Source organism: Corvus moneduloides, chromosome 8 (assembly GCF_009650955.1).
Source record: "Corvus moneduloides isolate bCorMon1 chromosome 8, bCorMon1.pri, whole genome shotgun sequence".
Classification (NCBI taxonomy): domain Eukaryota; kingdom Metazoa; phylum Chordata; class Aves; order Passeriformes; family Corvidae; genus Corvus; species Corvus moneduloides.
In genome coordinates this window covers 16376918-16633402 of record NC_045483.1, presented here as the reverse complement: position 1 = coordinate 16633402, position 256485 = coordinate 16376918, and the positions used below count along the sequence as shown (strand labels likewise).

General features: G+C 38.2%; 5 protein-coding genes across 9 annotated transcripts; 2 read left to right on the top strand and 3 right to left on the bottom strand.

The window, feature by feature from the left end:
• Nucleotides 1–6979: 6979 nt before the first annotated feature.
• On the bottom strand, nt 6980–10919 carry LOC116447586 (D(1) dopamine receptor-like). Its single transcript, XM_032116940.1, has one exon. It carries the CDS (start codon nt 10704–10706, stop codon nt 9420–9422), a length of 1287 nt encoding a protein of 428 aa, XP_031972831.1. The 5' UTR covers nt 10707–10919; the 3' UTR covers nt 6980–9419.
• A 13221-nt stretch (nt 10920–24140) lies between these two features.
• Nucleotides 24141–65931, top strand: TBC1D12 (TBC1 domain family member 12). 2 transcript variants are annotated; one of them, XM_032116169.1, is made up of 14 exons: nt 24141–25040; nt 41456–41579; nt 48252–48308; nt 53145–53260; nt 54939–55021; nt 56638–56755; nt 57097–57203; nt 57818–57898; nt 59375–59469; nt 60153–60224; nt 62066–62194; nt 62522–62631; nt 63755–64013; nt 64251–65931. In XM_032116169.1, the coding sequence occupies exons 1-14, from the start codon at nt 24211–24213 to the stop codon at nt 64317–64319; spliced, it is 2250 nt and encodes a 749-aa protein (XP_031972060.1). In that variant the 5' UTR covers nt 24141–24210; the 3' UTR covers nt 64320–65931. The 2 variants fall into 2 exon arrangements, with proteins under 2 accessions (XP_031972060.1, XP_031972061.1); XM_032116170.1 differs by lacking the exon at nt 48252–48308.
• Nucleotides 65932–66056: 125 nt separating this feature from the next.
• NOC3L (NOC3 like DNA replication regulator) lies at nt 66057–82224 on the top strand. The gene is made up of 21 exons (XM_032115743.1): nt 66057–66111; nt 67389–67596; nt 67957–68083; nt 69503–69660; nt 69777–69833; nt 70819–70949; nt 71389–71550; nt 72292–72385; nt 72587–72762; nt 72975–73103; nt 73565–73696; nt 74066–74146; nt 74687–74787; nt 75255–75327; nt 75400–75463; nt 75551–75622; nt 76596–76777; nt 77012–77140; nt 77745–77842; nt 79651–79735; nt 81447–82224. Exons 1-21 carry the CDS (start codon nt 66103–66105, stop codon nt 81576–81578), a joined length of 2400 nt encoding a protein of 799 aa, XP_031971634.1. The 5' UTR covers nt 66057–66102; the 3' UTR covers nt 81579–82224.
• A 685-nt stretch (nt 82225–82909) lies between these two features.
• PLCE1 (phospholipase C epsilon 1) lies at nt 82910–232709 on the bottom strand. Of its 4 annotated transcripts, none has more exons than XM_032115739.1 (33): nt 232619–232709; nt 198395–199992; nt 160744–161035; nt 134685–135001; nt 125476–125621; nt 123426–123684; nt 122535–122743; nt 117639–118305; nt 116927–117109; nt 115958–116075; nt 115423–115576; nt 112103–112225; nt 111881–112017; nt 110713–110951; nt 109649–109710; nt 109319–109484; nt 107428–107535; nt 106896–107012; nt 106655–106813; nt 105522–105645; nt 103270–103394; nt 102469–102586; nt 98080–98211; nt 96662–96952; nt 95780–95943; nt 94607–94868; nt 93586–93704; nt 92331–92459; nt 91374–91583; nt 89430–89591; nt 89053–89271; nt 88103–88314; nt 82910–86894 (listed from the first exon to the last, which is right to left on the bottom strand). In XM_032115739.1, exons 2-32 carry the CDS (start codon nt 199580–199582, stop codon nt 88135–88137), a joined length of 6879 nt encoding a protein of 2292 aa, XP_031971630.1. In that variant the 5' UTR covers nt 199583–199992; nt 232619–232709; the 3' UTR covers nt 82910–86894; nt 88103–88134. The 4 variants fall into 4 exon arrangements, with proteins under 4 accessions (XP_031971630.1, XP_031971629.1, XP_031971631.1 ...); XM_032115738.1 differs by lacking the exon at nt 232619–232709 and adding an exon at nt 224354–224515; XM_032115740.1 differs by lacking the exon at nt 232619–232709 and adding an exon at nt 224354–224515 and having other exon boundaries at nt 122541–122743.
• An 8138-nt stretch (nt 232710–240847) lies between these two features.
• Nucleotides 240848–248058, bottom strand: SLC35G1 (solute carrier family 35 member G1). The gene is made up of 3 exons (XM_032116846.1): nt 247740–248058; nt 243652–243832; nt 240848–243153 (listed from the first exon to the last, which is right to left on the bottom strand). The coding sequence occupies exons 1-3, from the start codon at nt 248026–248028 to the stop codon at nt 242394–242396; spliced, it is 1230 nt and encodes a 409-aa protein (XP_031972737.1). The 5' UTR covers nt 248029–248058; the 3' UTR covers nt 240848–242393.
• Between the last annotated feature and the right edge of the window lie 8427 nt (nt 248059–256485).

Genomic DNA, 256485 nt, shown 5'->3' with positions numbered 1-256485 from the left:
TTTGGTCGTGGTTCCTCTGCTCCACAGGAACCACTTTGTTCCTCGCACCATGTATGTATTCCTTTCTTTAATTGACTTCTATATTCCCAACTCACATTGCTGTGTTTCTGACTAGAGATGCATAACTACATGCTATTTTTTCTAAGCATGTAATTTTTCATATTTAAAATGCCACCTCTTAAATGTTTACTTCTGTAATCTGCTTTTCACTGTGAGGATGCTGCTTTATCAGCCATGTAAAGGTTGCCATGCTTATTCTTCATGTTCATAAACAAACTTAGGAAGCTTTTCCATTTCTGCTTCTCAAATGTTTGTCAAAGAGTCATTGTTGTCTCCATTAGCAGAGAACCCACATGACCACTATTTCCTACCTTCATTCTTCACTGTGTAATGAATGGACTGACCTCAGTGTTGATAATGCCCCTTGTTGAGCCGGGTATGGGAGCTGCAAGAACGCCCCTACAACTTCAGGCTTTTCTATCAGCTGATCAAAACACTAAGTCTTGTGAAAGGCTGAACTTCAGCTTTGCCTTTTCCATTCTTTAAGCTTTTTCAAAATAATAGTGAAGAAAATTGCAGAAGGAATTTATTTCAGCTAGCACTAAACAGAGGACTCCATTAGAATGTCAAAAAGACCCTTTCCTTTCATAGAACTTATTGCTGGTCATCCTATGGTCGGCTTAAAGAAGCAGGAAATACTTTCCTCATTGTAGCAACATGCACAGAGACCTACATGTAATTGAAACCCCATGCAAGTATTGGAGAAGGAAAATGAGTTCCCTTTTGAATTGCTCTTGTCCCCTTATTTTAGGCGCAGACAGAAGGATTGGAGGAACCCATTTAATCTGAACATTTCTAGAAATGTAAAGTGTTAAAATTAGCTCAACAAATGCATCTTGACACTATTTCTTGGCTGCAGTGTGGTGGAGGTGACCAGCATGTCAGGAAAGGCTTATTTCATAATTTCAGTGACAAGAGTAGCTAAAGAGCAGCAGGGTGTGGGGAGCTAAAGTGATGCAGGAGATTATCTATTAAAATGTTATCAGAGAATGCTTGTATCAGATGGTGTGAGAGCACGTTTTTATTGAAGAAGCAGCGGGCCTGAGGAGAGCAGATGGCTGGGGATGTAAAACCTAGTACTAGGCATGAACTGAACCCCCATCCACCACATAGGGTATGGATGTACAGATCACTGAGTTAACTCACAGGGGTAAGATTGCTTCTTTCTTTTCTTCTTTTCATGAAATGCAAAGAAACTTCACATTCTGAAAATGTAAATTTTGAGGGTTTCATTAAGACAATGTACTTGTAGAGATTTTAATGAGGAAACAAATCACAATTATTTGACAACCAAGCTGTAAACAGAAGACTGAGTTCTTTTAAATGTCTTGTGAATTGAGTAAAAAGGCTGTATGTTGGAATACAAGTTAAAAAAAAAAGATTTCTAGAACAAAAGGTCTGAACTACTAGATTCCAGTTAATTCCAGAAAACCTAAATGGCAAATTTATAAAACTTATAACAATAAACTCTCCTGGTATGTTTAAGTTTATTTCATAAAAAATAATTTAAATAGTCCATTTTTTTGTAATTGATAAAAATGTAATATGCATAGTGCTTTCTGTATGTCTCCACAGTAAAATACCTCCCCTGAAAGGGGAGGAAGATCAGATATTTAACTTGCCCGGACAGTCAGTTTATTCAGACTGAATTATTTTGCTGCCTGCTGAAGGCAGGAGATTGGTTTTCCATGGTGTGAACTGGTATGTAGGCTATTACAGCACAAAGTACATGTCAAAAGAGATAATTGTGAGAGATGTCATGTACCTAAAAGGTGGATATTTTTCTAAGGGAACCCCATTTTTTTATGGATTCTGTTTATTTTTACCTTGTGGTTTTATCTAAAGTTCCGAGATAGTGGGGAGAATGCTGGTATATTAGATACAAGCAAACAATGAAGTTGGCCCTGGCCTATAAATTCTAGTGATTTTTATGAGGCAGAAATACACAGGCTATACAAGCCCTTGTATACACTGACAATGTATGATTGGTGACTCTTGTATTACAAAATTCAAATGAGTGTGATACTGTGTTTCTTAAGTAGAACTATACTTTGCATAAATATCAAATAAATAAAAAACCACACGCCATAACAAAGAAACATCAAAGAAAAAAAACCTGAAAAAAGAAGAACTAAGAATGTAATATTACTTTAGACTGTTGACTATCATATTCTTGCTTGTTTGCATTTGCCTTGTCACTACCCAGGCCCACACTACTGAGTTTCCACATCCAACATGGTCAGGTTTGTGTCTTCTGTTAGCCAGTTAGTGCTGCTTGCTCCTTTCTGCATCCTGGTCTCTCTGGGCCTAAAAGGCTCAATTAGAAAAGGGAAACAGTTTTTCTATATCCTGACTGATTAGAAGAGCATAGTGATGAGACCTGTAGAATTACTGGATCAGGCAGTAACAGAATCATGGCAAATACCACAGTATCTGGCAGGGAGGGAACTGCTTGCAGTGCTGGGAAGATGCATGGTAGCAGGCACTATAGAGCAGTGGGCTTGTGTGCAGGCAGACTGAAATGTAGGGAAAATCTGTTTTGTGATACAAGATTGCATGGTGTTAGATGCTCAGCCCAAGGGCTATCAAAAGCACAGTGACGCCTTCTGCTCAACACATCCAGTTCTCCCCAGATAACCCCTTGGGGGTGCTGAAATTCTTGTATTTACCATGGTAACCTGTATCACTAGACTGGTGTTATAGAGTCTTTGTTCCCGGAGCAATATGCTATGCAGGGCTTTTCTCCTTTCTTACCACGTGTGATACCCTTGCCTAGAGTGATGGGTCTCCTGCCTCTTAAATCCAGTAGTGTAAGTCAGGATATAATGCTAAAAACTGCCTGTTTCATTGAAAACGCTCTTCTAGCTGAGGCTCAGAGACAGGAATGAGCATTTCTTGAAAGGAAATTATGATTTTTCTAAGTAATGCAGAAATATTAGCATCAATAATCAATGGCCTTTAATTATGTGAAAATTTTCCCCTGTAGTACTATTCTACCTCCAAGGTTATTTTTTTATTTTTTATTTGATATAGATTTCCTTCATCTCCTGTCAGTGTGTTTCCCAGGAATGACTCTCATGATTGGACTGCAGGGGAGCAGGAATATTGTAGCATCACTTAAAGAGAAAAGATATATTTGGAAGCATATGACTTCAGGCATTGTTTGAGCTCAGCTTGTGCCACCCCAAAATTACACATTTCAGCTTTATAAAGTAAGACATACTAAACAACAGTTGAAGCTCAACAAAGCATTTACAATTCAAATTTTGTGCCTGCCTAGCTTGCCTGTCACTGAAAGTTAGGCTTAAATTCACAAAGGGTGTTATTCAGAAGCAAAATAAAATGCTGTGTCTATTTTAAAAAAATTAAAATGTAGTGCATATTCAGATAAGCAACTGTTGTGCATTATCTGGACCCAAAAGTGATGGTAGTAGCTGGTGTTGTGACCTGTGCTGCAAATAAAATCAGTTAGAATTGTCGGAGATCAGCTCAGCACAAAAGGCATTATGTTTTATCTCTATTCCTCTGTCCCTGGACTAGCCCCAGCTGTGCTGAGGTGGTGCCTCTGAGGATCATCATAGCAACTTTTTACCACACTTCAAGGAAATGGCTTCCACAACAAACATCTTTCAAACCACGTTGCACTTCTTCAGTAGCATAAGCTGTCAGCAGCGCAGTGAAAATCCAGCCCCTTTTTGAAAGAAGCCTGCAGTGAACTGCCAAATTCCCAAAATCCTATTGTTCCCACTAATACCTGCTTTATATGCTACTTTTGATGGTAACAGGTGTTTGGGGTTTTTAAACTCTTGAAGAGCTTAAAAACTGTAGGCTGGCAGCACTCCAAGGAAGTATCAGTCTGGTGAAACTGTAATTCATGGCTTGGATGCACTGGTACTACAGGATAAATATTCTTAGAGTGGAAGTTATGGTTATTAATCACCACTATCCATTAATTTATTGTCACAATGTAGTTTGGCAGCAGTGATATTCTGCTATAATCCAAAACATGAGGCAATATCTAATTACCAGTTTGATCTCTTGAAACTCAGCTCTTTTATGTATTTATCTCCTTCTGCTAGCAAACGTGTACCAAGAACATTTGTCCCGATGTTATCTTTGATGGTTATATTATCGACTTAGGCATTAGCAAATATTCTATATTCTGCATTATTTTATGCACTCATTTATTTAAAATCTCTAACTCATTCAGCTTTGTTACCAACAGCAAAAAATTGCAACTAGTTTGTTTGTACGCTGCATCTTGTTATTCCCTTTATCTTACTATCCTGCATCACTGGCTTTTTTCCCTGTCAGCTAGTCAGTCTAGCCAGTTTTTCCTCTCACCCTGAAGAAGGTATCTTAATTCAGTAAATTGCTCTAGATATGCTTGAGTCTTTGGCCTAGATTTCCCCTGATTGTAATAGAAGCTCAGAAAACTTGCTCATGTGTTTCATGCAAAAGTCATCACAAGATGTGAGCCCATTAAATAGTGTACATAGGCTCCATTTGACCAGTTCAGATTTAAATATGAAAAGAGTAAAATGAAGTGATGTGTTCTCACTGAGGGTGGGAGCAAAGATGAATTTGATTAGTTAAAAACCTATTTAAATGTTGAACTGCAGAAAGCTCTATGAAAATTTTCTTTAAAGAAAAAACGGAACCTAGCAACAGTTTCTGCAAATTTCACAAATGTCTTCTCACTACCTAAACTAAACTAAAACTGTCTCAAGATGAAATTCTCCTCTGGTTGATGAAGATAAACCTACATTTTCCCTGGCATCTTCATTCATTTCATACTATGCACATGTGAAAAATCTTGGGTACAGGTCCAAACCATTTATTGCTCTCAGTAGTTCCACTGATAGGCAGTTTTCCTATCATGTAGCTACTTAACTTAGAAAAATGTGAAATGCATTCATAAACCCTGGGTTTCCTAAAATATCTTCAATGATCAGACACAAGTAGGGACTCGGAAGGAATAACAATGCTAGATAAGGACTACAGTAAGTTTTTTCAAGCCAAATATGCTAGAAGAAAAGTCAGCCCTTTAGCATCTTTGTGCCTTTCTTTGGTGCAAATGCAAATTGGTTCTCAAGAGAACTAGAAATCTGAGGAATAGCCTGTGCCCAGGGGGTGCATCCTACTGTGTGTCTCTTTACAGTAAAAAGGGCAAGAGGTGTCACAAAGTGAGTCAAACCATTTCAATGAGATGAAGTTATGTGGTGGAGTCTGTAACCACAGTGATGAAACCACTCAGGTCCATCAGAATCCAGGGGGACTGGACCAATAGTGGTTAATATCCAGAAAGCCACTTCAACCTCCCAAGTTCAGGGGAAAAAACAGTTTATGGAGAATAGAGAATTTTTCATAAAAGAATTGTTACTGATATTCAACTGATTGAAATATGCTTAATATGGAGTGTGTAGGTGCCTCATCTGAAATCCAACACAAGAGGCATGATTTTGGCAAAAGCAAAGCAGCAACAGACGCTTCTGACAACCAAGTTGTGTAACAGGTTTCTCTTTTTGCATCCTAGGTCAGCTGTTTCTCACAGAAAGTTTAACTGAAACGTTAAGGCATCTGATACTAATCAGAGGGATAAGAAAAAAAATGGAGGTGCGATACAAACAATTGGAGTATGATCTTGTTTTCCTCATGTTGATATTTCCACTGGATTCTGCATTTGTTAAAGTTGCACATAACCATAACCTCAGCTAGCTGAGCTTTTGCATGACCACAAGAATTTTGTGTTTATCTCAATTGTATGATAAAAAAACAGGACCTGCAGCTGGTTGAGAACTTTGTAGACTGGCAGAAGGGAAAGGGAGTGGGAATTATTTGAACAGAAGAGGCATTTGGTATACATTGTAAAGCCCAGTACATGTACTTTGCTGAACAGAACTGTTTGATTCAGATGTTTAGGCACTGGCTAATAAGAGTGTTTCGATAAGGTATCTGTGAGGTTGCACTGTTTTGACACCAAGGCTATTTAGAAGCTATTTTTTAGGTCACTGTGACATTAATGGTACTGTAAACGTGATACTACTAGGCATGGAAATGAACTGCTTTTAGTCAGTGAAATTCATTATGGATTCACCACAGTATATGTGAGGTGATATGTGGATTTGATGATCTGAGTTATAAAAAGTGTGTTTGAGGAATAGGCATAGATCTCCCTAAAAAAATAACTTTGTTGTTTGTGATTCATTTTGCTCTGCCAAGCCAAGAAAGTTGTGACCCAGAAATAGATAACAAAGTGCTGCCAAATTTTTGCTTTGAAAGATACTTCTTTTGGGTGGGTGCAATAGGGTAAATAGAAAATAATTTTGCCTCTTAACTTCTGCTGAAGTAAACCTTGGCTTATTGTAATAATTTTAATATCTCTTATCACACTTGAACCTAACAATATTAATTGAATCTTGTGTAATCTAACACAGCAGCTTGCCCTGTCATGAGAAAAATGTCAGTCAGAAATCACAGTTAATCATTACAAAAAATTATGGGGGAAATAAGTCTTGCTCATTTACTATTCACAGAAATGGGTGGTCTGTAGAATGCTTCCCAGTCTAGTAAAATAAAATTACATAAAATATCAAAATTTATATATTATTAAATCAGCAACAGCATATGTAGTCTGAACAGCTATGTGGTGTAGTTTCATATGAAGTACCTTCAGTAATATGCTACTGAAAATGAGAATAAAGAGTTTATAATATGCAATTTCTGTAATTTATTGCAGTCTTGAACATTACACTGCACTTACTGCAACAGACCTTACAGCTGTAATGTGTCATCTACACATCAGTAATAACCATTATCAATTAGCTGCTAGAAACAAACAATTGTTTCCAACATCACTTACAAAAAGCAATTTCAAGTTGTCACTTTAAAAAGCTTCAGTAAAGACCAGGAGTTTTTCTTCAGGAAAATCCACATTTATTTTCAGGTACAATCTGACCTATAAATGAAGCATATTTAAACTATAGCCACAAGCACTGACACGAATAGCTTTTTCCATTCTTAATGCAAATATTGTTTCATAGATTGAAGCTACCATGCGTTTTTGATTGTTCTTAAGAAAAAACATTATTCAAACATATCCGTTGCTTAATTTCTGCTACTCGCTCTGCCTGCACTGTTTTCACCATCACTCTAAATAAGAAGTCCAGCCTAATTCTTGGGTGAGACAGCCTACATAGCAGGGCAAAACTTGTGAGAAGGGAAATCTTTCTCTTCCATTAATTAACATCTTTTATCACTAATAATGAGACTGTACACATTCTAAAAAAAGAAAAAAGTTCACCTGTGAATAATAATTTCATGTGTGGCCTCGACTGCTGGAAGAGTGCCTGCCCATGAGCTGGAAGATGTGTGTGGGCAGGGACAGTTCACTCTCTGGGGGATGGAGCCAGCTGAAGCTCATGCAACAGAAACAGAAGAGTGGCAGGCAGTGGGGGAGTCACACTTCAGGGCAGTATCTCCCCAGGACGAGTTTTAGTGTGGAGAGGGTGAGATAAGATGTCTCTAGACCTTGAGGATAAAATTTTAAGGGTTCTTTTTTGAAGGATTTAGATTCTGACATTTTTATGTGTTTCTGGTTTGTGTAAGAAGAAAGAAACGTATTGAGGAAAATACTCTCACAAATTGATTGAATCTTTGACATCTGAATCCATGTACAGTTTATATATGATCACATAGAAAGTAATCTACAGGAATCAAAACAAAAAACCACATATCTTGTATCTCTTGTAAGGAAACACCAGGTTTATTTCAGGGTTGCTCTCCAGAGGAGGCACTAAGCATGCTGAATGATAGTTGTTAAATGCTAAGAAAAATGGATAATCACTAGGAGAATGGAAGTATACCAATGGCATCTTGAAGTTCTTATCTGTATCTTTCTTGCCTTCAAGAAAACATCTAAGGATAATTGCATGCAAAAAAACCCACAACCAAACAAGTTTAATGCTTCTTAAGGAGACATGTTGTCATAGTGAAGCAGAACTAGAAATTATCTCAAGAGACCATTACTCTGGGTCTTTGCCCCAAGACAGGATCAACATTGTCACTGTCATATCTGACAGAAGATTGCAGTCATTTTACTAAGAGAGATGTCATAATTTACCTAGATGACCTACTCCAGTGCTTAATTATCATTATTCTTAGAAAGTTTTTCCAAATTCTTGCCTTGGTCTTTCTTAGAGTTAAACCCATTACCACTTGTCCTGCCAGGGAAGCCCATGAAGAACAGATTGCAGTCACACCCAAGTGTTCTCCAAGGACACATTCCTGAAAAGAGCAGGATAGCAAGAGTATATTTTCCCATAAGAATTAATGATGGGGACTTAAGAACTACACATGGTTTAAAAATCACAGGGAGCAGGTTCACTGGGAGGAGAGTCTGTCTTTCCTGCTGCTGTCCTTTCGCTGTTATGAAAAATATCACTGTTATGAAGAATATCATCGTTATGAAAAATATCATCGTTATGAAAAATATCATCTGTGCAATCTGTGAGACTGAATGCCCAAGAAAACTCTTGCAGTGTACGCATTCTTCATGTCTCCTTCTGGACAGTTGCATCTTCATCATCTTCTGGAGATAAATCAACCATAGGCAAGGGACAGAAAAAAATGGGGCAAGGATGGTGGTTAGTGGAACACAGTGTATTAAATGGTCAGATGAAGAACTTTTAAATAGTGGACAGAGAAGCAGAGGACAGTGAGATGCCACTGTATTCCCTTAATGTCTGCTGAACCTTTTTACACACGTGAAATGATCATAAAGTTTTCCTAGTATTCTCTCTTCTGCAAGCCATCCAACACCTGTTTGCTCTGCCTTTTGTTGGTCTTCATATCTGTAAGTAGAGAAATGGGTTGACAGAGATGACCTCATCGCTTTTTTTGTGGATCACATTATATTTCTACTTTCTGGAGGGATTGGCTGCCTGAATTATGAGTTGTTTTTACTTTAATTATCTCACTATTCTTAATGCATACCTCAAGTTTGACTGCAGGGTGGGGGGTGAACAAATGCATGGGAGATGTCTAATGACTGTGAGATAACGGGTGAATGTGGCTGTGGGAAGAGGTTAATGTCTGGCTGCTACGTGCCTTTGGAATGGACTTCATATGCCTATCACCCCTCTGTGGTAAGAGCAGTGTTTTCCTATCCCTCTGGCATGGGACTTTCGTTGCTGTGGGACAGATGTAGCTTGCATGGAGACAGGGAGAACTCTCCCTTTGTGCTGGCTGAGCGTGTGAGAAGCATTTAATCACTTGTCCCTCTGAAACAAGGCAATGGGGTCTCTCACACTGACCAACTCCTGTACAGGGGCAACAGTTTCCAGGGATAGCTCTGCCTTTCAATCCAATTGCAAAATAGCTGGCACCTGACAACTGTTGGGGCTGCTGCCAGGCACAGTCTGTGTCTGAGAAGTCACAACCCTCTTCTCCATAGACTTCTCCTCAGTGCTGTCCTCCCCCTGGAGGCTTATGGCATGGGGCATGGGCTGCACCCAGGCAGTGATGGCAGCGGGAGGTACTGATACTGGGACAGCTCCTTCCTTCTGGCAGGTGGTGTCTTGGTGATAGGAAACCAGCTCATTGCTAAAGTTGACCCTCTCCACAGGGGACCTGGGTGTGCCACAACAGCAGCACCGGCAGCCCAAGAGGTTGCTGAAAGCCCTCCTGAAGTCTGCGTTGAAAGCATAGATCACTGGATTCACTGAAGAGTTGGCCCAGCCAAACCACATAAAGACATTGAAGGTGGTTTGGCCAACGCAGGGTGGCTGTCCTTCAGCGTCTTCGTCGAGGTTGGGCTGGCAGAAAGGCAGTAGACAATTGAGCAGGAAGAAGGGCAGCCAGCAGCAAACAAAGACTCCCATTATGATAGAGAGGGTCTGCAGCACCTTGGTCTCCTTGTGCAAGGAACTCCGCAAAGAGGAGGTGGGCTCCTTGCCATGAGCTGGCCACTGCCCCCCTGCTCTCTCAAGGGTGGAGATACGGCGGATCTGGGCCTGGGCAATTCTGTAGATCCTGGTATAGGTGATGATCATTACGGCCACGGGGATGTAGAAGCTGATAAGGGAGGAGGTGATGGCATAAGTGCGGTTCAATCTGACATCACAGCGGGGTGTCCCAGGTAGCCAGGAGCCTAGATCTCTTCTGTCCATGGCTTTATGCCAGTGTAGCTGCACCGGGATGAAGGAGATGAGGATGGAGAGAGTCCAGGCCGTGGCTATCATGGCACAAGCAAGGTGCCGCGTCATCCTGCGCTCATAGCAAAAGGGGCTGGCGATGGCCCAGTACCGGTCCAGGCTGATGATGCAGAGGTGGAGGATGGAGGTGGTGGAGCACATGATGTCGAAGGCCACCCAGGTGTCACAAAAGTGGCTGCCAAAGAGCCAGGAGCCTCCAGCCACCTCAGTGACTGCCTTCCAGGGCATCACCAGGAGGGCCACGCAGAGGTCCGAGATGGCCAGTGACAGCACGAACCAGTTAGTGACCTTGTTGCGCAGGTGGCGGAAGCGCAGGACGGCCAGGCACACCAGCGCATTGCCCAGCAGCGTGCTCAGCACCAGGGCGCCCAGCAGGCACCCGGTGAGTGCCCGCAGCACCCGCGGGCCGCCCCCCACCGCCGCGCTCCCCATCGGGGGCGCTGCCCCGGCGCAAGGGCTGGCTCCGCTGCCCCGGGCCCCGCTGGCTGCTCTTACCGGCGGGACAGCGCCCGAGGCGGCGGCGGGACCCCCCTCGGCCAGCGCCGTCCGCGGCCGTGGAAGCAGCCCCCAGCGGGGGCATCTCTGCCCGCCGCCCTCGGCGGCCCCCGCGGCGGCGACGGGCGGCGGCTCGGGCTGTCCCCGGTACTCACCCGCCGGCTGCCGGGGCCTCGCCTCCCGGCCCCCGCCTCTCCCCTCCCGCCTCGCCGCCGCTCGCGGGGGCCGCAGGGAGGGCCCGTCCCGGCTCGGCGGCGGAGCGGGGCCGGGCTGGGGCAGCGGGGGAGCCGCGTTCCGCCCGCAGCGCCGGGACAGAGCAGCGGCAGCGCCGGGACAGAGCAGCGGCAGCTCCGGGCGGTGCCGTGTGCCCGCCACGGCGGCCCCCGCGCAGCCGGACCGAGCGGGGGCCCACCGGGAAGGGATCGAGCGCCCTTCCCAAGCGCGAGGACGGAGCTTTCCCACAGCATCCCCCTGGGAAGAGCCCTTTCCCAGTCCTCAGCCTGTACGTGTCGAAGTGTCACGGGCGAGGCAGGACCTGGCGCTTTCCAAGTGTCTCCTCTTGGAGACGGCGATCACATCTCAGCTTTGTTAGCGAGCAGGATGTCGCTTCGTGTCGGTTTACGTACACCGAGAATGCGCTCAGAGCTGGGTGTCTGAACCTGTTCTCACCAAAACAGTACTGTGCCGTTTATTTTTTGGTTTGAAATTTTATGTAATGAAACGGAAAGCACAGAAACCTAAGATCTCTAGTTTGGATCTGCTGCATTTTGGCAGAAAGTTGTTCACAGAACCCAAACCCTGCCTCTTTATTTTTCAGCCAAAGGTGTCTTCTGATGTATTTCAACAGTCTTTATTTGCTATTATAATAGTATGCATATTGTCATACAAATGTATATATTTACAGCACATATTCACAGCCTATACTCAATAAAGCACCCTAATGCAAATAGGGTATAATCCTTCATATCCAAAGAATTTATATGGTATTCCTGTCATGAGAAAAAAAGAGCTTGGGATGTGAATAGAAAATACCAATTAATGTAATTAATTAACATGGGAAACAGGTATTTATATTTACATTAGTTATTTTTTTATTTCTTTGCCTCCCAATTAAAACTACCCCAGCCACTAGTTCCAATACAAATAATTTTCATGCCAGTAAGTATCTGATTTCCATTGTACTATTATGACATTTCTGGTAATTAATAGAGAGAGTGGAAATTTTTAAAATAAATTTCGAGCAGTATAGCTGGCAGCCTACCCTGTTAAAAAAATCAGGGTATTTAAGCTAAACTAGTTGGATTGTACCATTTCATAACAGATTGTTAACATTTGGTCCTGTTTTTTAAGATCCTATTTTCTTTGTGCCTTGGACATCACAGTCTTCATTAAGCAGCCCGCTGTGTTATTCCTGCTATGATACTGAAAATTGGAATACACTTCTTGTTAATGTGTTTATCTATAAGACTAACTCATAATTCAAACAACTGCTTTAGAATCTTCTCTAATTAAATATTTACTTTGTTAAAGCAGTAAGAGCTGTAAAAATAACATAGGCTGTGAGTTAAGAACTAACTCCACTCTTGTCTTATTTGGAACCATCTGTAGTTCCACTTACATGGATTTTGCCAACATCTGCAAACCACAGTAGATCTCTCGTGTTCATTCTAATAATGAAGGCTAAATCTTTGTAAGAATTATCTACACACTTGCTAATTTGACTTGATACATTTATTTAGCAATCAATAAAATGACCCCAAAGGACAGAATATATTTGTGAAGGATTGTAAGTGGGACAGTAGAGGGACCTAAGGCAATACAGCACTGAAAAGGAAAAGCAATGCCTTTGCATATTCAGCAGACAGTAGTGCTGCAGGGCTCTGTAGCCAGAATTCTCCATATTAAAACAGCTCTGTGTATCTTCTCTTCCCAGGATCACGTTATGCTCTGTGAATATCTCTAGAGCTCCTTTTTAGCATGCATTATAAAGGAGAGTGTATGTGGTGTATGTGATGATGCTATTTTGTGTGCATATCTGTGAATGCTCTACCTCAAAATTTTGTGGCTGTTGGCTGAAGTAAAATATGACCGATTAATCTAAAAAAAAGTTAATTTCATATTGTTGTAATAAAAGTAGGCATGTAGATTGAAGTCAGAACCCCTACTAATACCTTCACTAGTAGGAAGGTTGCAGTGTGGACTCAACTCTTACTAAACACAATAGAATCTGCACAGAGACAGACATGATGAGTGCTCTTACCGTAAAGAAACCATCAACAGACACATTCATCTTCTTAGATACCAGAGGATCCAAGTGGAAGATGTAAATGCTTAAGAAACTATACAATGAGTCAGTGGCAAAGACAGAAATAGAAGCATTGCCCTGCTTTTATTCCTATATTGGGCAGGAAGGAGTGAAGTGTAAGTGTATGGGAGAGGGAGGAAAGAAAAACACAGCGGAAAACACAAAACTGTGTGAAAATTAGTGTGTGAAGTGAGTTGCAAATGCTGTAAACTTTGATTTTAACTATTTATTGATTTTATCTTATTTGGGATAGGACAGGAAAGTTCTGGGCAAAATAATGGAAAAAAATACTGATGGAATGGATAAATCAACTTCTCCTTACTCAAGAAAATTTATAAGCTTGTTCCATCTGTGAAAAATATAAACTTATCCAGAGAATATACATAAGACATTGTGTATATAATGTCTTGATATTGTATGTTTTTTAAATGCAATCACTGCATTTAAAATCTGCCTCCCTCCGAGAAGAGATTTATATAAGAAACCAAAATCAATCTCCTCCTTCCCTTTTCTTTCTTCTTGTCTTACTTCCCCCTTGTAAAGTGATCTCATCCTAGACTTAGCGTTTACATGTTTCATAGCACAGATTATGATTAAGAGGAGAACTGATTCAGAAATTAAAATTGAGCCTTTAATGGATTACTATGAGTGCATTTGGAGCTCATGCCTCAGTCTAGGTCGCTGACATGCTGGCTGGACAACAGAGGCAGGTTAAAACCCAATGCTCAAACAGGACATGATAATCCAAGCCAAGCCTCAAGGTGCACCCTGGAAGGGCACTGCAGTTGTCATGTCCTGTGCCATGGTGCTGCAGCTGGCTCGGGAGAATGAGCCTCCAGCAGGTGAATGGCAGGGTCTGCTCTGTGCCTGGGGGCTCCATGCAGGGTAGTGCCAAGTGCCACCCACGTTATGTGCTCTCACTCAGCAGCTGTCGGTTGCAGCCACGTTGATCCAGTGCCATTATTACTGCTTTGTCAAATGAATATAATACCAACAGTGGTTAATTAAATAGTTAATTCAATTTTGAGATCTTGTCCAAGTGGGGAAGGATTATTATAATAAACTTCATGAAGTAGTGTCAGTTTTTAATATGCGGTCTCACTGTGTAAAATGTATTGAGGCACTGGTAAAATGATGCTGTGGCAAGGTTGTCTTCCTTGCAGTCTGAAAAGCCATTGATAGCATGTGAATCAGACTAAACTGGGGTTTGTGATTAGCTCTGTGGTGACTTTAAAGTCCCTTTGGGGACTGATTTTAAACATCGTGGAAAAAAATGTCATTGAAGGCAATAATGTTACATCTGAAACCAGTATGATTATCTGTCTATCCATCTATTCATCTCTGCATAGCTAAAGATCTTTTTGTACATCTATGCGTGTCTGTACTCTTACAATCTTGGCTCTTTATATTATATTCAGGCTTTCAATGCCATGTGAGTTTTGTGAACTTGATAATATACTGACACTGCTAATCTGTTTGTATAGTGGATGCAGCATTTACTGCTGAAAATAGTATTTTATTACAGAGATATGGATTAGCTGTATGAGTGAACTGGAAGCTGATGAATAATTCATTGTTTCAGAAACTGTCTAGAGAAGTTAAGGGAAGAATAACTAAATTGGCAGCTAAGTATCAAAAGCATGTTTAGTCTGCTCAGACTTAACAGAAATGATTTGAATTTGTCATCCAATACAGAGTCCACTCTGTAGCTCTTCATATATATTTTCATATACATATGGTTCTCTCAGTGATTTCACTATCAGATGTTTAACAAATCAGCTCATGAGTTTGGAATACCTTTAAAGTTAAGTAAGGATGAATAAAAAATATGTAATAGCCAACCAAATTACTTTTCTGGGAAAAGTGCCTGGCTTCTCTCCCAGATAGAAAGGCCAGAAATACCAAATTCACTTTTTGGAAAGCCTTGCCAAGCATTACTGTTTGAGAGCTTATGTGTTCCAGTCTGGAGGGGTGCTGTGATGCTTTCTATGACCTAATTTGGAGAGACACTATTTGCATTTGGGATTCTCATGTAAGGGCATCAGGACAACAAAAACTATAGGTAAATGGCTTTCCTGCAACACTTGTTGGTATCACAGCACAAGGGGTACTCAACAGTGAAGATGCCCCCTTTTTCTGGCTGGACCACTAAGCAGCTGAACTGATTTCCTAGAGAGATAAAGAGAAGTTGCACTATTTTGACCCTTCAGGTCTCACATGAAAGCTGCATATTTTTTCTAGCACCAAACCACTTAATGTGTAAGTGCTTTCAGAGTTCTTGGGTATGCCACCTAGACAAGATGACTCTTATACTTTTAAAATTATAGGATTGCTCTGATTTATCTTACAGATATTATTCAGTTTGAGAGAATGCTTTCTTTTCATTACTGAAAAAATTAGAGCAAGAGTAGCTCTCTTCCCATCATGTCTTCCAGTTTACAACTGACACAGAGAAGAAAACTCTCCCCTTCCCAGGACTGCCCAAATCCTCTTTGATTATCCCCTTTAACCTCTAGTGATACAGGAAATGCACAGAGCCATTTAGAGCCTTACCAACCCTCCTAATTGCTTTCTTATTCTCTCTCTGCTATATTCTACTGTTCCTGGGGCTGTTCTCAGTATTCAATTTTGGAGCTGAATCCCAGAATTCAAAAGGACTGCACTTTGGTTTAGCTTTGAGTAGACATCAATCATTTAGCCATCTTGGGGTTTTTGGCATATTGCTTTTCAGTGATAAGGTCATTCCATTGCTTTCTTTTATCTTGATTTTATTTATTTTATTTTTCCTCAGAACTAGCATAAGTGAACCTCTTGGTTTTTCCCTTCTGGTGTTCTTAGAGGCCCATCTTTTATCAGCTCTCTTGGCTCAGTTCTAGTTAGCTGCCTCCCTCAAGGCAGCTCAGATGAGAGATCAGGGCCGGCAGTTTATCCCCTCTGGCCCACCAGATTGGGCCCTCCTGGGAGCGTGCCAGTGCCTGAACAGTATTTTTCACCTTCAGAGCAGATACCCTTGCCAACTCAGGCAGGGATGAAATGCCCATTGTGACATTTAGGTACAGTCCCAAATCTAGAAGGTAAAACCAGAAGCTTTAGTTGCAAGACAGCCACGTGACAGTGCTCTTAACTCTCCTGATCTTGAGCACCATTCTCTGGCAGCTGTGGAGCATCTCTGCAAGGCAAAGCAGCACACATCTCTCTGCAGGAATGCTGGGATGGAGTTGGCTCCTGACACAGCCCAGTGGTTTAGGAGGCAGAGAGATGGTTTTAATTCAGTCCTTGCTTTCTTTGAGTTGCACTTTATTTAACAAAGAAATGTGTTCAGCTGCTTGGATATTTTATGACAGTGCCTGCCATTTTCCAGAGATACATCACAGACAAGACCTTTTTGATTTTGTTTTCTAAACAGAAATGCAAAACACATGGCATTGCTATAGTAATCTGTACCTATATTATTTTGACTAGTGTTTAATCTAGTTTAGAGTAACCAAGATAATGTGAAAATCAGTCTATAATAAAGTGTTGACCATTTCAAAATGCTACCTCTGTATACTTTAAGATACAAATGCCTCATTGACTGTTATTGCATTTATAAAACTAGCTTTAAAATTAAGATTAAAAGATGCAATCCACCCCTTGTTTCCAACAGAGGGCACACACAGATCTTGAAGAATGAAAGATTTTTGAAATTCACTCTTACCAACTGATGTGGCAGAACTATTTCCAAATCATACTCAGATCCCTGTAGGAAGTATTAATTTGTCTCCACTTATGATGACGCATTTCCAACGTAGCAGACAAATGATGTCTTTGGTTTGCTTCAGAATATATGAATTTTAATAAACTAGAAAATCAATGTGTGTTTTCCTTATTTTTTGCCCATGTCCCCACAATGTGTAAATAGTTTTATGAGAGATGATATGCATTATTTTTAAAGGACAGGCTGCAAATGGATTTTCTGTCTACATGGGGCAGTGCCCAGCACTCAGAATTAAGAAGTCAAATTTAATCTCTAATCAACATGATTTGACTTTAAAGAATTTCAGAAAGCCACAACATTGCTTTTTGTTTTGTGTTCATTTATTTCAGAGATTTAGTGAAACAGAGCCTGTGAGCAAGCTGGAAACCTTTCTAGCATCTGGGAGATGTGATACTTGATAGGCACTGAATTTCAGTGTTTCATAAGGACCATTTCAGTCTCACATCTTGTTACAAGCATGCATGCAGCTCCTATCAGACCTGGTTGGACTGCACAGTCACACTACATGAGCATGATGCACAATTGTTTCTGTCCTGAAGGGAAGATCCTGCCACTGTCACTAGTAAGGCTTGGTGCTTGGAAAACCTGTGTTTGAGGATTAGCAGCGGAATACGGTACACAGAATATAAGCACGGCAGAAGTGATGCCAGGAGGCAGATAAAAGCCTTTTGATAAAAAACCCATATTCACTCTTCTCTCTCTGAAGATTCCACATCCCTATAATCTGTCCAACACATATTTTAGAGCAATTTTTGAATTCCTCGCACTCATTTGACAACACAAATTTTCTATTACCTAAGTTAGGGTATGAGCCCATGCTGGCAAGCCTAACTTACCCACTTACTGCAAGCTCATGGCTAGACCACAGCATGTAAAGTAACTGGGCATTTATGCTCAAGGATACTTACAGACATGTAGGCACAACAGATAAGGTTCCACAGCCTACACTTACTACTTTGGAAATTGATTCCGATTCAAGTTCTTCTTAATCTGAAAATTAATCTGGATTTCCCCAAACTTAGTGCTGGTAAAGGACATCGAAAATGCTCACAGTAAAGATCATGGTAGGAATAACTGCTTGGAAATTATCTCTGGTCAGAAACAAATCCAACCTGCAGGAGTCCCTTGATTATAATCTTTGCCCCAGAAGTTCCAACAGCTCACACACCTTGCCACCTAGTGCTCCACGTTCCTTCTCTAGTAAGAGCTGAACAAATTTTTGTTTGAGATAAACAAGAGATAAACAAAAGCCCTTATCTGTAGGGCTTCCTTTCCCATGGTAGAACATGCCAAATATCAGTTGCACTGGCTATAGCTTGATTGCATGATAGGTACTTTCCATGAGACTGTTTAGACTGGGGACAGGTCTCTTTCAATTCTTCCTTGGTGCTCCATCTATGGAAAAGGTTACACAGAGAAGAGGAGCCAGGATGTATGATTGGTTCTTAAGACTGAGTCAGGATAAAATAAGTTATACCCCTGGAACTGAAAAATGAGAAGTGTTCTACTGTCACGTTATTCAGCCACAGCCATCATCTAATAGCTGCATTTACAGCCATTACGTGATGCAGTGTTGGATTGGGACACTTCAGTGATGAGCATAACATAAAGCTTTATAGAATAACTCAACAACACAAGCTCTCAGTGCTGTCTGGAAAATAGCTCAGGATATGTGTAGGATGCAACACTGCATAATTAGAAGGTGATATTTCTGCGTAGTAAATACATGCCTCTTCTTTTTCATTTTTTTTTCTCATTTCCCTCATTCCTGTCCATCCATGGTGCCAAAAGTTGCATGTTGGTTTGTACAAATAGACTAACATTTCTTAGCATATATACTTAACAAATGCCCTTAATAAATAATATACTTTAAAAGTTTCTCCCCTTTTGCACCGCCTGTGATTAGTCCTACTCCTACTGGCTGTGCCTGGCTGCAGCATTTCCTGAGGGACTGTCTGCCAGTTTAGTGCAGCTTAAACACACAGCAGTAAATTGAACCTTACCCTTTCCAACTTTCCAACCACTCCCTCTTATTCTGTTTGCCCAAGATAAGGGATACTTGTTCTTTTAAGAATAAAATTTTTTTACTATTATTTAGGACCTGGTTCAACATTCACAAGCAGTGCTTAGTAAACAGAGGTAGGCAGCTCTTGCTTCCACCTATTTAGTCCTGTATCTGCATCTCTCAGCTTCATGTGCTGTGAAACCAACAGAACTTCTAGGACAGTAATGCAAAAAAAAAATAGGTAATTTTGGATCTATGAGTAAGATCAATTCACACCAATATTGTCACTGAAAACTGTTCACTCCTTTGGTCTTGTACATTCTGTGACAAATTCTTCAAATTCCTATGAAAGGTTTGAAAGATTCTATGCTGGTCATACCTCAAGACAATAATTTATAATAAAATCCAATTAAAAGTTTTCATGTGCAAATAGTCCTAAGCCCCTTTCAGTTCTCACTGAGTTCAGGAGGAAAGACTCTTTCAAGTTTCATCTTAGTGGACTTTTTTCTTACAGGAATTCTCTTGCCACTGAATTTATCAGACAGAATTTGAGAGCACCCAGGATCTGATACTCAGTCTTGGCAGCATTTTAGAGTCATGCTGTATATTCATACGTGGCATCTGTAGGTTCAGGGCAGATTAAAATCAAATCAACTAGATTATTCCTAAATATTTAAAGTGAACTTACCTTATGAAGTGAAGAGGATGTGTTTGGAGAATGCAAAGACAGAATTCTGTTCTCATAGCCCCCAATGTGTGTTACAACATTATTTTAAAATTTTAATTTCACAATATAAATGCAATATAACTTGACTAAAAAAAATTAAAAGGAAAATTCCCAAGAATCATTTTTTTCCTGCTTTTGCTTTATTGGCCATAGAAGTGATTTTGTTAGTATTAATGACAAGTAAGCAAACAGCACAAGACTGAGACAGGAATTTGTTGTAATCACCATAGGGGAGGACTAACAAATCTTTATCAACAACATATTAACTTTAGAAAAGTAAACACTCTCATTGCACATGACAATATATGTTGGCAAGAAAAGTGCAAAGTAAAATCTCTGCAGCTGAATGAGCTCCCACAAAAAATGGGTACTGCTGTAGGCTAAGAATAATGCTGCTATCTTGCCTGAAAACCAGAAAGTTTTTAAAACCTTCAAAACGAGTTGAAACTGAATATATGTGATTCAAGATCAGTGGATGAAATATGTAGGAGAATAATTGTTCTTGGTCCTCTAAACCCCCTATACAAACCCAAAAGAGGTAGGTAGAGAACAGCTGGCCAAAATGTTCTCAGGGAAAGGAGAAGAGGGCTCAGGTCTTCTCCTCATTACAGTGACCTCTCTTTCACTTCCTTCCAAAAATATGTCTCCCCTAACAACACAGGGTTACTGCCTGAGCAAGTGAGGATCTCAGGCTGAGAAATACAAGGTCCTGTGTTACGTGTTGACACTTGTTCCTTTGCTTCATCTGTGTCTGTTCTCTGCCCATTTTGGTGCATCTCAAAGGGTGAATTTGTACAAAAAGAAAGAGAAAACTCAAAGTCTCTGTGAACACAGCGTTTCTGGCAGGCATGGACAGAGACTGTGGATCAGGTAAGTAAGTGTCTGATTGGTTAACTGGGTAGAAAGAGGAAAGCAAAAGACTTTCGGATCATAACAGAAGTGGATTTTAAATTGCTTTCATTTGTTTCTTCTACGCTGTTAAGAACCTGTGTGCTTACAAATCAGTTTTGGGTGTGGTAATAAATATTTCTGTTTGTTTCTGTTCTAAACTGGTTTCAGATAAGGGTGATTTCCAGATAACTCTCTGTCCATATGGGTATAGTGACATTTAAACCAGGAATATTTGGATACATTGCAGTCTTTGGCTTTTCTGTATTTTGATGGTGATATCCAGAAGGAAACAGAAGTCTATATATAGGTATGTCATCTAATTAGCCCAGTCTGGCAGTGGGAAACATGGAGGTTACATGAAAGGAGAGTCTTCCAGTGACTGTCAATAACCTGGAAAGGCTCCTGGTGCCTAACAGAGCAATGGCAAGTGCAGCTTAGCCCACAGCAGTGCTCAGGGTGGTTTTGGCACTGTTTGAACCACCACAAGTGTAAACATACACAAACAAAGTAATACAGACTGAATTGCCTTAATACAGGTGTACAAAATGTTTGATCCACAAGCAGTGTAATTTAATTCTAGGACTGCAGCAGGACTGGGAGTGTGCCAAGGAGAAACTTTCAGTGTGCAGGATTCTGTCAAATAACTTAATTAATTGTTAGTTACACTCTGCGATGAGATCTTGTCCAGAGGGCTTTGTATTAAAAGTGCAAACTGCTACTAGTGGGGTGCAAGATGTTCTTTCCAAAGCAGCATTTCCAAAGAAGTGAAAGCCTCGGGAGTGAACTGCCAGAAATCACAACTATATTGCAAATAGAAGAACGTCTGAGGGTTTGGGAGCCCTAGGGCACAGCTCTTCCTATACATTGATTTGAGGAAGCCATTCCATATTTTAATTACAGAAGTAATGAAACAGCTCTGAGAAACCATCAGCTACATATTGGTTATTGGGTGTACCTGTTAAGTGGGTATTCCTGTTAGCAGCATTGATTGGCATAAGAGTTAGACTAATATCTGAGTCTTTGTTATGTTGTTCTTTTGATAATGAGAAGTTAGTGATAGGCATTGGCTTATTAGTTGTACATTTTGTTGTTTGGGTTTTTTAACAGACTAGTGTTGTTTCTCAGTCTTTGGGAAAAAATTGTAAATTACAGTTTCCTCACTCATAATCTGCTATTTAGTCCCACTTCTTCCCTGTGGATTGCTGACGATGTTCTGCAGACTAGCTGCTCATTTTTGCTCATTCAAATCAGACTGAGCTGAACTAGATGAACACTTGCCTGTCAATGGGAAGTGCTGAATGAATTCCTTGCTTTGTTTTGCTTGTGTGCACAGCTTTTGCTTTATCTGTTAAACTGTCTTTACCTATGGATTTCCTCATTTTTACACTCCCCCAACCCACTGGGAGATTGAGCAAGTGACTGTGTGGGCCTTAGTTGCGGTCTGGGATTAAATCACTGCAGTCCTGGAGGTGGAAATAAATGCAAATTCAATGAACCAAATTGTCTTATTTTGTGCAATACAATGTGCTGTTCTTTGGAATCCCTGGCATAATTACCAACTATCCCTTCTGCACTGACTGAAATCAGTTCACCATAAATCAGCCCTGCGTTATACCCTCAGTGCCAGTCTCCATTTTGCTTAGCTTGTTTAACATCTAGTACTGCTTTGCTGCTGCTGCATTAATGAAATCACTGAATATTCAAAGGTGACACTGCCATAGAGCATCCCAGGTAAACAATGAACCCTTGGTTGAAAGTGAACGCGGACACTCTCTGGATCTGAGTGTTTCCTTAAACCTGAAATCCTCACTGGTAAAGGTAGAGAGCCTCCAGGATGTACATTCACTCTGCAGGCAGAGTGATCAGCCTCCACGTGTCTGAGAAGACCCGGATCACAGTGGAGAACAAAAAGCCTACCATCTTAGTTACAGCAAAAAACCTTAACTAGAAAGCTTTATCTAACCAAAAAGCTTAATTAGTTCCTCTCTGTTAATGGTTTCTTTTGACCAAAGTAGCCTACAAAGTGTTCCCAACAAGCAGGTCAACTGTCATATTCGAAGGAAAGGCAATTCTGGGAATATTTACTGGGCATTTTTGCAAGCAGCTGAGATCAGTGGTCCCTTGTCTGGCACAGCTGTAGGTGGATGAGGCTGCATGCCTGCTATCAAGATAGTCAAATCAGATTTGAGATCGCAAGTATTTGCCAGTTAGTCACATCAAAAGGGATGAGATCAGACTTCCTGGTTGCATGTAGAACACCAGTGTTGCACATCTGACCTCAAAAGTGCAGTTACAAGATGACAAGAAAAAATCACTTTTTTTTTAACTCAAGCAAAGCTCAGAAGATTTTTTATTGCAAAGTGCTAACAAGAAGTCATAACACAATAAAATGCATCAACTTTTTATTTAGATGAAGATTCCCAGTTTAAATCTTTCTTTCCAAAATGCTCACAATTTTTAGGAAAAAAAAACTAAAGAGAGGATGGCTGTTTCTTCCCCGTGGTGGGTGATGCCTCTCTCTGGGCATGCCCCACTTGCCTGCCTTTAAAAGGAGGGCCCTCCACCGCACTGGAACACATTAGAAGGTGGGTTTATTAGATGGAGAATTTCTTTGGCCAAGGATTCCCAGAAGAATGGCACTTCCCTTGCTACGAACTGTATTTACTGTTGGAATATGTAAGTTATCTGTTGGGTTGAGGTGTCTCTTTTTGTGTTTGCCTTGGATGAGGGGTAGCCTACTAGACCAAGCATGGGACCTATGCTGTTACTGCTCTTCCGGGGACTTGAAGCCCCTTTGCCTTTTCTTTTGCGTGTGACTTGTGCCCTGGCTCTCCTGCTGGGCAGAGGGGACTGTAATAACTTGGTTTATTTGAGAGATGTGGTGGGAAACAGAGCTGACAGGACCTGCCTCTGTAAATGTCCTCCATCCACCTCTCCAGCGTTAACCTGAGGAGTTGTGACACTCCATCGCTTGCTCAGGAGAGGATTCACCCCAAGATTTCGAAGCGTCGATCTCATTTCTCTTTTCTCCCTTCCCGTTTCCCCCAAAGCTCAGGTAGGTCCTATCTACTCCAAAAAGCGATGCTGTCCTGCCCTGCCCGTCCCCGCGGGGACACGGGTGCCGGGGCTGCCCGGACCCTCCGCCGCCCTCCTCGGAGCCCGCCCCGCTCCCAGGGCTGGGACAGCCCTCCCCGGGCTGTGCCGCGGCCGGCTCCCCGGTTCCGCAGGCGGGGCGGGCGTGTGCAGTAGGTACGCCGGCTCCCGGCCGGCGGCGTGCCGGGACAGCTCGTACAATCCCAGCAGGAGCGGCTCTGGGGCAGGGACAGAGGGACGGAGGGATGAGGCCGCCGGGCTGGGCTTTCAGCAGCCGCGGCATATCGGCGGAATGCGGTACATGCTGCGCGCCGCGAGTCGTTCGATGGAATACGGTAGCGGGGGGGCGGGGGCGCGGCCTCCATAGCGCCTCTGGCGGGGAAGAGCCTGTCTGGGTGCCATCTCTATGGTTCTGGGTGCGGCCCTGCCGCGAACGCGAGCGAGCGAGCGGGCGGGCGCTTCCTGCCCGGCCTCTCTATGGTGACTTTCCGGGGGGAAGAGCCGGCGCCGCGCGCCTGCGTGTGTCGGGCCCGCCCGCCCCCCCGCCGAGGCCGCTGCCCGACGCGCAGAGCGGCGCCGGCTGCCAGCGCTCGCGGCGCCGCCGGTGCGGAGGAAGGCGCGCGCCCCGGCCCCCGCCGCGCCCCCGGGGCTCCGCGGCGGCAAATGGTGGGGCCGGACGATGCCGGAGCTCCGGGCGGCGCAGCCGTGCTTCCCGCGGGCCGGCAGGACGCGGCGGCGGCGGAGGAGGAGGCGGCGGAGGAGGAGGAGGACGGGGAGCGGGATGGGAGCCGGGGCTCGAGCCGGCGGGGCGGCGGGCCGGGGCAGGAGCGGCTGCTGCAGCGGTACCTGGCGGCGCTCGGCCCCGCCGCGGCGGCGGGTGGGAAGCGCTGCCCGGAGAAGCCCGCGAACGGGGCCGCCTGTGCCGTGGGCCCGTGCGGGAGGATGACCAACGGGGACGTCGGCTTCCTGCTGCCGCCGCAGGAGCCGCCGCCGCCGCCCCCTCGGGCAGGACGGGATGAGCCGGGGCCGGAGGAGGAGGAAGCGAAACTGCAGAACGGGGGCTTCCTCCCCTGCCCGCCCTGCCCGGCGGGAGGCGTCCCCTTGGGAACAGCCTTGGAAGAGCCGCTGAGGAGCTGCCGGCTGCGGAGCGAGGCTGAGCGGCGCGGGGGCGCCGTGGTCGAGAGCCCCTCGCCGCCCCGCAGCCCGGGGGGCGACGCCGGCAGCCGGGCGCTGGCCGCCCTCGGCGCGCGGACCTGCGGGGACCGGGCGGAGCCCGCCGCCCTGCCCCCGGCGCCCCTCGGCTTCACGGACGTGAACCTGAACTCCCGCAACACGTACGAGGTGAGCCGCCGCCGCAGCGCCCCAGAGCACCTGCCCCACGGAGGGACCGCGCTCGCCGAGGCGGCACCGCCGCCGCAGGAGCCCGCGGAGAGGGCCCGGCACCGGGTGGGCATCGCCGGCGCCGGCAGCACCTTCGCTGAGTTCTTCACCAGGTAAAGAAGCCGGCGGCGGGGCCGGTGAGGGCCCCCCCGGCAGAGCCTGGGGCGAGGGGGGTGCAGGTCTGCCGGACCTGGTCACGGGCAGCCGCGAGTGGTCTGCAGGAGCGTGTCTCGGGTCAGCAGGGTCTTACTGTGGGTCACACGAAGAGCGATTCCAGCCCTGACAGGCTCTTTTGCCAGCAAGCAGATACTTTTAGGGCAGGACAGAGGCTTTGGACGTGGGAGTAATATGATAAAGAACCCTTTACTGCTGCAACTACATGGACTTCAAACTGGAATTTGCTTCCCGTACCAGGGCATTTCATTGTCTGAATGATCACAGTGGTACTGATTAAACCGCTTGGAGAATAAGGTGGAAGTTGTTGGTATTGGAAACTCCTTTCAAATCCCCGTGGAAATTGTGAAGTGTTATAAATCCTTTGCTACTTGTTGACGATGTAGATAGAGTTTACTTATTTAGTTCAAAGTGTGTTATGGAAAGCTTCAAGGACTATGCTTTGTGCTTGAATTGACTTCTCTTAAGTTTCTAGCACAAAACTAAAAGCTGTGGGCTATCCAGCTTTGTCGCCTAGGATCTTTGTCACATTACTCACTCTTCAGCATACTACACAGGAGGTGCAGCTGGACTATAATAGTTTATGGCACATTCTATATTACCTTTATCATGTATGAAGTGAGGAGTTTAATTTCCAACAGTTTTTATTCTCCCAAACTGAGGGGTTATAGTTATTGTTCAAGTCACTCTGATAGAACAGCAGGCCCCTAAATGTTTTAAAATGTCAGAATAAGATGAATCTATTAACTGAAGAATTGAGATGGGAGAGGTTTGATCTCAAAGTGGGATCCCAAACTGAAAAACGGGCTCCCTCTGCCAACTCTCAGGAAAGGAGGAGATGGACTCTTGATGATAAGGATAGTAGCAGTTGAAGAGAAAGTTTGGTGCATCCACTTCGTTTCAAGGATGGACTGAGAGATGTTCTGCTATTCCTACTATTCCCTATTAGTGTTCTTCCCTCCCATGCTTTTTTTCTTTTTCCCCGTGTTATGTGAACTGCAGTATATTGTATGAGATTAGCTCAGCTGGTCGGAGCAGGTGCTAATAACGCCAGGGGTGTCGATTTAATCCTTGTCTGGGCCATTCAGTTAAAGAGTTGGACTCAATGATCCTTGTGGGTCCCTTCTAAGTCAGAATATTCTGTGAAACTACCTTCCTTTTGCCTCACTACTTGAGCACAGTGACCAGTAACATTTATATTGTTGCTTTTTGCCTCAAAGCGATAACTGATTGAAATTCTGGAGCATTTTCCTCATAGATGGGTTAACTCCAGGTGGCAACTAAGCACCATGCAGCTTCTTGCCTACCACCCCCTTCGCCCCTGGCTCCTCCTCCCTGGAGGAGAAGCAAAAGTAAAATTTGTAGGTTGAGGTAAGAACAATTTACTAATTTAAACAAAGTAAAATATAATTATCATAGTAAAAAATAATAATGATAATATAAAGAAAAACCCAAGTGATGCACAGTATAATTGCTCATCAGCCACTGATTGATGCTAGACCCTGTCCCCACACACTGATCAGCCCCTTCTGGGTAACTCCCTCAGTTTATATTCTGGGCATTAGTTTTTATAGTGTGGAATCCTTTTGGCCGGTTTGTATCACCTGTCCCAGCTATGCTTCCTCCCAGCTTTTTGTGTACTTCCTCACTGGCAGAGCATGAGACACAAAGTCCTTGACTTAGGATAAGCACAACTTAGCAACAAACACAACATCAATGTTATCAACATTGTTCTGGTACTGAATCCAAAACAGAGCTCTGTACGAGCTACTGAGAAGAAATAAACCCTATCCCAGATAAAACAAGGACAATAGAAAAGTTAGAACTTGGTGTGCAGTAGTAGTTGTTGTCAATATATATGTATTGATACTGACTGTTTTCAGTAAAGGCTTAGGTAATACATGAAAAAAATTAATTGCTTCTATCCTGACAAAAGCTATGGTACAGACACCTCAGTGAAAGAGTGGCTCTCAGCAAATGCTATTTCACAGCCCGTGACTGGTCCAGCTGGCTGTGCCTCTGGTGCATTTGGCCTGGTGAGCAATACTGGCTTCAGAGACTTTACCTTCAGCTCTGCCTATACATCCATAGAAGAGCCAAAGTTACAGCTGACTTAATCTCATCAGGTGAAATGAGATTGATTAATGAAAACTTTCAGTGATTTTCTTTAAAAACAAATTCAAACTTGTGTTGCTTGATAGATTTGTCACTAGATACATAAATACTAGAGTGGGTAATATCCGTTGTTATGAAAAGTGGTAATAAAACTTTTTTAACTTTTTCAGTAGTTAGTGCTTGTCTTCTGAACCAGTATTTCAAAAGCTTAGACTTCTTACTTTTATTTTAAACTGCCCAGATTCATTCAAATTCATTCAGTTGCCAATGTAAGTGGGTTATCCTGCAGTTCTTAAAAAGAGGATCTCAGTAATGAGGGCTGAAATGGTATAAAAATTGTCCTGTGTTTGAATGTTTGTAGCAACTCTACTTCCTTGTGAAGCTTCTCAGGAGAAGGTTGCTTGTATTTTTGAGTGAGCACAGAGCCATAAAGGATGTTGCTCCCCCAAATTTAAGTTGTACCAAGTGGCTGTGTACCTGAGAGAGAACAACTCATTTGTGTTTTGTCAGAGTGTGTAGCTGCTCCCACAATGTCCAAAAAAAAAAAAAAAAGATTCTGGATGTGCTACACAGGTAGCCCAGCAGCCTGGACTGTCTTATGTAGGATGTTTTCTCTTGTCGAGTTTGCAAGCTGTCTAAAATTTGGTATCTCCCGTTGGTTTTTTTTCTAATAGCCATAATTATATGGAAATTCTTCCAAAAGCTGGACATTTCTTGCAGTTACTTAATAAAAAAAAGAGAGAAGGCAAGGGCGAAGTCCTACTGCCTTCAGCTTTGTTGTTGTAATTGCAATGACTGAACAGTCTGATCAGACAGATCTGGGTTAGGAGGCTGCTGTTTCCAGCTGTTCCAGCTTGTTACCAGCTCTTCAGCTACCAGGCTGACCTGCTTCATAGTTCTTTGAAATAATCCATGTTAATTGTCTGTTGTCATTTCACTAAACCGGAGATGAAACTGATGAGCTCAGGTCGGGGAAAAAGCAAGCAGCTGTCTTCAGATGCATCTTATCCAAACTCTGTGACAGGGAGAGTGGCTGTGCTCTTGAGATCATCATTAATAATTAAGATTCTAGGAAAGTTTGCATTAGTGACTAAAACTTTCTCTTTCAGGTAAGTCTTAGGTATGATATTTCGCCCTGGGATCTCAAGTTGTATTTGTGCCAAATCATTAAGCCTGTCAAATCAATGCTAGCAACTTTTAACTGCTCTACATCTTGTTTCTCTCCACATGTGAAGTGGGATGCCAGAAGTAGATCAGTATGTGGAGCAGAGTGCCATGGCAAGGAAAATTGCATGACTGTGGTCACTTGTCTCCACTGTGCTACTGTTTTGGTCAGAGTAATAAATGGATTGTTGAAAGTCACCTGTCACTGCTTTGTAGTCCTGTGTATGATTCATAATATAGTCATATACAGGCATTGTTCTTATGGTTTGTGGTCTTACCTAGCAGCTTACTAGGGCAATGCTCTGTTATTGGATCACTTTTGGGTAGGCCCAGTGGGTTGCTATTGGGTGCACAATGGTTCAGTGAGCAGGAACATTGCATGGATAGTTGAATTAAAGCCATGATGATTACCTTGACTGCAGTATGCTCTGCATGCGCTGCTCTGGGGGACAGAGCAGAACAGTAATACAAAAAGGTCAAGCAGTAGCAAGTAATCCAGGGCTGAGATAAAGACATGGTGATTCTGAACCTCTTTTAAAGATGAGTTTTACTTCATAGTCCTGCAGGTAGGTACCACGCATTTTTCCAGCTCATATAGATATTATACTTTTCTGAATTGTGTATTTGCTAGACAAATCTAGGTATCTGGTAGTTGGCAAAGTTTCTTATTCCTGGATTCGAAGTTGACAACTGTTATATTTGTATTATTTGTATATTTGTATTTTTGTAGTAGAGCACCATTTCCCCAAATACTTTTTTTCCAGTATTCACCTAACAAGATTCACAACAAGCTTAATTCATCATTTCCACTTCTTGTAGGTCTTTGGGATGTGATGTGAGAAATAGGTGTAAGGGGTTATAAGCATGTATGGCTAGGTAGCACACATATTCTTATGGGAACTGTCTTTAGTCTCATACTTCCTTCATTGCCCAGAGTGGTTGTGTTTATTGTCCAGAAGTTTTGAAAAATACTTGAGGAGACGATGGAAAGTTGGGAGAAGTCAGTATTTATAGGCACAAAGCACTAAGAAATCACTGAAGCTCACATCTTTGTCTCCCTCATTGTAAACACAGCCCTGTGGTTCCACGAGTAGGTAGCTCTTCAAAAGCTGCTAATCTTCTTGCCTTTACTAATGTCCTTGGCAGAGACTGTGGAGGGTTGCAGGGAGGTTCACTGAGTGTTGTTACTCAGTGCACGGTAGTGTCTCCAGCTCTGAAGTTTGTATTTCAATGTATTGCTAAGTAGCGCTTGCAGCTCTTTGCACTGCATAGACATCTACCTAGATGTGCCTTGTGAAGGTTTAGTACCAGAGTCAGTGTTTCTCTTCGAGAAAGGCTCTGCGTACTTAAATCAGCATGAAACTACAGGGGATGTACTGTGCATCTATGGAGAAGAAATATGTTTAGTGGACTTTTGATCAAAAATGAGTCAAGTGGGAATGAGCTGTCTTAGTTGTGACATATCTTCTAAACCTTCCGTTCATGTAAAGATAAGAGAACAGATTGATGGGGTCACTTCACAGAGCTTAACTTCTATTGTGGTATTGCTTGTGCCTATATCTTGGTCAGAACTTGCTGAAAAAACTTGTGTGTTTTATTTTTGATTTTGGTGTTGTTTTTGCATTGTCCAAATTAAAACAAACCAAATGGAAAAAAAGTACAAATATACTGTCAATATATTGGAAAGAGAGAGAGGAATTAAGGGAATACAACAAATCTTCCCCCTAGAAACCATGAGGGCACCCTTCACCGTTCTGTTTTTGGGTGCAGTATGTTTGCTTTCTCTGAGTGATCTTGTAATCTAAGAGAACAAATGGATACATATAATAGCTTTGAATTAAAGATGACTGGAGAAAGTAAGCAAGAGTACCTGGACCCAAATCTGTGGGTAACTTGAAACTATTTTTTTTTCCTGAGTTACACACATAACTTGATATAAATAGGAAATGGCATTCATATTATCGAGTTGAGAAGCTCCTCTGTAGATTCTTCGCTGTTTGCTAAGAATTATTTATTTTGTGAAGTTGTGTTGGCATGTTGGCCAGTTTCTGGCTTTCAGTGGGTGTTTCATCATAGGTAAGATGCTATGCACCCATAGAATCATTTTGGTTAGGATATCTAGTAGCAAATCGAAGTTGAATTTCAGGAGTGCAAGCAGAAGAATGTTATGCTGATTTAGTTCTGTATAGGTTTTGGAAGGCCATGTGGCTCCAACTTCTGTGTGCAGCAAGTCTTTCCTCAGCTACCCCTTCTAGAAAAAAAAGCTGACTGAATAGATGTCACTTCCAAAACCTTAGAGCCATATGTATAGTCTTCATCAATCTATAATGCCTAAAGTATTATCAGCAGTTTTTCTGTTCTCCGTGGTGGACAGCGTAATGGACAGTGTTATAGTCTACATTGATACATGTATTTACACTAGGAGTTTTTTAATCCTAATATGAGTTTTCATGAAGTAAGTTCTCATTAAACTAATGCTGTAGTTTTTTTGTGGGGAGCTGTGTGGGTTTTCTCAAGCCCAACAGCCTAAATTGCTGCTTAGTGTGCAGCAAACTGTTGGAATTGTAGTTTGTTTTGCTAAGGAGTGTTTTGCAGAGGCATTTAAACTTAATCTGAAAGCATCTTCTCTTCTCCCCTGCCCCTTCATTTTGCAGAAGGCCTTTTCATTCCGTGGTCTCTTCTGCTTATTTGGGGTCACAGGATTTCTTACAGACTCAATATATTGAGAGTAGTGTGACAAAGTGAATGGGACATCTCTTCTGAATAGGCTATGACTAAAAGGAGAATGTTTTACATGGGAAATAACAACCAAAGGAGGTCACTTAAATCACAGCTGGCCTCTAAGAAAATGATCGTTTTATGCTTTTGCTCTCTTGGCTGTTCAATTATTCATTAGGTTATTTTGTCTTGATTGCTTAAGAATAAAAAAGAAGTTTAAGAGTTTTTGGTCACATTTCATTCACATGGATGTAAAAATTGTTACTTCTCTCTTCAATTTCTTGGAACTACTGAGATGATCATGATATATAGTCTGTCCTTTTTTTCTCATAATTGGTCTTGTTTGTTGTTCACCTGGGAAGGGACTAGGTTTGTTGCACTGGGTGGTTGTCATTGCTTTAAACTTCTCAGCCTCTGTGTGTGCATCTGTCTCTTTATTATTGCTTTCTAAGGAAGTGAAGCGTGGTTTCTGCTTCATCTCTCTCGTACTGCATGCAGCCTGTTACGAGGTTCAGTCAAACCTCTCAGAGTTTGAGAGAGCTCCAGTATAAAAATCCTACAGATTTTTGAATGAAGTCTGAGCACAAGGAGAGCCTGCAAAAGAGACTGATAATTTGGCTCTGTATTTTCAGAAACCAGTCAGCTGTGCAAGCCACCTGCAGAGCATTTTGCTTCTGACTCGATATTGGAATAACAGTCTGAAGAAGAGTGTGGATGTTGTGTGTGTGAACTTATGACTTCAATTAGTAGAAGACTAATTTTCATGGTTGCAGATGAGTTTATTCTTTTAGAACTTCTGAGAGCTAAACACTCAGACTGGTGTTCTTCTAAATTCCTTTCCTACTTTGTTATGGCCTGACTGAAAAGAATAGCTGTAGCCTAGAGGAGTACTTTCCTACCAATTTTCTCCCTTCTCCAAGGTACGCCTTTATTAAGAAGAAGCTATGTTCAGTTTCCATTGTTATATTGGGAAGTTTTATTTAATGTGCTCTTGGGTAAGTGAAAGAGTATCTTTTGATCATGTAGCATAGTAAAAGCTTTCTTGTTGGCTCTCCTTGCCTGGGACATTCTGCTGGTCAAAACTTCCTGAAGGCCAGCTGTAGGAATAGGCAATCTAAGCTTGACTCTGGTCAGGCCTCAGACCTTGCAAAGCTCTGTCCTATCTGTATTGCTTCAGTTGCCTAATGCATTCATTAACGCAGGATCTTGTCTGTCTTGCTGCTGGGCAGTAATGTAGCAGTTTGTATGCTGGATGCCAGAATGCTTTAAAACTCAAACAGTCCACTAGCTATCACAGGTATTTGTGTGATTGGCATCTGTGAGATGGGAAGCAGTGGAGATTCCAAAGCACCAAGTATCTGCTTTAGGTAGCTGAGGGAAGTGGGGTGGTTTAGTCTGGAGAACAGGAGGCTGAAGGGAGACCTTGTCACTCTCTACAAATACCTGAGAGGAGGTCGTAGTGAGGTGGGTGTCGTCAGCATCTTTTTGCAGGTATCAAGTGATAGAATGAGAGGAAACAGCCTCAAGTTGTGGCAAGGGAGGTTTAGGTTGGATATTAGGAAAAACATCATCACTGAAAGGCTAGTCAAGCATTGGAACAGGCTGCCCAGGGAAGTAGTTGAGCCACCATCCCTGGAGATGTTTAAAGGTCATGTAGGTGTGACACTTGGGGACAGGGTTTAGTGGTGATCCTGGCAGTGCTGGGTTAGTGGTTGGACTCAATTATCTTAGAGGTCTTTTCCAACCTAAATGATTCTATTATTCTAGCTTTTTGTTGTTGTAAACTGTGTTTTGCAAATGGCTTGCTGTTCCTCAAATTCTGTAAGTAGCGGAGTGGTAGATTAGAAAATTTCTTCCTCATTTTTTAAGAAGCTATCAGGCAAAATTGAATGAAATCAGGCCCCTGCATTCTCATATCAGCTAACAGATCAAAAATGAATTCTTGTGTTTTCAGTATTTCTGCAACTGATCGCTGAAGCAATGACACGAAATATATTGTGAATTGCTGGCTGCAGCAGAAACCTGATGCACTGAGTGGCTGTAAAAGTACTACAGTAACACCTTGTAGTGCTACATTGTGCAATTGCGTAGTTGACAGGCACTCTGTCAGGCACCAGAAGGGAAAAATACTAACTGAGGCTTAACCAGGCTGGTCAGAGTAGCAATCACCCCTGGGACAGTCTTCAAAATAAAACTCTGCCCTGTGTTTGAACTTACAGTTCACAGACTTGTAGGCCATGTCAAAGTCTGGAAATCTTTACCACCTTTTTCTTGAAAGTATACATTGTATAGAAACATTTGAACTATAGGCATAGTGACTGCCCTGATAAAACCGGTGAGTTTTGCTTTAACTGAAAGTGAGTCACTGCTAGAACAATTTCAGGTAGTTTGTTTAATCAAGTTGTACTTGGTGAGTTATCTTGGTGAGCTGATTGAAGAATTTGCTATTGTCAGGAAACAAAGAAAATGTTTCGTCCCTGCTTCTGGTATTTATATGATCCTCAGTGAGCTGTTGTAGCTCATTAGGCTGGAGAGTGAAAAAAAAAGCTGATGGTTTTCTGTGGGATTAGTGAGTTGGATTGTGACTTCTAAGGTATGGTCTTGGAATTGATACAGCAGAAGGGATTGTAGGACATTACTTGTGCAAGGAGGAGAAATGGGCTTCCCCATTATGTGGGTTTGTGGGAGGAAGGGATCTTGTTCCTCTAGCACTGTTTTGCTTGGAGCATGTTGCTCATTAACTAGCTGTGACTTTGCTGGAGTAGATATTCCTGGCCATACAAAAAATACCAGAATATATAGATACACAGAATATCTGTAGTCAGCTGGTAAAAATTCTCCACTTCTTGCAGGATTTTGTTTTAGATGCTGTGGGCAAGTGACATTTGATCTTTATTAGAGAAGATTGACCCTAGTGTTTGGTGTAGTGTCAAAATAGCTTCTTAACTGCCTGATCAAATATGAAGATGATAGAGCAGTTTGGCATAAAGCTTTGTTTTGCTACTTCACTCTGAAAAGTAAAGGCTGATTCTCTTCCTTTATTTGTATTAAAGCATTCTGAAATTTAACCCTGTCAGTCACCTTGCTTATGTGTCTGCTTGTTTATGTATGTTTTTGAATGCTTGAGCTGTTTGTAAAGCTGACCTGTGCAACAGCTCTTTGTTAGGAGTATAATGTAGTCTGGTAAAATACTGTTTTTCAGTAAGTGTTCTGTACGAAGTATTCTGTAATACTGCTAAACATTGTCGACTCTTAAAAATTCCCAAATGTTTGTGTACCTGTAGTAAAACTGTTTTGCCAGCAGAGTTTGTAAAGCCACTTTGGGACTGGTATCCACTAGGAACTTGATAAGAGAGTTGATTTGTTGATTTAATTTAGTCTTGTCAGTGCAGTTCCATGATAGTTCTGTTAATCTTTCTGTCCTCTCCAAGGCGCCAGAAGCCATCTCCTTCCCAGCCTCTCAATCCTTAGCAGCTAGTCCTTGACAGTTCATTAAATTTCAGGTATACCTAATTATAGCTGAGGCTTTAGTTGATCACTAATATAAATGGAAACAACATATTTAATTAAAAAAAAATACTACTGTCTTGGTCTTGCTGAATGTGGTTGTTGTTCTGGGTAGGATTTTTTTGTTTCCTTATTTTAATTTTTTTTGGGGGGGGGGGGAGGGGGAAGGAAGGAGCCAAAAGCTTGCTTGTATAGCACTTCAGACTGCAAGTTTAGAGTATTACAAACATTGGAGTTCCATTGGAGAGGGTGGTTTGGGATCTTCTTTGGGTTGTTGTGGTGCAGAGAGAAAGAGGAGATCTTCTACTTCTAGAAGGTGCTAAAACTAGAAACCTCCTGTAACAAGTCTGTGGTTGGGGTAATAAAATTAAAAGAGAAGCTTGTATCTAGCTGCTGCTTGTAGCACGATGGTGGAAAATGTGAACTGTAAAATTGATTGGGTCACATCTCTTCCAATACAGGGCAGAACTTAGAAACTTGTGCTGAGAGCAATCATAAATGTGTTGGATCAAAATGGGCTGATACTTGAAGCTATTGAAATTAAAAATGTAGAATGCCTGTTGCTCTGCAGGTTTTGTAAGTGGCTAACCAAAAAGGTTTAATTTCCTTTCAATGATTCATTATTTATACTTAGAGTTGAGTTACAATTGTTTCTGCATGTAAATTATTGAAAAGTCTTGTTTAAAGCAGAGGGGCTAATTCTGCTTAATAAAGCAATGGTTTTTTATCTGCTGTTATTTCCAAATTATTTCACGTAAGACCTTAACAGAATGGCCAAGGCTGGAGTATGGAGAAAAATTCTGTTGTGTTCTTAAGCAGCTTTTGTGATTTGCGCATGGTAAAGAGATAGCCAATACTTGGCTATAGTTGTGACAGAATATGGAATTGCAAGCTTGTAGGGGTCTTCAGAATTTGTTCTAAAAGCATGGTTTTAAGTAAAAACTACTCATTTCAGTGTGTTCTATCTGTAGAAATCTATCTATAGCAATTCCTGGAACATGCCTCTTCTAACTCCTCGCTGATACAGCTCTCTGGATGAAGATTATTGGGTAAATAAGTAATTTCTTTATCAGCTCGTCTTTCAGCTAACTCAAATTTCAACAAGTTTCAAACATAGACCTATGTTTTTATGCCTATGAAGCTTATTAAAAAATTAGCATGGGGTGGAGCAAGAGCAGATTGCGTGCACAAGCAGAACTCTGTTCTTTATGGAGATGCAAAATCAGTTGTTTTGTAATACAAATGCAATCTTTAATGGATTTTGTTACTTCATTCCTTTACAAGTTCTGAGGTTTTATTGGAATCAGTAGATTTTTAATGTTATTGCAGAGAAATTTAACTTCAGGGCTTTTAATTGCATTTTTGTAACTACATTAAAAACACAGGGAAAGCTTACTGGTTTTTTTTGTCCAACTTGATGCTCATTTGTAGCATTACTTCTGTGCTGGATCTTCCTTCTAAGCCTTTGTGATTCTGTGAGGAAAAATTATATATGATAGAGTGAGCATGTTCTTAATAGGATGCTGATTCCTTCCTGTTTGTGTGTTGCTTCCCTGGATTTAAAACGATGCAGTTGTCTTATGCAGTGTTTACTAACAGGTACTAGGTGCTTAATCAAAAGGAAAATCTAATCAGCCCTCACTTCCTCTGTCAGTTCTCGTGGCTTTCAAATCTTGTTTCTCAGCATAACAACTTCCCTGTTATCAAAGCTCTTGAAAGGTGGATGCAATGAGAAGAAATGATTGATGATGGAAAGTGACAGTACACCAGATTGTTGTATGTAAAGTAAAAGTCAGAAAAATATTTTGACAGTTAGCTTTTTTATCTAAAAAAAGTAACTTTTACTATGCTAGTATAACTTGAGGTCTCTTTTTGGAGCTATTTTATTTGTAAATTAGTGAGTAAACATTTTGAACAAGCTCAAAGTTATGTTGTAAGGATAAGAAATCAGAGAATAGTAGTTTACCTTTCAGCATTGAGATATAAACACAGTAGTAACTTATTTGTAAGAGAACCCTAAATTCTGAATATTTTATTTAGAAAGAAATTGATTCTTTGGTGCTGCACTGTATGTTTGCTTTCCAGGGATGCCCATAGTTTAGTGGGGGGGTGGGTTGGTTGGTTGGTTGGGGTTTTTTTGTTTGTTTGGGTTTTTTTTTGGTGGGGTGTTTTTTTGTTCGTGTTTTGTTTCTTTTTTCTTTTTTTTTTTTTTTTTGTCTAGCATGATGCAGCATTTCAAATTAAAGTTGAAAATTTAATTTAAGGAATTTAATTAATTAAATTAATTAATTTAAGGAAGCATACTTTCCTCATATGTAACAGTAATGATGATCACATGGTTTATGCTCTCTTCTGAGACCACTTGAATTTTGCCATTTTTCTGTAGTGCAGGATAAATAAATTAGAGAAAGGTAGGCTCATTTTTAGTATGCTTTATACTGATATTCGCCTTAAAAGGCTCAGGTGTAAGATCCAACCTTCCTGTACACCTGAAATCTGCCTACAGATTGCTGAAAGCGTCAGAATAGGTGAAGCTTGAGCCTGAATGTGGAGTTCGAATGACAGGGAAGGAAAGCTACTTAAGTAGCTGGGATACACAAAGCAGTGGAATACTGATAGCCTGCTGTTTGTGGCACCCAGTGGAGTTGTACAAAGGGAAGATCCATATATGTGATCTTTGTTGAAAGAACTGTAGCAAAATGATATCTAGCTTGAAACTAGATTAGTTTGACATTTTTGGTCAAACAAAAGATTCTTGTAAGACTCCTGGTCTTGTGGAGAGGTGACTCAATTATGTCTAGAGGCAAAGTGCTCGAGATATATCCACCCTGGAGCCTTTCCTACCTGCTGATGTTCGTGGTTGCTGCTGTTCAAAGCACTTCAGCTTTCTTTGAGTGGCTGTTGTGCAAATATGGCACAGTCTGGTTTTGGATAAAATTTAAGGTCAAGCTTGAAGTAATTGTGTCATATTTTCCCCAAAATCTTGGAAATCTGTCATCCTCTTGGACTGACCTATAGCTAGCTTGGAAACTGGAAAAAAGTTTTTTGTGTTGAGATTTTTGAGGGGGGGAGAGGGGAAGCCAAAACCCCAAAGTAAATAAAAAAATTCATTAAAATATCAAGTTCCACCTATCCCTTTCTGACACTTAATTCTATTTGCATTTAGACTACAGTAATTTATCTTAAATAGCAACAAATGTGATTTTAAAAGCAAAAGTGGAGTGGAAATAAGCAATTTCATTAGTTGAGCATAGTGTTAATGCCACCTGTAGAAATGGTTAACGTTTTTTAATTACTGTACCACCAGTATGGTGAAACTTGCCCAGACTGCTGTGGGCACAGGCAAGAATAGTTGAAGCAACACTGTTAAAACAAGGAGAAAAACCACCACTCATAGCTGTCGTTACAGGCACTGTAGTTGTGTGATCAGAGCCCACAGGTTTTTGTTTAGTGTAACCCAAACCATGTTAGCAATAGAAGTCTTGGTCTGTGCCAATGACTTCTCATTCTGTGGTGCTTCATTTAATTTTTGAGCTCTTCAAGGCACCTACTGAAACATTTTGGTGTGTCATTTGAGAGTGTTAATATGTGTTATATAAAAGAAGCAGGGGAAAAAAACAACCTTGCAGCTTTGCCCCATGGCTTTTGCAAACTAGAGCTTAAATCAATGAACTAATTTAATACTTCTATCCCATGGGTCCTTGCAACAGAAAGCATTGTCTAAAGTGTAAGCTCTTTTTTAAGGAATTTTGAGGTTTTCACGTGGATTTTGAGATTCTTTACCAAAATGCTATTGACTTTTCAGCCATTTCAATGGTTGACTCTTCCCAGGACCAGTGAAACTCATGAATATTCTAAGCAGCAAAAAATACATCAAACGTAGTACACTTCCTGCAGTTCAGTGAATGCAACTTGTAAGCATTCACAGATGCTGTTCCTTAACAGGGCTTTTGTAAGGCTTTACTGCTGTCAAGAACACATCAAATGTGATACTGTTAGCTGCCAAAACAATGTATTAAAAAGTGTCCTTTCATCTTCAGCAAAGTTTATTTGTAATCTCTCATTAGTTTCTTTTGGATTAGAATTCCTATGTGAAGTTTATTCTGACATGATACAAAGTTTTACCAGCTTTCTGCCTTCACAAGAAACAGACTTCATTGAATATGTGCTCAATAAAACTTCTTTCCTTCCAGACTACATTCTGGAAGGTTTGTTTTAATGTTTTATTTGTTTAAAAAAAAAATAAAAACGAAAACTTATAAAAGCTATGAGCATGCCTAATTCTTTTGTATAGAAATATTAATTAAAACCTTCTGTATGTTTACACATTTTTTTGCTTTTAAAAATCTACCAGCTTCCTGGTTAATAATAAACTGGCTTTGATACAGTGACAGGTTGCCATCAATATTAAATGCAGCTTTCAGCTTCTACAAGTGCTAGAAGCAGTGGAGTTCAACTGCCAAGTAATCCTGGTGGTATTCCATAGTAGGTACAGAGACTGGATGGTTATTGCTACCCATGAAGTCAAGAATGGTACTCCAGAATGCACCTTCCTGCATACCTGCTTTTGGGGGTAAAGGTCTTCCCTAGTTAGGTTCAAATACAGCTGCTGCAGAAGTTGCAGATTTAAGGGCAAGGCTGTGGGGTAGTGCATAGTGGCATGTTGTCTTTAGAAAACTTCTGTCTTGTTTTGTTGATGATTCTTTGAATGCTCTTCTTTCCCTCATGAAGACAGTGTAAAACACTGTGAAAGGTGTCTTGTACTTGTGAAATGAGCCTTTGTTATTTATGTAAGCACACTCTTTTTTTGGTCTTACTGAGTGGATCTGTTCATTTCACTAATGGTGTGCAGTCCTGGGATTGACTGAGGATAGTATTTTTTAAAGGCATGTCTTTTTCACTGTTCCTCCTTTCCAGGCTTTATATCAGAAATCACTGTCTTGGAGTTTCTGAGTGCTTACTTCGCTTCCACAGGGATGGACTAAGATATTGCAAGTTTCTCTGATGGGGACAGAGTTGTGGCATGTGTGGTTAACAACCAATGCTTACTAGAACAACTCATGTTAATTAAGTTATTATTAATAGCAACAACTAGATTCCATTGATGACAAACAACTATTCAAACCATGCAACCAATTATTCCCAAGTGTGCTTTCTCAGTAACTGGGTTGGAACAACATCTGGGAGACTTCCACAGAAGTGGCACAGTGTACTGAGGCACCAACAGCTTCCATCTGGGCATTCCAAAAAAATCTCTCATGGTGTTCTCTTTCATCAGGTGTGCATGTGTAGTCCTGTACTCCCTGTCTGCTTATAGCAACTGCTGTTTTCTTGAATGCAGTTTTTTTGTTTGTTTGTTTGTTTTTTGACAAGCTGTTGATGATGATGATAGTAGTGTGCAGCAGTGGCCTCAGATGGAGTGAAGAGAGTCTTGGTGTTCTGGGTTTCTTGATTTTTCCTGGATTCCACAGGACCACCAATCTTGAGCTTACCAGTTTTTGGGAGGCTTCCATGCTCTATCAGTATCTACTTCTCCATCTCTCCAGTTTGCTGGTGGCTAGATCCTCAACTATGCCAAATATGCAGTCTGTAGAGTTCATTCACGCAAACTTGTACAGAAGGGATTTTTGACAGGCATTTGCTTGTTTCCCAAATAACAAAAAACATTCTGGGAACTAAAAAGATAGCTTGTATTTGAAGATCATACAATGCCTTAAAAACACTAACAGTTCCTAATTGTAAAACTATGCTGCCTGGCTAGAAACCCTGACAGCACTGGAATTTAAGAGCCCTGAGCACTTATCATCCAGACTGTGGTTGTTGAATCACTCTTCTTTTATCTGGGCAAAGCCAACAGATTGTTTGCTGTGCGTGTACGTGACTGCATCCAATTTGAAAAGGAATTATATTTTAAAATACAGCAAATACTTTAAGTGAAGAAATCTGGGATCTCTTTCCAGAAGAAGAGTGTGAAGTTAGCTAGTTAACACTGTACAAAAACATCTTCCACTAAAAGTGCTCCATATTCTGCTCTCTGAGGTAAGCTGGTAAGCTTCCTGAGAAATAACCTTACAGACTACTGAGCTTTTAATCCCTTTGTGTTATGAGTTTCTGGAAAGTAACTTTCCAATATTCAGAATAAATACACTTCTTTCATTTTTAAAGCACTCGTACATAACATGCTCTGTGGGAGCTTGTGATTGGAGTCAAATAGTACAGCTGAGTATCTGACAAGTGGTCACTAACACGGTCTTGTGATGGTTGGCTTTCTAAGAAGTAAGAGCAGTGCAGTCATCTGCTCTTTGAGTGTAATTGCTATAGGCACTGCTAAAGGTTATCTGCCAAACCGAAGCTGTGTGATTGTTCCCTGGTTTTCTAGTCCATGCTATGAAAGTTGAAGGTGAGAAGATTGATAGAAGTAATAATTCACCATTTTAAAAAAACCTCTTCAACTACAGCGTTTTTCAGCTGTTTTCGTTTCAGTCTCCCAATAAGTTAGGAAGATACACTTAAAGCAAACCCCAAACTAAAGTTTGAGAGTCTGCTGTGTGCTGTTTATATTTAAGGAAATGCCTGGTATTACTAAAAAAAGCTCTGATACTGCATAAAGTAGTTTAGGGGTAAGGTTGAATGTTAAGTACAAATATTAGCATCAAAGCACCTGTAATGAAAGATGCTCCACTTCAAATTAATTATTTGAAAGTAGAACGCACTATGCATTTTCTGAGCAGTAAATCTCTACAGTTCATCCAAGTGATAAACTGGTGGAGAAATTGAAGAAATTTTAGTGGGCACAATATACTTTTATATGCTTATAATAAACAAAAGGAAAACCTTCCTCTCTTTTCAGAAACTTTTTCACTAAAAGGACAAAGGAACTCAAACCTGCTGTCCAAAGTGCTCCTGGTTGGAAGTTGTTTGGAAAAGTCCCACCCAGGGAAAACCTTCCAAAAGATTCCAAAATTATCCAGCAGGTGAGTAAACATCTCACAACTCTAGGTACGGAAATTGTAAAAATGACACCCAGGCACTGCATTTCTCTGCTGTTATATCCACATTGGTGTTGTATGACCATGGGGTGCTCTGAGAGCACTCTTTTGGGGCTTTGCTTAAATAATAGTAATTACTAAGGAATCTTGTGTTTTATGATTAGCTTGTACATTCTTCAGTACATCTCAGTACTTACAAAAAGTACTTACAAAAAGGTGGTGGTACATGTTCAAAAAGAATTTAACCTGTTTTTGTCAAGACATTAGAACTTGTATTAATTTCCCATAAATTTTTGTCTTATTTAACATGGTATGCTGCAGTCTGGCTCACTTTTACATAGTCGTCCTTGCCTGGAAGACTTCCTATGTAGGTAACTTGTGACAAATTGCTTAGAATTCTGAAACAAGTCATCTTTTTAAATTTAAAGTGTTAATTTCACTCAAGATACTTTGTTGCAAAATAATATTGTATATTGAACTTGTTTTGGAGCTACTGGGATTCTTCACAAAGGTACCTCTGATTTCCATTCTCTGTCACAAAGTTGCACTTCCATATATTTGTTCCTGTGGAGTCTGTCTGTGGTAAAATAATACTAAAATGTCAGTCTTCACAGGTGAGCAGTTGGTAACGTATCTTTGGTGTAATGTTAGCATGCAAACCTGAAGCTGAAACATTAGTTGACATAAGAAATATGAATGTCCCCTGTGTTGGTTAAAACAGTAACTTGAATCTCTTGAGAGCTGCTTTCTCTGTCTCCTTTCTTGAATTCCAAATAAGCTGATGTGTTTGCCAGGTGCAAATGGCTGTGAATGACGCAGTGTTCAGTTATCTCCTTGAAAGAGCTTTATGGCAAAGAGGGTGTTTTGGGAGCAACTAAAGTGAAAAACGAGAGAATCTTTTTGAAGGAATTCAATGCAGTGGGACTTGTGACTCAATAAAATGTTGCAAAAAATGATGAAATTACAGAAAGTACAGTCTTGTCTGTTGAAACTACGTGACCTTTAAAGGTCCCTTCCAACCCACATCATTCTATGGTTTATACTGTGAAGTAAACTGAATGCTTCTTGTACATTTTCAAATACAATTTTCTTTTTGAATGTTTTTCCTCTTTGGGTGGGAGAGGGCAAGCATTCTTAGTTTGTGTGCAGGTGGATGCTGTTGGCCTTGTGCTGTGAAAATACTGTGGTAAAATCCAGATGTCTCTTCCATCCTGAGAAATGAAGAATCTGCACAATGCAACCTGTCATCTGCTTACTGTTTTCTAGTAATGAAGATATTTGTTCTGGAGACCATGTTATAATAGAATGGTTTGGGTTGGAAGGGAGATCTACTCTCCCTGCTACGGGCAGGCACCTTCTAATAGACCAGGTTGCTCAGAGCCCCATCCAACCTGACAGGGATGGGGCATTCACAGCTTTCCTGGGAAACCTGTTGAAGATGATGATCTGAAGAAATTGTCCTACTTTCCTATTCCATTGTCCCTCAGTGATTGTGTTTGTTTTAAACTGTAGTGTTCCCATTTTTTTTAACTTCTCCAAAGTGTCAGAAAAGCAAATGTATTACAACAATGTATCTTTAACCATGATTGAGTTGCTCCTAGTCATGTGGTTTGTGCTATAACGTTTGCCAGATTAGACTCACTGCTGGATTTACATGATCTTGAGTAAAGTATCAGTAATGGCTAATATTTTTAGCTTTCTATTTGGCTAAAGCATGCATGGTCTTTAGATAAAGCCTCATGAGCTAAGAGGCACAGTTACCAAAGGGGAACCAGCCTGACAGTATGCTCTGCACACAGTTAGAGCTACATACCTAAGGAAATTGGATATTAAACTGAGAAATGACCCTTATGTCTCCATAGTTAGCATACGTCAAATGTCTTGCACGTGTGTTTAGAATTTACTATATAGTTCCTTGTGCATATGCCTTTGAAGAACAGCCAGTGGTTTCTTTCGTTGAAAAATGTTCAAATTTGCTAAGTTGGTGATGGGTTAGAATGAATATAGGCACACTTGGTTATTGAAGATCAGTGGGGAATAGCATCTTCACTTTCAAATGGCTGACTGTAGTCTCTAGACTAATTCCTCATTAGGCAGAAAATCTGAGTGAAAAGAATATAAGGCCTTGAAGAAGCTAATAGAAATATGATTTAAGCTTAATATGTTTTGTTCACATGCAGTTCTGTGAACCTGTCAGGTTACTTCATAACCTGCATGGAGTGTGTCTCAAAAGCTGCACTTCGACTTTCTAAATTAGAGTGGAGGAATCAAATGTGTTCTGAAACAGAAACCCCACATTTTCCCCCAATTTTTCTAGCTCTCTGTGGTCAGAACCATGGTTACTTCTTGTTAGCCAGCTTTTGTACAATGAACTTTAGGTGTAAGACTACAAGGCAGTAGGAAAGCTGCCTGTGAGGGAGTTTATGGTAGTCTATTGTTAGCCACAAATCTTGCCATTCCCGAACATTATTTTTCATGGTTGGACATGGTCCTTTCACTCTGCTGATGTCAGTAGCCAGCTTTGGGAGGGTGCAAATAAACACTTGATTAAGGAAACTCAGTAATGAGTCAGCATCCTGCGTGTAGAAGATGAGATTTTAAGAAGCCCTGTTGCAAGAAAAATTAACTCACAACAGGAAAAACTTTGCAATTAATAGGATGAGGAAGTCTTTTGGATAAGGATAATACTTACATAGAAGTTTTATGGCAATATCATGAAGCATGAAGTACTTTCATATTAGTAAAACTGAGAAATTGCATCACTGTAGATTTACAGCCAAAAGACTAGTAGGGCTTCTGTGCCCCTATTCCATCCCGGCTGAAGGAAGCCTCCTTTGTTCTCTTTGTTATGGTAAGGATGATGTAGTAAATTGCTAATTACATTTAAATGAATGTTTGTGGCTCCCAGTCACTGTCTGTCAACTAGACACTGCTGCATGTGCCTCTCCAGAGAAGTCAGGTAGTGATTGTAATATCTTGAATAACCTCCAAGAAAATCTGGAAACCTAATTGCGGATACTGTTTCAGACATTTTTCAGATGACGATGCCAGCCAGCTGTGCCTTCAGACACTGCCTCATGAATATTATTGCAAATTATTTCTTTGCAAGCCTCTTAGCCCGTGTAGAAGATGATGAATGTTTTTGTGGCACAGCAGCCTGTGGGGTTTGCCTGCACGGTCCCCGCAGCTGCGCTGCCTCGGGCGAGATGCGCTTGCTCAAACTGGGTCAGAGGTTGAAAGTTCTTGGCAGCTGCATCTCCCCGCTCGCAGCTGCTGGCATGCTCATCTCTCATTGGATTTAGAGCTGCCCAAGCAGGATGTGATTGAGGCCAACTCTTTTGCTGGACATCTCCTTCCTCTGGGCTTCTTTCCTTCACTGTTTTTTTGAAAAGGGAAAACAACTCCCCAGGACTGCAAATGTCAAATACATTTGATGGTTTTAGGAAGTGTGCCTTTTTTCACGAACTGCAGCTAATAAAACTAGCTATTATAAGAAGCATGTTGTCATTAATGATGAGTTTGGTAAATTCTTTTCAGTCTGTACAGAAGTCTGCTTTAAATTAGACTGCTGAAATACTTTAATGCAGAAGCATTTAAAGCAGAAACAGACTTGTGGGCTGATATATAACATTTTGGAATGTATTGACTAAAGTCCAAGTTCTGTTTAAAAATGCAAGCTCAATTTCAGTTTTTGTGCTTACGGTTAAAGAAAAGAGCTTTTAATCTATGGTAAATTTTTTTCTGAATATCAAGTCATTAAGTTTAGCTTACTTTATTAAAGCAGGCATGCATACATTTTATTAATTTTATTAATTTGTTTAAATTACCCTAGTATGGTGGGGTTTTTTTCTAATATGCCTGAATTAAAGTAAACTCAAAATATGCAATTACACGTTGCAAAATTAAAAAAAAGTAAAATATACACCAAATTAGCTTTATCAGCAGTTTTAATAACGCTGCTCTCAGTGGCAGCCTTAAATGAAGTGGAAAAATAAAAGCTTCTTTTCTACTTAAATCTGCCACATCATTAAAAGCTTGCAGTGATTTTAGAAATGACTGCTTATTCAGAAGTGAAGCCATCTTTTCCAATAGCTGTCACCTTGTGTGCAAAATGGAAGGTTTTAATCTTAGTCCTGTAAATACTAGCTTTGACTGGGTCACTGTTTTACATCTAACCTCTGAAAATGTGCTGGGGTAGCTCTGAAATCTTTACAAAAAATAAATACTTGAGGGCTAAAAACTTTAGTGTCTTCACTTGCGTATTTTTCCAGTGTTGTTATCTCCAGTCTGAGATCTAATGGAGAAATTGCAGTCACTGGTTCGGCAGAATTCCCGTGGTCTCCCAGGGACAAGGGTTTTCAGAGGCTTCTCTTCAGAGGAGCAGATGTGTTTTGAATCGGTTTTTGTATGACTCAAACCTTCTAGCTTGCAATATTAACTCTTCCCTCCAAACTTGGTTGTTAGAGTTTAGAAGTGCACAAAGCTCTTAATGCTTATAAAAATGTGTATGTGTGTAAACAAACAATGTAAAAATTGTAAACAAACCCAAGGACCGACTCTCTCAGAGAAGTTGTAAAATGCTTTTTCACAGGAGTGGTTCTTAAGTAGATTGTTATTTAGAGGTCATGTTGGCTCACCTTGAACTACTACTGGAGAAAAGAGAAAGGCAAGACTTCTGCCTGTTTGCCAGATACAGGGTAGAAACACATTGGTAACAAGCTGCCTTGAAAAAGGACAGATAATAAATGGGGGTATTGGGTCTTGCAAGGAACCTGTAACACCTGAATAACAATTAGTCCTACCAGAAGCAGTGAGGAGGCTGGGATGGTTTTCTTTGTAAATGCTGTAGCAGTTCAGATTGTCAAGAAATTTCCCACGATTTGAGAATTGCATGTAGTTAATAAAATATCTATTCTAGAGGTAAACCAAAGACATTCCCCAGAGTTTTAGATTTCATCAGTGATTATCTTGTCAGTAAATGGTAATGAAACTGGTAGGACCTCAGAGTGACAAATGCTTTCTTTTGTTTTGCATAAAGGCTGTAAAGTACAGTTCAGCTCTTACTGCCAGGACATTCCCAGTTTGACACGGGACGGGGGGGGGGGGGGGGGGGGGGGGCGGGATGGGGAATCAGTGTTTTGAAAATAACATGGAGGTATTGAGTCTGCTGATGTGAATTCTTCTGATTGCTGTTTTTTTTAAAAAACAAAGTCTTTGAAGACAACTACAAAGAGTATTGAAGCAACCTTTCGTTTGCTAAGGCTTGAAAAAGAAAGCATAGGCATTGTATGTATTTTCATTTCTGTTCCTGACAGTTGCTGTATTTGGAGGAAACAAAGAATATAAATTGAGGTAATAAAATTATAGAACTTATTTTGCTTTGATTTGGTGGGACATGATATTTTATTTTTTGGTCTGCTGGATTCTCTTTATGGGATCCATCCCCGTCTATGGGGCCTTTGAATTTCTTTAGCAAAGCATGGTACATGGATTTTTTTCTTCTCTTAAAGAACTGAGCATTTGTGGGTTAAGCAGACATGCTGCTGAGTTTGAGGTGCTGAGATAGCAAAATTATCATCTAGGCAGTCTGTATCAAATTCCAAAAGGATAGGTTCAGGTGGTAAATCTGCTGTCTTTCATGGACATTTTTGTAAAGTGTGGAGTTGTGGGGTTTTTTTGTTGGTTTGTTTTAATATAAACCTTATCCTTCCAAGGCTGGCATGGTACTTCAGTATTGGAAAGGAAAAATAGTATGGCAAGGGAGAAGAAAGACATTAAAATTATTTCTGTTATTGGGGTATGCATGGTACAGAACACTGTAGATATATTTTGTTGAATTCATGATAAAAATCTGATTTTTCCTTCTTCCAGGCGGTATAATTCAATGCTTAAAAGCAGTGGGCTGTGTTTGTCACCTCCCCTGCACCCCATCTTTTAGCTTGGCTTATCCTTCTGTTATAAAACCAGCTTTGACTTTTGATTGGAAATCTGCAGAGCCGTGGTTGTACAGGGTCTTCTGTAGCTGGGCTTGCTTTTACCTGGTTGCCTTGCTGCTTGAGTGATGCTTAGAATCTTACTTTTAATGGAAGTGACTGTTTCTCAAAGCCTTACAGATACGTCTCAGTTCTCACCAGCTCACCACTAAGGCTGAGGTGTAGCCCACTTTTGAGCTTTCCGTTTAGAAATACTGATTATAACATGGCAGGGGGAAGCAGGGGACAATGTTTTGTTTTTCCTTTCCAACAGTGTGTACCTTCCAAGGCTAGTGGTTAAGTAAGACTAATATCTGTGAGTAGTGTGTACTAGGGAGACACAGGGTGTATCAGGGACTGCCTTTTGTCATGCACCTGGAGAAGCACCAAGGAAAAAACATCCCTTTGGGCAAAGGTGCTGAGTACTGAAAACATAAAACATCAATTAAACCAGAAAAACAGTCCAGTCGATGTCTGTACAGATCTTGTGCGAGTGGGAAGGCTTTGTATATGTGTCTATTTCGAGAGCTGGAAAAGGAGGAGGGACAGACACATCCGTGTTTTTTCAAACACACAAGATAAATACTCTACATGTGAATTTAAATTTTGGCTTGCATGTTGCTGTATTGTAATGATCTTTTCCTTCATTTGTTCACTAAGGCTCTGCTTCTGTTTTTCTTATTAGGATGACAGTTCTGGCAGTCTTGCGTCGATATCTGCTCTCAGTCTATTAAACGCAGGGGTATGAAATTTAATATATACTTTTTCTAGTTGTATTCGATGCCGTGCATGGGACTGTGTAGCACTCATTGAAATAGAACAAACATCACATTTTCACAGTAGCATGAATATTTTATGGCACTAACCATCAACTCATTAAAAACCATTAGTAAAATAAACAAGTTTCACATGTGAATCTCACTAACAACTTGAAGTGATAGAGTATTATTGTTTACTGTTTATATTGCATGTTCTTGAATAGCAAGAAATAGGTAATCACAGAGCTTGACAGTAATTTACTTCTATGTTTGCTGTGCCTCATTACTTAATGGTGAAAGTTGAAAGGCTGATGTGTAGTATTTTTGAACACCTTATTAAATTTGAAAATTGATATATTAGAATCTTTTTTCTGTCACTAAGCCACACAACCTATTAACAGTGGCACTTCAGAACTCCAGATGCTTTTAATCACTATTTCCAATGTGAAATTGGAAACCTAGAAAAGCATCGCTATTGAAATTTTTGTTACATTTTACATTATTTATTTGCTGTGTCTGGGATCCTTCTGAAATTGCACATGTCCATTACTTTGTAAACTTTTTATGTAATTCTGCACTCTATGCTAAACATGAATAGCACAGATTGGCTTTTTTGTTCTATGGAACTGTGAAACAGAGCAGTCACGTAACTGCTGGTTGATTCTGATGCCTGTGGTACACATTACATGGCCTGGCCACTCTCAGCATGTCTTTATTGAGCCCAGGGCTGGTGGCTTCTCATAAACAAAAGAAGATGAAACTTGATGCACCTTATTAAATATCCAATTGAGGAAAAAATACAGCAAACAAAGAATTGAAGGTGGATGGTGTTAACTTTGGAAGATTGTCCTAGAAACTCTTAAGTGTCTGTTTGGTTGTCCTTTTGTACTGTGTGAAGATTAGTATTTTCTTCTCCATCAATATATTTATTCTTTCTATTTCACCTGCAAATTAGGCAAGAATGTACTGTTCTGCCTGTCCTGAGAGCATCTGGAATTCTTATTTCTGGGAAAGTGTCTAGTTTATGACTCACAGAATTTTTCAGTGACATCTACTCTTGCTGTAAACACTTCTTTGTTTGTAATCACCTTCTAGTCAGTGCTAGCTCAGCAATTTTAACATTTAACCTGGAGGCAGCGTGCATGCTGGTGTAAGATTATGCATTAGCAGAAATTCTTCTTACATGGATGCACTCCTAGGTGATTCTATTAATGCTTCTATTCTTGGATGATCAACCTTAATTCAAATGACAGCATATAATCCTTCTGATGATATATCTAGTTAGCTGTATGTCTTGAAAATAATCATATAGATGTTTCATAGACCCATCTGCTGCAGTCACGTGTGTAGAGAGGAGAGAGGTTTAAAACCATTTGCACAATATATGGCAATCCCTGTTCTCTTTAGTCAGCAGAAGTCACAGTTGATTGAATAAAATCTGTTTTAGTATCAGGCTTAGCATTAGAGAGGAGAAAGCATGTTAGAAGAAACTGTCATACACAGGATGTTTAACTGGAGTATTAGTATGCCTTGACATCTACTTTAAATAGAGGCAATCCTTAAGATAGGGGAAGTTTATTCAGTGTTGTGTTCTTTAGTTGCATAAATTCTCTACATGTCAGATGCCTTTCTCCTCCAGCATACTTAAAACATAATTGGATGTTTGGTGTTTTGTCTGTATAATTGGTACTGTGAGAACTTCCACAGTCCTTGTAACCAAAGGCTTTTATCACTCCTTCCCAGGAGTTCAACTTTTGTTGCTGGATCATAAATAGATCAAACTTAATTCCAGATTCATGTTAAATTTTATGGTTGGTATTTATTCCTTTACAGCTGTATAGTTTGGCCTCTGTAGATTCAAGTTTGTCTTCTAACACTGAATCCCTGTGTTCACACTTAGCTGAATATTTTATCCCAACAAGCATACCCTACTTCAGGTCTCCTAATGCTTTTGGAATGCTGCAATGCAGCTGGAATTCCTTTCTGTAAGGACATTGGCTTACGTGTTGGAAGAAGAGGCTATGAGCAGTTACTTATAAATGTTACACAGAGCAATCCAGTGCTGTTTAGCGATGCCTAAAATTATTCTCAATGGTCTGTCCTTTATGGTACTTCAGCAGAAGGATGACTGAAACTTCAGATTTGCATGTTTTCCGTGTAGATATCTAAAAGGTGCAAGCAATAAAGACCTCTGTGGCTTTTGTTTTGGTTTGGTTTTTTTTTTTCACTTAGAACACCAGGGCATTTTTGTGGTGTTCTTTGCTGTGGTGGTGGATTTCTTTGGGGTTGGGTTTGTCGTTTTTGGGTGGGATTTTTGTTGTTTTGTTTTAAGAAGATACTGTTTGAGATATTTTTATCTTCTTAAACAAATGCAGTTTATAAGCAAAAGACATTTTCCCAGCTCTGGTTACCTGTCTGTAGGTTAATAGGCTTATCTATATCTCTGCAAGAATAAATACCAGAAATGCAAGTCCCTCCACATACCAAAGCACTCTTAAGTATATTGTCACAGTGTTTTCCAGAAAAAACATGGTTTCAGCTTGTTACTGGGTTAATTATTGGCAGTGGATAAGAGGCTGCAGTTCCGGACATAGTAAGAAGATAACTGGTGTTACTTTATATTAAAGCTGAAATTTGCTTTTCTTTATTTTGTAATTGTGAAGTGTTCTGGAATTTTCAATAAATGCCTGGTACGTTGCAATAAAGATTTTTAAAAATAACCTTCTCTTAAGTTTGTGAAACCATACATGTGACACTTCCAAAATAATTTTTTTACATATACAGGTTTTTACATAGTCTTGAATCTTAGCTGTCAACTGTTCTGTCTTCTGGCACATGCCCTGCATATTAAGCATGTGACAAAACATTTGACTTTAAACTGTATTTTACCTTGTTATGGGAGAGTATTAGCTCACATCTTTCAAAGTGAAATTTAATGTCAGCTCAAGCTTTTTAGATTCTGCATCAAATGCACCATTAAGGATATTGGATTCTTTACATCTAGTCATACAAAGTATTCCAGAAAAAAAATTGATACTTTATTTGCGTAAGTTCTCCAGACATCTGATGATTGTGGGATCTAATCTTCAAATAAGTTTTCTAGAGCACAGGCTTTTTGAGGAAAAAGCCTCTTCCTTTGGAAGGTTCTGATACTTTGGAACGTATTTCAGTTTGGGGAACGGGCAGCCATGATAGTTTAAGCCTGAGGCTATTTTTGTCTCTGTTTTGACTCTTTCTAGTAACACTTATAGTTTTCCTTCTCTGCCCATGTGATCTCTATTTACAAAACCCAACTGTTCATGATGTGTACTTACTTTCAGAAACACAGTTGGATGATGAGTTCTGCCTTTTGTGAAAATCTCTGTTGAAGAATTTTTAATTTTTGGGTTTTTTCTTTCTCTGTTGCTTTGGAAATAGTGTATCAGTTCTTAGCACAGGTGGTAGCTGGAAGCACTAGCATTGTTCACATGTATTGCTTGTATTAAAAAAGGTAAGTGGCTTTGTTTCTGATGTACGTCTTGCAGTGGTTTTTTTTCTTTTTTTTTTCTTAAAAATTTGCATACAAGTTAGATATGTAGCGATGTTGGAAAGGTTGCTGATGTTTGAGCTTTCTCACCTCTGACCACTAAATGAACTTGATTATGTGGCTCTTGTTACAAAGGAGAATATGGAAGTAAATCAGAACTTCTACCAAGAGTAGGAGGGATGGCATTGCTACTGTATGGCAGGCTGGATGCTGATCTCGAGGTGTTATCACAGGATACATTCCTAATTTACAAATGTACTGGAGTGTCCTGAGGTATACAGCATGACAGGAGTACAGATGTTGTTTCTGTTTTTAAGTGGAATGAAATAATTTAGGCTTAAGAATATGTGTATTCATTCATATGGTGAACATGGATTTTTTTTGATTTTTCTTGTGCTTGTGTGAATTACAACAGAACTCTACCAATCCTGTGTCCAATTGTTCAAGGTACTTGTTTGTATGTGCTGAATAGTGTTGATGCATATTATTCCATTAATTTGGTAGCACATTTTTATTTTCAGAGGCTAAAAAGAAGGGGATGTGAGATTTGAGGTTTTTATCTGGCTCCGTTGAGCTTTTTTCCTAAATATTGTGTCATATTTCTGTTTTGTTGAGTTGCTGTTGTGGTAAAAGGGTTAGAATTCTTTCTTCCTCAGAATCTTGTGTGTATTGAAAGCAGTTAAATATTTCTTTCTAAGTAGATTGCATGTGTTAACCTCGGAGAAAGGAAATTACATGAAACAGACTTGTAGTGATAAATACTGGTATATTGTCACTGAGTGTAGTGTAGGTGGTTCTGGTTAATGTGGGTGTGATTGTGTTGCTAAAGGCCTCAGGAACATGAGGTGTACTGGATCTTGAAGGGGGCTAGAATCAGGAGGAAGAAACTGGGAGAGACAGATGTTCTTGATTAGTGGTCTTTGTTGTTAGTGCTGGGGGTTTTTTTTGTCAACTTTACATATTCATATACTTGTGCACTAGCTAGGCTGGGAAGATTATGCAGATTTCTTTACTACCTGATCCTGGGATGCTCAGCTGTAATATTGAACTAGAATAGATCAAAGGTTAAGTTGATACAAGAAACTGCTTTCTCATTCATCTTTACTTAGCAGTCCTGGAAAGCTGCACTGTTGCTATCAGCAATTTCAAGTTGTAGTGTTTGCTGCTTGCTGTCTTATTAAGTAATGTTAAAATATTTCCTATGACATTATTTATGCATTAAGTAATACTGTGCTTACTAATTTGGAGTGAGGCTGAAAGTTGAAACTTAATTTTTATCAATAATGTTGTTTAGGAATATGAAGCACGGACAGGAAGAATGTATAAACCTCCACCCCCATCAGCAAGACGTAAAAATATTGAATTTGAACCACTTTCAACTACTGCTTTGATTCTGGAGGATCGACCAGCGTAAGTATGATTCTGCTGTGCAACTGAATGACTGAATTTTAGATACATTTCTGATGAGCTAAAATTCACACATCTTGTGTGAAAGAATCTTTGGATTATTCTGTCCCACATAATAGCCTAACAAATACTTCCAGAAGTATTTGTTAAGTGTATCACGGTCTATATGAGGAATTCTTTCTCACTGTAATGGAGGCACCATTCTGTTATCTACTGTATATCACAGCTGTCTGTGGCCATGCTCTGGGCATCCTCAAAGTCTTCAGTAATTTTCTTGATCAATTTAATAAAAAAACATTAGGTAGGTAATGCCTAAAAGTGCACCTGAAGGCAAGGAAACAGAAGGTGAAGATGTAACAAAACTCACATTAAGTACAAATAAGAATAGTAATGAAAAATGGGTAATAAATTGGTCAGTATTTTCAGCTATACAGTCTTCAGCAATTTGAAGAAAAGAGAAAGGACCTGCTGACTAGGAACGCAAGCTGAGGAAAACAAATGGAGCAACACTTTCAAATTGCACCATGAAAAAGCTTGTGATGGCACTGTTAAATGTTTGCTCTAATCACTTCCAGTTAGGAAATGGAAAATAGAACATATTCGTGTTTCTTTCAGTATTCTCTCTAGGGGTATATAAGCTCATTCTGTGCTAAGACAGAAATATCCTGAATGGAATTATGGGTTGCTATGAGTATTTGTTTTCATAAATGCATTATTTCTTTTACTGTATGGTAGAGAGTAAGATATGCAATAACTGGATTGCTGATGTTTTTCTTTACTTTCATAGTATTACAATTCACAAGCTAGGATAAATATACTTTTGCAAATGACACTTGTTTCAAATTGGAGTGCTATCCCAAGCGTCTAATGTCTTGCTGCAGTCTAGCCTTTGAAAATATATTCTGCACTCACTTTCATTGACAATATTAATAAGTGATTCTGTCTGCTTGTATGAGAGGAGAGAGAAAACTTTTTTAATATTAAAGTGATAAAACTGTTTTCTATTTATTTTGGACCAAAGTAGACTAGAGATTGGGTAAGAGGCTGAGACCAAACACTGTGTTCTAATTTGCTTTGAAGTGAGTTTCCTTGGTCAGGAGGAAGTGTGTTTGGCAATTAGGGGATCATTATGCAGCTGAAAAAAAACCACATTTTTATCTGGTGAACTTTTAGACTGCACCAAGCTTCCTTAGCTTTAGCTCTGACATCAGTAGTGATCTAGCCTTTCTTCCTTTGGGAAACCTATCATCTTTTGTGAGAGTTTTAAAGGGTTAACTACAGTGATTAAAAACCTTTACCTTTTATTGAAAATATGTCATCATAGATTTCATATGAACAACTGGAGTATCAACAGGCAGGTATATTTAATGATTAAAATACACATGGGCAAAAATGCATTGGAATAAATAACTATATGGTATATCAGCATTTCCCTTTTGTCACTTCATTTGAGCATCATTCCAGGTGTTCAACAAATTTAATAACCTTACTTTGGGGGAAGCTCTAGGAGAACCAAAAACAGGAGCAGCAAACATCTAGTAGTTCTCTACAGCTGTCACTGGAACACCGGCAGTGTGACAACCCCGGAATTCACCTTAGAGAGAAACCAAATTTAAACCTGTTCTGAAATGGTCCAGAATGTCATTTGTGTGTATTGAATTCAGGAACAACTTGTTTTCAGAAATCTTCCTGCCAAATCAGTGGAGGAGGCTTTACGTCATCGACAAGAATATGATGAGATGGTGGCAGAAGCAAAAAAACGAGGTATGTTAACTGCCAATAATCACTGTAATTCCTCTCAACTCTGCAGCAAAAATAAAGTAAATCCTGGCTTGTAGGCAAGTAGATACATTAAAGAGCCTCTTGTTTAGTATCTGGGTTATTCTGTGGTGCATAGGGGCATGCAGTTTAAAACAGAACTCAGTTACCAAATTGTTATTCTGCTACAATGAATGTAGCTGGGTTCAGAATGCAACTTAACCTTTCATTTACTTTTTTAAGGAAAAACTTCCTTTTTTTTTTTTTTTTTTTTTTAAGGTACTTACATAATGTGGTCACCTAGAAACTTTCTGGATATTTGGACTCTTTGTTCAAGCTGTGTTGCTACAGTTGCCACTAAGGGCCAAAGTATAATAAAGCTGACTGCTTAAAGATCTGGTTTCTTAAGAATTTCAGATCAATTTCAATGTGAAGAGAGATGAAAGCTTTGGGGTTATTTTTCAATCAGCTGTACCTGTGTGAACCTTTTTACTCCCACTAGACACAATTAATTTAAAAAACAGATTTGTAGTATCTGGTACTGTGTCAATCTATGAATAGTTGTTGAAAGGACTTTTGTAGTCTTGTGCCTAGTATTCAGGGAATAAGCTATTTTAAGAACCTGTGCTGCATGTTTTACTTGGGCTGTTGTCAGAGATACAATCTTCTGAACTGATTGATCCTCTATGGATTCATGGCAGCTTACTTTGAAAGATGTAATAAGAAATCCATGGCATTTGACAATGCATTTCACTCTGCTCTTGTGATGTGTATCTTTTAAGTTGTGATCTGTTGTCTGTGTTCTTTACTAACAGCATCTTTGGAGGTTCAGCCATGTGTAGTGTTTTCATGTGTGTGCCCTGGTTTATTAACTGTTGCTACATACCCAAAGCTTCAGTAAAAACTTGATTAAGCTGGTCGGCCATATCTGTTTACCAGGGAGGACATGTTTACTCTCTTGATGTGTCTAATGCATGCTTAAATAGAAAATGTCTTGCAGTTTCACAGTGGTTCTAAGTGATGTCAGGAGAGCACTGCTCTGTCCTTCTTTTAGCCTTTTTAATAGGAGGAATCTACAAATGATCCTTTTTTAACAGAAGGCAGGACATTGTTCTCTTGTTCAGCATTGTGACTTTGTCTTAGGTCTTTAGGTCCTGTTTCCAGAAAAGAAAATACAGAATCCTTTTAGGTGGAAGCTTCAGTAAAATTTGAATAATTTTAAAATGGGTGTAGAATTGCACTTTTAAATAATAAAATTATCTATAAATATTGCTGATTAGTCTAAGTAATAAATAAGGCTCAGATAGAATATGGTATGAAAATCATGAGAGGAAAAACAGCGCTGATGATGTCCTTGCTTTTTAGTCATCCTGTGTACTGCAGAAGAGAATTCTCTGAGTTTCCTAAACTGATTTTTGCTTGTCTAAATCACTGTATTTGAACAACTTAGATTAAAATAAAAAATGTCCAGAGAAATACACCTACAATCAACAGAAATAGTATGTGCAACTGTAATTTACCCTTGATCTTTTAGACACCCAAATACTTGGGTAATAGCTGAAAAACTTGCCTAATAATTTGTGTGCACTAATACAGAATTATTAACATGTTATGCCTAACAGAAATTAAAGAAGCACATAAAAGGAAAAAAATAATGAGAGAGCGTTTCAAGCAAGAAGAGAATATCGCTAGTGCTATGGTGATTTGGGTCAATGAAATACTACCTAACTGGGAAGGCATGTAAGTAAAGTTCTATTTTGTAAATGAGGCAAGCGTGGTTTGTTTCTCCTCTGGAAACTGAGGACCCACATACCTTATTTTCCTTTTCTGTGTTGTCAAGAAGTCAGTTTTTGTTGCCATGATATAGTGTGAGGTCATTACAGAGCAACATGAAACGTGCTTTCTGGGAGCTGAATGTTTGGGGGTTTTTAATGGGGCTTTAGCATACACAGAGATCCTTGAATACTGATTTGGTAAATAGTATGTTATTTTGCTTGTAAATTGCCCAGTGATTTTAGAAAACAAGATGTGCAATATGTGCCTTTTTTCTTTTCTTTCTTCTCCCTGCTTCCATATATTAGGCGTGCTACCCGAAGAGTTCGAGAGCTGTGGTGGCAGGGATTGCCCCCAAGTGTTCGTGGGAAGGTTTGGAGTCTAGCTGTGGGAAACGAATTAAACATCACTCCTGGTATGTTCCTAACAGATCACATGTTAATGCTAAATTAAGTTGGTTATTTTCAAAGAAAAAGGTACAGTTTTGTTTAAAAAAATATAAATCAGAGTATATTTTTCCTGAAGAAATGTATTTTGCAAGGTTAGGAACATTTGTGTTTTACAATTAGACATTGTAGCATCATAAATTATGGAAACAAGGTTCAAAACCTGCTTACATAAACATTTAGTATTAAAAGAATTAAGGTAGTGCTTTCCCCCCAGAAAATAATTATGTTTAAAATTGAGAATTTGTAGCTTTGCTTTCTTAAGGGGGTGAAAAGGGGAATTGCTTTATTTCATAACTAATGAATGATTAATTGTAAGCATTTTATTCACAAAAATAGAAATCTGAATCATGTAAGGCATGATCTCCCTGTCATAATTAGCATGTTCACCTCAGCAGAAAGCACAATACAGTCCACACTATAAAACTGTGTATAGTGGTAAACATCTAATAGATTCTTCTCCTGCCCTCAGTGATGAAACCAAGTAACCAGAGTCAAGAATACTTAGCATGCTTTTATCTTGGATGGGTGCTTTTCTTACTACTTCCTTTTTGGTTATTGGTTTTGTTTTGCTTTCTTGCAGAACTTTATGAAATCTTCTTGTCAAGAGCTAAGGAACGATGGAAAAGCTTCAGTGAGACAAGTTCTGAGAATGACACAGAAGGTGAGATCTCCTGAGTGCTCAACAACTCAATTCACTTTTACAAACCCAGGAAGTCTCACAAGTTCCTCTGCAATTGCAGCATTAGGAATATTTGTTAAATATTCTCGAAGTCATTCCCTACTTAAATGTTTGCTGTCTTTCAACAAGTCAATGAGTAAGGGGCTTGGCAGTACTTACTGTATCAATAAATGACACATTAAAGTAGTGCATGTGCTACTTTCAAATTAATGTTTTCCTCTGAAATATCAAGATTCAGCTCTCATGAAAATGTTAGATGAAATACAAAAAGAAGAAATAGGAAACTGCATTACAGTACATGCTCTTGCTTAGCTCTCCTTAGATGGCTTCTCCTTAGTTGTTATCCCTTCCACGATTATGGGAAAGAACAAAAATCTTCTATTTTTTAGTTCTGAAACTGAGAGGTGAAAAATAGGAAACATGACACATTTCAGATCCCACTTCTATTTCCTTGCCTGCCCAGGTGGCCTTTCCTCCCAAATCTATGAAGTGGAGATATTAGCACTCTTGTGTGTAGAATGCAGTTTTGCTGTCTCCTGTGGATGTTCTTTCTGTGAAAAATAGTATCAGTGATGTTTTTAACGTTGGATATACCCTTGTCATAAAGGTTAACTCCTTGTGCTGTTGATAAATATTTTTTTTAATGCTGCCCTGTGATAGTGTCTTTTCCATTACTTCAGTTGTTTGCACTTGCCATAGCCAGTTTGACTGTAAATTATTTGGTTCTTCCATAGGGATACCTCTGTGATTCATTTGAAGGTTGTCTTGAGACAAACAATTTATAAAAAATTCTGTGTATACATGACTGTAAATATGCTTATCCTTGGAAAACATGTTTGTAATGCCTCTTGGTCTGTGGGGTGGCCGTTTCCTTGTTCTGTTGTTGGGGGGTGTGGGCTGTCTGTGGGGGAAAGCTTAGGTAATCCGTTTCTCTTGGAAAGGTAGTAGTTCTGGATGGGAATGAAGGGAGAAAGGGCTATTTTAATTGTGCCGGATGTCCTGGGAAATGTAATAATAAGGGAAAACTTGAGAGTGATAGAATTTTCATCTCTGGCTGAAAAGCAAGCAAGCTGATAATGCTTACAACTAATCTTTGGTATCAAAGTCTGGAAGACCAACTACCATAGTTTTAGGAAGACTGGAATGAAATGCTGCTTTCCAGGCTTCAGCAGAGCAGGTTCTGTTTAGCCTGTTCATCAAATCGTCATCTTCTGCTTTCCAGTTGGCTCTTGTCTGATTTAAGCCCTCTGAAAGAGCTTTTTCCCCAGGTGCTACCTTTTTCCCCACATCATCACTAGTGTTTGTATCATGTCCCTATGGCCTATTCAAGGGTCAGCAGAATTTCTTCTGGTGGTTCTTGAATGAATGCTGCCTTCTTTATCTTTATGTGCCTGCAGGAGTTTTGTTCTGAAGTTTGTAGAATTTATCAGCTTTAATAGGTGTTGGTTTTGCTTGCAGATGCAGGTGCATCTGTTGCTGATCGTGAGGCCAGTCTGGAGCTAATTAAGTTGGATATATCACGCACATTTCCATCCCTGTATATTTTCCAGAAGGTGAGATTCCTTTAAATTTAGTTATGACAACTTTAGAATTCTGAATAGTTAAACAAGAAAAGAAATACAACTGGTCAAATACAGAATATTTTTAGGAGCTGTTTGGACTTCTTAAATGTTTTTAAGTGAGAATAAAGTAGAGACTTAATGATGGACTATAAGAGGTTTTTTTCTCCTTGAAAATCATTAATAGGAGATTCCTATTAATGATTATGAAACTACAGGCAGAAATGAGAATATTCTCACTGCTACAGAGGTCTTGATGCTTTCTAGTACACCATTTCAGGCTTTATGATTTTTATATAGCTATAATATGTGCACATGCATGTATATAAAATAACAGATAATATTGTAATATGGTAACTTGTGCTGCTAAGTATTAAAATATCCATTGTCTCTGAAAAGGAAAGACCAACCTTGGATCTGTACCAGATATCCTCATTTTCCATTATGTACTGATTTCCACTGAATTATTTCATAGGTTTGTTGTTACTTTTCTTTTAACATCTCGAAAGCATTTGTGGTAATGCTTGGAGTAAAAAATGGTATTATTCTAGATGTGAATAAAGCAACAATTCACTGGCTCACTTGCATCTTAAAATATCAGCTTGTTCCTTTCCTATATTTTTAATATGGTTTGAAAATAATTTTTTTTTTCTTCTTCCACTCTCTCCTCCTATTAGGGTGGTCCTTATCATGATCTCCTGCATAGTGTTTTAGGAGCATATACATGTTACAGACCAGACGTGGGATATGTAAGTATTTGATGGAAAATGTTTATAACATAGCAAATAAGCTTAAGATGTCATGTATTAAAGTATATTAAGTAAATAGGTTTTCTAAACTTTATGCTACTAGCACTTAAATAAACTTTGGCAGTTATTTCCTAGCAGTCACCATGGTGGTAGTTCTTAGAGATAATGAAATAGCTGAAAATGTACTGAATGTCAGTGATGGGTGTATTACCTGGCTCACATGGAAAATTTTAAATGGATGTGTTCACAAGGCATTATAGGTCTGACAGAGTATCCACAGGAAAAAAACTCCATAAGACGTTAGTGGACTTCCAGTTAGCACTTCACTGTTCTTACTGTTGCTTCCACTGTTGCCATTTCCATAGTGATACTCCCTGCTTCACTAGTGCACATCCTAAAATCCAGAAACTCCTCCTTGGTGTCTTGCTGACACAGAATAATCACTCCCTCTGAGTTCAGTGAAGATTAGACAGTTTTTAGTGAACATTACTCTGTTTAAAAACAAGCAAAAAAAACCCCAAAAAATAACTGTCAAAATCCCCTGAACAAACCAACTAAACCTAACATCTCTCAGAAGCTTTTCAATAATGCTTACAGAAGCATTTCAATAATGACCAATAATTAAGAGAAGGATTTTTTTTCTTCTTTGTTCCTGGGGGTATCTAGGAACATCTTTCACAAGCTCTAATGCTTTGGGGCTCAAAAACACTTGAGAAGTTTTAAGTCACATCCATGCAACAAAGCATTATTTAGCACAGGGTGTGTCTTCCTCTCTAAATCAGATATGCTTGGGACTCTGCATAAATAACTAGTCGGTTTTTCATGTTCAAATGTTTTTAGGCCTGAATTCTGTCATCTGTGACCTCATTTTTGGAGACTCTCCCATATTTTTTAAGTGAGATTACAAACTCTGCAGGTTCTGAGACTGCTTGTTCCCAGGGTAGAGTTTCAAAAGGCAAATAAGTAATTTTTCATGGATAAGTCTTCTCTTTTTCATTAGAAATACAGCTAGTCTCAATATTTCTCATCACTTTTTTTTAATGTTAATATGGCAGTAAATGTAATGTAATCTTATTTCCACACCTATTTATCCCCCAGAAATGAAAAGCTGATAGACTATTTCCGATGCATATCAATACTCTTTTCCCTAGTTGGTTAAAATGCCGAGTGCATTCTTTTTTTTAATGAGGAGGTGGCAGCATGAATGTTTAGAGACAGTGGAATAAAGATGATTGCAATTGAATTTGGTAAAATTATTGTTAGCATAATGGGTATTCAGATCATCACTTAGCTACAAGAATCATGCTCTTCACTTTTATTGCAGGCTAAAGTGTTTTGGGAGAGTAATGGTGGAAAAATGTAAACTTGCATTGCAGCTAACCACCAGCAGTAATTTTATATATTTGAAAAAATACGGTTTGGCAAGTGGAGAGACATGTATTGACTGTTCTGAAACAGAATTTTGTCTCAATTCCAACATATCTGTCTGGGTCTAAACTGTCCCATATGTGAAGTTTTTCTCCATGACTGCTTTTCCCATAATTTAACAATGAACTTGAGGCCAGGTTTTGTCTCTCATGAGCTCTGCATTCACCCTGTGTGGTTTTAACTTTCTTGTATTTCAAATCCTGAGGACTTGTGGTCATGAGACCTCCCAGAGCGTCTGAACTGCTGAAATCAAATTGATTGCATGCATAAAAATAATTTATCCATGTTGTTTCTATTCATCTGGAAATGTTATGCAATGGTATTTGATAAATTGCAAACAGTAAATATTTCCATTTCCAAAGATGTACTGAACCTACTCACCTATATTTGCCTGATGCTTTTCCCACTTGAAGGTACAAGGGATGTCCTTCATTGCTGCTGTGCTCATTCTCAACCTGGAAGAGGCAGACGCTTTCATTGCCTTTGCTAACCTTCTAAACAAGCCATGCCAGCTGGCCTTTTTCCGTGTGGATCACAGCATGGTATGCACAGAGTTTCCAGTTTTGAACCGTAACGTTCTTTTGACTTGAAGAATAGTTGTTTTATTGATGACTTCCTTTTGTCCTACTGAATAATGGAGAACTTTAACTTGTGATTACAAAACTGAGAATACCAGATACTAATCCATAAAACTCATTCTCATGTTTTGATTTCTCTTCTAGAAACATTTAATAATTTTACTTATCCTAAGGAGTCACATTGTGCTGACATTCTCAGTTCTTGGTAGGGTTTGTGTTGGTTTACAACTAAACATTCTTCTACAATGAAACATAACATTTTGCTTATGATGTGCTTTACTATCTCTACAGATGCTGAAATACTTTGCAGCCTTTGAAGTGTTTTTTGAAGAAAATCTACCTAAATTGTTTCTTCATTTCAAATCATACAGTCTTACTCCAGACATATATTTGATAGACTGGTGAGTTCACAGAACATAGAAAACCTAGCCTTAGAACTGTCAGAGCACTGTCTATTTTGCTATAGGTTTTTCAGCACTAGAAATAAAGCATTAAAAAAGGCATTCAGTAGGTCTTGTGAAATCATGATGAACTGTTTTGTGCAACTGCAGTTCCTCTGGCAGGCTTCAAGCTTTATTAGAAGGGATGTATTCAGTTAGAAAATGAGACAAACAGGAGTTCTCTGTGTTCATTTTCTTGTTGCTGCAGTTGTGTGACATAAGTAGGGGAGAGGAGGCTACTACACCATAGTAGTATGGTGTACTGTGATTGTAAGTGACTTGATGAAATGAGCATAGTCAGCTACTGAAGGAAGTATAACTATAGGAATAGAGACTTTAAAACAGAGGGAGGATGAAATTTAGGACCTGGTTTGGGGAGGAATAAACTTGAAAATACAGTGAACAGTTTGAAGTAACGAATGTTCTAAAGCGGAGAGTAGCAAGCTGTGTTGTTTGTAATGGAAGGTAGTAATGCAGGCACCCGTGAATCATGGGCATGCTGTCAAAGACAGACTATCTGTTTGTGTGTATAAGGATGAGCTTCATATAGAATTATTATTAGATTTTTGTGATTTTAATGTGGATAGAAATTCAAAAATGTATCACAGAAATGTAGCTATTGATTTATCATTGGTACGTTAGTGGGATGCAGCCCTCTATTGAGTTGATTTATGGCTTTAGATTTAGTTTAGGAAACAAATGATGAACAGAGCTGTTAAACAATATGGCTTAAATGGGAAAGGTTAGGTTACACAGTTGTGATCTTTGTTGTTTATGTGTGTTTTATACTCTGAGTACGAAGAGGTTTGTAATTTCTTTAGCCAGAGCTTTCTGAAGTAGATGACATTCAAACGGAGGATTTCCTGTTGCATAAAAACAAATGGGTTTCAGAGTACAAGTCCTGATTTAAAAAACTGGAGACTTGTGGATCATTGAAATAGGGGAAAAAAATAAGATTGTATGAAATAACTTGTCATCTGCTTACACTGAACTAATGTAACTGAGATTTAAAGGAAGTTGTCTTTCCATTTTTCTGAAATAAGTTGTAACTGTTCCTATTTGTTTGTTTTTTACTCATTTGTAGGATTTTTACACTCTACAGCAAGTCATTACCACTTGATCTGGCCTGTCGTGTCTGGGATGTTTTCTGTCGAGATGGAGAAGAATTTTTGTTCAGGACAGGATTAGGAATCCTGCGGTTATATGAAGATATTCTCCTACAGATGGACTTTATTCATATAGCACAGTTTCTAACAAAACTTCCAGAAGATATTACATCAGAAAAGCTTTTTAGTTGTATTGCAGCTATTCAGATGCAGAATAGTAACAAAAAATGGGCACAGGTGAGTTTCTTGGAGAGATCTATATATCAGTTAAATCAGACATGTCAGCACATGAATATGTAGGGCACTTCTCTTCATAACTATTTTATGCTGCTTGTCAGACTCCCGAGCCATGGGAACTTCCTTTCTAGTGTCTCATTCTAGAAATTAATCTCCATGCTAATATTGTGGTGGTTAATCTTGATAGTATTAAAACACTGGCAGTTTTTATATTCATCAAATAATTTACTTTTTCAGGTCTTTTCCTCACTGATGAAGGACAACAAAGAAGGGGACAAGAACCATAGCCCAGCACCGAAAAGCTAATGTGGAGGTCAATTGGAAATGTGGAAAACCACTTGATGACAAAGAAGTCTTCACATCACTTCTGTATGGAAAAAGCACTATAGAAAATGTGAAAATGAGATGGAAAAAAGACACAGTTCTCAGTGGAGTAATGAACTGATGAAATCTTCACCCTTTTGCCAGTATTAATTTTTGCCATGGGAAGATCTGATTTCACACAGAATACTAAAACCTATGAAACTGAGAAGCGGGGAGTTCATATTTAATACTTTAAAAGAATCAGCTCAATGCAATAAACATTTGTAATAACTTCTGTTGGTACTTTAAAAAAAGTTTTTGAGGCATAACTGTTTTTACAAATACCGCAAAGGCACTTTTTGGAGGGGATGAGGGAACTGCTAAATCTTAAGGCCCCTGAACTGCTATCCAAACGAAATGCTTTGGTACAAACATTACCTCCACAATTAACGATTTGCAAGTATTGAGGACCAAATAAGGTGGTTTGGTATGTTTATGTGCAAGGTGGTTAAAATTTGGGAAGGGGTATTGTCTTACTTACTTGTTTGGTTGTTTTTTTTTAAGTTGCAGCTTTGTTCTTCAGTCTGGGCAAATGTAATTAACTCAGGAACCATAGATGTATTGTGCCCAAACCTAGAGCAAAAATAATATGAATTTTAAACAGTGGTAAGAACAGGGCTGCTATTTTCACTGTACAGCTTTCAAAGCAAGTGGTGTTTAAGCATTTGTTTTGGTGTATTGGTTGTGAAGTAAATGGAGTAGGTATTCTGTGAAAGGGTTTTGTCACCAGAAGTTTTATTTTGTTGAGCCATTTCCAACTAAAAAATACTTGTATGTAATGGTGAACACTAGAAAATGACAAGGCTATTTACAGCTTTTGTGTTTTCAAAGAAGCAGCCACTTTTAACACTTGGAAATAATGCAGACACAGAATTGTTTTTGAAACTGTCTTTTTATTAGTGTGCAATACTGAAATCCAAAAAGCATCTGGTTTAGTGATAACTTAATTCTTTAACATCTTTTAACTGTGAGACATAAGGTCATACTGTATGTGTCACGGCAAATATTTTCAAACATTTCCTGTTCTTGAAGATGCTGTACAACAACCTGTGGTTGTAGGGGACAGAAATTTAAAATGGATAGCACTGCAGGTGAGGAACACTTGCACTCTCTTGATCCATTTTTTTGCTAATATTTAATGTAAATAAATTCCTTACATGTGGGTTTTTGTAACTGGTCCCTCTGGAAATCAAGTAAAAATTACCATTATGTATTTTTAAGTGCAGGAGGCTTCCAGTTGTCCGGTGTTTTAAAAGCAGAGTCTGCATAATCGGGGTAAAGATTTAGTGTGGTGTAACTTGCATTGCTATCTGGTTTAAAAACTACATATATGCTACTCATAACATTACAATTTGAAATGTAAATGTCAGATTTTCTTAACTTATGTATTCACTACTTTAATTGGATCCGATTTGTCTTATATTTTTGTGTTATCTTGTACAGTTTTCTTACTTTTCAACTATAAATCTGTATATAACTGTAAATAGAAGGATCAAGCCTTCCTTTAAGACCACTAGTAACAATTCCTGTGTAAATAAAACTTAAGCAGATGCGCGCTGCTGTTGCGTTCCGTTCCTGTGCCGTTCGCTGCGGGCCGGGCCGCGGCGGTGGCGGAGCGCTCGGTCAGCGAGGGCGCGCTCGGCCTCCGCCGCCAGGGGCCGCTGTGGCCGCGCGGCGCCGCGCGGGGAGCGCTTCCGCCGGCGGGCAGCACGCGCGGGCCGCCGCCATGAAGCCGGTAGGGGCCGTGAGGGGAGCGGGCCGGGCGGCGCGGGGCCCGGGGCTCACGGGGGGGACCGGCGGGAGGGGGAGCGGGGCCCGGGGCTCACGGGGGGGACGCGCGGGAGGGGGGGGGAGCCGTGGCTGGTAGCGGCCAGTGCTGCCGGGGCTCCGGGAACGGCAGAGCAGTGCGGGTGCTGTGGCTGAGCACCGGTGGTGAGCCGGCAAAGCGCAGGCTCGTCTCTCACCTCGAGGCGAACGCTGGCCTTTCAGCGCTCTCCCGATAGCCCAATGTAGAAAGGGAAGCTAAACTTGAACTGACTCAAATTCCGGACTCAAAGATTGACAGGATTTTGTTCTCAGTTGGGAGGGGCCCGCAAGGATCATGGAGCCCAACCCTTAAGTGACTGGCCCGTTCAGGGAGTGATCCCACAATCTTGGTGTTACTCGCACCATGCTCCAACCAACTGAGCTAAGGATTCGAGAAACCCCACACTGATCCAGCCACTTGTCCCCTTTGTGAAGGGACACATCACCCTTACCAGCGCTTCGATGCCCAGTTTCTCTGCACAGCCTTTGCCTTCCCATGGCCCTTGTTGGGTGATCCCTTCTGTGTCCATTCCCATCCCGAGCACTCTTGGGAGTGTTTTGCAGGTTTGGCACAGGCCGCCTATATTGACCCGCGCCTCTGGGCTTTCCCTGAGCCCGGTTTCTCATATCCACCGTGCCTCCCCCGGCTCTGGCCTCCGTAACCCTGTTCTGGTACTGCTGCTGTTGTGAGCCTTGCAGCAGGCAGCCTCGCCGGGTCCCTGCCGCTGCTGGGCAGGGGGAGTTTAAGGGAGGAGGAAGCCAAAGCTCAGCCTGAGCAGGTGTGCTGCAGGAGGACATTTGCCCGAGCCTGTGGCCTTGGACATTAAAGTCCCCCGAGGTACCTTATCATGTGCTGGGGAACAGCAGCACCCTGAAAAGAGAACAAAGTGCTTGGGAGCTCACAAAAGATTGTGCCCTAACAAACTGTGTACCATATCTTGAGTGTCCTTGCATCTAAAAGTGATGGACATAGGGTTTAATAACAAAGTTGTCAGAGAATGTTTCTGTAGTACATTTGTCATGGTGCTCTCCTCTCAAAGATGTAACACAGTTGTGTAAATTTGAGGCTAACTGATGATACTGTTAGCAAGAAACGTATTGTTCGGTCCTGATAGAAATAGAAACTCAGAGATCTTAAACAGTGAAATAAATTTTACAAAGGCTGTTAACATGTCAGTGACTTGTAGTTTTCTGTTTGTTTTCTAGAGAAAAAACACAAAGCGAGTTCCAAGTTTTCGCAAGTTACTGAGAACTAGTCAGATAAAACTTGACAATAAATTAAAGAATAAACAGTACAAGCAGAAGAGTGCTGCTAAGAAGTATCGTAAAGAACAAAAGAAGCTAAGGGAGGCTGTCAGAGATGCTATTTCTAGAAAGCCTTTTCCATTGGAGGAATGCAAGAAAAAACAAGTTGGTAAGTGTTTGTTTAGGTATGGGTGTTACTGAATATCCTGCTGCTTCCTGTTGTAAAATTCGAGAAAAATACACTTCATTTTCTGTATACAGATAGTTACTGTTTGTGTTGAAAGAGAGGGAGACTTGTGAAAAATACAAAATGTAGCCATTCTGGTACCTAGAACTGTCTGTTAAAGATGGTAGAAATGTGTTTGCACTGATCACTGTTGGATGTCACACTAAAGGGGCAGTTTTCTGGGATAACAAAAACCACATGCATAAAGGTCAGTGAGCTCCAGGTTGAAGTAAAGTGTAAAATGGTCTCAAAAGTGACTATGCATATAGGATCTTAATCTGTAAACATCTTCTTCTAAAATAGCTGGAAAATGGGAAGAAAAAGAGGAAGAAGATGCTCTTCCACTGGACATGATGGATGAAGATGACTTAAAATTAATGGAGGATTTGGCCCAAAAAGCATCCTTTTTAACCAGAGATCTTTCTTCTAAGTGAGTTGTGATGTCTCCTTTTCATGCTAATTCAGCCTTGCGTGGTCAATATGTAATTAATACGTAAAGTCATGCATTTATCAGGAGGTCTCTTTCAGTCTGGTGTTTCTTTGCAGCTCCGGTATAGTGTTTCCTCAGCCTGTCAGTACTTCAGTATTAATGTATTGATGTGTATCAGTACATTCAGGTGTTCTGCCTGACCTTCAGGATACTGTTTCTGCAGTGTTCCTTCCTGGGAGGTCCCTGGCTGTGAAGTGAGTAGCATCCCTCAAACTGAAAAGAAGTGCTTTAATCTGTAAACAGTCTTTTTTTCTATATAGAGTATTTGGGACATTCCCTGGACAATGGACCACTATACATATTGCACTGCAAATTGGTGGAAAAAAATAAAAAGGGTTGTGTAATCCATGTCTGTAAACACATGCAACACCAAAACATTCATACAAAAAGTTTGTTACCAGTTTTGTGGACCAAAGCATTGGGTAGAGTTCAAAGTGACAATGTAGAAAGACAGTGCTCCTAGTTGTAGAATAGTCTTTACAAATACACTTCTACAGAGTTGTCTGGTTACATGATTGTTTGAAAACCTTAGCTTGCTTTTTTTTATGGATGTGAAAAGACTCTATGCCTAGCTGCTGTAGGGTGGTTTTAATTTGTTAATGCTGATTCTGCTTAGTAATTAATAATTTTGTCTCGTTTCAAAGGAAAGTAGTAGATTTTTTATTTCCAAAATTGCAGTTTTGCTGTATTCTACTACACGGTTTCTTGTAGCCACGCTGCAAGTTCTTGAATTAGAATTTTATTTTAAACCTTCCTCTTTCCCCAAACTAACTATGCGTGACATAAGTTTAAAGTCTTATAAAACTCCAAATTTATTGTGTGGTTTTATTTAGAGACATATTGCAAAATGTAGTTCTGTGTGTCTTACATTCATTATACTAGAATGTTTTTAGAATGGTAGGAAAACAGTGGAAGTGGTTGCTCTTTTACCTGTTTTACTGTTACAGGCTTTTAGCTCCTTTCATGGTGTTCCCTTAAATTGGAGAGCTTGTCTTTTCAATCTGCTTTACTCTGGTCAGCTATAATCTGTCTTAAAAACCTGTCAGGTATTACACCACTTACAGACTGTGTATTCATAGTAGCACAGACTAATTACTTACCTTCTTGTACACTTACATGTTGTTTAGGAGCATACCTGTGGAAGGGTGACACGCCACACTGTTACTGCTGTTGTCCTTGCAGAGAGGGGTGTGACACAGGCTTTGCCAGTAGTCAGAGTGGGGGAGCCCAGAAGGGAAGGAAGGACAAGTAAAACAGCACCCTGGCCTGGGTGAGAGGCAGACACTTAATCCAGCTGGTCATACATGGTTCTTGTCTAATTACATGGCCAGTTCATTTAGTTTGCCTCGTATTTTTCAGTGAACCTGTTCACATCAAAAAACGAAAACATGAAAGTGTGATTGAGAAATATGAGAAGGTGCCAAGACGTTTGCAAACAGAGCCAGAAAAAGAGCTCATCCATCTGCTCCCCATCAAAGATAAGACTGGCATTATTCCTCAAGCTGTGGAAAAGCCAGGTAAGACACAGATTCTGGAAATGGTATAGTATAGTAGCCAAGAAGTATATAATTTATTCTTTTAAAATTTCACAGTGTTGATTATGTGCTTGACACTAGAAACTCTATTTTTGCAGTTCTCAATGTTGCACATGATGAAGAAGAGGACACAGAAGATATGGAGGAAGCAGAAGGTAATAAAACATTGTGTTTGCTTTTTGTTGGTTTTTTTTTTTTCCAAATCACTGACGTACCTGAGTAGTACTTTGCTGTTTCCCAAGGAAGTTTGTAATTGAAGTGTATTTGTTCAGGATGTTTTTGAATATGTTCACGACCATGTTGCCACCAAAGCATGACCATTAATCAAAGCTTGCATTCTTACTTGTTAGAATCTCAGGAATGGCTGGCTTCAGATTCTCTTTCTTCAAAATCATTCTGATTTTTCACTTGGAAGTGATGCTTGCATGAAGTTCCTTTTATCCTTGTATCATCTTTGCTAGTAAGAAGGAAGATATTGGTCTTACATAAAGAATGTCTGCATGGTTCTATTTTGATTACTCTGAGATCATTTTGAAATGCAGTTCAGGACAGACTTTTGTAGGCTTTAAGTGTCTGTCTTTGTCTTTGAAATTTTTACTTAAAACATCAATACCAGAAAACTGAGATTTTGATTTGCAATTGGCTATCGAGTTAATAGTAATTTTCAAGAGTCGTTGCTACTTCTGGGTCCTTACTGTCTAAATATAATCTGAGGTTGAGGAAGGAGATACTTGTAGCAAAATAATATTCAGAAAACACAAACAAAACAATTGGATTTTTAAAAGAAAAAGTGAATGGTGAATAATTTGGTACAAATTGCAGAGTGCTGCAGTTTTTTGGCATGGTTGGAGTAATATGCTGAGTTTATATGTTCCCACTGTACTCAGAGAGCACCATGGGCAGATTCAAAATCATTTAGTCCACTTCTTTTTGCAAGCAAAAGATTTTGAAGTGGAGCAAAAATTAATCTGTGGGTTAATATGAGCTCTAGCAAAGTCATTCTTAAAGCTTCTTTGACTGTGGAACTTCTTGTGTTACTCCTGTGTGGGCTTACCAGGGTACCCTTCTGAAATGCAGTATCTGCAACATGGTATTTGTTGAGTGACTTCCCCTCTTTTTTAACTCTCACATCTGTGCCAGACTTTAATGAGGAACCCCTGCCTATTCTCACTCCTGAGGAAATGGCTGCTGAAAGGAGAAAAAAGCTGCAGGAGAGGAAGATGCACATAGCTGCCTTAGCATCTGCCATTCTCTCAGAGCCAGACAGCAATGTAGGTACATTTACTTAACCATGTGCGTCTATGTTGTGCACTAAGTCAAGAAGTAAAGATATGAAGTGAGCAAACAGTAGCAAAAGCACAAGAACATGTGGGTAGAACAAGGAAAAGGTCAGTGTTGTATCACTTCTGTTATTTTCTGTACAAGCTACTTTGTTCCTTAAGCATGACCCCCATGTAACCTCTCATTTCGGGGTTGTATCTGATAGTTCTCAATGTTTCAAGATATACTAATAATTTTCTATAAATATGTGCAAGTTTGGAATAGCAGGATATTTTGAACATTCCTGAGATTAAAATTTCGTTGGGATATCTCCATTTCATGGCTCTTCATGCAGTAGATTCTGAGTAACTGCTGAGTTAACGTACATTGTGCTTGTCCCTTGGTTTGCAGTTGATCTTCATCTGATGTCTGCCTATTTTCTTCAATCAGATTAAGAAGTTGAAGGAGCTGCGGGCCATGCTGATGGAACAGGATCCTAATGTGGCTGTGATTGTTCGGAAGCTGGTCATGGTGTCTTTGATGGAGATATTCAAAGATGTTGCGCCTTCATACAAAATTCGGCCTCTGACCGAAGCAGAAAAGGCTACCAAGGTGAAATATCAAGTCTATTTATAGTGTATGTGAGTAGTTAAGAGTTTTTTCAGCTATGCCAAGTACTAATACTGATTTGTTTAATATGAATTTATGGTTTTGAGCAAAGGGGACAAATACACAAATACTTGTGGAAGCTCTGAAGCTATGATGCTTTCAGGAGCAGAGGTTTTTGTCTTGAACCTTTAATTATTCCTTCAATAAGTTGGTGACATGCAGGTGGTAATGGAGGGAAGAAGTAGCGTCTGAAAGTAGTATACCACACCTGGGTGACTTTCCTCATAGACCTTGGAATAAGGTCCTGTGCTGAAGAGCATTAGAAAGAAAGCAAATGATGCAATATTTTCACCTAACTGGCATGGATTTCTTTGAAATGTGTTCACCAATTTGCGAAAAAAATGCAGAGCAACTTGTTTTCTGGAGCTTGTTTTTAACCAATTATTTAGAAGGTTGAGTATAGGTTTAGTGCAGTTTAGAGTCACGGTTTTAAAATAACATCAAGTTGATAATGTTACTTCAAGCTCTATAAATGAAATAGGCCTAGTTGGAAAAGGCCCTCTGAAGACATCTGTAGAAAAATGCAGAAGTATATATTTTTTAATACATTTCTAGGAATGTCTGGCTAGAAAAAAAAGCTACCTAGATATCTGATACTTGGTTTAAAACTTCTTTTTTGTTCACCACTGGCTAATTTCAGTATTTAGCTCTCCAAATAAAATCTCATTTCTGTTATGTTTAAAGGTTAAAAAAGAAACTCAGAAACTGAGAGAATTTGAAGAAGGTCTTGTAAGCCAGTATAAATTTTATTTGGAAAATCTGGAACAAACAATTAAAGGTACAGTCAACACTTCCCATTTTTTTAGTAAAGGCAAGATTGTTTGCAGCGGTTTCCCTCCTCTGAATGTATGCTACCTTCTGTCTTCGAGATAGCACTTGCATGAAGTATGCAGGAGAATGCCTGCAATCACTGAAAATTTAAATATTTACAAGCTCATTATCTCTGAACAGTAATCACTAAAAATAACATTTTGTGCAGATTGGAAGCAAAGGAAGTTGAAGAAAAGCAATGTCATCTCATTAAAGGCATATAAAGGTCTAGCAGAGGTAGCAGTGAAGTGTCTGTGTGAGCTGCTTGTGGCCCTACCCCACTTCAACTTCCACAATAACATTATTGTTCTCATTGTTCCACTCATGAATGATCCATCAAAAATGGTAAGTGATTTTCTGATTAGAGTTCTTGTTTTGCATGAAAAATAATTCTTTCTGAGCCTTATTCCACAATATCCAGATCTTGTGGCTGGATCTTTTCACTATTTTAAAGGCTGTGTGCACTTTGTAATTAGTAAATACCATGAGTGTCATCTGTTAGTAGCTGTTGTTGTGGACTTGGCTTTACAGCACAATTTATGTGTTTTGCTTTTCAGATTTCTGAATTGTGTGTTGAGGCAGTTAAGAAGCTCTTTAAACAGGACAAGTTGGGCTATGCTTCTCTTGGTGTAGTTAAGGTCATTTCTGGCCTTGTGAGGGGTAGAAATTACGATGTCAGACCTGAGGTAAGAGTCTTTCTGTTGTGCATCACAATATTCTTCAGTCAAAAGTTTAAAAAAATCCAAACGTTAAAGTTACTGCAGCTGCTGGCTACAGACAAGCAGAATTTCCTCACTCTGTCAGACCACAGACAGTTCAGGATTATGCTGAGCCAGAGAGTTAAAGAGAGGTATGGGACAAGGGAAGGAGGAGGTAAAGATCAGATCCTGCCAGAGATATGGGTTAAGTCAGGCAGGAAGACTTGAAGTGAGAGGCAAATGGAGGAATGGATAGAAATGGACAGTGCTGGGGAAGGAACTGGGAACAGGGATTAAGAGATACAGGTATGAAGGAATGGGAGGGGAATAAACAGAAGAACCTTTGACCAGCAAAGCCCACTAGCTGGAATGGAATTCAAGATGTCTTACCTTTTGTTCCTATGAGGTTGTAGATCACCTTTCATTGTATTTATTTTATTTTACAATAGGTGTTAAAAGTATTTCTTCACTTAAGAATTAAGGAAGTAGAATTACAAAAAGATTCCGAAGACATTGCACCTAAGAAAAAGTTCATGACTTACAAAGAGAAAAGAAAAAATCTTTCCAGAATGCAAAGAAAGGTATGACATGTGGTTTCTCATGCTCTACTTCTGTTACTTTATGTAGCAATTTTTTCCAGCAATGATTGCACATCTGCTGTTGCCATTGTTAACTCTCAGCATCAGTCATCAGATTTTACATTATATTTGAAAATTTATGAGGTCCTACAGGGAATTTAATTATCTTCCTATTTTTTTCCTCTTTCCTGTGTTGATAATGCTTTTGACTGGTTGTTTGTGATAGGGGGGTTTATCCTGTAGAATCACAGGGTGACTTAAGCAACTCACCAAGTGTGGAAAATTTGTTCTCTGGGTATCTTTGCAACCTGGGTATCCAGACTGGTTGGAAACATTTGATCTGTTGTCTTAAAATCAACTGTATATTTTCAGTGGAAGAAAGCTGAAGAGAAACTGGAACGAGAACTCCTGGAAGCAGAAGCATCAGAAAGTAAAGAAAAGAAACTGAAGTTGGTAAGTAATTGAGAGATTATTTCCCTATTTTTGCAGAATGGCAGCTTCTAACCCTTTTATAACTAAGTGTCTTCCCTTCATCCCAACCTGTCAGCATTCCACATCTTTAAATCATGCTGTCAGCTAACAAATGCTTTGCCTGTTACAGAGATTTCAGTAAACCACTCTCAGTTTACCCAGGAAGGCCAACAGCCATTTCTATTCCCTTCTGCTCTCTGCTCAAAAAGGTATTGAATCCATTAGCAAATGTCCTCCAGGTGCCCTACTCCATAGGACACTATGTAGTGGGTGTTACAGCCTCTCGGAGTGGCCTTTAGGCAAAGGAGGAGTGTGGCTGTAGTCAGGTGAGAGTCATGGGCAGGAGGGCACGTGAGGACTTGAGCTTTTCAGCACAAGAAGAGCAGAGAGGGCAGTGCCAGGACTGGTTTGGAAGGCCTGAGTGCAGGTTTGGACAGAGAGAAGCATTTCAATTGAGTTTAAGTGAAGTGGAAATGTCTATTTTACATGATAAAGTATTTAATTTTGTTTTCTTTCCTTTAGCACACAGAGACCTTGAATATTGTATTTGTAACTTACTTCAGGATCTTGAAGAAAGCTCAGAAGTCTCCACTTTTGCCAGCTGTGCTAGAAGGTCTTGCAAAGTAAGAACTGACTGCCTTCTCTTGTGTGTATTGGAAAAGACATAAAGCACTAAAGAAATTTTTGTCTCTGAAAGGGATTTAAGCAGTGAGAAAAGATAGTCCCTGGCAAATAAGTTGAAATTCTTTTATTTCTCTGCTGAAGTTTTCAGCTGTTTCCAAAGGCATTTCAATGTGATTTGAAATTTTCCGTGATAGAATTGATGCGGTGCAAATGCCACAGAGGATGATGTGATTCCATTATTTTGTCTGATTAATTGCTGAAGGACACAAGCATGTTGTTAATGCTCTAGAAAAGCCATGATTAGCATTTCGGGGCTGAATTGTGCTTTCCTGTGAAGACAGTAAATAAATGTTCAGCATTTGATTTAGCCTGCTTTTAAGATGTGTGTCTTGGCAATTCAGAACACTTTGAAGTGAATTTTCAGATAGTGTCTATAGTTTAAAAATGAAAATCTCTTTGATTCAAGGTTTGCTCATCTCATAAATGTGGAATTTTTTGATGACCTATTGATTGTCCTTCATTCTCTTATTGCATCTGGGGTAAGTTGAGTTTTATAATAGTTTTCTTAAAATTAGTTTCTTTTGGTTACTTAATCAGTTTTGTATTCTTAGGATTTAAGCTACCGTGAGAGTCTTCACTGCATTCTCAGTGCTTTTCATATACTCTCTGGTCAAGGTAAGAGATTTTTAAAATCAAACTTTTGTTTAGTATTGCCATTTAAATAAATGGAGTAAATGTGTTTATTTGGGATTATGTTAATAGGTGATGTTCTTAACATTGATCCGATGAAATTTTACACACATCTTTACAAGACGCTGTTCAGCCTACATGCAGGTAATTCCAGAGTCTTATTTTCACTGTTCACCTAGATGTTTATTCTGTTTCTTTGCTATCAAAGCCTTTATGTAGCATTAATAAACTACACTTTTTTAAAAATACCTGATTTCTGAAAAGATTATTGTCTGGTTTAAGCTACTTTTTTTCTCGGGTTGCACACTGCATTACTGCAATACAAATACTTGAAGTATTATTGCAATACATGGTTCTAATTGTGTAATTTCAGTAGGAAATGCCAAGTATGTGATCTTGGATAAGCATTTATCCTGTCCTCAGTTTAAATTTTTTTAAATCCTTATAATTACTTCTTTCAGGGGTATTTTAAAAATTCTTGTCTTTTTTCTCTAATTCTTTCTCCAATAAAGAAAAAAATACCCAATTTTTCCAATATAATTTTAAAAAAATTAAATTTAGATTCTGTTTGCTAAGATTTTCTAGTATATATTTCTGATTTTTGTAATTATGACATTTTAATTTTCTAATCTAAATTTTCCAGTAATTATGAGAAGTTGAATAATTGATGAAAAAAGAGATTTATAAAATTTGAAATTAACATAATTTTAATTAACTTCAGAAATGTGAATTCACTAAGAATTAAAAGATTAAGAATAAACATTCTGCAGATCTGGATGGGTAAAAGACTAAATCTTTGCGCTGTTTAATAGTTTATAGAAAACGATACAATGAGTGCATTTAGGATTGAAATAGTAGCTGTGTTTCATGTTTAGACATTTTTGATGGAACAAGTCTTTTCTTAGAAAGGAGCACAGAAACAATGGTACATTTTTTTTGTTCAAAGCTGGACTATTTTGATCAAAAAAGGGTGGATGCTTAATGTCTGAATCACAGAAGTGTCTGAGCCTCACAGCTTTCATGCTGTTCTCAGTTTCCAGTGCCCAGCCTGTAGCAGATTATCCAGCTGTATGTCCATGATGTGGTTATTTACTCTCTATGAAATTCTGCTTTTGAGGTGGCACCAACGAGGACATTGAGATTGTGCTGCAGTGCCTGGATGTCATGTTTGCCAAGAGGAGAAAGCAAGTGTCTCAGCAGCGAGCTCTTGCTTTCCTAAAGCGACTTTCCATCCTTGCTCTTCATGTACTTCCAAATTCCAGTGTTGGGATCTTGGCAACAAACAGGATATTCATGCAAGTAAGTTTTACTTGTTGAAATGTTTAGCTTACTGGCTAAAGGTTATTGAATTTTTTGATAAATTGATTTTATGCAAAACTTTTTAAAGCATCTTTAACTAGAATATGAAAACAGAGTATCCTTAAATGCTGCTGAGACTGAATAATGTGGAATGAATCCTGAAACTGACTTAGCCATGTTATAATTGGGTGTGTAATATAAACAACTCAGTTTCTGGTTTTTTTTGTATTGTAGACATTCCCAAAGATGGACCTCTTGCTAGACAATGAATCTCAAGGCAGTGGAGTTTATCTCCCAGAATTAGAGGAACCAGAGCATTGCAACGCCCAGAACACAGCCCTGTGGGAGCTGCATCTACTGCAGGTTCATGAGTAACTCAGGGATTTGGGAAGTAACAGCAGTAAATAGCTGCTCAGTGTTTAGGTGCTTTACACAAATGGAGAACAGAGGTCTTCAGCCTTATCTGTCAAGTCTTGGCTGACATGAGCCTATTCCAACAGAGTGGAAGACCAACACAGTGGTATGGAAGGATGAGCTCAAAAGGAGATGTTACACATCCCCTATGATAATACCACACTGGGTCTACTGCAGGTTGCCTTATTAGATTCCTTTTTTAAATCTGTTAAGTTCAGTTACAGTCCAGCCCTTGTTCCAGGAGGAACTGACACCTTGATCTGTCATTCCAGTCAGGGTTTGGAGAGGGCTTCCTCTGCCCTTTCTCCCTGTTTTCTGGGAGTAGGAGTTAGATATGTAGCTATGGAGAATCATGCTCACAGCACGATATGAGTGAATAAATGCATGACTGGGTGTTCTTACTCAATCCCACAAACTGACTGATTTTGAGGTGCTCAGTTTCTAAACTAAAGGACCTTCCATCTTACAGAAATGGAAATAAATATGAGAATCTATAGATAAATACATTATCCCTTACTGTCTGTCTAGTGCCTTCTTTCTTTCTTTCTTTCAGAGACATTATCATCCAACAGTGCAGAAATTTGCATCTCACCTTATTGCTGGAGCTCCAACTGAAGGCTCAGGAGCTCTTCCACTTGATATGACCCAAAGGTGAGTTATCAAAGAGTTCTTATTTTTTTCAAAATAGGCCCTGAAAGGAAGCAGTTGCTTATACTATATTAAAGGAATTCCTAAAAATAATTATCTATGAAATTAAGGACTCTGATCTTCAAACTCTCTTTGTTCTTCTGCCAGTACAGAATGTTGGCTGCCTTTTTCTTTTTTTTTTTCCCTTTTGAGACTTGTTGCCAGGCTGTGACAAGGGTAAACATCTCAAAGTGCAGTGTGTTTTCTTCCCCCGGGAGCAAAATATCTTCAGCAGCAGCCCTGATCTGAATATGGATCAGGATCACTGAACTGGGGCTGTCCAGTGGAAACTAGAACCCAAGTTGCAGTGTAAGGTCTGTAGCAGGTTAAAACATGAGAACAGCCATCCAGGCTCAGACGAAGATCTAATTCAGCATCCTATCTTTGGCAGTGGCTGGCAGCAGGTGCCTTGTGAAAAGTAAAACCAGGGCATACACGTAAGACATGCTCTGAGCAGTGTCCTGGCCTCTGACAGGTTTCAGCTTGGTGGATTTCCTGAACCTGATAACATTTTCTGTTAGTGCCTCTCTCTTCATGGAGTTCTTTCCAAAACAGTTCCATGTTCCTTGAATCAGAGCACACATGTTGCAAATGCAGCGTTGTTTGGAAAGGGTTCTATGAGTTCACAGCTTCTTATGGTAAGATCTGCTTTCTTTTGTTTTGAACCTTGTGCCAGTTTGCTTAATTTAACATCCTCTGGTTCTTGCTCTGGGAGCTGAAGTGAACAGTCTGCTCCATCACACTCTTTCTGTGCCTCATAGGACTTGGCAGACCTCAATCATAACATACCTCCATCTACTGTCTCTCCTGGATGGAGGGATCCAGCTCAGACAGGAACTGTTCCGTATTTTCCATCAACTTTATTGCATGTTCCTGTACTTACACCAATTTAAGCATTTCAAGATTAAATTGGAGACTTGCTTGCAGTATTTGAGATGTGGGTGATCTGTGGATTTATACACTGATGTAACTAATTTCTATTGTGTTTGCTGTTTCTTTTCAACTCCAAACAGCACTAAAGTCACAATCCCATAAAAGTATCTGTCCTAACAAGAAGATTTTTTTGTTTAAGTGATAGTGGTCAGCTCAGAGCATACTGTTTTTATGCGGAATTGCTTTTTCCAACACTAAATTTCATTTGCCATTTTTCTGATCATCTCATAGAGTCTGTCTGCAGTTCTCCACCCAGTAGCTCATTCTTACTACTACAAATAACTTGGTCTTCTCCAGCTCTTTTTTGAGCATGTTGGAAAGCACAGGTCCTGGAAAAGACCTTGTGGAAATCCAGTTTCTTCCTGCTGTTGCAAAAACTGACCATAGACTCCTGTCCTCTGTTTCTTGTCTTTTAACCAGTTCTTTTCTGTGATGGTCTTCCCTGTTCTCCCATGGATGCTTTTTCATAAAACCCTTTGGTAAGGAACTGTTGGAAATTCTGGCAGATTGTGTCAGCTACATAATCTTTACCTGCCTTTTTCCTCCTCCCCTTTTTCAAATACGCACAGAGCAGAGCTCTGGGAAGACAACAGAACAGTTTTCTTGTCTCCCCCAGCTGAGTATTTAGACACATTTTACTTACTTTGACTCACATTGTTTCCCAGCCCTTGGCTTCTGATCTTTTCCAGGTGATGCTCATTACTCTGAGGAGTTCTCCTAAAGTGTGGTGGAGGGGGGAGAGTGGGGAGAGTGTGAGAAGTTGCTCTTGGAGTGGTGATAGATCAGCTGAAGTTGTATTTATCTAATGCCATTTTTCTTTCACTGTTTATTTACTGTAGGTCTGCTACAGAACTTTTTGAGACATACTGTATGAAGGGAATGACATTTAATCCTCCTGTTGCATCAGTAACACCTAGAAGAAAGGTACTGTCTCATCTCTCTGTATCCTTTTCTAACTATGTGACACACCAATGTAACCTGTATCTTCTAGCTCACTATGCAGTGCCCGGACGTTGGCACACTGAGTTTGGCTTCTGGTTTCTGTACTTTTTGCATCAAGTATATTTTTTTAACTGGCATAAGATAGGACTGAGTATAAGGAAGGAAAAAATAGCTGTATAAATAGTCCTACCTCCCACAGCATCAGTTAACATAGCAAGACTAATACGGTAGCTGTTATTTTGCACTGTGCAGTGGTTCAGTGCAGATTTCTTGGCTCTTTTCTGTAATGATGAACTAATGTTTGTTCAAAAAGCAATAATAAAAAGCCAGCTCTTTCCCCAGGGTGGGTAGTTGCCAAGACAGCTGGATTTCCAGAGCATTTGATTCAGTGTGTCGAAGGATACTGATCCCTGTTAGTGTCACTAAGTGGAAATTTGAGGGGAACGAAGAGTTAATGTAAAAAGAGGAGAAATGGGGAAAGTGTGTTTATATCCTCAGCACTGGATGTGTTCCAGATGCCAGCCTCCATTAAATGCCCAGTGAGTGGTGTGTCCTTTAAAAAGTGATAATTTTCCTTCTTTCTAATGTAAACAATATAACCTATTAACATTGTCAGTGCTCCACTTTGTAACTCAGTAATGTCAGTTGAAGCCTTGAAAGCACAATTTTTCTTTCCATTTTAGAGAAGCAGCTTCTGAAAATGTGTTTGTACTTAACCTATTCAGTTGTTTTATAATGACTTCTTGATGTGTGTGTCCTGCTAGGGAGTTACACGAGCGGCTCTGACAGAGCAAGGCTGAGAACAGCAGATGGGAGAGAAATTTAGGTTGAATAAGAAAATGCACAAGCTCTTTTAGGTAGCAGGAACAATGGAACAGGAAGATAACAAAGTGTCCATAGATGGCTATAATGGACCTAACTGGGAAAATTACCTTGGGGTCTTGCCTGTTCTATGGTTGTTTGGCTCATTTAACAAATTTTGGCAGTATCTAAGCTTTCCACACTCTGTCCTGCGTGTGCTCTGTGTGCCAGGCTGCCAGTCAGCATCTCCCTGCTCTTGACAGAAGCTCTGACTTGGAGCCCTGTGCACCACTAAAGAGAGGCTCTCATTTCTCTGTGAGTGCACAAAGTACTTGACTCTGGGAATTTTAAGACTTTCACAGGGAAGTTTAAATCATGTGCATGACAATCATTCCTCATCTGAGCACCAGGAAAATGCAAGGCTCCAGGTGTGGCTGGAGGCAGAAGGGCCAGGGGATTCCTCTCTGACTCACAACCTGTGCTGTGAGCATTGTTGCTTTCAGTGGCCTTTTGGTCAGAGACGCTTGATTGATAAAGGTGTGCTCTCACCAAACTGTGCTTGATTTGTATTTATAAGGTGCGTTGAACAGGAGGCAGTGTGTGAACCCCCCAGAGCTGGAAGCCATGGCTGTGTGTAGTAGGTAATCTTTTAAGGCCCAGCTTACCAGAAAGCAGAAAACCCTCACCAAACCCATGAGCTTAGGAAGGACTGCTTGACAGTGCTTGCGTGCAGCCAAGGGAAATTTACTGCAGGCCAGGGAGGAGTGAGCTGCCAGTTCCAGTCTGGTCCAGATGACCGGGACCACGGGAGAGAAACAAGACTGCTAATCTAAGGTAGGCATGGAAAACATGGCCTTGCTTAGTAATACAACTAATATTTTGTATTTTTCAGGATACCTTCTCACAAATGAATTCATTTGTAGATGAAGAACTAAACAAACAGCTTCAACAACATGTCAGTCAGACTGTTGCTCACAAACCCTTGGATTTTGCTAAGCACTTGAAGGAATCATCCTTGGCATAAATGTACCTATCAATCAAGTTCACTTGGCTTCTTAATTACGGAGAAAGATTGGCTGAAAGAAATCACCACTCATCATAAAAGGAATAAAAGTAGGCTTTTGTGTGAATACAGAAACACACAAAAATGTACCAGCAGTTTTTCACACAGCTACAAGCCTGTGCCCCTAACCACCAGGCCCATGTTCAGGGGGCTGGGGCATCACAATGAACTGTCGTGTCAGTATTTTAAAAACAAACCCACATAATTTAAGAATTGTTTCAACCATGCATAATTGTATTTTTGCTTATGTATTTTTCTAATTTTTATAACAGAATACAGACATATGTGTTTCTGGGAACTCACTGGGTTGTGTTGATAACTTAATAAATATTTTGAAAATGTTAACATAATATTGACTTTTTGATGTCTAAGTTACCTAGACATTTGGAAAATGTATTGCGTTTTTCCTGTTTTTCTTCTGATGACTTCTAACCATTTGTCTCATCTTGAAATGATTTTGCATTTGGTGTTTTTTTTCCCTCTGATGAATCTTGGTATTAGCAAATTAAGAATATTGAATTTCAGTTCTATACTGTCATTGTGATTGAATGCTCTACTGCAGTGACTTGAATAAAGCATTGCTGTCAAGAATACTGGACAAATACAAGGTAAGAATGTTTTGAGGTTTTTTTATGTAGGTAATTCTCTCCACATTCCCCAAATATTATTTATTGTCTGATTGTTTTCGAATCCATTTTCAGCTGCACGTTGGCTTTGCGAAGAGCAGGTGAAATATATGAAATAATTTAAAGGTGAGTACTGTCTCTATGTGAATTCCACTGTACAGTGGAATGTAGCTGGCTGACAGCTAATCCATGTCTGTAGTGCCTAATCTAAGATGTGATAATGGTACCTGTGTAAGTTTTGCAAAGCTTTCCTGTAAGTCAAAAAATATCTTTTTTTCTCTAGGGTATTTAGTCCTTTATCCTGATTTATGGTTCTTTGATAGTTTTGCAATTTATTTCTCTTTTAATACACGTTTTTAATATTAATCACACTGGTTCACCAACTTCCAAATAATTAAACATAAATTTACAAACATTTTTAGAACAGACAATGGTGTATTAAGGGATTAGAAAATACCTATTTCACTATGTAGACTGCAAAACTGCATACACAATCCTGGTGGTTATACATGTGTTTCTGTCTGCTTGGGCTGTCATTCCCATAGTTTTTGAGTAGTTCTTTAGTTGTTAAGTGTTTGCAAATACAGATGTGATTTAAATTCTGCAAAATTCCAAGGGGGCCTTTTGTCAACACCACTGTCAGTTCAGGAAGGCAAAAGCAAAGAGTCAACATCTTAAACCATTTATTTTTTTACAACATATACAAATACAAGTTTATTCTTCAAGTCAGCAAAGAGAAAACAGTCCAGGTGGAAAAGTCACTTTTAAAATCGTTCATTTTACATAGTTTCCAAACATATAAAGACTGGCACGTAGTGATGTTGCATTGTCAGAATATTTTGACATGCTTGAAGAGACAGAGGAAGACAACTGTACAAATTCTGAAAGAGCCTATACATCTACTGGAGCAAAATCTATTTACTGCTGTCTATTTTTGTGTTTAATTTGCTAACTCTGCCAAATGTCTATCACTATTTTAAGTTACAAAATATTTATCACAGATAGGAAAAATTGCCACCATTGGTACATTTAGTGGGCTACCCTAAAAGTAAACTGAGTTTTATAGTGGAATAGTAACAGACAGTGATTAAAAACCAGATGTTAATTGAAGCATTTGAAGAGCAGAACAGACAGTTGAGTTTCAGAAGCTGCAGATTTAGCCTGTAAAGCTACCAGCAAGGTCTTCTCCTTTTGAAAATAAACTATGAATGTAAGAGAAAGTGTTCTTGAAATATTTGGATATTGCTGTGTTTAGATGTTTAATTCTTGAAAGCCTGTGAATCCTAGAAGCAGACACCTTTCTAAAAGTGGCTATTCAGACACCTCACCTAGTAATATTTGTAGCGAGAAAAAAGTCACTAGGCTTAAAAAAATTAAAACTGAGATAGTATTTTGTAGTGTTCTGACTGCTCTAATCTGGGGTCAGTAAGATAGAAACAGGAAGCCCTTTGGGCGGTAGAGGAAGCAGCTCCTGGAGTGCTCCAGTTCCTACATGTGGAGCAGCTCTGCACGCACACAGGAACTGCGACTGCCCAGCTTCTGGCCCATAGAGGCACACCACTGCGAGCAGCACGTGCTGCACAGGGAAAGGGTAGGAAATTGGTAGAAAAGTAGCAGTTTTTAAATAGTACAGAATAAAATACTTCTGTGGTTTTGCCAATAGGCAATGGAGCATGAGAAGCAAGAGATTTCCACCTGTAAAGTGTGCAGTGCAAGGCCTGCTACTGCTCGGAGACTGCCTGTTTCTGGAAGATGTTGATTATTCACATTCCTTTCTTTCAAACTTTATCCTGGAAGCTGCTTCCTGTAAATAGTTTGTAATGTAAAAATGAATGTATTTTCCTAATTGATGTCCATACTCAGCCAAAAGCATGGAAAAGGACAAAGATTTTTTGTCAGTTTTGTCATAGGAATGTGTGGAGAGATTCCTGCAGCAATAAAATCCGTGGCTAAACAGAATAAACTTTCCTATTAGCATAATAACTTAGCACATGAAAGCCCTTTAACTGGGCTTTCACAAAAGTTAACAACCCCCCCTTGCTGTTTAATGCTTCAAGTGGTGGTGTATTTCCACTACTTGGAACCAGCAAAAGGAAGGGCACTGCAATTCTTTTCCAAATTCACCCCAAAGTGTATCATGTTTCACCGAGACAAGTTTACCTGGGTATTTACCAATACTTAAGTTAAAAATCCCGGCACAGGTTAATTAGCCTTACACAGTTCCAGCTGTCTATATATCTACAGTTAGGGTTTTTTAAATAAAAAGCCAAATATTTTGCTGTTTTCTTTCACTGTGATAAACAGCAGTAAAAGGAGGTTTTAATTGTGCTTGATGAAGATACTTGTAGTAATAAGCTATTCCCACAGCTAGAAAAATTGTGTTAGCAGAAATAGTACAAAACTGCTGACTTTAAATGGCCACCAGACTTCAGGCTGGTGTTAGGCCTGTGGTACACAATGTGACATGACTACTGATGTCCCCTTTGACTTCCCATGATTGGTTTTTTTGCTTTTATATCTGGGTGACAGAAAAGCACTAGTGGATGACAACATGGACATAAGACCAACATTGAATCCAATTAATTAGCAAGGGTATCCTCCAGCCTACTGTGACACTACAGGTGATGTTTAGAATTTTCAGAGCTGCTAGAGATTAACCCCCCCCCCCCCCCCCCCCCCCCCCCAAAACCCAAAAAACCACACCACCACCACCAAAAAAAAAAAAAGCTAAACAGATAAGGGCAAACTACAGGAAATTAAGAGTTGTTTCTAAAATGCCATAAAAACACCAAAAGGGAAAAATTGTCAATGATACCAAACTGCTATTGTGTTAAAATAACAGAGAAAATGAAGCTAACATTAAAAAAAAATGATTGCATTAGTTGAATTGTGCAGCAGGTTGATGTAAGTATTTCCCAGTAATTCCAAAGTATTCCAAAACAAACTATGCCTATAAAACTATGGGTAAGTTGTCACTTTTAACACTTTACTTGGGATCAGTCTTTCCTTGGGCAGGGCAGGGAGGGAGCACACATCTCTCACAGCAGCTGCTACTGTTGGAAATGCTGAGCTGGTTGGGGACTTAGCTGGGTCATGTTGCTGATTTGCAAAATGCTGTTTTGGTACATAAGTTCAAAACTTTACTTTTGTGAAAGATGAGCAGTGGGAAGTGCATGGACTCAGTGAGGAACTGCCACTCAGGAATCAGACTTTTTTGTATGTCTGTGGTTATTTTTTCTGAAAGCTGGAAGTGACCTCAAGAGGGCACTTTTTTGCTTTGGTAATGGCTACTTTATAGGCATTTTCTGTAGTGTATAGAGAAAGACTTCATCGCTTCTGGTGACAGAATGCAGATTCTATCTGTTTATATGCCAGTTAATAACTTTGCTTTCTTTTAGTTCATTTTCTTATTCATGGGGGGCCATTAGCTGTCATGAGACTACTGCCTGTAACTTCGTTCCTCTGTTTAGGGTTTGCTGTACTGAAACAGAACATGTACGGAGCAATTTGTTCCCCACAGACACATTTCTTGTGGGAGATCAAAGGGATGGCTGATTGCAGCAGCTGTTCAATTTGTGCCCCTGTAATGGATTGTTTTAAATAACTAAACACATCAGTAACTCCCATGGAGGGAAAAAAAAAGAGATTACCACAACTAACTTAGATAACAAAAGATGAATTCAGCACACATAAAACTTCACAACAGTGTTTCTATGTAAACAGAATTGTCAAGAGTTATAGTGTAAAGTTCTTTATACTCTCTGGGTTTAACAGACAAGTAAAAAGACAGTTCCTGGCTATATGCAAAAATGTGGTTTGAATTCAAAATATTGAAACATTAATCACACTTATCAATGCATTATTTTGGATTTGGTCAGTACTGGATATTAAACACCTTGTGCTGAAAAGAAACAACCAGAAACATTCAAACATTTTTTTCCTCTAAATCCAGAGAAAGATAAAAAGTTTGCATTTTCTAAAAAGTAGTATATGATAAATATACTATACAATGGCATGTACTTTGGAACATGATAATAAATATTCTTTCTTTAAACACAAGCCTGGAAAACTAAAATTTATAAGAAGGAAATGTTGTTCCTTGTCAAAGTCTCACTACCAGTAAGGTGTATTCAGCTATTGTACATTATTTTGTTAATGTAGATAAACCATAAATAATTTCGAGTGTTTTGTGTATATTCACCAAAGTTAAAGCAGACATATGAAGGAAGTTACAGTATATTTAAATCTCTTTACAATCACTTAACACAGTGTTTAACAATGATCTTCAGGTAAAAGTGCGTTATTTTAATATAATACACATAAAAGAACACTCTGGTTCTCTGCCTTCAGATTCTTTAGAGGCAATGAGCTAAAATTATCTTTTGTTTAAAAAGGGGAGGGTGATGACACGTGTTTGTTTACAACATACAGTCCAAGAAAACTTCTCCATCCGCCTATGGAGAGTCTGCAGATGCAAAGATACAGGAAGAGAAGAATCTTCCAAGAGCTGACAGGCATCTTTCCAATCCACAGTATCCCATTTAGGATTCCCAGATTCTGGATGTTAATCCAGCAGCATTGCCTGGATTAAGCATCTGTAGCACAGGGCACACAATTGCTGACCAGTCCACAGCAGGATTCTTCAAAGGCACTGCAGAAGGATTCAGTGATGTAAATTCCAGGTTTGAGTTTCACAATTAAAAAAGAAAAAAAAACAAAGCAAAACAAAAACAAACCAAAAAAACAAACAAAAAAACCCAAAATACCCCCAAAAACCCCAAACAAAAAGAAACCCCAGAAACCAGCCAACCAACCAACCAACTTACAAAAAAACCCCAAACCAAACCAAAACCCCAACAAAACAAAAAACCAACCAAATGCAGAAGAAGGAAAGTGACTGTGATCTTCCTGTAATTTGCTTTGCTTTCCTTGAATTCAGATTGTTTTAATGCATTAGGGGGTTTATAGCAGCCTAGAAATAAGGTATCAAATTCATCCCTTCCTATTTGAAATACCTTGCAAATGAAAACGGTGCTTGAATTCTGGTAATTTAATGGCTTAGCAGCAGCATTACAGTGCATGTCAAATAATGCTTTAATAATTAGATGTATACAGAAAAAAAAATATAATCTTAAATTGGCTGTATGTGAGGTGGGATTATCAACACTGAAAAAGATTTCTTCATTTATAATGAGCTGCAACTTCCCAGCTGCTGTCGCAGTGCCGTAGTAGCACTGTGCAAGTGTCTGGTTAGTGTACATGGCTGGGCAAGTGGCACTTAGTGTCTCCATATAAATGGGACAGTCTTTGTTGTGTATTTCAGTTGTTTGAAGTCAAGCAAGATGGAAAAAATTGAAGAGATACAGAAAGGATAAGTGTAAATGTGTAAACAGTTCTGGCAAGATGTCCACAGACAGAAATTAACACTATAAACTTGTTCTAGCTAAAAAAGAGATAACCAGTCCTGATGATTTTATTATCTGGATGTAACAAAAAATAGTAAAAGCTCTACTGCTCACTTCCATTTGCCATGGCTCAGAGCAAAAGAGTAACAGAACTTCACTAATTAAGCACAATTGTAGATAAAAATGCATACTGCAAAATCAACCAGGATGCAACATTTTGGATTAAATGGACAGAGAAAGTGGATGGAACTCCACCATTCTGATTCACTGGAGCAAATTCCATAATAAAGGATTGGAGACCTTCCTGATGTCATTGTGCCTGTGCACACCAGTCTATGAGGCTTTTATGGATCATTCTGCCAGTGCTTGTGTCTCACTTGGTTTAATCAGCTACAGCTTGGAGACAGGAATGCTCTGTGAATGCCTGCTCAGTGCTCGAGCTGGTGTCTCGTACCTGGGCAGGCCTTGCCGAGGCAGCAGCCAGCACTACTCCATGATGTCACTGAAGGCCAGGACGCACGCGGCTCTCTCGTCCCTGCCCTGGGGACTGTCCGACAGCACCTGCAGCGAGGGCGACACGAAGCCCCGGTACTGCTTACTCGACTTGGTCAACTTCTTCAGTTCACTGGTGAAGGAGATGCCTTTTCTCTTGTCATCTCGTGCTGCCTGGAAGAATTAAGATCATAGAGGTGGTTTAACAGCTACTTGTTCACTATGAAATACCAAAAGAATATGAAAACACCTAACATATTGCTAAGCAGGCCTCCCTTTAGGAATTCAGTATGGCTGTGCTTTCATCCAGGCACATCCTTCTGATTGTTCTGAATAAATTAATTTAAAATTACGCATTGTTAAAATATGTTTAGCAAATTTGGTAATCTGTGTTTATAATACAGTTACTTTAAAGCAACAGCGGCTGTGCATTGGTGGTGTCTGCTGGAAAGAAGAACACAGCTCCTTCTCCCAGTAGACACGTACTTCATTCCTGCCATTTTTTAAAGCCTGATACAAAGCAACAGAACAACTTTTTCACTGGGCAGGAATAAAGGGGACCTTATTCCAGTAACTTATAAGTTCTGCCCATTTGAATGGTCCTTTATTATGATGGAGAACATGCTCAGCCAGAAGGTTTTGAGAAACAGAAAGCTGGTAGCAGACAAAGGCTGTCCTGGATTGCAGGCTGTGAGGGAATTGTGTTGCTGAGTGTAACTGATACAGTTTTGCAAAGGAAAAAGTAAGAGGGGGTCAGAGAAAAGAGGAATCTGCTTTTTGCTGTAGTCTGTCAGTCTGTCCTGCCCACCTGCCCTCATGCCAGTCATGTCTCCCTCCCACCGAAAGCAGGTTCCCATTAAGCTGAATCACACACCACCTATAACACCTACAGCAAAGTATTGCATCTTTTACCTGAACCTGTTCTTTGAGCTTAAGGATAAATTTTCCTGCTCCCTTCCACTTGCTTTGGGCCTGAAACACACACTCTTGATCAGAGAGAATCCTCTGAGATGGTTTAGATGTTGAAGACTTTTTATTTGCTGGTTCTTTTGTCACCTCTTCCAAGAGCACATAATCACTTGGGTTTGGATTACTCAAAATGCTGTAGGAGTATTTGGCTTTGCAGAGAGTCTGTTTAAAAGCAGAAAAAAAAACCACCAAAAAAGAAGGCACTCCATCAGATTCAGGTTGGTAAACTGATTCCTCAGCTAGTGCTGAGAACAAACCCCACGTTGGCTTGTTTGAAACCAACTTCCACCCCACATGTTAAGGTGGGCACGTGCCCTTACCTGCTGTATGACATCCTGAGCCGTGCTGAGGCGTGGAGCTTTGATCACGGTGCGTGGTTGCTCTGGGGAGACATCATGTACCTGAACAAAGAAACTGTCATCCTCAGAGCTGATGGCTGCTTCTTCCTTTGCTTCTTGAAAGACGTTTCTCTCATTTAAATTCTACAGAGAAAATGAGAGACAAATTCATTTACTTCAGAGAGGTAACTAATAGCTGGTGGTCACAAAAGGTTTTTACCACGTGGAAATTGGAGACTGTGCAGTTGCCTCAGCTCCATTTCATTAAATACATTATCAGAGAGTTTTAACAAGCCACTATTGCTAATAAAAAATAATAATAATGCTAGTAAATACCCGTATTTTCTAAAATCAGTATCTGAAATACCTTTCATAGTAGGTGAGGAATGGAGATGTTTGCATAGCACCATATTTCACAAAAATGGTCCCTTAAATCCTTTCCTTATGTGTACAAAATGATATTTTGTCATGTAATGGTGCCAGTACAATGGGAGATGGTGGAAAGGGTTATTTTCTTTCCTGTCCCTGCACTAAAGCCAAAAGAATTTAGAGAGCCAGAATCTGAGTGAACATTTTCCTGTGATGTGGAACAAGAGGAAGGCTACTTGTTTCTCTCTCCCTCTTCAATGACTACTGCAGACTTTAGACAGAATTCCTCCCTGAGCCTTCTCTCAGGGAGTGCATTCCTGTCCAACGCCTTGGAACACGGCTGGGATTCATAAGGGGTAAATATGTGCTGTGTATTGCACCCTGCCACTGGACCTGCTCCTTGTTTTCCAGTCAGATTTGCAGCTTCATTGCCAGCTCCAGGATCTGAGGTGCTGCTGTCTGCAGAAAGGCTCAAAATTATGGATAATGCTTTGAGGTACATCACAGGACAGAACTACAGCATAATTGTCACGTGTGCTAAGACAGATTTTAACCCGTTTTCTGAAGGAATGGGGCTTGGCAGGACTGTGTGGCAGTGTACACTGACAGAGGCAGTGCTGCAGTCAGTGGAATTCAGCAGGCTACTGTTTCCATAAACAAATTTCCACCTTGTCATTTTTGCTCCAATTATTAGATGTAAAGGAAACCAAAATGTGGACTTGCGTAATATAAAAGCAATTTGTCAAAATTTGAAGCTGTATCAAAAGTTCTGTCAAAATAAGCAAAAATACATTTTTTTCAGTTTAAAGTATACTAGAGGACCTCTGTAATTTATGTATGTAAAATCTGTGTACTAAGCAAGCATTTTTATTTGCTGAACTGACCAAAGAAAGTGCCTCTGAAAATGGGATCATTAAGTGTCTTTCTCCTGCTTTTTTTGTCTCTGTCTCACAAGCCTGGGCACTAGCATATTTTAAGCTGTAGATGCTTTGCTCATAGTTTAAATTGAAGTCATGTTCCACCTTTAAATTAAAAGAAATCACCTATTTCATTATTTTAGGCTATCATTGGTAATTTAATCATCCTTTGAGGCTTTTAGACTTATCCTTTAATATTAAAATTATTTCTAATCTTTCTAGACAGATAAGAAGTTGCTGCCATCTAAATTGATGGTGGTTGTCTGGAGTTCTGTTATCTATGATCCTTTGGTATTAACTATTATCTTTATATTAATTTCCAATGATGGCATAATCTAGATTTGCATTAAATTAGAACTGTCACTCAAAACAGAGGCACTGAGCTGGTGACTGAGCCATAATGAATAAACACCACACAGCTGCTACTAGAGCTGAGGGAGGTCCAGTTGGTGTCACATAGGTGTATAAAGTCCAGCTGTGGTTGCTCACTCAAGAGTTAAGTTTGTTTTTAAATAATGTACACAACATTGACATTACTTACCAAGTAGTGAAATAAATACTGCACACGCTTTTGTTTCCTGGTCCTAAGAGCTATTTTTAGCTACCTTTATAAATAATAATTTATCTAAAACAGACTTACTTCCTCTCGGGTTTTAAAGATAATTCTTCCAACATATCCTTCTTCTGGGAACCAACTGTTCAAAAGCTGCACTAACCCTTCTTCAGGACCAATCACTCTCTGGAATGGTGGTTTCCTGCATTCACTCTTTTCTTTAGATATAAAACTCTTCTCTTCCATCAGAAAATAGTCTGCAGCGCATGACTTGGTGCCTTTTATGGTAGCCAAGAGCTAAGACAGACAACACACAACAATTAGAATGCTAAATATAAACACTGCATAATTAGTAGTTATAAATGAGAATGAATAAGGAAGCTTTAAGAATCAGTAACTATTCTGACAGTGCAGGCAGGATTTCTGATGTGCTATTTATTATTCAGATATTTCACTCCGGGGTAATGTCCTGTTCTCTTTAGCCCAGCCAAGCAGTTCAACTATTCCAGACAAGGCAGTACTATTTAAGCTTATTTCGGTCCTTTTTGGCTGGCCAGAAAATTTATTCATAATCCCAGGACAGTACAGTCTTTTCCCACTGCTAGAATAACAATCCCTGCTGAGTTAACTGGTTTTTCTACTCATGAACTTAGCCCTCTAACTTTTACTCTCTCTTCCTACAGTGCTTCAGTTCAAAGAATTGTGCAGGAATGTTTGCCCTTGTTGTAAGGAGAACCCACTGCCCCCATCAACTAGAGAGATTGTTCTTCTCATCTGCATACGCCCAAATATTAAAATACTAAGAGGGAATATATTCTAAGATTATAAACCCATTCTCTGAAGCCAAGATTGGGAAAATTCCACTGATTATACTCTGTGTTTGCAATGTAATTAATTCCACAGCAATGCATTTCTAACCACGCCTTGCTGTGATGAATGAACTACAAGGACCCTGTGTGTGAGAAGTGCAGGGAGACAGAAGTCCAGAACGATGTTAGTGTGGATTCTTGCAATGAAGAGTCTGCAATTCAGCAGGAAGCTCACCTGATGGAGCAGCTGTGCAGCCGTGGTCCCTGCACTTACATTGAAAACAGTGAAAGGCTCCGGGCCTGGAATTCCATGAACTGTCACTTTGTAAGTCACAGGAGCTTTCCGTTCTCCCAGGCTAAACAACTGTTCAGACAACATTCAACAGGTTACTGGATGTTTTCACACAGGCATGTTATTTCTAGGTTGCTTAACAGAAACTGTACAAACAAGTTGTAAGGGCCTTGACAAAGAAAAGCTGTTCAGTTAATACATGGCTCTTTCTTACACTATGGATTGAGGCATTTAAAAACCCCCAACAAACCCTCCAAAAACCTCCATCCTACCTTGAAGCTGAAGAGAAAAGGGAATTTTTCCAGTGGGAATATATAAACTGCCACTGGACCAAGGGCCAACCTCCATCACTCATTCCCCACGCTAGCTGAGCTCAGATATTTGGATTCAGCACACAGATTACTGGACGAAAAGGTATTGCCTTGTTTTAACCTCCAAACAACTTGTTCTTCCTTTCTGCCCCAGTAATTCACCAAGATACAAGTTTGGTATGTATTCACAGGAGGTAATATCTGCAACACATCTGCTGCACACATGGGAGCTCAGGAAGTTTTATGACACTTTAGGAGTCAGTAAGATGATAAAATACATGTTTAAAGTTGCCAAAACACAAGTAACTCAGGTAATCTAACAGTAAGGGCTTTTAAACAAAAATCACATCCATCTATGCATGCATACATACATATTTTTAGATATACAAATATCTGTATGTATGTATACATATGTGCACATACATACATAAATCTGTATGTATGTACAGAACCACAGAGTTCATCTTTTCTTGTAACAGAAATCAATTTTACTCTCATTATTTCAAAGTTGTTGGTAATTCGCATCTTTCTTTTTTTGGTCTCAAATGCTTTGCTTACAATTCATGGACAAAGGAATGCACGAAGCAGCACTGAACCTCACTGCTCATCCACACTCCCCCAGTCAGGAGTGTATTTCTTGTTCTATACCTAAATACAGCAGAGAAGCCAGACTTTGGAAAGATTTACCTTCCCACCGTTTAAGCCAGGTGGGATAACCTTAATTCCACCAAAGCCAAGAAAACGATAGTCATCAGGGTATGTCTGAAGAATGTGCAGGTTTGAGGGCTAACATCTTTGAACACTCTGGCTCTAGAGATCTTCACATCATAGTAGTTACTAAACTAAGAATACAGGTAATTCACACACACAAACAAAAGTTAAATTACCATAGATGCAGGCAGATTGTTTCCAGAGGGACTTTCTTCCATTCTCCGACTGTTTATGAACAAACTGGAAATTTCCAATGTTTCATTGTGTAGGTTATGGAGCTGGACATGTCTGTAGCCTAAAGAGGAAAAATCCTTCTGTAAATACTTTGCCACATCCTAGGACACAAGTCTCATAACTGGAAAACTCAAATTTGCTGTATTTATAGCTACACTTTGCGACACGGGTAGGATTTAAAGCACTGTAATAACACTGCGTTCACACTCTGTACAACAGTGTGACACCAATCCTGCTGCCAAGTGGCTCATAGAGCAACCTATGTTTTGCTGTAACATTCAGTATAGTTATACATTAAAATATCTAAATGAATGATTTCTAAATATCAGAACATGAATGAAGCAAGGTCAAATTCTTACTGGAAAATGCATGTCTATGGCCAGATCTCCTCATATACCAACCCAGATAATTGTGTGGTGTTACAGTGGCACAAAGCAAATGTAGAAGAGCTACTGGCAACATGGAAGCTCCCACCCCCAGGTGTCACACAATTAGTGATGTTTCCTCATCTCTCTCTCACTTTTTTCCACCCTTCCTTCAACTCCTCTCCAGCCATGGCTGCGAGAAGTGCAATTCCCCTCTGCCCAGTGATCAGCTGTTACAGCAGTTTCTTGGGCAAAGAACAAGGCAGGAGTGGAACCACTCCAAGCCTCCTAAGGGAGCAGCCAGTCTCCTGGTGAACATAATCTCAGGAGCACCCCCAGAATTGGAGCAGGTGTGTACAACACGCCCCTGCCTCCACAAAAGCACAGGATCAGACTTTTTACAAGTCACTGGGGCCAGCTCCCAGGGAGCCTTAGATCAGCCCTGTACTGCCAGGCCATGGTATGCTGTCTGGCATTTGTTCCCTGTCTCCTCTAGAAAAATGCAATCAGCTGATTAAAAATTTCCCTCTGGAAGGACCCAGCCCAGGAATCTGCTGGACCATTTTGGTGCAGGGTGCCACCAGGAACTACACTGTACCTCTCTTCAGCGCTTTTAGGGGAATGATTCTCTGAGCTGTAACAGCTGAGCTGTTGTTTTCAACAACCGCAAACCGCAGAAAGACCAAATCTTCAAAGTGAACCCGGAAAAGGAACTGCTCGTTCCACATGGGGTTCAGAGTGTTGCGGTGGATGGGCTTCGTGCGGAAGTGGCAGCTGTCCAGGGGCATCCCCAGCACGTCGATCTCGATACAGGGGCTGCCCGTGCTATTGCTGGGGCAAACGTTCTGGCCAGACACAATCTGAAGCCGAGGAGGACAGAGAACAATTAGTGCAGTAATCCCTATGCTGTCATGATCCTGAGCTAAATACTGCTCAGCACACCCCTAAGCACAGTTCGTTAACATGCTGATTTAATTACAACACTCACTTTTGTGATTGCCAGGGCAGTAACTTCAGAAGCAGAGCTTCCTCAACTCTCCACCCCCAACACTACTTCTATGGTATCTTTCCCCTGAAAAAATACACTACACATAGTGAGTGTAACTGTTCAAGGCATCTGAACATTAATCCAGAAAGAATGTACCAGTAATGTAGTCAAAAAGGATCACATTTTCTTCTCCATTACTCTGGGGTGATGGCACTGAGTTCTGGCTTGCTTTGGCATACACAACACAAGAATTAAGTGTGCAGTTACCACAGCTGGGAGAATTCTGATTCTTATGAATCTCACTTTTCTGGCACATTTCCTGGAAAGGACTAGCTTCTGAGAATATTTTGGTTTTGGCCACAAATCCATGAATTATATATATTATATAACTTACAAAAAATATTTTTTCAAGATTCAGTACAGCTTTCCATAATGGCTTTTTGTGCAGCTTTTCAAGTGTTCACAAATGTGTAAAACATCAAGGCACGTGTAATTTTACACAATTGTGTAGTCCCAAGGAAAATGCTTTCAGAACTAGTTTTCAACAAATACTGTGAAGGAAACATGAAAGTAACTACGGATACAAATCAGCCAACACAATAAAATAAAGACAAATCTTTGTTCCTTCCCTCTCCAATTTCTGTTAGTTAGGCTGACCTTTGGAAGCAACATTTAAAGATTCAATCTTTTCATTTAGAAGGATGACTGTAATGCTGGTTAAAGACTGTAGTAGCAAATTGTCTCTCTGTTTGCCTGTATGAAATTCCCTTTTCATGTACTTACTGTTAAAGAATATATAGCTGGCTCCTTATTATCAAGGTCTCTTTCCAATGGACAAAACTGCTGGTACATTGAACAGTTTTTATCCCACAGAACTGGAGGTTTCAAAACATATCCACAGCCACCGTTAGCCTCAAACATTGCTGCATTGAGTTGCAGAGGAAGGTCTGTGAAAGTAAGGCAGCCAAAATTGACAGAGAGCAATGATACAATGGAAAAACTGTAACAGTGAAAACAACGTCCTGTTTGAAGTACCTTTCTAAAAATTATTTTAGTTGTGTGCTATTCCTGGTTTTCAGAATTAGCTGTGATTTATGTATCCAATCTATCCAAGTAATTACACAAAACTCTAAGAACAGTTCATTCTTTCCCTTTCCATTGTCTTTAATGAACTGCAGAATGAAAGAGCACTGTAGATGACCTAATGGATCCCCCACTGAAAACGTGAAGGAACACAAGATAGGATAGCCAATAGTCCAAAAATGTTTTGGTCAACATTAAACCAGCATCCAGGCACTTCCAAGTTAAAAATAGTTCAGTACCTTTTTATTCTTGAAATTATCAGAAAGGGATAATAGTTACTCAAATTGGGGGAAAAAAAACAACCTTCAGCAACAGAATAAAAATAAAAATGGAAGGTGTTGCTGTCCAGGCACTTCTGGTTTATCAGGGGACCTGGTGCATTGGCATAAAGCTCCTGGACTCTGGGGTCAAGGCTCTCAAGGACCAGATTGTTGTGGTCTGAACCTGCTTGTGCTGGGTTGCACAGATACAGGTAGATCCCCTCAGGAGAGCAAGGAAAAGTAAACAGGGAAAATACAAATTCATTACTTAAGGCCTCCTAGCACATTTAGAACATTAAAACCTGAGTTTGTGTAGCCTTACCATCTGTTTGGTAGTTAAGAGCCACGAGCTGTACCCCGTGGAGCCAGAAGATCAGTGGGTGGGGATTGGAGGAGTCGATGCGTGTGGCAGCGGGGTAGGTCCTCAGGAGCTGGCAGGTGGTGTGCTGGATCAGCTTCTGGGAATAGCGCCTGCAGAGCCGCTTGGCAGCGTTCTCGTTCAGGGACGAGATGTGATAGCACTTGGGCGTCCTGATAATGGCACTGAGGGAAGCTGGAGAGTTGTAAGGAGAACAAGGATCTTCCCAGGTCTGCCGCATCGCATCAAAGGGACCTGGAAAATAAACAGTGCCCTCAAGGTACAGCTGCAGGTCCAGAGACTCCAAAAATTCAATGTTTTCTAGTGGGTGTGTGTGTGTGTGCTTTGGTTCCAGTAGAAAAAGGTGATCCTGGAAAATGACACTACTCAGGGCAAGTGTCACAGTCCTTACACAGTAAGAACAATCCATGGGAGGAAACACAACGTTCAAATATTGAAGTAATACCATGATTAGATGTGCTAACAACCACTTTCATAAATAAATACCTAATTAGCATTTGCCTGAATAAAATAAGAGAATAAAATTCCCTTCTTCTCATTTATATATTTTACATGAGGAAGAGAGGCAAGACTGAAAGCCATCTGCTAATTGTCCAAACAAGCAATCTACAGAGACTGCAAAAGTTAGGGGACAGAGGCAGCAAAATATTTACATGCCTTACAATTAGGCACCAGACTTCTTCACTTTTAGGACACTGGCCACAAGAAGGAAATCTTTTCTGTCTGATGCAGTTGTGCCCTTGGGCTGTAAGAAATGCAACCCTCCTTGAGTCAGAAAATGAGTTCAAAATATCTGTTTATGGCAACCACTTCAAAGGCAGGGGATCTGGGTCTTATTTCTGCTCCAGAACCTTTTCTGTACTTTCTTTGTATTTCTTTACATCTGTTCATAGGCAGAAGCACAGTTTCCAGGTTCACAAACTGAATTACCTGCAGAGTCTAATTTGCACAATTACACATTTGGACTTGGCTGAATTTTAGGCCGCTAAGTTCTACTTCAGACAATAAAAATTCTTTTCTGGACCAGCCCAACAGTCCTGGCTTCCATTTGTACTTTGAAAACACTCATTTAGATCTTTTAAAATACGAACTTCAAGATACATCACCTAAAATGCACATTAGTTTTGAACTGTTTATGAATTAGGGTCATCATATTTCTGACCAAGTAATGCTAGTATTCTGCACTCAACACTTCAGTTGTAATAGTGGTACTGTAATAGCTGCCGTGCTAATGAGAAACCATTCCAAAGTTTAACGTCTTACACATTGCAAAGCATTTGATCTTTAACAACTTGGTACGGTACATGTGTTGCATTACAGAGTCATTCCATGTGACTGGTGAAAGAAGATGCTAACTTTACCTTTTCCAGATGCTTTGGCAAGAGCAGCTGACTCCCCAGGGCTCAGCCTGCCAGGATTGTTGCCAAAAATGGACTTCCTGCTTTTTCTTTCTTTTCCTCTGTTAGAGCCAGATGGGTTTAGAGTTGACAAGCCTGTTCCCATAAATGTAAAATAAATGAGCCAAAAACATGACCAAGAGGGCATGACATTTTCCATCGTATTTTACATTATTTTTGAAGGCATGAATACTCTTGTTATATAGTACACAGGACAAGGATACTATAGTGTATTTTTCTCCATAATTTAATTTTGATATCTTTACATATATACACACTTTTATATATGTATATATTATGTATGGTTTTATATGTAATATATATATATATGTATGTATTTCTATCATGTATATAGAAACTCATATGAAGCAGTACAATATACAGCTCTCTCTCTGTGGTATAATTTTTTCTCCATTTTACTTTTTGGCTTGAGGAAGGTGGCTTTCTGTCAAATTACTGAATTGTCCAAATTGATACTAAAAAAATACAGTCCCAATGTATTCATCCTAGGAATAATTTAAAAAAATAAAAATCTTTTCTACAGAAGCAATAAATCTGTACAGTAGTGAATATCATGGAATTCATCAAGATTACTATATCTATATAATTAAATAAATGTAAGATTATTATTTTAAAACATAATATAATATCATATAACACAACATAACATAACATAACATAACATGACATGACATGATATAATATAATATAATATAGAATGCCCAAATGCTGTTGGTTAAACAGTTTAACTTCAAAATATTTTCAGAGTCATCTTCTGTGTAGGGAAATACAGTTAGGTGTGCAAAATCCATTACATATTTAATGGCCAATATGTACTAGGAGTGGAGCTGGAAAACTCATGCTATTATTCAAACTTGTTCATTCTAGAAACATAATCATTAAAATCATGACCTGAATCCTGGTGAAGTAAACAGACTTAATCCCACTTAAGGTTAATTTCTTTCTGTTGGCTTGGAGAGAGCACACAGCAGGTCAAAATTAAAGTGCACAGTAATTATTCTGACACCCACAGCAGTGAGGTATGGGATGCTCTCAAAGACCCAAGATGCATTTGTGATATAGAATATAACAAAGCAAATACACTGTATATGCCTAACTGTGACTCCTAAAACGTTCCTCATTAATTCACATCAATTCACACCTGCCTAAAGACAGTTCTGGACTTAATACTTATATTTCAAATACAAATGTAAATCACAAAGAGGATACATTGGCCTCTTTCTGACTGAGCTGCAAATTTTCAGCTCTCAATCTTTCTGGCATGTGTACATGTACTTACTAAAATTACGCACACAGTTTCAGTGGAACTGCTTGGGTTAGTAACATTTAGAATATACATAAATGTTTTCAGCATTGGAGATTATTGTCTCTTTGGGCCCAAGCATATACATAAACCACAGAAGATGGTAGAAACTGAGATCAAGGAATATGAATTGAACTAGAAGAATGAGGAGTTATGCATTATGTGCTTCCAGCACTATTTAAACCCAGTTTTCAATTGATCAAATGGATTTGGCAAGTAAGATCCAGGTTTCAAAATGCTATTGTGGAGACAGTCACTGAGGAAACAAACTAACCTCATAAATCACCAGAGAGTGCAGTGCAAAGCCCCAGGGCTGACTGAAGCCAGCATGATGGCCACAGGGTACACTGCATCTGGGAGTTTCCTTTCAGTCTTTCCCATGCTTTGCATGTTACACATCTCTTCCCAGAGACAAGCTCAATTTTTCACTCCAATTTAAACCTGACTTTAGAATATAGCTTTATCAATTCATAGAATCATAAATTCACAAAATAATGGACTTTGACAAGGATATAGGAGTCACCTGGTTCAACTCTCTGGTCAAAGTAGGACCAGCTTAGATCCCACCATAATGTACATAAATCCTAATGTACTACCACAGTGACAGAGTAAATGTTTTGTGTTTCCCTACAACCCCTGTGCCATGTTCTTTGAGTTACAGAGTTTAGTGCCCATCTCATGTGTTAGATATAAGCACACTGCTTTACTGCTTCTAGATTTTTAGTCCACAGGACTGAAAGCTTCCCTGCCCTTCTCATTCTCACCATACTAACTAACAGGTTAAACTGTAATTGCCACTTTCTCACCACATCTTTCAGACCAAGAGAAAGTCTGCAGGTTTGAAGACCTTGAAAGAGAATTTACAGCACTTTTATATGTAGGGTTCCCCTTTCTATGTTCACTGTAATTTCTTGAAAAGAAATTAATAAAGGGGCAGATAATCTGATATGATGGAGATGGTGACCAAATTTCATGCTGGTGAGCTCAGGTGACTCCTTGCTCCCTCCACTTGGTTGTGCAAATCCTGCTTTTATGTACTCAGTTTCTCTAGTCATTGTGTAAGAATCTCAGCTCCAAGGCGACGAGCCAAGTGCCAGTAGCAGTGCTCAGGGCTGCTCCACTGCCCTCAGCTTGGGTGAACCCAGAGAACAGACATTCAGCCTCTCAAATAAGGGTGCAGTGACATCTAACACACTGAAATTCAAGTTAAGCAAGGACTGTAAGGTCAAAAAGCACAGAAACAACATGAGCTATGCTGGGTTCCTTGTTACCAGAGGTTTTATAAACAAGAAATGCTATTTTCTCCACATGAAAAATTCTGTTTTGACCAGGGAACACTTAGGGAAGTCTGTGTTACCCAGTAGGTTAGGGAAAGTGAACATAATGGTCCTTGTCCTTTTTTATAGTCACAAATCAGTGATTAGCATTCAGGGATGTAGGCAAGGGTAAACACAGAACAAAAATACATGAAGACATATGGAGAAATAAAGTATTTACACCATTGATCAGACACTGACATGAATTCTGCCCTCTCTATTTCCAAAACTCTTGGATTTTTACTGCACAGGCAGTAGGGCTACATAGTCATGGATGTACCAGCTTTGTTCCCCGCATTTAATGGACAGTACTGGGGCAGGGCACTGCACCATGTCTGTGCCCTCCAGCTGAGCAGAGGAATCCAATCAGTGGCACGGTGGCCATGGAAGTCTACGTTACCTCAGAGGAGGCAGTATTTGTCTCAAAGGAGACAAAGTTTGTTGGAAAAGTAATTTCTACAGTTTCATGTGTTTATCTGCGAAAGTAGATCATTTTCTTAATTGTTCTATTCATGATCTCTTTAAAGCAAGAGGAAGAAATTTGAGAAGGAAGCAGGTATTTCTTTTATAACCAGTATTACATTAAAAATTAAATATTTCGAAGTTTTCTTAGAATATCAGAATTTTTCTGTGTCAAAATGCTTGGAACAACCCTAACTATCCCCATTTAATCTTGAATATCTTTCTTTAAAAGAAAATATTTTACTTGAAAGATATCTCATTGCAGATTTCATTAAAAAGAGTATCAGATTTGAATTTTTAGAAGTCATTATTTTTACAAGTGACACCTACAATTCTTAAAGTTACAAAAGATTAGAAAAGAATGTCTGTCCATTTTCCAGCATGTTTATCTTGCCTATTTGACACTATTTTATGTTTGGTTAGCTTCTCTAATCTGATTATAGTTCTATTTGTATAAGATCATGTTTTGGCAGAATTGCTCACTTTTCCACAGAAAACCATTCCACTAAAAAGCAGATTTTTCATTTAAACATTAAACACATCAATAAACAATAAATTCTCAATTTAAAAGTATTTATGTACACAGTATGAGCCAAAATATACCCAGCCTCACATTTCAGTACTGAACAAGTAACTATCAGTGATCTCTTCAGTCACTCCCTCTCCTTTTCTCTGCAAACATTATTCTTCCTACTGTACAGAAGGAGATTCTCCTATTTCCGTAACTGCTTCCATGAAGACTGTGTGAGAGTGTGCAAGCAGCTGCCCTCTCTCACCCCAGGAAAAGTTGCTTTACCCCTGCAAATGGCTCCTCTCCTGTCCACTTGGGAAAGAACAGAAGATGCAGCTGCAGGCAAAGGTGAAACACACTAAACCGAGGTCACTTAAAGGAATGTGACACACTCCTCCTTCAAGGTCTTAAGAGTATTTTCCTTCTTAATTCAGTAGGTCCTTACATGGAAACTCGGAGCTCTTAAGATAAAGCTTTCTGTCATCTGGCATTTGGCAGTGAAGCAGTTGTCTAAGTTGTGAAGACTGGCAAATTTCACTTTTGTAAACATTTTAATATGACAAACAGTATGTATTCACATAATTTATGAACACTACTTCTCAGCCAGGAGCTGTTACTAGGAAGACTACCAAATCATGAAGAACGAACCTCCTCGACTACTTCAAACTAATTCAAAACATAAACATAATGTCTCCAGGAATTAGAAAGCTTAAAGCAATAAAACAGGGCAGTGTACTTACCCGGGAACTTTACAGCTTGACAGTAAATGACAAGATCTGATAGCTCTGGAGCTATTTGTCTGCTTTCCTTCTTATTTTGAGGAAGATAGAATTCTTCACCCAGCTCCATGTCATAAACCTGAGTGACAACACCAAGAACATTTAATAATAGTATTACTGAATGTGGAAGAACTCTTGCATATCTTACTTATGTCTTTGAAATATTTTCTCTCTTTTTTCCTCAATGGTTTCTGTTCTCACCTAACAAATCTCCCTCCCATGCGCAGATTTCTGCATAAATACCTGTTACTGATTCTGCGGTAGTGTGTAAAGGCCTTATTCAGAGTGAGTTCTACAAACATTTAGACAAAACACATCCATGTTGAGAAGAATCTACAATATACTAAACAGCAATACACTGGTTCCTCTTTCAGATGATTTAATAAGAGGTGTTGTGGTTATCTGATATTTTAGCGTGGTATTTTAAACTTATTTTGAAACACAAAGATGCGGAATATTCAGATGAAATCTTCAGTTTCATCAATATCAATGGAATGAAATATCTAAATAAGCTTCTGGATCTAATTTTCAGCCAAGCAGCCTATATATACAATAAATTCTGAGGACTTTTCTTGAACAGTATGGTGAGCATCTATTCTATTTAAGCTATTTTCTCTGCTGTCCTTCCATGCTTTCTATTATTTCTCTTCTCTAAAGTGCATTTGCCATCTAAGTCTCAGTTATCTGAACTGTCCAAATCCTTTGGAACCTGGTTATCTATCAAAGCATAGCTGAGAAGAAAGGGGGAAAAAGCAGAACTACCTTTCCTTTATTATTGTAAGTAGCACAGTCAGCCTTCTTTAGTCGTTTGGCAGTCTCTTCATTATATTCAAACTGCAGTTTATCACTTGATAATTTATTCTCAGGTCGGTCTTCAAGAATATTATCTAAAAATTAATGGGATTTTAATAAATCCTAACAATTTCAAATGAAAACTGAATTTGAATTAACAGTATTTGTGGACAGTGCTGTGAATCTTATATGAATAACCAGATGGTAAAATAATACATTTACTGGTCAAAGCATCATCCTTGAGTAGTAACCTTCTGTTTAAAAATTTAATGCTTGTATTTAGTTGAGACATTGCACTTCCTTTAAAGCCCATCCTTTTGTGCTCAGATCTTTAAACCCAAACCATCTAATGATTTAAGTTTTCCATCTAAAAACAACTGATACACCTGAATGACAAAAAAATGCCGAAGTCCAATCACAATTAACCCCATCAAATATGTACACATTTTGTACAGCAAGTTTTGGCTTTCCTCTGCTTGCTTTCACCATGCACAAGTATTTTTTACATCTATAGAAATACCTCTTCAAAGCTACATATTTTTCAGAGAATAGTATGCCTAATAATGATGTGGTCTTTCTGGACCAAAATACTGCAGTTGTCACAAAAGGAATGGTTTAATTCATTCCTGATATTCCTGATGCTTTGACCATATTCTTTTTATGCATAACAAGTGTCACACATGCAGGTTTCTAACAGTTCCTGAACAGTTAACAGTGCCATATAAGAATATCTACTTGCATTTATAATATGAAGTAAAAACTATATATTCACACTGTCACATTGAACAGGCTGAAGATGCAGTGCTGATTTCATGCAGTTAAAATGCTCAACCAAAAGGCTTTTACCTTCCTGGCTGTTAGGAGCAGGAGAAGCATTAAGGACATCAGCTACAGGGAAACGAGTCAGAGAGGGAATAAGAGTACAGGGGATTAAGATTTAGAGCCAGAGAAATGAAAAATAAGTGTCAGCTGTAAAACTATTAGCCTTACGCAAAAAAAAGTATCGGTAAAAAAAAAAAACCTGAATCTGTTTTAGAAAGTTTACAGACCATTATTTAGATTAGTTTTAACAAAATATTAACACAATTAAAGACTCCAAAGAATAATCATTGTAATAAAGTAGTAAACCATTCTGCAGATTCCTTTGTATACTGGAGGTGTGAATGTTTCTTGCTAGTTTCAGATTTCTCAAACCTTCTCTTAACTAGAACAGTGCTCAAAAGTCACTTACTGCAATTAAGTTTGCAATATTTTCTTGGCAAGTCTGTTAGCAAAGATCTAAGTTTTCACAGCAATTTACTATCTACACTATCTCTACTCTCTTCATCATGAAGAGTATGCTCAAGTAGCCAGTTACGCCAACTTTCAGGCAAAATGCAACTGAAGGCAGCATTGACATCAAACTCATAAATAACACTGCTATTCCACAAGCAGTGTCAAGTCCTGAAATGCATTCATTAATTTTATGACTATTTTTTAAATCCCTAAACACAGAAGAAAGTAATGTAAGTAAGAGACCATCTGGAAAGAAGTCCTGTGCTGCAGGACATGCTCAAGCCTTACATCTTCTCTGAACACGGTACCTAGAACAGGTCCCCACTAGACTTAAGGTGCAGTGAGTGAAGTACTTCACTGACCACTCAGGAGACCATCCCCAGCTGTGCCAGTTGTCCATCTAGCCTAGTATTCTCTTTCTGGCAGTGGCAACAGAGCAACCAGCCACTAATCATGGTCCACTTCCCTAGTACCATCCCAACAATCACAGCTGCTGAATAACAGGGATGTTGAACCAAATACTGCTACTGGTAACATTTGCTTATAAATCTGCCCATGAATTTGTCCAATCCTTTTTTTTTATATGCTAATGCCATTTGGCTCTGCGATTTCCCACGGCAGCAAATTCCAAAAGTTTACTATGAGCTGCACAAACATTTTACTTGTTTTAGACTGATCTTCCACTTGTTTTACTGAGCACCTCCTAGATCTAACGAGTAGCATTCTCTGCTTCCCTTAATCCACCACTCAATGACTCAGTAAACCTGCTTCCAATTCACCCCTCAGTCCTCTTCTCTACCAGCTGAAGAATTCCAGCCTTTTCAGACTCATGCAAGGACACTGTGTACCTAGCTCATTCCTGAACTAGAATATTCACATATCTTATTACTACAGTTCTAAAAAAAGCACTGTAATGAAAAAAACCCCAAAAAAATAACTATAGTTACCATCAGAGAGAGATTCATAGTCATAGTCATATTCATCCTCTTCATCTTCTTCCTCTTCATTGGTAGGTGTGGGGTTGCTAGCACCATTGCTAGCCTGTGCTTGCATATGTGCCAGCTGGTGAGCCTACAACAACAGAAGCACTTACTACATTATTGCTAAGTACTTTTAAAAAGAAAAAGAATTTTCATCACTCTTTGCATCTTATTTTGTTTATATGAAAGCAATGAATAGATTAAGTGAGAAATAAATAAGATTGTTAAGATGGAGATAAAATACCCCTTTAAGGGTTTGAATAGAAAGAGAACTTGTATTGCAAGAAAAAGACTTAATAAGATATGAAACCTAATTAATTATGGGAAAATGGCCACGTTGCACATCATTCAAGACTGCCTTTTTCTAGTCTGAGGTATGCTGTTTCAGAAACAGTTAAATACTTTTTCAGAAGATGGAGAATATCCATATACTGGTATGATCAGTGTGATTTACTCCTCTGATAACAAGAATTTAAGTCTAATGCAATTGTGCTTACATTTTGGGTAATGGCTGTTAGTTTTCAAGGATTCCATCTAACTGCTGACTAACCATAGACATTATTAGATTGAGGCTACTAGAGATGAAGCCCTAATTTTTAGAAATCAAAAAAATTCTCACATGGGAATAAGCACTATTTGAGTAGCAGAGTCCCTCACAAAAAGTCAGTAAGAAATTGAGTATTTGCCTGGTTTGAATATGAAAAAAGAAACAAAGCAGAACTCTACCAAAAATTACTACAATTATACACACATACTCGATGCATATCACTACTTCTCAAATAAACATGAACAGCGAATGTTATAGCCTCACAGAAAAAGATTCATTTCTATTTGTCACGTAGGGCATGTGGTGTTAATCATAACATTATGAAGTTTTATAAAATTAATATACACTAAAATTTAGTTAAGCTGTAGCTATAATTTACTGTATGTGTTGTCTACTTATTTGAAAGCACTGCAATCCACTGTGAGTCTTCCAAGCATGAATGTGTATTAGATTATTCTGCTGTACATATGGGATTAGCAAAAACTTCAAACACAAAGGAACTATTTCTAACAAGAGTTGGGTCTCACTGCTTGCTGTTAAGGAAGGGCTTTACCTTTTGTTTCAATATATCCACTGGTGTTTGATGGGCTTTCAGCTTCTTGTTTTTAAGCAGGATTTTTCTTCGCAGTTGGCCAGGGGAAGGAAGCATGGGATCATCGGAAAAGTCGCTCTCAAATAAAAACTTTGTCACCAACTTATCTCCAAATACATTCTGAAATATCAAGAACACGTGAGGTATTATGGAAAATCCCAAGGCATGAGCATGGAATAACTTCCCGCAGTTTACGGCCTACCTTGAAAATCTCGGCCATCTTGCGCTGCTGAGGCAGCGAGCAGTGGTTTTCTATGGAGATGATGACTGGCAGGTCAGAAGTGATGAACGCGTTGCGATCAATGGCTTCAACCACCTCCTGCGAGAGAGAAAGGCCATTGAAAGAATGTGGGATCATTCTGCAGCACTCAGTTCAGCTACTGTTAGCTGAGAGGGGGGTTGGACATCTGCTTTCCTCTGGAAGAAGGGAGAGGCCACAGTGTACTTTCAAAGCAAGCTGACATCTTGTTACAACACAAGTGGCAATACCCACTTTTGTTACTTATGTAACAACAAAAAGACAGAAAATTACCCTATATATGCTACAAAAACTAATTTGAAAAGAGTAATATTTACTGCTGAGAATTTAATGTCTGACATAATCTATAGTTTATATTCTATTAGAATTCAGCCCATCAGAATTTGTATTTTTCTAGTAGGCAATTACTTTTTCCCTTTGTTACAGAAAAAATAACTTCTCACTTTTTTGTTTCTATGTGCAATTACCAGCATACCTTAAAAGAGATCTTTGTAGTAAGAGTGTGCCCATGATAAATGATAGGCATCCCGTCATCACCATCCCAGCAGTCTAATTCTACACTTCTGCAACCTTGTAAAAGGACCTACAACGCAATTGAGCAGTGTAAGCACATATAAGACACAGCATCATACCATCAAAGTAGAAGACAGACATTGCATAGATGAATGAAAGCCCAGTGATTCAACAAAATTGCTGGAAAGAGCAATTTCTGTGAAGTATACAGCCCACAGAAGGTATAGTGCCCAGATAAGTGCATTCCCTAACTGAATTCCTTATTTCCCAGTGAAAAACGATGGGAAAATTAAGAAAGCACGTATGTTCGTGGAAAAATTACCATAAAGCTTTCAAATTCTTGGTATCTTAGAGGACACATGGAATCTGTTTGCAGAAGGTGGTTCTTATTGTACAGCTTAATTTCCTGAGAGAGAGAAACATTTCCATATTTCTACCTGCAAAAGCAGCTATAAAGCAACATAGCAATTTATTCCAGGTTGCTCCCATGACAGCTTAGGGGGAAAGCACGTGCAGTTAGTTTGTTGGGGGCTTTTTTGTTATTGTTAGTTTTATAAATAAAAGTCTGAAAATGATGTCTTAAAAATTTCTGTGAGGATAGTTAAAATGGAAATGTGCCAGGCCATCTTAATTATATTAAGCTAATTTACAGCCATCAATTCATTCATCAATTTTTAAATTATTCATTTATTTATTTAGAAAGCCATTGCTAAAAAAACCAATGAAGGAAGCAAAGAGGAAGGATGAAGGGAGAGATAACCCATCTTGTGGTAGCCCAGTTTATTATTGCTATCAGTATTTAGCATGCCTGTCATCTGTACTACAATTTAATATTTTACTGAATAGAAAGATCTCAACAATCAAACCCATTTGCAGCAAAACCATTCATGAACAAATAAAAAATTATTTCTACTCAAAACCTGAATAATTTGATTTCAGGCAGTTGTGTCCATAGCTGGCACTCCACCACTTCTGTGAGAGCCAGACTAAAGGAGCCAGAACAAAGAGCCCCTTCAGTAGGCAACAGCCACTTGAGGGACAGGAAGAAGCTCTTCTTAATCATGCAAACCTTGAAGGCAGTTGATCTCTATCTCACTTCCCATCTGTTACCAACACAATACTAAGATCACTATGCAGTGCTACTGCAGGAACCTCTGCAACTGCATTACTCAGTACATTCATGTTATTCAGGATTTCCTAACACAGCCTCACCTCTCTGTCTATAGCCACAGGTGAGACAGCACATGGGACACCAGATGAGTCTTTTCTCAATGGTGAGTCATTAACTCAGCATAATGAAAACACTACTGATAGGAAGTTTGATGCTTTCTCCAGCATTTTGCAAACTCACAGACATACAAATATATATATACAAACAAACACAGAACTGAAAGCCCAAGGGAGAACTTGTTCCTCGCCTGTTGACCACCAATCAGGCATAAAGTCTAAAATCTGTATAATATTCCTAGAAGTAACCTTTGTAGAAGTTCTATTTGAAATTTGTCTTTGCAGTGCAATGTACAGTATTTCAGTAGTGTTTTTGACATCTGAATGAACTAAAATATTAGATCAGTCTTTCCTGTGGGAAAGTCTAATTTTAGTAGGTTGGGTCAGACCGACTGGTGTCTAAATGCTATGAATCTCAAACTAAACCCATTTTTTTTCCTTAGAAAAGGCATTTGAGCACAACTGTTCTTACAGGCAGCTTTCCCACACATCATGTTTTCCAAAGTTTTGCAAGCAGGGGCTTAGGACATTTAGATTTTCAAAGCAAAAGGGTCATGTTCCTGAAACTTACCAGTAAAACAAACAAGTTCATGTTGAAAGCTACAGAACAATCCAATCCTGCATACCTGGCTGTAGAGCTCCACTGAGGACTCCCCTTTAAGCTGATGGCCAGTAAGGTAAGTATTGTGTGAGGATTCTATGTAGTAATATGAGAGAGGAAAGTGCAAGTCCTCAGCATTCTCCTGTGATTCATCATTTTTGGAGGCAAAGTTGTCTTTATCCATCAAAAATCTAGAAGTGAGAAGATGTGAGGAAATTTTATGCTGTGCTGAGCATTTTCTGACTCTCCTAGAAACATCAATACACTTGTATCATCTTTTAACATACATATATTTACACACACATATATATATATATACACACGTGTATATATAAATTAGTGCATAAGTAATTACCTTGCAAATCCTTCAAAAGATAGCAGCCCCTGCTGGCACATGTTCACACTAGGCTCAAATTTCTATAAGGAGGAAGGAATTAAAGAGATATATAATAACAATTCTTAGAAATACGTCTATGTCATGTTTTTATATGTAGTCTGCTCATAGCACTGAACAGTTAGTATGTAAAACCATGTTTTGTGGATAAAATAATCAGGTGCCTGCAAATTGTGTTTTACAAATCACTAAACAAACATACTAAAGTCATAATCATAAATCAAAGAATCATTTAGGTTGAAAAGGATGTTGGGAGATTGTGTAATCCAACCTCCTGTTCAAAGCTGAGATGGCAATTAAGTTGAAATTAAGAAAGATTTGTGATCAGGTGTCCTACTCCCATCTATTATGCTTAAATACAACATACCACCATCTCAAGTTAACAAGATTTGTGGTATTCCAACTTGAAGTTTCTTTAGAATTTCTGTCTTTCAAACTTTGCAATTCTGTCTTACATGTTGATAGTTATATATAGTTTTTAGCCTTTGTTAACTGCTAAATGGGTGCTTAGTTTTGGAGTACGTTAATCATGCATGTTTCGAGGAATAAAAATTTTTCTACACACTTTCTAAAATCATCAGCCATTGTACACAAGGGAATAAAATGTCCATGTTTCCTCTGGAAATTTTTTTTACAATAAAATAAAAATACGTGTAAATGGTGCTTTTTAAAGTTCCAAAGCAGGGTTATGCTCAATCAAATGTGGTCACAGACAAGGAGAAATAAATGAACTGTCACAAACACTTTTCCTAGCTAGTGACATCCCTTCCCTGCTAAAGTACACATAGCTAATAGAACTATTTATTTGTGTTTTTTTAAAATGGATATATTTATGGACATCCATACAATTTTCTAGCCCAAAATAAAGATAGTATTAAATTTTAAATTCAAGTAAACTGCAGAGACAATATCATTGTGAAAGGAGATACCCACACAGATGCTATTCTGAACAGCATACAATGTTAATGGGCAAAATGGAAGTACCACAAATTCTAGTAGAAAGGAAAGATATTTGTATTGCAGACCTGGATAATACTGAGGATTTCATCATAGGTGCAGTGTTCTCCTTGACAATTCACTAGGAAGTCATTCAGCTGCTGGATTCCTACTCCAAATACTCCCAGCGATGTGCTTTCAACTCCAGTACCATTGGTTACGATGCTGGCAGCAGCAATAGCATCAGATATTTGCCTCTGGTTGTCTGATAGCTGCTGCCGGCTCTTAATGAACAAACCAAGGTCTGAAACATTTCTAGTCAACAAATCTTAAAAGAAAAATGAGGAAATAAAAATATAAGCTAAATAATTATGTGTATTATATATCCCATATAGAATATAATGTAGTGTACAATACACACAAGTATTTCACTGAGTGTTTTAGCACTGACACAGTCGATCAGAACAAAACCATCTTGTTTCTATCCACTAATAGAAGAGAGAATATTAAGCATGCATGTGAGTGGACTACAGGTGTCCAATGACTCTGAACAAAATCCTGGAACCTTTAACAGGGATCCATAGCCTCTCACACGCCCAGGACTCTCCTGCTCCCTCTCACCACCATGTACAGCCTCAAAGCCTTTCCTTCACTGTGTGCAACCCCATACCCTTCCTGTTCAATCACCTTTTATCTTCTTCCAGTCTCCTGTGCCAATTGCTCTACACTCTCCCCACAAGCTGCTTGGCAGAAAGACTGTTTTCTTTACATGTGGCCAAAGTCCCAGACTTAGATTATGGTGACTGAGAAATGTAAAAGGGGATAGAGGCTTCCTTCCCCCTTATCCCACATAAAGCAGATCCACTAGGAAACTAGATAAGAAAAAACAGCCAAATGGGACACAGGGTACAGCCTCCTCATTTCTCCTCCCTATATTTGCACAGTGTTTTAGCCCTTCCAGGGCTCCTGCAACCTGATCCCTGATCCTACAGATCCCTGGGCTCAGCCATTCAGCAACAAGCTTTATTCTTCTGCTATTACCAGTTACAAATATATCTGGCTAGTGGAAAGCTGGAATACTTTTCCTTCACTTCATTTTTGTCTTAAATCCTGCTAACTAGGTATTAGTGGAGGCACGGCAGCAGCCCCTGACTTAAACTTATAACTGATAATGAGACTGACTGAGATGCATTTTTTTAAGGCCAATAACTGAAGTTGCTCAGCAGTCTAACAGCTGCATTTTTCTCTTTAACAAACCTAAATCAGGCTGGAATCCACTGCTATTTTCATCAATCTTCAAATTAGTATAAAGTGGAGTAGGCTCTAAGCCAGACCGGTTGCAAGGCACAGCATAAACATCAAAAAGGTCTTTCAGATCCTTGCGGCTACGGACACTGCAAAAAGAGCAGAGAAGTTCAATTTTTGCTCTTTTATAAACTTGGATGAATGAAATTAGCATAGAAAAAAAATATCTTTTACCTGAAAGATTTGAAGAGCTCTACAAATTCCACAAAAGTCATGTTACTATCAGACACCATGAAGTTCTGAAATCCCTTCATTCCTCCTTTGACGCGGCCATGCCAGCTACTGCTGCTCCAGGTGCTAAATCCAAAAAAGACTGCTGTCGTTTGGTTATATTAAACCTCTACTTAATTGAAATATTATGCATTACTGTATTAACAGTTTATTTGTGTTCTCCTTAATGCATTTGTTAACAAAATCTGGAAGAAGCAAATTAAGCACTATCTCATAAGATGCATTATGATGGTTTTTACCTTCTTGCTTTATAGGAGCTATTTTTTTCCTTCAAGACAACTGAAAACTTTACCAGAATGAATAATGCATATCATGCAATTTAAAACTTTCATGTGGAAAAAGGCCTGATGCACATAGCACAAATGAAAGCACTTATTTTCCCTTTAAAGAAAACAATGCCAGTATTCTTGAAATGCAGGCTGCGTATAAGGTTCATTGAAGATGAAATAATAAAATAGATTGTTCAGTAACTGCAATCATTAATCTAAGTTGTGTAGCTGAAAAAGGCTTTTGAAGTAGAACCAGCACATTTCCAAAAGTCACAACCCAAAATCTTTAGGCTACTAGAGGATTTACACTGGTAAATACAGTTAGACCCTGACTTGAGCAGTATGAACAAGTCCTTAGTGAACAACATGTAGTAACTTGCAATGAGGGGCTGAGCTCTTGAGCCCCTTCCTGGGCCTAAACACCAATGAACACACATTACAGGAATGGGATCTGCCAGCACCAGCATCCTGAAAAGGGCAGGAACTAAGCAAACAACACAAATATCAAGAACTATCTAGTTTAAACCATAACTAACTGCAGAAGTGACAGTATTTCCTTCAAAATATCAGACCATGTGTCAGATTTTATTGCTCTGTAATGTTCAAATATACAGATCCATTAATCTATTAATTTTGCCATCAGGTTCAATACAAATAGTTCCAACAGCTGTGATGGCAAAACAGGACCAGCTTGTTGTCCAGTGTTCCTAAAGACTTGCCTGCAATCAGGTGACTTCTTACGTAAATATGCTGGACCAGATTCGACCAGATTCCTGAGTTTACTCCTGGCATGAGATGGATGCATGCAATTGGAAACACAATGTGATTTTAAAGTATTAAAAAATACCATCTATTTTAGTTGATAATGTTCGATTTGTTTGACATCACTATGGCAAGTACTGAGACATACTGCATATAACTTTTTTTAGCTAAAATAATTCCTAGCATTTTTATCAGAGAGGAAAAATAAACCATGATGAGGAAAGTCTCTAGACTCCAGAAAACAGACTGGAACTGCAGAGTACCAAATGGGAGACCAAGAGCAGAAGAAAATGCTCAGCATTTCATCCTATCTGATCAATAAGATTATCTTCCAGAGTAGTGGGAAATAATACAAACAAAAAGTTTTCAAAAAAGAAGCCCCAAACCCCCAAGAAAACCCCATCATCACCAACAACCAAAACTGCAACTAGTAGCAGTCTGGATTACACCTGTAAACAGTTAATGAGAGAGGAGGTTTATTCTCTCTTCACAAAAAGCCCCCATCTCTGGTTTTCCATGTCCTGTGCTCTGTGTTCCAGTGGCCTTATCAACCATTCTCCTGCTTCCTCCACCTTACAAGTGGCACTAGATTTCCAAGGAACGTGGAAATTTGTCGGATGCCCATCTGCTTTGAAGGAATGACAGAAGCAGGTGCAAGCTACCTGTGTTCAGAATAAAACTCTCCAGTGCTCCAAATTTATTAATGGCTCATGAAAACTGGGTCACGATAATGGGTAAAACATGTAAATCTGTTCTGAGGAAGACTTCTTCTGGACATATGAAACAGCCATAAGCTACATCCTGAACAAGTTCTAGCAAGAAGGGTCATAGCAAATTTGGGATTTCTCTGCAAAGCAATGCTGAGGAGGTGCCAGACAACTTTTCCAGGGAAAACCTGTGATAACTGGGGGACGTCCACAGTGCTTAGCTACAAAGAGATCCATGCAGTTCTGAGAGGATTTAAAGGAACATTAGCTGTCCTTTCCCAGGGAATGCGAGTTCTCCATTGAGCCTTTTAATCTCATTTAGAGACAACAACTATTTTGGCATAAAAGCAAAAAGAAGATTTGCAAAACACGGAAGCATTTTCCAGAGATAGAAAAGCAGTATTTCTTCAGTTCAACGTAAAAGAAAGCTGTTCTCATCCTTGCAAAAAAATAAAAGAATAATTGCTTACCAAGACAAATCCAAGTTTGTGAATGACAGTGAAAAACAAGAAGAACACAGAGCCTCACAAACCAGTGTTAAGCCAACCACTTATGTTCACAGGTGGCTCTACTACTCATACCTGTTGCCAAATCCAACTATTTTTAGTATACATATGATCCCCAAGAAATACACAACAGAAACCATTGCACAAGACACAACCCTTCAAAAATAATGTTCTACCAGCAGCAGTAATCTCTTCCACTGTTTACTGTTGCTGTCCTGGAACCCCGAAGATTCATATTCATAACGATATTTCAGCATTCCTTCTCTGAAAGGCACTGGAAAGCCTCTGTTGAGGCTGTCCTCTTGTATGTCATGAAGTACTGTCCACATCCCCGACATATTATCATTGTTACATTATATTGTTAATACTGTAATTACTACAACCATCACCATTAGTATTTACAGCATTAATAAAACAATGCACTGTTACTGCACACATTGCAACAGCATAACCTTTAACACTCCCTAAGTGACACAAAAAGGATGAATGTTCAAGAAAAAGAGGCCTGTAAGAGGAAGATTCCAAATCTGTTCCTCCAATTCCCAAGACAGTACTGCAGTCATCACCAGGAATGTCAGCAAAAGTTATTACTCCCCCAGGTAGAAATTATTTATGCTGAGAAATCTCAGAACTTCAGTTCACACATCTATAACATTTCTGTTGATTTTTACTATACAGAAGGTGCCTAGAACTATGTTTTGGAGAAGATCTGGAGAAAGAGTTAAGCTCCTTATTTGTGTAGTTTTGGAACAGCATTCCAATCTGCTTCTGTAACAGACATAAACTGAAGCGTGCTGCACAGGGACCTGCTACAAAGCCATCCTCAGATTCACGGCATTTCAACTTAAATGTTTTGTGCTGTTCTACAATGCGTTTTAGATGTCTACAAAAAGGCTAATGACATTTCTGGAGCTGTTTTTGTCAAATTGTGCCAGTTTGGCACAAACCCCACATTTGATGGTAAGTAAGTAATAGTAGCTTCTTTTCTTTTTAAATCAAAGCATTGATTCTGTCCTTACCTAGACTGACTTTTGCTTGATGATATTACAGGAGAGGAGACTGGTCTTGCTGGTGATGTAGCTCCTAAACTGGGAGATCCAGATGCTGTCAGAGAGTGAGCTCTTCTTGATGGCAGGTTGTTAGATGGAGAAGAGTTAATAATAATATTTTGATCTAAGGAGAAAACAAAAGTTTTCATCGCAATTACAACATCTGTCCCAATAAAAATGCTTTTGTCCAGAAGACCTATAGGATATTTCATTAAAACATATAGTAAGACACTAACAGGATTCTAGATTTGTCCCAAAACAGTCAAAAAAGTACATATTGAACAACACTTAAAAATGCATTTTATCTGAATAGAAATGGAAAGCTACTGAAACTAAGTTAAAGAACAATCATGAACAACTGCAGAAATGAATTTCAAAGTTCACAGCATTTGGAGTTTCAACAGCAAAAGTAGGTTTATAAGTTTAACACTACAAAAAATGTCTGCATAAAAAGACTTTCAGCAAAACCCTGATGGACTTTAAAGTACTGAAGCAATATATTTACCTGGTTCTTCTTGTTCATCAATATCTTGAGGATCTGAACCACTTCTATTACGATATTCCTTACAGCTTTTTGCCTTTCGAGTTGCCATTTCATCATCAGTGGCCTCTCCACTTTCACCCTAGAAATAATGAGCACCATAATAAACATCCCAAACCCCCTATTTCCATTTCTTATCTGTACAATCTGTAATGAAGCCATGATACAAATCACCTATTCCTTACAAAACAGGTATTGTAAGGCCAATACCAGTAGAAAAGAGACAACTTAAACAGATACATAGTCAAGCGTGGGACCATTAGGTGTTACCTCAGTTTGACATCACACAGAAGATGACAATGATTGTGCTTCTCTAAAATGTTGCAGCTGGTTTTACACTATTTTACTGGTGCACTGGAGCCCTAAAGAGGATGGACCTTTTCATCTGAGAATCTTTCTACCTGCCCGCTAGAAAATGTGGGTAGCATAGAGGTGCTAGTCCTGCATTTTCTTCTCTCCTGTCTAAGTTTAAAGCAGTTTTCTCTAGGAAAAGAGAGGAGACTCCAGACTAGGTCATGTTTCTGTCACCCACCTGAGATAAAAGTGGGTGCTAATCCGAGGTGGAATAACTGTGGTAGTGTTTTTCGAAACATGAAAACAAAAAGGATTAAAAAAAATTACACCAACCTCCAGACATCCCTTTGCATGTTAAGATTTTTATTACCACCAATATTTTTACCTTTATGCTGAGGTAGCACCTAAAGGTTGCAAGAAGATTCTGTCCCCTTCTGCTAGCCCCAGCACCTACATGTCCTAACAATGCTGCAAGCATGAGAAAAGAAACACAAACTATTGGAAAACCATAATCCCCAAACTTGAAACTACAATAAACAGTTTTAAAACTATCATCTAACTTCTTTTCTCTGGTTCAGAACACAGCTACACAGTAACTGAAAGAAGGAAACAAAACACATGAATAACAAAATATTCTACCCTGATGAGTACTTTCTTCTTTTTCTTAGCTGTGCTGATTCCCAGAGTGTTGTTTCTCTGTACATTGGGCTTCTCGGTGCTTTTGGTGAGAGATCCCGTGCCTGTGTTTCTTGCACTCCATCGTCTGCCTCCAAACAGCTCAACAGCCTGAGCCAAGGTTGGGCCTTCAAATCTTCCATCCTCCTACAAAGATTCTCAGCGTTAACAAAACAAGGAGAATAAGGACACGTTTTTTAAGCAATAATATAGACTACTCTGAGGAACCAATGAAAGAAACATCAAGAGGAGGCAATTTTTCATTATTGAGTGAATTCCCCAGGGCTATTTTGTTTGCTGCTTTGGAGATGTTTTTGGCCCTAACTATTATCACTCAGTATTTTGGTGCCCTTTTCAAGTACTGTCATTGCTTTTTTCTTTAATAAAATACTTACGTTGTTTACTGTAATTGGAAAAGCTTAAAAGTGAAGATGAGATCAGGCTAAAACTCCAAACATATGAAGAGCTTCATAAGAAAAAAAAATTTAACCTCAGTGTATTGAAAACTTACAATGTTTGACATAACCTTGTGTGGAGAATCAGATCTTACTGCTTAAGCCATGTTACAAAGTTGGAGATTTATTAATCTAATCTTACTTATGATAGAAACTAGTTGCATTACATTAAGTTGTTGATATCTTTGAACTTTTTTATAGAGAATCACAGCATGTTTTACCTGGTAAAGGCTGACATACTGTTTCCGTAGCCACTGTAGTCTTTGATCAGGGAATCTCCTCATTTTTCTTACAGCTTTAGTCAATTCCAGCAATCCATCATACAGCATTCTGGCAGTGTATTTTGGAGCAACAAAGTGCAGCAACTTATTATCAGTAGTCTGAAGTCCATAAAGTAGTGTTATACCATTTTCTTCAAGGGCCATATTGCAAAGTTTATTTTGAACACACACAGTGTGCATATCAATGCCCGAGTGTCCCATATATACAGCCTTGGCTGAAAACAAGTCCAAAAAACCTTCCACCAGTCCAGTATTACCAAGAAACTGGTATTTACCAAGCTCAGCGGTATTACCCAGCACACTCAGTTTTACCTTGGCATTTGCAGGGCAAACTGTTGTGGGTTTTGTCCAAGTCAAAGTACTATTGTCAGGCTGGAGCTGAAGAAAGCAACGAGCTGAGAGATGTGTCTCCTGGTCATAATGAATGACGGTCGCCCCTTGTTGCATGAACTGATGGACGTCAGCCCTGATGGACAGCACGTACCAAGGAATGAGTTCTATCCCATGGCAGAAAGCCTTTTGCTGCTCTTCCACTGAATTTGTGTCCCATTCTTTCAACTGCTCAAATATGTCACTTTCAGAATCTGAAAGATCTCCAATGAGAAATCTGCATATGAGCAAAGATGAGAGAGTTATATTTAGTAATACATGTGCTGATTTATGCTATGCTTTATTAATATTTTTTCTGCTGTAGTTTAAATAAATGAACTACTATCATCACTATATAATTGGGACTTACAGGAACTTGTGTCGTTTTTGAAGTATTACAATTTATGTTATTGCAATTTTGCATTAATTAATAGATGCTGCTAGAATTAATTATAACTCCTGAAACAATATGATTATATTTTCCTAGAAGTTTCCAAACTTTGCATTAATAATAAGAGGTGTCTGATTGGTTCTTAAAGCCAAGTGATTCCAGTTTTTAAATACACTGTGTAAGATTGCTTCAGTTGAAATATCAAGTACCATATGTGGAAGATGTTAGCAGGATGTAGTGGATTTCAGACAGGACTTCTAATCTCTATTCTATTACTGATTTAATGTGCAGACCTTTCACATTATATAATACTCTGACCAACACTAGCAAAACTGTGGTTAAAATACATACCTTCCTCATAAGAATGCAGCGAGAATTTTATCAGATACTTTCCATCAGAAATTTTATTTTACTTAAGGAAAATATTAACATAAAACTTGTATGCAGCAACCAGAACTTCTGAAATATTTTGCCAAAGTTAGAAACAGTAGATACAGAGCAACAATACTGAGCAAGTAGATGAGGTAGTTTAAATAAAATGCCTTCCCTGCAGAAGCTTCTAACATGTATGAATGTACAAATGTTCAATATTTGGATACTTCAGTGAACATAAAAAAGGACAAACTGTTCTGTGTACAACAGAAATAATGAAGCATATTTTCTTAAGGATATCCGGCCAATAAAATCCAAACCATCTTCCTCTACATATTCTTCAAGACATCTTATCCTAATACCTCCGTGCTTCCCCTTCCTATCACCACAGCACTCCCAGTTCCTGCCCCTCTCCTACCAACCAAGCCAAAGATGACTTGTGTTTCCAAGTCACATACACCATCTCCCCCAGTGACCACCAGCTTTCCCTAAAACTCTTCCCTACCTGGATGACAAATTAACCTGAATTTTTCCCTTATTCCATACAGCAATTCTAATGATTCCTCTACAAATTCATTTATTGGTGAGATCTCTATCTCTTCACCAAATTTATAAAAAAGGGACAAATAAGCTGAGGATTTATTGCTTGTGGTGAGGGGCCCTGGCAGAATAACTGCAGTCTTAACTGTAGCTCTATTTATTTAAGAAATATTCCTAAAAATAATGGTCAAGCATGATAACTGAGTTGGTATAAATTGCCTTACTAGAGTCTTACCAGACACATGTAAATAGAAATATTTACCTGTATTATACACAACAAACATTTTAAAATTAAAGAAACAACTGAAGCAGCTCCTTCTCCCCTATGCCCTCAAAACAATCAAACAAGTCTCTGTAAAAATGATATAAAATGTATTCTGAGAGTACATGTGCATGGCTGGAGGAGTCTATTATAGCAGAGATGGCAGAGCTTTGTTTATGCCTTGTTTCACATGTGTTGCATGCTGCAGATTAAAACATACAGGAAGCAGGTAAGCCAAGCACACACACACGTAACCATACACAGAAATGGAGCCTCTGACACGAGCTGCCAAAAGCCACACCACTGTCAATTACTGAGAGCACTTACAGAGCCTGGGGTGGACCAGGGGCTTTCTTTACACGTGCTGCACTGAGAGGCAACGAAATGAAAAGATAAAGGAAACAGTGACACAGATTGCAGTTTTAGAGGAGAAAATTGCAAGGTACACAAAAAGAAAAAAAAATGGGAGGTTTTCCTCTATTATTTTATATGCTATTTAGTGTCACTGGAAAAGCTTAAAAGTGACGACAAGATCAGGCTAATAAAGCAATGATTCAAAGTCAGCAGTATCTTCATAGGTCACTCAGTAATTAACAATTCCATAAAAACTGTATTTCAAACTTGGTTTGTTTTTTTTTTTTCATTTTCCTGCCTACCTTTTTTTAAAAAAAATTATTAATTGTCGAAATTGAATTCTAAGAAAGATTAATGTTTGATATTTATCTGGCATGTACAGAAATCCAGGGCAATTAGATGGGTCACTGACTACAGAGTGATAGAGCTTATTTGCTAACGCAACTAGGAAAGTAATTATACCCACTGCCCATTGATTCTATTAGATGCCTTTCATTTTCTTCAAATCAAATTAACCTACCAGCTTTGGTGCATTCATGTTCCACAATACTGATCCAAATCATCAAAAGAAAAACTAATTGAAAATCTTTCTTGTAATTATAAAGTAATGAGAAACATGTTATGCAGTGTATTTTTCTGCCTTTATGACCACAACATTACAATTATCAGATAATGCATAATTATGATATAATTTGGATTTTATAACACTGTATGCAAATATGACACATCTCACAAGAAAGAGGACTAAATTTCTTCCTTAGAACTTTTTAGCTGTTCATAGCAATAAAAATAAACCAAACACAGCCTCCTTACGAGCACAACAGAACATGCCTCTGTTGCCATTTGCTCCTGTACCTCACCCATCTTTCTGCATGCCCAGGAAAGTCACGGCAAGTGAATAAGGAATTTCCAAAGCCTATGAGATACTTGAGTTAAATCAGTACTTTCAGAAGTATTCTCCTACAAGTATTATACTGTTAAAATCAGTATTTACTGCATCAGAAGTACAGATACTCATAACTGAGTAGTTAGTAGCCTGAACCAGGAAACACAGCTTTAACTACCGATCCGCAGTTTTGTCCATTCAAATCCTAAATTTTCATTTCAGATTCACACTGGGTTTTTTAAAAAACTGAATTCCTACTTTATTTTAGAGCAGAACTTCCCAGATTCTATTTACATATAAAGCATAAATAAGTAAATTAACAAAAATTATTTCATAAACACATAAAAAAAGGAACTCCATTTAATTTCTATTTTGTTCATCCAAGTGAAATGTTTATATGCCTAGCTTATTCACCATTTGAACTGTGATTTGCAAGTTGATTTTAAAGCATATTTATTAACAAAAAGTAATTCCTGGAAGAAAGTATTTGGACTGAAGTAAGAGATAACATAAATGGGCAGAGAAGTGGGTCTGTCTTTCTTGGCTTAATCTACTGCTCCACTTCCCAGAAGCAACTAAAGCCAGATGTGAATAATTCTATTAGAAACCATTCTTTCAGGAAATAATGATTATTTATTTGAAATGAAATTTAGAATTATATGTTAATGAAATAAATGCATTTTCAACAGGAAGATAGTAGTTGCCTCTCAGGCACTTATTAGATTTAATGTTTAAGTAGCTGAAATAAGTTGGATAGTTCTGAACATATTGATATTTCTGACACACCTTATCAATAAAATAAATCAAGCAGTGACTTAAGCATGTTTTTTTTATGCAAGCCCTCACATAATTTTACAGTGCTTCACCTCAGAGCAGTACAGTTCTGTTACTTAATTTGAAGTTAGTCTAACACAGTTACTCAGCTGAAAGCTGACCTGACCCACCTATCTCTACATGAGCTTTGCAATGTGACTTAATTGCAAAGCAACACTCTAGAATATCATGCAATGTCTTAAACTTTGCATTTACTGTCTTTCCTGTTGGTGACTAGTACAGTCTTCAAAAGTGGTCTTCAAAGTGAAATCAGATTACTGAACACTGGGCTATTTTTACACAGGGCACAATGAAGTAAACTTCTTTGCAAAATAGCAGGACTATAGCAACCTAAAAATTCAAAATGTGTACTCACACATGAATGTTTTCTGGACAAAATTTAAACCCCTCAAACTAACATGTCCTTAAAAGAAGAAGTCTTTTGAAGGATAATAAATAATCTTTATTTTGGAGGGGCCAGAACACTCCCTGAGCATGCAGAATATAATGTTCTGAGCTCTGATAACAAATATGTCCTGGTGCTATTCCTGTCACTAGAGATCAAAATTGTAATTGTAACTGTGGATTTTTAAAGCTCACTGTGTAAGACAAAAAGGATTTACCCTTATCGTGAGAGGAAGTAATTACATCATGAGGGGAAATATAGCTATACAGAGACTTTCCAAGAAGTTGAGTATCAGGGGAGAAAAGTTCTGAATTGGAAGTGGATAAATACAAGGGAAGATGTTAAAGTTGCTCTTATTTCTAAAAGCAAGCCTTGGTAAAAGAAAATCAAATATTAAAACCATGAAATATACATTTGATGATAGAAAATAAAACGAGACCTACTGGTACCGGTTTTTTTCCTTCAAGGAGTTTTTCCTTGAATTGCTCCCTTCACTAACATTGTCTTCACCCTCTTCAGACTCCAAACTGCGATTGCAGCTCCGAATAGTTTGAAAGATATTGTTTGTTGTTGATTCTTTCTCTGGATTATTTAAACCATCTTGGCCTACTCGTTGTAAGAAATTGTCTTGTCCACTGTAATCTGAAACAAACTATATAGATATCTAAAAGATTAGTATAGGTATAAATAGAACATTGTGTCATCTACTTCTCACTGTAGAAATTTTTACTATTAAGATTATTTAGTGCATATTTCCTACTTGCTTCCCAAGAGATTTTGTGCCTACTTGCAACCCAAAACAGACCAAATCATTTCATAAATCAAGTAACACAAGTTAAAGTAACTCCTGAAAACTTTTAAAAAACCTCAGTCTTTAACTTTTCATCTAACAGGGGCATTTTTCTTTTCAAACCAAAATAATAAAACTCAAAAGAATTGTTTCTTTCCATAGAGAAGCTTGACCTGATGAGCTTCTAAATTCTGTTTTTAAGGAACTGAAAACTTCCAATTCCCAGTGAATTAAGTGGAAGGTCAGAGTACTTAGCAGAAAATAATTACACATTTCAGGGTTTATATACTTACTTAATCCAAAGTATAAATATGGTCCTTTGCTCCTAATGCTAATTTCTCAGTACTCTGATATTGAACTAGGTAGAAACAACCAAATCTAAATTTCTAAGTATCTCTGGAAATTAAATTGAGGTCCATGTAACTGACAAGTCTAGTAACAGTCTGGTTTAGAAAACTTTAATTAGATGATGCTTTTGTGTAAGATTATATAAAATAAAGCACTGGCTAAGAACATAACAACTTAGAATATTCATCTCATTTACCTCTAATGTTTCATCCTGGGAGTTATACCGCGGACAGAGACTGATGAGGCTTGATGCTCCATCCAAAACTTCACAGAGCTCTTTTAAAAATACACCACAGAAAGGAACAACTTTACAGCCTGGAATATTGAGTGCCCGGTTGACCACTTTCCTGTATTCAGATGATGACTCATGTTGTGCCATAGCATCCTTCAGACTTCGCATGGTTTCAATATCAGACTGGTCCATAAATTGCCACATTTTTAACACTTTTCTTGACCTATTGCAAGAGGAGATCACCACATTTATTTTAAAAAATGGAACAATTTACCTTCAAGTTCAACACCTGCAGCATATCTGTAATAGAGGAAGTTATCATTGCTCAGAAATGAATGCATGAAATCAAGGCCATTATTTTTATGAAAATTCCCTCCCTTGAATTATCAAAGAACAGAACTAAAAATTAAAAACTAGCAGTCTGATCTACTGGAGTAGTATTTCACATTTTAATAAAAGCCCAGCTGCATAAAACATACCAACAGGCTTTCTAACATTTTTATTGTGCCATTGCCTAAAATTTCTAAGGGCCCAGAAAGAAATAAGAAAAGATTAAGGAAACAGCATAAAGATAAACCAGAGTGTTTCTTACAAATTCCTTCAGCTTTATTATGAACAATCCATAAAACTAGCTAAAGTTGGGGGGTTTTAATAAAATTAAATTTATTTTTTAAAATTTACATTGATTTCCTCCCCAGTTTGCTCACAAAATAAATTATTTATTTTCACAGAAATAAGGACGTCAGGACCATGTTCCAGCTCCAGTGCGGAGCTGTAGCCGGAAAGAAATTCTCATTTCAGACAGAAACAGCTCCAAGGACTGTGAGTACCTCTGGGAGTTCTCTTACCTTCTGAACTGTTTGTCTATGTAATTATATGGCCTTTCTTCCCACCCCTGGCCTCAGACATACCAAAAGATCCAAAGATACACTCACAGTAGACTGCCCTTAACCCCACTTTCCATCCCTGGCCCGGAAATGCTGCTCATCAGGACTAGCCTTCCTCTCCTCTTCCTCCCTTGTGCTGTGCAGATACATTGGAGATAAAATCAAGCCCTTAACTGGCTTTGCATTTTCCCTCACAACTTACATGGCTTGGAGATTGTGGATGTATTCTGCTGAAATACACTCCCCATGCCTATGAGTGTTCCAAATGTGCTTTATATACCAAAAACATAAACAAATAGCTCAGTGAGAGCCTTACTAAACCACAGAGAACAGCAATGCAAACACTTTTGAGCTTTGTTACACAAACATTTTATACAACATGGGTCAAAGCCAAGAGATGGGAAATTTGATCTTAACTCTTCCCTGTTCAGTCCCATTTCCTGCCATCTGAATTGCCAGTGCTAAGGCACTGCTTTCCTGCTCCTCTGGCCCTACATAAACCTATAATTCCAGAGGAAAGCACACAATGAGCTGTCTTTGACCCCCTACTCTCTCCTCTTTGAGATAATGCAGGTCCTTCTACATAAGACCATGACAGCATGAGTCTGTCTAAGTACATCAGTCTGCATAAGTAAAGGAGAGGGGTTAAAAAACATATTTGGCTGTGTGGTTTTGTTGGGGTTCTTTTGTCATTTTGGGGTTGGTTTCTTTTTTACACTTAAGACTGATCCTTTTAGAGCATCACCATGATTATGTTCCACTTATATTCTGGAGACTCCAACCCCAATTTACATTAGTTGTAGCTCATTAGATAAACCACAACTGCTTTCCCATCTTCTTTGTTCATTTTTAAAAATTTCTGTTAAAAAAAAAAAAAAAAGTTTTCTAATGCAACACATTCATGCACCAGGAAAACTGATGGAGTCTTCAGAGCATTTTGAGAAAAAAAAAGGCTTTAGCATGCTTCATTTCTCCAAAAGGGATTACTAGAAAGTCACAGCATGAGATGATGTGGCTTAGCCATGGATTTTTGTTTAGTTTCATTGTTCTCCAGAGACATCTGCTTAACAGAAGCTGCAATGTAATCTATCACTGAAAAGCCATCTGAAAAAAAGAGTTGCCAGTACCTCAGCCCTGCCAGGAATTCCATTACAGCATTGTAGTTGCCCATATTCCAGCAGCATTTTGCCACATGTACTAGGTATGAGAAGACTTCTCGTTTCTCCTCCATAGAACCTGCAGTCAGGATCAGCCAGGTAACCCACGAGCTCACCTTGTAAAATCAAACAAACAGTATGGTCAGCCAAAGCAATGTCACTTGGAGCATTCATGTGTACTTGACAGATAACGTGGGGTTTTTGGTTTTGTCCATCAGGAGGGTATCAGTCAAAATTCCACTTACACGTTCATGTCCAAATCACATATGCCTTGCACACACAACTTACACAGTGACATATTCACATCACAACAGTAAAATCATTAACTAGTCTAGAAAAACTTTTATTAAACAAAAAACGACTGGATCTTAATATAAGATATTCTGAATGTGCATTGATGCCACAGAAGAAAATGGACAGCTTCAGCTAGCACTGATTTCTAAAGCTGCTGGAGCAATCTGCAGTATAAATTCTCATTAACATGACTTACAAAGCTCAGCCTGACAGTGAATAACCCTTGTTAACAATATGAACAGTGAAAGTTGATAAATTGGACTTTTTTTGTTTTCGTTAGTTTCATAAAACTAGATGCATTTAATGCACAATTTTGCTAATTCCTATATGCATTGAACATTCCAGATAATTTGCATTATCTGTTTGCAAGATCACAAATGAAGTAAATAAAAAGAAATCCCACCTTCCAAAGTGTGCCCATACTACCAACTTCTCTTTGGTAATTCATTAATGCCAGAATCAGAAAGCAACTTAGTACATGATTCTGTTTGTATTTAAACAAATAAAAATCAAACCTTCATTTTATCAGTGTGCAGATTTTCTTTCCAGTTTATGTTCCCACAACATCCATAAAAAGTAGATATATTTCACATGGAAACCTAATTTAAACCAACTGTTTCTTTTTACAATATGACTCCCTGGTGGCTTGACTTTTGTCATTGTGTAAACACTTAGGAGGCATAAACGTGATTTGTTTACTGACACTGTGTTCCATTCTTTGGTCCTGAAGGACTCAAGTGTTTAGAGATAATACCAGTGTGAGGAGAGGCTTATAAAAATTAGAAAATGCTAGTTCACCCCTCAGGGGCCATAGACTTTTATTTTAAAAACCAAGCATGTGAAATAAAATGCGTTAAGTACTAACAAGAAAATAACCCCAGTGAAAATATATAGGGCTTCTATTTATGCAAGTCTATACAGACTCAGAGTTCCAAGCCACCCATTCCTGAGGGAGGACAGTCAAAGAATATGAAGAATCTAAGTTACTATTTAACCTTTCTGATGGCCAAATCAATCAAAAACAACAAATGAGAAAGGTCCAGATGAGAAGAAAAGTCTTAGCCCCTATATGCAATGTATATGTCTGTACAAAAAAAAAAAAAAAAAAAAAAAAATCACATTTTTAGGGCTGAATTCTTGAAGAAATTAATTTACTGGGGAGGACAGTAATTCACAAGTGAGGACAATGCTGCAGCAGCTCATAATGAGATTCTGAATTCAGCTAAAATTTCATTTGATGTGTTCAATTAGTTACTCCTAAAACATAAAACTCAATCAACAAAGAAGAGCATACCTGAAGAGCAGGAAGGTATGGAAAATACAAACCACCACAGCACTGTGCGGCGCAGGGGTCAAATGAGGGCAAAACCAGAATAAAAGGTAATAATATAAATCCACTAAAAATTCAGAAATTGTGAAACAAAACAGTCAGATCTGTGATTCAAAGCTGGCACAGATTTGTTTTTGTATACTGGAATAAAGTGACATATTATTTTTGGATATTATTCTCATTTTCCAGAAATGGCTGTTAGGGAATGCAACTTCTAAATGTGCAACCTCACAAAAAAATTAGTATTTGTTTTCTATGAAATACCAAATGTGGTAATGATTTGATTAATATGGCTGTAGACGTTTTAAAGAATCATATCACTTTAAACAGATATGTTTTAACCTAAGGTAGTAAAGATGTAATGATCAGGAGAAAACAGTATCAAAATTGAGAAAGAATGTCTCAAAAGGCAACTGACTTCATTCTCTCCCTTAAGAGGAAACCTTGAAACTAGGGCAGCCACTTACTGAAATTACATTTAATAGGGAGTTTAGGACTGCTATGAACAGTATGATGAACTTTTATAATCTGTAAACACAAACAAAAAATTATAAAAGGCAGCATGGGTGAGCATTTGCAGCCTCAAGATAATGTATAACATGTAAGAGCAAAAGAAGGGTACAAAAAGCACCATGAAGTTTATGCTCACTCCTCTTGCAGGACAACGATTGGGAGTAGAAAATATTTTAAAAATCTTTCACTAAACAAGAAGAAAAATAAAGCGTCTGAATCTTTTAATTTTAAAATAGAATGGGCAAAGGGAGATATAACACATTGGGCTGAATCAGGGGACAGATGATACAATCCACTCCTGAAAAATAATGAACGTGCCTGCTTTAAAAACTCTGGTATTTTATTTTTTTCCTGGAGATCAGGAACAGAGGATATTCAAGAAATAACAAACTTATCAAATTTTCATTGAACTGGAAGTTCAGAAGTGGGATTCCTCAGATGCTGTCTGCGTGCAGCTGAGCTAGATGCACCTCACACAGAAGAAAAGCAGAAAACAACTCTGTATATTTACTTATTTCTTGGTGGCTATGGAATTCACCTGGAAGCTGAATTTAGAATCTTGTTTTTTCCACTTTGGCAAGCAAGTAGCACAGATGGTATTTTAATGCGGCACAATTTCTCTGCCACTAAAACCAGGGGTTTTCTAGCAGGGGGAAGAGAGCAAAGGGAAGCCCCACCCCGGCAAGCTCTGACCTCTGGACACTCCAGCCAAGTGGATACAGAACAGCACCTCCTCTTGCAGCACTTCCCTCCTGGTTGGCTTGCAGAGCCACCTCCCCAGCTTCACCACAGCTGAGGAACACCTGACCTGAGATGAAGCACCATCAGCTGCCTTGGTACCAGGCTGCCACTACAGCAGCACGAGGGCTTCACGACTCAGGCAGTGCGTGAGCACAGACAGCACATCCCAGCCAAAGACTGCGCAGGAGTAGCCTTGCCAAGGAGATCAAAATACATTGGAAGTATTTCTCAGAATGAGCACTAAAGCTTTTCGGACCAAGTTTTTGTGTTGGACAGCACTTTAACATCAGATCACAATCTACATATCAACATAGTAATCATTATTTCCTTAGTTTACTTCTTTTTCACACTTGACTTACATAGTTCTGTTAATGTAACTCATTTTAAGCTCCCTTCAGAACAGAAATCATCACAGCAAACCTATAATTAGATTTCCGCTGCACTGCTGATGAGTCTGAAAAGCATGAGAAAATGTATCCTGGCTTCGTTACGATAACCCACATGATTGCAAGACACAAGAAAAGTAATAAATTAAAACACAATCCACTTAAACAAGTTGATAATAACATCAGTCTTTTCATTCAGATGGATAAAAATGAGTGTCTTTCAGGATTACTGGATACTAGTACTAAGTACTAAACAAGCAAAATCGAATAGGTGTTTGCTTAAGACTTAAATATTTTCCGGTGCCCTAATAGAGAGAAGCACTGACAACATTGAGCCAAATTAAGTTCAGATACATAGAAAGTAGCCTCATTTGCAAATTTTCAGAGATATAGGAATCTCCTTTGAATCTGAGTCTGAGCACACAGGACCTGCACCAGATGTCTTAGCAATGCAAGCTGTACTGAGCAATATGTATCACAATTTGTAGTACAAAAAGGTCTGTACAGTTTCAGGTTTTCTGGAATTATCTTTTTATATCACCTCTACTATTTTAACTGCATCAAAATCTATACTATTCAATAACTCTTTTTTTTTAAGTTTTTTGGCTTATCTTACTTTGATCAAAGACTTCAAGTAAATTCAAGTTAGATATTGCTAATACATTTGGGAAAGGCATATTTTTACTCAGCATTAATTTTTCTTTACTTTTAAACATGGTAAATATATATCAGTCATTTAAAACGTAAAATGATCCTATGTTTTTGATTACCTAAATACTGAACTACCACTGATTTCAAGTCAAATCTATATGCAGGCAAAAATCTCCCAACTTGTCAGGGGTAGGATATAGCTTATTACTGAGGCTCAGCTGCTTTTACTAATAAAATATGAAGGACGTGAAAGAGACACCCCTGATGGAACTTGATCCTCAAGTTACGGTACATGACCTTAAATCTCTTTACAAGTGCAATCTGTGGGACTGTTTATCATTTACTCTATGGGAACCCTGCTACATGTAGTACACATGAAGGAACAGCATTTAATGCATGTTGAATTATTAACTGTATCCCTAAACTTGCCATGGATTGTCTTTACTCATTCTCTTATTTCAGTCTTCTAATACTCAAGATTGTGATAATTCATACATATATATTTGGCTATATTTTTATATATATAGTTTCTTTACTGTCTTCTATATAGCTCCTAGAGAATGTATTATGTGATTTTTTTAAAATGGGCATTAATTTATTGTTTATATTTTATCAGAATGTAAATGTAGTGGTGCTATCGAGGGAGGAAATTAATAGCAATCTCCACTTGCAATGTGCAGTGTTTTATCATTTGTAATGTTTTACACTCATTTCCCCAGCACTTAAGTTTGTAAAATTTTTACAGCAATTCCCAAGCTACATACTTCAGTGGGTGATGCTACATGGAAGAAATGATGTCTTCTATTTTTATATCACATTTTTAGGAACTTCATAATACTTGAGAGATGCAGCTTTCAGAGGTGAAATTACCAAACACAGCTGCCTGCCTGAAGTTTAACAAATACCGTGGCTAGCAAAGTAACATAAAGTCTTCTGGTTTACCACAAAGTAACATTACAGTACATACCTTCTTTAACACCTAACATAAAAATTAGCCATGGATATGTTTCTATAACAAATTGCAGCTGATTTAAATACTGCCTACACTGGAGCGAGAAAGCAAGAAACTTTAATACTGACAAAATAAAGTATGTGTATGAAAAGTCTCTGAATACAAAACAAGAAGATGATTTTTCAGGTATCTAAAGGATAAGCACAGCAATCTATAACCCATTTAACCAAGTCATTCTGGTTTTAGTAATTTTGTTTGACAAAAATCAAGAAATCTGAGTAAAATCTGAAGAACATGGAAAACCCATGTAAGAAACAACCTTCATCAGATATCATGCAGTAATTATGGCAAGAGGGAAAAACATGATTTTGTTTAAAAGCAGAATTCTGAGTGTATCAGTATAGTCCAATTTCTCCCTTTAAAAACAATAATTAAAAAACACTAGCAGTGTGCAGCACTAGCACTAATAGCTGGCTGCAATGAGTTCCTCTGCACTGCTAACTGCACAAACCTGTCAGCGCATATTGATGAATATCTGTGTATATATTTATACACAGTTCTATGTATAAAACAGAACTGGAATTTTTTACATGGGTTATACTGAGGTTTAAGTATTACATTTTTTTTGGCTCTTGGTATAATATGCAAAATAATTTTCAGATGCATTTTTAAAATCTGAATATGTTAAACTGCATATCTTATGAACAGACGGTTTACTTTACATGCTTTTGTGAAATTATATAATCTTACAGAGAACATTTACCATTTAAAATCTGATTAAACACTATTCCAAACAAGGACTGGAAACAGTTTGATATTTTTACAAACACAATCTTTTTAAAAGCATTATGCAAACCCATTTAGGCATTGCAAAAAAATGCTGAACTAAGAGACACAGTGCAATATTTATTTACATTCCATTATTTCAGTAAAATGATATGTCTCTGTTTTGCTAGTGAGGTTTAAATTTGTATTTTGAATGAACAATGAAAAAACCTTACAAAATTTAACCATTAAAAATAAAGCTAACATCATCACTAAGTGTCCTAAGTACCCATATTTTAATTAACTTTACTGATACTAAGAATGACTTAGCAAGTGGTGAACCCACTCCAGTAGCAGGGCTATACTAACACTATTCAAACTTTTCTACCTTCTTAGCTTATTTTTTGGCAGTCATATCTTTCCAAAAAATCATCTTATCCATTCGACTTCTTATTTTGCATTTTCAGCTCAGTAGTGGAACTACCTTCAGTCAGCTGTCTGAATGATCTTCCAATCTGGTGCAACCTTCAATCTAAGACATCGCAATTGCTTTGTATGCGTATCTCAGCATGGAAAATTAAATGTTTCAGTTTAAGTTTTATTGGTTTTCTTTTACTTGAAGCTTAAGCCAGAAAGATTGAGTTACAAGAGACTCTTTTCATGTTTATAGACAGTAATTATTGAAATTATTTTAAATGTTTACATAAACATAAATGTTTATAACATGTACATTGTGCTTGTGTCTCTGTGGTTGCTTTGCTGGTGAGAGGTGGAAGAGTGGTTGGGAGTCAGTCATAAAGGTGCAAGAGCCTGCAGGGGTAAAGAGACAGAAAAAGAAACAGAATCCCAGGAAGACTGTGACATATGACACTGAGTAAGGAGCACATGTCACTCCAGGTAAAGAAGTACGGCGAACTCATGCCATACAGGAATCAGAGAAAATAAAATGAAGACGAGAAAGGCACAGTAGGCAACAAGGAGAGATGGAGAAAAAGTATGTCACAGTTGTCAGGGTCCTACAGCATGCTTAGGTACCATTTTCCTAACTTCTTCCCAGCTGCCAGGGCTCCACTAACTGCAGAATCTCAACAGTTTCTTCCTACAGTTTTACATCCTTGAAAACTAAACTTCTGATAGAGCTCCATTAGAGCAGAAAAATATATTACTGCTACTGTTAAGTGCACAGTCTAAGAGACTTAGAGCCAATAGTTTTGTAAAGGTAGATGTTACTGTATGTCACTCTTACCCTCCCACACTAGCCACTAATTCAGAATCAGCTTTCAATTACATTTAGTAACAGGAAAGAATATCTGTCTTTAGCTTGGTCTACAGTCTTGCTCTGACAAGATTCTATGATCAATTGGATATTATTAGCAGCAAATGAAGTATCTGCTGTGTCTCATTGATAAGTATGTGTTGTGCCCAAGGTCCCACTATCATGCAACGGTATTTTTAATCAAAACTTAAAGACTACAGGCTTTATTTATAGCTGATGGTACTGAATGCATGTAGCCCAAAATCTTTGGGATTGAGTGTCATTTTACACAAGTATTATAAAGTGCTTCTCATTAATATGTACTGTCAGAAAAAATACTAAAAAGTGTATTTCTTTATGAAAAATACTCTAAATAATATAATTGTTATTTAACAGAACAATGACATGGAATTGTTTTTACCCATCATGTATCAGAAGCCTGTCATCCTAAAAGTAATTTTGGCTCCCACATTATAAATACACTTCAGTATTTCTATAGGCAATGCCAAAAAAATCAGCAAGTGCTCACTGAGTTTTGCCAACAAAATCATGACTCTTTGTACAAGAATTTTCTTCTCATTTATAAACATAGACATTTTGAGAGTTCACGCTTGTGATTGGCTATGGCAACTGATATACTTCATCATAAGATACAGCATATAGCAAAACAGTGATTTATTACAAGCAGTGAATATTGTACAATAACTCCATTTAAACACATAGCATCTATGTTTTTAAAAAGTTACTCCAGATTACACTTCGAATAATCTATTGCACTAAACACCAGAGAATCTGTGCACTGAATATTTAGGAATTAATTCAAATTACATAAAAAACTATCCTGTAGCATTACCAAACAAGTAATGCTAGACTACAAAACCTGCAAAGTCACAAACCTCTAAGACTAAAAGATAATGCCGACTGTTTTAACAAAAGGCAACTTTAACACTAAAATTGTAATTGGTATGGAACAGACTCAGTCATTTCTGACAAGACTTCTCCAGCACCTACTTTCTTTTCAAGTGACCCTTCAGTTCAGAACACAGTCATGGTCAGTCTAATTTGTACAGCTGATGGGAACATGTCCTCAAGAAACTGCCCTGGCATTGTGCCTCACCAGCTTGTAGCCCAGCTTGGCCAGTGCACCTTGTCTCCCCTGGCCTCAGCACAGTGATCCCCGTAAGAGAAGCCCCACAGGAAGCGGGGCCCCAGCTGGGTCAGCACCTACAGTCCTCTCCAGCAACACACCAGCCACAGTGTCTTCTTAAGTATTGCTACTACAGCTAATTTAAACTATTATGCCGTTTAAAGACTGAATATTGTAGTTGCAACTTTTATGTATGTTCCCATAATGGAATGAGGTGAGAGAAGCCAATATATTTACCCTATTTTAGCTGCTAAATCTCAGCAACTTGCAAGAATCAGGAACACTTTGAAACATTCTAAATATTCAGTCACTGATTCTTCTTTGCCCAGCAAAAGGAAGTGCACTGGGGTTTAATACACAACTGCTAATGTTGCACCTAATTCACACCCCCACCCCCCCCCCCCCCCAAAAAAAAAAAAAAAAAGAAGAAACAACTGTTCAATGTTTCAGAGATGAAACATGAGTTTTTACTAGGGTGGTTTGATTTTGAGTTGGGGTTTGGGGTGGATTTTTTTACACTTTTCTCAATCCTTAATCAATTTTCTATTAAACTTGTCAGAAGATCACCTTACTAAAAACAAAATAAAATCTTATTAAAAACCTCAAGATTTGGCTTGTAAAAATGTCATGCCAAGTGACACTTTTTTGTATAACAATGCTCAAGACACACACAGTGATTAAATAAACAAATAGTGCAGATTAGCATAGTTATATTACCGAAAATATAGAAAATTCTAGTTTATAATATTTCTGTGCTGACTCCTAAGATCATGCTTAGTCTACAAAAATCCAAAACAAATAAATATAACTCCAGCACCTAACAAAATAATAAACTGACTGAAACTGTACTCCGTACTGTCAGTATAAATACAAAGAATTAGAAGTCTGTAATTTTTTCTTCATGTTTACTTTACAACGTGCAAGAAAAAGTTAGGCCACTGTTTCCCAAACTCACTGAGCAAATTGGTCACATAGCTCCTATTAAATTCAGTGCCAAGTTATTTAGCTAAATCCCTGGTCATCTTGATTTATATTTTAAAAATTTGTCATTCCAGCTAAATTCATCTCTGAGAGATAAAGGAAATAACTAACCCACACATCAGGTAATAACCCTTATGAAAAGCAATTTAAAAGTTTTGTTTTACCTCATTAAACCTTGTCACAAGATCTTCTACAGCATTATGTTCACCATTGGGAGAAGAAAGAATAGTAGCAGATATGGAAGCCTTAAGAGATGGCAGCTTGCTTTGACATTCAGCATTACCCAAATCCCTGGTTAGAAAGCAGAGGTAGTCGATGGGTAAGACTTTCCGGTAGAGCTCCTGCTCCTGCTCGGTCAGAATGCTGGCAACCTCCTCTGGGAACTGGATGAGGTGCTGCAGTTCGACCAGCTCCTTGCTGATACCGGCCACGCTGGAGGGAAGGATGCTGGAGCCAGCCATAGATGTACACGCTTGGCGTTCTAAAACAAAACAAATAAAAAATTTATTAGGCTCTGCCTTTAACTCTTGGACCATGCTGTGCAAAAGCAAGACAACTTGTTATTTTGGTTTCATTAAACTGTTCATTCATTTACTCAGCAATACATTATATTCTAACTACTTTCTTTCTATTTATCTAATACATTCTTTTACGTGGGGTTTTTCTGCGCTCTTTATATCTGGTGTTGGCTAGATAGAGGGCAACTAGAGTTGGGAGATTGTTAAACCACCCACCAAAACAGACTTGCTTCCTGAAACATCCAAACACCTGCTTCTGGCACCTGCGGCCTTGTCACAGCCTCAAATAAAAGCGTCATCTGGCAGAGTGTGCCTCTGCTTTGCCTCCATGTAATAGCTATAGTGCAAAGCAGTTTGAGTCCTTGGCTGGGGCACTGAGACCCTACTGCCACAAGAAATAATGTATAATGATAACTTAAAACCCATGTGGGTCAGCATTTTTTTCATAATCCTCTTGCTGTAAGATAAATTGCATCTGAGCTCACTGCATTGTGAAACCAAATGTCTAAGGCTACAAAACATTTTTCATTCCTCTCAGAAAATGCATATATTTGGGAGTATGCATGTTTTATCCATTAATACAAAACATTCATGGTAGTTTTATAATATCCCAGCAGTGATATCTCTTGAAAAATAAAACTTTTCCTAAGAAGGAAGAAGGCAAGCTTTCTAAGATCGTGTGGGAAGCATGAAACATCATCACAATGATTCCAAAATAGTGAGTGAGTCTTCTTACTAGATAAGTTTAGAATGAGTTCTCTGAACAATTTTTCAAGAATTACTTAAATGTATAAACACTCATAGTCATATATTATGTACTCTTTCTCATTCTCAGAAAAAGAAGTTTATTTTTTTGCATTGCTTCACAAAATATCTTCAGAGATTTTTTCCACACATAATGGAGGTACACCCTAGATCTACCCTTTACCTAATTTTTTTAATATATATATAAACTCTCATTTCATAGACGTAGCAAATATCCTTTCTTTTCTCTAAAAATGAAAAAAACAAGTTCATAATGACTGATTAAAATTCAGTCCCCTACAATAAACATAAAATATGCTACATGAGTTTTTCACTCTCAGTCACTTTGTGCAAACTATTATTAATCAGAAGGAAGTTTAAAAGACAGAAAATTGGCTTTTGTTAATATATTCTACTGAAATTCAAAAGATAAATTGCAGCAGCCCAAAATAAAGTCTTTGGGCTAACAGAACCTATTGAGAAATATTCAAACACAGAAGAGGCTTCTGAAAGAACAAATTGTTTCTGTCTAGACTAGGAAGCAAAAAAACTAATGGGCTTAATTTGCAACAAGCAGTATCTCGGTTATATAGTGGGGAACATATGTAACTTCGGTGATAATGAAGAAGTGCTGTACAGTATCTGTAGATACTGAGAAATCTCTGTCATTGAAACACCTGCAGGAAAGATTAAGGGGGAAAAGCCAGGTAAGAACACCACTGACATGACTCTGATGGTTTAGGCAACAGGTGGAGCGCAGTGAGCTTCTGGGCTCCCTTTCAGTTGTTTGCTTCAATTCTACGTGAGACTTCAGTTCTGTTTCCTGCTTCAATCTGCCCAGAACTATTCTGAGAGGTTTCGTAATAAAAAGCACTAAAAGCTCATGTGCACTATCCTTTACTTTGCACAGAACATAGGCTTATGCCAAAATAAAAACAATGCAAAATACCATGTTCATTTTATATGACAAGGATTATTTACACATGCTTTGCTTATATGGACTGAACTGTCACTGTCCCAACCAGCATTATCTCAGCAAGAGAATGATATCTAAGGCATGACACAAACACCCACCAACACCCATTTGCTACCTAGAAGTCACAACGCCTCTCTGACTCCACATGCATGACAGCTCTTCCCACTCAAGGCAGAGAAAGTGCAGCCTGCACCAGCTTCCCCTGTGTCTCACCACTGAAATTGAAGGTGTACTGGTTGTGTCTATGTTGTACATTTATTTTAGATCACAAATGGACTTCTGAAGTGACGTCTCAAGCATCCTACTTACTGTGCTTTAGTTTAGTCTTAGTGCAAAAAAGTGGATCCTTTTCAGAAAAAACTGCACCAGAAGATGCACTAGCAGAAGGCAACTAGCACATCCCAATTTGTAAAAAGCTGTAGCTGACAGAAACATTCAGTCTCTGGAACAGGCACTGAGGTCAGGAAAGGACGGTTGGCCCAGGCAGCTCAGATTATGGCCTGGCTGCAGGTGGTCACATACCACAGGAGACAGACAGCAAGTACTGTGGACAGTGCAATGCCACAGCAATACTGGTGCTTTGGAAATCCAACATTATTTGGTAACTACAGTTTTAAACACCTTATAGCTACCAATATGGCAGGAAAGGAAGATATAACTCCATAAGGAGTGCCTATTGACTGATAAAAGAGAGATAACAAATGAGTGAAGATGAGCTGTTCCCCAACGCACTGCTTGCTGTGCATTCTTAATAATTCACCTTCTCCATCACAGTAACAACTACACCATGCACAAAGACCTCAAAATCTGGCAAAGGTTGACACTGAATTTGCAATACGCTAGAGCACTGATCATGCTCCTTTGAGCATTACCTCGCCTAACTATAATCACCCTTCAGGCTCCACTTAGTACAACCTCTCATATCTAAGAACAAGGCTCAACACCACAAGCTGATCACAGCTAAGGCTGGCTCTAAAGCATATCTCCATACTGCCAGAAGACATCAGGAATAAATGTCTCATTAGAACTTGATTTCACTAAACTGACTGCCCATTGATCAAATTCAGCAGAAAGCTAGTGCAGGGAATTTGAATGCCTTTAACGAAACTACTTTTAATGAAACTATCATCTTTCATAATGAAATCTCCACAACTCAGCTTCACTCTAACAGAAAAAGTAAGCTGTCAAAAAGAAAATCTTTTCATGGAAGCTAAGCCAAGGTGATTCAAGAGCAGCCACTGATATTGCTGGATTTGGAAGAAGATCGAAGACAAAAATATATAAAACACTTCCTGATTCAAAACACTGAATTTCAAACTAGCATTTCTCAATTCTTCATTAAACTGGAAGAACTGTATGTAAATTCTCTGTGTAATGTGAGAGTCCATGGAACAGGCTGCTGCAACAAAAATGCAGCTGATATCCAAGGAGAGGAACACAGGCTAAACAGAAATCTGAAGGCGCACAGCTCATGGCTAAAGTATGGCTATAAATACTGAAGAAGTATAGATAACTTATTTAAGTAAGTAGAGTAACTTATTCCTGTTGACATTTTCTACACCTATAAATATTTAATTCTTCCATAATTCACATTTTTGCAGGTCTTGGTTGCTGGCATATTCAGATATTTTATCTTTCCTCATTCCAGTCTTCTGTGTTTTATCACAGAAAATCCAGGATCCTTATTCTCAACTTCACCATCTTCCATGATTTACACTCTGCATGAAAACCTATTCCTTTTTCTGTCTCTTTTTCTGTATTAAACTAGGTTTTTTTCCTGGACTATCTTTTTGTGTGTGCATGCTTCAGACTTCTACCATTTTTCACTCCAGGAACTGATCTGTTTCTGCTATAAAACTCCTTATCCAGTCTCATACACAAGTCCTCCAGCTTTGCGCTGTCAGTTTATGTTCTTCAGGAAATAGTATCATTCTGCTCTTCAAAGAATGGCCAGGTCCTTCGAGTAACTTGCAGAATGGAACTGCTTTCAGACCAAAATCACAGCAGTTTTTTTAGTTAAGGCAAGATACAGTCCTCACTAAAATTAGCTGCTGCTGCAGTAAATGTTACTGGTTTTTGTGTTCTACCACACCAAGTTAATGCTAAAAGTACTACAAGAAAATGAGGACCCAGACTATTCATTTGCGAGTTGCTTAAAGCCGAAATTGACAGCTTTGCTTATCCCTCTGATAAACAGCTGAAGCAGATAATCTTTAACATATCAAGTATTGAGTTCATTAATCAAAACAAGATAACCTCTGCTTAGCTCTAACCAAGGACTCGTGGACTGACTTAATCATTGCTGATGCCCATGGGAACAAAAAGGTCTCTTCTTCTGTAACAAAATAATAATCTTTTTAAGAATGGGAGAAAAATACAGAGTGCCTGCTTCAGGATATTACTCAGCCTAGGCACATCATAAGTAATAAAATACCCTGTCTGAAGAACAACGTGGTTTTGTTATTTTTTAAAACTTTCTACAAGGCTTAAAGGAGCTCTTCTGTCAACAGAGTAACTTAGAATTAATTCAGCCTTTATTACTATAAAACTTTGAATTTCCATACATCTTGTGTAAGTACAGGCTCTAAAAAGCTTTACTGAAAAAATGAATTTCAAGCAGATAAATATGTAAAAACTGTGTGTGCATTTTCGTGTATGTATGCAGAGAAGTTTCAAGACAGTCTTAAGAAACTGGGTTTTGTTCTGGTGTTTTTCTCTATTGAACCATGTTATGTTTGTTTGTTACGTTACCAAGAGTGTTGATTGATTCAGTACTGTATTAATTTGAAAACCCGAGAAGTTCACTTTAAAGAAAAAAGCCAAGAAACTTTTATGAATAAAACAATGTAAAATACTGCTGGAAAGGCTGTGTTAATTATCTATAATTGTAGAATTTTTCTATATTTGTATGTTCTACTAAACATAGTAGCTATATGGCAAGTGATATGTCCTAACAAAAAAAAAGTAAAATTGTCTGTATGTTTATTGTATTTAAGCTAAAATTAAAAGAAGTTGCTTTATAAAATTTTATTTCATCATGCATACAGATATTTTATTAATACACAATATGATGTAAATGTTGGACTGCTGCCATTAATTTCCCGTAGGGCAGAAATTCAGGACTGGGTTTGAACATGGTAAGTGGAATCTATACAAAAACAGAAGGGAAATAAATACAGCCCTGACAGAAATCACACCAATGTCAAAGTGCTAATCCTACTTAAAATTACTGTGGTCAACCATGTAATTTGTACTTTGATAAAATCGCATCTCTTTCCACATGAGCTGTGACCAAGTAAGGATAGTGGTACAGAATTACTTCATCCCAACTCAGTTACAACAACTCTTACATGTGATACTTGTAGGAATGCACTGTGCATATGGGAGCTCATCCAGGGAAAGCTCACTGCATTTTTTAAATGAATGCAATTGCAAAAGAGTAAGCCTGCCTAGAATATGAAAATTTACTTTCAACAAAGTTTGATGAATTGAAAAATTAAATAAGTGGATTTCTTTCTTAGTTTTATTTCTAGATTCTTTTCTTTCTACATTACTTTGATTAAAAAAAAAAGTATTCTCTCCATTCAAAAAACAGTTTTAAAGCAGTAAAGTGAAAATTATAATCAATAACAACATGCTCACTCTCTAGAAGGCTACTGGAGATGATCTTGTGATTATGACAAACTGTGTTCTAAAGCAAAAGATGGATTTCAATAGATGTAAGAATAAAAGTAATTATTCAACTTACTATAACATCTTTTAACTTAGCTGGATTTTTGATAATAGACTTTGCTTCCATGACATTATACTAATGTAACCGAAAGTACAGAAAAATCTTAGAGGATTATTTTTCTCTGCTGGTATTAAAATGTGTGCAATAAATGGATTATAATAGAAGCCTTTTTAACAAGATATGCTACAGATATCCTGCAAACTGTTCATTTGCTTTAAGAGAACATATGGATTATGTGTACAGTGAGAAAATAGAAACAGACCAGAGAAAAAAAATTTTAAAATAGCCACAGATAAACAGCTGTCAATATATAAAAAGTGGAAGCGTTCTGTTCAAAAAAGAGGAAAAACACAATAAAAGCTCCCCCAAACAGAAGACACCTATGCAATATATGGCCGTTTAATTGAACACCAGCTTCCAATACAGATCAGCATTAACTGGGATAGCATTGTTTTGCTGTCCCTTGGATGTAACGTATCTCAGTACCATAATAACCAACCCAACAAGCTTTTGTTAATTTCCTGTTTCTCTTCTATTTAATTAAAAATATCTCTCTCTCCCTTAATGAACATGAATTCACTGTTATCAATTTTGACTGCAAACAACTCACTCCAGTATTAAAGAGCCTGATATTTAACTTAGTGGGAAGCTTGGCACAGAATAGGATCAAGTTCAAGTTCAATTTCACTGTAGAAACCACTGAAATCAATAGACCTGTTTCTTCTTCAAATTTGCTTATGAGTCAAGTAATCAAAGAATGAGAAGACGCACAGGCTCTCTCTCCACATACCTATATCTAGCAATATGGGCTGCTTCTTAAAACTGCCTATCAACATGCATTGGAAATTATTATCACCAGGGGAGCTCTGATCTACAGGGTACTTGCACTAAATAAAACTGGAGTTCATTACGACCTGAGCATCAGTAAGCAGAAGACATAGAGATAACTTGAAGAAAAGATGAGCTAGGGTCTGTAGGAAAATGATTTTTTTTTTATTAAACCAAGTAAGATTACTGATAGACTCTGAGGGCACGGGATCTTTTTCAGGCTTGGAATAGAAACAGGAAACTTCACAGCTAGTTCAAGAATGCCTGCTTTGAGTTTAATACAGTCACAGTAACAGCAAGACATTGAAGAAGGTGACGACCTCCTGGGGAGCAGCAGCAAGTTACCACATAGGGCCAGCTGAAAAAACCAATCATTTCTACAGTACAAAGAGAAACAGAAAAAGGTAGACATCACCTGTAGAAAAGAAATTGGCTGGAAATAGAACACCCGAAAACTGCAACACACAGATATTTCTACTTAGGCTGAGATTTTATTGTTGAACAGATATATGAAACCTCTGGAGAGGATTTTTAAAAAAGGCAACTAGCATGTTGAAGTATAACTGAATGAAATTACATTATATACCACAAAATCCTGACTCATGAACTGACTGCACAGTGGAATTCAACAAAAAGAAAGATATGTATGGACTGATCATAACAACAGCCACTTACTCCTAAAATCACTTCTTGCTTTAGGAACTGGCAAGGAGTTCAGTTTTGAAAACCAGACTCTGAATACACTTTTTTATTTTTGCAATTATAACATCAATCACGTGAAAACCTGGGAAAAAAAATTGAAAGTACTGTATAGTTAGAGATACAGCCTGCCTATATAATTTCTGACTTGAAACAAATTTAAGTTGTCTAAAAAGTGACAAAATTATTAGGATAGTTGAGATGCACGTGCATGGGAAAGAATTTTTTTTTCTTTAACCACGAAAGTTGGGTAAACATCTTCACAGGGTAAAACCTATGCACAACAAAACATTCATTCAGATTGTAAAGCTGATTGAAAGACAATCAGCATAAAGTATTTATTAATATATTAACTTTAAATTAACAATTACATAGCAGTCCTTACATTTTTCAGAAGTTCCTACCCATAAGTATGAGCTTGAAAACCTATTTAAACTCTGTTTATGGGTGGATTAGAGGATCCTGGTTGTAAGCTATATATAGTGAAATTAGCTCAGTTGGCTGGAGCATGGTGCTAGTAACATCAAGGTCGTGTGTTCCATCCCTGTATGGGCCATTCACTCAAAAGTTGGACTCAAAGATCCTTGTGGGTCCCTTCCAACTCAGAATATCCTGTGAAATCTCTGTGAAATATGAGCACTGACATAACACATGAAAGGCATTCAAAGCATCACCATGATTTCACCACACCTGAACTGCCATGCCTGCCTCCCATCATCCCAAGGGTACAGCTACACTGCCCTGTGTAATTACATCCATTACTGCTGCTCAGATTTCTGGAAGTGTATCCAAGGGCTTTTACCACTCCACTAGCCTGAGTCATTCATGGAAATATTTTGCAGCGTACAAGAGAACTTGGCTGCTTGTCTCTGAATTACCATATACTGTCAACACATTTAACCAACCATTTCCTCTCTGTAGGCAGGTTGGCTGGTACTGGCTACAGCTGATAAAACCAAAGACATGTCCATAATAAATAGATCCACTGGGTATTCTTCTGGCTGTAAACTCACAAGAAAAAAGGTGCAACTAGTAGCAGTGTAACAGTAATTTTAACTTTGCAAAATCAGCAGATCTCAGGACAAAATTTATCCAATTTGATGCTGATTTTCCAATTCCTTTCCATTTTCAGGGCAGTTAGCAAAGAGCTGAGACTTCATTCTCATGCAGAAAAGTGTAACTAGCAATGGCTCCAGAATATCTGCATAAGAATCAGTGTCGTTTTGTGTGTTAACCCCAGCCAGTAAACATTTCTTCTGCACCTGAAATAATAGGATTTGAAGACAGTGCTGCAACAAATGACCCTGAGGCTACCAGGGCAGCAAACCGACCCCTCAGCTACAAAGGGCACTCCATGTTACGCAGGGTTTGGCTGAACATAGACATAGGTATTATGGAGAGATGAATCAGCAGTGTGTACTGCCAGAAGTCTGAAGAGATCCACCATCTACATGCTTAGTCAGAAAGCAGCTTTAGTGCATCCAGACTACATGTATGGCAATGGGCCACCTGCAACCTGCTATTTTAGGGGACCTTCACCTACTGCTGTAACTCATGAAACTATATCATGATTTCAGAACACCTGCCAGAAGAAGGTTTAATTATAATTTGGTAGATAGACTGTGAATGTCTGGCTGGCTGGTTGAAAATTAGCTCTCAAAAGCTGTTTGATACCAACATGCCATCTGTCTTGCTGTGGCATGCTGCAGCATGCACTGTGCAAGACCAGACACAAGATTTCATTGCTTCAGAGGCAACTATCATCAGGGAGGCTGGGTGAAGGGATTCTGGGCAATAATGACTGATCTTCTAAATCTACACCTTTATATCACAGTGTAACACACATGTGAAAAGGCTGGAAAGTGGTTAATACAACACCACCGCACTTGCTGTTTAACTGTTTTCGGGTTTTTCATTATTTTCCCGCAATGAAATCCCATCTAACGAATCCCATCCTCTACAAAACTCCTGAATTATTTCAGAAATATTCCACTTTCACATACATTTCATAAATCTTTCTCCTAAAGGCTGTCACAGTGGTAGACTAACAGGATTTTGACTTGAGTGACACACCAGCAGGAGGGTTCTCTGTGCAGCATCTGTATTCAAGACCTTTTAAGATCCTGGATATAAACACAGCATAGCATATGGAATGTTAAGTTCAAATGCTAATAAATGTACAAGTAAATTACCAGATAAATTCCAGCCCATAAGAACGAAATGGTCAAAAGGGAGGATTTATGAGTTTACTTTGGAAGAAAAGAGTATTGTAGAAAAAGAACTGTAAAATTCTCACTGCAAAATGAACTGCTTACTGCTTGAGTTAAAGCAGAACTCAAGCTTTAACCCCACCCCCCAAAACTGATGCAAAGCATGTCCAAAATCAAAGCAGGAGCTGCTGTTCACTGACAGAACAGAATTAAATTAAAATGCATACAACTTTGACTTAAGGCTGCAATGGAGAAATATCCAGCAGTTACATAGAGTGCAAGAATCTCAGGTTGGGTTCCAATATTTGAGTATTTTGATCAAGACAATTAAAATTTATCTTATTCCTATTTTTTTTCCATTTATGTAAAGCAGAAGCTTTTCAGTTTTAAGAATGAAAGAACTCTGTTATAAATCAGTGAGAATGGGAGAAAATGCAAACAAAAATGTAATTTGGGAATGGAAAAAAAGGATGTTAAATACAACATGTATATGAAGTTAGGTACCCATTAAAGCAAGGTCTTATGATACTGATTTTCTGTATTTTCTTTTTTGTTGTTGTTTCAGGAACTTTTTAATTTTCAAAGACCATACAAACTGTAGCAAAATATAGCATTCATAATGTAAATAACTGTAAAACTGCAACAACAGGCATTTTCAGTGCTTCAGAGCCTCAGCCTTGAGGCATTCCTTTCTAGCCTGAGACTTTGACATCAGCAATCCCTGCATTTAATTAATGATCTGTTGAAGTTTGCACCTTGGCCGCACAACTTTTAAAAATTACCACAAGCACAAATTCAAAGTGCATTTTTGGCTTTAAGATCCTCAGAAACACAATTTGTAAAAAGCATCATCTTCCTTACTTTGGTCTTATCCTGAAGACTAGATTATACATGACAGTGAACCTTCAAGGATAGGTGGGAAAGAGGAATGGTATGTTCCCATCTGGTCCCGTTTACCAAATACTGCACAGGAATGCCTAAGTTCAAATAACTATTCAAATGAAAACAGTTTCTATTTGGAAAACAATCATTAAGTATAGTCCTTTAAGGTAAAAACAGTAAGAATGTTTCCTATGTCTTCAGTGATCATACCAAGTGAAACAAATACTAAAATTGCCATTGATGTTAGCAGTACAAGACGAAGACTAGATGCCAATCCGAGCACTTAATTTTAAGTATAATTATGTCAAAGAATAACATGAGAATTAAGTAAGATAAGTGTACAACACTTACAACTCATTATTCTTGCCATTTGAATCTTCATATGAAAGACAATCCAGTGCATGAGACACACCACCAGATTTTCCACATAGACCAAAGGGCACACAAATCGGCTGCATAAGGTGTTTTGGTTATTATTCTTACTGATGATTGGAACAAAATTAATCCAAGCCACATCCAGCAAAAACAACAACACTTGATTAGATGTTCCCGATTTAAGCCCTGAAGTGAAAGAATTTTAAAGGAACGGAACACACTTGAAAAATGTTTGATCAGTTCAGAGTTTTCATCATTCTGGCTTGCTTTCAGCAGTTACCTAAACAGAATCTGTTCCTAAAACTAGCTTGTTTGAGACCTGTCCTCTACGTAATTATTTCACAGAAAATGGATAGAGAATAGAACCACTAACAGCAGATAGTCTCGACTGCGCACTTGCGTACAAAATACCTTCGTATGATCTGCTAAGGAAACTTTTCCCTTATTCTATATTACACTTTGAATAATATCAATTCAACCTCTACATAACTGAAGCACCTACAGAATCTACAGCTTCACCAGTTAGTTTTGGTGAGGATTCGATTACTGACTCTACTGTGTGCCCTGAATATCCCTCATGATGAGAACATTTCGTGAATAGCAGATTTACTGTAGCAGCTATAATTTAGTTTGATATCCAAGATTTTTAGATTTCTAACGAAAACAAAGTCCAGGAAATATACCTGTATTTAAACGAAAACATACACATAGAAATGCTTAAGACAAATCAGAGAATACAGCAAGATTTACTAAGGCATCTGTCAAAAAGCTGTAACGGAACATCACAAAACTATTGTGATAATATTTTTGTATTTTCTGTGTCAGCAGAGTACAGCAGCAAGAACCTAATAACAATATGGTCTTTCAAAGTGCTCTTAAAGCATTTTATCATCATTTATAAAGATACTTAACAAAGTTAATAAGAACAGTAAATTCTATGCTGTTACAAAGAAATACTGCAGTAATTCTACCTTGTAGTTCAAAATTCACAATGTAGAGAAAAATATTAAAAGGTCCTCTCACAAAAGAATATATGAGTGAACCAAGGACATTCATTGAAAGGGATGCTAAAAATGGAGAAAAATTATGAACTGGAAATAAAATAATGGATTACATAACAGGGTGAAGGGCAAAGCTAATACTCATAATTCACAATCATTCAACACTTGCACTTCATTATTAAAGAAATGGCTTAAAAGTATTTTAAGACATACTAAAAAAGTATTCACCGAAATTGGTCAAAAAGAGAGGGAGATGTTTAAGATGTGAAAATGAGTACGTCATTAACTGATGATGACCCAGTCAGTAACCTGCAGCCACTGGGAATGCTGTTCAGCAAATCCATGGCTCTTTTCACATGTCCTGCAGAGCATGTGGTCAGCTCCCTCGACTCTACCCCAACACAGCCAGAGCTGTGCTACTCCTCCTTAGGTTTCTGCATACAAAACATCATTTGATCTGTGTCCTGTTTACACTGCACAGAAACAGAGATGCGAAATCATAGTCGATGCCCTTGCTGTTATCCTTATGTGTATTCCTAGATAAAAACATGCACAATCTCTTAAATTTAAATTAAAAGAATTATTATTCTATTGCAGTTGGACTAGATTATCTGTAGGTCCCTTCCAACTGAACTATTTTGAACTACTGTATTGTATTCTACATATTATTTACATTTTTTTTCTTGTGGTTGGAATTAAAAGTGGACTATCTTCAAAGCTAGTATTAATAGCCATTTCTGAGAAATCCAGTATTATGGGCTAAGTATCATGGGTTGAGTGCTCACAGGACAAAAAACATGTTACTTAACAGATACTTTAAAAGAACAACAAAAAAATCAGAGTAACATAAGATGTTTCTTCCACAAAGCTTCTGCAATATCAAAGAAACAAGCAGTTGGAGACACACATCAGATGAAAGCTGTGGGAACCTCTAGAAGTCTGCCAATGCAGTTAGCCAAATTCACTGGGGGAGCACTTCATGGATAAAAACTACAATGCACAACATGCAAAGGGATCCATGCAGGGAAGACACAGATGGCTTTCCTAATACATGTTTATTGTTTATTTTAGGGTGGATTCGTTTACGTTCTTTTCCTCTTCCCCCAGACACAGTCTTTTCTCAAGCTCTTTGGTGAATATGTACTGTAAATGTACAAAATGTTGAATTAGCATTTTTTCCTATAGGGTTAAAATACAACTCAGGAAGCCAGCCTGAAAAAAGGGAAGTCTGTAACCACAGAGGATAAAATAAAATTATTACCATACAGGTTTATTTTCAGAAGGGAAGTAATTCAGCTCTTTTCTTCTGTAAACTATTTCCTCTCATAATTCAGGAAAAGTAAAACCAATCTCTCTACCCAGAAGAGCAGCAATCCTCTTAGTTACCCCAGTCTCACATTTTCTCCTAAGCTGCAATTTGAATGCAAGTTTTCCAGTGTAGTACAATACCTGTTTGGCAAAGTCCAAATACCATTGCTAAATTTACTGAGTAAAGAAAAGGACTCTGTAGTTTACAGAATTAAATGAAAGAAGGTATTCCTTACTCTAGAATGCAATTTCCAAATTTTAAAAGGTAATTTTGAAAGGCATCTTTCAATGCAAACATCTAATTATGCCAATTACCAGAAAATTTTCAAAAGGATTATAACAGCAAGCATCCTGAACAAGCTGATTTTTCTCATGAGGAAGCTGATGGGAAGCTAAGGGAAATTCATATGCTGTTTTGATAAGGGTTTAACATTAATTTACAACTTCCCATGATAGTAAGTCGTGTTCATGATGTTATATAAGTATTATATCATGCCAGATTTCTTTTAATAAAGTATTGCTACTAGCCAGCTATTCTTAGCAAGGTTTCTGGAATCACAAATGCTGTGCCAGAAGCACAACTCAAAGGATGCTGAGAGGCATTTTAAAGGGGAAAAGAGAAATATGCACCAAACCTGGGTCGATATGATCAAAGTCCTACCACTGACATACAGAACACATCAAATGCACAGTCACAAAATTCAGTGGCTATACCAAGGACTAAAGGACCGGTTACATCATGGGCTACCTCACCACCAGAAAAGTACTGTACTGCTGTGCAGTACAGACATGGCCAGGTGAGCTACCAGTGGAAATGCAGATACGCTTAATAAAACTCAGAAGTCCAAGAAACAATCTGTAGTACTGAGACAGCAAAAATATTATGCAGCTTAATGAAAGGAACTCATCACAATAACAAGAACTGCCAAAAAGTCAAAGCTGAAAAGATTTTGATTCTTTCTTTCGTATGTTTTTAAATTACAGAGTGGAGGAGCCTGTGTGATTTAAGCCTTAGAACTGAGATCTGTTCTACGATGCAGGAGTTTAAGCCAGAGAGGGATTAGTGGAATACAGCAGACAGCAGAGAACAGGGCAGGCGCATGTCTGGAAGCCAAAAGAAGTAAAACAATAGACTACACAAAGTATTAAATCAACCTTAACTTCATAATAGAGATCTAAACAATCTCAACATCTATGACTTGCCTCAATATTACTTACTTCTTCCAACGTCAAATATAAATGTTCTAAGTACTTATTTATCCTTGCAAGCTTTTTTACAACTTCACTAGTAAATTGCTATAGTTCTGCTTAGACTAAACCCTGCTATAAGCAACTATTTTCTATAATTGTTTTTGTTTACATCATTCGGGCATCATAAGGTAAATTAGCAAAAATATGTTTTTACAAAATCGTGTTCAAGTGAACAGAGGATAGCTATATGTATTATACTGCTGGAACTAGCTATCTTGTAAAAAAATGGAAGTATGTATTACATTTGGCTTTCACAGGATTAATACACTTGCTACATAAAAGCTATTCTAAACAGTCACAAGACTCCTTAATGAATTGTGTCTTTGTCATTAAGCTTCAGCAGATTATACTAGAAGGGGTGTTTGCAGTCCTTTCCTAACATGAAAACCTTCAAAGCTAGTGATTTTACCGTCTGAAAACCAACTCAAAGCTAGTACCTTCCTCAGATTTTAAGAAATCTCCCTTAACCTGAAGATTTCAAAAGCAATTAATTCCTTCTCTAAAAGTGCATAGTAAAAATTAGCTGTTCTCTTCCTTCCTTGTGGTGCTACGGCTACCTGTACAGCAGCTAAGGTTTTAAATGGAGTTAGGGCCAACCTTGTCAGCAATATTGTTAATATAGTAAAAAAATAAAACAGCTGGGAAAATAAAGCACATTCGTCTTTAAGACCAGCACAGTCCCTTCCAACTCAAATTATTCCACGACCGTTACATGGCAGTTTAGCATTTTACCTTACAAACCTGACTTTAATAGAAAAGCAAGAAGCAGCCAAGTCAGCATACATATTATAGATCTATTGGAAATAGGAAGTATTCTACACAAAAAAATTGCAAATACTGTGTATGAAAAGTTTTGCTTTCCGAAAGTTCACGGCTCTGAAGAAGTAAGATGGGACCCTAAAACTAAATGTTTTCTATGAGCTTTTAGGAGGTGGTGGTGGCAAAAACAGGTCCTCCTGAATAGATCATGGATAACATCAATAATACACAGTTACCTTTTCTGTATTTTTAAAGCCACAGACAAACCACAGAATATGCAAAGAGCTATAAAATTATTCCAGGCTTGAATAGTGAGACCCAGAAAAAGAGATCAGAAACGCATAACTTTAGTTCAATAAAGTGAAATTGAGAAGAGACTTGACTATAGTAGATATGTAAGCACCTCCCAACAGGGGAAATATATCAGATTTTAAATAATGAAATCTAGCAGAAAAAATGCGTAACAAGAAAAATGGTTGGTCCTTGATGACAGACAAACTCAAACTAGAAGTGTCACCCTTCTTTGTCTTGGAGTTTCAGCGACTACTGGGAAAAGCTGTGCATGTTCTCAGGCTTCTTCTGAAGGCTGTACAGTAGCACAGTCACCATTCAACTACTGAGCTTAGAATTGAGACAACTTAGAAGGATGTCAGACCAGCTAAATGTCTCCATTGACATTAGGCTTTGCAATTCTATGAGCTTTCTTACTTTCCCAAACAACATGCTGTTACTGCCCTCCTGTTTTCAAATTTGATGTACCATCATCCATGCAATCACTAAACCTTTTTTTTCTTTCTCAAGCTTTCTGAAATATTTTCTAATATTTGATGTTCAAAAAAAGTTTTGGTTTTCGAAGGATCTGTCTGTTTCTTTCGAACAAAAAGAAGTATAATATTTGTCGGGTTTGGAAGTAAATAGAAATCCTAGTTACTGACACAGTTCTAGTTCTATCTTTGCAAACAAGAATTCTAAATATATTTTTGTTTTTCCTTGATGTCTTTTTCAGCGCAATTCATTCTATATATGGTTATGGAAAATACCTGAAGATTTTTCTCCCAAACACTGAACTTGTATGCAAATCCTACCACCATCTTCCAGAAAACCAGTACCTGAAGCAGCACCTCTTCTTTTTTTTTTTTTTTTTTGTGTTCAATGCATATTTAAAAGATTTGTTAGTAGCTGTTAAGAGGTTTTATATTCACAAATCCTGTACCTATGAGGTAGACATGAACTATATGATTCATTTGATTCCTTCTACTTCATGGCAGTTACAGAACTGCACACTATGAAGATCTAAAGCCTAGAAGAAAATTCTACTTTTAAGGTTCATTTTTTTTTTTCAAATTGAAAACACTTTAACTCAAATAACAAGAAAACTACTTCATGGTGCTTTAAAGTATGATACCACAAGTAAGTTCTAAAATGTTAATTACATTTTATCACCCAAGTGCTACACCAATACAAAACCAGAACTACCTCTTCTCAGCAAATATGACAAAAGCGTTCTTTTTAGGTATAGCTATTTTCAGAATCAAGTATCAAAGATTAACAATGTTTCAAATCGGAATTCTTCTGAATTCCAACTTGAAACTTCTAGAAACTCATAAGCAGAGCAATTTATTTGAAAAAAGCATATAAGAATTTTTAGAGTAAGTTATGCACATTTATGATACTTCAACAACTACTCTGTTTTTAAAAGGAAATATCTATATTAAAGAAATTTTTCACAGAATCACAGAATATGCTGAGTTGGAAACGACCACAAGGATCATCCAGTCCAACTCCTGGCCCTGCACAGGACCACTTTGCTCTATTTCTCTGCAGAGCTCTGCAATTTAATTTTGAACAAGCAAATACAGGTGAACAACTCCAGGTCAAACCTTGTCTAAAGCTAACAGTAACATAATTAAAGGCATTTAAAGCAATAGTTTTTCCAGACAGAGAATTCTTTCTCCCATCTCAAAGAAAAATGCTCTCAGAAGACACCACTCCTGCCTGGGGATAGGGGTGAAGAGAGGAGACCTAATGCAACAGCATCAGATCGAACCCTTTTCTAGAAGATCTCAACACTTTACAAAGAAAGCTGAAAATGTGCATGAAATCTGTTGCACTAAGTCTGTAGGAAATGTAGACAAAAATATGTAATTACTGTATAATTGTGCAAAGCCCTTAAAATTAGGCTCAAGAAAAAAATCAAAGTAATTTTAGCATCAAATTGTATCCTAGTTCTTCTACTGTTGCTTTGAAACATTTTCAATTTGCGCTTGATAAATCTTCCTGGCAAATTACTTATTTCAGAATTACTAAAATATGTAGCAATGCTTTTATATACATAACTAGTATTTCAAAAGCAAATACTTAAACATTTGAAAACTATGTCAATGTGAAGCCCCTGAAAGAAAAGCTAAACCAATTACACCCTAAGAAAATGCCCAAATCAGCTTAATTTTTAGAAAAATGGTTACACCATTCTGCCTCAAATCAAAGCTAAGAACATTACCAAACAGCCAAAAGGCAGTGTCTGGGTTGGAATTAACTAAAATAATTTTCATTGCCTTTCTAGTAATACTTCTAAGTATCTCAGATTTGCTATCAGTGACTGAGTAAAGACATCAAAAACACCACTGTTTTGCAATTAATACAGATACACTTGGTATCAGGGAGTTTTTTTTCTGTGCTATCTAAATCACTGAGGTGAAAATAACAGTGTTGACAACCAAGACAACCTTCCTATTGCAATGGGGTACTATCACCTTGAATGGTGAATGTTTGTCATAGCCTTTAGCTAACAGCCAGATTAGGGAAATGGGAGGGTTAGCACATAAAAGACATTCCTTTCACAGAGTAAAATATTATGAACCTTCATTAAAGTTACAGATGCCAGTTTAAAAAAACGTGCAAACAGAGGTGTTTCTTTATGACCAGTTAGTAGCAAAGCATTGCTTTTACATGCTGCTGTGCATTTGTGCCACTCAGAAAAGAAAAAAAAGGTAAACTCCCTTAAGCAACCATGAAACAAAAATTGATTCCAAGTTTTAAACTTGTATACTGAAGATACAGGGAGAAAAGCTCACTAAAGAAAAAAGCAGCAGTGCATTTACATTCAAAAACATATTACTAACTTACAACATTTGAGTAATTTATGTACTTTAGGAAAAAAATACTTTTACCTTGTTCTAGAACCTTAAAAAGTACTGAAATTCATATTTTGTCCAGCAAAAAAAGACACTTCTTTTTTGTAGAATAAGAAACAAAGGAATGTCCCACAACATAATTTAACATTGAAATAGTTGCAATGTGAACCGGATAAATGCAAAGCATTTTGCCTAAATTAATTGAAATGTTGTATTCCATTTCAAACAAGTTGAAATACAAAATACACAGTCACAACATTATTTCATATTCCTTACTTCCCTTTCCACCTAAAAACACTTTTGTGTCCTTAAAGCACTATTATTAAATGCAGCCATTATAGATCTAATATTAGATTAGAAAACTGTCACCCAATTTACTTCTCTGGAAATAAAACTACCACTTTGATTAAACTCCCCGCATATAATCAGGGCCACAGAAGGGCAAATCTTACCAGCAAATGTACCTTCCATTGAATCTTAGATTCCTCCTAAAATGCCAGGAGAGCAGGTACTTTCAGTACCATAAAAAGTCTCCGCACTGCACTTGTCCAAACTAACAGTCAGGCAACAGCTGCTCAGTTTAAAGCTACAAACTGTGGCAAAATGCGTAACTGACATGCCTTGTGTAAGCCATGAAGAAGACATGCATTTGGCTGGCTCACTGAAAGGTCAGATTTCCCACCTCCCCAGATAAAAGCTGAAACACTAGGATTCAAATGGAAGGAAGTTTAGAAATTAAGGATGAGCATACATCCCGCTAAGACTAAAAGCATTTGATTTTGACAGCAGAGTTATAAACAAGAGTGATTTTAATTCTGCTGGATTTTTGTCTTTTAATATATTAAGAAATAAGTTACCCTACACTCAGGCTTTTGTACAAGTTATATTTATAACAGTGTTGTTTAAACAGGCCAAAAGTAATAAACTGAATTACTTTTGTTTTAGGAAACTTCATCTGAAGCATTACAAAAAACACAACATGGGTTTCTTTATTAGCAAATGCCCTACCTTTACAGCTATTATGCTCTCTGCACTAACGACTCTAGTAAAAGGCAATAGCATTAGCTTTAATGGGACAAAGGGCTATGACTTAGGCAACCATCCAAAAAAGTTTCTTTGAGAGGCAAAGTAAAGGAAAACCTCCCTGAGGCTTCCAGAAATGTGATTAACCGTAAAGAAATTACAAATAGGGGGAATTAAAAAGAGAGCATAGTCCTCACATTGCATCTACGTTCAGAAAGTAAGTAGACACAAAACGCCTGCCTTCATCTCACAGTCATTATCTGGCTCTGGCATTTTTATCACTTCTTTTCTTCATTCTAACCTTACGCTTGTCTACACACAGTTTACATCACTTTCACAAGCAGCAGGACTACATCACTGAAAAGTTAGTTATGAAATTTGCTAGAGTACACAAGACTGAAAACCAATATGCTGCCACAAGAAAGCTTTCTCCATTTCCCCAGGAAGTCTGAGAGAGAGGTCTGTGCAGAACTGGAATGCGAGCAGTACACTCAGAGACACTCTGTTTATACGGTGAATATATGTCTTGTCTGAAAAATCTCTACTGAAGGAATGACCATGGGACCTGGCCAACACACCATTATTTTTTCATTGACAACACAAGCATATTATTTCTTAATTGGAAGAATGACAATTCAGTGTTGTATCCAACTTCCAGCTGGAAACTAGGACACTTAGATTTTTTAAAAATTCATGTTAAATATGATAATGTAAGGATGCCCATGGAGATGGAATAGAAAAATTTAAAATTAATTTTGTTTATAAATATCAATTTTATTAATGCTATCTCACTACAAATACACAAAATAAACCATCAAATTAAATATTTCTCATCATTATAGGGTCAATACTAAAGTATTTTTCACTAGTCATAAAAGCAAGTATCTGAAAACACAAAGAAAAATATCTGAATGTCTTTGATTCTGCTAAGTAAACTGTAGAGTATTTCTTAGAATTTAACAACAACAAAAAAATGTGTCCGGAGAGAAATAAAACAGCATTATCCTACAAAACTTGACTTTCTCTCCTAGTTTGTTTCCTAAAACCAAAACTTCAAGAGATGACTTTTGAGTCATCTTGATGCTTGAGTCCTTGGGGTTTTTTGCTCATGATTGACATGCTAACATAAACATACAAAAAATTTCCATTCTACACTTTAAAAGTTCCCATGGACACTACTTTTACAAGGTCCATTCAAACAAATGTTCAGACCTTTGAAATAATAAACAATAATAAGCATTTCAGGGATTAACTATCTGCACTCAGAATCCCATTTCTTTTTTTTTCAGAAGAGTAGTCGTCGTAAAAAAAATAACAAATTTGCTTTTAAAACTAACATCATTTTGCACAAACTTCTGCTCTCTCAGTCTTCATCCAGATATTAGCATGTCCTTTATTACCTTCCTCACAACAAACCTCTAACAACACAAACTCATTCTATGTATTTAAGCTGTTCTTTTTCTTTTGTTAGAAGTAACAGCTATAGACTCCCAACAAAAATATTGCTGTAAGCTGAGACTCAGATACACAGGTTAAAGGATCATCAATACCAAAACTATCACACAGTATGAGTGGAACCAAAATCTATATAAAATCATCTGAAACTCAGTTCTGTTTCTTAATGGCTTACCCCTGTACACAGGTTAGGATATCCAGATCCATACAGACATGTACCTTGAGTATGATAGCTATTACATACAAAGGCGGAATTTTACAGATGAAAATATATTACATTTTTTTATTTAGATTACTTACACTGGTTAACTTCGATTTACTGCCTGGTTCAATTATGTCTATCTTGCAGTAATACAGCTTACTGAACCTGGAAAGAAGACTGTAAGGACAAGACAAGCTATGCTGGTAGAATTTGTATCTTTGTCCCTATAATGTATTAAACATGTTGGATTAAAGGAAGTTTTTGTTAAATTAATGTTGTCAAGGATCCTCCTTAAGTCTTTCTCCCACTACCCTTGGTGTGACCAATATGGCTGTAACTGGGCCTGGCCGAAGGGTGACAGGTCCAGGAGACTGACCTCAGTGATCTTTCCCTTCTGTCAATTTGCAGGGACAATCATTGTAGCCAGCTCCAGACGGTCTCACGTGTCCCTAGACTTACAGCTGTCCTCCAAAATCCTTCTCCTCCTTCCTGACATCTCAGTCTTGATCTGTGCTTCCTGCCATGTCACTCTTCTTTCTCTTCCTAACCAGATGACCTGCACTTGTTCCTGCTCTTCCTGACCTACATCCTGGAGGCAACACAGCAGGCATGAAATCCTTCTTTCCTGACTCACACCCTTGCCTCAGGCCACATTATCTACATACAGTCTGACCTATCTCCAGTATTTGATTTCTTCTCCTACAGTGCATTGCCTGGCTCATCTTCTTACCACAGATTCTCAGCCTAAGACACATTTTGTCTTTTCAGGTCTTAATGTCAGCTCATTTGGCTTTATCCCTCATTCTAAATGGTCTTAACCTTTGGGCCCAAACACACACACCAACTAAATCATGCTGGCCTTTCTAAATCTATGTACATCAAGCTTGTTATGACCCATTACTCCGACATATAGCTATCAGACAACTGCCCCAATTTCAGGGATCCTGGAATTTTCCCAATATTGTAACAATACACTTTGTGCAAAGGGTGCAAGAAATAGCAGTGGGAAAAGCCACAGAGACTTGGGCACCTGTTTGCTGTGCAGTCTTGCAGATGGCAAAGTCTGATTACAGATAAAGGGTAATCACTAAATTCTGTGGTATGAATAAAGTAGGTTTGTTTAAGATCAATGCAGTCTGCCTCCACATTCATGACAAATTAGTTTCCTTATGTTCTTGGTCAAAACCTGCTACTGTCTATTTAACAAGTCCTGCCCAGCTTTCTCTGGAAGAGGTAGTCTGATTTATATCACAGAGAGTGGCATCAGACTCATCAATTCTAGAAGATGCTAAAGTCAAAGAATATTGATACAAAATGTTTGCAGTCTGCTCCATCTTCAGACACCTCCTTCTACTTTCCTTCCCTTTATCTTAGACTACGAATTGAATTAAATTGGGGTGGAGGGAGGAGTACAAGTTTCTTTCAAATGATAACTCTATCAAATGTAAAGTACAAACATTTTCACATACTCTATTTCCTTCTTTTTTTCACTTTCTGCATAAAAATGTCAATACCATATGAACTGTGACAATGACTGGCCCTTCAAATATGACTCCAGTGAAAGTTCTGGCCCATTCACAACTATGAGCAAACTTCTGTAACAATCAATTTGTAAGACACAGAACAGGCTGAAAAGCAGTATTTCTTTTCGACAGGAAAAAAAGCTGGCTTCAATCCAAATCCCACTGAAAGACACTCTCAAAACTTTTTACTAACCAAAAACTCTGAGTTACATACAGAGGTACTAAAACAGTGCAGGATAAATGTCTTCAGTGTTCATATGTGAAAATTATGTTCTCTGTAGCAACAAAGATGCTGACAAGGATGTGAATGTCACTGACCAGCTGTGGGAACTCCAGGCATCTGTGGTTCCCGGAGTCCACTCTCAGACTGTCCCTGCGCTACCGGGACCGGAGTCGCAGCCCCTCAGTCGGGAGCCTGACGGCTCTGTGAGCCATCTGAGAGGAGGGATTGCAGGCTCCCTGCTCCAGGCCCAAGACAGGACTCTCCTACACAACAAGCCTACATGAGTTTCTGAAAACTCTCAGTCTCAGATCCATGTGACTGGGGATTCTGGCTTAGGAGGTCTGGTATGTTTGGAAGCCTTCTGTGGAACTAACAACACTGGCTGATCTGCCCACAAAACCATCCTAGCCCTGGGGACTCAGAGCATTTAAGGTCCTTAGCTACCAAGCAAAACCTTAGAAAACTATTCCCTGGAGTTGGACTGCTTGTGACTGCAAGGTTCATTGCTCAGGTCACTAAGTAACCCCTGAAGGACTGAACACAAAGAACTCACTAAGTGCTTGGTGCTAGGGAGACAGAAATCCAGGAGGCTATCCCAGTATTAGGGACTTGCTGTTTGCAGGATCCCTATTTCCAGGGCAGATATTACGTAAAAGCCCTAACTAAAGAGAGTATAAAGTTTTTGAGAAGTCTTCCTTTTTGAGAAGTCTTCCTTTTGAATCATGAAGGCACTCCCCATTAAAGTAATGGGCTCCTCTTTAAATAGACTGGGCAAGAGAGTGCTGAACTTTGTCTCCAAAAATTGCAAACATTTTGAAAGAAAAGTAGTGGAATACTGTCTCATCCAGAAAAGGTTCTCCAAATACAAATTCAACAGCCCTTGAGATCTTTTCAAGACTTGATGATACAGACTGGTTCTAATTAACAAATTTACTTCTGCTTTGGAAGCTTTTTAACAACTGTCTTGAAAATCATTTGAACTGCAGTAATATTTACTCTTCAGTTGACAACTGATTTGGAGTTACAGTGCCTGTCTTCCCAAGAAGTCATTAAATGTGACAGAGCCCTACTTTCATGGAAAGGGCTAAACACCTGCCTGCTGATTGCAGGTAGTGAATTAATTATTTATTTTCACTTTGCTTGCGCACACAGCTTTTACTTTATGTATTAAACTCTCTTCAACTGAATTTTTCAATGAATTTTTGCACTCTTACTCTTCTGATTCTCTTGCCATCCCATTGTAGGGGAGTGAGTGGCAGCACAGTGCTACCTACTAGGGTTAAACAACAGCAACTATTAAAGCACAATAGGATCAATATAGTCCCTTTTCAATGCCTCCAAACTACTGAGTGAAGTGCTCCCATGGCATTCTGTATCCTGTGATAAATCCTCCATTGCATTTGATGACAGAGCTCTTACTGATGTGAATTAAAAATTCTCAGGTTTAGATGAGATTAGCTTATTGAGGTTAAATCCAGCCATGGAGAGGATGCTGGACAGATGAAAATAACCTTCTTATCAATCTGTATGGACAGGACAATTTCTCAAAAGGTACACACCCAGGAATAATGACCACAGCTCTGAATTCAGAATATGGTTGAGTTCCTTGCTAATGTGAATGACTCAGCCACATCCCCAGGTAACACTCCATAAACGTTTTTAGAGAGGACTCTGTCATTTCTCAGCTATAATAGACCACCACAACATAACTAAACAGGAAGCTTCCACACTCAGAAAACTTCAATATCCTAAAGCTGCAGCACATCTCTTCCTCACCAGAGACCAGTAGAGTAAATCATGCCTAGACCACCACAGTAAATCCAAGCTCTACCATGTACACAGGCTATCAGTGGAATCACAAACTGAGTTCAAAATCCTGTCTTTCGTCTTAATGTCTTACATCCTTTGGCTCAGAATCCAACAATATACACCATGTAATACTGTCAGCACAGATATCCCCAAACTAGTGCAAAGTGTGCTAGTACATAGAGTACACAGAGCACACATGTGCACTATTGCTGCTGCTTCCAGTTCCAGAACTCAGTTCCAAAGCACACGCCTTCCGAGCTGTTGCAGGAATGTCCCTGTCCGTTTGTCTAAAGCACTCATGTCCCCAGAACAAATACAAACCAAACAAAATAAAAAGGAAAACCCTAACAAAATAGGACACTATACTGTATATATCTGTCTCTTACAGACAATGAGGGTATATGAAGCTTAGTAGTGTTGCTCAATGTACTACTGAAATTCATTCAGATGCTACAAGTGCCATCTGTACCTGTTATTCTTAGATATTTTACTGCCTCTCTCTGCCCTTTGATTCACCCAGAGAGAAACTAATTGAAACAAGAAAGGGCCACTCTTTGGGATAAAAGACAGCCATATCTGAGGATAAACTATACCTTTATTTGTCTGTAAAAATGAAGTCAGTATCTGCATTAGCTAAGGAACCACGCTGATTTTGCACTTATTTTGTCAAATTCCTGTAAAATTTTGGGCAAGCCATAATATCCACATGCATCATTTCTACCATGGTATGACTGAGATACTATATCCTTTAGTTATGGTTTATCAGATGATGATAAATCTCCAACTGCTTGAGTAACTTATGAAATATTCTAGGCATTAATTAAAAATTAATCAATAATGTAGGTACTATTCTATACAAAACCATCTTTTAAAGCACAGAATTTGTACCAAGAAGGCTTTATTTAACTTCCAAAACTGACTAAACTAAATCACATTAAGGATACTCTTACTACATATGAAGATGATCAGCATGGAAGTTTAGCATGCAACATCCATTTTCCAAAAGGCATTTTCCACGTAGACAATACCCACATTATTTGAAATGATTCAGTACTAGAAAGATGATGGACCCGGGAGAAGACCACCAATACATCAGTAACGAAGTGTACATACTTCACAACACAGTGCTATGCTGACAGGTACTTGTATAATGACAACAGTAATAACCAAGTAGAGCATACACTTCTTTCTCCAGTTCTGAACCAAGCCAGCCCATGAGCAGGAGCACTTGGTAAATGAGAAAAACTACACATAGGAACACGCTAAAAACAATGGCTTGGGCATTAAATTTGGATGCAGGCAGAAAAGATTCCAAGAAAAAAACCTGAAAAGGTGTTTGTTTTGTAATAAGACTCTTTTCAGTTTAACTGCATTTTTACTTTAGTAAACTAAGATAGCTAGTCATTATGACACATCAAGGATTGCAAAGGAAAATATCTGAAAACATGAAAACCTTTTTCATCTGTTAACTTCATATGAGTATATAAACTACAGAATACTATATAGTATTAATAATTCTGCAACTCATTCTATAATTAAAGCAGAGATAAAAAAAATATATCTTCATTACCTTTAAGCATTGTTCTTCCAGTTGAGCCTCCAAAGATATTTAAAAGACCGCTTCTTGCTCCTAACGATGTAGTTGCTTCTAGCAAAGCACCAGTTATATAGTTAGAGAGTGCAGTCCTCTGTAAAGTGGCACGATACTGACAGTAAGCACCTCTTACACATGGTTTTACACAAAAACCATCTCCTTTGCATATACAGTCTGTAACAAATGTTGGGAGCTTTCTCAGAAGATGAGGAATATATTCAAAAATATCTTCTGCTCCTTCCTCTTCTTCTCTCACTGTACTGAAGATCTGTGGAGAATGCAAAAGCATGGACCGTTAGTTCATTTGCTTAGGATAACACATTGAATATAAAACAATTCCAAATGACCACAACTTCTTGCGAAGTTCAATGACCTGCAACATCCACTTATCCAAAACTGGTTTTTGAGGATTTTGTGTTAGGCTCCCAAACAGGATATTTAAGTAAGATGTCATTCTGGCTTTCAATCTATGGTTAAAAGCATTCTAAGGATAACTATTAGACTAAAAAAACCTCACATCAATATACCTCATCAGCATTTAAAATACAGAATATGCAGAAATTTGTTTATAATAGTATTAAATCTATTGTACTTCCAGAAAATCTTAGAGATATCAGTAGCAGAAAAAACAGATCAACTCAGAGCTGGCACTTTTTCTTACTGAGTGGGTGGGGTTTTGCAAACAGAAATGGCTTTAATCCCTCTGAACCCTCTTTCAAAATGTTCCGGTGTCACGTTTATTGCGTTAAGTCCAGCCTACCCACAGGTCCTCTATCTTATATTGGTTTAGTACTCTTTTTCCAATATTTGTGATAACACATTAATGAACTTCAGCCTGTGGCTTAGCAACTAAGTAGTGTTTGCTTATTTAAAAGAGTCTAACGATCAAAGCAAGAATCTGGAAGAAATCTCTTAATTTAGTATACAAGGGGAGACTTGATTCTTTGCATTCTTCTATGTTGACTTATTCATTAACATTAATAATTTGTTTCAGTGATCTGTGCTTCGTAATTACAAAGTGTAAACTACCAAACTAAAAATTAACACAGGGAAAGGTCAGTACAACTGCCACCAAGACAGGTGCTGAGAAAATTTTCATGAGGTTGTTCCCCACCAGTCTTGGATGAAGTCTCAGAAGTAAGCTGATGGCTTCATGACAGTTTTTTTCAATTAATGCCTTGTTTCTTGTTGCCACCCTTTCCCACATACAAACAAAATACAGCTATCCATCAACATGGCAGAAACTGCAGCGAGTCCTACAAAGCAAGTACATGTGTGCTCAGTCAAACGATAAGAAACTGTTTGCACAGTCTGTGCATGCCACATGTCAGAGGCACCCGCACCCTGCCCACAGGACGCACACGTGCCCAGCCACAGATCCAAGGAGGGAAGCGGCTCCCGGTACAGGGATCTCACACCCATCCACTTCTGCCCTGAGACTGGCATTTACCCTGCCACATAAAAGAGGAGGGATCAAAATCCCTGCTCCCATGAGGGATCTGACCCTCCACTAACAGAAGAGGTGAACAGTGCTGTACTTCTTTCATCCGCGTAAACAAATTGCAGAAAATCAAACACAATCCAATATATTAAGTACATATTTGTTGTCTTAGCCTTAATTTTTGTATTAACCATGTTTGGGAGAAACCAGTAAAATTTTATATTATAAGAATTCATTAACTAGTAATGTAATTCAACGATTTGAAAAAGAACCCTGACATATTTGTTAACATAAAAAAAGAAACTTTCACATGTTGACTATGGCTATATATAACGCTAATTCCATTAAAAGAGAGCTTCTGTGATGCACTACACCATGAAATGCTGTGGCATCTTTTTTCCCCTCTCTCTGCAACTTTTCCAAAATTTATTTGATCTGAGGTTTCTAGAAATATTACACCTGCATTTTTATCCTCTTTTCTTTGCTATCTGGCAGTTTTATGGACTTTTAGACTGTCAGTACAGACACATTTCCACCTTAGTTCAGAAAGAAAACGTGCTCTTACAGCATGCCTTACCTGAACAGGATGTGCATAGACCTTTTATTTTGCTAACTGTCTGCAAGTACCTTTTCAAAAGGTGTACTGTGAAATAGTGAACCATTGGACTATGAGCGTGTCATGCACAGCAGACATAATTAGTCTTTCAGCTTGTTTAAAAAAATATTTAGTTAATGAATATAATTTAACTTCTCAAAACTGCAGTTACCATCCAAAATATTTTTAAAATTGGGTTCTGCAACTTATAAAGGCATGTTCTGTTGCCTACACAACTAAAATTTCTTTCAGCTGCCAAAGCAAAGAAACCATTTGTTGACAGAAATAGGCGACAGTGTTTTGCTGGAGAGATTATACATAGAATAATGGTGTTAATCTCTTCTGTGTAAAGTAGACTTCAGGGCACTAGCTGTCTCCAAAGACTCTGCACGTCACATAACATTTTCAAATTTTGTTTTGATGTGTTAAAGTTCTGAGCGTGTTACCTCTGCTGCACACAGATGAGGTTACGAAAAAATGTGAATACTTATCAGCCCCTGTAAAAGAACTGAAACAATCAGAATAGCCACAAATCCCTCAGGTAACTGATAGGGGAAACCACCTTTCAGAGAGATTGCACCAGACAATTGGGGAAACTTAATCTTGCCTGGGAGACAAAGAAGTTTATTCCAAGCCAGGGTTTATAGTTCAGCCTAGCAGACTCCAGATCCTATTGATCCACATCACTACCAAAGAATGACTAATGTAATTAAAAATGAATGTAAACCAAAAAGAGGAAAATGCAGCACTGACAGCTACCCATCAAAAAACAAAGTCTCACTTTTGCCTTACATATCAAATTAAAGATTTCAAAACCATCTGCAGTCTGATGTTGCCAAGTCTCACCTACTGCATATAAAACAGTAATTCAAAAGAAACTCAGGACAGCATCCGAATCTAAAAGTGCTGTGATATTAAACATTCTAGAATGAGCATACAACACTTTTAAAATAAGAACTGAGATGAAACAGGAAACTACATATACTAATAAACCAGTATTTCAATCAAAGTATACTATGGCTTCAAGAGATTTTTACTTTCTTCTATTTTTTAAGGAGATTTTAACGGAAAGTAAAAGGAAAATAAAAATTACCTGCAACATACAATATTTCTGATTTCTACAGGAGAAAAATGTCCTCCAACTCAAAAATGGAAATTAGCATTAAAATAAAGATTAAATTCAGGCAAAATTCCATCCTTGTAGCTTTACAACCAAGTCCATATTTGGAAAATACATGGAAACAAAATAGATTTTTCAGCTCTTAAAAATGTATGCAATAAATCATCAAAACTTTTTGAGGGACTTCTAAAAAGTCCCTCAGTTTTGCTTCAAGTAACTTAAAATGGTATCTGCAAGTTAACTTATTGATAACCTTCAGGCAATAAAACAGTTTTGCTTCAAGTAACTTAAAATGGTATCTGCAAGTTAACTTATTGATAACCTTCAGGCAATAAAACTTTCTTACAGTGACAACAGACATATTTTGCCAGGATACTAAAATTATCTTTAAAAATAACTGTAAGAACAAGGAACTTATGCTAGCCTTGAAACTATTCCTTATTTTTCTCTTGCAATCTTTTTTTCTGTTTAATCATCAAGCAATTGCAAATTGCAATATGTCCTTTTCTCCACGACATTACTATAGGTTTACTGTGTAGAAATGGTGGAAATCTAAACACTGCAGCTATTTATTGCCCAGTTTATGACAGATATTCCGCCAAAATGAAGCTGGAGTTCATGGATGCTGCTGTACTGGAAATATCAGATATAGCAGTTCATAAGAAATAAAAGTGATTTCTTACTTAAACTTACATGTACCTCTTACTGTAGTCTTTTTTTGTTTCTCTTTTCATATTTTTTTCTGCCTCAGGTATTTGGCTTAAAACTTGGAGGCATGTTACCATATTGCCAAACATTTAGCAGCTGCTGTGCTTATGAAACCCAGAAACAGGAATTACGAACAGACAAAAAATGTCCCATTATTAGGAAGCAAGCTTAATTTCTCTCACTTTATTAAAATAACGAAGAATATGTGTACCCAAGAATTTCATTGCAAAGAATGGTCATGAAAAACTATGCTTATTGCTAGTACACTGTAAAAATATGAGAAAATAGGGTGTAATAGAGCTTTAATGCTTCACTGCATCTGTCCAAACTCTCTCTAAACATATCTATAAAGATATCCTGAATGATGAAGATGAAATACTGAAACGTAGCAGGTGTGTGCACGTGCTCAGTTGGTTTGGCATATTTCAGTCTGATTTCCTGGCTGTTCACCTACATAGCATTTCTATGATGGAGGGCTGCTGATAGCAGCCTGCCTTCATTTGCTGCAGACTTTAAAAGCAATTTTAAATGCCTGTAAGCCAGAATGGTATATCAAGTAATAACTCTCAGGACAGCATGTGTTGAAGATCAATTAAATATCTCCTTTGAAAACACAAAGGTTTTACAGAACATACAAGCCTAAACACAATTAACATCACAGGAAATGCTGCTCTTTTCAAATTTGTTCTGCTCCAAGAAAAATTACATTAAAATGCGGAAACTCTGATAGTGATTTTTCATTTTGGCCCTGCAGGTTTTTCAGAAGAAAACCCTTACCAATACTGATCAAATGAAGCTAACAGTGATCTCTTGGAAGTCATGACCAAGGACCATTCCAATTGCTTTTACAGGTATTTATTCTACCATTTAATTCAGATATCTGTAGCATGGAATACAAGGTATGAAAAAACCCCACTTCTGGCAGAAAGAAAGTAGTATGCAAGGTGAACTTGGGTGAATAAGGCATTAGTGCACAGTTGGTTAATACTTCAGTTTTATGTCTTCCAAAATGGTACTCCAGCATAACACTTTGGAGCATTTATTAGTACAAATGTAAAAAAGAGGTGATGCTGATTTTAATTTTCTGAAGTACACTGGATTTTCTCAGCTTTATCTCATTCAGGTTATGACCATACCCACATTGATCAGTTTACAATGTTTCAAGATCATTGCTAAAGTACAAATCTTTAATTCAAGGTCTTTCTAAAATATTAATATCTTGTAACAACTTCTGATTATGTATCAATTATAAGAACTGAAATACATTAAACACTGAATGCTTTTTTCTTTATCCCTAGAATAGTGTATATGTTGTCTTTCTTCTTACTGTATATGTGACATTCTCAAGAGTACATGCCGGAGCCCATATATCAAACAGTTGTGCAGGTTGTTCAAAGCCAAAGGATATTACTGTGTTTGACAAAGAGGATGCTCTGAACAGCTGAAAGGTCTGCTCTGTCAGGACTATTTCTTAGTTCTGTTCACTGGCAAGTCTTGTTCACTTTAGCAATCGAATAGGTAAGGTCTTCAGAAATCCTTTCAAGAAACTGGACATTCTGGTAAGTGTTTTTCAGTGTTTGGAGTACAAAAGCCAGACATTTAGACTGTTAGAACATTATCTTCTTGGTGGTACTCAGCAGCCTGTAACCAAATAAGCACACACCAAGAGAGCTGATGAAATTTTTGGCTATGTATCTTACGGAGTTCTGGTATTTTACAAATAGGGCAAGGTTTATGATAAAACCTGTGGTCAATTAAATTCCATTCCTAACTTATTATTCCAGGTGAAGTGGACGAATACAAATAGCCAACTGTAAGCTTTTCTAAATTCTAGCACCACTGAAATTTGTGAGAGACTCACGATGGTACAGCCCAGCAGGAGACGAAACACCATTCTCATTCCAAATCCAAAACAGAGCACTGTAACAGCTACTAAGAAGAAAACTCTACCCCACCTGGATGAGGAAGGATGAGGAATATGTTGATATTTACAACGTCAGGACAGAGCACAAGACAACAGTACTGTGCTACAGAGCAATAAAGTGCGCTTTTTCAACAGCAAGTTTTGTTGAGTATTCAGTTCTACACAGTAAGTTGTAACTGGGCAATGTGGCACAGAGCAGCAGAGGACACACAGAAAACAGATGAGTTGACCCTGGGAACATGGAAATCAGTGTTGATGGCAGCTGGAAGGCTGCCAAAAGAGCGATCAAGCACAGATGTGCCCAAACACTAATATTCATTAAGTGATGTTCTGTGAACTTTCTACAGCTTCAACTGCAATTACAGAATCTGCATTACCTCACCAGTCAATATTTCTTATGAATTGCATCCTGTTAAGGATGAGATAATTTCAAGGAACAGAAGCAGAATTTAATGAGGATCAAACTATCTTGCACAGGCGATCCTTAAATACAGTTCAACATTCTTCAGAAATATTAGCCACCACTATTCAGTTCTGATATCTGACAAGTGTCATTAGTCGAGAATTTTTTTCATCTGTTATCATCAGGAAATGATGATGCAGTTTTTTAAAAAATTAATTTGAGACTTGGGTTTAAGACCAGAAATTGTAACAGCAGGTCCAAACTTCCAACAAGTCATCATTTTCACTTTTGATAAAACTTGGTGGCTATTACTTACGTATTTTCCATTTCTGTAAGGTAACAGTACTAATTTTAATAGCCCTTACCAAATGAAAGATGGACTTCACAGAATCAGAAGATGGAAAAAGCAGTGTAATTGGGATACAGATTTAACACAGCATCTCCACCCCCAGAAAGTCCTGCTTTTCAAGGCAGGTAACACAATTTAGATTAAAATAATTACTAAGAAGAGTCAAGATATAAAACAGAGGCTGATGAAAGGCATTAATTAACTGTCATTCAAAAGTTTTTCCATAAATACTTGAAATTTCAAGTCGATTATGGAGAAAATGAAAGGATGACACCAAACACAACACAGGAGTTGTTCACATCACTTTTCAGAAATGTGAAACAATACCCTTGCCAGTGAGAGAAACCTCTGTAATCTCAGCCAGAAAAAGCCAAAACCAACACTTTCTGGTCAGCTGGGTCAGATATTTATACCTCTGTGGGTACTAAAGTGTACGTGAAAAAATACATAGTTATTAGTTATTTTATTACTAACTTGCTAACTTCTTCATTTTAAATATTTTATCTTTTTCTAGTACTTCGCAACTTTCAACTTTTAGCTGTTTACTGTTCTACCCCTGTCAACTCCACATGCAGACAGTACTCTTTTTATTTCCTGAGTGCTTATTTACTTCCTCCAAACTTTCACCAACAATATAATTTACACACAATATGCTGTCATAGTAACTAAATAAATTAAATTACTCCTTCAAATAAACATCTGTGTTATCTCCACCTAACTAATGCACAACTTGGGGTTTTTTTACTGAAAAGCTGCTAGTTTTACTAGTCTGAAGTGGGTCACGTCTTTGAACGCCCTGATCATGAGGACTAGAATTTCTTGGGTTATCCTACTGTGTTAAATTACCTACTGTGTTTTTAACATAAAAGTATATGCACCACACACATAGCTACTTTTCAAAAATATTTTTTAATAATGACTTTTGATGCACCTTACTGATGAAAAAAAAATCATTCATATAAAACTTCACAGGTGTGTTATAAAAATATTTAAAACAAGAAGATGACTAGCAAGTTGAATTTTTGTTTCAGTATAGAAGCTTTAATGTAACGAAGTACATTATCTAAAATAGGCTAATTAGGCTTAAAACTATGTCAGAAAGACGGAAATAATTCACTCAAACCATTTAGATGTTAGAAGATTAAATGTGTCATGATTCAATAATTTCAATTCAAGAGAGATGAACATTCTCCTTTCATCGTAGGAGAAAGGTCTTTGGTACATCAAACTGTAATGGGACTTTACTATTACAATGGATCACTGAACCTTTCAAATGCAAGTAAGAAACAGTAAGAAATTCTAACAGAAGCTACTGAAAACTCTATTTATACATCCTTGAAAACTTTCTTTCTTCAAAGGTAGAAAAGAAAAAATTAATTCAATTAGTTCAATGAAGGTTTCAAACAGGCATCATGTTCATATTTTTCATTTCGGAAATACTGACGTGATGGGTGCATTCAAAATAGGTGAATACTGAGCACTCAAAGCAGAGGAACCCAACAGCCCCCTTCCCTTGTCTTCTTTCTATTATTCTATATGTGGAGCAATACCAAGTCTAGATTTTCTCTAAAAAACAAACAAAAACCTCACACACTCATCAGATACAGGCAGAAATCTGTATGGGTTTTTACCTTAGTATCAACTGTATCCTTCCCATTTGAGGAAAGGCTTCCACAGAACTCACACATTTAAAAATAGCTGCATTCTCACTCATGTGAACTGACTATTTAAACAACTTTGAAAGATGAGCTTAGTTGCATATTCCTGAACTACCAACTGACAATAAGGTTGAGGGGTAACGCACAGTACAGAAAAAACCACTTAAGAGATCTCCTATCAACATGATCATCTCAGAACCAAACAGAAAAACCTAAAAATTATGGCTGTTGAAGCCCACGTCTCACCACCCTTTACATGTTTGATTTCTCATCCTCTTTCTACAATCTCATCTATTTGTCAAAGTTCACCATAGCTGCTTATGCCAAACTCTGGCCTTACGTGTTCTTTAAAAGTATTATGTTAATATGTATACTTACATAACTGATTCAGAAAGCACACAGTCTGTTCCATTCCCATGTCTCTCATATTAAAATTCATAAGATAGCCAATGGGAAGGGTTAAAGGTCACAGAACTGGCTAATTCAGTTTTACACAGGTGATGCTGCATCCCTGTGAGTAGAGAAACTGCTCAGAATTGATTATGAAGGTCTCAAGGTCAGAGTAAATGTGCCAAGGCTCAAACACAAAGTACATGTAATTAAACTGTCTTTGTAATTATATAATCACTATTATTTTTTGTATCAAAAAAGGCTCACAATGGGACTTTGTTGTGCTTTACATTCTGGACTTACATTTAAAGGTGGATCTTGCCAAATCTATCAATAACAGTCTATAGTTCAGATCTGTAATCAGAAACCTAAAGATTAAATAAATGTAAAGTGCAACAAAACCTTGCTGTATCCCTAAATATTTTCATTTATAACCAACTGCAATTGATATTACAGTAAAAGATTGGTAGGCAGATTACTACAGCTGTAAAATTTATGCATCCTACCCACGGCATACAGCTAATAAAAGAGCAAGTTTTCCTTAGCACAGGAAATCTAGTTCTCATTTTCTAATTTTATAGACACTGAATCCATGCCTATTTATTTGCTTGTACTTCAGCTGTTGGGTTCATACGGTCACATGAATAATTATAAGATTATTTTGGATAGTACTTAGGGGCCAGGAAATTCTCAGAGTTTTCATGACTGAATTGTTTGATAGACTTTTAGGTCAGAACATAATTTCATGAAACAAAATAACTTTGTTCTATAAAGAGGCATTTTCCACTTTAAGAGGTTTTTTTTTTTTAATTACCCAGAAATAGGAAACACAAAATTCCTTGCCCAAACTCACAACAGAATATTGACACTTCAAACTTAGTTTCTAAATTACTTGTATAATCTAAATTTACTGATAAAAAGTGAGTCTTCATTCATCACTCTTCACAATGAACATTTAATAACAACACTAAAAAAGATAAAAATAAAAAGGGCAATTTTGTAAATTTTTAGAATAAAAATTTTGGCTAAAATTAAGCAATCACAATAATCCATCATGGTACAATGAAGCGATTTTACTTATGTTGGTTTCTTGAATCAAGAACATAGTACCTTCAACACTATTCATCTTCCCTGTCATTAGCTGCTAAGGAAGACTGTGCTGGATCTATAGAAAGCATCTCAAGTGTAGAAAAGCTAAAAATGTGAAGACAGTGTGAACAACTAATAAACAATGCAGTAACCTAAAGAAATAACTTCCTGTTTTCCGTGTTTCCAGCTGGGGTGTTCAGCTGCTGCCTTTAAATAACTGTCCTGCAGAACACCATACATTCAATTTTCACATCATATTTTTATTTTATGACACAACTTTGATGACAGACACCTAATACACATCAATAGCCATAGTTACATTAAGACAACAGTATATTGGAATAAAACTGAATCTACCAAAGTAATTGTCACTGAAAGAATCTTTGATTGTCATCTGAATCCGCTAAAATGATGAAAGGATGGTAACATTAGGTTTAATTAAAATTGATGCTGTCTCCAAATGGAGCTTTGGAAGCCAATTCCAAGATCTAAACACAGGGCATTGGTTCATTAATTGTATTTCCAGTTCAGTTTAACTTGACTGAAAATCACAAAATAGGTAATCCACTGTTCTGCAATTTGCAAAAGTTCTAATTCCTTCATCACATTTAAAATATGCTTTCTAAAGTAAATATGCTTGTTTTAAGAGAATGAGTGAAAAAGTAGAGTGACTGAACAAGGTAGAGGGAATAAGAGCACATTAGCTCAGTATTTAAATTGCAGGTTTTTGTTGTTGATGAAGAAAGTTTCTGCAGGACCAGAGTGTATGTTCTCCTTTCTTTTCCCACTGGAGTGGAATGTCACTGGAGGCTTGATTTTCAGAATTTAAGGTATCTGGCTTAATACCAGATGAACAAAAATATTTTAAATTAACTTTCCTTATTCTCTGGGGATTGCTACAGACCCAGGGGCTAGAGTTTAGTCATCCATGAGATTTATTTTGCTTTAGCATTAGCTTCAACTAAACTCTGTATATACAACAGCTTCCTTACCAAAATTCATAGCCGCTCTGCTCAGTGTAATCATTTTTATAAATTGCAATTATATTATACTGAATTACATGCATAAGTGACCTGTGTGTATGCTTAGCCTCTCAAAATGAAGGATAAAACTTAGATTCCTATTACAAGCTTCTCTTTCATACTATCACACCAGTTCTGAAAAAGCTTTGACTCATTTATCTGTAAGTACGTGTGCCAAATTCAGGATTCTTTAAATTTCAAGAGCTTCACCTTAGTGAGAAATAGTGCTCTTCAACAGCTTTGGGAGAGCTGAGTACAGATTTGTTTTGAATTAACTGCAGCAAGTTTTCATGTACATAACAAACTACTCACGTACTTGAGGGAGGAAAATTTGTAATGGATGTTTCAGTTAACTATTCAGCAAAAATGGTTGTTTGCTCTTGTTTTAAATAATTATCATAGAAAGATGAAAAAATGTTGAAAGCATTGTATGTTTCCATGAAACTCTAGTAGTAGCTTAACATTTTACTAAGTCCCAAATACTTTCAACTTGACAAGTACATTCTCAAGATCTTTAGAGGGCAATTTTGCCACAGCGTCATCATTCTGAGAATAAGCAGGAAGACTTGTTCAGACAGTGCTGCGATAAGAACTTGAGGCGACATCAGGGACAAAAACTCCCAGAAAAGCAGTACTTTATAAAGATTATATAGATCTAACGGATCTTTACTGTAGTACAGAATAAACAATCAGAGATCATTTCCAGGCCCCTATTTTCTCAGAGTCACATCAAGGACAATCTATTCTGTTGAGGGTAAAGTGTACATATCCTTTTTATAACAGAAATCTCATCAAATGCCAAATCTACATTAAATCCATAAACCTATTGTAATACTGGTGCAGAAAAGGGCAATACTGTGGTGAAAAAAATTAATTTCCATCTGAGACAGGTACTTCTAAAGCCTATTTTAAAACTGAGTCTTTATATTCCAGAAGTTACTCTACAAACTACACTAACACATTCTTCTACAATGAAAACTGCTTATGAAGATGTATTTATCGAAGACCACATGAAAACAAAAGATGAAGCAATGATGGAGGTCTAGCTGCTTATGCAAATGTAAGATATAAAGCTTGGGCACTAGTTTAGTTTTATTAAAATGACTGATATAAAAAAGACACTAGCTGAGAGTCACGATCCCCCTCTAAATTAAGAGAGGGAAGAACCAATAAAGATGGCAACAAATACAATTCCATAAACTAAGAATGGTTTTGCTAAGTGCACCCTCAATATGTGCTTAACAAATGTGTGACTGTAATTCAACATTTTGTCTAGTCATTCTTTTTTTTTAATCTTCTGACTAGCTAAAGATGTATTTTATTCATTTACAGGGCATTAATGCCCTGGACTTAGTAATATATCAGCAAAAGCCCATATTCACATGCTACTTAGCAATATGGTCATTTAGTAAAATATCATATCTGTATATCCCACAGCTCTCCTTTTTTATCACTTTAAAACAGGAACTTTTACCTTCCTATCCATTCATTCTGCTTCTTGGAGAGTAAGTCCCACAACCTAATGCTGCCAGGCATTATCACAGTATATATGACTTAACATTATTTGTAATGTATCAACCTTTAATTCCCCTTTGTGTTACGATTTTTTAGCAGCACAAAGAAAAAATTGGTATTTTAGACCCTTTACTGAAAGCATCAAAGCTTTGTCATAATGTTCCCAGGTCATTTGCTTTGAACATAATAAAGCTAACCAAACTACAAAGGTATCAGAAAGGTAAAACTCCTCCAGCTATTTAAGTGAAAATAAGACAAGTTGTCACAGAGGTACACAGTTTGTGTTCATTTAGTGTAACCATCACAACTTATTCTTACTAATCATCAGAGCTTATGTACAAAAAAGAACATTATCGTGTTATTTTTATAAGTAGGTACTTGGATCCCTCATTAACCAACCTACACAATAAATTGCTTGCGCCAAGTCAAAAGCACTGTTCATAGTTTAAATTCCTGAAACATATTGCTTTACTGGAAGACTAGTCCAGTACATTTAAACATTAAAAAACTTGGAAATTATCTAGACTATTTAAAAGTACAACATATGTTTGAGAAAAGGAAACAATTGTCTATCATCACTAGCGGGTAGTGTAATTTTAGCTTCACATGCACATGATGGGAAAATAAGACAAAACAGTATTTTTAGCATTTATAAAAATATACATAATAATCAAATGTCATCCTGACAGCATTTTGACTGAACAGTTTTCTATTGATTACACTGGGTAAAGTGATAGGTACAGAATTTTTCTCATTTATATTCTACTGTATATTCAAAAAACCAAATCTTTTATATTTTGTTTATGATTGCAATATACTTTACTAAAAAATATCAAGTGTTTCCTATAAATCCTTGCTGTACATGGAATATTTCTTCATCAAGTCACAGTAAGAGTCAGATATTCATTGGGGGGAGTTAATGTTGACTTCATTAACTGTGTCTAAGTATATTATAAAAACAATAAAGTAAGACAAAGAAAAGCCTGAAATTAGTAATTACTTTATTTATAGAGTTAGAGCCAATACTAAACAAAACAGTAGACTTTTATAACTTCATGTGCTAAAATTCTATAAGTGGCTTTACAATCAAGTAAACACAATAAGCCAGTAAACATTCACATGCAGTATGCCTATTTTAAATAAAAAGGAAACAACACAGACTTTTCAAAATTACTAATTGTTTACATCTACAGGATAAGCACTGACTGAGAAGAAACTCATTCCAGAAAGAAATATCTTGCTTAATAAACCAAGAATATATTTTTCTCCAGCACTGCATTCTTCTTTCTGACGAAGGAAAGCTTTCCTATTATTCCTGCAGTAAGAAAAACTTTTTAGCATTTTATATAACATGAACCATACCTTTTTCCCTTGTGTTTCACCATATCCATATCATATCAACTGGCAGGAAACATGACAAAACTGTACAGAAATTGAAACAAGCCAACACAAGCAGAAACTGCAGGTTGGCTTTCAGAAACACAAGATGACAGTCTGTTCCCGTCTACAGAGACTGCCTAAGAGCCCGGAGAGAAAAGAAGTGTGTTGCCAAATCTTAATCCCGTCGCTGCATTTCACATGGTGCTGCCTCACCTCTGCAGCTCCTACAAGTCTACTTCCCAACAGTCAGTGGAAATTTGTTCCTTGTAAAAACTCCATAAGCATTTCAATGTGATCACAGACACAGATAATAAAATCTGATACATTTTATGTTTAATTTTGCAGACCTACTGGAGTTTGTGTTTACATTACTGCAAATGAAATGATGCAATGCTAAATTTATCTGAAAGCACCGCCTTAGACTCTTGGTATTGTATGAATTTATAGAAAAAAATTAATTTGCAATGCCAGCCATTAAGCAGTTTCTAAAATGTATTTGTAAATACAGAAAAAAAGGTCACTGGCATGATGTAAACTCACTCTCAGTAAAATAATTCTTCCCACATTAAATTTCTCATCTCTAAGCTACTAATACAATTATATTACTTCAGAAAATATGCAGATTATTAGGAAAAAAGCTTTGAGACAAATTATATAAACAGAAGAGGATTATTTCTAATTAGGGTCCTCTCGAACCAGTTCCCAAGCACACTGCTGAGGCCGCCACACACTGCTCTGCTCTCATGCTGCAGTATCCCTTCCTGCTAACTCACCATACTTCTTCACAAGGGGGCACAATTTAGAAAGGAAAGGCCTGGTTCACAAGTCATTTTTGCAAGCCAAAAAATTCCAAGGACAACTGTATACAACTTTAAGAGGGTCACAGAGAAACACAGAGTGGATGAAGGAGAATTTTTGCTAGTGCAGGAATTGAAATAAGCAGCTTTACAAATGTATTTTTTTTGGTGATTAAAGATACATGAAGGAGCCAACATAAAAGTACTGCAGCACACTGGGTATTTTGTGGCTTTCCTCAGATAGGGTCCTTAGAGTGGGTCACACTTTAAATCAACATGAATAATTCCATATCTGGTAACCTGGGTAACTATCTCAGAAGTGGGCCTTGTTACTATTTAGTTAACCCTCAAATACAGCTCTTCAGTAACTTGATCTGTGGACAAACACTGATTGAAAAAAGACTATAGGTGAGAATAACAAGTTATGGAAGGGGAAAAAAAAAGAAGTATGTGATAAAGGTAATGATGACAAAGGTGAAAGTTGCAAAGGCACTGACTAGCAGGAGTTTTGAAGAACCACTGAGTAGTAGAAGGTGTGAAGTAAATGTGAGAGTTGCATATCTTCTGAATTCTTTTTAAGTAACATGACACACCACTTACTGTATTTAAGATACCTTCCTTTACAATTATGGAAACACACAGAAGAAAAACTCTTAAAAGATATGCCACAGTTGCATACTAGGGTGCTGGGAAAATAAAAAGCATGCAAAACATCCAACTATCAGTAAAACATGATAGTTTCATTCAGTATTCTCTTACAATAACTGACAGACTGCAGCAAGTACATAAAAAAGGTCACATGGCAGAGAGCATTATGCTCAAAGAAAACAAATATAATGATTTCTGAAAAGAAATCTGTAACAAGTGTTTTAATATTATTCAATTTATCAGGACTATCAATTTTAAATGGAACATCATCTAGGCAAGTAAAGCAAAAATAGCAGGAAGTAGCTAAGGTCTATACAAAAAATTTTACAAAACTTCACGACACCTTGTCATTAAACACCCCATAGACCAGTACATTAGAAGCATTTTAAGCATTGTAGGCTCTGGCATTACAATACAGTTTTTTCACTCTTCCAAAACTGAAGCAAGAACAATTTCACATGCATGCTTTTTGAATAAGACCTCCTGGAATAAATATGATATATTTTCCTACAGAATCTTTCCTTTCACTAAAAATAATGAAATATCATACAACAACTACATGTGAAGAACTTTTCTTTGGAAAAAATAATTTGTTTAACTCTAATAACTGATCTTTCCCTAATACCAATTTGTGGTTTATTTTCTCAAGTGCTGGAAGCCAGAAGAAATATTTTAGTGGTTATATTCAGGGAAAATGTATTTTTGATTGACAAGGCATGGTGACTTTAGGATATTCTAAAATTTGGTTCATTTTTCCCCACACAAATTTGTGTCTAGAAGACAACCCCTTGGAATTCCTAAGCATGAAAAGAACAGGGTAAAAACCTCTTCCATGTATATCAATTTCATTACTTCTTTTGGAGACAGAGATGGATCAATTACTTTTGAGCAAAAGGGCAACAAGAAAACTATGCTGGAAGGAGAATCCATATGGCTAATGAGCAAGAGGAACAGCTATAGTCTATTCTTGCCTATTTTATGCCCAATAATGAGTGTTTTTCTACACAGAACAACAAAACAGTAGGTACACACTCAGCTATCTGCTTTCTTGCTACTGATTAACTCATGCTGAAATGCATCTGTCAATATCTAAACTCTTTGATAGAGACACATCATATAAATATTTAAAGATACCTCTCCTACAGAAAACATGTTGGACACACTTCTAACCATGCTGAGGTTTGCAATGCAGATTAGCTCCTCAAAGAAATCCTCTACCATTATTATATGTTTTGAAACTACAAGTCACAAAACCCAACTATTCTCCCTTAGCAGGCCTGCCAACTGTTTTACTGGAAACAGAGAGAAACATCAACAGATGTTTTCAACCTGCTGATATTTTTAAAAAATGGACATCTTAGATGATAAGCCTGTTCCTTCATTTCAGCAAAACCACTTTCCGTGTAACAGGTGGTCCTACTGGGAGATTATCAATGAAAAGATGATCATCTTTACTATATTCATTCCAGTCTCCATGGCAGCTTCTACTTCCACTGCGAAGTAGGGGAACAACTATTATTCTGAATGAAGAAAACTTAACATAATGAGTGAATATAATACAGTTCAGACAAATAGTTGTAATTCTTTTTCTTAATTACAAGGAAATTTATTGCAAGATAAACCTGAAGTCTGTGGGAAAGCATCTATGGGCATTTAGTTCATAATGTATTGACATTTTCAAGTATATGGATATTTCAAAGGAGACATTAATGATTTCTTAGCAAAATGATTTTGAAAGAAGGTAGCAGAAAAAAAAAGTTTAAAAATATGTAATGGACTTACCTAAGCAGATCTAGAAACTGTAGCTTTACCTATATATACTGTGTGCTGCTAAGGTTCACAGTCTTTCATAGCTACTACTCCACAAATGCTGCAGAAATGTTCTTTGAGAATTTAAAACAAATCACCTGGTCAAAAGATGTAATTTGAACTGAAAATTCCTAACTCCTGGTGCTCATAATAAAATCTTCATTCTAAGTGCCTATGCCCATATCATTATCCCAAGTGTGAACCTTGATACCATCTAGCACAGAAACTGCTTTCCTCTTTTAAGCTTCTTTAATGTGCAGCATGATCCATTATGCAAAGAAATACTTCAAGACAGCCAATCCACTCTTGGCAGTCCCAACAAAACAACAATACTAACAGATTTATTCAAATACAATTTAAGTGCACTTCTGGCAGATAAACAATGAAATTCTCTTTCCTCTTTGGGGACTTAGGGTTTGTGTAGAAAAACATAATGCTATCTAAATTCCACGTATAATTTGGTAATGCTCTCTATCAGTTGAATTTAATATCATCATGCCCCTATGGTCTGGAATATATTCTTTTCTACACAAGTAGGCTTGTCAAACTAACTAAACTGACAGCACTCTGAAGTGAGTCCCTACACACACATACACGCACCGAAAAAAAAAAACAAAACAGGAAGACTGGGAGGAGGCAGCTGACAAGTCTACATTCATTTAAGTTGTCAGTTCTGAGCAGTTTCTAAGATCTCATCAGGAACTCCAATATCACATGCAGGATGTGAGGTAAGTATTGACATGACTAAAACAGTCAGGAGTCAGGCATCGCTAAGACATCCTTGCTCTCTTCATCTTAGCACAGGGTCAGCAAGAAAACCAAATGCTTTTCCTGTCAAATACACATTTCATGTATTTTTTAGTGCCATAACATATGGACCTAATAGCATTTACAAGAAATTCCATTAATCTGTGGAACCCAACAGAAGAACAACACTGTTCCCTCCACCCACGTCAACAGCTTTTTTGGTGTTTGTCATTCTTTCAGTCCAAGGAAGACAAGCAATGTTTTCTCAATAATGTCAAGGAATTTTAGGTAAATAAACCACTACAAAATGCCCGAGGGATGAGAGTTTATTGTGCCAGCACAAGTCATAAATGGTGTGACCTGTCTTCAGAGAAGGTGACATTGTCCCCAGCTGCAGGATTTTCTTGACAAAAAGGTGAAGGTGCACTATTAGCCAGCTTTGTTTTCCTTCCAAAGACAACAATCCATCTCTGCAGAAGACTGACTATAAGACCTCGTAATTAAGAGTTGTCAATTCTAAAATAGCTTTAATTTCACAGGGACCTTCTCTGACATTACAAAGAGCAGGAACTTTGTGCTATGGAACAAAAGCAAACTCTGTATTTCCTACAAATCTTTAAATGCCTATCTCATTAGCTTTGCGCTTCTCTGTCTGAATGGAACTGGAGAGAGCAAATATCTGCAAGGAATTGTACTACAGTATACAGCCTGGGAAAAAAAAAAAAAGACGACAACAGCCAACATTTTCCCTTTGGTCTCCTTGCCAAGTCTGTCCCAGAGCAGAAAACCCCAGATGCAAAACTCTGGTGTTACAAGTTCTCCCACACACCTTTCATGAATTTTGTCTGTGTAGGTTTGTCCCAAAGGGCTTTAGTTTCTTAGATATTTTGGAACCTGTGTCCATACCAAGACATGCATTTGCAATACAGTAAACACCCCAGTCCTTTCACTGAGAAAGTGTGAGCTGCATTTTGAGCTCCAGTAAATTATGCTTTTCATCACCAATACTCTGTATGATTTGATCCAAAGCATCCCTGGAAAGCTTTTCCTCAGCAAAAAGGCAAAAAACATTCCCATGAAAAATTTCCTCCAAGAACATACATGGGAACTCCCCAGTACATAAAATTACACCAGTAAAGAGGACGAAAGGCGAGAATTCAGGAGACCATTTTGGCAGAATTAAAAAAAAAAAAAACAAAACAGACTGAGGTCTAACTTGCACTTTTTATACCTGCCAAAGACCAGCTGGAAAGCCTGCATTGTCCATCACTAAAGACCTTAACATTTTCTTTCCTGTATAATTCCTAATTTCTAAAGTTTATTGAAAAGTTTTACAAGTGCAGGGTGGGTGAATATTTTCACTTACTTTCCAAAATACCCAGGAGGAGAACAAACTATACCCCAAAATCAGTACATAATACTACTTTAGGTTTACAAATACAGAGCACATGGAAAAAATAAGTGTGTAAATAACATTTCCAAAATGAAAACTACTCAGAGGAAAAATATGAAGGAAAAATCTGTAACTTCTAAATTCAGTGTCTTGCTCTTTGCTCTTGCTCCCTCAACTGCCATGATTACAAGGCTGGACAAACCTTTTTCTACTGCTTTCCAAAGGATTCCATACCTCTTTCAATCAGCTCGGTAAAAATAAACTGGTGTATGAATCAGTCAGTCTTCAACTGAGTTTTCTGCACAAACTCAGGTTTTTCAGGGGAGATATGAATATGTGACAACCCTGTTATTTTAATTACATGTAAAACTAAGAGTTAACACTGCCAAAACCTTATATACACTATACAACCAGGAAACCTTTATTCCCTCTTTTATTCTGAATGCTTCTAAGACATATAAAAGAAATTATACTGATAAACTTCTTTATAAGAGGTCTGAGAGTAAATCGAATATGAAAAAATTACAAAGATGATCAGAATTATTTTCTAAAATAGTGTTTACAAAACCCAGATGTTCATAAGTCTTTGGCATCGTATTCTTTTTGTATCGTGTATTTGTAATTTGAAGATTTAATTCTCAAGTTTTATGAAAAAGTCACTCAGAAGAGTAACTGCCTACTGAACAGCTATAGATGTTAACAAATAACAGCATTTTCTTTCACACAACATTTTTAACCTATCCAGGAGTACTCTCCGAAAGTGCATGTAAAGAACCAGTGTCAAAGTCATAATATTCTTAAATATAAATAGTAACAACTTTTCATTTATCTAATTTGTATTCTTATGAGCTAAATATTTTTTAGAAATCTGCTGTTACTTATGAACTTCAAAACTGGAGCTACTCAGATGTTTTCTCTTGGCTGGATAAGAAAATACAGCTACATGCTGTGTTTAATAATTAAGATTTTCATCTGATTCCACCTACTGGTAGGAAAATTGTTTTCTATAGCCTTGACAGTGGTATAAACAAGAAAAAAGCATTGCCCACAATCTTATTCAAGTAGTAGAGAGTAAAATGGACAATTGGTTTTTTCAACAAGGAAACCAGTTTTAAAAGGTGCTAGTAAAGAGCTGAAGGAGTGACATTCCATTCTTTTTTTTAATTCACAGGCTGTATTGAGGCTTGACTAACTTTAAAGCCTAAACTTGTTTGAAATACATAGCACTTAGGACTGAAAAAAAATTAATTTCATTTTAAATTGTTCTTTTATACAATCTATTCTAGTTAGTGTTTGTACTGTTCTTTACATGAAAAAAGTTTCTTTTCATCATTTTGCCAAGAGCAACATTTTACTAGAAACAGATTCTAATCTGTTTTTAAATACATATGTGAACACAAAGGACATTTTAATCAACAACACAAAGCAAACTGAATAAATCTTTTATATTAAGATAATTCGCTCAAAATAAAACTTCTTATTGTTTATATTCATATAAACATAAGTGCCATGACATAAGACTATCCAAGAGAAAATATCATCTCTTTTCAAGCCATATAAGCACAAAAAGCCAGGAAGGTTGGCTCCATGATGGGCAAATTCACCTTAGGAAAAGATTATTTTGTCTGGTTTGTAGAAGAAAGTCAGCAAAACACTAAAACTCAACCTTAAACCATTTTCTGAGGATTCCCAAGCTCGTAAAGGGATGGATCTCACAAAACTAAGGTTTGACATATACATCATAGACCTAATTCTCCTAAATGAAATATGGGATCTAGGCCAATTGAACTACATGACATTGCAAAGCCTGTGAAAAGACCTGACTCTTCTACTTGGTCCCACAGGATGGAAGAAGACCTGCCTCTCTAACTGCACTCTTAAGTTGGAAAAGTTCTACAATGACAGTGTAGGGGGGCTTCCCCACAAACTGCCTGAAGAAATCCTTGAATGACCTTTAAATATCATAAAAACACTCCCCCCAAGAATCATTAGAAAAATATATCTATACATGTTCCCTTTTTTTTTTTTTAATGACCTCCTCTGGGCTTCTCCTTTGGCTGCCTATCATTCAATCAGACTGGGAAGAACACTTTTTAAAAAAAATATAATATGATAGAAGTCATTCAGAACTTCAAGGGGAGAAAGCAGCATACAGAAAATGCTTTAAAAATTGATGAGAAAGGATCTTTTCAAAGCAACTTTAGACACCAGTGTTTGTTGAACCTTTTGAAGTGCTGTTTTAGACACAGTAAGATTCATAGCACAAACCACAGAATTTACTCCCAATAAAGCATACATATGTTTCCACAAGAGTGCAGACCATGTGAAGTATAAACCTGTAAACATTTTAGCAATGTTCTACTGAATGTATTTCCCAACCAGTGAAACAGTTAAAAGGCGGGTAAGCCTGTAAATGTTCTTTCATCACTAAATATTTGACACAAAAAAGTGCCAAAGCAGCTTAGTTCAGAAAGAAGCTCTGTTATACTACAGTGCAAATAACATTTCAACTCTAATTTTTGCAAATAAGCGGAAAACTTGTCCTACTGCATTTTTAAGCATTATTTCTCTTTGAATGTTGAGAAATAAATTAGTTACAAGAAGAATAACAGAGCCATGAAGTTTGGAGTCACATATAGTAAGTCTGTTGAGTCCACTCTAAGCAAGTTTACTGTCAAGAAGAATCTTTTAAAATATTTCTAAAGTAGTCAGTTACTTCCAGTAATAAAACAAACCATGAATACTTCCATGTGCAATTAAATCTCCCTCTTGTTTGTGCACTCTTGTGTGGGAATGTGGTGCAGCACAGTGCCGACACTTGAACTAGTGTGAACTAGTGAAATCAGGAGCATGTGGAAGCAATACCACTACCTTTTTTTACAATGTTTTTTCCATTGTATTGTATTTCAGCTCCTTTCCTTGCCTTTTCATTAGCTAGTGGAACAATGACATAACATGGTGATGACAATTCCATTTCACACATGCACTGATTACAATGTATTTAAATAATTTGTTCCTTTTCAGACTATAAGCACAAACTTGCTTTTATTAGATCAAATCTGTAGTAAATCACAGTATGAAAGGCATTATGAAGCACTTCTTTCATTATTTTCTAATATGCTAAGAATAAGTTTTGAAAAAAATAATTTTAGATATTTGATCAGTCTGAAGAAAAAATGAGGGAGCTGTACTATCAGTCTTCCAGTAGATAACAGGATGTTAGATTCCTCCATGTCCATAAAAGATCAAATAATAAAAACTATTCACCAACATAACAGAAATTTTCTATCAATATACACTGACTGCTCCACTTGTTATCCCATACTATGTCTACTCCATAAACTGTCCTGAGATGCATATCATGAAGTCATGCCCCCATGTAACATTGTGTGCAAAGAGAAATATTCAATAGGGGCCACACTCTTTACTGTATCTGCCTAATCTAGGCTTTTAAAATAGCCAAGTCACAGCTGCATTCACACGTACTAGAAATCCGACATTTGTAGAAGCACGGCGTTCTGCACAAAATGGTACTTAATGAAACTGTGCCCCAAGTGGGGGGCAAAATGGAATTCTGACCTGCAGGCAAAGGCACCTGAATGCTGCTGTAGGACATGGGCCTCCGGGCTCAGAAAGGCTGCCCCAGTCTCATCTGCCATGTCACAGCAACAGCCAACCTGTCTGCAAAGACCATGGCAAACACCTCATAATCTGCAATAAGCCAGAGGCTATTTAAGGAGAAAGGTCTATCAGGCATGATCTTTGACTAGTTGGTACAAAATTTTAAATCTTTAGAATTCTTATTTGAAGTGGGGGAAAATGGTTTCATTACCATTTGGGTTTTGGGGTTTTTCTTCCAAGCATCCAGTTGCCTAATCAAACACCAGTGCCAAGTTTGGAATTCCATTTTCCCTCAAATTCAGTTTTTAGATTTTTTTTTCCCTTTATTTCTGACTAAAGAAATATCTACCAATGGCAATTAAAAGTGATAATGCAGCAGAGAAAATGTATCACAATTAGCAATAAAACTGTATGAATTATTCTATCCACCAGATGGCATATGCCTCACATTTTACTTCAAATACAGTAAAACTTCAATGGCAGGTGCAACAATCAGATTTTTCCTGTTTCTTTCTCTTCTAATGTACAAATTTCAATAATATTTTAGTATTTACATAGTTTCAAAAAATGAAAATATATGAGCTGTAACCATGGTATGGAAAAATGAACTAATTTCCACACTTAAATACACACAGCCCATCTACAAGCTGTTTTGAAACCTTAGCCTTTGCTCTCCTAGCAAAGAGACACTAATACAGTTCTACTAGGAAAGTTATACCTGTAAAACTATCCTTGCAGAGATCTGGGTCAGCATAAATATAGTATAAGGATTCTTCTCTAGTGAAGTCTTATTGTCAAAAGGACTGCAGAAAGACAAAGACATTATCATCAAGGGTATCATACCACATACTCAGTTATGCGTGATTATATATGCATGTGCATGTATATATGCATCCAAACCAGGTCTAAGTGGAAATCAGTGATGACAGTGATGCAGCAGCCCTGTCAATACTTTCAAGGAGTGTTTCAGTGGAACTTAAGCCCAAATTTTTTAACTGGAGTCCTAAAAATCAAACCTGTAAATCTCTAAGACTTCTAACTGTTGCTGGTCTGATTATGAGGAACACAGGGCATTCAGCATGTTGAAAATCATGATAGTAGGTAAATCATCCAGTAGACTAATTAAGAAATTTATGTGTCTAATTTAAACACACAATTGTGGCTGCATTTTTTCTGAGTAGTACCAAAGTGTGAATTCTAACTTCAGAAAAGTATAATGAGAATTATTGTATAAACAAAGCCTTCTCAGATCATCTCCCTCCTGTTCTGGAGGATCAACTGACAAAGAATAGTTTGAACCCTCATACTTTCGTTGGCTGATCTCAGTCAGACCAATTGCATCTATCCATGGTATTAGGCTAAGTTAAAAGCACTATGTTGAACAACATGACAACAGTTGGCTGACAGGAGCAACTTGCAACAATTAGCAAAATGCAAATAGCCTTTGAACCAGGGATGTACGAAGTCTAATGGTCCTAGAGCCATTTGATCCAAGCAAATCCTATAATCAAACTTGATTCAGGCAGAACACATAAAATATAATTTCTTGTATGCCCTTCATTCTTACCTAGGTCATATGTTAATAAATGCAGAGGATTAACTGCTGGACCACATGTTAATGGACATACTAATAAGATCCTCTAACTACAGAAGATCATCTAGAAGAGAAAACAAAGTATAGTACTTCAGTAAGTTACTTCTCTCTTGGGCTAGAGAAAAGCTGTTACCAGTGACTTGCCTATAGTGCTTGCTTGCATAAAGAAGTTAAAAATTAGAAAAGTACAAAAATTAGAACTGCAGAATGCTCAGTGGCAAAAACATCTTTCAAAAACAGTGCGGTTTCAAACTTCCAGTTAATATCCTGTCAATGCTTAATCAATTTTATGAACGTTTCTTACTTAAAAAAAAAAAAGAGGCAAATATCGAGAAGAAAAAATAACATGGTTTTCCTTGTTACAAAATAACATTACAGAATAATCTAGTCTATAAAAACATTCCCCAAACACTTTGTTATCCTACAATGGTAATCTTGACAAGTCATTAAGAAGTTTTTTCCCAGTCTTAATGGATCTTGAAGGCTTTAATATCTTAACATCTTGGCCTAACTACATGGCAAGGTTTTTTAAAAAATATCTGTAAACTTTGAAACTTGTTTTACAATTCTGCAGACATGCTGTGTTATCCAGCCCCTGCACACCTAGCAGCTGCTCCAGTCCCTGGTAGAGCTGTGTGATTCCTTCCCAAGCACCTGGAACTGACACAGGCACCAAGAGAAGCTCTATGATGTGATTCAGGACAAGCCTAAGAGATAAGGGAATGTCAAGAGGATGAACAGCGTTTTCTTTATCCCATTTAAATGTGAACATTAAACGGCAGATGTGGAGGGTGTGCAAGGAAGGCCCTGCAGTAACTCCTCAGCTCAGCAAGGTTTCAGTAAACCATAGTTTTAGTGGCTAAAAATTTGGACCCTGGGCTTCAATGCCCTCAGGCCACTCACAGTGTTGAAAGAAGTCATAATGCCTGACAAAAAGATCACAGCTATGGCAGCAGCAGTTTAAGATCTGAAATTGAAAAGTACCCACATCGAAGATAATAGGGCAGAGAACATATGGACAGGCCTGGGGTAGAGGCATAAGTTAAACTACAGAATGATGATGATATGCTTAGGGGGCTTCTAATTTTAATTTCGTTTTTAAAATTTCATTAGATGTCAACTTTTCTTCTGTTCTCCCAACAGGAAAACAACTTACGGTCTAGATTGTCTTTATGGGGCCTGACATTGTATTTATCAACACAATACAAAGCAAATAATCTCATCTCAGCCAAAACCTGGAAAATTTGGTCCAACAAAGTCATGGTCTCAGTCATGGGTTTCCAAGCTGCGGTGCACATACTATTAATGACACACAAACGTCAGTTAAGAACCAAAAATCTCTTCTTGTATGTGCACAAGTACTGTGGCTACTGTGGCAATGGTAATATATGATCAAGGTAAAGTAGAAAGCTCTGCTCCTTGTCTTTGGGAGAATGGTGGAAGTCTGCAAGTCTCTGGAATGCACAGAGAGTCAAAGTAGCAGCAGTAGTGTTAAATTTTCTGATATGCCTCATCTTAGTCTTCTAAGAAACTTTGTTATTCTAAGCTTTCCAAAATTAAGTTTCATTCTATTTCATTATTTAATTTCATTTGTTGACCAGGTAAGAATTTGAACCCAATTTTTATCAAACTTGAGACTCAGTAACTCTTCCTGCAGATCTGTTTTGTTTAAACTAACATCCATTTTATAAAAGCATGTTATTTTTATCAAATACTTTCCATAGCAGAAATATTGTTAAGGAAAAAAAACCCTATAAAATATCATCTAATTAAAACCCCAAGAAGGTAGTAAAATTGCCCAGCTACTGAGCCCTGCCACACTTGCTTGGCCTTGTCACATCAAGCCTTGCCAAAGTGTCTCAATTCACAATGATTTAGGAATCAAATGATGACTAGTAATCTCTCTCCAAATTCTATTAATTTTCATTACATTTCTACTTGAAAGTGCAAACTCTGTATGTAACTAGCATGATAGCACTAGCACTACTTTACATATGCCTTAGTTCCACAGAAAATCAGCAAATCTCTTAGTTCTGGTTAGGTTTGAAAACAAGATTCTGTCGGTTTTTGCTCTCAACATTTTTCAAGTCCCAAAACTCAAAGGATGCTTTGTCAACTATCTCTTTTATTTTCCTTCCAAGTTTTTCATAGAACACTGGCTCCTTTTCATTAGTTCCTTCAGTTAACTACCTTTCATATCCCATTAGCAAATTCGCCCACTACTGTTAAATCAATTTCCATGTCTTTTACTTAATGAAAAAAAGGAGTTTTTAAAGTTTTTGTTCTCTCAGATCCACTGAGTCACAACCACAGGGGTATGTCCTGTGAATCTGCTTTCATCTTGGCTGTTGTTTTCCTTGTGTTTTTTTGCAGACTGGAGAAATTTAAATTCAGCAAGGATCAGAGGAATCTGGTCATTAATGCCTAATATAAATACTAATTAGCAAATACTTTTTTCCTGATGAGTACAGTAGAAAAAAAACCCTTACAAATGTAATATGTTCTATGATAGTTTGATTTAACTTTGGCCAAAAATACCATCTCTTTTGAAAAACAAATTGCAGTCTAGAAGTGTAATAGTACAACCATTTGCATATCAACCACCCAACGTAAAGTTTGAATGCTGTTTACTAATCTTCACATGAAAAAAAAAATCCCCTAAAAGAACATGGAAAGAAAGAGGACAAAAGAAAAGTTTAAACTGAAATATAATAGCTAAAAATGGGACAGCCACCACATGGGAATTTATATGAGCTCCACAAAGCTGGACTTAAGGCTGATATAAGTAGGAATGCCCACTAAGACCACGCAGTTGCATGAAGAAGGAATTTCAGCTTTAAGTGTGAGACTCAGCTGAACATAGATTGTGAATATTGCCAAAAAAAAACCTATCTAATAGTAGAGAACTAAAGGGAAATAAAATGGGAAGTTTTTTGTCTCTATAAAAGATTGAAGAATAAAGGAGACTCCATAAAGACCACCAGTGTAGGGAATAGTAAGCATGTTGGCTGTAAATTCAAGAATGGCACTAGGAGACGAGATAAGACAGCTACTTGATCGGCTTGAAGTACAAACAGCAAAGCTAGTTAGGAGGAGTTAGAAATAACTAGAATTTTCAAGGGAGAGAGGAAAATGTTTCCCCCTTCCCATCACTGAATTTAATGAGAATTCCCATGGAGACTTCCAAGATCAGGAAACCTCGAAAGAGAGAGCAGATCTTGGAGTCATCCACCAAAAGGAACTTGGGGAGGAGGAGCCTGGAAAAGCTCTAAAGCAATGAAGAGAGTGCAAGATGCAGGGGTGAATCTTTCTCAAATGGCAATAGCTGGTCGATATCCTGAGGTAAATGCTATTAAGGCTGGCATGTGTAGAAGACTGCAGAGCCCTTAAAATGGCATGGGATAAGGCCTATAAATGGGTAAATATAAAAAATAGTTCAGGCACCCTGTCCAGGGGAGCAAATGCATACTCTGAGGTTCTGGAGCTGGGACTTTCACTACAGACCCAGCTCTTCCTCTGCTACTCACTGATAAGAAACCCAGTGACCTAACAGGTAAGGAATTATTTAAAGCTCACAATCCAGGGGATTGGCCATGGGAGTAAAAATGCAACCAACGGTCTCTGTGTGCTTTTCTATCATGCCAGAGGGGTGCAGATTAAATAAAATCTGACCACTCAGGTCCCAGAGAGGACTAAAACAGCACAAGGGACAGGTGTGGCTGGATGCCACAGAACAGCCTGGTACACTAAAACAAAAAGAAGAGCCAATGGGTGATCCTTCCACAATCCTACACAGTAATGACCTCAAATCTGAATATAGGGGACAATATTTTCTTTACTATCTATATAAACACCTCTTTGGTTTAGTAACTAAATCGTTTAAAGGTCCTGAAGAAAGATGTCTGAAGCAAGGACAAAACACAGCTGCTGTCTATGTGGATATGGAGTAAGTTCACCATGAACAAAACAGAAACAAAGTGTACTGCACGAGCCAGTCCTAATAGACGGTAATACCAGCTATTCCCTGTCTTCCCCGATACACCTGCCCTGCTTTATTCTGAAAATACACATATACAAACTCAGTTCTAAAATTCCAAAGCAATTTGTATGATTACAAAAATGAACGTATCATCTATCCAAAGCAGTCCAAAACCTGGGGGGTGGCAGAACAGGACAAATATGATGTAATGGTCAGGTAATTATGTTGATCATTTATCAGATAAATCAGAATATTCTCATGCAAACATAAAAACTTGGAACTGCTTGAAAAATTCCAACACACACCCCCAAATTCCCCACACACAGCTTCATCCTGGTGTTTCCGATGCTGGATTACTTCTTCTATATGAAGTGAGTTCCTGGTGTGGCAAAAGCTCTGTAGTATATGAAACATCTACGTACAGCAAACAATACTTCATCTTTCAAATTTCAGCATAACTTCATACTTGTAATGGTGTCCAACATATTTGTTTTACTTTTCCATCATTTTATAAGGGTAATTTAATTCTGAAACGAACCATTGATGCATTTATCTCCTCAGCAGCTGAACCACTGGCAGGAAAAACAGGAAACAGCTGGTCAAAACTAAAGTGTGATGAGAAATTCATTCAAAACTAAAAAAAATATGACTCAAAAGTGATCATCATTTACAAAGGCTGGATTTGCAGTTTTTACAAACCAATGGCAAAGAAACACGGTGCAAGCTAAATTACATATGCAGTGATTCACAAATGCCTGCTAAAGATAAAAGAACTTTGTTGCTCAAAAGCAGTCAAATTACAATAAATGTCCATCCACAATCGGTTGGTTAAGGAAAACTGTAATGAAAAAGAAACAAAATCCCTCTATTTCTGGACTAACAGAAAATAAGAAAATTAATACACTGCTGTTAAATATGGTTCATGTTATACTTCGTGCTTATAGATAACCTCTATCTTTCCTACACCCCCAGCCCTGCTGAGTGACTTGGTGTGAATAGACCAAAGCCTCCTTTATGCTGATGGCAAATCACTACATCTCAATGAAATGTTCACACGGGAAAAGTTTTGCACTCTTGTAGTTCTCCCTGACTGTATTTTAGTAAGGTAAGTTTAAAAAGGACACATAGGTAAGCCAGAATACGAGCTAATTTCCTAAAAGGGAAATATTCTAAATGCTCATGAAATAACACTTTTTTCCCTTGAAAATATATACATTGACATACGCAAGCCACCAGTGCAATCCCAAGATTGCAAACAACAGACAGGAAGTCCAATGTTACAGCTCCCATGACAACAATAATGTGCTTATATAAAGTAAAAAATCTCACATATGCACAGGGTCAGAACTAGAATGGCCTCAAGCATGCTGCAGGATGCTCTAAGTCTGCAAAGTTACTCAAGATAAATTTCTAATTTAAAACAGAAGATTGAGGACAGTTTGCTCTCGGGAGTCTTTTTCTTGATCCAACACAAAATCCCATTTAGAACAATTCTCCAGGCCTCGGATACATTCTTATGTTCTTGCTGAAAGACGAACCATTCAGAATTATCATTCAGACCTTTATTCTGCCTAACCATTGGGGATGGGTTATATACATTTTTATTAAAGACTTGGTTTTTACTTTGCTCTTATGCTCATAACTCTAAAATTCCCTAATATTAATATTTGGAACTGGTGGGTACATTTTGGTTCCCTCCCCCTCCCCCCACTGGAAACTTACAGGATATGTCTCTCCTGCAGACTACAGTGCAGCACACAGCTACTGAGCTTGCTGAGATAAAAGGAAATCTAGCCACAGCATATGGAGAGTGTTTGGGAGAAGTTTATCTTCTCCAAACTCTGAGTGAGCTCACTAACAACTAACTGCCTCTAAGTCTAGAGAACAGATGAGATCATTACTTGTTTGCAAAACAGCTAGGACACAGATTCAAGTTCAGAAGCACAGCTTCCAAGCAGTGTGATAACATGAACAGTAAAAAACAGCATAAGCAACTGAGGGAAGTTTTATTTATTAAGTTAATGATCCCACCTGAGTTATATTACAATGCATTACACATATTTATATAGAGAATATTTTTAGTTTAAAACTATGGTTTTAAAATTGCTTAATCCAAGTTTGGCACATGTCTGTCTCTTAAAACATTTGACATAAAACTACGGTTCCCATGAAGCCAACAGCTCCATTCTGCACATCTTTTTTTTTCTCCCTCCAAGTAACATTATCCCAATAGGAGATTTTAAACAGATTACGGTATGACCAGGATTTCACCCATTCTCTAATATTTGAAGGGAATTCCTAAACATTCTAAGAACTAAGACTGCTGTAACATGAAACTAGTGCAGCTAATAATACATCTTTTGTTTTGCCCACAATTTACTAATGAAGGTTGGTATCTGTTGTGATTGCCTGAAAACAATTTTTACAGTGTCAGGAGACTAGCATGAAAATAACCAGTACATAACAATCACTTTTAATCACCTTAAAAGAAGCTCACATTATTTTACTGTGGATTCAAAGTCCAAATTGTAGCAACACTCAGTTGCATTACAGTTACTATAAAAGCTAAGAGGAAAAAGAAAAGCCCCCACTTTCATGAGAGTTCATTAGAGTATTCAGACTCCTGAAACAAGTGCAGATGCTGATTTCAAGACAAAAATAAACTTTTTCATTACTGTTGCATGCTTCCGTGCTATCACAGCAACCTTCTCTGTAGGTCTCCATCTTTGAGTATTTTCTATAATAAAAGCAGGTCTTCAATCTCTCAGTTCAAAAATTAATGTATCTGGTTACAGTTGAAAATATTAAACAAATTGTTACTTTCACACAATTGGCAGGGCAATAGAAGCACTGTCAGATACATGTGTTTTGCAGGTAAATAATAGTGTCTAACTATGTAATTGTCTAGTGAAATTATTAGGAGAACAAAAATTTAAAAAAGAAAAAAAGAAAAATAAAAAAGTGGCTACAAATACCAGGTCCTAATGTATTAGGACTGCCCCACTTCTGACATTCCTGATGAAGGCTGTGTGCTGTCACACTGCCCTGAGTCATTAGTTTAGACTGGTGTGGGAGCACTCTTGGAGCCCCCCGTCACTTGATAGTCCAGCTCATAAATACTTGGACAGTACTTAATGGCTGTATTACATTCAATTGTTATTCTGATTTTTAGGCCGTCACCAATTCGTATTTTCAAGAAAATTTCATGACCAGAGGGCTCATAACCGTACATTATCCAATCACTTTTGACACACAGAGGAACCAAATAGCCTCATATCTCATGGAGGACGCCTTAAGATATTGTGGCAAGTAAAATTTTCCAGTAGAGATTTTTCCTCTAAACTGTGTTTTAAATTTCACACTGGTAAGGTATATGCCTACCAATTACTGTCAACCCAACCCAATTTTAGAAAAATTTCTTTTTAAAAGATTCTGAAAGATTGTAGAAAAGCAAGATAAATTCAAATGTATATGAAATCTCACAAATTCAGATTTTAGTTATTCACTCACCAACAGAGTGATCTTTATATGGCACAGATTTATTAACTTACACCAGAGTAAACAACCCAACTTTTCAACAGTTCATACAGGTAATGGAGATAACTTAGTTTCAACTGAGAAAGAATTTAGAAAAGTGTCCAACTCTAACACTCTAAAATGAACCCTTTAATGTGCTGCAGGGAGATTTTCTAAACCAGACCTTCATGCTTCTTTACAGTTAATGAACAGTCACTAGAAGGAAAGTCAGAAAATGTGGAAAAACTGAAGGCATAATATAATACTCTTGCCAAGACTCCCACACTATTGGCTCTAAATACCTAAGTGTGCTCACAGCTAAAACTTATTGTTCATAATTTGGCCCAATGTTGTTAAAGGTATAAGGCAACTAAAAAATAATACAAAGTATTAAGCAATTTAGCTCAAACTCTGTGGCACATTATGGTAGTAAAATGACTTCTTCTACAGACAGAGGGTAAATTTTCTATTTTTAAAGCTAGCCTTTAAAACTGGAGTAACTCAACCCAAAGCAAATATAAGTATAGAGCCTCATTTTAAAAAGTTCAATTTATTTTTACAGCACTTACTGAAGGGAAAACATAATTTCATGCCTGTTTGGCTTCTCTCCTGCTTCCCTGATTTTTTTCCAAATAGTCAATTCTGCTCATTAACTTTTTTCTTCAAACAAAGAGACAAGAAACACAAGGTCCAGGTAGAATAAATACCAGCTTGTCCTTACCTAGCAACTACTTTAACATAAGTAAATAAACCTTTATGTCTAAAAGCACAATGGCATTTTAACAGGCAAAATACTCATGCACAGTCAGATAAAAAAATTACTGTTAGAGTGGAGGAACACTCCAACCACTTGCAGATTATTTGCTTTATGTCATTATTTCCTGTAAATTCCTTTCAGCATGCTGGACTAGAAATTTTATTTCAAAATGGAAAGCTGAAAAATCTCAAATCTGCCTGTAGTCCACACCACAGAATCACAAAGTAGCCTTTTTTCTGTTAAATAGAAGTACAAGTACAGCATTAAGTTTAGCATAAAGAGCAGTGCTACATTTTAGGTATGCAGGCAAAACTGTGAGGGGAGAGAATACAAATCCATTTAAAGAATTCCATCTTTTAAAATAAGTAGCAAGAAGTAACAAACAGTGGGAAAAGCACATAATTCTAACAGAAAGATGGTATGACAGCAAACCCAGACCTGAAATTCCTACAGAAACAATTAAAAACAACCCAGAAGTGAAAGCCAGCAATAATTTAATTTTTTTAGGCTGCTTTGTGGGTTGTGAATCTCTGAGTTTGGCAGAATAACTTTACTAACAAGACTCTTATGTCCAGGTTTCATGTGGACACTCCATAAGCTTTGTGTCTACTAAATCAGACCAGTCATCTGAATGAAACAGCACATAAACAGAGACTCTTATGCTGCTTATCCCTTTTAGTACAGAGGGTAAATCAGATGCTTTCAAGCTTTTGTTTCACTTCTTAAGAATCAACATGGGCCTCTTCATGATATAAATTATGTTTTGAATGCACTGGAAAAGGGTATCTTCCAAGATACTACTAGATATAAAAGACTCTAGATATAAAACACTCTTCTTTCTGACAAAATATTGACAATTAAAGGTTACAATTAACTCAACACCTGAGAAAAATGACCAACAAAATGTTCTCCAAACACACTGCATTACTAACTCTTCCTTTGTTCATAGTCATGTGTTAGCATTTGCAGTAACGAGCTCCTGCATTCGGTTAGTGCAATTGTTGTTGAAATAACCTAAGGAGACATTATTTCCACGACTGATAGTGAAATATTCAATCTATCTATATTTTCAGGAATGCCAGAAAAGCATGCAGACTAGAATTGCTGATACAGCTCTGGAAGGGAGGAGGGCAGCAGAGGGAGGAAACTGAGCTCTCTATAGGTTCAAAATTAAAAACAGTATTTATTTTAATTACAAAGTATTTATTTTAGTAAAGAATATAGTCAGAATTAATAATCAATCATAAACAACAAAAAAAATCAAATACTATCTATTAAACAGAAAAAAATTGTGCCTAGCTCTATTTTTTAAAAAATATTATCCAAGATGACTATTTTAGATTCAACATTAATAAAACATGATATAAAAATGTTTTACCTCCAAATCTTTTTTCTCTCCTTAACTTTTTATTAACAGATACCACCAACTGACTACAGCTCAACTTTATGGAAATAAAGAAATCTTAAAAAAGGGCTCCTTACATTAGCCATGCGTATCACAAATCCTTGCATTACATTCATTTTACACAGGAGTCATAAAAACACTATGGATACTACAAGGAAAAAAAAAAAAACCTGATGCTAACAGATGCTGAACTACTATACCAAATCATTACATTAACTATGAAACACTCCCACAAGATAAATCTATAATAGAATCACTATTCTACCTGGAAACAGAGTGGGGCAGTTAATGTTTTCTTTAATTGTTGCCTAATTAGTATTTGGCATTTCAGTAGTGCCTTAGCAACTATGATGAATATCAGGTATATTAGAGTGCCAACTTCTATCTGAGCAGAGTTCAGCAAGCCAGCAGAGTTCTTGCTTCTTAAAGCTCAAACTACTGGCACCAGGAATGTAATGACACAGCAAAGATAGTACTGACGCCTAGAAAATAAGCTTAACTAAAGAATTCAGCTATGTTGTTGCAGCTGCCATCTGCAGATCTTGAGGTCACTTGAGAGAATCAGTGAAAGTCTAGCGAGCTGCCCAGATTTAATATCTTAGTCAATGGCCGACATGGTTACTTTTGTCACACTACCTTACCACCACAGCCAAACCACCACCATATCAGGAAAAAACAAAGTGTATTTCAGCCCTATGAACCTAACATCTCACAGATCTCAGAAACTCTGACTTTGGGAATTAGTCAGGTTGCTAACATGGTGCAGCTGAGCTGAACCCAAGCAGTGGATACTGCCCAAGCAAAGCCAACACCAGCGCCTGCACTCTCAAGATCTGTTTCCATGGCAAATTCTTTGCACTTGTGACTTCTTTAATATGTACTGATGTGTGGGGCTTGCACTGTTCCAACATGGACAAGCAAATGTCTCCTGAACAGATACAACACCCATCTGACAAGGGTAAATGCTGCACTGTATTTAGCTACAAAAACTAAGAGCAAAACTAGAAAAAATATTCAACATAAAGATCTTCTCCCCTCATACAACACACACATTCAATCCAGAGGAGTCTAAATCTGTATACAAAACACCTATAGACAGTAATAATATGCTACATGAAGCAAAATATAACTTCATGTATTTTCTATATAGTGCAAATCCTGAGTCCCACCTCCCTATGTAGAGGAAGAAAAAAGAAAAAATCATTCAATAAGACGACAGTTCAGTGCCTTTCCTATATTAGTGCTAGAATTTTTATGTAAGGGATATGCACAAATGAGACCCACATTTTCCTACTTAGAACATAAAGGTCTCTATTGTTGCATGTTACACCAGTACTGCTATGAAAACTTAATTTCTTCAACTTTTTTTTCCTCTTGAAGAACAGAACTACTGTTCCCTTAGCTGTTCCAAACAGAATGCATGCTCAAAGGGTGAGATAAGGGGAAAGGAAGAACAAATTACCACATTCATTTACTACTTTTTCCTTCTTCCTTTGATTATTAGCATGAAAGATTCCTACAAATGCCCATAATTCATTAAATTATTTTAACCCGGTGCCTATGTTCAACAGGTCCATATATTTGTCACATCCATTAAGTTAATTTCTGTTTGTGTAAATCTATCTATAGTGCTAATAATATAAGCCATAAACACATAGAAATATTACTGCAGAAATAATATTTGACACTAAAATAACAGGAAAACAATGCTAAGAGAACTTGATGCACGTTATACATAAAGAGATTATATACAGAGGTTGATAAGAAGAAAAACAGTTTTGGTGTCCATTTGGATCAAGAAAGACTTAGAAACATGTGGTTTTAAGCTTTTTCTGACCATGAGGAAAACATTTTGTGCCTTGTAGTTCCGCAAAGTGCTTTACAGTGCCTGTTTATCTTCTGCTCACTTGTAGACAGAACTTTTTCTATTTAAAACTATTCAGTGAGTACTTACTACTTTTGTTTCTGCGTTCATATAAATAAACTACAAAAAAATCTTCAAACGCTCTATGTTCAGTAATATACAGCAGTGGTAGTAAGTGGTGAAACAGACATGCATGATAAAAGCTAAGGAACTCATGTCAAATTGGAAATGTCCAGTGAAGAAACATGAACACATCCTTCAGCTACCGCAGCTACAAAACATTCTCCCATCTCTCCTCCAAAAAAGTTATAATGATACTGAAATGTACTGAGCATACACCACGTTAAATAAATCCACAGAATTATATTCACTCCTTCATGGGAGCATGACCATTCACCCTGCAGTGCATCTGCTGTCCCAGCAAGTTTGAACTTCCACTGACCAGTGTAGTGAATTTCACAATAATGAACAGTACCGCAGAGCTCTGCAACCTGGTAAAAAACCTGACATACACGTTTATAGAACTCTCCAATCAACTATTTAAATGGAAAAATACTAATTTCTAGAAGGACATGAGGATATTACAGGAGGGCACAATTATAATGAAGTCACAGAGTCCTCTCTTCCCTTATAACTGACAAAATTTTGAATTTGTTTGATCAATTTTACCATAGGACTCTGTGATCTTAAACGAACGTAAATGATAAGATGATTCTGTGATTCCATTTCATGAAGTTTTCCTCCATTTCAGTCCTACTGAAAGTTGTTGAAGACTCTGAGCACTAAGTGCGAGAAATTTCTTCGAGCAGAAGAGATTCCCATTTATTCAGGACCAATTTATAAGCATAGCTTATATGACAACACTCTCCTTTACCTTGATTATTTTCCCCTCCCTAGAGCTTATTCATACATTTTAACAAAAAAACCCCACAGCTCCTTTTTTTGCTAAGCTCAGTAATCAGTGGTCAAAATCTTTTATAGATTATATTGACAACTATGTAATTTTTACCAGCACAGAAAATCTTTTACTACTTAAAATAATATATTAAGAATGTGCTATGTAATTTCTATAATAATAATTTATGCATTCATGATTTCATTCTAAACTTAGAATTCCTTGCATTATGTAACTTAAGAGAACACAAATCAGGGCAATATCAGCACACTACTGTATATTATTCAAATATTACTCGTTTTCTTATTTGCAAGTGTAAAAGAAATAGAAATACCTGTAACTTGGGGAAATACTATGCTTTCTTTTCTTGAGTGACAAATTTTTCACTGTAATCTAATACTCTCACATATAATGTTATTACTGTATTTATGGAACAATTATATCATTAATATATCCATCAAATGTTTATACGCACATATATGCTATATATATTCAAATGCGTAGAGCTATAATATATATTTATACACCTATCATATATATGGAAAAATATAAATGTATATAATATACCTTTTCTATTTAAAATACAAATATCTATAAAATGCAAATATATTTTTAATCTGTATATAGGTGCGTTATATTCTTATATATAAAGAATCTTTGTCAATAAATAAATTTATACATAAATCTAGGTATAAATATTTACCTACACACATTTTATACAGATACATATGTATATACATATATATGTATAGCTTTTATACACATATAGTTATAGGCATATCTACTACATGTATTTTAAACCAAAAGAATTTTAAAGGATGACAATAAATTTTTCTAAAAAGCAGTGTTCAGCATAAGGTTGTTCAATGTGGGTAAGTGAAATATCCCATTCATTGTTACTAAGTGTTTACTAGTTGAAGGCACTTTTTTAATGGAAAGGACATCAGGTTATCAAAACAAACAAGGAAACAAAAAAAAAAAAACCCAAAACCACTATGAAAAACGTACCTCACACCATAAAGACTTCTCAAGACAGGAATTAAATTTCCATTTTATTAGGGACTGAATCATGGTTAGCTGTTCTGTTGTAATCCTAGAAAGCTTCACACCACTGTTGTTCCTCCTTTGCTCAATATAATTCCAAGCAACGGTTCCTATGTGCCCTGAAGGTAAAGTCCTAAAAATTGCTCTCGTTCCAGTATAAACTGATTTTTTAACCTCTCTATCATTTTTACAGAAACGTCTTATTAATAGTGTAGAACGTTCCTTTTTGCTTCTAAAAAAATCCTCTTCCAACTCTTCTTCACAGTTATCATTACAGTCCTCAAAATGGCTCAGAAAGGGCTTTGAGGGCATTCTTCCAGTAAAGTTATTTCCACAGAAGTTGTGACCTGAGCATGCCACTTTAACCTTTCGTGGTGCTCTTTCCAGACATAAATACCTATCCCTTAGAGCATCTTCATACAACTGCTGCCCATTTTCATTCTCACAATTATTTGTCAACTCCATTATGCTGCAGGTGCAGGCTGGGGAACCAGTGCTGTTACCATCACCATCACTCATGGGCTGCAAGCAGTCATCCAGAATGAAGCTGTTGTGTAAACTGCACAAAGCCTTTGATATATTCCTTTCACTAGCACAATGTAAGTGAAAAAAGGCCACTTTATCAGGATCACTGTTGTCATTCTTATTTACTGCTGTCTGGCTTCTTAATGAAGGTCCATTCATTTTCAACTGAATTTCAGCAAGCATGGCTCTTTCCAGCGAAACAGGAATTCCAGTTTCCAGGCATGCCTCTTCCCCTGCTAAAGGATCACAAGATTGATACAACTGACTGCACGGGATATTGCTCTTGTAGTTTTTCTGCACAATGTTACAGTTAATGTTAAGAAATTCCACTGAATCAGAGATGGAGCTGTTCCTCTCCCAGAAGTTTTCATTACTCTTGTCATTAGTCAGTTGTTCTTTGGCCAGAGGGAATATTTTGGGCACTGAGCCCTGAAGACTTTCTTCTTCAAGTCTGTGTAAGTAAGACAGAGTGTGTGTGGTTTGCCTTCCTGAACTGGCAGTATGTCTTTTTATAGCACTGGTGTCCAAAGCATTTTCAGTATTTTCATCTCCAGCTGACTGGGCAGGTATCACTTTACCCTGTACCACAGAGAGAAGAACAGATGCTGTCATCTCCTCAGAGGTCATCTTGACACAGTCTTTAGTTGCTGGATGTGTGCTGGGGATGGGGGGAGGACCTTCTCCACCAATTCTCACACCATGATTTCAGTGTAATAAAAGATTCAGTGCTAAAGAATCAGGGTACACATGGTAAAATGTATATTGACTGCTTGTTCTTTTTGAAGTGGCTTTTACAAAAAAATGTATTTTTTTACTGTTGGGCTGCTAGGCTTTCCCAACCTTGGATTACTGGCATGAAACACTAACATTTTAAAACCAGTTTCTTATTGTGATGTAGCCATTCAGCTGGACTCTCTCCACAATTAATTCTTCTGTCATATATAGCACACCCACTGTTGTCTCAAATTGTGGATGACTAAACACGTACTCCATGTCACAGATGCATCTCCCCACTGGGCATCCAAAAAGTTGGTTTTCTGTAAAGAAAAGACATATATAGATATATTGAACAACATCCATGGCACAAAATCCACCATCACAACTACAAACACAACAATGTGAGTTAATTGTACTGAGATCTAGAGAATTCCAAAATACACATTTAAATTTGTCTTAAAATTTCACAGAAGAATTTTGGAACATCACAGTCATATTTTACATATTTAAATAGCTTTCTTCATTTAAATAGCTTTCTTCACTTCACTATGGAAAGCCACATGACTGCAGAAAACTAATTATACTGAAGCTGTAACAATTAAATCAAACACATAAATAAAAAAGGGAAAAAAGAAAATGTATTTTCCATATTTTTTCTGACTCATAGCCAGGATAAATTAAAACATTTTCAAGAACACAGTAAATTTTAAACCCACACTGTGATTTTAAATAATTCTTTTCTTGTTCAGAAATACAATTGTTTTGGTGTTACATGGTTTCTGCTTTCATTAAACTGTATGCTGTTACCATGAAATCATGAAGAAAACAGTATTTTTGCCACAAGTTTACAACTGAAAAAGCACAAAGACAGATTAGAGCAAGACTGAAATACAAATAATCTTTTGACTCCTTTACTTGTATGCCTTAAGCTAAAAAGTTAACCTGCATTTCAACATTGTCATTAATTCTCAGCTTCTTTCCTGCAAGCAGCATGGTAGAAGTAAATCTTGGAATCAGAAAATATGAGGTTACAGACAGCTCAACAAAGGAAACAGAAGACTAAAAGAGACACACCTAGATAATTCATGAGATAAATCACGGTGAATTAAACAAGCGTGCACTTACACTTCAATTTATCATACTTAGCACTGAAAAACATAAACTGTATTATTAAAAATGTAGAAAATGTAGAGCTGTACTAAGGCCTACATTTACTAGAACAGTCTAAATTCAATAGAAACAAGCAAAAAAAAAACCTTTAGAGCTTCAACAGCAAAAAGTAGCAGAAAACTGAGGCAAATTATGAAATCACTGGTTCAGCTACACATAATAGTTAAATCATCTGTAGTGGATAGAATTAGGAATGACGGTAGGGATAAAAAGCAGAAGAGCTCAATAATTAATTTGAGGTGTAAAATCTATTTTGATACTCTTCTATGGATTACTAACCATCATCCAAAAGCAGTCTAGCACAAATCAAAAGGTAAATACACTCATTACTTCACAGGACATTTGACATGCTATTTTCTCACATAATTAAATTTGTAACTAAATGTATCATTCTGCCAGGGTGGATGGAGGATCACAAAAAAAGGAAATACAAATTAAGAGAAGTTACATTTTGCTACAAATCAGTGGCTTAAAAGTTTGCTAGGCCACCAACAGCATTGTTTCTTCATGAAGTACAGCTACCACAAGTGCGTGGAAAAAAAAATACAATTTAATACTTCAGTCAAGATTTCAATTTTATTGGTTTAATGACAGGGAGGGTTGTAAAGGAAAGTGACAGAGAGAACAAAGAGCCACAAGTTTTACATTCTCCACCCATTACAAAATGCATGTGCATGCCAGATCAGCCGGAGCAGAGTCCAGGTGGTAAACTCAGATCCTGTACTAGACAGATTTAGCACCAGAAAGGAAAATAACAGCTCCAGTTCATAGAAAAGTTTTGTAGAAGGAGACAGCAGTAGTTCAATGGGCTGGCAAGCTTGGGTCTTTAAAAGAGTCATTCATGTTAGCAACACAGCTCACAGAGCAGCCTAGGTAATACTGCAACAGCACAACTGTAGAGCACATGCAATGAAAAGGCAACACTCAAGCAATTTTTAAAGTCTACATTCCCTGGTAGTCCCTATACTTTTACACTGTACCCTGAAATGCATTCCACTTTCTTCAACTTCACCTATTTCACTTTAAAAAGAACAAAAAAAAACCCCACACCACCACCAACCCAACACATCCACAAAAAAAAAGGAAAGCACTTCATCAATTTTCTTATTCTACCATTTCCTATCCCTCTTCCCTGTCCTTCCTTATCAAATCCACAGGCGACAGCTTACATAACTTTTTGCCACTGCACACTTGATGGATCCCATCTTATTTTTTTCTGGCAACCAATGGCCTTTCAGTTCACATCTACATATGATGATGCTGATCAAAGGAGAAAGATTTAGGAAGGAGAAGCAGCTGATTTTTTTCTTCATTTCTTTAGTTTCTTTCTTGCTATATCAAGTAACAATAATTCTTTGTAAAAGGTATAAAACATGTATATGTAGTAGTAGTTGTCTTCAGCATTGATTTATCAAGGAATTCTGTGATCTATCAAAATGTCTTAATCTACTGATTTATCTTTCCTCTTTGCACCAGAACACAAATTTCCACACAACTGAAAGAAAATACAAGCCACCAATATATTCATAACTGTACTCTCTGTATTTAATAAAAATTAATGAATTGGATTGTCACTGCAAATATTATACCTCTTATTACATCTGTTGCAAAATGAAACTCTTACAAAATATCACTCTATTATGCAAAAAGACAATATTATGCAACTTTAACATCCCACAGTGATTTTAGGATAATGAAATTGACCATGTTCGTTAACTTACATTGGGTTTTTATGAAGAAACTTTAAAAAATAAATATAATCACATAACTGATTTGCTTCTCTAAGCAGGTTTTGCTAAAACCAGAAGTCCATTTATATCCCAGACTATCCACAAAGCTCATTCAGAGACTAGGACTGGTCTTTCAGTCCTCCTTCCTCCTACATAATTTTCCTATCTTTCTCTTACACCTAAGTGTTTCCACACATCCTCCCCAAACAGCTTCTCTCAGACCTTTTTCTTTTCTCTAGAAATTATCTCAAATCTCCCCCAACACTTGTTCTGCTGGTCACCTCTCCCCTCAGCTGCTGAGGCCACACACCTGCCCATTTCTCTCTACCAATATCATTCTTCTCTATCTGTGCCTGTTTGAAATCCAATTCAAGAATAATGTCTGCATAAGAAGCTCCCACTGCATGTCCAGCTGTTCCCATCCTCTTGTGACCACTGCAATGTGACTGCAATGCAAATGTGATCCATCTCAAGAATCTTTTACTCAAGTTACTTCACAGCTAAAACACTTTCCCAATCTAGTTCATAGTATGGCTGTACTAATGCGCCACAACAGCACAAGGGAGAAAATGAGCAGCACAGGCAAGGGAAGAAAATGCTTCCTAATGTGGTTTACACATTTCTGCAATTTGAAAACATAATTTGTTGTTTCAGCTATGTCAATCTAGCAGGTAGCTGCCACCAAAACTGGTAGACCTACCCCTCCCCTCACTCTTCTCTTTTTGTCCCCATTCCCACCATCTCACTCCTCTGGAGATCATGAGTCCACAGAGTTAAACTGATTCACCTGGCTGATAAGTCACAAAACTATTCTTTTCATCCAAACAAACTGACTCACATTGCAGTCACATGATCACTATATTCCATGAAAATAAAATATTAGGAATGCCTGGTAGAAGCTTCTCAGTAGAAGCTTCAGTTTAGACCATGTTTGCTAGGATGTCTAAATGCACCCTGAAATTTCTCTTAGTCTGGTATGTTTAGTGCATGAGTATGTAAAACCTCATGAGACAGCAAGTAAAAACCATGATGGTAGAGCCTCTGATCTACGGACAACTGCAAAAATATCTGAAGCTGTGGCTCTGCTGAACAGATGACATGGGTTTCATGTGTCCTAAGTTATACTCTTCTCAGTGTCTGCTTTCCACAGCGATCAACAGATTTCAGTTCAGTGTGCCCAGCAAATTCCTGAAACTGATGGAATTCATTACACATGCTGTGAAGTGCGTTAACACGGTGTTATAAATGCTACCAACTGTAAAACTCACAAGCTCAACCAATAAAACTGTATTTTGTATCGTACTGTAGATTTGCAGAATTATCACTCTCTGTAGCTTCCTTTACTTGCCTGTCTGCATATGGGTGGCCAAAGCCTAGATCTTCATATAAAATCCTCATACAAACATATACATGCACTTGCATATAAAAATGCTGAAATTTTTCAAAAGAATATTCTTCCTGTTGTACATCCACACTGATTTAGACTTACAGTTAAATCTGAACATAAAAGCACATGAAGTCAACAGCAAAGCCTGCACTGTATTCAATACATGCTGGCATTTTCTAAAGCCGCTAGATTAGCTGATTAAATCCATTAATAACTACACTGGTTCATTTTACAAGGCTGAAGTTATGTCAGAAATGTAATGTGCTCCTTCTATCAGTAAAGGAAAGTAAAAATATAAGAAACTAGATCCAGCATTAGTGAATCATTGTGGATGCAGAGGTCAGCCAACAAAGACAAATGAGTAATTAAAATAAACAACAGCACATGCATTCACAGAATGTATTAAGTCTGAAAACATGTGACACAAAAGTAATTTGTCTACAATTTGTCTGCTTTTTTTTCATTTACACTGACTGCATACACTTTAGGACTCCAAGTACGAGCTTGTTCTAATTAGTATTAATAACAATCTATAACAACATTCAAAGATTTCTTATTCCCCAGATATCAGGAATTGAAGTCTACAACAGTCTAGGTAAAACATCGAATATAATCAAAGACTACAAAACTGTATTAATTTACTACCAGTTTAACCTATAACTCATTACTCAAGGTAATTTACTTCTGAAGTCAGCAAGAATTCTGCTTCAGCAAAAACAAAACACAGTATGTTGAACTTAAGAGTATTATTTAGTCTTAGGAAAGGCATATGAAGGACCAGAACCATCACATGATGTGGTAAGTTAGAAAGCCTTTCAGTTCTAGGCTGTCAAAGGAAAAGATGATCATGTAAATATTGGGAACAAGTGGCAACTGCATGAGGGGCAAGTAAAGGATGGGTATCAAGGTGAAGATGGGGATTGTTTAGAGAAGTTGCATGCTGTCAATGATGCCAAATGCAATTCTGTATGTACAATGCTGTGGGAGCCGCACACGAAACTCAGTGACTCCCTGGTAGGGCCAGGATTATGAGTGCAGAGAATAAGGCGGACCGACAAACAGATACAGGACATTACTAAACACATACTGTGGTTTCCATGGGCTAACTGCTATTGGACTGGGACAGACGGTAATTCAAAACAGCTGAAGGGCAAATGCAAGCAACCTGACAATCCTCCCCTCTACCCTGGCCACACTCAGACATTTATAACTATTTCTTCAACTTTCATCCTACATGCTATGTATACAAGGTAACTATCCTAAGCAAAAGATATTTCAGCACACAAATCCCCTCCCAACAACCAAATAATTTTATTAATATTTCAAATTCTTAAGTATTTACATATTATCTAAGGCATAAGCAATCAGTTAGTGAGAGATTCTTGGGAAACAGCAAACTACAGAAATAATTTGGCATGGTAAGTGGATACAAAACAATTGATCATCTTCGCCACATCACCTCAACAACATGCTTGACAACTACAACCCCAGTTCAAGCTCTTAAGGAGAAAACTAATTCATTAGGAAAATTGTTTGTATATTAGAACTATCATTTTACAATTAAAAAAGAATAATGAGCTTTATTTTTTAGTAGATAAGCTATAGTTTGTTCCAGAGCAATTCCATGAACAGAATAAGAAACCACATTTATTAAGTGCTCTTTAATTTATGCTGTATTATGCACACTATTAGTTTTTCATTACAGTGTTTTATGTCAGAAACAAGCAGGAGATACTAGAACAAGAACAGGGCACCAATATGTCATCACCACTTTCTAAACCTCACTTCTCCCTAGGGAACCACGGGCAAACAGTAAGGAGGAAATAGCTAGACTCTTAAGAATCACTTGTGATGTGCACAAATCCTATTTGAGCAGTTGGAAACAAGTTATAACAACATTTGATTTGGCATAGAGCATCATGCAAAACCTCAGATTTACCACCAGCATCTGTGTTTCAACAACAAAAAAATCTCAAAGAACTACAGTATTTATATATCCTGTCAAGTTAGAGCCTTTTTTCTAATTTCTAGAATACTTATCTAAACATGATTGTGTATTAGATGTCTCAAACTATGCAAATGTCTGCCAGATGGTGAACCCTCTCAATTGCCTCATCATTCATCACTGCATCAGGGAGAATGTGAAGCTTCTGCCAGATACCAGCTCCACTCATTATTTCTTTACAGAAATTCCTTTTCTGCACAAGTTGATGCACTGAGAGAAGCCAAAACTGCATTTATGTTATTTTCAGGATCAGTTCTGTATTTCTTTCTAGATGATCTGCAGTAAGCTGTTTAAATAAACTTTCTGTTTAACGGTTACTTGAATTTCATGCTAAGTGACCTTATCTGAAAGCTGTAATTCCATCATCGACACTTGGATGAACAAGTCCTTCTACCTGAGATGCACAACAACTCTAGCTGTTAAAGGCAGTATAATTCCTCTCCATCTTTGAACAAGTACTTCTGGAATAACTTTTAATTTTTTGAGGAACGTGAAAACAGTCTTAAATGCATAAAAAGTATTTTCAAGCACTGAGTCACACTAACAGGAAAACGAAGTGCAGCACAATTCAAAATAAAAATCTTCAAGGTACAGAATTCAACAGACTTGTCACTGGTAAGTAGATCTCTTAGAAAGATTAGACAAACTATAAAGAAAATGACTGACAATAAAATGTATGTATAAAAGACAAGGATAAATAATGCTTATACAGAAGAAAACCAGGAAATACAGTGAGAAATAATTTTTTTTAAAAAAAGCATGTAAAAGATGAATGAACTAGTGCATCAGGATTTATTTTAAGATCTTAAAATTTAAAAAGTAATCATACAAAACCATGCAAAAAAATAAACACAATTAAAAATGAGGTTTGAGATTTAAGCCAAGCTACTGGCAGGCTCTAGCCAAACTAGCTGATCCCTCGTTCCCTGTCACTCTCAGTAAGGTATCTCCTGAATAGGAACTCCTGCAGCGAGAAGGATCAACTAATCCAGAGGAAAACTAACCAAGAAAGAATGGAAGAGAGTCTTCAGGTAGAATTACCTGATGATGCTCATGATTCAGTCATGTAAATTGACAGAGACAGCATAAGCATAAAGCAGGGCGGAGACTAAGGGAGAATCCGAGGCCAGAGTAGAAATGCATCTGCAGCATGTCGCATTGAGACAGCTTAAATAAGTCATCAAAATACATTCTAAAAGTTGATCTATAGGAATATAGACATGTAAGTATAAAAATCTGAGAGGTTCAAGCAACACAAGTTAAAACTAACAAATAAGACAAGCCAAAACAAATCAAAGACCATAACAGTAAGATTGGTACTAGCTGAAAGGATCAACCATTTTTTGAAATTCAGATGTTATCCTCTGCTTCACTGGAATTATTCACATAATTTGCAGTGAACAGCAAGAAACACATTCACAGCACTGCCCACACGTTGAGTGTGTATTTGAATACCAACAATCAGTCTTTCAGATCCTTTGAAACACCTAGAGCTTCAGACTTGAAAATAATTCAACCATCATCCTCTTTCAAGGCTTTGTCCACTTTTGAAAACTTTATGATTCACCCTGAACTCAATGCCATCATTCATATCTTCATTTTACTCTAACAAATTCCCAAGTCCTTCATTTGTGTGGTTTCTCTTTACTCAAATTATGCCATTTCTCCTCAACTGATAAAACACAGTAAGTCTCTTCATTAAGGCCACCCAGTAGTAAATATGTTGGAAAGTAACAGGAGACTCTTCTACTAAGGCTCTAAGTCCATCAAACAGAAGTGAAGAAGAAGAATTGAAAGTGTTTTGTGCACAAGACATCTTGATTTCAAATTATTTTTAAAATAGTGCAAATCATGTTTCTGTTAAAATATGAATGAAAATAATTGTTGTCATCAAAATACAATTAATAAATATGGGGGAAATGACTGTATATACTTATTTGCCAGTCACTTCTGTGGCCTTTAAACATTAATACAAAATGGAAGGCTTACAGACAAACACTACTGTTCTGAGAACTTGGTTATCATATTCAAAATCTGCCACTCGGAAATATGAACTGTTTATGACTGTAAAGAGTCAACAGTAACCCCGGATTACATACTAATGTAGTAGTAATTTGTAAACATGGTATACCCCATCCATCCTAGTTTTTACCAAACTCTGTCTTCGAAGAGTCATTAGCACATGCAAACTAAGTACATGAGCAGGAAAAATTACATTATTTGAAAACCAGATGAGTTCTTAAATTCGAAGGAAAAGTAAGTAGGAAACTGATTGCAGGCCTTCACTTATAAAAAACATCCAACCATAGATTCACAATGGCACACCAGTGACAGAATTAGGTGTTCCATGTTCTGATCTCATTCTCTTCCTACTACACTTTTGAAAGATGCTTTTGGAGATGCTGCCTTTACTAGAGGATACCATTTGTCTGAGTCAGTTGCTCCAAGCCTTCAGAGGTTAATGCCTTGGTCAGCCAGCCATCGGCCAAGCCCTACAGCAGGCTGACCCATTCGGAGTAGTGGACAGGGTTCAGATACCACAGCACGCCAGCCACACTCCACACCCTACCTGGAGCACCACCTATGCCTCCCAGCAAAGTTTCACCCCCTGTACTGGGATCCACACTTGAGCAGCGATAGAAACCAGCACATCAGTTTCTACAGCAACAGGTTTATTTGCTTGGACACTGGTAACACAGTGACAGTTCAGCCTTGAGGTAAAGAACCATTTACCAGCTATCCAAACACCGTTATCTCTCATTGTCCTTTTTCCTGAAGCGATACCAGAGAGGTTCACATCACAAAGCAAAACCCCACATCCAGCAGGAATCTCCAGCCCTGGCAATCCTCTTTCTTATCTAGTTCTGCTTAACAGCAAAGTGCTGCTAATAGTAGTCTTCCCATCTGAGCTCACCAGCATTTCTATCCAATGTGAAACCATGCCTTCAAGGGACTTAATGTGCCATACTGACACATATCTCAATAAACAGCAACTGCACTTTGTCGTAAGAAACTGTCACCCTGCTGAAGTTTAAAAATTACTCCAATCCAGGTGTGACACAATAAGCAACAAGAACACTTCACTTTCCCTGTCTTGTTTGTGCTTCCTTACAGTATTTTTCTCCTGTGAACACCCAAGTCTTCTCTCATTTCCCTCTCTCTCTGTCCTGGATTAGCTGTAATTCAAGCCACCCTGGTGAGAACAGAACAAACCTGTAATAAAAATATTTTTGAATACTAAAATGTCTGAGGGTATGTTAAAGGCGCATATATCACTACAGTTTATCTTCTGTAAACCCAAGCTAACACATTTACTCACAGTATGCTAAGCCACAGTAGTCCTATTTAAAACATTACTTGAGGAATAATTTTTATGTTATTGTTCAGCCGTCATAACTACAACAAGAGTGAGTTTGAAACCCCAGTGTATGTTTCAAATAAAAATTAAATGCTAATCTGTATGAGGACAAAAGTTCAGTCATTTGTCAATTTATGCATTCACACTTTAGTTCTAGAAAAGCAAAGAAAAATAATTCAAATGCTGAAAACTGACATTATTAAATTATTACACTACTATTCCCCTTTCTCAAAATATGTTTTCTTTGTATACCATTCCTGACCTATTCATGCCATTCATTTAGGAATCTTAATATTTAACCTCTTATTCTTTCTCTTTTGAACATCTGCTATGTCACATGCATATTATTATGCTGAAGAGAGAATATAAGAGTAAAAAACAAGATAAGAGCAAAAGGCAAGAGCAAACAACCTGTTTGCTTAGATTGTAATTAATTATCTGCTTTAAAATCATGGAATTTTCAGAAGCCTATTGATTCAGCACCCTTGAAGATACACGAAACAATTTCTATACTACTATTATTGTTCTAACATTTCTAGATATCAAGCACTGTGACACTGGCAACAGCACTACTCAAATATAGCAAACAATATTTGCTCAGCAAATCACCACTGCATTCATTTTTTTCCTATGATGGCTTTATCAATCACATCATTCTCTGGGAGAAAGCCCACCCTGACGTCTAATTCAAGCCATGAAGCAATCTCCGAGATTTTCGCTCTTGCCAAAATTAAATGTGCAAGCAGCAAGTCACCACACAACTGCAAGTTATTTTTTCAGGATGTTTCAAGATGTTTATTATGTTAAGATAAAATTGATTATGTTGGGAATGATCTCTTCTGTGATCATTTTAAATTAAATGTTTCAATATTTTAAAACCCCTGTAGGCCTCATTGTAATTCAAAATATAAATACTATTTATTCAATCCTACTCAATAAATAAACGGGACAGAAATATACCCATGATCAAAATTTGGAGGTTTCTTCTATAATATATTGTCACATCTTCCAAGATAAACAGAATCAAACATAGAAAATACACAGCAAATTCCACGTTTGTTAAGCTCCAGTTGCATTTCTTTAACAAGTTAACCCATTTGAAGGAGAAACATGCCTGAAGATTAACACAGCATGTCTTCATTAATGACTGTGACATATTAAGGTTTTCCTTCATTCAAGAACCTTTAAGATCATCATAATGAACACCTACACCCTTGCTGAGGAGATATTTATTTGCTGTTCCTGGTTATCTTTTAGACACTACGAAACTAGTCCACTAAGTATTTCTGCCTACTTGTATTTACAATACGTGGCTTATAAATGTGCATTTGTACTTCACCAATTATTTTAGGATAAAAAGATAACCTTCACCCAGTACTCAATTTAAGTTCAGTCATCATAAAATAGCTTCAGTTTGGGTAGCACTGTCAAGCTCCTTGCTTCAAGAATAGTAATATGGAATTCTAAACATGAAAATCTGCTCCCTTGATGAGATGGGACTTTATGCCAAATTTTTAGTCTACTTCAGTCTTCACAATTATAGTTAATTCGAGTAAGAATGTGTGGCAAAAGCTAATTCTGTTATCTAACACAAATGATCACTTGTTCAAAGTTTCTTACATTTCTTAAAAGTTCTTGTACTTTCAGCTGAATAGATGCAATTTTAATCCAATGAAGTTCTTGGTAAAATTAATGGACAAGTATTTCAGAGGATATTTAAGGTTCATGTAGAGTAGTTAAAGGTACAATCTAAAACAAGAGAATGCATGATAACCAAGCATAATATACCTTAGTTACTCCTAGAAGTAATGAATTTGAAATAATCGTGATGCCACTTGGAACTAAAGCTTTTCTTAGAGCTGAGGTATTACTAAGGACTTTCTCCTATATGGACCTTCAGTTAATGTGCAGTTTCTTCACAGACAAAATGATTTACAGAACTTCTCTTCTGCACCTGAGTAACATCTGCATGAAATTTATTGAGTCTTTAGCATTTTCGAGATCTGCGCTTTGTAATAAACCCAATTGCTACAGGCCAAGTTAAAAGTTGGAAGAAAGTATGTACAGACACACAGTGTGCCTTTGCAAAGTCATTTCCATATGAAACTAGGCTAAAAACTGCAGTCATAATTTGGAAAATGACACTTCCTTCTCCAGAACACCTTTTTTTTTTTTTTTTTGACTTAGCTGGCAATATGTGCCAGAGAGTCCGCTAGTATCCAAACAAAACTGTTTCATTAAAATCTGAAAATGCTGCTAGGCAATCTTCTCAGTTCTTTTACCTTAGGATAGAGTCTTATTGTCATATGCTTGTGTAATAACATATTACATAAAAAATGGGTGTTACATACATACTTTTTTAGTCAAGCAGAAAGATTTTTTTGCATCCATTTGATTGTGCATCCCTGCTGCTAACACATTAACTCAATACAACTCAACTCCTTGTATTTAGGTCAAAAAGGTCCTAGAAGGGAGGAGGCATGCACGTATGCCTGATCCACGCTCTAAACTTGAGCAGAGAAGGGAAAGCACCACAGAGGAAGCAGTTGGTGCCACAATTAAACAAGCCAAAGAACACAACCACAAAAGGACTGTAAAAGATAACAAGCCAGCAAATGCATGTTGAAACGCACAAGGTTATTTCTGCTGTAACACTTAAAGAAGATCAAACCACTCTGTTTTCTGTAACGTATTTGGGCAGGATAACAACGAACCAATGCTGCAACCAGCACAGAACGCCATGACGTTAACCCAGGATGGGATCAATGTGGGTATTTATCAGAGGCACCGTCAAGGCTGAAGAACACCAAGTCCATAAACGTTGTAACCAGCCCCACCTGCAAACCCCCCCAGCAGGCCCAGGAGCCACTTCAGCTCAGGACTGCTCCCATTTCTGGGCTGAGCTATGATGTTGACATCTCTGGGCTCAGGCCCTGCTCTCTGCCACTCCTCACCATTTGATCAGACTTGTAGATCAGAATCAGGACCCAACTCACCCACTGGTGCCTTTTTTGACCCAAGTGGACTGCAGCAGAGTCTCAACCCTTGGCTTGTCCTCCCACTGACCCCTCCTGTAACTCTCCAGGATGAGAGGTCATTGGTCTCACCATCAGGCACAACCACAAACGATAAAAAGAAATTGAGTGAAATTAATTATTGAACAGCACAATGAATATGGACTTTTCTAAGTCGCCAAAAGCAGGGATGAGGAGGTTGCTCTGAAACGCTGAATCAAACACTCTCAGGCCAGTACTGAAGCAGCAAACTGAAAGATAAGGAGCAGTCCAAGGCCTTGTAATCGGACTTCTCTTGGGCAAGATGACAGCAATTACTTCATCCCTCTGAGAGGAAAACCCTGCAGACCAGCGCAGAGGAGGCTCACCTGCAGGACAGACCGTTCAAACCAGTGATGACCCCAGCAGGCGGCTGAGTGCATTATGAAGTAATAACTGGCACGAGAAAAGATCCCTGAAGGGAGGCAAAGCAGCAAGGAAAACTAATGCTCTGTGCAAGCTACACAGCTCTGAACAAAACAATGGCTGATGTTGGCAACAGAGCTCTGCTTGCAACAAAAACCTATGTAATGTCTCAAAACAGTGCAAAACCAAAAAACTACTTCAAGGAAGTTTGCAAGCTGATGCCTACCAGTGGCTTGCCACAAATGTCAGTGACTTGCCACCACTGTTCAAGTCCATTGATGATACAAAGAGAAAGCATTTACAAACGATAGCTCAGTGAGGGTACCACCTGTACCAGCATTCACAAGGTGCAACAGGCAGAATGAAGCTCTCCTTTTTCCCAATCAATATCTTTCATACTATACAGAGATCTTTGTTTAAATAGTAACAGTTTCTAATGTGGACGGTATTGCTTTCCTCTCTGGCACTTTCTGGTTGATAGAAAGCCAACAAGGAAAAATCAATTTCTCACAAGGTTGTGTGAGAAATGTGGTGATGAGAAATAAAGATATAGTACCTGTACATCTAGAATAAAGTTCATGGATAACAGTAGAAAGAGCATATAAAACCAGCATACGTAAATGAATGCAGACTAACCTGTCCTTTCAGATTTCAAATTAAATATTGTTCATCTGTCTTCTTAGGCAGGCTACTGCCACACCTCAAAACAGTTAGCTGCTCCCGTAGATCTTTTTCACTTTCATTCTTTCCTTCAAGGTCTAGGGCTTTTTTCCTTGATTCTTTACTTTTTTTATCAGTAGTCCTCTAATTTTATTATGAGCTTATCTTGCAATCTTGTAAGTATCTCCTTACACCTGTTAATTTAGTTCCTGTTAATTTAGTGGGGACTATGTCACACTCAGACCCCCTGTATTCAAGACGTCTTTTTCTTGATTTCCAAAACTATCTGTTTTCCCTTTTTACCTACCTTTAAGAAAAATAAAATCAGTAGAATGAAATACAGTTTAGAAAAGGCAAGTTCTACCCTCAAAACCAAAATCTACCTTAGACCTCGCAAAGTATTTGACAAACTTCAACAGTTCATGAAAGTAATCTGAGAACAAATTAAATTAGAAACAGACAGCACACTCCTTACACTAAAGTATTCATGGATTCTGTAGTTTTCTGGCTTATTACTTGTTCATTAATGCTGGTTGCTTTTCCTTAAGTGTTCTAATGCTTTTATAAAAGCAGAAACAGCTATGGAAGTAATAAGGCTAGTAGTACTACAACATTTCAACATATTTTTGAAAATACAATGTATGTATTTCAGCACTTCTGATCTTACATGTGACCTCTCTGAAAAATAAAAATTATATCCACTACAGAAAATATGTCGTAACTATAGAGAAAAAGCCAGAAGGGTGTACATTGTTTATATAACTTCATAATAGTTGTACATAATCCAGGTGTGCATAATTATTGCCTATAATAACCATAAAAACCAAAGCACTTGCTTAGTTTTCATGATTCACTCACCAGAAAAAAATTACACAGCAACCTTTACATAATCTTAGTTATGGTAAAAAGAATGTGCAAGAGATATTATTACGTACTAATTATAAACTCCATATTCTTACTTTTAATACTTTAAGTTCAAATATTTGACAATAACTAATTAAATATTTTTGAACCATACCAGAAAACATTAGAAATAAGCCTAAATTTTATTAATAATCTCCTTCATAACTTAATAGTCTTATTTTATATAGTCACACATCATTCAATGGATTGTCAGATTATCCAAACACTGAAAGTTTTAAGGCCCTGAACATGAAAAACTCAAGTACTAGAAGTGCCTACACACAAACATACAATAAATAGTACAATATCTAGGCTTTTTTAATTACACACTCATATGTACATCAAATAGTAAAAAAGCAAGTAGGTCTTTAGATTTAGTAGAATGAGAGACAAGCCACATGCATAAAAATCGTAATTCTGTAGATACGGAATTAATTGTTGATATTTAGGACCACAACTAGAGGGAAAAAACTACTACCAAACTGATAAGCAGAGGAAAAAGCCCAGGTTAATCTACCCAAGTTCACTGTAGATGGGTGGTCTTTTCCTGGGGGTTTTGGGCCACATCTAGCAAGCAAGAAACAGACAAGTCATACCAAGAATATGTCAGGGACTCAATACTTGCAAAAATCTGTATGCAGAAAGATCAGAGCTTCCCTTTTTCTCTGACAGAGGAGGGGCCCCAGCTTTCATGCTTTTCTGGCAAATAGAGGGAACATGGCCAACTTTCTTTGCATTTGCTGGCCAAAAGCTGAGACAGTCTCTGTCTCAATTCAAACTTTAAAACCTTTATTGGGATGCATATGGTTGCTCACAGAATAGAGCTTTATTGTAAGCAAAATGGGTAAGGCAGGAAAACCAGGACACAAAGGCTTTTTTTTTAAATTATCCATCGATTTCTTTGACTCAAATGCACAGAATACGTATGGGAGAGTTTTGCTAAGTGTAAATTCGAGCAAGAACAAGCAAATGAAAGTTGGTTTTTTTCTTTCGTTCAGGGCTTTCCACTCTTCGCAACAGCAACCTCAGAGCTCCAATGCTGTCATACCAAACAATTTTCTTTGCTTTAAATCTGTGTACACACCTTCCTCAAATATTTTTACAGCTCTCCCACTAACTCCTAAGTCAATTCTATGCAGCTTTCTATAAAGCACCATGGCTGAAATGAAGTTCAGGGGTGCACTGAAGCTGTTATACAGGATAATATTGTGCTGTACTGTTGTAACTGTGGTACAAAATCTTTTGTCCTCAGAAATTTTAGCCTCAAAACCAGCTTTCTGTACCTAGACAACAGGACAACTGACTGTTCAGGATAAACATTTTTATTATTAACTTGCATAACAGAATAAAGAGTATGCAGAACAAAACAAGGGAATGACACAAACATGAAGCTAAGCCTTGGGCAAAGTAGAAGACATTCGCAAATTTTAAGAGAATACACAAACTTGCCTCTTCTAGGAGGGTGGAAGACCTCCAGAAAACCCATTACTGTCTGTGCATCTCTATCATTCCTACACCTATCAGGTAACAAAACTCCTAACAGATGTTTTGATCTGAATCCTGAAAGAGAATTCAGGCAGGCATAGTAGTCTAATACTATACAGACATTTGAAGGATGTTACCGCATATTTTAACACTGACCTGTTTTATAGCCTGCTGTCTAGGGAACTGTTTATTTCTGCACACCACTACTGAACCTGGCTTGCAAATCTAGAATCACAGTTCACAAAGTATAAAGAATTAATTTCTGAAGAGGCATCCCAGTATTGCCAATTCTTACAGTCATGTAAGAAAGGCACTGTTCTTACAGTCATACTCAGAAAGGCACTGTTTTTCCAGAAGCCCTAGTTGTACTAGTAATATAATTATTCATAATCTCAACCTTAAAAACAGAATGAAAATGGGAACAATAATGGTTTAAGAATTTTAAGACAAAAAGGAAGGTCCCACACACATCAATTTTAAGCCATATCAATCATAGAAGGCGAAGGATAATGAAAATTTGGAATTTGATGCTCTAAACAGCTGGTGCTGACAACACATTTTCCATACTACAAGTTTGTTGGCATGCCCCCAGAATGGATTGGAATGACTAGACAAAACAATGAAAATACACCTCAATTGTAGATATTATCCATTCATTAATATCACAAATCACCCAATTATTTTTCTAATTCTCCCGAAGTTAATCTAAAATTTTAGTATTTCCTTCTCTTGGTAAAGAAGAAGGACCATTTACAACCCAAAATGTTGCTGATATCCAAGGTATTTGAATTCCTTTATACAAATGAATCTACAAAATTTTAAACAACACTATTTTCCCTGATCCCTCAAGTTCTTATACCTCCTATTACACAGAAATAAGAAGTTTTAACATAGAGTGTTGTGATTTGACACTGGCCCAACGCCAGGCACGCACAAGAGCCACTCGCTCACCCTCCCCTGCCACAGCTGGGCAGTGGAGGGAGAAGGAAAAAAAAAAAATTAATGAACACTTCACGAGTGAGATAAGGACTGGGAGAAACACTTCAAGGGCGAAACAGGCTCAACTTAAGTTGCAAAGTGAATTTATTACTAACAGAATCAGAGCGGGATAATGAGAAGTAAAATAAGCCCTTAGAATACCCTCCCCCCACCCCCAGCCCCTCCCTCCTTCCCACCAACAGCACAGGGAGACAGGGCACGGGGGTTTGGTCAGTCCATCCCCAGATTTCCTTCCGCTGCTCCGGGAGAGGAGTCCTCCCCATGAGGCCGTGGGGTCCCTCCCAGGGGAGACAGTTCTCCGAGAACTTCCCCAGCCTGGGCCCACTCCCACAAGCAGCAGCCACACCGCACCTGCTGCAGCCCGAGCCCCTCCCACGGGCACACAGCCCTCCCAAAACTGCTGCGCCGTGGCTCTCTCTTTCCTCAGGGTGCAGTCCCCCAAGGACACGCTGCTCCAGCCTGGGAGCAAGGGCCCTCTCTCTCCACCAGGTCTTCCACTGGATCACAGCCTCCTCCAGGCATCCACTGGCTCCAGCATGGGCACTTCACCCACGGGCTGTGGGTGGATCTCTGCGTCACCCGTGGATCCCCATGGGCTGCAGGGGGACAACCTGCTTCACCATGGTCTGCACCATGGTCTGCACCACGGCCTGCAGAGGCATCTGCTCCGGCGCCTGGAGCACCTCCTCCCCCTCCTTCTCCCGTGACCTTGGTGTCGCCATGTTGCTTTCCATCACATGTTCTCACCTCCTCCTCTTCTCTGACTAGAATCCAAAATCTTGTGACTTTGTTTTGATTTTCTTCTTAAATATGTCATCACAGAGGCATTACCAACCTCTCTCATTGGCCCAGTTTTGGCCAGCAGCATGTCCATCTTCAGAGCCATCAGCCATTGGCTCTGCCGGACACGGTGGGAAGCTTCCAGCAGCTTCCTCACAGGAGCCATCTTTGTGGCTGCCCTGCTACCTAAAACCAGGCTGTGCCAAACCAATACAGAGTTCCAGAATTTGCTGCACGAACATAATCATACCAAGCAAAACATTCTTCCAAAAAGTATTCATAATTGAGTGACAGAGGGATCCTGCTAAAAACTTTTGCCATAGCTCAGAATTTGCTGGAACAAGAAAAAATTTCAGCTGGCCACTAAGAACAAAAAAAAAGGGCATTGAATAATTTAGAAGACTCATAAATGCCTTCTTAGTTGTGGGCCGAAACTAGCGTTTTACAAGAATATTGTCTTTATAGCAAATCCGAAATGTTTCCATAACTATATATAAACAAATTTAATCTGTGCAATTTAATCTACCAACAGATTGGTAGTTGACGATATCTGCTTAATACAAACAAGAACAAACAGTATTAATATTATACTCTTTCTCTACAGTGAAACTGGCTGCTAAAGCTAGATTTTTAATGGCCACCACATTCCTATACTAGGTTACTACGTATACACTTTTATTTTCTTTCAGAAAAGTTAGAAGAGAATGGAAACAACTGAACAGTGCATTTTGGGGTTCAACTGTATTTCCAAACTAGTTTCTACTTTAGATCTTTATCTACAAATGTTTTCTGCTTAAGTACCTAAGGCTAGTTTGGCCTAGGTAAAAAAATCCCACCTTCTTCTTCAACTTGACACATCTAAAAAAAAATAATTAAAGAATTAATAAACAATTCTGTTTCATACTGCAAGTTAGTTTAACCACGTATTGGAATCTTGTCATACAGTCTCTGAAATCTGTTTTAATTAGGGGGACAAAGGCATAAAAAGTATCACAATGAAAACAACAGCATCCAATGCTACATGGACTTGGCCTAAGCTATATAATTTCATGAGATGATGAAATACTGATAGCTACTTTCTAAATCCATCCAACAAAAAAAGAAAAAAAAAAGGGAAAAAAATTTAAAACACTATAATTGTACTTAAATATTTAAATTACCCAGGCTAATGATATTAGGAATGCCTCTAACTGGGATTGTCACAGAAGTTTAGTAAATGACACACACATGAAAGCATCCATTTCTATGTTGTTTCTCCCTGAGACATTTCTAAGTCTACTGAGTGAACACCACCACTGAAGTTGAACTTCTTGCTTATACTTTTCTGAATTAAAGCACAGAATGAGAACAGACGTATATTCAAATCAATAATGACAGCAACATTTTGAGTGGCTCTTAAGACAAAAATATTTCCAACAGGTGTCCAACTGTTTGATTTTATTGTTTTTATTTTTGTTGTCTATTCCATAAATTGATTATTAAGAAAAACAAAAACAAACAAACAAAAAGGTGCAATCATAACAAAACAAAGGTAATTAGGCAAGATTCTCCCCTTTTTGCATGTTCTTTGGGGGTAAAAATGCAAACAACAGACTATCCATGCTACACTGAAAATCTTCAAGGGCTCTAAAGGAGCCATATTAAGAAATATTCTTCACCTAAAAAAATGCAGAAGTACCATAACACAAAAGACTTCAAGAAGAATTATCTGGTCCTCTTTGACACCTTTGCCACTCAATATGTTACAAAATCATGGCCCATGGCATAACTACGGAGTGAACTCCAAAGCCAAGCAGGGACTCAGCCCGTTTGCCAGCCCCTCCTGCAGTCAGAAATCCAGGGGGTTCCAGCCTTGCAAAGATACTCCTCTATGTTTACTGCTTCCCATAAGTCTGCTGAACTAGAATGGGTGCACACTGAGTGATCAGAAGCTTAAAGCTTTCACAAGAAATACCTGCAATGAGGTTATTTTCCCACAGCTTTCAGTAGAAATAAGGCATGTACTCACAGAACATCTGATACACTTGAAAGTCACCGAAAGTGTGACTATTTCAAGAAAAAGTTAGAAAAATACTAACCAACTATTAGAAATCTCTGCCCACCAATGCAACAATCTGATTATAAATGCATTTTAACATACTTGTCCAAACTGACCAATAACTAACTGGTTGAAAATATATCTTTGAAAAATGTCAGAGTATGAAAATTACCTAAAATTAGAACAGAAGCAGAATACAATCTTCAAAACACAAACCAGCCTGGATATTAAAACACTGGGTTTTCTTTTTCCCTTGTAATTTGGTACATAGCTAAAAATCCAAAACCCTAAAGGAATTGAAAAGGAGGCATTCACATCAAGAAAGTTTCTCAAGAAGAAATCTACAGGTTGTTCTTTGATGTGAACTGTTGGTAGTGCACAAAGCAGTAGCTGGTCTGGTATGACCCCTTTTTATCTTGCTAAATTCCAAAGGGAAACCAAGTTGGTTTTCCCCAAAACACTGCTGAAAGGTATTTGTACCACTACAGAAAGAAATTAACCTAATCCAAGCAACAGAGTTTTGTACTTGGAGTAAAGGAATGCATTATGAAAATGTTTGAAAGAAGATGCAGTGTAACAAAAACCTCAAATACCAAAGATCACTGCAGCAGCATTCTTGCTGTATGCTGTAGCAAGACAGAGAAAAATACTGTGGGAGGAGAGATCTCACATCAGAGCATTGTCTGAAACAGCAGACAGCAAGGTCCTACTACACAAGGCAAGGTCAACACAACTGGAGAGTCATCTGTTTAAGAAAACACACTATTATTAGATGCAAGCTATGCAGCACTTGTGCATACTAATAGAATAAAACCATTACCCCAAAAATAAATATTTTCAAATGGTAGCTTCAAGTTCGCTCTCAGTGTTTCTACTTTTTGTGTCTCATTTAAAACATTGAAATGAGTAACATAAAGAATACTGAAAACACCTGAGCATTTAATTTTTTAATTACTTATGAAAAGTTACACCTGACAAATATAATAGTATATTCAGTTTTCTTTTAATGAGGAGGCACCACTGAAAATGTTGTAACAAGTTATTAAATACTACTTACTGATAGCTATGTAGAATAAAAAGTATCCCACAGTGTACAGCCTATTCAAACTGTTATGATATGCCTCAGACTACTGTGAGTAAAATGTCACAGTACATATACTGGCCCACAGAATACACTTCCTTGTACAAGACTCAAGCCTGCACTGTCTCAATACCCAAATGCTAATCCAAGTACACACGAGTTTCGGGTGTAAAGAATGCAGGAGGAAGCTCGGTGGGGCACGTACCATGCTCCACAAGGTTTGTGTCCCTGCTGCTCTAAATCATTTAATGAAAGAGCTGGTATTACCTGTGGCACCATCACTGACACCTGATAAATTGGAGCAATGTAGCGGACTATGGAAGAAGTATAATTCTGGGGAGTTGAGCTCATTCCTCTTCGCTCTTGGAGTTTACCAGTTTTCAGTAAGTGCTGCCACATCAAGCTCTTGCTTGAACATGTTGGATTATTTATGAATGACTGGGCAGTTAAGAAGAAAGTACTGTGGATGGCCTAGTTTAAAATCGGTGACATTAATTATGTCTTGCACCGAGATGTCAGCATGGCAGAGTATGCGAAACCAGTGGATCAGACTTTGGTCCCACATTGACATATTTACAAATTAACTTATTTGTTTCAAGTAAAACCAAAATTCTGTGCCTCGAAACAAAAGAAAAATATTAGAGACCTCCCAAATCAGGAAATTCATAGAAAGTCTATCAGTACTTTATACTCAGCTCTTAAGCACAAGACTTGTTTCAGCAGATAGCTGCTTTGCTCAAAAAAATCAAGGAGTGAAATATGACCAATATCTGGCAGAAGCATGACTACGGAAAACCCCACCCACAAGCAGATATATATATATATAGGTTTGCCAAGATAAATAAAGCAGTATGCAGAGTTAGCTGGACTGCTCTCACATAGTATGTACTCAATCATGTAGGTCCTCAAGTACATGTGCAACACCTCTCAATGATTAAGAAGGCTCAGAAAGGGACAAAATTAATCTAAGGAAAAACATGGATTTCATATTAGCATGCTAACAGCTTTCTAAAACAGAGATGTGATGAAAAGTGTTATTTACAAATGAATCAAACTGCATATTAAAGGTACAGACAGCTGTTAACCTGCTGTCTGCACAATCAAATTATAGCCATTGCTCAATGAAACCATCAATGGCTGCATTGTGAACAGGCGTGAGAGTAAGTCTGTCCATGCTGGAGCTGCATAATTTGTTCCAATATTTCAGTTACCGGTATTTTCAAGAAGTATATAAAACAAAAAAGAGATGTGAATTATTGCTAATAACACATATCATTGTCATTTATAAAATTTAAGAGTCATAGTCATGACCCAAAACCCATTTTGCAGTAAGTGCTGTAGAAACAGGAAACAAAATGACAACCCCTGTTCTGAAATGCAGTTGTCAAGTGTTTTAAAAGAAAAAACACTCTTAAAGAAATGCTTTTGTAAATATGCACATAAATCAAGATGATAGCTAAAAAACCCCTTAGTTTTAATATTTAATGAAAAAAATCCCTATGCAAATCACGGAACTCTAATGAAATAATAGATTAATTATTTTTTGCCTCCTTTATAACCGAAGTTTTCCTTTAACTAATTCTCATTTCAAATCCAAGAACTATTACTAAATTATAGCTGCTGTTCTCCAAAAAAAGGAAGAGCTGCTAACTTAAGCAAAATGTTTCCAGGGGTTATAAATCTACAACCTTCCATGAACAGTCACACCTGTCACTTTTCAATATGTGCCTTGCTTCTATATTGGATTTCAGTGCAGGTTCTAGTGACCAGTGAATCTTAACATTCATATTTCTCTTAAATAAAACAGCCCTTTGATAAAAGAAATACTCACTTCTACGGGTACTTACGAACAGTGCTCAAACCGTTCCATGACATTCTTTTGGATAACCTAAATACCGAGAATTTCTTTTTCTCATATTACAAATCTCCCAAATCTCAACTTATCTTATCATCTCTTTCATGAACTTGCTCAATGATCTCCAGTAAACACAGTTTTGAGAATTTTTTTTATTCTGCAGTAGGGCTTTCATGTTTCTTCACCTAAAAGTTTTACCTTGCGGCATTTTTTTTCTACTTAATGTCTTGGAGCTCTGGTTTGAACATCACACTTTTATTGGATAAGATGTATCACATGAAATCAGTGTTAACTGACAGGACAAGAACTGCACTACAGTGCCTGATCTACAGTCACAAAATCTTAGTAACAAACACGAATGAACTCATTATAGAATCTGAGATTACTACCTCAATATGGCAGAACAAGAATGAATTCTATATAGATGACTAAGAAAGCAAGACTTTTAGTAATCCTCTGCAAATTTATGCAGACTGGACATGCTCTTTTATGTCTTGGGAATTTCTCTCAAGCACTTCCTAATACACAAAACATTGTGTCTGTTTCTGGTTTCACCTTGTATGTTTCATTGCTCACAGATTTCCTTAGGTGTTTTTGTAATGATCACAAACATTGGTTATTTGCCATTGACTTTTCAAGGGACGCAATACCACAGATCAGAGATGATTATTTGTAGCTGGAAAGACATGACTTCTTAAACTACATAGTAGTCACTGCTCTGCAACAATTACTAAGTGGTTGCTTCATAATTGGCAGGTTCTCTGATCCTCTTTCAAATATACAAATGTAAAGAATGGAAATATTTAGCAAACTTTTATCATACAAACGTAGAGGACTGAAATATTTGGAAAACTTTTAATCAAACTTTTAGCATAATAAATACAACAAGAAGGCCAATTCTGCTCCTTACACAAACACCTCACTATGAAACACAACATTTTACTGTTCCTTGAAGTACAGCTGATCCTTCAGGCATTTCTCTACCACTCTTAATCCAGCTCTTTCACTTCCTTTATCAGAAGCCCAGTTCAGTCACCTGTATAGGCTCTTCCCTTTATCACCTGTGCTGGTGGCATCCAAAGAGGGTGCAGCAGAACAGATAAGCATCACACCTAGACACTTTGGTCCTGATCCTACGAACACTTCAGTGAAACTACTTCTGTAAGTGTTTGCAGACTTTGAGTCTTTCTAACTCAACAACACTTCACCAAACAGGGCAAAGTGAAGTCTGGAGCTGGGAGGAATGCATTGCCCCTTCACGCCTGGGTGTCAGGGCCTGCAGCACCCCCAAAGAGCAGAGACCCACTGAAGGGGGGAGAGAGACAGCACCCCTGTCGCTTACAGCCACAGGCTCCTTCCAACGCTACATCTCCGATGCGCCGCACCAATCTTGGACTACAATTTGCCAGACATTAACGTAAAAAATACAACTGTTTGTACAATCACAGTGGAAGAGAGAAAGTGAGGGATCAATTTGTAACAATTTCTAGCATATGGGCTAAGGGCAGCCCACCCCAGTTTTCTTTTACATTTGGGATCTTCTTGAACCCTCCCGGAGGAAGGGGGAGAGCCTTTAAGCCGAAGGTCAGGCGGGGAGGGCGCGGGCAGCGGGGTCTGCGGAACATGGCCGAAAGCGGAGCCCCCGCCCGCCCCCGGGCACGGCCGCAGCGAGCAGCCCTCGGCAATCCCCCGGTGCCACAAGAGCGGGGGGGCCGGGACCCGGCCCCAGAGAGCCCCCGGAGGAGAGCAAGCCACGCTCGGGAGTCAGGGAAAGAGCCCATGAAAGCGGGCGGGGGTGAGCACGGACGCACCTTTCAGCGTCCCCCCGGCATCTTCTCCTCCTCCTCCTCCTCGGGTCGGCGGTGACTCCAGCAGCGGCGGGGCCGCGGCGGCGGAGGGCTCTGCGGGACGGGGCCACCCCCGCCTCGCCAGGGCTCCACGGCCGCCGCTGCCCGGGGCGGCGGAGCGAGTGAGGCGCCTTCCCCGGCGGGCCGGGGGCGGAGGCTGCGGGTGCGCACCGCCCCGCCGGGCCCGGGAGGCACGGGGAGAGCTGGGGAGGGGCCGCGGGGCAGCGCCGCCGGCTGAGTCAGCCGCGGACAGAGAGCGCGGGGCCGCCCGGGAGGGTTGCCCCGGGACCGCCCCTCCTCGGTGGTGCAGAGCGGGTTTCTCCCGCCGGATGCCTGCCCTCGGGACGGGTCGCTGGGAACATCCCCCGCACACGAGGCAGACGGGATGCGGCAGCTCCCCCTTGTCCGCGCTCCCACAGGCACGGCGCGCTGCGGGCGGCGTGTGGAGCACTCCACGTCCCGCAAGTGCAGCACCGGGAACCGCTGCCCCCGGCTCCGCGTGCGCGCTGCTGCTCCTGAAGGACCAGGCGGCGCCTGCTGAAGGGACCCCCAGAGCCAGAGAGCGCGCCCCGGGTCCCGTCCCGCCGCTGGCAGCTGCTAGCTGGAGCCGCCCGCGGAACAGCCTCCTACCTCCCGCAGACGGGCGCCGTCGGCCGAGCGCCCCAGCCCCGCGCCTCCGCACCGCGGAATAGCGGCGCCGTCCCGCGCGGCTGGAGCCGGTCCAGCGCCATCGGCGTGCGCGCCCTCCGAGCGGGGGCCGGGGCGGGGGCGGGCCGGGCCGCGGCTGCCTCACCGCATCGGAATGTGGGCCCGCGCCCCCCGCTCCGCAGCGCCAGCGCGGCTCGGCCCCGCAGCGCCCCGGGCGCGCAGCGGAGCGCGGGAAGCGCAGCCCCGGCTCGGCGCCTCGGCCCGGCAGCATCTCCGGGGACAGCATCTCCGGGGACAGCATCTCCGGGGACAGCGCGGAGCCTGGGGAGGGCAGGGCAACGCGGCGTGGCTTCCGTCGGTGCTGCGGGACTATGCGGTTTGGTGAAGGCAGCAGTGCATCTCTGCCTGCAATTTTTTCCATAAGAAGTACAAGAAGGAAGAGCGTCGTAAACTTCCAGTTTAAAGGAATCATTCTTAATTCTTAAACTGGCGAGAGTTGGCTATAGCTAACACGGGTTTGTTTAGGACGTTTTTATGTGAAGGGCACCGATCCTCATAAAGAAGGTATGCGGAGATTGTGTCCCAGTGTGGAGCTATAAAACTTACAGTTCATTTATTTCATTCTCTTTCAAAGCAAGGAACTCGTCGTACCATTTTACATTATACTATTTACATTATACTTGAAACATCAGATCTATCCCTAAGTATTCTACTTTGTTACCTGAGCAAACACTCATCACCTCATTGCAATAATTATCTTGTGAGCATAATACAAGAGTATTAATGTCCTGTAGATAGTAATAATAGTGGAGAAAGTCTGTTAGCAAATAGTCTATTCAACAAATACATCAAAAAACACCAGTGAGGTTGCCCACTGGTAAGTTACGTATTTTTAAACAGTTTTTATGTTGTTATTTGGATTTTTTAAACAAATTAGGTCAGGTATAGTGTGTTATATATTTATTCACTTATTACTTCCTGGCTTTACATTTATTATCTATTCTGAGTCTGTCCATGGCTTACAGATTCTGATTATCAGAACAGAGACGAAAATACATCACTATAGTAAAACACCTTGATCTTTTTAGCAGAATACCGTCTAAATAATTTATTGTTAAGGAGACATGAGACATGATCAATCTGAACTAATTTAGCTAATTAACTTGTAATATTGGTCATTCTATACTGAAATACAGTACATACTGGATAAAATCCAGGTTCTGCAGAAAATTTAACATTCCCTTTGCCTCCAGCATGGCCTGGATTTCATTCACTGCATATATATAGTATCCAAAAAATGCCATAATACAATATTTTGAAAAAATTAAAATTTGAGTAGTGAATGTTTTCCAACTCATGTTTTGTGTGGTCTGTGTATTTTTCAGTACTTTCATATACTTAGATCCTGAATATTGGCTCAAAATACATTCAATTAATAATATTCTAGTGTACACTGCAGCTTGTGTCAGTTGCTTCATAACAGGTCATGCAATGGATTTTCAGCTCTACAATAGTGATAATGAATTATCCTCCAAACACACAGGCAACACCAACCTTTCCACAGAAGTTTTTTCCAGTTTCTCTCTGCTTTTCCATTTGTTTTAAAGAGTGCAGGAAATTTGCTATCACATTATTCCAGGGGGAAAGATATATAATTTTTCCTTTACAATGTGTTTGCACTTTTTTTCAACTTCCAAATTTCCAACAATAAAAGATATCCTATACTGAAAAGAAACTGTTACATTTTACTGAATGGGAAATTTGGAGAAATCACCAGATCCTTGACTTGCCAAAAAGGCATCGGTCGTCAGGCACACATCAATGGGCCAACTTAGCATACCAGGGATCAATAACAAGCTCGAGCAATTTGTTGCATTAAGGATCTTATTCTTGAGATCCAGCTCTTCACCTGTAAATTGAAAACTTCTTGTTTCACCAGGACACTGGATGATTATTTAATAACAGTAATATTTTTGAACACTGTAAAAGTTACACGTTAGATACAACAGTGAGAAGTGCTCTCTACAAAATAATTAGATGCTCATTTTCTCTGGGACGACATTTGCTTCTCTGAATACTGTAGGAATGAAGAAATTATGAATATCACAAAGCTGCAGGACTGCTCTTTTCCTAAAAAGTATTTATGCAATTAACAGTTCAGAAATTGCATCCCTGCTACCAAGCATTGCAGGATGAGAAAAATTTGAATATGTATAAATAATGGTGTCTAGATATATCTAATAAAGTTGCTGCAAGCAGACTTACTTGGGAAGAAGCTCATTTCCTTGATGACAAGTTGGAAAGCTGCTGTTAGGATTGTTACCCAGGATGTCTCTCCCTGGTTGTACACACAATGAAAGTGACTCCCCCCCAAAAAAGTCGCTGACCTCTCCTCAAATTTGTTCCCAAGGTGGGAGAACTCTGCAGGCAGCCAGAATTCCACTTTCTGTTGGGTACTCCCACATCTGAGCTTTGCAGAAGTGAATTTTGAGCTGCCTGGTAACCTCAGCATTAAACAGATGAAGAAAGTATTGTTTTGCTGGACTTAACTCACGGGTCATGGTTTCTTTTTAACATTCTTAGCCAAGCAGAGAGTGTCTTGAGAATGCTTCAGTTTTCTCCCTCATTGTACATCAGTGTCTACCCTGTTCTCACGAGAACTCACTGTTAGTCATCACATTGTACCCTACTGCTCCATCAGGCTTGACAATATAGAAAGACAACACATCCAGCTAAAATACAGTATTTATAGGGAGAGAAAAATACAGGACTTCCAGAAAATATTGATGTGTCTCACAGTCTTCTATCAGCCATGCATTTTGGAGTTTGGGTTACAGAATTGATTTAGAGATGAACTTCAAAGTGATGCATGAATATTAAATTCCACACATTCCCATGAGATGGTAAGTATTATTCACATTATACAGATGGGGAAACTAAAGCAATGTGAGTTTACTTGGGCAATTTTCCCATCAGGAAAAAAGTAACTACAGTGGTAGCATCAGTACTCAAGAATACCTGGCTTTTTTTCTGCACTCAGTCTGAGCTATGTATCACTTGCCTAAACCCTGCAGTATAATGTACAAAGGAATATTTTGTTTTTAATTGTGGTATTATATAGCAATATTTTCAAACAATTTATTTAACAAATTACATAAAACACTTAAAATATGCTTTTGATTTTAAAAAAATAGCCAAAAGGTTTTTCCTTGGGCTTTGCTCCAAAATTCACCCTTCAGCTAGGACTAAAGAAAAGCACGCACACTTGCACAAATGTAAACAGAAATTCTAAAAGAAAATTAGAAACACATGAAAGTAAGGACTGAGAATGTTTTCTTAACTGCACTCTGGTTTCAGTACAGCAAACTTTTCATTGATTTACTAATGGATAGACAGTTTTCTTGTGAAGGAACACACAGGCCTTATCTGCAATTCATTCCTTGCTTCCAATAAACCCATTATCATTCTGCAGAAGTACAGCCAATGGAGGCAGGGTGGTGACTGCTCCGTCAGGGCATCTCAGCTCTCTCTGTAAAGCACAACCCTACTTCAGTCATGAAGGGATTCTGCCCCATGAAACCAGTTCTTACAGAAAGACAGTTTCACTTAAGACAATTATTTTACTAAGAGCCCAATTTTGAGGCTGTTTGTGATTGCTGGATAAATAATCCCAACCAGTACAACTTCTATACTGATTCAAAATAATAAATAAATACAGGCATAAGACAAACTACTTGAATTTCAGAAATTGTTTTTAAATTAACTCTGAACTGGAGCTTTCTTATGAAGTCTGCTATTCTCCAAAGGTTCCAGAAGCTTTGTAACTAAATTACAAACTTAATATTACTTTATGTGATGTGAGGTCAGTTTTGCCTGACTATTAACCATCAGTCATAGAGGCAATTCTGAAAGTCTAATGAACTTGCTCAAAGACTTTCTGACATTTAAATTAGAAAAAGAAATGTATCTAGATTTAAAAAAATAACAGTTAAAAACAAGCTGAAGCAATGAGCTTTGGAATTGACATCAGCTGTTTGACTTTCAAATCATTAATAAAGTCATGCCCCAATTAGTCTTTGGAAGAGATACAAAAGGTTTTGTAGTAAACTTGAAAAAAGCTCACACACTTTTTTCAATTATCTCTAGGAGAGAACTTTTCTGCTAAGGATAATTAATTATAAATATGGAATAATTGCATTATCTTTTTTTTGGCTACACAAGTTGTAGTCCAAGAAATTTCATATTTCAGTGAAGTAGCTCCTGATATAGATCAAAGAAAGCCTTTTATGCCTTAACTGTATTCCCATTGTATAACTTAGCTATGTTTTTAGTATACCATTATTTTATGACAGTTTTTTAAGTTAGAGACTACATTAGAATACTTTTTAATTTCATATTACACTTCAGGGACAATGGAAGTCTAAGTATTAATACTAGTAATTGAATAAAGTTAATATATTTAATAAAATTGAATACTATACCATAATTTTGTTACTTCTCCCTAAAAAAAAACCAAAACCCAGAGGATGGAAAATACATAGCTATTAATTGATTAATCTATGAGAATTTAGGGGCCAACAATATACATAAAGATTAGCAATATTAAAGTGGCAAGGAACTAGCCCTTTCATTCCACATCAAATTATAGAGTCATGATGAAAATATATTGAGAAACCTGCTTTATTGCTTTCCTCATATAGTCTTAGATTTGAAGTTCCTCAAATACACAGTAAAATCCTCAATACATTTATAATGATAAAATATGTTGTTTCTTGCATAAAACTACATGGTCCAACCAGAATGGAATATTGTCCTGAGCATCTAAACAATAAAGCCTGATGGATCTAAATTATTATATGTATTTGTCTTTGTTTAATGCCATTAACTGTTCAAGTTCACCTTATTAATCCTTTTGAACAGTATTTCTAGTACAGTATTTCTCTTCTAGTATTTCTAGAACAGTATTACTCTTATTTGTCCTGACTGACATTTTCAAGGGAGCTTCACCAAAAGGTAGTTCATGATTGTGTCTTTAGTTTGAATACCAAATTATCACTGCACTCACGGATTCCCTTCATCTGCAAAGCAACAAATTGCCTGACTTGCCTGTGCTCTGTCATCCCTTTAAACAAGCAGCCAAGGCAATGAGTTATTCATGTAATAAATTATAAAATCTGTATTGTCTTTAATGCTCACGTCTAAACAACAACCAGTCTACAGGTTGAATTTAATATTAACCCCATTCAGCTCCTTTACTGGCAACCTGCCATAGTATACATTTCACCAAATTCAAGAACCAACACAAGAATTTGTTTAGGTAAGTAACCAGAATAGTTAAAGCCATAAGATATTTTAATTGTTTGTTTTTCTTTTAATAGTTGAAGAATATGGTGTCAACACAGTGGGCAATCACATTAGAAAACATGTAATTACCCAGTACGTTAGTATTTTTCTCTTAAGGTATTTCACATTGGGAGATTTCAAGTACCCTCTATGTAAAAGTGTAACTCAAAATCTTGTAGTGTTTTCACTGTGTACTGTAATTCACTGCAATTTTAATGCAGCATTACACTAACAGGATAATTGAAAAGGAAAATAAAGTGAGTAAAATCTTTTAGCGCTGTAACAGCACCCATGTTTTAGTCTGGTAAGCACTTCAGTGCTTTGCTGAAATATATAAGAGGTAAGTAAATAACAATCTAGTGTTTTCTACAAAGTCAGGCTGACTGATTAGGTGTTGAAAATATGAGAGCAAGGGAATGCTTGTGGTTGATAGTTCTTGAGAAATGAACATTTATGACTAGGACTTTCCACGGAAGAAGCCAGACAATCAGACTGCAAAACGGGTAATCACCATTTTGCTCTTTGCTCATGAAATTAAAAAAAGGATATTAACTTTGCAATATCTATTCCAGTCTTCTCCCCCAAAAAGGAACATTATTAAATTTCCTGTAAATTCTAAAAATACGTATTTTACAATCCGCTTGTACTTCTAGTACTAAATATTTAAAGCAAAAACAATTGCCTTGTTCCATTGTCCCATCAGTGCACATAGTTTCACAGCTAGTTCTAAACAACACAATTTTATGTAACCTTAAATACAACAGAACTTTAGTAAAATGTTTTTTCTTTTATAATAAAACCAAAATAAACTTCAGCTTCTGTTTTATATGCCAGTTGAGATTCTTTGCAGTAATTCCTTCCACATCTGCTCTGCAGCTTTCAGGTTTATAAAAGCAGCATCTCCCAATTTCCTTTCATCAAGATATCCATATGCTGTGTTTTATAGACATGTTGGTACAGTTTAACACTGAGTCACTAATTACAGCTTGGAGTCATATATATACTAAGGCTAAGAAAATAAATACATGTGGTTATGAGGCATTTAATACTGAAAATCCCAGACAGCCTAGTCGAAAATTCTTTGAAGTGTGATAACATACCAATAAAAGTACCCCTTAAATTATCACAAAAGTCATAAAAACAAAATTGAGACTTAAAGTAAAAAAGTCAATAATAAAACTATACATAAGCACCACCAGATTCTAAACTAATGACCTAAGATCATGTGCAGAAAAGTTACCAGGAAGATTGTGACAGCAAAAAAAAAAAAAGGGCTAAAGAACCAAAAGGTTTGTGAATGGGGCTGTTACGGAAAGATCTTCATAAAACATTTGTCCAAAACAAATTTCTAGGATTTCTGAAGACAGTACAGTGTTGTTATCTCCCGTTTTCAAGTTTCTCAGTTGCCAGTGTATTGTAAATGTGATCAGCTTTCCAGTGAACAGTCCATCATCCATGGCAGCATTTGAGGGGAGAGAGAGCATAAGATGACCTCAAACCCCAATAATCTTCCCTATATGCAGGATTAGGAGTTTTGCAGTGTCCCGACTGATGTGCAGTGCTGTATTCCATTTCCTGTGCACCCTCACTACACACCCAATATTCCTGTGCCCTTGAGAGTACAACCATAGCAGCCCCCATCAATTCCACCTCTGAGAGACAACAGTGTAAGCACAACTGAGGAACTGAAAGTAGCCGCTGTTCTTTACAGCACATTGTATGTAAGCACAGTATGATCTATATAAAAATTTGGGGGCCTACACATATCTGTTAAGCTCCAGAGAGAGACATCTAGGCTGCAATTTTTAAAAGTGCAGTGTAACCCTTCATTCTTCTGTCTATAAGCTCCTAATGCACTAAAAACATTTAAATGGGAGAAATGAAAAGTGAATAATGCTTCTTCATTAATTACCTACCTGGAACATTATTTCTAAGTGTGCATCTGAAAGAGGAAATCTGTCTTGTCACAAAAAAACCATCAGTAAAGACTGCAAAAATGCTTTCAATCCTGAAATGAAGTTCTAAATATCCAAGGGGACAAAAGGCAAATTAGAAAAACATGCTACAAAAATATCTGTGGGCATCGGAGAACTTGGAAAGACCAGAACCCTACAGAAAATTTTAAAGAGAAGAATCAAACTGGCAAATATATTTCTTTTGAGAAAAACAGCATTTAAGTTTCTTGATCAAAACTGACATTTAGAGAGCTACAGGCTAAAATAAAGTAGCGTTCATTACCTTAAGCCCAAGGTTTCCAGGTTTCAAAAAAGGCATAGTAAAGAAATAGAAATGTGGGTATAACTCTAGTTTTCCTATTTTTTTCCATGCTAATCATGGGATACAGGCTGTAACGTGAAGCAAGCAACATGCTGTGAAGAGTATTCTTATATAATCAGCAGAGAACAAACTGTTCCTTCTCTTCCTTAAATCTGTACCCAATCACACAGACAGGCTTCACTGGGACAGCTTTGCTACAGACTTGCCAGTGAGAGAACAAAGATTTTCCCGAAGACTTTTCCTTTCCCTTTTCTCTCCCTTCTCTCTCCCTCTTAAGAGAACAAGAGATACAAGAAGCTGTTCTGTAAGGCTCTGTCAAGATGACTTATGATAGACATTGACATTAAAATGTACAAGTCCTGTTGATGCAGAAAATATGGCTAATCTGTAAAGTTTATAGCTTAATATATATACGTATATGTATATGTTTCACACCTTCCTTCTTTCCTTGAAAAAAACAACACAACTGTGCTGATAACATCTGAAATTAAAATTAGCCACCTTTTCTGCAAATTAAGAAGTAACGAACTGCAAAGGAAATAGAGCTACATGGTTCTGGCAGGTAAAGCAGAAAAGGGAGAGGAATCACGTAAGCAAACAAGGTTTCTGGGGAAGAAAAGGCTACCTTGCTACTTGCAGTCCTCCCATGCGAGATTTCAGATTGTAGTATTGTGTTCTCACTCTCCATTTTCAATAACAAAAAAAGTGTTTTGTCATATGGCAAGAATAAAGAACACCAACTAAGTGTTTTCATAGGACTCCCCACATACATTACTACGAATAGCAGAACATAGGGTCTTATTCATATTACATAAAGATGATGTTTAATGAAGAAATTCAACACACATCTATTACAAGGCGTTGATTGACATGAAATATTTCTGGCAAAGTGAAAAAAACCCAATACAATCAGGTTTACTTCTTAAAAGCAAACGGCTTTTTCCTTCACTTCCTGATCAAAACTCAATAGTGACTGAAAAATTTTTATGGTAATATAAAGGAATATTTGTTTTAAGAAATAAAGTACTAATGGGAAAACAAGAAAGAAAATATTAATATCTGATTCAAAGTGCATTGTGTGTATTTTTATAAATTAAAATGGATTTGCCACGTTGCCTTTCCAAATAATATTAAAAAGGTTTTTCTCTTCTCTAACATTACTCAGCTTCCCAAAAATTGTCCAGTACTTCCTACGAAGTAGAACAACACCTAACAGTGCCAGTTAACACCAGCAAAAAATACTCCAGCCAACCTTCCAATGGAAAACATGTTGACAAGTATTTTTTCTAGCTCACTGCAGTACTTAGCTATGTCACCTCCTCCCTTTCTAATATTTCTCTCCCTTAATTTAAGTTGGGACAACCTTTCCCAACTCTACCAGGCTTTAGGCACAATATGGTGTGTCTATGCTCAAAAGCTTGCACACCTTCCTTACTTAATCAGCTGCTCTGGCTGAAGAGACTCTTCCAGCACACCTGCTCCTGTCCATAGCCCCGTGCTGTGGTGACCAGAGCAACAGTTATTGGGAAACCCTGGCATTGGAAATATTTGGCAGTAGGGCCTGGGGATGAGGTATGAGATGATGTATAAGGCCTCCCTGCCCCAGCACCTGCACCAAGAACCAGCTCAAGAACTATGTAGGGGTCTCACCCCAGCCCCAAAATAAAAATTAAGAGTGAAACAAATATTTTTTATATCCCCCAGCCAAACAGGAGAAAAACAGAAGGCAACAATTACAACCTGCTGGTCAACTGCTCAGACAGTGTATGTGCTCTGTTTCTGTGCAACATTAGAACCAGTAGCCTAAATTCATCCTAGCCCAGCACAAATTGCCACAAAGAATTTAACAGCAAGGATGTACTTGTTATCCCTCCCTTTTAAATTTTTTTCTAATAATAATAAGAATGTTTAGGATATATGCTACATATCCAGACTGCATCATACCCAGTACCATCATTACTGATAAGATGTCCAATCTCATTACAAGATCCCTGCCAGCTCACTGATGCTCACACGAAGGGGGCAGACCCTCTCTCCTTGCTCCCTAGAACTTCAGAGAGAGCCTTGCCAAAGTCCTCCAGCACCATCTAGAATCTTTTGCTCTGGGGGGGTGCAGGATACAGTTTAAAACATCAGAGAAAAGAGTTTAAGAGATTATTCAAGGGTCTGCTGACCTGCATTCTGTGTAGTCAATAAAATGCTTCAACAACATTTGGAATCCTACTTAAATTTAGTATTTATACTACATACATCACATTGTACTGAAATGTTTAATGTCTAGATCCGTGGATTTTTAAGAGGATTTAATCTTACATCCTGAGGAATAAATTAAGAAAGACAGCCCCACCTGCCGACAGAACAGTCACAGTACAAAGGGAAAATGAACTTCCTACTCAGTGGCCAGAAAATACAAGTTTTCTTTCCACCTCTTTCATACAGACCCCAAAACCACTTCATTCCAGCAGAGCAAGAACTCAAATCTCTTTTTCCCTTTGCTCAACAAGTAAATTCAGATGACAAATTAGTTTGTTATCCTTTCTAGAATTCACTGCTCCTTGACAGGGCAATGTACAAACTCCATTCCATAGTGTCCAAAAATACAGTTCAATAAAAGCTAATTGAAGAAAAATCAACTGAAACCTATTTGAAGAATTCATCTGCACATTTTATCTCAAATACTATTTCCTGTGCTCAGGACTGTAAGAACTCTTTATCAAATCAATAAGGGGATAATTTGCAGTGCTCGTATTTTTACAACTTCAGTGAAGTTTGTTTCCCAAGTAATAATGGGAATGCTTTTTAATTTGAAATTCTTTGATCTCTTTTCCTTTTGCTTGGGTTTTGGGGGTCTTTTTGAGTGAATAGCATAATTCTGTAATTTTGTTTCAAGAGTTTTATTATCTAGTAATAGCCTTTGTCTCTTATGCTATGTCACTAATAATTCCTGAATAAATATTTTAATACTATCCAAACAGCTCTTTTTCCCCCCTTCCCTTGAAGCCTAAATTTCTATTATATATTTTTAGCTATTCCAAAGAACACACAGGACTGTCAAGAGAAAGTGGCAAAGTTTCTTTCACAAATAATCTTCCCTTGCCTATCTGTGGCACAGTTAGATCTCTAGGAAGTACCTTGCTTTTCCTTTACTTTAGAGCACGTGAAACAAACAGCACTGAGTTGTTCTACAAGAAGCTAATTTTTGAGCATACAAAATGAAGAGGATGCTGGATAGACAGGCCAACACTGCCAGTAATTCCCCACGATGTAACTCATAGCCCCTCATCTATTTTTCCCTAAGTTACACCCAGAAAAAAAGATTTGTCATCTCCTCTCAAAGCTCTCAAGCGCAAGCTTGAGAAGTTCACTTCTGCTATCTTCTGCTCTTACAAAAACTGGCAATGCTGTAGAACTAGCAGTGCTCTAGGGATAATAAATTTTGCAATCTTTTTGTAATACTTAGCAAACATGAATTTTTTCTTCCTCTTTGGTGAAAAATTAATTATTGACACACTAGACAATGGGAAGCACAAGGATGAATTAAGTATCACCTTGTGACAAGAGGGACAAGAGTTGGATTCCAATCATGATGTACAGTAATAAAACAGAACAAAAAAATCCACAGAAATAAACTGCCACTTGGACACAGGAAAATTTAACTTTACTGATCTGTCAATGCTACAGTGTTTCCAGTTATGAAATGAACGTATGAAAGTTGATGAAGCTTCATTTTGTCACTAGCTTGTTGCAAGGCATAAGATGCGATGCAGCATGCTAATATTAGCAGAATTTGAGGCATATGTTCATGTTTACCAGGGACTGTTTCATTAACAGTTCTTTCATTAAGTTTTACAATCACTACATTCAGTTATATTCCACTAATCAATACAAAACCAGAGACTAATTCTTCAGGATCATTTTATTAGGAATGAGGAATATAAATCTCTTATGAAAATATCTTAACATTTCAATATATAAGAATGTCTATAAAAATATACTACTACATAACAAAGCCAGTAACTTCTACAAAACATATAATTCAACATATATTTAACAATATATAGGACATAGTAAAAATCCTTTAATTAATGCTGAGGGTATTTTTACCCCCTTTTTGTCAAACAATAATTCACATAACATAGGAAATTACTCATTCTGATACACAGAAGTTATCACCATAAAACTCTATGTATGTTCCCCCCTGAAGTCACCTGCATCTGCAGGAACATAAAGCCACAACTTTTCTTTGGATGGACAGGCAGTTATGACCCCAAAAACATTCTTCTGGTAGCTGCAATGTCCTGCTGAAGTCAGTGTTCACATCTGCTGTCAGCACTGCCAATGCTGAATCCACACAGGGACAGAGATCGTGTTTTTATTACCCTTGTGGGGCTTTTATTACCCTGATGAGCCTGCCATGGTTATCATGGTTAGAGAACTAAAAGACAGACTCTTCCTGGGTAACTACTGCTAGTTAGCAAGGAAATAACTTCTAAAGAGGCTGCCTCCCTAGAAATAAACCTTCCAACAGACAGCTCTTAAACAAAAGCGCAAGGAAGAGAAAGTAACGATGGGGGTAGTCATTTATTTTAAATTATGATCAAGGGAAGTATGATCCATTTGGCCATTACCAATTATGGGAAGCACCATCTTGGAACACTTTTTGGAACTGGGAGTCTGGTTTCAGAATAAAAATGACACATTTAACTAGTAATATCACCTGTTATGTTGAGGTTACTTCATGCCTGATGTTTGACAAATGCTGGAAATCCACTTTAATTACATAGACCACCCTTGTCTACACAACGAGTTTGTCAAATTCTTGGTGTAGATTTATTTAAAGGGCTTTTAGAGCATACTTTAAACAACCAACTTAACCTGAAAGAAATTGGCTGCTGCACAGTGACAGTACAAAGCCATCAGCTTTCTATAGAAGAGGTGGGTACATAAGGCTTTAAGGCTACAAAGTCTCACTGAAGACCACAGGCAATTACAGTGTCTTGCATAGTGAAGAACACATGGAACAAACTTAGGATGCATCAGTAACAACTAAATCTTTTTATCCCTACATTTCTGTGCAAAATAACCAATAATTAACTATTATTCTTTCTATTCAGAATCAATGAATGAATATGTTGAAATTCAAGAGAAACTTAACATTTTAACAAAGCAATTGCAATGCAACAATATTTCATCATATTACAAAGGAAAGAGTTTCTATTAGAAAAGTATATTTATCAAACTTTAAAGTAAAGATAACAACAGGACACTGCAGACAATGAACATCAATATATTTCTGACTCAAAGCTCAGAAAAATAACTTTTGACCCTGAGAAACTTGCTGTATTAAAAAGCTAAAAAAGATCAGAATCTAAAAGAATCAAGGCTCAGTTTCATTTCAGATTCTCAAACTGTTAAGCTTTGAAGAAGAGTTTTACCATCCTAAGAGAAATTTAAAGAAATATTTTCAATTAAAAAACCCCAGCATTTCATGGTATCCACACTTTTGTAATTTCTTTAAGGCTTGCAACTAATATTTATGTTTTCAGCCTATATTTAAGAGGAAGAAAAATTTTTAAATTGAGGTGGTTGAAGAACTTAAAGCTTAAATGTCTTTCATTCTCAACATCATCTAAAAAACCGATTACAGAAACTAGCTTGTCATGCTTTATGGATAGAGAAGCCCTAGTCAAGTTCTTCATTCTCATTCCAGTTAAACAGTTCCCTAAAAGACAGATCAAAATCAAAACAGTGTTCCAAAACACTGGTTTAGATTATTATTTTAACAACTTAAATATTTAGGAAGGTTTAAGAACAGCAAGAGGAAATAAGCAGATGATGCCATAAGGAAACCCTGTATGTTTGAACAAAGAAAAAAATCAATCATCTGGGGGGTTTGGCACTAGAAATATATTGAAAGAGTTTCTGCAAGAACTTGAGACAAAAATTACAAATCACTGTACCTAGATGTTGATTTCTGGTCATGTAGCATATTTTCTACATTTACTTATGTGTTAAGGGCAAGAAAACAATCCTTTCTTCAGTAGCCTGTTCTTCTCTACTAAGTGTAAACAAGATTCATTGAAATCATATGAACTAAAGATTTTTATGTAAGCTTCCACATAATTTTTATTCTGTACTGACAAAGCAGCATTCATACACTGTACTTTCAACTATTATCTAATTCTACTTCCTAATGTTTTCATACTGTCATCAGGTTTAGGCTACTCTGGTTTTGCCCTCTCCAACAACCTTACTAAAAGATCGTACTGGATCAGCTCCCAGGGGTAGCTCATCATAACCACATAAGCACTGAGCCAAGTGGAGAGATCTGGGCTAGCTGACAATCCAAGTTTGCATCAATCTGAACTGCTTTGGAACCACACCTTTATAAGTGGCAATTCAAACACATGCATATTAAACATGAAGTGAAGCAGTAAAAAATGCAGCCTGTTTTCCTTCCCTCCCCTGAAAGCTGTTGCTCAATGGCAGTGATGGTTAAGCAGCAGAAAAACAATCCCAGTTCACAGTATTATGCAAAAAGGGTGCCAAACTGGAATTTTATTATTATGTGAGGGTTTTTAGAGATAGTAAAGCAGTTTCCTGACCTTGTCAGCAGTAGCTGAGCTTCAGCCTTCAGGAAAAGCAGAGAACAGACAGCTGTAAGCAGGAACTGATTCTACCATTCAAGTGGAATCTGCTCATATCCATAAACACATTCAGATTCAGGGTGCTGGTCTTACCTACAGAAACTTGGACAAAGACAGTTCCTCACGATATGTGGAAAAGTACTGTGAGGTACTGAAAAACACCTGGAGGACAACGCAATCACTGGTCCCAGCCAGCACAGCTTCATGAATGGCAAGTCTTGATTGTCAAACCTGATTTCCTTCTACTACAGGATAGCCCACCTAGTCAATCTAGGAAAGCCAGTACATGTCATCTTTTTGGACTTCAGCAGAGCTTTTGATACTGTTACAGCATCTTTCTGGACAAACTGTCCAGCACACAGCTGGATAACTCTGGTGCATGATGGGTGAGCAACTGGCTCATGGGTCAGGCACAAAGAGCTGCAGTGAGTGGGGTGACATCAGCCTGGCATCCAGTCACCAATGGGCTCTAGCCTCAGCCCAGTTCTCTTCAGCATCTTCATTAATGACTTGGACACAGGACTCTAAGGAATATGAAGTTTGCTGATGACACTAAACTGGGAGGAGCTGTTGACTCCCTCAAAGGCAGGGAGGCCCTGCAGATACCTCTATAAATTAGAGGGCTGGGCAATCACCAAACATATGAAGTTTAACAAGGTCAAGTGACAGATTCTGCACCTGGGGTAGGGCAACAGACAGACTGGGGAATGAGAGGCTGAAGAGCAGCACCACAGAAAGAGACTTGGGGGTCCTGGTAGATGGCTAGGGAATATGAGTCAGCAGTGCCCTGGCAGCCAGGAGGGCCATCTGTGTCCTGGGAAGCACCGGGCACAGCATCGCCAGCCAGGCAAGGGAGGGGATTGTCCTGCTCTGCTCTGCACTGGGCAGCCTCACCTCAAGTGCTGAGGGCAGTTTTGGGTGCCATAATATAAGAAAAACATTAAGCTGTTAGCTTAATGGAGGGCCACAAAGATGGTGAAGTGTCTGCAGGGGAAGACTTACGAGGAGTTGCTAACGTCACTCGATCTGTTCACCCTGAAAAAGAGGAGACTGAGGGGAGACCTCACTGTGGTCTTCAATATCCTCATAAGGGGAAGCGGAGGGGCAAGTGCCGATCTCTTCTCCCCATGCTGTGACAGGACTCGAGTAAATGGCCTGAAGCTGAGTCAGGGGAAGTTTAGGCTGGATATCAGGAAGAGATTCTTCACCCAGAGGATGTTTGGGGACTGGAACAGGGTTCCCAGGAAAGCAGTCACAGCACCAAGCCTGTCTGATTCAAGGAACATTTGGACAATGCTTTCAGGCACATGGTGTGACTCTTGGGGTGTCCTGTGCAGGGCCAGGAGTTGGACTTGATGATCCTGACAGGCCCTTTCCAACTCAATAGATTAGATGACACGCTGACCCTAAAGTACTACATACATTCTATGCCTTTGGGACTGAAGTCCCTAGATCTGCCCTGACATGATGCAATGCTTACTGGCAAAAGAAAAGACATGTGACCAGACATCTATAAATCAAAATAAGAAAACATGTGCCGCCGTTAGTGATTTTGAAAAAATCATGTTATCAAGTGTACAAAACACAGCATTCTCTTTTAGAAGAACACTAGAGTGAGTAAGTAACTGAAAACGTCCCCATGATACAAAGAACCAAATCAAGATTCAAGTTAAAATTTTCTTTCAACTCTATTGAGACAAGATCCAAAAGTATGTAAGATTCAACTTGGGAAAATCCCACTTTCTGATACTAAACATTTAGTCCTCCTGAAACATGAAGGACACCAAGACCAGTAATACAAGTATTTTTCTTTAGTATTTGTTGCATTCAAGATAAAGCCTACAAAAGAAAGAAGATGTGCAAGAGAAGTGATAAATGCAGACTTAAAAGGGCCAGCTGGAGAAGTGGGATTCAAGTTGCCCACTAGCACTGTCTGATGTAGTGTGGATGCCTGAATGTGATGTGTATGCATAGCTTCATCCTTACACCAAGCTTTCCTCAAACCTTTTCTGTAGAACCTCTGTACGACCTTGGCCAACCCCCATTTTCTGTGAGACTGCAATTAGATTGCAGGCTTGTACATTCTTTGGAAACTGGCAAAAGCTTTACTGTAAATCCTCCTAACTTTATGAAGGCAAAAGAGACTCAAACTTCATCTCATAAAGAACTATTGTATAGAAGATCTAAAAAGAGTCATAAGCAGCATTAAATATAAACTATATTAAATACCTAAAAAATACAATCTTTTGCATAGAATACAGAAAAGTGCAGCTACAGTGCAGCATTCCATACCACAAGAAAGGGCTTATTTATGAGTGGTACAGGATTAACTGTTGTCTCTCATCACTGAGACTGCAGCAACTAAAGACATGTTTATTGGGAAAATCACATTTGAAAAAAAAAAAAAAAAAGGTGATTAGGTTGTTTCACTATGTCGGTAAGGTAAGTGCAAACACTTAAAATTCTTTTTTAAAAAAAGCCAAGCTGATAGGTAATTTTCACAAGTTAATTTTCCCTTGGTATTACTTGGAAAAATGAAATTGCTTTTGTTCTTTTAGAATCCAAATTAAAATTAAATCCACATTTGGCATCTGTTTTGTGCAAAATAATAATTAGAAAGCTTGTAGAAGAACAAGCTTTATCTGTTCAATAAAAGCTGGTTGTTTAAGGATTATCAACTCTTCATTCCCTTCTAACTTTTGTACTGCAATCCCTGTGGTAATCAAGCACAGAATGGTATTAAGTCTGGGAGACTTATTTCCATTGCTCTGAAAAATAAAGAAAGCATCTAAGAAGTAGAGAGTCAGGAAATTTAGGAAAATAAATATTGTCCACTTTGGAAAGGAAGCAACAAATTTTAAGTATCTACCGCCCATATGAGCATGCCTAAATATAAGAAAGGAGAGTATATATCTCCTCAGTTGCTAAAATATCTTCAGTTTTGGTTAAAAAAAAGTCAGCTTATTTTATTGGATATAATTTGGTACTACAATTTGGTAAATGGGATACTTAAAATAAATAAAAATAAATATTGTATTTATATATATTTCACGATTGCTTGTTTCTGTAATGAATTAGTGTCTCTATTATTAGATTTCCCTCTGTTTAGGTTTTTTCACGCTGTGTCGCCACTTACGAATGGCAGTTCCGGAACTACTGGCTACTACACAAAGGGCACCACCCACAGTCCACCAAGTTGGGAGATGATTGAGAAAAAGAACTTGTAAAATAAAAGCAAACACCACATCCATTGTTTTCATGATTGATACAGGTCCAGCTTTCTCTATCTGTAATGCTTTTGTGAGAAATACCTGACCCCCCAACCCTAACAAGCCTATTAATATTAGAAAAACCCTATCTCTGCCACAGTGTGGTAAACGCCATTCATTCAAAACAAACAATGCTATAACACATCCAATTAATCCAATGACTGCATAATACCAAATTGACAAAAAGTAATGCACAGATTTTCCCACCTTCCTTAGTATAACAATAGTCAAAGCTGCAGATAACGTGCTTGTAATTGCTGCTATAGTTCCTTTAAGGTGATCTGTGTAACTTCCTTCAATCCCCGTAACATGTGACCCAAACAGAAATGGTGGTCTGGCAATAAGAATCACTCCAGTGATTGCAAAGAGAGTAAACAGAAGATCCCAAAGGCTGTATTTCTCTTTGAGAAAGATCCATGCCAGTAATGATGTAAAAACAGGACTGGTAAAAGTTATAACAGTGGCATCAGCTAGTGGCATGACTTGATAAGCGTAGTAGAGAAGAACCATTGCAGTAGAACCAAGGAATCCTCGGAAGAAAAGAAAAATTCTTTTACCTTTTGGTCCCAAAAACCCTGTTCTGAAAAATAGAAAGGTCACATTAATGTCACTGTCTTGCTTATTTCATGACTAACATCCAAACACATTTAAATATGGTACACACCTTTCTAAATGAGGGACTTTAATACCCAAATATTCTTAACTGTCTGATCACAGACCAATTTATTTCCATCATGACCTGCAATCACATTCAGAGTCCAGAACCTGTTCTCCTAGCAATTAATTTTTTGCTTGCAAAATAACCCAAGAGTACCTACAAATTACCTTCTATTTTTTTAAGATCACCCCTTTGTGGAAACCAAAGCATTTGATACAATAATCCTAGTACAAGCCTCTACCATTCAGGGAGTCAAAGATTTTCAGTTTTCTGATTCGTATTAAGAAACTATCAACTAATCTAAAATAATGCAGTTATGCAACTGAAGTCCAAACTAAAATAACACTGCAATCTTATTTAAGTGAGTCATAATTCTAGATCTAGTTCTAAGAAATAACTTTAAACATTTTCTACACTTACTTGTAGTATATTAAACCAGGAAGAACAAATGCCATTTGGAAAACACATCGAAATGCACTCACTTCCACTGAATGTACATCTTCTATTTTTTTAAGAAATAAAGAGGCCAGTGAGAAAAGGAAGGCAGACAGTATGGTATAAAACAGACCAAGTCCTGGGCACGCAGCTTTCTTCTTTGTCCCTGCAACAGATAAACTACAGTTAGTAAAGATCTATTAGAAGACTTCTCTGATCAGGCAGCTACACACACTGCAGTGCTCCACACCTCTGTAGCGATTTTTGTGGTGGAGAACAGGGGAACCAAAGAAACAAATGCAAATATTACATCAGTTTAACAGACATACCTTGAAAATACTTTTCACTGACCATCATGGGTCCTCTTTTTTTTCTCAAAACAGGGTGTAAGACATGAACTCTAACACCTGGGATACACAACACTGCAGTTCTACATGAGTTAGTAGGACTCCTTGTAGATATCAGACTAGTACGGGTTTTACTATAGGGACTAGTCACAATTCTGCCCAGGGACCAATAAATATAACTGACTACAAAATAATCAGATTCTGAAACAATTATCTTGGGAATCAGCTGCTTCGTTAACTAAGTTAACTAAGGATCCTGAGGAAAAATTTAATTTAATTTCTCACAAATACACAATGTAAAATTTGTATACAGAACATCATTTTTGTTATACCTCATGTTTATTTTGCAGCTAAGTCACCCTAATTTTGACCCAGACCTACAGAAGTTTCAGATCACATTTTTATCTTGCTGTAAGAATTCAAATATTTTCTTCAAATAGGCATCAAATATACATTTTTAAGCAGAAAAAAGTTTAAGTAACTAATGTTAAAACATCAAAGGCCTGATATCTATCATAATTCCATGAAGACCTTAGTTTATGCTTATTTATCAGACCTCCCCTTCCTGAAAGTTTCCCGAGTCTAATGTTTCTATTAAAGTTTCCTCATTGCCTAAGGCTTTCTTCAACAACATACTCTTCCTCGTTCCATTCATTTTCTCCACCCTGAACTATTAAAAAAAAAAAAAGCAAGGAGAGGGAGAACTGTGTGAGAGAGAGAACTGTGTTGAGGTCAGCAGCAGCAATCTCCAAGGAAATCAGCCTTTTTTTTACTGCTTTGTTGCATAAAAGTAACAGTCTTTCCACTGAACCTAGAGGTGAACATCAGGGAAAATAAAGCCCACCTAAAAATCTGAGTGAGATGTCATCTCACTATCTCTTTCTTTTTCTCTACCTGCATAAAACATTGGGAGTCACCTTTTCTTCTGTGACACCCTCTAAAGATAGGAGCAAGAACTCCATGTCCCAGAGGCAGTGTTTTGATAAAAGGGTGCCTCATCTCACATTAGTGTGGCAGCCTGTGAGCCTTACGGATCCTCTAAAACATAATCAGCAGGGTACTGCTGTGAGTTGCTTAGCAACTAAGTACGGTTTTGAGAGGTTTTTTTTTTTTAATTAATAAAACTTGTCACAAACCATTTTGATCCTCCTTGAGATCAGCACTCAAGACTGATAAACTGCATCTTACTGCCTAGGAGGGGGGACTGCAGGCTGACAGTCCTAGGGACCCTGGCTTTACAACAGCAACCACAACCTGAAGTAGGCAAAAGGTTTGCTTCTCAAGGAATCCTGCCACACTGCAGCTGAAAGTGAGTTACAGCTCCTACTTGAAATACTTCTGTTTAGCAACAGCCTCTTACATAAAACTGACTATAAAAACTACCACCAACCAACACTGGACTGGGACATCTACCAACTATGAAACAAAGTGGATTTAAAAAATGTTCATGAACTATGTAATACCTTAATCCACATAGTCACATAACAGAACTACAAAATCAACAGTCTCTAATATTGAAGCAAGAGGAATCAGACTGGCCTATAACTGAAATGGGAAATCCAAACCCAGGCTGGCTTATGGATGAACACAGCACAAACAGAACTATTAACTTTTATTTCAGGCATGACAGCTTGTCTGATTACTACAGAATGAAGCCAACCTAAATAAAGAAAGTGTTGAAATGGAAAACCAATCAAATTAAAGCAAACTACACCAAAAGGATCTTACACCCAGAACTAAGCTTTGGATCGTAAGGAACAAACAAAAACCAGAAGGAACTAATTTCTGTAAACTACCCAATATACCAAGCCTATCAGAAACAGAATCTTCAGAATCTTGTAATACTAGAATTTAAACCATCAACATCTTGCATTGCCAAAGCATGTACTCAGTGCAATGAGAAAGTGTTTTACTTCCTTTTAAAAATAAAATGGTACAAGTTCTTCCACCAAAAACAAGAACTGCAGTTCTCTAGAGTGCTTATTTCAAAGTAAGTTTTAGGGAGAAGTTAGGTTAAGATAACATTCCCACCCCACAAAATATTAGGCCTCAAAATACTAGCCGAACATCATCAAAACAGTCAAGCACTCATGCTTTTTTGAAAGAATGTAGCAGCCTGAAAATCAAAAGGTTTCAAGCAGTACCCAAGTCCTCTTTTTTGAGTGGCTAGAGATTTGGTTTTCCAATTTTACTCCCTGGCCATCTCCACAGGTAATGCTTTCAAACAATTTTCCATTCCTGTTTTAAGTTGTAGGTAAATGCCTCCCACTGTGCACTGTTTTAGGTGTAAACTCTGACTGTGTTTTTAATGCCGTGCTTTGTTCCAAACAGTTTTTATACTTGCAAAATGCACACAATGAAGAAAATCACACTTATCACATGCAAGCATCTCAGGAACAGTAGCAGACGCAGAAGAGTACTGGATATGGGAAAAGTGGTAAGCGAGAAGATGATTCTTCCAGACCTTCAGGAAAGGTAGGAGAGTCTCCATGTTGTAAAAAGCACAAGAGCTCTCTTTGACTTCTGTAAAGTGCCAGGAGCACAACAGCCTGCATTGGAACTAATCATGGTCATGCAGACAAGATCTAAGCATGATTCATAGTCTTCAGTCATAGACTCAGTCAACAATTTTGCGAGACAGACATCCCAAAGACAAAGTACTCTTTCTGGTTAATTAATGTAAGTTTCTCAGGATTTCAAACACTTTTTTTTTCCCCCAAGCTTTGCCTCAGAAGGGACACTAATGTGAATTTCACTGGTGAAGGACTCTGTCCTCTCCGTAGCTCACCACCAAATCTATTTTCTGCTGGAAAGTCAATTACAGTCAATTCAATGACAAACACATTTTCAGTGAAGTCGTTTGAAAAAAAAAAAAAGTACTCCAGATAACTTCAGAAGTTATTTCAAGACGACATTTATGTTTTAAGAGGACTCTACTTTAAAGCTACATGTTGCATATTTCACAATAACTTTGTGGCTTTATCAACTAAACATCACCAAGAAGTGACGCGAGGACTCGAGTTAGGAGAAAATAAACGTTACACTCAGACTAAAGCCATGTAAGAATTCCCAGGAAGTCACAGTCCCAAATACGTGGACTTGCTGAACTGCACTCTCAAACGTATTTATAGTGCCAGAAGGCACACTGGCAGAAGGCACCTCTATTTACCCAAACCTGTCAAGTCTTACTTTAAAATTTTAACAACAGGAAATACTGTTTTCCCGAGACATAATCGTTCTCAAAGCTCTCTCAGAGGCGACAGAGCCGCCCGGCGCTGGGGATGAGCGGTCCCGGCGCTCTGCCCGCTCCCGGGGCGTGGGGGGGCACCGAGCACCCGGCCCGAGCCGCGCCCGGCGCACGGGCACAAGGTGCAAGGGCACGGAGCAGATCGCGCCTGCCAGCCCGCTGATTCCTCCACCGGGGCCGGCTTGTCCGGACAAGAGGAGCGGGAGGAAGAGGGCGAGACTGAACCCGCTCGCAGGTGACCCGCGGGCACGGCTCGGAAGCGGCGAGGCGGCTCCTGCCGGCGGCCGGGCGGGCACCGGTGCCGGGCGCCCTCTGCGGCCGCCGGAGCCCGCTGCGCGCCCTGCCGCCACGTGCGGACAGCCCGCTGCCCTGGGGCCGCTTCTCCTTCCCCCGCGGCCCGGCAATGTCACCCCGAGAGCGGGCAGCCTAGCCGGGAGGACGCTGCCACCTGCCCCGCCTGCCGGACTCCCCCTCCTCACCAGGTGCCTCGCAGCAGCACGGCCAGGACATGCTCGAGCAGCAGCCGCAAGCGCAGCGCTCCTCGGCGCTCGCCGCCTCGACGCCGGGTGCCGGGCACAGGCACGGCTGCACCGCACCCGCTCCGTCCTCCCGGCCCGGCGGCACCTCCGACTCCTTCCCGCCCGCTGCCGGAGCAGCGTCGCCCTCTCCGCCCTGACACAGCACCATGAGGACGCAGGGCTGCCACGATGCTCCCGGCGGCTCCTCGGCTGCCCCTCGGCTGCCGGCGACACCTGCCCTCCTGCGCATGCGGTGCGGCCGCCCAGCGCCGCCTGCCGCCCTCCCTCCGCCCGCCCGCAGCGCCGAGCACCCGCGGGGGGGAACTACACCGGGTCCTGGCTCCGCCACCCCCCGCCAGGCCCCGCCCGGAACCAGCTGGGCGGCCCGTCCCTGCCGCGGCGGGTACCTGCCTGCGAGCTCGGCGGGAGCCGAGCGCCCCTGCCGGGACAGGAGGCAGCGCCCCACCGCTTCCTTCCCGGCGTCCCCCCCAGAGGGACCCGGCGAGGGCCGCGGGAGCGGTGCCGGGGAGCGGCGAGGCCGCGGTGCCTCGGGAGGGGGAGCTCTGACCCCGCCGGAGAGCGGCGGGGGCTGCACAGGCCGCGGCCGTTGCCGAGCAGAGGAGATAAAACACTGGGAAACGGTGACGCAAAGTTATTTTAGGGGCGTTTTTGCGTCATCTGCGCGCCCGAAATGAAAGTGTCGCTGTGTGTGTCCGCGGCAGTGACCCCTCACAGCTCAGCCTGGGCGGGGTCATCAATTGCCCCGTTTCTGACCCGCCACAGCCCCGCATGTCCGGGGTGTCACGGTGGGAATTCCCGCTGGACCGGGCTCCACGCCCGTTGGGAGAGCCGGGATGACCTTTGGTGGACCCGTCAGTGTTGCCGTGTCAGTGGGCAGGGCAGAACATCGCTCCCTGCAAGAGCTGCTGCCTGCACTCGGGTCAAAATGGAGATGGGAACCTGGTGGGCGATTCAGTCAGGATCGTTACTAGGGCACAGAAATCATTTAGCCACCTTCTCGGGGTACGTTTTCCCTAAGAAAACAATGCCGCCTATCGGAAAGGGTAGAGAGAAAAACAGGAGTAGCCCTTTTTCCTTACCCATGAGAAAGTGCGGAGTAGAAGAAGCAGAATAAATTTAAAATACTATTTTTTTCCCTTTTGAGCAAGTTGAGCTGTTACCAATAATTAAAATGGGAGGAAAATCTCTTAGCTGCATAAATTAATCCGTGTTTGTTTCTTTATTCTTAACAAAGGGAAATGTAATCTACAGCTTTAGCAAACTGAATGCCAAATGGTAGATACAAGGTATTTCATACAAATGATTTTAAGTTTTCCTTCAAGCTACCTCATAAAAGCTATTTCAAGCTTTCTGGGTCTCTGGTTTAGCACATTTTATAGTCCATGCTAACCCACCAGAGGCTGTAAGTATTTCATTACCTTGGAGCCAGTGTTTGATTAATATGACCAGAATTGTTTCACAGATTGTTCTTAACTAAAAATTAGATATGCCATATCAATTATTAAACCAAGATAAATCAATTAATAAGGTTGTGTTGAAATCAGAATTAATTATTTCTAAATATTTAAATTATCTGAACTCTTATTGCTATAAACCAAGAAAATAAATATATGCTGCATATTTATAAGCAACTTGTATTACAGCTCCTATCAGCATAGCTCTGTACAAAGTCTATATTGAAAGCTTTACTAAAGCTTTCCTCTGGAGATGCAAAATTTCCCAAACAGACACCCTTAATTAAGAAGTTACTTTTTCCTAATGCACTTCTCTATTACTCAGAGTTTGGTTTAATTTAGAGAGGGAGGTGCAAATAAACCTGGCAACCTGTTGCTTTCTCAAGAAACTTAAACTTATCTGTACTCCAAGGCAGCTTTCACAGGCCACTGTTCATGAATTGCCAACAAAGTTAGAGCTGTCCTTCCCCAGACAAGTTTTGGTGGAAGGGCAGTGGGGATTCTGTCTCTCAGCAGCTATCCCGGGCTGGTGATCCCACAGATGTCTCAGAGGAACACCTGGCACATCCCCTGAGCAGTGGGATTTTTGTGGCTGTCTGCACAGTCACTTGGTGAGTTTCCTCTGTAGTCAGTAACAGCAGAAGCAGCTGGCTAACTTGAGTCTTCAGTGAAGGAAACCAGAGGCCAAACATGGTCCACAGTACAGACACAGAACAAATTTTAGTGAATGCTTACAATTTCTGGCTATTTGTTAAAATACACAGATTATGTACTTATTTTATAATACTGCCACTATGAAACCCAAAGTAAATTTTTCTAAGTGCCACAGTGCCAAGTACTGAGCTGTAAAGAGTTTCAAAGAGACTGCAACAACCCCCTCTGTACCCCTCCATGTCTGGTTTTGAAAGGGAACATCTGAGGGCAGTGTTTGTTTATGCCAAGATACATGAAGTGTTCTGTTTGCTGCTGGTCAAACTGCCAGGTTTGTCTCAGCTTGAGAGCTTCCAAGTTCTCCCTGTGAAGTACAACTCTCATCTCTGAACAAGGAAACAGAGCAGTTGCAGCTGCCCAAACTAACCAGCAGGCAAATGTAATTTGCAGTCATGCTGCCGTAGACTGGAAAATTAAGTACCTGCATAAATGTGACGTGTCAATGCAGCCTTTTCAAGTACAGATTAAGTCTCATCTCTGTAATACTGTGCCCAGAACTAGCTGTTCCTTTCTCCAGCACATCACCTATAGTATCTTTGCTGAGTGCAAAGTCCATAAGAAAAAGCTTTAGTAAACTTGGGCAATTCGATCATTGAAAATTAAACTGCAGCAGCAGCTGAAATGGCATTCATTTGGTTTCCATAATATCCTAAGTGCAGAAAGTGAGCCACCTCCTGCGTAGTCACCACTCTCCACACAGGGAGCTTTCTGAGGTTACTCTTTCCAGAGGAAGAATATTATCATCCTCACCCAGAATTTAGACAGACAGTTTTTGTCATTATAAGTGCCAGGAACAAGCCAGTCCTTCACTACCGGTTGACATACAGGCCTGACAAGTACTTTAAAGTCCTGTAATGTGTCACTGGTCTTGGTCTGTGTGCCTGGTAAGGGTCCCTTTGGTGTTCGGTTTCCATCTCCCCCCCCGCAAATGCTGTCTCTGACTCCTCACAGTGGCTTTCCAGAAACACTAACAAGCACAAATGACAAAGCAATTAAGTAAGTTTTGTGGAGAACCGTGGGACTTTTCTAAGAGATTATAAGACCTTTATCCACTATCACATAATTTCTTTTATCCGCTGCTGATATATTCTAATAAGCTTTTGGGAACACTGCTGCTCTTCGAGGCTTAGTAAGAACTAAATTAATATAAATTGAGGGAGCCCTGGAACTGACCTAGCCCTTACTCACTTCTCCTAAGAGCAGCACTAAAGCTCTGCAGAGCTCCAGCAGGAAGGACATCTGGATTCCTGGTACTGCACGTGGAACACCCTGGTGACATCTATCCCAGTTTGATCTGAATATAGCTGAGTCAGCACTGTTACGTACTGCTTAAGCTATAAAAGTAGTAGATTTAAATCAAAACAGTAGTCCATTTCTATGGCTTTTATTCTGTAAAAATGGTAAGTCTGTAAACCAATTTTTTTTAAGTTGTCTAGCAAAAAGTTCATTAAAAGAAATATAGACTAATGCAAATAAGTAACAAAATAAATAATAAACTTGCATGGTTTCCTTTCCTTCTGAAAAGGTTTAACAAAAAACCAGATAAGAATTACTTACTCAGCTTCTGAAATGGATCCAACTCTTAAGTGCATTGTAATGACCATTTACCTCTGCACCTGAGTGCCATAAAACAGGTGATTATTGCAGCACCAAGGAGTTTCATTGTCCTGGTCATTCATTCAAACTTCTGTCCAACCCAGAGTTGTTTGGGAATCATAGAATAGCTGAGGCTGATGGGCACTTCTGGTGCCTTGAGAGGTCATCTACTCCACCCCCCCCACCGTGCTCAAAGCGGGGTCAGCTAGAGTTCAAGACTCTCTCTCTTGGGATTTTGAATATCTCCAAGCGTGGAGACTGCACCACCTCCCTGGGCAATGTGCTCCTGTGTTTGATCACATGGTAAAAGAAATTTAAAAAACAAAAGTTAGGTTTAAAATGAATGAACACTTGTAGTCTCTCAGCCCAGTAAAAATGTGGTCCATATGAGCTCCTGCCTCCCCATCAAAATTCCAGTGTCTGTCTTAGTGGGTTTTGTGTCCATCTTAGATGTTAGAACAGACCTGTATTTCTCAGATTCCCTGTTTCGGTGGATGGTGAATGATTCTTAGTTTTGCCATCACCACAAATTGCTTCTGCATGTATATATAGGACTGTTGTACAAATGTTTAATCTTGTGTCACAGCGTGTTCCAAGTATCACAGTTTTCTTCTTCCTGAGTTGGTGTTTGTAATGAATAGTACTATAAAACAGGAGATGGGGTGGAACACTGAAATAATAGGGAATCCTGCAATTATGGTCAATATAATGGAGATATACTGAGGCTCTTTTTAACTGCATTTTCCAGATTGCACTATTAGCAGTTGCTCTTCAGGAGATTGAAAGTATTGAGATATGTAGATTCAAGGGGTAACAAAAGATTCGGTGGTATCCAGAATGAAAGATTTCATTTTCTTTACTTCTGAAGAATTGAAAAATAATGGATAAGCAGGACAATATTCAAATTCTGCTTCTATAATTGTTAATGTACTTTCAATCCAGTATTAAAGGTGTACTGCTTAGCTGATTTTGGCCACATAAAGGTCATGCTTCTATCCTCAGATGGCTTAACTACACTGCTTGCTAAGCAATCAAGTCTCTGTAGCTAGTATTCCTGGAAGGATAAATTAAAAATAGTTTTCCACGTACTCTAAAGACTGTAGTGTTTTCATTCTTGTATTTCACTTAAATGTCTGGAGAGTTTATGCAAATTTAGATGGTGATCCTTAAATTAAAAAAGTTATGTAAATTTTTTTATTCTCTTTAAGCATGTGGAAAAGGCTGTTATTCCAATACATCTTGGACAAAAGAATATTTTCTTTTAATCTCTTGATGAAAGATCTGTCTGATTCCTCTTCTTTCTTTCTCTATCTTTTCATTTCCACTGAAGAACATAAACATCTAAGCAAACCAATAGAGTGAACTTTAGTAACTCACTGTGAGAAAAGAAAATGAACAGTAGTACTGGTTTTGTTGATCATTTGTATTTGCCGCAGGCCAAAACACTGTTAGTTTTCTACAGCACAGTGGTGGTGGGTGGCATTCAGGTCTTGGCCTGGTACTCTGAGGAAGCAGCAGCACTTGCTGTTGTACTGCAGTGAAGTTTTATAGATTGTTATGTAACAAGTATATCATGCAAATCTCAGCGAAAGGAGTTTTTAACAGGAAACGTGTATTTACACACCCTGTGTGCCTCTCTCTCAGTTGTAACTCCTGCATGTCATGGTGCGTACATACATGGGTATGGTCTTAGTTTATGCTGGGACACAGTGCAGGTAATGAACAGAATTCCTAATGTATCAAACTGTCAGTGCTTGATGAAACATGTTCAAGGCTATTACTTCTACTTCTTTAGGAGAATCTATATTTTTAATATAAACTTGGCAAGGCAACCAGTGTGAAAGTATAAATTTGGAAAAGTCTGCTTTCTGGCAAAATAATTGTGGGTGGGGTTTCATTCAGGCATATTGTCTCATTTGGTGGGTTGAAGGTATCTGAGTACTCACTGTACACAAAAAATTCCTGGGAAAGTGCCTTTTTAAAAAATGCTAGAGGAGTATGGATTCACTGTAGCACAGTAACTCTTATAATTCCAGTTGTTTATTGGAGCCATTTATGCAGTGAAGAGAATGCAACCTTGGCATGTTCCCTTTCCCTTACTGCATTTCCTGTTGTGTCAGTACTATTTCTTGTTCTGAGATATGAGATTAGCCGTAAAACTGAGTAAAGCTCTATTCCCTTTAAATAAGTTGTTACTCATAAGGAGTAAGATCAGTCAGTGTATACAGAGATGCACAGTGGGGGGAAAAAGGAAAATACAAGAAAATAAACAAGGAATCCAGAAAAAAAAATCAAAAATTGATGGCATGGGATTATGGAAAAGAAGAAATGAGCATGCTAGAATTTATGTATGCACTGCCCTGGGTAGGTGCTTCTCCTGGTAAGCATCTCCTCCTGATTGTTGCTTAAATTTATATATTTCCAAAATACAGTGCTTTATTTTGAAATATCTAAATTTGATGTTTCAACAATATAAGTGCCTTCATTTAAAATTCTTTCCCAAACCCATCCCAATTTCTGGATCTTTCAAAAACATATTTGGAAATTTTGATAACCTTTTTTGTTTTCCGACTCTTCCTTGGAAATCTTGGAAAGAATTTTTCCTGTTATTTAGTGGCAAATTGCCACTATGTATAACTGAAATTGCTATAAAAGCTTGTTCAACACAGCCACTAAAGCCAAAGGGCTTGCAAGAAGGAAGGGCAGATATTCTTTGAACCACAGATACAGATGATAGGCAGAAGGTTATCAGTTACCATTCTGTAATGTGCTTGAATAGAAATGATGTCATCATTAAATACATACTCCTTCTAATTTACTCAGAGCATGAGTAGCAGACAAGGGGGAGTTTTTCTTTCTTCTTCATAGCATGCAGCACTATGGAGAGGAAAAAAAAGAGAAATAAAATATTATGTAACTTTAAAGTTTGTGGTGACTTTCCAGAGATGTCTTTTCTGGCAGGCGGTACAGTACAAAAATCAGAGAACAGAAGTATAGCTTGAGTGCCATTGAGGGTCAGAGCTCCCAAGGAGGAATGGAGAAAAGTGGAAATTGCTCATAGTTGCCATTGTTGCTTGTCTGATTTTGTTCTGTTCTATAATGCCCTTTGTGACTGTTATATATTTTCACAGTCACTTTAACTGTCTTTTTACAGCAGTAGAAATGGCTGAATGTATAGTTTCTCTTTGTGGAAAGGGAGAGAATTATTTAAATCAGCTGCATTTCTTGGCACTTACACAGTATGTTTCCTATTCTGTAAGCTATCTGCCTGGGGCGGCTCTGCAGGGCAGGAAGGGGGGAAGCTGCCTTACTTGAAACTCCTATGAATTATTAAGCAATTGTTTATATGCCTTACTTAAAAGAGATTATTCTTCATTAGCTTCTACTTTTCCCCAGAACAAAAATTAAATAAAATGTAAATAACCTCGTCACAGGTGATGGATCAGTATTAGCTTATTGGGACTCTATAACACATTTATATATTTATATATGTGAATGATTTATGATATTGTTATATTATTATATAAAGCATATTTATATTTTGCATTTATATATAGACACATGATTAACATATGAAACATTAGCATGATTCAGCCTGTGCACCTCTCACCTTGTTCCAACAAGCTGGTGCAATGCTTACTCCTCTCAATTTGCTTGTATGAGTATGTTCAAAGGGGAGTGAGCTGAAATGCAACTCCAGTTTTGTTAAGAAAAAAAACCCTTGCAACACAGATTTTAAAACCCTTTCCCTTTGTCAGACTCACAGACATAAATGGGGTCTCTTTTTTTTTTCATTATTTTTTAATTGAGTCAGTGCTCGTTCATTACCTCCAGGAGCCGCAATGCAGAAGAGCATTCCTCATTAGAGCAAAAAACCCTGCTGCTGCCTTGCATGAGGGATGTACCTATTCTAGGCATTTTGCTGTCCACAAGAACACCTCCTTAAGGCAAGAAGCAGGGTTTCTTTTCCTTTCTTGCTGGAGGCTGAGAGGGTATACTGGGAAATCATAGTGCTGTAATTCCCATACTGTTGGGTTTTATAATAAGCATCACTTCTGGCCAAGTAGGCAGGACATTGGAGCACACGAACCCAGGTCTAACTCCAAATGGTTATTTTTATGTCCCTGTAACCTCAGCTAGCTCACATCCTGTAAACAGTGCCAGAGTGGCAGCCCCCCAGGAATGGGCTGACCAAGCTTTTGCGGCATGTGCTGACCTCTGCAATCTGTTCCTGGCTCTCCAGCAAGTGGACGCTAAGTGAGCTTGGGTTTGTTGACACACACAAGCTGATTACTCCCCCTGAAATACCAGCAAAACTAGGAATGTTCTGACATGCACGAGCTGGTGCCCTCAAGACCTTGCTGACTTATCCTTGTCACTGGGAGGAATGCCTCTGCTCTGTGGCTGTACTTCAAGGAAATTGTTTCTGTTGAGGCATGATTGGAGCTCGTTCCCATCCTCCAAGGGCAGCTTCTGGGGTGCCTACTCCCTGTGCAGGAACAAGGAGGGCTATAAGGTACTCTCAGAGAAGGAAGGACCTTTGCAATTCACTGGCTTAAGGGAGCTCTGGCTGTATAGAGTGATGTTGCTCTGGCATAGTTTATTTGTAATAATCTTGCCAGGTACACTTTACAGTTGATATAATTTCTTTAACTTATTATTTTGCAATAATTCTACTTAATTACATTTATACAACAGTTAGGCGAAGTCACAACCAAACCCATAGGATTTTTTGATATGTAGTTGAAATCAGCTTCCTTTTTTCTAACTCTTAGATCCTCTGGTAGCATCACTGCTCTCAAAATGATTTTACAGAAATTCTGAAATGAGTTGTAATTCTGGAACAAACATTCATTTCCAATTTGGTTCAAGCTAATAAAATATGATTATCATAGTGCTGTTGCAGTTTGATGTACTGCAGAACC

Excerpts from the sequence above, each read along its gene's own strand:
- LOC116447586 (XM_032116940.1), bottom strand. The coding sequence starts at position 10,706 with ATGGGGAGCGCGGCGGTGGGGGGCGGCCCGCGGGTGCTGCGGGCACTC.
- TBC1D12 (XM_032116169.1), top strand. The coding sequence starts at position 24,211 with ATGGTGGGGCCGGACGATGCCGGAGCTCCGGGCGGCGCAGCCGTGCTT. Across the intron at positions 62,195-62,521 it reads TCCGTGTGGATCACAGCATG|ATGCTGAAATACTTTGCAGC; the intron begins GTATGCACAGAG and ends CTATCTCTACAG. Across the intron at positions 62,632-63,754 it reads GACATATATTTGATAGACTG|GATTTTTACACTCTACAGCA; the intron begins GTGAGTTCACAG and ends ACTCATTTGTAG.
- NOC3L (XM_032115743.1), top strand. Across the intron at positions 76,778-77,011 it reads CAAACAGGATATTCATGCAA|ACATTCCCAAAGATGGACCT; the intron begins GTAAGTTTTACT and ends TTTGTATTGTAG. Across the intron at positions 77,843-79,650 it reads CCACTTGATATGACCCAAAG|GTCTGCTACAGAACTTTTTG; the intron begins GTGAGTTATCAA and ends TATTTACTGTAG.
- PLCE1 (XM_032115739.1), bottom strand. The coding sequence starts at position 199,582 with ATGACCTCTGAGGAGATGACAGCATCTGTTCTTCTCTCTGTGGTACAG. Across the intron at positions 109,711-110,712 it reads AAATCCTCAGTATTATCCAG|AAATTTGAGCCTAGTGTGAA; the intron begins GTCTGCAATACA and ends TCCTCCTTATAG. Across the intron at positions 88,315-89,052 it reads AGCTCAAAGAACAGGTTCAG|GCAGCACGAGATGACAAGAG; the intron begins GTAAAAGATGCA and ends TAATTCTTCCAG.
- SLC35G1 (XM_032116846.1), bottom strand. The coding sequence starts at position 248,028 with ATGCGCAGGAGGGCAGGTGTCGCCGGCAGCCGAGGGGCAGCCGAGGAG. Across the intron at positions 243,833-247,739 it reads GTGCTGCTGCGAGGCACCTG|GGACAAAGAAGAAAGCTGCG; the intron begins GTGAGGAGGGGG and ends TATCTGTTGCAG. Across the intron at positions 243,154-243,651 it reads CCTGGTTTAATATACTACAA|AACAGGGTTTTTGGGACCAA; the intron begins GTAAGTGTAGAA and ends TCTATTTTTCAG.